The sequence below is a fragment of the Zalophus californianus genome, chromosome 3 (assembly GCF_009762305.2).
Source record: "Zalophus californianus isolate mZalCal1 chromosome 3, mZalCal1.pri.v2, whole genome shotgun sequence".
Taxonomy (NCBI): Eukaryota; Metazoa; Chordata; class Mammalia; order Carnivora; family Otariidae; genus Zalophus; species Zalophus californianus.
Window position 1 is genome coordinate 44,112,759 of NC_045597.1, and position 288,358 is coordinate 44,401,116.

The 288,358-nt window shown below is 36.1% G+C and overlaps 1 long non-coding RNA gene and 1 pseudogene across 2 annotated transcripts; both read right to left on the reverse strand.

Moving 5' to 3' along the window:
• Positions 1 to 37,200: 37,200 nt before the first annotated feature.
• Positions 37,201 to 165,829, reverse strand: LOC113920263. 2 transcript variants are annotated; one of them, XR_003519270.1, is made up of 4 exons: positions 165,719 to 165,829; positions 95,184 to 95,262; positions 95,042 to 95,101; positions 37,201 to 37,283 (listed from the first exon to the last, which is right to left on the reverse strand). It is a non-coding gene; the product is annotated as an uncharacterized LOC113920263 (long non-coding RNA). The 2 variants fall into 2 exon arrangements; XR_003519269.2 differs by lacking the exon at positions 37,201 to 37,283 and adding an exon at positions 94,522 to 94,657.
• Positions 165,830 to 226,932: 61,103 nt separating this feature from the next.
• LOC113921039 lies at positions 226,933 to 227,108 on the reverse strand (annotated as a pseudogene).
• Positions 227,109 to 288,358: the final 61,250 nt, after the last annotated feature.

Below are 288,358 nucleotides of genomic sequence, written 5' to 3' on the forward strand. Positions count from 1 at the left end.
CATCTTTGCAGTGTATATGAACTAATATATAGAAATTGTTCTCTGTGGTTAGAATGGGCAAATTTAAAGACTTTTATAACATATTTCTTTTACTCATTTTGAAAATCGGAATTCCTTATAACTCTCAAAGGAAATTTTCACTTAAAAAATTAAAGAAATAAATGCAATAGGCACTGTAAACCAGTTACTCCCTTCAGAAAGATCATAAATTTTAGGTTTCAGAATAATTAAAACATACTGACGTTTTAAATCATTAAAACCACCGACTCTACATATGTACAAGCAACCTGCCACTATGTTTCACAAATATCACTGATTTCTATTTTGTAAATATATTTTAAGTCACTTCAAATTCAGTTTTGTGTTAATAAGCTTTCTTAAGGTGCTTTCTTGGCAATGTGAAGTTTTGATTTAATGGGAGTGTAAAATGTACTTTGGGAATTGTTATGTAAATCTTTCAAATAATACTATGTAACAGTATTTTTCAAAGTTACAAGATCTGGTGAAATGTATGATGAGAGGACATTTAAATGTTAATATATAAAAATTACTGCACATACATTCTGAATTCTCCATTTTATTATGAAGAAAAAATACTCCAGAGAAGGTGACTCTAGAAAATTCATGGGAAAAAACATTGTATTTTTAAAGATGGGCAGAGGAAGAAAAATTTAAGTGAATAATAATTTTAAAATTCTAAAAAAAAATTAAATTATTCAAAAGTTTTTTTCTTTTGAAAAGCATCATCCACCCTCCTCCCCACCACACCCCGCTCGCCTTATTAACTTGGGAAACCAGTTTCCTTCATATTTTTTTCGTTAAATTATAAGATCCTAAATGTTTTCAGAGTCCAGATGAATGTGGGCAATGCTAACCATAAAACAGTTGCTAAAAAACACTATTGCTTCGAGACAGCTTTCAATTTATGATCCTTTCATTTTTAGACAGTAAAAAACTCCATTTTATTTACAGAATTTTTTGTAAGTAGCAGTTAACATTCACTGCAAGGAGAGGGATTTCAATAACAGGTATTTAGCTTATCTTGAAAATACAGTGAATCATCTAAGCATTCAAATTTAGCAAAGCCAATGATCCTGCCTATGTCTGATTTCTCCATCTAGTCCACAAAAGACTTTTTATCCTACAAAAAGCACTATAGAACATACCATTTTCCCCATCTCATTTACAAGTGTGGTTAGCAATTTAAAGTACAGATTTCTGGGAAGAATAACTGCATATAAGTTGCCTTGTAAGATTCTTTGAAATAAGAGATTTAATACAACTTAAGTGGATCAAATTAATTTCTTTTTTGTGCTTTATGCCTGACTCAGGACACACAGTTTGAAGTGCCATGTCATAACAACATTCTCGATCAAACTGTTAGGTGGGGATTGTCAATTAGCCCAACTGGAGATAATTTCTAAAAGACCTTAGTGGTGAAGGTACATATTGGAAAAGACAGGTACAATATCTATGAAAACTTATAAAATATCTGTCTCATTGAACCAGGAGGAATCTTCAGCCATCAATGTTTTATTCCCCTTTGAGCTTCCTTGATCATAATCAACTATTCTGTTGGTGTTTCATAAGGGAAGCTCAATATTCTCAGAATTCCTCTATTAGCCTATCTGTAAGGAGAATAGTGCCCCAAAGATACCATGCCTTCGTGCATGGAATCTATGGATATGTTATGTAACACAGTAAAAGGGGGCTTGCAAATGTATTTGACATTATGGACCTTAAAACAGGGAGATAACCAGACCTAAGGAAATAGAAAGATTCCTAAGTCACAGTCAACAAGAAAACAGGGAGGGCTTCAGTCCTATAACCATATGGAACTGAATTCACAAACAACCTGAATGAGATTGGAAGTGGATTCATCCACAGAGCTTCCAGAAAGCCATATAACCTGCTGACACCTTGATTTCTGCATTGCAAATCACCAAGCAGAGGACTGATTGAGCCACTCTGTACTCAGACTTCTGACTAGAGGAATGGGAGTTAATAGATGGGTGTTACTCTGAGCTGATAATTTTGTGGTAATTTGTTAAAGCAGTAATAGAAACTACTACAGTCTCCCGAAAAATACATGACAGATCCATTAAAGGCAGAGTTTAGTTGACTGGTTATAACAAAATCTGGTTGTATTTTTGGCAACTTTTACAATAGATGTTTGAATTTTCCTTTACAAGAGTGTTGAGTACATACCTAATTATACTTTCCTAAGTAAAGAAAAAAAAAATCTTAGAATAATCAATATAAATATATATGGAAAATAAAATCATGTATTGCAAACCTATTGTGTTCCAGTCAGCGAAACCCTGCCAGTTAGACTCTATGTTCATTTTACTTTTACTAAGTCACAGAAATAAACAGAAAACCAGAGGTGTTTTTATTTCCATAAAGGATTTTCTCAGTTGAATAGAGCTGGAATGAACAGTGCTGAATTGTTGAATTCATCTCAGACCCAGTTTGGGATGAGATGAACTGAATGGCTGATATTTGTAATTGAGATATATTGTGGGTGGATGTGTTATGATTGCATATGTAAAAGGTTGCTCTGATTTAAAAAAAGATGCATGTTAAAATGTATCTTTCTTTTGTTATTGCAGACAAAAGAGCCTTTCTAATGGATGAGTCTCTCTAATCGATGGATCATTTGAAGTGACTTGTAATCTTTAATTTGAAAACAAGCACTTTGGGAGTTTATTTTTAAAAAAAGCACATTCTTATTCTACTTTTCTACCAACTTCACTTCTTATTCAAAAGCTGCTTAACTCTATACAATAAATTCACAGTAGAAGATGTAGTTCATTAGAATCATTGATTTAGTGTGCACTGACTTTTATTGGGCACTTATTATTGGCATAACCAATACATAATAGTCCAATACGATTATATTATAGAATACATTTTTGTACTGGTAGAATGATATCATTTTGCAAGTGCAGTCAAATATTTTGGATTCCTATCAGGACTCCTGTGACTGAAAAGTTAAAATGCAAAGTCATATTATTCCTCATTTGGAAAAATGACAGGTCCCTTTCTTAAACGTATACATTTCTCTTTCATTTTGTATGTCAGCCATTTTTGATAATTGTAGGGTTTTTGTTCTAAACTCTAAGAAAAAAAATTGGGAACACTGGTTCAAGTGCATTTGAAATTCAAACATTAAAAAATTTTTAAATAAAAACATATCCCAAGAATAGAATTTTCACATAGTTAAGAATAAAAGAACTGGGGTGGAGAAACAAGGGATCTTATGTGATCAGTTAGAACACATTTTTGTAAGAAACTGGGGTGATCACTCACAGGGCTAAATATCCCATTTCTAAAAGTTGTCTGATTCTAAGCTATACTTCCACAAAAGGAACAGGTGTTTCCTACCATCCTCTGTCTAACCACCCACTAGGTTGTGGAACAATGTACTCGGGCTCTTCACTCATGAAACACATTTAGAACGGGCAGAAGCTCCAGAGCTGGAGTTCCACATGTAGATGAAAAGCCTGGCCTTTTCTTCTCTTCTGGAGGCTTGGCCATTGGGTAAACATGAGGCACATGTCCTGATGATGGTATTTCCTGAAGACCTTAAGGAGATCAGCACCTGCAGATGTAGGTCCCAGCAGCTCCTGCTCAGGCTTCGGTTGGGAAGGGGAGGTTTTCAAACTTAGAAAACCTATGATGTTGCTGTCTCTTCCCTGAAAGCTTTTTACGCGGCCCTTGTCACCGAACACTGACATGCCCCGACTGTCCTGAACGGGGTTTGACATAACCACTGCCCAGGAAAGGGCTAGTGGCTAGCTCCAGAGCTCTTCCAGCCCTGATAAGGTGAGATGTGTTGGTGAGAACCTTGCCACTCAATGAGTGCAGCACAGATCAGCAGTAGCAACATCTGGTTGCTCCTGGGACATGAAGAACCTAGGCCTACCTGGGATCTATTACACCAGAATCTGTGTTTAATAAGATCCCCAGCTGATCTGCATGTACATTAAAGATTGATAAAGATGTGTTTGGATCATTGGCTCTCGAGCTTGTCTGCATGCTGAAATAACGCAGGGAGTTAAACAAACAAACAAACAAACAAACAAACAAATACAACCTGATACCTAGGTCCTACCCACCAACTTTCTGATTGAATAGGTTTGGGGTGTAGGATGGGAATCAAAATTTTTTAAAAGCTTTCCAGGTGACCTGAACGTGAAACAAATTTTGAGAATCACCAGGTGTGAGTCCCATTATTCCTATAATTTGCCGTTTTTACTTGATACTCTACTATTCAGCCAATTTGGGATTTATTTCATCACTGGCATCCTCTCCAAACCTGCTATTAAAAAAGACGCATTTTCCAACACTCCCTAAAGACTGAACCTATAAATTAGCATGAATCAGGTCTTTTTTTTTTGTCATCAGAGTGTCATCATCATCATCATCAAAAGCAGGCAAAGTAGCTAGAATGCTGATTAGTATGTCTGTTCATACCTTCTGGAAATTTTGCTCTAGGACAGTTACTGGAATATAAGCCTGAGGTGCACAGCAACTTTGTTGTAGTTCTAGAACCTAAATAATGTCTTTTACCGAGAATAGACTTACTTATACAAATATTTGTGGAATGAATGAAAGCAAGAATGGCAGGCGGTCCTTACACATAAATTGGAATAATTATGCACTTCAGAAAAAAACTATCATATCTTGATTTTAAAAGGCAATTTAGAGCTAAGCCTGGAAGTGTCACTCTAAGGAGGGTCTGTGCCATCATTGTATAGACCTTATGTTCTGGCTCATGCAAAAGTGAGGGAGTGGGTAACAGAAGTATCATGTATGGCCACTGGGGCAAAAAAATGTAATTATTCAGGAGGCTGTCCTCTCCAGGATCTGGAAACCCCATTTCAACTACCAATAGGAGAGGTATTTAGTAAGGAAGAAGAATAGGAGAAAAATATGGAACATCTATTTTAGGCATGAAAATCTGAGGGAGACAAAAACAGAATTACTATCAATTTTAATTATTAGGAATGAAAGAGGTGCTGAACAAGCTCACTATTCATCCTCTCGTTTTATATGACTGGGAAGAAATAGAAAAATACTTTCTAGCTCCAGAAAGTAAATAAGGACCAGCAACATTTAACAAGGTAAAAAAAAAAAAAAAAAAAAGGCATTTACTAATCCTGGATCTTCCAACTACCAGTATTAAAACCTTAAGGACATTTCATAAGTATCTATGAGCCCCATGTTTCCCAGGTGCACCCCACCTTATTTAAAGTATGACACATCAAGGGCATAGAAATTTCCAAGGCCAATTTTTATATCCTCAGGGCCTAGCACTAAGTATTTGGTGAAATGGACAAATAACTTAAAAAGGTGGTGGGATGAGCACCTGGGTGGCTCAGTTGGTTAAGTGTCTGCCTTCGGCTCAGGTCATGACCTCGGGGTCCTGGGATCGAGTCCCGCATCAGGCTCCCTGCTCAGCAAGGAGCCTGTTTCTCCCTCTTCCACTCTCCCTGCTTGTGCTCTCTCTCTCTCTCTGTGTCAAATAAATAAATAAAATCTTTTAAAAAAAAATGTGGTAGGTTTTATTCTGAGTTTCAGTAGCTTTGAATGGGGGGTGGGAGGGAAACCCATGAAGACATGTGAAAATTGATTCATAAATTAATTTACTAAAAACTCTCATTAAGCATCTAGGATGTGGCATGTACAGAGATACTTTCCAAATGTGCTATCAGAACTCTTCTTTGGAGCTCAGAGTTTAGTTAAGGACACTGAAAATAAAACTGCAATTTAATGAGATAAATATCTTAACAGGGCATGCATAAAGCCAGGAGAATCAATTGAAGCATTTGGCCTACAGTATTTTGTATGCAGCTGGTTTCAGTTTCAAAATTATTAATAATCTCAAGGCTGAGTACATTTCAGTGAGAGTCCACGTACATTGTTATAGCACAATGAGCAGGAAAGGCAAGCTGAAAGATTTGGGGAGTTTGGCTATAGAGGCATCATCTGCTCCTTACTTTACAAGACTTTTCTTTCTTTTTCCAGCCTCCTGCTTCCTAATTACATCCAAATGGTTCTCTCATTTGTTTTCCTGGCCCTGCCATCTGAGACATGGTGCCAGTAATATATGCCATCTTCATTTGGCTCCTTTCTCTCTAATCTGCACTGCTAACCTACTGTTTTTGTAAAAATGTTGGATTTGTCAATTCCTTCTTATACCTGTCATACTGCTTGAGGTGGATATACTGACATATTTATGATTAAAAATTAAGTCACCAGGGCACCTGCGTGGCTCAGTCAGTTAAGTGTCTGCCTTCGGCTCACGTCATGATCCCAGGGTCCTGGGATCGAGCCCCACATCGGGCTTCCTGCTCAGCGGGGAGTCTGCTTCTCCCTCTCCCTCTGCCCACCCCACGCATTTGTTATCTCTCTCTCTCTCTGTGTGTGTCAAATAAATAAATAAAATCTTTAAAAAAAATTAAGTTACCAGATAGTAAAAATGCTAAGACAACCATCTCTTTCACCCTTTACTAACCAAACTATAAATGGACACATTAAGATAACTACAGACAGATCCTGCTTTGTGAAAATACCCACAAAGAAATTCTCTTCTAATAGAATTGTATTATCATGTTGACAATTACAAAGCTACATAATTTCAAGGAGTCTGTGCTGCTAGAAAATTTAAACAAGTAGATTGCTGATGCAAGTCAAAACCAGGAATTATCTTCTGGAAGGCTATTGGCTAATATGTATACATTCTAAATTGTGCATTTTTTTCCCCTTTGCACTTTCACTTCTAAAAAGATAACCAAAGAAAATAGCTTCAAACTTGTGTGTGCGTGAGCATACTTTTTGCAGAGTTTAATAGTCATGGAAAAACCCTATATTTACATGAATCTATAATTGGTTAGATTATGACATAAATATAGTAAAGACAATAATTGTCTGAATTGTCACAAATGCCATAGCAATTTTTTGTCTCCCTGTATTATCTCTAAAATTACCAGAGTCATCTTGTTTTTCCCACATATGAATTTATGATACTCCTGACAAAGGCTCCCCATTCATCTAGGACATGGTTCCTTAACCCAGTACATGTATAACTGAAATATGGGTAGACAATACAAAATAAAGTGGGACAGGCCAGTAGGGGACACATTATCAAGCAATTTGCATTCATGCACAGGATGGTAGTCATAAAATGAATACATACGTTGTGATCCAGGAATATGGGAATGAGTTTCACTTAGCACTGCTGGTAGCTATTTTGATTTCTCTGTGGTAAGAGCCTGTGTGAGGATCAGGCTAACACAGAAGCGAAGAGGGAGAGGCAGGGGAGGAAAGAAAGGGAGAGAGGGACAGGAGAGGGAAAGAGAACAGAGTACTGATGGCATCTTTTAAATCCTCCCATCCATCTGTGCTTGAAACCAGCTACTCTGGAGACTTTCCATTGTGTGAACAATAAACCCACTCTGCTGATTTTAGTCCTCTGAACTATTTTGAATTGTCACCCTGGTAATTATATTTTTTAGAGCCTTGACTAATACTTTATTGGGACAACTGGCTGTAGTTCTCTAAACACATCAGGATATCTGTGTTTCTGCATTTTGCACATGCTGGTCCCTCTGCTTAGATGCCTTTCCTCTCTTACCCATCTGAAAAACATCTGCAATCCATTAAGTCTTAGCTGAAGTGCCATTTATTCTGAAAAGCCTGATCTTGAGGGCTTATTTTCTTCTGCTTTCAGGGCATGTCACACAGACCAATACCATAGCAATGCACTGAAAATTCTTGTGGATTATAACTATTCTTCTGCATGATTTTCTTATCACCAAAATATAAGTTTCTCAATGGAAAGAGATTTATAAAGAAAAAGAGAAAATATTGGAAATTTTTTTCCAAGTCAGAACAGAGATCTGTCATTCAATATTTGTTTTTTAAGCCCAATCTAGTTTCTCACAATGGGTGAGATTTTACTCTTTCCCTTTTTTTTTTTATTTAGATTTTTGCTTGAGTAAATTTACATTACTTAGGAGGAATAGTCTGTCTCTAACATGTTCAGTGTCTTTATGTTTGCTCAGAAATTCATGAGGCAAAACTGTTCTCATTAGCTTCCCCTTTTCCCAGAAATTTCTGGGTCATCTAAATTATTAATAACTTCAGATGCTGTGGCATCTGCTATCAATGTAGGCCATGGAAATATAGGGTATTAAGTAAAAAATAAATTGTAAATATTCATGGAATAATGAATATGAGAAGATAATTGATTCACCTTATTTTATCATTGCAAAATACAGGATCCTGAGTCAGAAGCCCTTGATTCAAGATCAACTTTTGCCAGCTATAGTTATGTTTGTGATGTTGACGAAATCAGCTTTCAGAGTATCAGTTTCTTATTCAGAAAATGTAGATAATACTATGAGGCCGAAATAATACTAAAAGAAAAGCGGGCAGGTGAAAATAATTTGTATATTCTAAAATGCTAGATTTGATTTAGCAGCAAAGAAGTCACTGCGGCCTTGACAAGAGGAGTTTTTTTTTTTTTTTAAGATTTATTTATTTGACAGAGAGAGAGATAGCAGAGCAGGAACACAAGCAAGGGGAGTGGGAGAGGGAGAAACAGGCTTCCCATGGAGCAGGGAGCCCCACGCGGGGCTCGATCCCAAGACCCTGGGATCATGACCGGAGCCGAAGGCAGATGCTCAATGACTGAGCCACCCAGGCGCCCCAACAAGAGGAGTTTCAATGCATGGTGCAGGTGAAGGCAAAATTGCAGTAGAATTTAGAGTCATCAGAAAGTAGGGGCAGACACTTTCCTTCAAGAAATGTGGCTTTGAGAGAGAGGGGAAATACAGGGCAAAGTTGAAGCAGTATATGGTTGAAGGAAGTTTTCTTTCCTCCTGCGAAAAACATTGGATCCAGTGGAATTAATAGGAAGGAAGATTCAGAAGGAGAAAATAGAGAAGAATCAGTAGCTCAAGTCAAAGATAATTCAGGAGAACATTATCCAAAGAAGAGGTGGAGGTCAAAGGTGGGTGAAATTGTAGAATGGGTGAAATTATAAGTTGGTTGAAGGAACGTAAAGAAGTAATTACCTGTTCTCTCTGTGAAGCACAATGAAGTAGAAAGATGAAATCACCTGCTGAGAATTAAGGGGAGACGGGAGAGTTAGAAATTTGTGGAGAGTGGAGGATATTTGAAATAACTGCTTTTGGAAAAGGAAAAGGAGCTAATCATGGAAAGGACAGCAATGGATGCTTTAAACATGCATTGGCATGGTTTTGTGATCTTGTAAATCACTCTTCATGTACACAGATCCCAGCATGGAGAAAGGGGACCTATGAATCTCAACCAAAACAGATTTTGCGAGACAGGGGTGATGAAAAGAAAATGAAGCAGAGGAGATGAAGATACTAGAAGATACCAGGGTGGTTGAAGTAGACCTAACACTAAAAAGAAAGACATAAAACAATTCTGAGGAGATTGCTGCAGTAGAGAAAGCAGAAGACTTCAGAGGTTAAGAATACATAATAAGGTGGAGGCATTGAGTTATTTAAATTAAAAGAGTGGGTTAGAAGGTTGTGGTCAGACAAAACAATGTATTTCTTATTTTAGAAGTGGAGCAGTTCTGGCCAAATGCATGGTCCAAAGTGCGCCCAGGGGTGCAGAGGCTTACACTGTGTGGGTAAGAGTGTCACTGGATAGAAGGTAATCAAATACTACAGTAGTGCCTGGATCAACTACCTGGATGATAAAGTAACCCAGAGAGTGTCAGGACTTAAGGAAGTAGGGATGACTATGAGGAATATGCTGTACCTTCAGTGAATAAGTGGGAAGACAATGAACTTTGGGGTTGGCAGTGACCAAGAAAAGTATAGCAGAATATAAACGTATCCTTCTAAAACACTATTTGTGGCATGAAACAAAAAGCTTTTGTTTTCCCCACTGTTCCTTAGGATTTGTTAATTTACTCACTGTGCCCAAATGAAAAATCACAGGTCTAATGACTTCTCTGATGAACCCTAAATTATTTTTTAATTAAAAATTTTTAAAAACCACCTTTTATCAACTCTAAATATCAAAACACTATTTCAACTCCAAATCCCCTTTCATTCATCTTCTTATTCTCAAGTCTTCTTTCTATACCCTTACATTGAATGGCCATTTAAAATCACACAACTGGTTTTATCTAAATCATTTGAAAATTCTCACTTTTGTTATCACAGTTTGAAAAGTGATGTCAATTATATCTCATTAGATCACTGTCCACTTTAAAATTCCATTATATAAATGCCCTGAATTTTTGTGTTTTTTTAAAAAGATTTATTTATTTATTTTAGAGGGAGAGAAAGAGAGAGAGCATGTAAGTGGAGGGAGGGGCAGAGAGAGAGAGACAAGCAGACTCCCTGCGGAGTGGGGAGCCTGATGCAGAACTCAATCCCAGGACCCCAAGATCATGACCTGGGCCAACTAGTTGAGTTGATGCTCAAGTGACTGAGCCACCCAGGCACCCCAATGCCCTGAATTTTGGGGCATGTCCATGAGAGGAGTGTCTACAGGAGATTTGGGTGATGAGAGTTATTCCCGGGTCAAAGAGTAAAGAGGATGCATGGCATTTCTTGACCCTAGGCCACATGCAGTATGGGGAAATAGAGAATTAAGGGCTTTAGGTAAGTAGCACCCATGTGGAAAAAGCCGTGTTTCTGCTTAGTTCAGAAAATGAAGGAAAAAGTTAAAGAAGAGTATGAAGATGTTAACTGAGTGTGATAGAACACTAATCTGAGACATAAATTGTAGAATCTTTTCTCAGCTACCCCTGATCACTGAAATTCAGAGTGTAAGAGCCAGGATCACCACTCTCAAGCCAGGGAGAAAAGACACTAACATTTTCCGTTTCTAGGAACAAAAGCCTAGGATTCAGATGTGAGGAAGAAAGTCCACATGTACTGGCTGCGGGCATTCTTCCCTGAAATCTCTGACCTAGAAAACTCAGGATTTGTAAAGAAAGAGAAAAATTTGGGGGAGGAAAGGCTAATGTGTTAGAAGTAATCTATGTGTGCAGCAGAGGACAGGTGGGTGGGAGAGGGTGGGTGAGTTGTGCTGGAAAGACTGCCTCCATCTCCCAGTCTGGAATCCACCTTCAAGTTTGGAGTCCAAGAGTAGGGATAACCTGTGCGTCTGTATCTGAGTTCAGATGAGGCAGAAACAAAAAACCTGGTGCTGGAGATGAGAAATCTCATTAAGGAAATGTGTAGCATTTGAAGGCTTCTGATGTCTAGCAATCACTCATGCTGTCTGGAATCTGAAAGCTCTCCTTGTCTCCAAATAATGTACACAAGGTCACTGAGAGAAAGCTATTGGGCCTGCCATGAAATGGTTTTCCCAGTTCAGCCTGGACCATCCCCACTGGAAATTTTATGAAGATATAGCTCATGTATTAGTGGGTCATTAGCAGCAGAAAGCAAAATGGAAACGCAATAATATAGTTTAATTTCATTCAGCTCATCATTCTTATGCCCAAGGATAAGACCTCAGCTCTATTTTATATCCTGAAGAATCTAGAGAGTCCTATGTCCACAATGACCCTCTAGCAACAGGTGTGCCTAGCAGGACTTATAATTTAATTAACCTCACTATGGGAGGGTAAGGAGAAAACCTCAGAAGTACATTTAATCTTAACATGATTGAATTATAAACCCATATTAAACAGAAATAACAAATTTGACTGAATTTACTTTGAATTGGAAAGATTAAGTTTTCATTACTGAGTAGAATGTGGTTTAAAATAAAAGTTAAATTGAGTTATAGAAAAATAGTTACATTTTTACACATGTGAACATATAAACAGTAAAATATGTACCTGCTACAAACACAACAGAGTTTGGATCAGGCAAGTTAAAAAACCAGGAGACAGATGGAGGGGGAAACTGGCTCAAAAGAAAGGACAGTATGAGTTGAACAGATGACTGAAGAGGCATGCATCTACAATATAGACTACAAAAATATAAAATGGTGGGTTTAAGATGAACAAAATTACTCCTGATAGTCCCATAGAGAATAGGAGGTGTGAATTTGGGAGAAGAAGATACTTGAGACACTTAGGGTTTACTTGTAGATTAAGTTACACAAAGGATCGAAGTCTGTGAATATTTTTACTCTAGTCCTGAAAGGTACTGATTATGGTTGGCTGAATTCAAGAGCTTAAGCAAGAGGACCAAGGCTCAAGACCATAGGTATTTCTTTTAAAGCTCCATGGAAGATCCCAGAATTGATAGTAAAGGGGGCAGTATCATATCTCATGAATTCCAATAGGCAAAATTTTGTACGTGTATCATTTCTAAAATGGAGAAGGATTTTACACTTGGAATTGGCACTGTTTTTGCTATCTTGGCACTACATGTTATAATCAATGATACCTAAGTTTCAATAAAATACAATATGTATGACACAGATTTTCAATGAAGAAACCACAGTTTCATATCTGGTTCCCTCTTAATTGGAATGCAAAAGTGATTAAATCTTGGCTCTTGTACTCAAATCATCTATAATCTAGTATGAAGACAACTAAATAGAATATGTTTGCAAAAGGCTATATGTGGCTTGGAATGCAGCTCTAAGTCAGAGTTAATTGACTCAGGCACAATACCTTGACAGCACTGAAATCTTACTTCTAATAAATGGAATAATATATAGCTCAATCCTAACTTTTTTTTATTATGAGCACTATATTTTACCTAAAATATTCTAGAATTTAGAGACTTTTTAGAAGTTAGCATAAAATGACAAAATGTTATATATTCATAAATTTCATATTACAAATTCTCATATGAATGTGTAATGATATCATGTAATTTAATAATTACTTTTAAATCTTAAGTTATCACTTGAATTATGATCTTTTTATCATTATTTTAAAAATCCAGAATTTTGTCTGTTTTCAAAAGATTGGGTTTCTTTCTTCTTAACAGAAAAAAAACCACTTATTTGCAGAAACCTTCATCAGGTAATGTTAGGTGACTTTATATAATGGTCTTTTAAAATTTAGGACTTTTGATAACTCAGGTAAATTGTTTTGCATTTAGAGGTTTTTTCTTCAATTAGAAAAACTAAGCTAATGTTTAATACCTTTACATTAAAAAATTTTAAAAACTCACTGTCCTTCAGTTTTTATATTAATTTTGTAAGTCTTTTATTTGTAGGTCTGGCAATTTTTTTAAATTTATTTATTGAGAGAGAGAGAGAATGGTAGAGAGAGAGCATGAGAGGGAAGAGAGTCAGAGGGAGAGGCAGACTCCCCACTGAGCAGGGAGCCTGACACGGGACTCGATCCTGGGACTCCAGGATCATGACCTGAGCCGAAGGCAGTTGCCCAACCAACTGAGCCACCCAGGCACCCTGTAGGTCTGGCAATTCTAACAGTTATTTTTGAAAAGTGATTGGTCCCATTTACAAACTTAAAAGAAAGACATTAAATCTTTTTTTTTAATCATGTTATGTTAGTCACCATACATTACATCATTAGTTTTTGATGTAGTGTTCCATGATTCCTTGTTTGCATATAACACTCAGTGCTCCATGCAGTACGTGCCCTCTTTCAATCTTAATACAGTATGAGATAGTTTTCTTTTATCATGTTAAAAAAGTAATCTCACACTACCAATCTAGTTTCTTTTGAAGAATGAATTTTGAGTATTAGCAAATATGTTTCAGCACCACATTTTTTTCCCGAATTTTTACTTAAATTCTAGTTAGTTAACATATAGTGTAATGTTGGCTTCAGGAGTAGAATTTAGTGATTCATCACTTACATATAACACTCAGTGCTCATTACAACAAGTGCCCTCATTACCTATCACCCATTTAGCCCATCCCCCACCCACCTCCCCCCCAGCAACCCTCAGGTTGTTCTCTGTAGTTAAGAGTCTCTTACGATTTGCTTCTCTCTTTTTTTCCTCTTCCCTATGTCCATCTGTTTGGCTTCTTAAATTCCACATATGAGTGAAATCATGGTATTTGTCTTTCTCTGACTGACTTATTTTGCTTAGCATAATACACTCTAGCTCCATTCACATCGTTGCAAATGGCAAGATTTCATTCTTTTTGATGGTCGAGTAATATTACACACACACACACACACAAACACACACGTATATTTATACCATTTCTTTTTTACCCACTCATCAGTTGATGGGCATTCGGGTTCTTTCCATAATTTGGCTATTGTTGATAATGCTGCTATAAACATTGGGGTGCATGTGTCCCTTCCATCAGTATTTTCGTATCCTTTGGGTAAATACCTAGTAATACAATTGCTGGGTCATGGGATAGTTCTATTTTTCACTTTTTGAGGAACCTCCATATTGTTTTCCAGAGTGACTGAACCAGTTTGCATTCTCACCAACAGTGTAAGAGGATTCCCCTTTCTCCACATCCTGACCAACATCTGTTGCTTTCTGTATTGTTAATTTTAGCCATTCTGACAGGTGTGAGGTGGGTAGCTCATCATATTTTTTTAAAACACTATTGATACTCATTTCTGATTTTTCTTGAATATGGTGTTGAATTATTTTCAGGCATATTAATTAGGATTCTGCACTTACATTCATAAATGAAATCAAACACAATGGAAATTGATTTCTTCTTTTATTTATTTATTTTTTTGTTTTTCTTCATTCATTGCATTCTTTGACAACTTTCACAATTCAGGGACAAACTAAAATTGCAAATGAAACATTTCCATGTGTTTCATCCTTTGGAACAGTTAGGCAGCATGGAGCTTAGAAAGGATTGAGTGGAGGGGTGCCTGGTGGCTCAGTCAGTTAAGTGTCTGACTCTTGATTGTGGCTCAGGTCATGATTTCAGGGTCATGAGATGGAGCCCCGCATCAGGCTCTGTGCGCAGTGAGGAGTCTGCTTGAGATTCTTTCCTCTGCCTCTGTCCCTGCTCTCTCTCTCTCAAATAAATAAATAAATCTTAAAAAAAAAAAAGAACGAACAGATTGAGTGGAAGCATCTCACACCGCCATTCGAGTGGCAATCTCAGGAATGTTTGGCAAAGTCAGCCATCTAGGAGTCCTGGCAGCCATGTGTCTACCAGAAACAGGTTTGCCTTAGTATCCCACCAACCAAGTCATGGTCCTAGAGCAGCTGTGTGAGGTACAGCCTGGGCACAAACATGGTGATGGATTTCAAAGTACAGCACCTAGACCCCTTGTTCAATTCTATTCTCTGTAGCAGCAGAATACCAGATGTGTTCTCATGACAACCATAATGACCACTTTTAAAAAGTACACCTCGTCTGTAAAATAGAGTAAAAATATCTTCTTCCCTAGTTTGTTTCCGGGAACAAACAGTGCATGACTACAAAAAAAAAAAATGCCTGACACAGAATAAGTGCTATAAAAGGGTCTTAAAATTAAATTAAATTGAAATGTGCAAACCATTCCTAAGAATACTCCCTAGATATTCTATTTACAAGTGCAATGTCTTCTTCGTTCACATGGAGAACAGAACTCACAGTGTTTTCTGTTTATAAGTTTAAATCTATTTTGAAGGAAGGCAGTGTCTCCAAATCTCCAGAGACTGGTTGCCACATACGTTTTATCAGTAGGATGTTTTTTGTAGGATAGGCTTTCTGTTGCTTGTGTTTTCTGGAGGAAATCTATGCTTGTTCAGTATTATAGCAATGTGGGAAGTAGGCTGTGTTCTGTTAAAGATTGATGTGATACTCTAACAAAATTTTTCTCAGATCTTTGGTGTGGATTAAAAGAGAATGTTATATAGAAGACACACACACACACACACACACACACACACTCCTCACACACAGGAAGATGTCCCAGCAGTAGCTTCCATTTGAGCCAGGAATAGAGGCAGGGCAGATTCACATTTATGGAGTGTCCTGATGCCTCTGTGCCACAAATAGGCCCCAGTTGTGAGTCTCTTGATGGACCTGGAGTTTGCCCTTAGCACCACCACCGTCTGTCCAGGACCTGTCAGTCTCTGTGTAACTGAATTAGAATATACTAAAGTAATTGTGCATTTCTTTATATGTCTCTTAAATAGCATATAGTGCACACTACCTACAATCATTTGAGTTTGTCTTTTCATGAGCATTAGTATTTCTTTCACAAAAGATCACTTGAAATGTGTCTATAATTGCATCAGTTAAATAAATGACATGAAGTCTAGATTAAAATAATGCTCTTTCTTGCCTTTTTATTCATCAAAATAAATCATTTTTCTAATTTTACATGAAATAGAACTGGTGACTTTTTATTAAACTATTATTATAATGATGGTTAATATTTAATAACATCACTTTAGAAATTTGGTTTTGAATTATTTTAATGTCAGTCACCCTTCCTCTTCAAGGTAGCTGGTCATTTACTTTAGCCTTTAATAGCAGCAAATGCCACTGGACTTAGGAAAAGAGAAAGGAGGCTGGAGTTTTAAATAATAAATACAATCTAAGGCAAGTGTTCACCTGGCATTTTCAATATAAAAATTTGAGCTTATTGAGGCACCTGGGTGGCTCAGTCAGTTAAGCTTCTGCCTTCGGCTCAGGTTGTGGTCCCAGGGTCCTGGGATCGAGCCCCGCATTGGGCTCCCTGCTTGTGGGAAGACTGCTTCTCCCTCTCCTCCCCACTCATGCTCTCTCTCACTATCTCTCTCTCAAATAAATAAATACATAAAATCTTTTAAAAAATTGAACTTATTTTCCTAAAAAAAGAAAAATGAAAAATTTTCAAAAAGCCAGTAATTTCTATTCAAAGTAAGGAATCATTTAGTTCTACCTTCAATTGTGTTATAACCTCACAGTAAAATAACTGAGCTTTCTTCTAATATTTTGATGATTTAGAATATTTATTCTCTGAGACATTTTATTCCTTCCTATTTGGTATTTCTTAATCCTTAGAATTGCTTAAAGAAATTCCAAGTCAATTTCAGAACAAACACATACTGGATTTTTTTCCAGCTTTACTGAGATATAATTGACTTATTGTGTAAGCTAAAGCTGCACAACGTGACGATTTGATATGTGCACATATTGTGAAATGATTACCACAATAAGATTAGTTAACACATCCATCCCCTCACATAATTACGTGTGTGTGTGTGTGTGTGTGTGTGTGTGTGTGTGTGTGTGTGGTGGGAATATTTAAGACCTGCTTTACTTATTAACTTTGGAATATATAATATAGTATTGTTAACTATAGTTATCATACTGTACATTAGATTCCCAGAACTAATTCATCTTATAACTGGAATTGTAAACACTTAGGCCAACATCTCCCTATATCCCCCAACCCATAGCCCCTTTCAACCACCAATCTACAATCTATTTCTACAAGGTGGGCTCTTTTAGATTCCATGTATAAATGGTATTATACAGTATTTGACTTTCTCTGACATAGTTCACCTAACATAATGCCCTCAAGGTCCATATATATTGAAGCAAAGACGAGATTTCCATCTTTTTAGACTAAATATTTCATTGTATATTACACACACACACATACATACACACACCACACTTTCTTTATCCATTCATCCATTGATGGACACAAATTATTTCCATGTTTGACTATTGTGAATAATGCTGCAACAAATATGGTGATGCAGATTCTCTAGTCAAGATAAGTAATCTCATTTCCTATATATATGCCCAGAAGTGGGATTGCTAAGAACAGATGGTAGTTTTATATTTAATTTTTTAAGGAACATCAATATTGTTTTCATGGTGGTAGCTCTAATTTACATTCCCACCATCAGTGCACCAGGATTCCTTTTTCATCACCTCCTTGCCAACATTTGTTACCTCTTGTCTTTGACAACAGCCATTCTGACAGATGTGAGGGGATAGTTCACTGTGGTTTGGATTTGTTTTTCTCCCATAGTTAGTGATGTCGAGCGTCTTTTCAGGTACCTGTCGGGCACTTGTATGCCTTCTTTGGAAAAATGTCTGTTCAGATCCTCTGCCCATTTTTTAATTGGATTATTTGGGGTTTTTTTGCCATTGAGTTTTTTGAGTTCCTTATGCACTTTGCATATTAACTCCTTGTCATATTTATGGTTTGGCAATACTTTCTCCCATTCATTTGGTTGTCTTTTCATTCTGTTGATAATAACCTTTGCAGTGAGGAAGGCTTTTAGTTCTATGTAGTCTCACTTTTGTTTATTTTCTACTTTGTTTGTGCTTTTGGTGTCATTTAAAAAATTTTGTTGCTAAGACTGTTAAGGAATTTTTCCCTATTTTTTTTCTAGGAGTGTTATAGTTTTAGGTCTTACATTTATATCTTTAATTCATTTCAATTTTTATGAGTGGTATAAGACAGGGATTCAGTTTCATTCTTATGTATGTGAATATCCAATTATCTCACTCTTCAGTATTGAAGAAACTATCCTGTTCTCACTGAGTATTCTTGGCTCCTTTGTCAAATGTTAGTTGACCAAATATGAGAGGATTTCTTTCTGAGTTCTGGATTCTGTTCTATTCATCCATGTGTCTGTTTGCCTTACTAATGCCGGTGCCATACTGTTTTGATTACTGTTGCTTTGTAATATATTTTGAAATAGGAACTGTCAGTGCCCAGCTTTGTTCTTCATTCTCAGGATTGCTTTGGCTATTTGGAATCCTTGTGGTTACACAAAATTTTAGGATCGTTTCTATCTCTATAAACCTTGCCATTAAAATTTTGATAGGGATTGTGTTGAATTTATAGATGACTTCGGGTAGTAGAGAAATTTTAGAAATAGTCAGTGTTTCAATCCATGAACGTGGAGTACCTTTTATTTTAATTGTGTATTTTTCAGTTTCTTTCATCAGTGTCTTACTCTTTTTAGTATGAATCTTTTACCTCCTTGGTTCAGTTTATTCTCAAGTCTTTTATTGATTTTGATGCTATTGGGAATAGCACTATTTTATTTTTCTTTCAGATAGTTTGTTGTTGGTGTATAGAAATGTAAGTGATTTTTCTATTTGATTGCATCTTGCAACTTCCCTGAACTCATTTATTAGTTCTGAGAGTTTCTTGGTAAAGTCCTTAGGTGGAATTATATATATTTTGATAGAAGATATCTTAGAAACATAATCATTGCTCTACGTTTACAATTCTGATACATGCTCCATTTCCTAACTGAGAGGAGGTGAGATAGCTTGTTCAACATGAATAAGAGAAAGAACTCCACAAAGTTCTGTGGTTTACAGCACATCTAAATAGATTGGAATTCTTCTCTAGCACAATATGCTGGATGGACAATGTTCTATTTAAGATCAGAAGAGAATCACTCCTGAAGTGATTATTGCATATCTTCCCTAAAGATATGTAATATCTTTAAAGCCCTATTACGTATCTTCTTCCCTTGTTACCATATTTTACTATACAATAGATTGCATATTTGCCAGTATATTTATAAAATACTTTGCCAAAGTACAGGAAATATTATTAAATGGATATCTCTTATGTCAACTCTACACAAATAGTGAAGATAAAGTATTTTTGTAAGCAATACTTTATATATTATATGTATTAAATAATATACATGCCATACATAATTTTTTTTATGACCTAACTGGAAATAGGAAGAACTTGAAGAACAAAAAATACAAGACACCTTATGAAAGTCTTGACAGACTTCTGCATTAATGTAGCTTCTGAATATAATCACCTACATAACCTTCCAACCAAAGTGCCTACACATATACAGAAAAATGATCAAAGTAACTCCAAAAACTAAATATAAAGGACAACCTAGTGTCAAAATATGGGATGCTTAGGCAATAAACACAAGGCAGATAGAACTGAATTGAAAGCAAATAATGAAGGAATCTGTACCATTGAAAAACCAGTTTGGGGCACCTGAAAGGGAGGCTATCTAAAATTTATTGGAAAGATATTGTATAGTTCTATAATGTTTATCGCTGAACTCAAGCAACCAAGGTTTATCCTACTGAAGAAAATCGGCAGTCCCCAAATGCTGACTTCTCTTCCACTATCAAATGAGTTTAGTCAGAGTACCACTCCCTCACAGCCAACATCCCACCACCTTTTTACTTTCTTTCATAAAGAAAAACCCCAAGAAAATCAATATACTCAGTTCTCGTTTTGTCCCTTGCATCATCTGGGAAGCCCCGCTCATTCCATATCTAACATCTTAGCATGACCTGACACTTGTTGGACACACCCTCCTTTTGGAAATTTCTTTCCTGATTCCTATGACAGCATGCTTTCAGATGTATTACTAACTTCCTGATCACTTCTTATTAACTAACACTAACCATTTTTTTTTTTTTTCTGATATGTTAAATGTTAAATTTTGAAGAAAATGAAACTAAGGTTAAACAGCTATCTTAATATTTAACACCATACTGTTTAGGTGACTCAGTGTCAAACACCATCTCCTTAAACACTACGTTCTTCCTCCTTCATTGTACGATTAACTATTTCTTTCAACCATATGATGTAGGGACAAGAGACTGAATTTTTAAAAGAAAGCAAATAAGTAAGAAAGATAATGAAGAAACTATCCTGAGATGGATAACAAACATGAAAAAATGAGGTATGAGATGAGCAAAATCCAAAAGGTTTAAAAATGACTGACTGAGAATGAAGAGAAATACTGGGGAAGGAACTGTTGTGCTGATACGTGAGTTAAAATAAAGAACAGTGATGAGATCATATGAGTGCTCCATGTAGAAGGAGCAGAAAATGGGAAAACCCGAAGGCCTTATGGCCCAAGGCAACTGACCTGAATGTGTCTGTGGAAACAATGAAGGTGAGGTGATACAGGAAGAAAATGGCATATTAAAAAAGGAATGGAGTGGTTGGACAAACAAGATACAAGCAAGTCATGGTAAGACTTTAGTTCTTACTACAAACATTGTGAGAAGCAATAGGAAGTATTTAAGCAAAGGATTAATGAATGTGATGTCATTAACTACGCTAGAAGAGAGAACTTACAGAACATTTGGGGTGTTGAAGATGCCAGACGTGTTTTGAATATGTTGAAATCAGGATGCCTTTTAGACAACTAAGTAGACAAGATAAATATATGGTCAGCTTTGAATCTTAAGCAAGAAGTCAGGATTGTATATAAATCTTGGAGTTATGCATTTAAACAATTTTTAGGTCCATGGAAAATAAATGAACTTATTTTTTAAAAAATGTAGATACAAAAGAGTAATCTAAGACCAGAACCCTTGGCGTTCACCAATACATCAAGGCCTAAAAGAGAAATAGGAGCCGGCAAAGAAAACCAATATGGATGGTATGTCCCCTGAAGTGGAAGAAAAACCATAAATGAGTAGGAAAATGGTATTCTGAAAACCAAGTGTTAATGGTATTTCAAGACTAAATGAATAAACAATTTTGTTAAAAGTTGCTGAGATGTTGACCACTGGATTAGCAAACTGAATTATTTTGGGCCATGAGAAGAACAGCTTAAGTGGAGTGGTAAAGATGAAAACTTAATTGGAATGAATTAAAACAATGGGTATATGAGCAAACACAACCTTTAAAAACTCTCTTTATTGCTGGTTCTCCAGAAACTGCACTCCAATGACAGAAAAAAAAATTAAGGGAAAAACATTGAAAGAGAGAATTTGAGAGGAAATAACAGATATAAAATTTTAGATACAGAAAAAAAGCTGAAAAAGCGGCAAGTGAATGAGCAGATTTGGGAAAACTGAAAATTCAGCTGACCCTGGGGAAAAACTCAAACAGTGCATTACCGAATAGTACCAGGTGTTTTTGGAAGTGGTTGAACAGGTTGGAATGAGTAGAGAGATATAATATATAAGAGGCAAATAGATCCCTAAATTTCTTCTCCCTCTTTGCTCAGATGGAGGACTGCTACTCCAACACAGAAGACTAGAAGAGTACTTTCCAGGAGGTGCATGAGAGGGCTTAAGAAATATGGAATATGCCACAGTAAGAACAGAGGCACTGCACTGAAATCAGGGAGATTAAGTAAAAAGTACATTCTGATTGTTAATATCCCAAGCTCCTTTTCCCCACATGACACCCAGAGCACCAGAATGAGGCTTAATATTATCATGGTGGTGTAGACTAGGACGGTAGCAGCACAGGAAATAAAAAGTCATGCGCAAGATGTAGTATGAGAAAGAAATCAAGAAGGATTCCACAGGTTTGGGTCTAAACACAAAGTCTAAAGTTGCCATTGGCTGGGGCGCCTGGGTGGCTCAGTCGTTAAGCGTCTGCCTTCAACTCAGGTTAGGATCTCAGGGTCCTGGGATCGAGCCCTGCATTGGGCTCTCTGCTCAGCAGGAAGCCTGCTTCTCCCTCTCCCACTCCCTCTGCTTGTGTTCCCTCTCTCGCTGTGTCTCTCTCTGTCAAATAAATAAATAAAAATCTTTAAAAAAAATAAATAAAGTTGCCATTGGCTGAGACAGGGAAGAGCATGGAAGAAGATAAAGGTCTGGGAGGTGTGTGGAATAAGAAGTTGAGCACTGGAAATTAAGTTTTAGATACTGAATTGGCAGCTGGAACAGACAGCTCCAGAGTTTAAGACAAACACTAAACTAGAGATACACATGGATTTCATTAGTATATGGAGAGTATTAAATGCCATGAGACTGGTTGTGATTACTTAGGAATTCGGTATATATAGAGTTCCACAGATGGAATCTAGAATGCCAATACAGAGATCTCGGGGGAAGAAGGAACCACAAAGAACCCAGAGGAAGCAATAGGAGATGGGATTGAGGATAGAAAATAAGAGGTGCATTTTTACTGCTCTTGAGTTTTTCTTTCTTCCTTTCTTTTCTTTTCTCTTTCCTCTTTCTCTTTTCTTTCTTTCTTTCTCTTTCTTTCTTTCTCTTTCTTTCTTTCTTTCTTTCTTTCTTTCTTTCTTTCTTCTTTCTTTCTTTCTTTCTTTCTTTCTTTCTCTTTCTTTCTTTCTTTCTTTCTTTCTTTCTTTCTTTCTTTCTTTCTTTCTTTCTCTTTCTTTCTTTCTTTCTTTCTTTCTTTCTTTCCTTCTCCTTCTTCCTTCCTTCCTTCCTTCCTTCTTTCTCTCTCTCTCTCTCTCTTTCTCTCTCTCTCTCAGAAATAAGAGGCCAGAGTTAGGCTGAAAATGAGGGCTACAGAGGGGGTGTTGTTGGGAGAAGAGATATGTGATAGTCCTATAATGGAATTTATTAATGAAATTATTAAAATAACTCCCATACCATAAAAGTCTACTATTTTAAGTATGCAATTCAACCATTTTCTAGTATGTTAGCAGAATTTTGCAACCAGCCTCATAATCAATTTTAGAACATTATCATCACCTCACAAAGAAACCCAAGACCATTTGACACCCCCTCCAGCCCACTATTTTACATGGGATTGTTTTCTTACTCTCATGTTCATACTGTTTACTGCTACTGTACAGAGTATAATTGATTTTGCATATTGATTTGTGAGGTTGCAATATGGTTGAACTCATTTGTTAGTTCTACACTGTAAGAAAAATTAAAAGTTAGTTTACGGGGAAATAAAGTAGGACTGCTGGTATCTACTGAACATTCAAAGAAGATTTTAGAGTGTTGCATTCAGAGATAAAAGGTAAAATGTTTTACTCCGTTTGAGTTCAGTTGCCTCTGTAGGAAGTATTATAAAACCGTGCTAAATTTTTGACAGTTGGATGAAATGAACAAGGAAAACCACGAAAAAATGTCTGAAGACTATTTGAAGAACCTCACAATATCAAAACCACAAAGAATTTTTTAAAACCATTTTTCTCTCAAAACTACTTGAGCAACTTTCTGTGAATGGTAATTCAAGCTCAAAGAGAATAATCATTTTCCTTTTAGGTCTGTACTACCCTTGAGAATAAAACCCAAACATTTGTCACTAATTGTCAACATCTTAGAAAGTGCTCACTTTGTAAGTGAATGTAATGAATGAATGAATGGTTAGTTTGTCAGGATAAATTAAGTAAAATTGTACTTGATCGCACTTACTGCTTGAATGATATAATTAGGTATTATTCATTTAAATAGTTGAGCACTGGTTCTCAACATCCTCTGAACAATGCAGTCATCTGAGGAGATATTTTAAAATGCCGGTGCACAAGCCCTTCCCCTAGAGTTTTCGATGCAAATAATCTGGGTGGGACCTATGTTCTTGAGGGCCACCCAACATTAGCTTCTGCCAAATCCAATGACTTCCATTAAAGTTTAATTAATGTTGACATTAAAAACTATTTTTATCTCAGATAGTCATCATATTTAGCTATGTACAGGTATACAACTTATTCTACAAGAATGAAATCTGTATCATCGACACAACATACTGCCTGACATACATACTAGGCAATTGATACCTTTTACTTACCTAGACCCTTCCCTTCCTGTTTGCTGTGCTTTAATAATCTGCATTTAAATGTCCTAACCACTGTAAAAGTGTTTTATGTGCTAATTATAAATATACCATCCTAGGATATGGCTCTTCTTCACGTACCTTTCTTTCAAAATGCTATGTAGTAATATAAGGATTTCACTCCCAAATGAGCGTTAGCTTTTGGGGAATGAAGATTCCTTTGAGAATGTGAAGAAGCCATGAACTCCAGAAAATTTTGTTTCTGGTTTCTGAGGTCCATCCCATTTATAAATCCCCACAAAATCCATGGACCCTGATTAAGGAATTCTACACTGGAAGAAATGACTAGATAATTATGGAGGCAATAAGACCATCTTCTAAATTCTCAAAATGTTGCATAAATAGTAAATAAATTTCCACAGTGATATTAAATTTTTGTAAAAAGATACTTTGTAATTTTATTATTGTTCTTGGCAAAGTTCTCACCAAGGCACTCAGGATTAGATTATTATTACTCTCATTGAAGAGGATGGGACCAGCAGAAAATATCTGTGTCATGCCCAGAGGAATCCAGATGTCCCTAATTGCTATCTCCCTCCCGTAAAAAATCTCTAAAATACTGCCTTTGGAATCTAAAATGCAACATGAACAGTAAAGGCCACCATCTATCAGGTTATTCAGAGAAAACTCCATAAAATTTGGAAAGTATCTGATGTTAATAGGTTCCTTTTGTGAATTATTGGTTAATCACTAAATTGGAAATGAGATAAATATTTTTCATACTAGTGCTACTACTTCTAGTTTTAGTAGAATCTTCTTTGATTACCACACTAAATGACTATTTCTTGGCTTGCCTTTAAATCTTTTCTATTCTTGCTGGATCTAATTTAAATTAAAAACCCATGGGCTATATAAAACCTTAAAATGGTGCTGACATTTCTATAATTGCACAGCACAAGGAAGTAGCGATTACCTTCTTTTATGGAATTAGATCAAAAAGTAGCAATACCTCTTCCTTCATTCATACTACATTATTACATTTTTCCTCCTGTTGGACCACGATTTGTAATTTTTATATCACTTTGACAGCCCTGTCAGAATTCCCTTTGAGGAAAGGGAGGACAGATTAGACAGTAAGAGAAACGAGTAACAAGATGACTTCTCATTTCTCCTCGTTTTTCCTAGACTAGTTTTATTATAAAATTCTGACAAATTCAAAGTGACAGGGAAAACTCTTGTGAAGTGAATCCACCAATCACATTACCAGTATTTTGCAATGTCCCAGAATATGATGACCCTCAAGGACTATGGCATGTACCTGTTTATGTATATCCAATTCCCTTCTGCTGGCTATAATAGTATATAATAATTCACATATTAATCTCATTATTACAGGTTTTTATTTCATTTACCAAACCTAGTGGAGGAGATAAATTTGCTGCACATACAGAAGTTGTAAATTCCCCAGATTAGGTTTAATTACTATGTAATTTTCAAAAAAAAATTTTTCTTTCCTGATTTAACCCAGATGAACACTGTCTATAAATATGAGCAGTGCCCTATTGTACAGCTCTGGGAATGCAAGCTATAACAAACGAGGAAAGACCTATGGTAGATAACATACACCAAAGAGGATCCCATATATAGGTTATAAAATTGTGAAATGTTTTTTCTTAATCTTTCAAAATAAATCTTAACCTCTCAACCATATTAAAATATCATTCTCTGTCACATATACCCAAGTGAAATGTGTTGCCACAGATAAATGGATGAGCAGATGCTTTTATATTTTTATGTTTCACATGGAAAGTATTATATTTTATGTAACCAGAAATCCAACTGTTTCTTATAGAATATATCATGAAACATCATTAACGTGCAAAAAGGGAAAAAAAAGATATCCTAAATAATTTCAGTTTCAATAGAACAATGCTAGAAAGAATATAGGTTATTAATGTTTTTTTTTTTAAATAAGATCTATTGCAACGAAATCACATCCATTTTAACAAAAGTTTCTTGAATGTTTACTACATGACAACCACTTTTCACTTAAGACATAAGCCTAGAGAAGGTGTGTTATTCTTAAGGTCAGCCATTTGGTAGGTAGAATAAAAAAGAGAAACCTTAATATGGCCATTTCTCCCACTGTAGCTGCAGCCAGGATCCTTTACTGTCACTAATGCTACTTATTTAAAAAGAAGTTAAGTACTCAAATCCCCAACTCTATGGCTATGTTAGTGAGATATATAATAAACTAACATATCTATGCCTTATATCCTATGTCTTAATTATGTCATGTATAAAATGGAGATAATTCCTTTCCATATTTCAATGACTTAAAAGGGATTTCATAAAGATAAAGACTGGAACAGCTTGTTAAAAAAGAAAAGGCATTAAAAGATAATATATTTTTGTCACCATGCTATTAAAATAAATTCCTGTGATATTAAGGACTTACTTTTCAGTAATGATAGACTAAAATTGGATAAAGTATTCTGCTGGAAAAATATTTTTAAGTTCTCAAATGTTTAAAATAACTTAAAAAATATCATAAGTTAAGAAGTGATAAGAATTGACAAGGAGAAAGACACTGGCCCAGAGAAGTAAGACAAGAAATTAGAGCCCTCCATTGAAGAGAGAGGCAACTGAGAAGCTGAGATGTTGAGAGATAAGTTAATGGACTAGGGCATTTAGGGGTACAGAGATGTAATCAAAGGACTCTTTAAAAGGTCCTTGATGAATGTCCTTGCTTTGGCTGAACTAACAAGGGGCTGAAATTTAGGCATAAATCTGAGCAAGAACTGACAGACTACCACTAAGACTTCAACTCAGCTTCCAACTAACTCAATATGTGAAACTGATTGCCGTGATTCTGGATGGTTCCTTTCTATGGCTGACCAGCAGAAACAACTGTAAATCCTTCTTAGAAGAATAATATCATGCCAGGCATACAAATATTTCAATGAACAATATTGCAAATTCAATGTCTAACACACTATTAAAATAATCTGAAATTCGAGTAAATGAGACAAATTAACAAAACCCAGAGAAACAACAGAAAATAGAAACAGACCTATGGGCACTACAGATACTGGAGTTATTAGCAAAAGACTTAAAAAAAAAAACCTATAAAACTACTGCAAACAATATAACTGAAAAATTTCATCCAATATAATAATCTGGTTTTACAAATGGAACATTTAGTTTAATTACTTTTGATATTGTTACTTAAGTGTACCATTTTATTAAGTGATTTCTCTTTGCTTTACCTATGCTTTTTTCTCACCTTCCTTGTATCTTTCAGGAATGACTGTGTGTATTTTGTTTTATTTTTCTTTTTATTAAATAGCTTGAAAATTAAATGTTCCCTAAATATTATGATACACCTCTCTCTCTGTCTATAATAATTTAAGTAGACACAATATTCTTTCAATTTTTGCTTTTTCTGAATTTGTATATATATATATATATATATACATATATATATATACACACACAATTTATGTATTTATATATATATACATATATATATATATATATGTATATGTATTTATATATATATATATATATATATATATACATATGTATATATATATACACACACAATTTACTTGAAAGTGAATTTTAAAGAATATTTCTAAGTTGGAAGAAAAGAAAAAATGAAACAACATTCACACAGTCACTTCCAAAAGAAGCAAGACAGCACAGATGAAGTAAAGACAAAACAATAAATTGGGAGATTTAAACTGAAACAAGTGAAAAACAATATTAAATATAAATCATCTAAATGCTTCATTTATAAGATTGCCAATTAGATAAAAAATAAAACATCAATTACATTCTATTTATAAGAGACATATTTAAACATAATTATTCAGGATGGAAAGCAAATAATAGAAAGATATATTCCATGGAAAATGTAATAAAAATAATGCTGTTAACTTCAAAGTAGACTATAAAGCAAAAATATCACTAGAGATAAAGAAGGACAGCTCATTGTTATAAAAGGTTCTATTCAGCAATCAGATGTAACAATTTAAAATTTAGAATGATGTAACTTCAAAGTATATAACCATTGACAGACCTACCAGGAATATATCTATATATGATACTGGTAGGAAATTCTAACATACTTATTCTCAATGACTGGTAGTATGTATGCACAAACATACATATAAGATATAGCCAATGGTGCTAGTAAATGTGTAACAATTGGCTGTCAAGAATAAGAGCCCTGGTTAATTCTATTTTTGTGGCATTAGTTCTCCCACCATGGCAGATTTCAAGCTCCCACAAGGTTGGAAAAGATAGGCACATTAGGCTCAGGAAAGTTAACCACAAGGTTGACTTTAACCACAAGGTTGGAAAAGATAGGCACATTAGGCTCAGGAAAGTTGGCTTGAGCTTTCCAAACCAAATAATATATCCACTTGATATATTATACTGAACAAAAGAGATTAGTACATTGATCTTATAAGAATGCGCATGTAAGCCATTTCCCCTACTATTAATTACAATATACCTTTTTGAACATAGATAACACTTATATGATTTCCCTATTCTTGGCAAATAAGGTGAAGAGACAGAATCATACAAAGTATTTCTATGATCACAATTAAGCTAGAAACAAATGAGAAAAGATTATGAGGAAATTTCAAGGTGTGTGGAAACTTTAACTCATTGATTAAAGAAAAAAGTACTTTGGTGGGGCGCCTGGGTGGCTCAGTCAGTTAAGCGTCTGCCTTCAGCTCAGGTCATGATCCCAGCATCCATGGGGCTCCTTGCTCTGCAGGGAGCCCGCTTCTCCCTCTACTCCCTGCTTGTACTCTCTCACTGTATCTCCTTCTCCCTCTCTCTCAAATAAATGAATAAAATCTTAAAAAAAAAAAGTACTTTGGGGAGGGTATGTGCTATGGTGAGTGCTGTGAATTGTGTAAGACTGATGAATCACAGACCTGTACCTCTGAAACAAATAATACATTATACGTTAAGAAAAAAAAAGAAGATAGTAGGAAGGGAAAAAATGAAGGGGGGGAACCAGAAGGGGAGACAAACCATGAGAGACTATGGACTCTGAGAAACAAACTGAGGGTTCTAGAGGGGAGGGGGGTGGAGGGATGGGTTAGTCTGGTGATGGGTATTAAAGAGGACATGTATTGAATGGAACACTGGGGGTTATATGCAAACAATGAATCATGGAACACTACATCAAAAACTAATGATGTAATGTATGGTGATTAACATAACATAATAAAATAAAATTTTAAAAAAGTTCTTTAAATGCATATTAATGAAAACAGCACATATTACAACTTCTGGGGTACGTTCTTCCTCTGTGGGACCTCACTGCCCTCCTAATGTCTTCTGACCATGAGTTTCCTCTCCTCCATGTCATCATCCACGTACCAGCCATGGGGACCATCATAAAAATGTAAGTTTGAGGAGGAAGAGCAAGATGGTGGAGGAGTAGAGACCTAAATTTCGTCTGGTACCAGGAATTCAGCTAGATAGCTATCAAACCATTCTGAACACCTATGAACTCAACAGGAGATCGAAGAAAAGAATAGCAGCAAGTCCCTGAACAGAAAAGCGACCACTTTCTGGAAAGTAGGACGTGCAGAGAAGTGAATCCAAGGTGATATTCGGGAAGATAGACCACGGGGGGGAGGGAGCCTCCATCAGCCGTTAAGGGCAAGCAATACAGCAGCAGAGCACAAAATCAAAACTTGTAGAAGTCTGCTCCACTGAGGGACATCGCTCCAGTGGCTAAGTGGGGGAGTGGAAGCCTCACTGGAACAGTGTGGTCTCAGGATGCTCAGGGTCACAGAAAGACTGGGGGTGCCTGAGTGTGGCAGAGCTCCCAGGTATCAGAGTGGGGAAGCCAGCTGCAAAGACGGAGCTGAGGAGTGGGCTCTCAGCTCAGGGTTGCCATAAACCATGATCCGCGGCACAGTCAGGCGACTACTCCCCGAGTAGGGACCCAACAAGTGGCAGATCCAAGGAGACTCCCCTTCCTCCCTCAGGAGGAGGAACACATGAGCCTGCCACAGGAATCTGGGTCATGTGCCAGAGAAAGAAATGCTCAGTCACAGGCTGCATGAGCACGGAGTGCAGCCAGAGACCAAGGAGACAGGAGTGATTGACTGCTTTTCTCTGGGGTCTCACTGAGGAGTGGGGCCCCAAGTTCTCGGCTCCTTTGGGACAGAGATTGGGAGGCCGCCATTTTCACTCTTGTCCTTCAAAGCTGTACGGAAAGCTTGCAGGGAACAAAAGCTACTGAGGGCAAACAAGGGCAGATGACTTAGCCCAGCCCCCAGCAAGGGCGGGGTAATTCCACTTCACGCAAAGACATTTGAGAAACGCTGCAACAAGCCCCTCCCCCAGAAGGTCAGCAAGAACAGCCAGCCAAGACCAAGTTTACTGATCGATGAGAACGACAGAAGCCCAGCACTAGGGGAATACAGCACATAGAATTCACAGCTTTTTTTCCCCATGATTCTTTAGTCTTTCAAAGTTAATTTTTAAAATTTTCTTTTTCTATTTTTTTTAAATTTTTCTTTTTCCCCTTTTCAACCAACATCTTATCAATACCTTTTTTAAAAATCTTTTTTATTTTTCATTTTTAGGGTCATGGTCTATCCCTTCATTGTAGTTAACCTTATTTTTGGTATATATATATATATATGTTGTTCTCTCTTTAAAATTTTGGGATACGGTTTCTTCTAACAAACCAAAAATACCCTAAATCTCTAGTGTATGGCTTTGTTCTAGTCTCCTGACTGATCCCATTCTCTCCCCCACCTTTATTTTTTTTAATTTCTCTTCTTTTTTCAACCAACTTCTTATTTTATCAATTCCTTTTACAAAATCTTTTATAATTTTCATCTTTACAGTCATATTCCATCCCTTCATCATATTTACCCTTATTTTTGTACATATATAAGTTTTTCTTTCTTTAAAATGTTGGGAGGCAGTTTCTTCTAACAGACCAAAATACACCCAAAGTATAGTGTGTGGCACTGATCTATTCACCAGCGTGATCATATCTGATCATATCCTTTTTGTCTTTTTTTTCCCGTTCTTTCTTTCCCTTTCCTTTTCTTTTCCCCCAGATTCAGGGCTCTTCTGATTTGTTTACTGTATATTTTTCTGGGGTTGTTGTTACCTTGATAGCATTTTGTTCTCTCATTCATCTATTTTCCTCTAGACAAAATGAAAAGACAAAAAAACTCACCTCAAAAAAAGAACAAGAGGCAGTATTGACTGTCAGGGACCTACTCAATACAGACATTAGTAAGATGTTGTAACTAGAGTTCAGAATGACAATTATAAAGCTATTAGCTGGACTTGAAAAAAGCATGGAAGATACCAGAGAAACCCTTTCTGGAGAAATAAGAACTAAAATCTAACCAAGTCGAAAATAAAAGGCTATTAATAAGTTATTAATATTAATGCAGTCAAAAATGGAGGCACTAACTGCTAGGGTAAATGAAGCAGAAGAAAGAATTAGCGATATAGAGGACCAAATGATGGAAAATAAAGAAGCCGAGGAAAAGAGAGATAAACAACTACTGGATCATGGGGGCAGAATTCGAGAGACAAGTGATACCATAAGATGAAACAATATTAGAATAATTGGGATCCCAGAAGAAGAAGAAAGAGAGAGGGGCAGAAGGTATACTGGAGCAAATTATAACAGAGAACTTCCCTAATTTGGGGAAGGAAACAGGCATCAAAATCCAGGAGGCACAGAGAACCCCCCTCAAATTCAATAAAAATAGGCCAATACCCCAAAGACTAGTAGTCAAACTCACAAGTCTCAGAGACAAAGAGAAAATACTGAAAGCAGCTCAGGACAAGAGGTCTGTAACCTACAATGGCAGAAACATTAGATTGGCAACAGACCTATCCACAGAGACTTGGCAGGCCAGAAAGGACTGGCATGATATATTCAGAGCCTAAACGAGAAAAATATGCAGCCAAGAATACTATATCCAGCTAGGCTGTCATTGAAAATACAAGGAGAGATAAAAAGCTTCCAGGACAAACAAAATCTAAAAGGATTTGCAAACACGAAACCAGCCCTACAAGAAATACTGAAAGGGGTCTTCTAAGCAAAGAGAGAGCCTAAAAGTAACATAGACCAGAAGGGAACAGAGACAATATTCAGTAACAGTCACCTTACAGGCAATACAATGGCACTAAATTCATATCTTTCAGTAGTTACCTGGAAGGTAAATAGGCTAAATGTCCCAATCAAAAGACACAGGCTATCATATTGGATAAAAAAACAAGACCCATCAATATGCTATCTGCAAGAGACTCATTTTAGATGCAAAGACATCCCCAGATTGGAAGGGAGGGGGTGGAAAACCATTTACCATGTTAATGGACATCAGAAGAAAGCTGGGGTGGCAATCCTTATGTCAAACAAATTAGATTTTAAACCAAAGACTATAACAAGAGATGAAGAAGGAAAATTTATCATACTTAAAGGGTCTATCCAACAAGATCTAACAATTGTAAATATCTATCCCCCGAACATGGGAGCAGCCAATTATATAAGCCAATTAACAAAAGCAAAGAAACACATCAACAACAATACAATAATAGTGGGGGACTTTAACATCCCCCTCACTGAAATGGACAGATCATCTAAGCAAAAGATCAACAAGGAAATAAAGACTTTAAATGACACACTGGACCAGATGGACTTCACAGATATATTCAGAACATTCCATCCCAAAGCAACAGAATACACATTCTTCTCTAGTGCCCATGGAACATTCTCCAGAATAGATCACATCCTAGGTCACAAATCAGGTCTCAACCAGTACCAAAAGATTGAGATCATTCCCTGTATATTGTCGGACCACAATGCTTTGAAACTAGAACTCAATCACAAGAGGAAAATCAGAAAGAACTCAAATACATGGAGGCTAAAGAGCATCCTACTAAAGAATGAATGGGTCAATCAGGAAATTAAAGAAGAATTTAAAAAATCATGTAAATGAATGCAAATGAAAACACAACTGTTCAAAATCTTTGGGATGCAGCAAAGGCGGTCCTAAGAGGAAAGTATATAACAATACAAGCCTTTCCCAAGAAACAAGAAAGGTCTCAAATACACAACCTAACCCTACACCTAAAGGAGCTGGAGAAAGAACAGCAAATCAAGCCTAAACGCAGCAGGAGAAGAGAAATAATAAAGTTCAGTGCAGAAATCAATGAAATAGAAACCAAAAGAACAGCAGAACAGATCAACGAAACTAGGAGCTGGTTCCTTGAAAGAATTAACAAGATTGATAAACCCCTGGCCAGACATATCAAAAAGAAAAGAGAAATGACCCAAATAAATAAAATCATGAATGAAAGAGGAGAGATCACAACCAACACAGAAGAAATAAAACAATTATAAGGACATATTATGAGCAAATTAGATAATCTGGAAGAAAAGGATGCATTTGTAAAGATGTATAAAGAACCAAAACTGAACCAGGAAGAAACAGAAAACCTGAACAGACCCATAACCACTAAGGAAATCAAAGCAGTAATAAAAAATCTCCCAACAAACGAGAGCCCAGGTCCAGATGGCTTCCCAGGGGAATTCTACCAAACATTTAAAGAAGAATTAATACCTATTCTGAAACTGTTCCAAAAAATACAAATGGAAGGAAAACTTCCAAACTCATTTTAAGAGGTCAGCATTACCTTGATCTCAAAATCAGACAAAGACCCCATCAAAAAGGAGAATTACAGACCAATATCCCTGATGAACACGGATGCAAAAATTCGCACCAAAATACTAGCCAATAGGATCCAACAGTACATTAAAAGGATTATTCATCATGACCAAGGGGGATTTATTCCTGGGCTGCAAGTTTGGTTCAACATCCGCAAATCAATCAATGTGAAAAAATACATTCATAAAAGAAAGAAGAAGAACCATATGATCCTCTCAAGAGATGCAGAAAAAGCATTTGACAAAGTACTGCATCCTTTCTTGATTAAAACTCTTCAGAGTGTAGAGATAGAGGGTACATACCTCAATATCATAAAAGCCATCTATGAAAAACCCACAGCGAATATCATTCTCAATGGGGAAAAACTCAGAGCTTTCCCCCTAAGGTCCGGAACATGGCAGGGATGTCCACTATCACCACTGCTATTCAACATAGTATAGAAGTCCTAGCCATAGAATCAGACAACAAAAAGAAATCAAAGGCATCCGAATTGGCAAAGAAGTCAAACTCTCACTCTTTGCAGATGATACGATACTTTATGTGGAAAACCCAAAAGACTCCACCCCAAAATTTCTAGAACTCATACAGGAATTCAGTAAAGTGGCAGGATATAAAATCAATGCACAGAAATCATTGGCATTCCTATACACCAACAACAAGACAGAAGAAAGAGAAATGAAGGAGTCGATCCCATTTACAATTGCACCCAAAACCAAAGATACCTAGGAATAAATCTAACCAAAGAGGCAAAGAATCTATACTCAGAAAACTATAAAATACTCATGAAATAAATTGAGAAAGACACAAAGAAATGGTAAAACATTCCATGCTCATGGATTGGAAGAACAAATATTGGAAACTATCAATGCTACCTAGAGCAATCTACCCATTTAATGCAATTCTTATCAAAATACCACCAACTTTTTTCAAAGAAGTAGAACAAATAATCCTAAAATTTGTATGGAACCAGAAAAGACCCCAAATAGCCAGAGGAATGTTGAAAAAGAAAACTAAAGCCGGTGGCATCACAATTCCGGACTTCAAGCTCTATTACAAAGCTGTAATCAAGACAGTATGGTACTGGCACAATAACAGACACATAGATCAACGGAACAGAATAGAGTGCTCAGAAATGGACCCTCAACTCTACGGTCAACTAATCTTCGACAAAGCAGGAAAGAATGTCCAGTGGAAAAAAGACAGTCTCTTCAACAAATGGTGTTGGGAAAACTAGACAGCCACATGCAGAAGAATGAAACTGGACCATTTCCTTACACCACACTAAAAAATAGACTAAAAATGGATGAAAGACCTAAATGTGAGACAGGAGTCCATCAAAATCCTAGACGAGAACACAGGCAGCAACCTCTTCGACCTCAGCCACAGCAACTTCTTCCTAGAATCATCACCAAATGCAAGAGAAGCAAGGGCAAAGATGAACTATTGGGACTTCCTCAAGATAAAGAGCTTTTGCACAGCATAGGAAACAGTCAACAAAACCAAAAGACAACCAACAGAATGGGAGAAGATATTTGCAAATGACATTTCAGATAAAGGGCTAGTGTCCAAAATCTATAAAGAACTTATCAAACTCAACACCAAAGAACAAATGATCCAATCAAGAAACGGGCAGAAGACATGAACAGACATTTTTCCAAAGAAGACATCCAAATGGCCAACAGACACATGAAAAAATGCTCCACATCACTCGGCATCAGGGAAATATAAATCAAAACCACAATGAGATACCATGTCACACCAGTGAGAATGGCTAAAATGAACAAGTCAGGAAATGACAGATGTTGGCGAGGATGCGGAGAAAGGGGAACCCTCCTACACCGTTGGTGGAAATGCAAGGTGGTGCAGCTAGTCTGGAAAACAGTATGGAGGTTCCTCAAAAAGTTGAAAATAGAGCTACTGTATGACCCAGCAATTGCACTACTGGGTATTTACCCCAAAGATACAAATGTAGTGATCTGAAGGGGTACGTGCACCCCAATGTTTATAGCAGTAATGTCCACAAAAGCCAAACTATGGAAATAGCCAAGATGTCCATGAACAGATGAATGGATAAAGAAGATGTGGTATATATATATACACACACACACACACACACACACACACACACACACACACACACACAATGGAATATCATGCAGCCATCAAAAAAAAAAGAAATCTTGCCATTTGCAATGACGTGGATGGAACTAGAGGGTATTATGCTAAGCAAAATAAGTCAATCAGAGAAAGACATGACATGTATCATATGATCTCACTGATATGAGGAATTCTTAATCTCAGGAAACAAACTGAGGGTTGATGGAGTGGTGGAGGGTGGAAGGGATGGGGTGGCTGGGTGATAGACATTGGGTAGGGTATGTACTATGGTGAGTGCTGTGAATTGTGTAAGACTGATGAATCACAGACCTGTACCTCTGAAACAAATAATACATTATACGTTAAAAAAAAGAAGAAGATAGTAGGAAGGGAAAAATGAAGGGGGGAAATCGGTGGGGGAGATGAACCATGAGAGACTGTGAACTCTGAGAAACAAACTGAGGGTTCTAGAGGGGAGGAGGGGGTGGATGGGTTATCCTGGTGATGGGTATTAAAGAGGGCACATATCGATTGGAGCACTGGGTGTTATATGCAAACAGTGAATCATGGAACACTACCTCAAAAACAACAACAACAACAACTTGGGGGGTATAACTTAAATCAGAGGGAAACATATACCATTAAATGTATATATTAAAAATGAGAATGTTGATAATAAGCCAAGTGTGCATAGGAAGTCAATATATGGAAGACATACTAAATTAAAGATTATAATAAATAAATAACAAAGATAAAACAGGGAACTGATAAAATAGGGGGAAAAAACAAAATAAAGGAAGAGCAACAAAACTAAAGTAAAAGTACTAACAAGTTGGGGGTAAAACTGATCAAGGAGAAAAATGGATAAGTGATTTGAAGCTCACAAAGGAGGATTTGATAGATTATATTATTTTACAAAATTTCACACTCTTTTTTGTTCCACTGATAAAAGATTTCACCATAAAAATTGCTCTGGCCAATGAAGTATTAGTGAAAATGACATGTGCCACTTCTGAGTAAAAGCTTTTATCCAGGGGGTGTACCTACCAGGTTCTCCTTTCCATTTGGCAGGAGAAAAGCAATGTTCACAATGACGCTTCTTCATCAGTTTAGGTACCAGAGTGTAGAACCTGGGGAGAAGAGTCACAGCTAACTCAAGATGACCAAGCACCATGTATGAAAAATACACTTTTGTTATTGTAAATAATTATATTTTCTTTTTTTTTCTTCTTTCCCTTTTTTCTTAATTCATCATGCTTATTTTTTTCTTTCTTTTATTAAACAGCATAATTTGTAATAAACTAACAGGTATGAAGATTATCCAGATGGAAAATATTCACAGAAATGCTAATTAGAATCATGAGATACTACTAAGCCCTTACCCCACTGAATATATATTTTTTTGAAAAATGCCTATATGGAAGAATCTCACAATATTAAGCCAGACCAAAAAATAATATATACTAAATGATTATAGTCATGTAAAATACAAAAAGGAAGCAGGAAAAATTGAAGTAGAGTGTTAATGGACACATGCTTCTTTAAATAAAATAAAATAAGTAAATAAATAAATAAATAAATGATAAAAGCAAGGAAGTGATGATAGATCCTGAGGTCTACCCATTTCTAGTTCCCCTCAAAGTCCATGAACCTAAGTTGAAAAACCCAGGTTGAAGGATCTTGGAGGAAATTACTAGATTATTATAAGGCAATAAGTCCATCTTCTATAAACAAATTCTCAGCATGTTGCAAAAATAGAAAGGCTAAAGAAATTTCAACAGTAATAATGAATATCAATTGTAAAAAGATACAGCAATTAAGACTTTGAAATTTTGTTACTGTCCCTGGCAATGTTCTCACCTAGGCAGCCAGGGTTAGATATTACTCTCACTAAAAAGAAGAGCATAGATAAAAATGTTTGGGTCATGCCCAGGGCAATCCAGATGGCCCTAATTGCTGTCTCTTTTTCACAAGGTCTCTAAATATGGTCTTGGGAATCTGAAATGCATCCCACTAATCACTAAAGTAGAAATACTATAAATGTAATGCCTGACCCATAGTAGGTGATCAATACCTTTTATTTGTTTAGATCCTGTTCCTCCTGTTTGCTCCATTTTTACAGCATGCAGTACCTGGTATTATAGACGAAGTTAAAACTGAGTGTTCTAAGATGAGGCTCTTTTTCACACTCCCTTCTCTCAATAACTCATGATAGTATCATAATGATTACACTTCCAGAAAAATGTTAGTTAACTTTTGGGGGCTATAGATCCCTTTAAGAACAAGAAGTCATGGCCTCTCTCTTTCCAGATAATTTTGTAAGACATCAACGGTAATAAAAGTCAATATGGTGTTTAGTTTTGAGAGTAGTGATTAGGAGATGACATGGGTTCTGTGGTACTGCCCCCATCAAAAGAGAAAAGAAAAAAAGAAAAGAAAAGAAAAGAAAAGAAAAGAAAAGAAAAGAAAAGAAAAGAAAAGAAAAGAAAAGAAAAGAAAAGAAAGAAAGAAAGAAAGAAAGAAAGAAGAAAGAAAGAAAGAAAGAAAGAAAGAAAGAAAGAAAGAAAGAAAGAAAGAAAGAAAGAAAAGAAAGAAAGAAAGAAAGAAAGAAAGAAAGAAAGAAAGAAAGGAAGGAAGGAAGGAAGGAAGGAAGGAAGGAAGGAAGGAAGGAAGGAAGGAAGGAAGGAAGAAAGAAAGAAAGAAAGAAAGAAAGAAAGAAAGAAAGAAAGAAAGAAAGAAAGGAAGGAAGGAAGAAAGGAAGAAAGGAAGAAAGAAAAATGAAAAAATAACTAAAAATGAGAGGAAAAAATTAAAATTAAAAATCCTATTTCTCAAGGTATGAAGATGAGGAGAATTTCTATTACTTCGTATCTATTAAGAAAAGAGCATAAAAATATGAGTTACCTGGGAGACCACAGAGACAAATAGCATGGCCTGTACTTCTATGAGTCATCAGGCCCCAAGAAACCCCAAAATAGGCCACATATCTTTGGCTTGTTTATACTTACAGACTTTCTCTTAAGCACAGACCTATAATTAACTTCCCCCTAGCATCCGACTGTGGGAGACCATAATGAAAGCTCAAAAAAATATGAAAATAGTGAGTTTGTAAGCATTCTATAACTAGAATATATAGCTCTACAATGGCAAAAACTTGGGATCTGTACTTTAGGTTTAAGCAACGTGGGTTACCATAGTGCCTCAATTCCTACTAAAAAGTACTGTCAGTGAGGAACTTCCTTCAAACTATTCCTGAATCTGCATCCATAGTTCAGACCAAACTTTTGGAGTATCTGCAAGAGGAAAAAGGGAGGGACCAGGTTGTGGCATCCATCAAGGATCCTGACACTCGTGTGTTTCATATGGAAACATTTGGAGTATTGCAATGTTAATTTATAAATTTAGTAAAAGTTGCCTTGAATGAGTCCAAGTGACCTCACCAATCCTTAAAACTGGACCACTTTGTGATCTGTCTTACCTTACTCAGACTTAGAAATCTTCAATTAGGAAAAAAAACAGAAAAGACTGACTCATTAAAATAAACAAACAAGCAAATAAATAATAAAAGTAAAAATACCAACATCAATAATGAAAATAAAAAACCACATATATGAAAGAGAGCATAAACAATTATGTAAAAGTTTATGAATTTACATTGAAGACTTGAAATATAAACTATTTTAGTTTAGCAAAAGACAGCATAAAACTAAACAAAAACTAAAAAATGAAAAAATATTTTAAATACGACAAAGTTCTTATGTTACTAATACAGAAAAAGATTTATATACTAAAGAGAATGAGAAACACGATTCAGATGGTTGCAGGCAAACAGATAGTATTTTGCTTCATTTTCTTATCAGGCTTATTGTATTTAACCTTTTAACTCTTTGAAGATGTTCTCAGTGGGACTAAAACAAAAAATCTGTTTGGTATTAAGCTAATCTGAGCAAATATTATTCTTTTGAAATTCTCAATGCTATCAATAATGAAATAGTGTGAGATGTTAAGCCATGAGGCAGAAAGCACTTCTTGTTAGATTAAACAGTGTTAGAATAAAAAGACCTAGACTGAAATTATGTCGTCACATCTATTGGTGGTGTTATCCTGGGAAAATAACTTTATATTTTTGAGCTTCACTTTCTCTCCAAATGGAAATGATGCATTTCAAATGATGAAAAATGTACCATTATTGTCTGTACCACTCAGAAAATACTGCAATTTTACTTGTAAGATGCCATCAAATATAAGATCCATGGTTATCAGAGATGATAAAAATTTTAAATCATAAAATCAATAAAATATCATAATATAAATGAGGCATGGATACAAAATGAGGCAATACATGCTAAAATGGTTTATAAATTAAATCAATAGGATATTAATTCTATATCCACAATCTAGTATTTCAATATATACTACAATAAGATCTTCCCTAGTTTGCTTCCTATATGGACATTATGTCTCTCCAAAGAAATCATAAATCATTTTAGAGCATATAATTTTTGGTACTGCCATAACGCCTAGCATAAATTTGCAAAAACAAGGTACAGGGGCGCCTGGGTGGCTCAGTCATTAAGCGTCTGCCTTCGGCTCGGGTCATCATCCCAGGGTTCTGGGATCGAGCCCCGCATCGGGCTCCCTGCTCCGCGGGAAGCCTGCTTCTCCCTCTCCCACTCCCCCTGCTTGTGTTCCCTCTCTCGCTGTGTCTCTCTCTGTCAAAGAAATAAATAAAATCTTTAAAAAAAAAAAAAAAAACAAGGTACAATCTGTTCACTTTTAGATTTTGTTGGAAAAACTCAAAATGACTGATATTTTCCTAAAACTTACTATTTGAATATCTTGCATAAATAAGAAACTAGAAAAGCTGCTACCCAATTAGACATTCAATTGAGGCATTATGAAGGAACAGTCAATATGTTACACTGCTAATATGTGTTTCTTACATTTGTTTTAGGACACTTATAGTGTACATTTTACTGTTGAGACACAATTCTCCGTGGGTTTCTTATATTTCTGCTCATCTAGCAAAATGAAGCACTGACTATTCTTTGACCCACCTTGTCTTTTTAAGGATGTTTGTAGTGAAAAGTATGAAAGGACAGGCTTGCTTAAAACCTTCCAACATAGAGATAATGCCCCTCTGGAGCAAAAGTAACATATGGTTACTGTTTAGTGTAATAAAGATAAGGTCTCCCCCTAGGGCAAAGAGTAGGCATACTTCAGGTCCCCTAGGTTTAGGGTTTCTCTCCTATAATGCAACTACTGTATGCACATGTATCATCTCTCTTTAATGTTTCTGTATGATGGTTAGAGTCTTGGAAAATGGTACAAAATGATGACACTCTGTGTCTTGCTATTGCTGTGAACAATAAACTGTCCTTCATCTCTGACCCAGGAGACTTGTGTCTTCTATCACCATCCATGAAACTATAGCAGGTTAATTTGTTAGCTTGCAAGTAGGATAAAATTTTTAAATTTTCACAGTTGTTGAAATTTTAACTCTCTTTTTTTAACAATGAATTTGGTATGACTTATGGTAATGTCTTAGACAATAATTTTTGTCCAGGATTCTTCTTTCTACAGTAAGCAAAATCTTTTTCTCAAATGATATAAAAATATAGTATCTTAATAACAAAGAAATTTGCACCAAAATTAGGCAATTAAAGCCATAATTTAGGAAGATATGGCTCCAAATAGATGTTTGAAAGGTTTCATTTGTAAAACTTTTTAAGAGGTTATGACATTTAATTATGGCTGAAAAAATGGGTTATTCTAAAGGAAGTCTAAGAATCCATTCTAGGTCTAGGATTATATGAATTTGAGATGAGACCGTTATTGATATTCCAAAATACTAAGGTAGAAATATATCAACACTATGAATAGCATGGCAGCCTACAATTAGCACATGTTCTTCTTATATGTTCTTCTGTTGTCAGTTCTTATAACGGAGACTTACAAAAGCTATCATTACATTTCACCCACAGACTCAAAATTATCACTTCAGGGAAACTGACCAAAGGAAACTCTTAAAGTTAGCTCAGGTACTATGTCATTCTTTCATATGGAGTCAGTTGAAAAAAATATTATCTAATTTGCTACATATAGGGTTATTTAACAAGAAAGGAGGTATGGCTCACTGCAGGTATCTGACATTGCTGCTATTTCATTTAAATTTCTTTTTGGTGGATATAATATCTAATAAGGGGATTTTTGATATATTTAATTATCATCACTTTTTATATACATTCTACTCACTTTAAATATAAAGTTATAGCTACATATGTTTATAAAAGGTAAATCACCACAAATACGTAAATTCTTATTTTCAGAAAAAGGTAAATTAATATTAATTTCCCTTTTCGATATTTTTGCTAAAATAATATATCATATTTACTATGCAAACATTTATATTTTAATGATATATTACAATTACTGTATCAGTGAAACAGATAGTTAAAGGAATAAGAAAAAAAAGTGTTCACGGGCTCCTGGTTGGCTTAGTCGATAGAGCATGTGACTGTGGTCTCAGGGTTCTGAGTCTGAGCCCCATATTGGGCATGGAGTCCACTTAAAAAAATTTTTTTTAAATTAAAAAAAAACAGTGTTCAAAGAGAAATGCATTGAAGACAATAATAAACAAATATCAAATGAGAAGGGAAAAAGTACCAATTTTCAGAAGTAATCTATTCTGAAATGTTTGTAGCTTTTGATTTTACTCTTGGCCCACTCCCAAATTATTCTTCAGAATCTACCAATCCATAGACATTTGATATGATGATTTTCAGATATTATGATTTCCAGATATTAAAAGAATAATTTAACCCTTACTGAAAAAACCATAGTGAACAGTCACAAAGCCAATGAGACAAAATAATTTAAAAGTCACTAAGCATTTAAAAGTTGAAAGGTCTTTATAAATTATTCTGTTAATTTGTACCTATCTACCAGAGAGTCATAATGCAATACATTTATACAGTGTTTGGCTCAATCATTCTAAAATCTTTAACAGTTTAATTTAGATCATAGATTGATCACTAGATTCAGATTGATAATTGAGCATTTATTATTTGCAGAATGTATTTCCTAAGTCTTTCTCATAGAAAAGTATTTATGAAAATTTTATCCAAGTTATGCAAATCTAGTTACCAAAATAAAATGATTTATCAAGGGAACGGAATGGAACTGGGAAATATAGATGGTACTTGCCTCATTTTCACAAAAAGCAAGGCTATGGTACATTACTGAAATTATTTAGAAACAAAATATTATGAGGAAATAAAATTGGCCACAAATTCTTTTCACTCCCACCATGGAAAAGTGAGGTTAATGTTCTCTCCCTGGGAATGTGAGCAGGTTTTGTGTCCATTTTGACCGACAGACGTGGTGGAAATGATGATGACAGAGTTTCTGTTCCCAGGCCTTACAAGATTGGCAGTTTCCATTTCCTGCCTCTCAAATTACTCACTCTTGGAACTCAACTTTCTTGCTGTAAGGAGCCTAAAACACCTGAGGAGACTATGTGCATAGGGTCCTGTAGACAGCCACAGCTGTGTCTCTGATGACAAGTCGCATCAACTGTCATCCATGTGAGCAAGCCATCTTGTAAATCTGGTCCAGCTGAGTTGCCAAGACATCTCCATCCCGACAGCCCTCTGACTACAATCTCATGAAAGAGAGAACCACCTATTTGAGCCTAGTCAAGCCACAGAATTGTTACAGAAAAATACTGTTTTTAAGCTACCAATGTTTTAGGATGGTTCGTGTTATTAATCAACAAGAGACAACACAAATATATTTTAAATTATACATATATAAATACATGTTTTAAGTATTTTAAATTGTTGTATAAGAAAAAAAAACTATTGTTGCCACAGATGAATCTTCTTATTTTAAAATTTTTCCAGTTCTGGTTTGATTGAGAATATATGCTCCATCAGGTATATGGGGTATTTTAGTGTCAAGTTATCCCAGAAGGAAAGATTTCATGGTGAATCTTGATGTTCCAATCTAGTCTGAAGAGTTCCTAATTATGGAGTTGTATGTGATCAACTTGTGGCTAGAATGAATAAAACTAAAATAAAATTAAAACTTCTTTCTAGACCACAATTAGGTATCCAGACTTTTCACCTCATGAGTGATCATGCAGAACAAACTAAAACACCAGTGATCTTTACTGTTGAAATCAATAGTCCAAGACTATTAAAGATGATCAAGTTATTGCCCTTGTTGTTTCATTATCTATTGTCTGTCTCTCTATCTCTCCTTGTATATCCCCATATATTCACATACCCATACATACAAACACACATTTATTAAATAGTAAAATCTTTGGAAAATACGGAATAGCACCTTTTTGGAGAGAACATTTTAGAAGATGACTGGTACATGAAAAGCATTCAAATAAAAGCAAAAATGTAACTTGGATATTTAATAGACTTCTCTCTTGGGCCATGAATTAAATTTTCTACTTTAGCAACTGATAAAGAATTTATTACTTCATTTAAAATCAACAGCTACATTATTTTTTTATCCTGGGGTTGGTTATTCATGTTCCTTTATTGGCAAATATGTCCCATCTAATTCAATCTCAAAATTTCAAGTTATTTGTCAATAGCTCTATTTACAATAAACATTACAGCCTGGCATATTTTAAAAGTCTTTACTTATTATCTGTCAATGGTATCTGTATTTTCTTCTACACACAAGATTAAAAGAAACACCATAAGCATGTAAAATTAGTTAAATGTAATTATGACCTTATCACAGTGATAGAGTATAGCTCCAAGAAACACATCGATTTTTCTCTTGCTTAAAATTTAAGTTAATTTGGTTGTGAAAAGTCTATTTTCAAAATTTCATAACTGTTGGGGCGCCTGGGTGGCTCAGTCGTTAAGCGTCTGCCTTCAGCTCAGGTCCTGATCCCAGGGTCCTGGGATGGAGCCCCACATAGGGTTCCCTGCTCCGCGGGAAGCCTGCTTCTCCCTCTCCCACTCCCCCTGCTTGTGTTCCCTCTCTCGCTGTCTCTCTCTCTGTCAAATAAATAAATAAAATCTTTAAAAAAATAAAAAATAAAAAAAATTTCATAACTGTTAAATGCACACACAATTTCTCTTAACTCTCTTACAGAATTTGTCACTTTCCTTGCCATCACATTACTAATAATCCCTCCTGTGAACCTGAGTAGGATGGCCTTGTATGCTACAATCTATTGGCACATTTCCTCAAAGTAACACATTTACACCATTGAAGGTGGCTGGGGAATAACAGATACAAAACAAACACTATTCTTCCCTTGTCTTTTGAGAGCTCAGAAAAGCCTAACTAAACCTAGAGAGAGCACAGCTGAGTAGTAAAACCTAATTTCTTCACTACAGTGAAAACTAATAGAGAAGAATGAGTATTCAGTTTTTGATTAGCCAACCAAAGTATAGCTCCAGATTATGGAGAGGTGCACAGAAGTTAAAGAATGTGGAAACTGCAGACTACTCTGGGGCATGAATAATATTTTAGTGATAATCAAGATACGTCTACGCTTATAAAGTTAAGATCTTGTGATTCTGGTATCACAACTTGGAACTGCTTACAAGTAAATCAAATATAAATTAACATTTCGGTGCCTCCAAATTGTCTTTTTTTCCTCTCTTCTTGTTCTCCAACATACACTTTATACAGGCTTTATACCACCAGCTGCTTTTATTTTATAATTTCCCAAGATATAAAAATTTCATAGAATGTGAATATTCACAAGTCTAGATATAATGCCTCAGGCCATAACATAAAATATCTTTATCTTTTTATGGCAGTTAAGTTCATCCTATATTTTTGGCTAAGAATTTCCCATCTCCAGTAATTTGTGTCTTTAAAAATACCTAAAATTTACAGATCAAAAATACAAGAGAAAATAAACAAATAAAACCCAAACCAAATCTCTATTGTGGCGGTGGTTGTTGGTTTCTAAAGTATGAAAAATGAAAGGTGCAGAAACCACTACCTTCTTGTCCTTATATCCAATCACAGACAATTTAAAAATTTATTATTTTAAATTTTTAGTGTTGCTTTTTATAATCTTTGAATAGACACAAAGCAGCTCTTTACGATAATGGGAATTATTATATATATGTTTTAAATCCATTTGGAAGGTACTATTGTTTCCTTTGGCAAAGTATATGCCACACATTCAGGAGACAAAATTTATCCCTTTCTCATAGTAAATAATAGAATAAAATCTATCAGCTGTCACTTACAGCTTTCAATAAAAATCCCCAACGATCCTCTCAGAAAAATATGTTTTTCTAGATTTGGTCACCATAAATATCCCTATGTATAGTATACTAGAGGTTTTTTGTTGTTTTTTCCAAAAGCAGCTAAATATTAAGTGGATATCAACTATAACCAGAAATATGTTGCTACAGAAACTTTATTATTATTATCAATTTTCTTTTTTTTGAAGTTACGAGCAGAGTCAAAGTTGCCAATCATTCATTTTGCTGTTGCCAAGTAGTCAACAAGAGGGCTCCTGCTCTGAAAAGTTGCCAATTTAAATTGAACTAAATGATACATAGCCTAAATCACATACATTCTTATTAAAGTGAAAAAAATAGGATATAAAACAGGTAAGGCAAAATAAATACTGATCCTGAAGGTCTCATTTCACCCAAGGAAAATTTATAAATTGGGCTTACGAGATTTGAAATTGCACATGGTTTACAGTAAATAACCACTAATTTTTCCTCCAAATATGAGATTTTATGACTTATGACATAGACACATATATGAAGAACATCATGCATTTTATCCCCACCACATCTAGCATGTGTATGTGGAAGTAAACCAAAAGAGGAGACATTCTCAATCTTCAACCTTCAATAAACTACATGCGTAAGTTTTTACTTTTTACCCTGCCTCCCTGCTGCTAGAGAACTTTCCCTTCATTGACTCACCCTTTTAATTTCCATGGGGCTGAAGTCACCATTATTCTCAATCCCTTTAAGCTCCATTCACTTCCTGACTCAACTCCAAAACCAGGCTGGCTTGAGGAGTTTAATACCCAAGATTCAAAGACATTCAAAGAATCAATTTGGAATTCTTGCTATCAAACTATATCTTATAGGTAATAGAGATCCAAAACTATATTTCTGTTAAATATGGCAGGAAATAGGCTTTAACTTGGGAATCCTAAAACCTTCTGTGAAAAAAAAAAAAAGGTACTATGAATTTTCAGTACCCAACAGATACCTGTAGGATAAAATTCATAATTAAAATGTAGACTCTGGTGCTCGCTTTGGCAGCCCATATACTAAAATGTAGCCTCTGATAAAGAGCTAAATGTTTGACAAAATCATCTATCTTCATGGAGTATAATTTGTCATAATAGTTTGATTGAATGTACCTATCAAAATGATGGTTTCCTACAAATATGTGTATCATTGTTATTTGCACAACATTGTCCTCGTCTCAGTGTTAGCGGAAAACTGTACTTTGAGGAATTTAGAATGGTTACCAGTCTTCCTACAATCTTGTATAATAAGATTAGAAAATAGATCCACTGGATAAATACCTATTGTGTGCCTGATGCTTGACCCAGTTTATTTGTAATGCTAGGAACATTTTGCAAATGAAGAAAAAGAGAATCAGAGAGATTAAATGGCTCTCACAATGTTAATGAGATTTTAATCTGCCATTAACACCCTAACTGGGGGGTTTTACAATATAACACTATACTTCACTTTTATACTCTCACTACAAACCAATAAACTAAGTAAGTAGAATATATTAACTGTACATTGCAGATAAGGAAGTCAAAATAGACAGGCCCACTGATGTGCATATGGTCACACAGTAAGACAAAAAAAAAGCAGAATATAAATGTATTAGGTTAATAATTTCTTTCAATGAAATACTGTTTTTGTATAAATTTTAATTCTGGGTGTTTATGTTGTCCCTAGTTTTAAATTCTGCCTTGCTAAGGTTTTTTGTTCTTCAAAGTTATATGTTAGTTATTTTTCTTCGTAGATTAGACTATTTTAAACAAATAATGAACAATCTTAAACACAAAAAATACTCAACTTAAATAATAAATCTAATTTGCTTCAAACAGTCTAATAAGTGGTCTCTAGGTAAGTACTTAAGAAAGGAGAGTTAATAAAATTTAAGAAATCTGAACTTAAATTAAATGGCCACTTAATGTCTTCATATAATATATACTGTTTTGACTACATAATTTTATATTTATTATAGGAAATTTAAAATATATATATATAAAGCTCACAAATCAATATGATGGTTTTCATAAGATGTGACTCTAAGTTTTTCTTCTGATGCCTTGAAATAAACTCAGCTTTTGCATACATGTTTTATAGGTATTATCAGTGCCATCAGCATGACAATACATATTGCTCTGTTTGCTTTAGTGTACCTTAATATGTCAATGCTTTGTAAGAATTCATTCAAATTTAAATCATTAATAATTGGCATGCCACACTGCAGTCCACATACAGACTTCCAAACTAAGAATAAATTAATTGATATATGAGTTGTATTCTTTTTTAGAGATTGCTCTCTGGCAGATGGATTAATATTACCTTATCTCATAACAAAGCATTCTAAAAACTAGTATAGATAAAATTACATTGAATTATTAATTGTGTAGACAGCCTGAGGTTAATAATGATTCTGAGCTGCTCACATTTCTGAAAGCACTTTATTCTTCTAGCATTGGCATCGCCAGAAACAATTACTAAATCAAGAAATGAGAAGGTAAAGTTACATGGAACTGGAATCATAATTAGTCTCTGACCTGGTTTTGATACCAATTAAGTTCTACTCTTCTATTTTCTTTTAAATAATGCAGATGTGTCTTTCTCTTCTTTTCAAAAATATGTTTTAATATTTACCATTAAATGATGTCCTGTACCACATGACTCTAATCCAGGGGCATCACTAATGAGAACTTAATAGTTCTTAACAGTTTGCCATTAGGCAGTTCCAACGTCAACAGCCCAGAGAGGTTAAACTGATACAAATAAATTGTCCCCTTTGCCTTTTCTTTCCACAGAATGCACTGAAGCAATTCATTTTACCCTGGGGGTTTGATGAGCAGGAAAATTCCAATTTGTTTCTTCACTGACAGTCCCTAAGGTTACATTACAGAAAAAGTTGTGAAATACACAGGATCATTGTGATCTTGACAAATAAGAGATATTAGCCAGAATTTGAGGTTCAAAAAAAGAAATCACTGAAACTGGCCTTTGAAGAAAATTCGGTATTGAAATAGAATGGTAAGCAGGTTCATGGGACAGGATTCCTGCCCAGTAAAATCCAATAATCTTTAAATATCAGGGTAGCATCTTGAAAAAGCTCTGTTGGCCTAAAAATCAGTATCTATAGTTCTGACTATGCTCCTGAAGTAGCTCTGTAGCCTCAGACTTAAAAAAGAATCAGCAGAGGTGTAATATCAAGATGTTGACAGAGGTTGTCCCTGACTTCAGTCCCCGTCACAAGAAGGCCAACTAACAACTTTCCATAGACAAAACACCATTGTGAAAATCCCAAAACCCGGGTATGGGGTGAAGCATTCCCCCAAAACACAAAGACTGAGAAGGACCACATTAAAGGGTTAAGAAGACAGCTTTGCTTTGACTGCATCATGTTGCCCCCAGGTTGGCACAGTGCTGCACTAAGAGGGCCCTCTTAGGCCTACTATTTCTCCAATGGGAAAAAGAGAACTGAAGGTGGGTATCTGCATTTGTAGTACTGCAAAATTTTTAAGAGGCCCACACAGGTCTTACCTCATAGGGACCACAGGGAGAAACTATGGATCTCAAACACTGGGGATCTGATAGAAATAGAAAGGGGTAGAGCTTACAACAACCAATGCTCAGATCTTAGTGACCTAAATTCCTGCTTGTAGCAGTACCCAAGCAGAAATCTCAGCCAGCGGCTCTACCCATCTGCAGAACTGAGCCAGTGGCCATGTCTGGCTAGGGAGCTTGGTTGATAGTTCTACCTGATTTGGGTTCCAAGCTAAAGGGCCATACTGGCCATGGAGACTATTCTATGTCCTCACCCAGGAAGGAGAGCAAAATTAGCAGCCTCACTCAATTTATTTAATTTCTAAGCATAGCTTCCAGTCCCACCGCACTGGGAAGTCTGGCCACAAATGCCCGTCATCTGTGCATACCAAGGAGCCTGAACATTGACCCTCTCTCTCTCTCACAAATAAGTAAAAAATCTTAAAAAATGAGAGAGAGAGAGAGAGAGATGCACACACAAAATGTCATTGTATAATGATAGGGGGATCAAATTATCAAGAAGCTAAAACAATTGTAAATACTTATGCACCTAACATCAAAGCACCTAAATATATAAAGGAAATCTAACAGAACTAAAAGGATAAAAACACAGCAGTATAATAATAAATGGAGCTTTAATACTCCATTCTCAACAACGGATAGATCATCCAGACAGAAAAATCAATATAGCAAAAGCAGATTTTATAACAGTATACACCAAATTGACTTAATAGACATATACAGAATGTTGCATCCAACAACAGAAGAATACACATTCTTCTAAAGAACACACATCACATTTTCCAACATTGATCAGATGTTTGGCCAGAAACCAAATTTCAACAAATTCAAGAAGATAGAAACTATAACAAGTATTTTTTCCAAACACAATGGTATAAAACTGGAAATCAGTAATAGGAGGAAAACTAGAAAATTCACAAATAGGTGGGAAATTAAACAACACACTCCTGAACACACTCCTGAATAATTAATGGGTCAAAGAAGAAATCAAGTGGGTTATCAAAAATACATTGGAACAAGACTTCTGAGGAAGACAGTAGAATAGCGGGATCCCAGGCTCACCTCATCCCATGAATACACATAGATAATACTCACATTAGGGAGGAAGGACTTACATGTGAGACCTGAAACCATAAAAATCCTAGGGGAGAGCACAGGCAGTAAGTTCTCTCACACTGGCCATAGCAAAATTTTTCTAGATAGGTCTTCTGAGGCAAGGGAAACAAAAGCAAAAATAAACTATTGGGAGTATATCAAAATGAAAAGCTTTTGCACAGCAAGGAAACAGTCAACAAAACTAAAAGACAACCTACTGAATGGGAGAAGTTATTTCCAAATGACATATCTAATAAAGGGCTAATACCCAAAATATATAAAGAACTTAGAGGACTCAACACCAGAAAAACAAATAATCCAATTAAAAAATGGGCAGAAGTCATGAACAGGTATTTCTCCAAAGAAGACATATAGATGGCCAAAAGACACCTGCCAATATGCTCAACATCACTCATCATGAGGGAAATGTGAATCAAAACTACAATGAAATATTACCTCACACCTGCAAGAATGGCTAAAATGAAAAACACAAGAAACAAGTGTTGGTGAGGATGTGGAGAAAAAGGAACCCTCATGCACTGTTGGTGGGAATGCAAACAGCCACTGTGGAAACAATATGGACATTCCTGAAAAAATTAAAAATAGAACTACCACATGATCCAGTAATTCCACTTCACGGTATTTACCCAAAGAATATGAAAACACTAATTCAAAAGGATATATGCACCCTTGTTTATTGCAGCATTTTTATAGTAACCAAATTATGGAAGCAGCCCAAGGGCCCACTGATATATGAATGGATAAAGCAAAAGTGGTATATGTATATGTACATATATATATACACACATATACATTGTATATATACAATGGAATATTACTCGCCATACATAAGAATGAAATATTGCCATTTGCAACAACATGGATGGATCTAGAGGGTATAATACTAAGTGAAATAAATCAGAGAAAGACAAATACCATATGATTTCACTCATATGTGGAATTTAAGAAACAAAACAAATGAACAAAGAAAAAAGAGACACAAAAAACAGACCCTTAACAATAGAGAACTGATGGTTACCAGAGGGGTGGGCAAAATATTTAAGAGGGATTAAGAGTACATTTATCTTGGGGCACCTGGGTGGCTCAGTCAGTCGTCTGCCTTCGGCTCAGGTCATGGTCCCAGGGTGCTGGGATTGAGCCCCACATCGGGCACCCTGCTCAGCGGGGAGCCTGCTTCTCCCTCTCCCACTTCCCCTGCTTGTGTTCCTGCTCTTGCTGTCTCTCTCTCTGTCAAATAAATAAATAAAATATTTAAAAAAAAAAGGAGTACATTTATCTTGATGAGCATTGAGTAATGATGTACAGAATTGCTGAATCACTATATTGTACACCTGAAACTAATATAACATTGTATGTCAATTATACTGGAATTAAATTTTTTTAAATTAAAAAGTATATATATTGAGTCAAATAAAAATGGAAATACAACATAACAAAAATTTTGGGATGCAGCAAAAGCAATTCTAAGAGGAAAATTTACAGCCAAATACATACATCAAGAATAAAGAACAATTTCAAATAAACAACCAAACTTTACACCTCAAGGAACTAGAAAAAGGACAAACTAGGCCCAATGTTAGCAGAAGAAAGGGAACAATAAAGATTAGAGCAGAAATAAATGAAATTGAGAATAGGAAAACAACAGAAAATATTTTAAAAACTAATTGTTGGTTCTTTAAGTGATAAAGAAAATTCACAAAACTTTAGGTAGCCTAACAAGAAATTTTGATAGAGGACTCAAATCAATAAATTTATAAGTTAAAGAGGAGACATGAAAAAAGATATCCCAGAACTACAAAGGACCATAAGAGACTACTATGAACATTACACACCAACAAATTGGACAACTTAGCAAAAATGGTTGAAGTTTTAGAAACATACAACTGACCAAGATTGAATCATGAAGAAATAGAAAGCCTGAAAAGACCAGTAATGATAACATGATTGAATTAGTAATCAACAAGCTCCCAACAAAGAAAACCCAGGACCAGAAGATTTCACTAGTGAATTCTATAGAGAGTAGATTGGTGGTTGAGGAAGTGGGGAGAAGTGCATGTAGTCCTAAGTGCATGTAGTTATAATATAAATAAGTTCTGGGAATACAATGTACCACATGGTGGCTACAGTTAACAATAATGTATTGTTAACTTGAAAGTTGCTAAGAGAGTAAATCTGAAATGTTATTAGTACAGCCACAAGCAAAACGATAAATACGTGAGGTGATGGATATGTTAACCAAACTTATTTTGTTAATAATTTCTCAATATAAGCATAAGTCAAATCATCACACTATAAATATTAAACTTACACAATGTTATATGTTAATTATCTCAATAAAGCTTGAAAATCAAAAAAGCAATGAAATAAATACTTAATACTAAAAATAAAGTCAACGGAAATATCAGGTTGCTTGGTGGTGAGGAGGCATTCCTGCTAATTCTAAAAACTGCATAACTCTAAGTGTATTTTTCTTCATCATGAAATAGGATGTCAAAATTAGTGATTTTTAAAAGTAGAGTGGGAATGGGGCGCCTGGGTGGCTCAGTCGGTTAAGCACCTGCCTTGGGCTCAGGTCATGATCCCAGCATCCTTGGATGGATCCCTGTGTTGGGCTCTCTGCTCAGCAGGGAGACTGCTTCTTCCTTTCCCTCTGCCCCTCTCCTCATGCTCTCTGGCTCTCTCTCTCTCAAAATACATACATACTTACATACATACATAAATACATAAACAAATAAATAATCTTTAAAAAACCTTTTAAAAAAGTAGAGTGGGATAGAGGAGACAGAAGAAAATAGTATTAAATGTGTTCTAAACAAGGTGCTTATTAACTATCAAAGTCAAAAAACATTTAAGTAAACTTTCTGCTTAGTAGTTTGCCAAAGTGTAACTTTCAGTTAATACAAGCACATTTTGAGAGAAACAGGTGCATTCTTATATTTTGTAATAAAAGTGAACATAATTTAAAAATTGTTCATAGTGGGGCTATGTGGCTCAGTCAGTTGGGTGGCCGACTCTTGATTTTGGCTCAGGTCATGATCTCAAGGTCATGAAATCAAGCCTTGCCTTGGGCTCCACACTGGGTGTAGAGCCTGCTTGGGATTCTCTCTTTCTCCCTTTGCCCCTCTCCCTGCCACCCACCACCCACTAGTACAGGTTCTCTCTCTCTCCCTCTCTAAAAAAAAAAAAAAAAAAAAAAAAAAAAAATTGTTCATAGTATATGGAGAACAATGTTGAGAAAGAATTTTAAGGGAATAAAAAGTATTAGAAGTACTCAGTACAAAGTATTAGATGTGGTCTATGTTCATTAAGCTTAAGCCAAGGGAAAATAAATAGGTATAAACCTAAGACATGGACAAACACTATCAAATTTGATTGTATGTGTGTACATGTATAACATCATAGCAAACCGTCACTTTCTCCTATTACCTCAATCTGGACCACGGAGTAATAGCTTCCATTCATACCAATGCAAGGAATATGTATGTGAATCCATTTGTTTGTACTTTTCCCATGAACATTTGTATGTACAGGGGGCTTTGCAAGTGAAAGTAATATCAAACAAGAAGTCAAGGTCTAGATAAAGAAATATAATTAATAAACTATTTCAGCTAAGCTGGAAGAAATATAATTAATAAACTATTTCAGCTGAGCTGGAATAAATATAATTAATAAACTATTTCACTTTGCCTTGTGATGAAGAGAGTAGCTAAAAAATTGGCTTTTCAGCTGAAGAAATGCTAACCTCACATCATCAAGGACATAAAAATACTGACCAGTTTCCACCATGTTTTGAGTAGGCTTAAGGTCAAAGAAATGATTATAAATGCATCTACTTGCTATAAGGAAAATTGCTGAAGGAAAGAAAAAAAATCAGCTAAAATTTCCCTATTTAACATTTTAAAAAGAATTTCCTTATTCAGCTCTTTAAAAGCCTACTTACTTACAAGATGACAGTTTAAAATATTATAGCAAAAATTCGAGGTGAAATAAACGGTGATGGTAGTACTATCACCAGCTAGACCCCAAGATCTGACCTTTACTACCCACCTGCTTGTACTCACCAACCTTTGTCCCACATTTTTCATTAAGCTCTTTCTTCCAGCTTATCTTTTATATAACTCAGGCAAATGGAAAACAAAACCGCCCCTTGAGTAATAGCAACTGCTCTGACAAGACCTCCAGCAGGCCCAGACCACTCAGACAAGTTTGAGCTTAACCCCTGACTTGTGCCTGTACAGATGGACCATGGAGTGACCTCTAGAATGAGCAATGTTTACCTTTACCTCATTATAATACTAAAATCTCCACCCAAGGAGGAACACAAGATTCATTACACAGCATACAATGTTGGCATGTTTCCTTAAGGCGCATGTACAAACTTACGCCCACCTCTCCCATCTGATGACAAGGCTTCCCTATCTAAATATTCATCATAACCCTAAATAAAAGGAACCCTAAGTAAATGGAATCTTAAATAAAAGGCTTGCATGGGAGTCATGGCTTTGGAAGCCATTCCTTGTGATCTCCTTATTTACTGCAAATCAACTCTTCTTTGTGGGACAACTCAACCTGATGTAGTTTCTGACTCACCAAGGAGCAAACTCCTGTTGGTTCAGTCACAGTACTATGAATTAGTAATTGTACTCGCACCACAGAGACATCACTAGGTTTTGACTGGACAGTGTATACAGGGATACCAGCAATCATAAATGAACCAATATATTGTGTATTTGGACAGGGAAGTCACTTAAACCCCCGCCTAGTGGTGAGTTCAGTGATACCTATATACATCTGCCTTGAAGAAAATTAGCTCTCAGAGGCTCTCACCCCCCCTTCTTCTAGCTCCATAAATGGACTTCTACCACATCTCTTTTTTCTGGCCAGCTACTGACCCATGACTCTATTCTGAATGCTGGAAATGTCACTTACCACCTCGATGCTTTAGTCTTTGTGGCAATGGGCATGGACACAATGATCTCTCAGATTCTCAGAGTTCTCAGCTTCCCCAAGTATTAAAAGTAAAGATAAATAAAATGGCATTTCGAATACAGTATTTCTACCTTTAATTTTACGTCTTAGAAAACATTGTTTTCTACTGATAGTTCAGTTTTTTTTTTTTAAAGATTTTATTTTTATTTATGAGAGAGAGAGAGAGAACACAAGCAGGAGGAGGGGCAGAGGGAGAAGCAGACTCCCCGCTGACCAGGGAGCCCGATGCGGGACTCGATCCCAGGACCCCGGGATCATGACCTGAGCTGAAGGCAGACGCTTAACGACTGAGCCACTCAGGCGCCCCTGATAGTTCAGTTTTATCGTTAGTGTAATAAGACTAATATTAGAGCCTAACGAGCGTGCAAAATGACATTAGATTTTCTTTTTTAACTTTGGTATCTAAGACATTCATTCTAAATGTCTAAAACCAGATCCCTAAATTTAATTTTGGTTCACATCTTTTTAAACATATGTTTATTTAAATGAGGCTTGTACATACATTGTCATTCTGTGTTATTTATTCATAGTTCCATCAGATTCCCTCAAAAGCCATAGAGAGTGAGACAAACATTAGCCACCAATTCCCAGAGTTAAACAGTCTCTGAGAGAAAAGCTTAAAGCAATTCAGCATTGCTGAACCAGTCAACTGCAATGATTGATTGCAGTCAGCTATCAAAACAACTGTTATGCCACAGCCGAAGGGTGGCAGCCCATGCTGATCACATTAGAGATAAAGGTCAGATTATGGATTATCAGAGCCACTTGTGTATCTGGTACTAATGCCATTGTCACTATCATTCATGAAAATGGAAAAAAAATAGCATTCAGTTGCTAATGCCACAGAAATGGCATTATCAAGAGAAAAAAAAAAGAAATTGAAGAAATAACTCTGTGTGTGCATTTAAAACAACAAATATACTAGGGTGCCTGGGTGGTGCAGTCGGTTGAGCGTTCGACTCGGTTTTTGGCTCAGGTCCTGATCTCAGGGTTGTGGGATCAGGCCCCTGCATCAGAGTCTGCTTGGTACTCTCACTCCCTCTCCACCCCACCCCCCAGCTCTCCCTCTTTCTCTCTCTAAAATAAATAAAAAATAAATCTTAAAAAGTAAATAAAACAATGAATATGCCATAAAACATGTCTAATGAACATAGGGAAAAATCTTAAAAATTCATTTTCAACAAGTATGTTTGCTTGTTATAAACCTAGCATTAAACACGAATGAATGTTTTCAAAATGAAAAAAAAACAAAACAAAACTCTTACACTCTTAGTGTACACTCTTAGATCACAAGGCATAAGTCAGTCAATGATTACTCTTTGGAACAGAAGTTAGATTTGCCCTTTCATTGTCATTAGCTTTCATAGCTATAAAACAATTATGAAAGATATACATGACGATCTTTGTTGAGAGTTATAAAACTTTATACTCAGAGCATTACCACTTTTCATCCTCATAAGAGATCTGTAAATGGGATTTAAATTTGCTATTCTTTATGCAAGATGTGTTTTCTACTTAAGAATAGTAGCATTAATACAAAATTATAAAAAACATTCTGGATTAAAGTTTTCTTTCTTAAGTTCTTATGTTCTATCTTAAGATCATAATATTCTGAGGCATAGATCTTATAATATAGAATAACTCATGATCCATGAGTGTTGGGTAACAAAAAACTTTCTATCGGTCTATCAAATTACTGAAGGTCTTGTGAGCAAGGCACTGACTACAGTTCATTCAAGGATGTTTGTATAGTAAATCAACTCAGAAGACAGAGTTGGATAGTTCTTCCCTCTGGAGCAAAGAGCATGTATGCTTATTGTGCATGAAAGATTCACAGTCCCAACACTCATATCCTGTCATGCATCTCACTGAGTATACAAGTGTCTTCTAACACTCCTCATATAGCCCTGCAGAAAACGGGACTCAGGAAACATAAAAAAGTGCTAGTACTTTGGCTACTGCTATAGCTGTGAGCAATAAACTGCCTTGTTCCTGTGAGTGAAAAACTATCCTTTTTCTCTGATGCAGAAGTCATATCTTTTACCAGCATCCACGAAACTGTGACAGGCTAACTTATTAACTTGAAAGTAGGTAAAATCTCACACCATTCACAGATCTTTGCAGAAAGGGACCCCGAATTCACTGCCAGTTGATTCTCTTAAGTGTTGTGGCAATCTGATCCATGTAATAACTTCTTGGTTGCTGGTTTTTGTTTTGTTTTGTTTTAAATCACAGAAATTTATAGCACAAAATCTGAGTTAACCCTCACAAACAATTCTATTCCTCTTCAAGGTATGGATCATTTGAAGAAACAGAATGCCTAACTCTATTCAACTATCATGGGAAACATGAGTTCCACCTCAAAAAAGGATTCATTTAAGATTTCACCTAAATTAGAATGGGCTTAGATATTGGGCATACAAAAAGAAACTGATTAGTACAATATAAGAAACTGTAAAAAAAAAAAAAAAAAGTCCACCAATAGGTCTATGAATTCTAGTACTTTATAAACAATTTATGTAAGACAAAAGTTTTACAACTTCTTATAAGTTGATATGGTGTAATACATCCAACATATTTGTTTTCTTTTAAAGATTTTATTTATTTACTTGAAAGAGAGAGAGAGCACAAGCAGGGGAGAGGGACAGAGGGAGAGGGAGAAACAGACTCCCCACTGAGCAGGGAGCCCAATGCAGGGCTGGATCCCAGGACCCTGGGATCATGACCTGAGCCGAAGGCAGTCTTTTAACTGACTGAACCACCCAAGTGCCCCACATCCACATATTTGTATATTGTGATGCTTCTTTATGTTTTCATTCTCTTTAGTACCTCTGGTTTGCTTTTCCTCCTTGGGCTTAATTATCTGTATTTCATTTTCAAGTACTCATTACTTAAGAATAAATATACTTAATATTTCCTAAATTCCTCAAAAATAAACAAATAAATGTCTGAATATATAGTAGTCTAAGCTATCCAACCTCCAAATCAGATATTCGTTCAGCTATCTAATTTATGAAGGCAGCCTTAAAAAGCAAATTCAATCAAATTATATTATACTGAACACTCTAAAGAAGGTGACTAAAATAAATTAGCTAGGTAATTAGGTACCTCCAGAAAAAAAAAAAAAAATCTGTGATTTTGCTCACTCTACCTTGCCTTATCCTATAACCTGGTTGGTTATAAACCAACTGCACTGAATCAACACTCTTGATGTAATGCTCTGTTCCACTGGGATTTATAAATCCCTTATCAGTTATCATTGTGCCTCTCTAATATATGTAACACAATATTTTGCTCCTTGTAGGTCATGAAAACACTTCTGTAACTCATCTTTTATTTTATCATAGAAAAAATAAGGTCTGAGTTCAAACATTAGGAAAACCATAAGCAAATATTTAAATTTTTATCTTATAATTAAAGAATATAAGTTTCACCACCATCTGTGAAGTCTTTATCATTAATCAGGTGATCAGTTGTATTGCTTATGTTTAAGTAATTGTAATGATAAATTATTGTCACAACAATGACAAAAATGAATGGGTATCTCTTTTCCTTCTACCACCTTTTAAGTTAATTAAGGTTTTGATTGTTTTCTTGATAGAGAAGACTTAGACTATAATAACCACTCGAACCACCAACATTTAAGACAGAATTTCTGACTTCAGGCCAAAAGTTTCCTTGAAGTGGCACTTTCCCAAAATTATTTCTATTCCTCTCTGTGAGCACTACCTGATGGTGTGACCACCATTAAAAACTACTGTATTGAATGGGTTAACTCTTGGCAGAAAAGCTGGAGGAAAGTACTAAAAAAGTAAGGAACACAATTCCCCCACTAATCATACACTCTGTAAGTTGCTCCTCTAGATATTAGTGGGTAAGTGGAAATACAGAAGCATAGCACACCTTGAGTGATAAGTCCTATAACAAAAGTACATACAAGGGTCAATAAAGCACAGAGGATGGGGTGATTAACTGTTAGCACAGAAAAGATGAAGGAAAGTCCAGGCAATGAGAACAGCCTGGGCAGAAATGAAAGAGCATGGCTGTTTAGGAAAATAAAAATTCAGTATGCTTGAAACAGCAAGTAAGATCTAAAGAAGAATGGAGAGGGAACCGGTACCATCTATGAGAATGAACTCAGGATGAATCATATACGGATGAATCTAACATGTTACATATTTTTTTTAAAGATTTTTATTTATTTATTTGACAGAGAGAAAGAGACAGAGAGAGAGGGAACACAAGCAGGGGGAGTGGGGGAGGGAGAGGCAGGCTTCCCACCAAGCAGGGAGCCCAACATGGGGCTCAATCCCAGGACCCTGGGATCCTGACCCGAGCCGAAGGCAGATGCTTAACGACTGAGCCACGTAGGCACCCCATAACATGTTACATCTTTAGCTTAAAACCCTAAGCATCATTAACACTGCATTAATAATAGGTTCAACCAATTCTTCCTTTTTATGAAAATCCTCCTTTACTTTGTCCTTTATCCATCTTGCTTGGAACTGTATGAGTTCCTTTCTTTTTAAGATTTTATTTATTTATTTGAGAGAGAGAGAATGAAAGAGAGAGCACGAGAGGGGGGAGGGTCAGATGGAGAAGCAGACTCCCTGCTGAGCAGGAAGCCCGATGTGGGACTCGAACCCAGGACTCCAGAATCATGACCTGAGCCGAAGGCAGTCGCTTAACCAACTGAGCCACCCAGGCGCCTCTGTGTGAGTTCCTTTCATCTGTACATGAAACATTATTTCTAGAAAATATTCTTTATTTATCTTTAAACTTTATGTCACCATGTCACCATTATCTCCACTGGATATTCTGGATGTAAAGTGCATGACTTTCTTCAAGTTTTGTTTCAGACTTTCTATCTGTTACTGCATTCAGTAAGCCCTAAACCTGGAATATACAGAGAATGAATTTACTATTTTTAATGTAAAATATATCAAATACGCAAGTGTCTAAAACATATACAATTGACAAATACAAATGATGAAATCATACTCATTCTGGCAGATTAATTTTTCCAATTATTCACTCTCCCATTCTGAAAGAGAATCCTACATCCTTTGTTGTATGTTGTGACTTGCAGTGTCTTCTGCTGAAGGAGTGAAGTGTATTGGCCCCATCAACACAGGGCTTCATCATGTGACTCTGACAAAAGGGAATGAGTGGATATGATGGAGTCCATATCCAAGCAGAGACTTTGAGAGTCACTGCATGATTCCAACAGCTATCTTTCTCTTTTTCCTGCACTTCCCAGAGGGGAGCATCTCCTGCTTAAGCCTGGATTCAAAAATGAAAAGACACATGGGGCAGAAGCAGAGCAGCAACTGATACACAATCAACATGTAACCTAAAAGACAGACAAACTTGTGTTGAAAACCAAAAAGAATTAGAGGTCATTTATTATTGTAGCAAAACTAATACACTCATGTCCTCAAAACCCAGGTTAAGATACAGCAGATCAGCATTCATTAAAGGCTGATAAGAGTAGGGTTGTAGTAGAAGCTGCAGATAAGGAGTTAAAGACAAAGGATTGTATCTTAAATAGAAATCTTAAAAAGAAATATATCTTAAATAGAATAGTAATGGCAGGCTTTCAGAAGGAGGAAAGGCAAGCAGAAAGGATCAAAAATTCAGTATATGGGATTGAAACAACTGCTATCCATATGGAAAATAAAATAAAATTGGATCTTTGCCTTACAGCACATACAATTCCAGGTGGATTAAAGACTTAAATGTGCTAAGGAAAAACATTTTTTTAAATATAAAAGAAATATAAGGCAATATCTTTAACCTCAAGTTAGGAATGGTTTCTTAAATAAAAGGTAAAATATATAAACTGTAAAAGATTGATAAATTCTGTTGCATTGAAATTTTAATTCTTACACAAAAATCAGGTAAATGCATTTTTTAATAAAGTGATAGTCTGGAAGAAGCCAACCAACCTACCGAGAATTAATAGATAACTTAAGGAACTCCCCAAATTACCATGAAAACAAAAGACAATGCAGCTAGCAAAAGGAACAATAGATAGCAAAGCAATTCTCAAAAGGGGAGGCCAAAATAATCAATGAACATATAAAAAGTTTAATTTCACTACTCATTGAGAAAATAAAAATTAAACCAACAATGAGAGATTTCAGATTTACAAAAATGCAAATGTCCAACAACTTTCAACGTTGACCAGAAATAGAGAAAAGGGAACATTTGTCCACTCCTTGTGGAAACATAGCAGGTACAAACATCTTAGAGAGCTATTAGACAATACTGCATAATGTTGAGGGGGTAGGCAGAATAATGACCTCAAAAATGTCAGTGTCCTACCTCTAGTAACCTGTAAATATGTTTGGTTATATGCAAAAGGGGATTAAGGTAGCAGACGAAATTAAGGTTACTGATCAGCTGACCTTAAAACCGGGAGATTATTCTGGATTACCTAACTGGACCCAATGTAATAGCATGAGACCTTAAATATGGACCTTTCCCAGCTCTGGTCAGAGGGAGATGTGATTATGGAAGAGGTCCAGGGGATGAAATGTGAGAAGGAGTCAACGCTTCATCTCTGGCTTTGAAGATGGAGGGAGTCACAAGCCAAAGAAATGTGGACAGCTAAGAAGACCAAGAAAAAGCAAGGAAACAGATCTCCCTATCGCTCCAGCAAGAAATGCAGCCCTGCTGAAACACTGTCAGACTTAGAGTCTATAGAACTCTAAGATAATAAATATGTGTTGTTTTAAGCCACTCAAATCTGTGATAATTCATTACAGCATTCATAAAAAACTAATAGAGTAGGAGAGGTACATACCCTAACAGCCAGCAATTCTACTTCTAAATATAAGCTCTTGGGAAACTCTTGCACTTTTGCACAACCAGATATGAATACAGCTGTTCACTGCTGCATTTTTTTGTAATAGAGAAAATTGGAAACAACATAAGTGTTATCAATAGGGTAATGGATATAGTCACACAGGTTATGTTCTAGAACAGTTAAAATAAACCAATTGTATCTTTATAATTCACCATAAATAAATTTCAGAAATACAATATTGAAGGCAAAAGCAATTTGCAGAAAAATACACACGGCATAATACCATTTATATAAAATTTTAAAACACACAAAACAATTACCATTACATTATTTTTGAATACATACACATATGGTGAATTTTTAAAAACTTGACTGGGAGAGATACTCACAAGCTGCAGAGTGGTGATTTATTCTAAGACACAAAAGAGAGAATGGAATACAGTGCCTGCAGAGAGAGATGGAGTATAAAGGAGGCTTAAGCAATTGCATCCAAAGAATTATAAAATGCCGGTAAAATATTCAAAACAAATGAAACAACATGTGAACATTGTTAAAAAGAAAATCACAGGCCCAAAATGGAGTCACTTACATTAAGGGCCCATGGCAGTAAACCAAGATTTAATAGCTAATCTAACTATAGTCTCAACCTCCCCAGGAATGTGACCGTTAACCAGCCAATCTGGAAATTCCTGGTGAACACTAGGAGATAAATTCCTGATTGCTCCTTCAATTCCCATCAGAAGGGTTAGGACTTTGCCCGAAGCAATACATTCCTTGCTAATAAATTCCTTTCTCCACCTCCTCTCTGCCTTTAAAAACCTTCCATATTGCACAGCGCCTTAGAGCTCCTCTCTGCTTGCTAGATGGATGCTGCCCAATTCATAAATCATTGACTAAAGCCAATTAGATCTTCAAATTTATTTGGTTGAATTTTGTTTTTTAATGACATTTACTGAATATTGACAGTAGTTGTACCAGGGTTTCACATATTTTTCTTTAAGTTTCAGTTGTTATATATTTAAGCATTTTTTATTTCAGATTTTATGTTTTAAGGTATACATATTTCAAAATAAAGGAAAAATAAGAAGTGGAAGCTCTGAATTGAATTCTAGCTCTGATAATTACTATGATTTTAGGTATGAGATTAGAGAAATGATATATTTGATGTTGACCAAGAATTCAGTGAAAATTTAAGAAAACAGGCATTTAATCAGGCAATTAGAATTGCAGTTTGGGAGACACAGATTCAAGCAGAAGCCTGAATTGTGTCCCCAGAAAGACAAGACAGCAGAGTTATGTAGGCAAAAGGCTATGAGTGTAGTTCTCACTCAGGTCCTCAATGCAAAGCAGGGATTGAAACTAGGTTAACTGGGATTGGTTGAGTTAATATATAAATGAGGTACTGAAACTTGTGAAATCACACAGGCTCCCAAGAATGGGGATGAATTAAGTCCAGGCTGGGGGCTTGCAGCTGGCTGAAAGGTTTTTTTAAAAAGTTCAAGTTTCCTTCCTTCTGTGAGAATGTCCATAAATTCCTCCTCCCTTATGGTCTCAAAAACCCTATTTTAAAAAGAGACTGCCTTAGCTAGGTTTACTTGCTTGCTCCATTTTGAAATATTTCAGATTCTGCAATGATATATATGAACACTTACAAATGTAAAGAATAATAACTAATTTTGATAAGAATCTAGGCTTGATGTGCCAGGAAATGTGCTCATCCCTTTACATGTATTGCTTCATTTAACCCCATAACAGCCATCATGTGGAATGAGTCAGATTCCATTATTACTCTCTTCTCTATAACTGGAAAAATCAGAAAATATCCTAATAAAATTAAGCATTTGCCCAAGATCATATACGTTGGTGAAGGGCAAAACTAGGATTCAGTAACCCCAGTGAATATGAACCACAGGATGTGCTCTGAATCACCAGGTGAACCTCTGGGGACCTCAAAGTAAGGAGAAGATAATGTCTCTGTGTATATCTCAAAACCCTTCCCTATAACTGATGATACATTTCGATATCTCAATTTTCCAGATAATGTAAATGAGGCAAACTTTCAGTAGAGTTTGCATGAACCTTAATTGTACAAATACATGTGAATATAAAATATCTGGCAACATTTTTCACCCTTAATAGGCTTTTTTTTCACTCCCTGTCCTCCTGCTCTGTTTCTCTACCTGGAATGCCCTATAAACAAGCCTCATAAATTAGAACCCAACTGATTTAAAGAGGTGTGCTGCTGATTTGCACTGGTCTCAGCCTATTAATAGAGATGTTACAGCTAGAAATGCTTGGGGGCACTCACCTGAGCCAGGCAAGCTCCTTGCAGACTTCTCCCCTTTCAAAACCAATGTTGTGGCTGGACCAGCCCTTATGGCTCTTAGGATGATTGCAAGATGCCCAAGCAATAACGTTCCTTACATCAGGGAACTTTGAAAGACAACATTTATTACTCAGAAGTCCTGGAGGGAACCCAGCACGCCTGGGGCCCTACCGTGCGGTCTCAGGGAGAGAGAGTGCTGGTCTGGGGTTCTGCTTTGATTGGGGTGGGGGTGGGGGTAGGGTTTCTGAGGTTCACTTTTTATTGGTGAACTTAAAACGTAAGAGTGGGAATTAAAGCGAGGATGGAAAAAAACCAGAGGTCAAAAAAGTCAGTTATTAAGTCAACCAGGTATCTCTTAACCAAAGGAAACGTCTGGGGTGGACCCTCCTGGCCCTCCCCTAGTCCTTGACTGGCAATGTGTTTATTCAAGACACCAGTCTTTGAAGGGTCTGCCTTCACAATCAAAAACTTAAGTCAGGCACTTGCATTACAATAAAAAAGAAAAACCCCAAACTGTCAGGCACTGATACTATAGCTGTCCTATTTTCTTCTCTAATTAAAACAAACAAAACTGGGCGCCTGGGTGGCTCAGTCAGTGAAGCGACTGCCTTCGGCTCAGGTCATGATCCTGGAGTCCCGGAATCGAGTCCCACATAGGGCTCCCTGCTCAGAGGGGAGTCTGCTTCTCCCTCTGACCCTCTTCCCTCTCGTGCTCTCTATCTCTCATTCTCTCTCTCTCAAATAAATAAATAAAATCTTAAAAAAGAAAATAACAAAACTGCTTACATCATAATTTCCAAATAGGGATAAAGAAGTAAAATGTAGTTAATAGTAAACTTGCTACGTATCCATGAAAATTCTGAGACCCCCACAGTTTTAGTAAGTATTGCTTTTCTGAAATACTAAAATGAAGCATTCGTATACCCTCAAATTGCCAATAATTGCCCTTCTACGAAGGGGAAAAAATGGCAGGTTGTACCTAAATTGAAAATTTATAATGAAGAAAAATGTGGCTGTCGATAGTTTCTGCATCACTACCTTTACATTATATATGCATTAATATATTCATGATATATCAGTGCAGTTGCAGATTTTCATGAAAATAAGGTAACTAAAATTATAGTTTAATAATGAGCTATGTAGCCAGAAAGTAGAGTTTACAACTGTGATCACTGGAACAGACGAAAAACTAAACTTTTAAATAAGTTATATACACAAAGTATTTATATTAATAACTTTGCAAATTGAATATGGGACCAGACTGATCTCATATATAGGACGTTATAAAACAGAATATTGCAACTGTACTGTCTTTCAGAAGATTAATAATTGAGATGATTTGTGTTATTCCAGCAAAGTAAAACCACTTGGAGAATTATACTGCAAAATATTCAAAGTTATTATTATAATCATCTAATTTATGGTTTGATGAAAGGAAGCTTCACTTTGTCTTGGTTTGCCCACACCTGTCTTTTACGTTGTGATCTATGAGCAGAAGTCTCCGGACACACATTACAGAAACAAGTAATTTAATTTCAACAAAAAATGTTCTTCCAAATGCTACTTTTTAAAAAAATGCTGTTGATATCTGTTCATATCTTGATATCCTAGTCTATTCTGACAAAAAAAAAAAAAAACAACCTGCTTCTTCATAGTTCATTCCTTTAAGGAGCATAAATAAGGATGAGCATAATAATAACTCTAAATATGACATTTTTCCTGACTAACAGGAACAAAATGGCCAAGGGGATACAGGTGGAACAGATTCCAAACTGGAGACATGGTATTCAAATGACACAGACTGAGAGTTTCTCACTTTGGCACTTCTGTGCTCTGTTTTGATTTTTCCTACTCCATTGCCTTCTCTTTCTTGTCATAAGTAAAATCACATGGCAAGTCACATACTGAAATGAATATAAAAATACTGAAAATAAGAGCCAATATCACTAGGACAGACTAGAGATAGCAATGAGTCCAAACTTTGACTTTAGATAATAGAAAATGCTCAGATTTTCTTCAGACCTACATCTCAAAGGAATGTTTAATTTTAAATTTTTGTAAATTGTGATTGAGTTTAATCCTTAACAAATCATGATCTACTTTATTTTGTGGAGGTTCTGCATAGCTTATTTTCCCATGGCAGTTTATTCTCATGAGAAGAGAAAGCATATGAATGTCCACCCTAACAGACCTACTCAGCTTAGTTAAGAAGACTCCTGTCCACTGCCTAATTCAACATCTGAGGCGATAATAGGGTGAACGTCCAATTCAACACTGACAATTCAGAGCATCTTTCAATTCCTGCTATTGATTGTCTTCACTATCCAGCAATGAGGGGCAAGGTAAAAATACTACCATTGTAATTAAAAATATGAGTGAGGGTGGGAATAATCTGATGTTCTGATCCAGAAAGAAAAACATATATAATACTTAACCTGGGTTTTGTTTTTGTTTTTTGTGTTTTTTGGTGTGTGGGGTTTTGTTTTTTGTTTTGGTTTGGTTTGGTTTTTACAAATTAACCATATACTTTAGAAGAATAAAATTTGTAAGAACTAAAAACTTGGTAGTGGTATGATCTATCCAACCTCCAAAATACTTAGCTCAGCTTCTGGTGCTACATTGAAAACAATGTTATTCTTCTGGCCCCAGTTTGTGATCATTTAAAATATAAGCATAATAATCACTGTGTGAGGGGCACCTGGGTGGCTCAGTTGGTTAAGAGGCTGCCTTCGGCTCAGGTCATGATCCCAGGGTCCTAGGATCGAGTCCCGCCTCAGGCTCCCTGCTCGGCGGGGAGCCTGCTTCTCCCTCTCCCTCTACTTGTGCTCTCTATCTCTCTGTCAAATAAATAAATAAAATCTTAAAAAAAAAATAATCACTGTGTGAAAGTAGAGGGAGCTTCATTTAAAACAAAGTCAGGAAGTCCTGAAGGGGGCGCTCTCACACAGGTCCCTCTCCGCAGATTTCATAACCAGGAACAACGAAAAGAAGTATTCTGACAAGGGAGGACATTTTGCACATAGGAATTTTATCTCCTGCTTTCAAGAAAAGGAAGATCCCTCCCTGCCCCAGGAACAACGCACTAACCACCAGTGAATATTAACCACAACCCAGAACTCTTTGTTCTTCTCCAATAAACTTTTGTTCAAAATCCTCTTCAATTTCCTCCTAAAACCTAATTAAAGTTGACCTTCCCTTTGTTCCTTCGAATTTGCCTATGGTGCACCATAGCTTGCTGGTCCAGAATTGCAATTCCTCTGCTATTCCCGAATGAACTCATTTTTTCTTTTTACTTAAATAAAATTGCTCTTGCTCTGTTTAAAGTTAACAATTAATAACCTCTATAATTTTTACTAGAGGCAGATTAACTGCAAGTGACATTCTGATTCAGATATAGTATCTAATTTCATGTTTAATCTTGCTAAGTTATTTGCCTTCATAATATATTATGGCAGGGTTCCAAGGGTTAATTATGAGTTGCATAAAAGGCACTTCCTTCAACTCATTTTAATTTATTGTTTCTCACTAAACATTTCCCAGGAATTTGGCTCACTGAAGTCTCAAGGAAGTGTTACTTTCACTTGCCCCCCCATTCTACTTTCATCTGATATATATATAGTCAACAACAACTAATTTCACAGCTCAGTTATTTAATCCTTGAAAAAAAGACATTTCCTCAAAATCGGATGATAAAAATGAGTTGGGGAAGCTGTACTAAAAAAATTCATAGTTTTAAAACTGATATTTATGTAAGCTGTATTTATGAGTTCCATCAGTTTAGTTAGACATATACTAATAAATTTTCTCTAAACTCGGTAAGAGAAGATAACTTATAGATTCATATTTCTAATAATATAACACCAACATATTATTTCAATTATGCACTCAAAGCTTAGAAATGGAAGATTATGATATATAGGATAATAGATGATCATCAAATGACTGTAATCCATAATTCAGAAGATGGCCACAGCACTTGAGTAGTTTATGAACTGCGGCAGGAATCCCCAAGTGCATTCATACCTTCAATGAGAAGCCATTACTGTTACAGAAATGAAAACATTTATTTAAATCTTAACAAATTTCAATACCATACCTGAAAGCTCAACACTACACATTTTAGCATCTACCTCATGAGAGGAAAGCTTTTATATCCAAAGAATAATTCACTGTAGGGTCTTTAAAGCTACATTTTAAAACTCAATTAAGGTGAGTGCTGTGTATTGTGTAAGACTGATGAATCACAGACCTGTACCACTGAAACAAATAATACATTATATGTCAATTAAAAAAAAAAGATAGGGGGGCCTGGGTGGCTCAGTTGGTGAAGCGACTGCCTTCGGCTCAGGTCATGATCCCGGAGTCCCCAGATTGAGTCCCACATCGGGCTCCCTGCTCGGCAGGGAGTCGGCTTCTCCCTCTGACCCTCTTCCCTCTCGTGCTCTCTCTCATTCTCTCTCTCTCCAATAAAAAAAAAAAAAAGATAAATGTTTGTCAAAATCTATCCAGAGTGATTATCGAGAATGGAGGTAGGGGAAGGGGCCAGAGGAGCCAAGACTTTTACTTTTTCATTGAAGTGGTATTAACTGTTGGATAATCTTATATTTTATTATATTTATAAAAATACAAAACGACAACTGGTTTGGTATTTTCTTTGTTACCTGATGCTATAAAAAGAATGTGCTCCAGAAGACCAAAAGATTTTTAGCAATATTCAAGCACGGACACATGTTTCGAATTTTTTTTTTTTTTTTTTGTATTTTACTATGAGTCCACTATGAACCTCTTCTCTGTAAACCTATTCAGTTTTGAGGAACTACATTTTCAGCTTATTCCATCTAGTTTGTGTAATATCATTGTTTCATATTTGTTTTTAAATGTATATATTTCAAGCTTTATAAAGTATCCCCTAGTTTTTATAAACTAGGAAAATATATTTCAAGGACATGTCATATTAATAAAATCTTTCATGTAGTGGATGTTCACCAGTGCCATGCATTTTATAGACATTGTATTCTACTTTAAGTTAGCAGGTATGTCAGATGTTATACAAACCTACTGTAAAGATGAGAAAAATGAGCTTGAGGAAGGTGAAGCAATTTGTCCATGATAGCAAAACGAACATAAAACCCAAAGCTGTCCAGTTTCAAAGAATACTCTACTTTGACTGTTTGACTCTACTTTCTCTGTGTGATCTGGAGCTTTTCCTTTCTAAAAGCCCACTTCGTGCTCCTCTCTGCTGTACCTATAAATGTATAGATCCTTATGAGCCAGTGCGCCCTCTACCGGGACTGTAGTCACCCTGCATGCAGCCCACCTCTGCCCTGTATAGTGATGCGGCATGAAAAGCTCAGAAAAATGGGTATGCTTTGCTACTTCTCTGCTAGTAAATTATTTCCCCAAAAAACCCTATTTTACACCTATATCATATGGTACTAAACATATGAGTTCATAACCATTTGCATGACATTTTGCAAATTTTCATCTCCTTTATCCATTTCAATGTTCATTTTAACTAGTGTTCATTCATATATAAGTGAGAAATGCCACAAAGGGGGTCACTCATAATGGGTTTTGCTATCACTTATTTTTTTTTAATTTTTTAATTTATTCTTTTATTTTTTGAATTTCCAGACTAAAAATTTCTAACCTATTTATTGTTAAAATAAATCAAGGAAACCTCATTTAAAATGGAGCTGGGAAGCTCTGAAGGGGCAGCTCTTGCACAGGTATTGCTCATGGTAAGAAGCATACCTCACGTGCCCCAACAGGAAGAAGCTTACTTTACATACCCTAGCAGGAAGAAGGAAGAATTTCTTCTTACCTAGCAACAGCCCAGCCAATGAGAACTCAGTGAAAAGGCCTCTCCCAGCTTCCTCCTTTCTCTAGGGCCTCTTCTCCAGACTTGCTTATGGTTCACCATAGTTTGCTTGCCCCAAATTGCAATTCCTCTGCTCTGCCTGAATGAATGAAGTTTGCTGGTGGAATAACTGGCTCTTTTGTTTTTTTAAGGTCAACATTAGTCTCTCCTGAGAGGATACATTACCATCACCCCAAATATGCTATTTTTGGCTCTCTAAATCTCCAGTTTCATAAAGTTTTTCTTGAAATACAGCTCTCAGACTCACAATTTTCCTTACACAGATGGCCAACAATTTGGTTCCAAAGATAATTAATATTTCCCTTTCATTTATAACACTCTTTCTAAAAGGGACCAGCATTTCATTGGCATTCGTTTAATGTAAACCAGGGACACTTGAATTCTAATATTTTCTAGAATTCAGTTAATAATTTAGACTATAAATATAGTACATATTTTGCTTACAAAATGCATATTCTGCATTTTTGTGAAATGCAAATGTTTACAACCTCATAAAATCACATTTTCGCTCACTTTGACTTCAAAAATGATATTTTACTTGCAATAGGTTCAGTCCAAGCCTTTTTTTATTTAAAAATGTTTATGTTCTTATTCACAAATACCTTCCCAAGATACTGCTTTTTGACATTCTTCTATCCACCATACTCTATTCCATACCATCCAATTCTCTCTTTCTAAATACCCTTTATTTTACTAGTCTGCCATTTCCATCAAGCTGTTATTTTTTGCTTCCCTGTTTAAAGAAAAAAACTATCATTCTTCAAGAAACCTTGATAATGCCCTTGCTGTATGAAAATGCCAAATCTTTCCAGTTAAGATTCATAAATAGCTTTATATGAATTATATTTATGTTATTATATCTTGAAATATAATTACTGACATATTATCCTCCAGATATAAAGTAAAATCTCACTAAGGTTGGAGGCAATGTCATGCACACCTTTTTTCACCCAAAGACCAGGAAGAATTCTCTTCACTTACTAATATTCAACATATCTTTGTAGGTTCAATCCAGGGTAAATCCTCTAGTCTCTTTAATCCCTAAAACAATCTAACTTTAGTAACTAAAACATCTATTTTGATGTAATAGTTAAAATTTCCAACTCCGTGCAGAGGTAAATCTGCTCCCCTCCTCTAGCTGGGGACTGCTTTAGGCAGGTGCCTGGAATGCGTAGGGAGGTATGGGTGTTCTTCTGTTTCCCATCACTAGCCTACAACTGGGGCCTTGCTAGCTGGAAGAGATGGGAAGGGCCACGTAAGTCTTACTTGCTAGGTACTGTCATGGTGACTTAACTTTGTGATTCTTGGCTTGCTTGGCAGGGGTTTAAAGCTGATTTGCTTTTCTTGTAGGGAATCCCTGATCCATCTCCAACTATTTCCTGCTAATGACTACCTGCACCATTAGAGGAACTGCTCAGATAGGAGCTGACCCAATCCCTGCAGAAGCCCTCAGGCATTCTTTCCCTCACTATAAGTTGTATATGTAGGTGAGCTCTGATGCAATAAACGTCTACATGCTGCTCTTTAAACCAGCCAACTGGTCATGTTCTCTTACTCTTTAGATTTCTTTGCTGTGAGTCCAATACAATTCCCCTGAGGTCCCCATAATCCAGAGGATACATATCAGAGGAAGGGAAGGTTCAGGATTCTCAAAGCTGCATGCTATGGTCTGAATGTTTGTGTCCCTCCAAATTCATATGTTGAAACCTAACCCCTAAGATGATGGTATTGGGAGGTGGAGCCCTTAGGAGGCGATTGGGTCATGAGGCCAGATAAATGAGAGCCCTCATGAATGAACTTAGTGCCTTTGTAAAAGAGAGACCAGAGAGCTCGTTTGCCCCTCCCACCATGTAAAGACCAGCAAGAAGTGAGCCATCTGCAATGTGGAAGAGGCCTTCACCAGAACCTGATCAAGCTAGCACCCTGATCTTGGATGTTTAGTCTCTAGAAAGAAATGTCTGTTGTTTATAAGCTACTTGGTCTCTGATACTTTGTTACAGCAGCCCAATCAGGTAAGACATGGTGTCAGAAACAAGAGATAGCTATTTGATTTGAAGCTGAATCTACCCCCCCCTTCTCTACAGAGAGACCTAGAATCATGGACTGTTAGAGCTCAAAAATGTGTTAAAATCATCTAGTCCAGAACAGCCAAATTATAGATGAAGAAACTGAAATCTAACCGTTAAATGATTTAACCAGTAATTGATTAACTTAAGCTCAATAAACATTACTGAATCCTTTTTTGCAAGCAGTAATGGGAATACAAAAACAAATACAACACAGCATTGGTCTTGCAGGGTATCTAGTTATTAGATGAACTGCTATTACAATCCAGAACTCCTAGTTTCTCTTCCAAAGTCTTATCTGCCACTCCACATTAGGAGGAAAGTTCTCAAGTTTAACATACAGAAGAATTTCCCAGGGAGCGGTTAAAATGTTAATTCCAGAGTTCTGCTGCTGGAGACTAACTCAATGTGCAAGGTCCATGAATCTTCATGTTAACAAGCACCTCGGGTGACTGAAATGCAAATTGTTCTGTCCCAGAATTTAAAAGCACAGTTCTGTTTTGGAGGGGGTCCTGCCCACTGACCTCAAGGACAGAGAGAGACTGAGCATCTGTGTCATTCAGCTCCTATCCTATCACCCCAGAATTTGCAGGGATGGGATTTGCCATCATCCCGAAAATACATGCTTTAGAGTCCACTCCGGTGTCTCTACTTTCCTAAAACTTAATTTTTCTGGGGTTATTTTGGAGTTTCCTGTGAAGTTCTGCAGATCATCCCCTTGTTCTGAGATTTCCTGATGATATTAGTTCCTGAGGACTGTGTTTCAATTATCTTCTACCTCTCAGTAAATAGAACCTTGCACACATAGGACCTATAAGAAAGGTGTAGTATATTGGATTGATTACACGTTCGTTCTTCCATTTTCACAACACATGTTTATAAAATATGAAATTATATGAGAGAAATATTTATAGCAATATTGATTTCTTTTGACGCTTTTCTAGCTCATAGTGTGTTAAGATACAACAAGGCCCAATGTCTTGAGATTTAGGCAGTTCTTATTAAATGGTAAGAAACAGACTGCCAACCAGGTACCAGAGGCGTGGAAAAACATTTCTCAGATGAGAAAATGTGGAGTTTGGGTACCAATGTGCCTCTTCTTCAGTCTCATGGGAAGAACTGACCCTCATTTCTAGTCTGTTCTGACCAAGAGCCCTCTTCCACATGGACTGAGACCACTGAGTTTTGTCACTCTTCCATGAGAGGCAAGGAGAAGCTTTGTTCTCTCATTTCGAGTGATGAGTACATTTACTTTCTGGATTTTCTAAAATGTGCACAAACCACTTACTACTTCTATATTTGTTTTAAAATGCTGTTAATCTGCAATTAGCTTGCGTTTATCCTTAGCATAGGTAAGAGTTTAAAGCCTATCAACTGATACTTAAAATGAGATTAACTTTCCAAAAACAGCATTTAATTGAGAAGAGAAAGTTAACCAGGTGTCTGAATGCATGTTAGTACTTCCTTTAGGGCACAATTTAATTTGGTGATATAATCGCTTTACTTTTTTTTTAAGATTTACTTACTTATTTATGAGAGAGAGCACCCGTGCGTGTTGGGCGGGTGTGGGCAGAGGGAAAGGGAGGGAGAGAATCTCCAGCAGACTCCTTCTGAGCATGGAGCCCGTTGAGGGGCTGTATCCCACGACCCTGAGATCATGACATGAGCCGAAATCAAGAGTCAGATGCCTGATTGAGCACCCAGGTGCCCCATAATCTCCTCACTTTTATAAAGAAAATAAACTGTAAGGCTAATGTTCTTATATTTGTGTGGCAAATTGGAATAAGTTAAAAAGCAAAAGTATTGAAGGAATCATAATCAAGTATTTTTCTACCTAAAATTGTCTTCTCCCAGAACCACTGTCTATACCATTATTCCCTTAACATTTGCACCCATCTTTATCAATTACCTCACATGAGCATCTACACAGCACATCTTTTGATGCTCGTTCACTGATGAGCATGATGAGAATTCATCTATTTTGAGTTGCTGCCTAGGCATTTTAGTTTGACAACCCTGCTCACACCTGTAGCCTAGACCTTTGGAAAAGGACCCTAGCTTAGGATTCCTGCCACAAGTTGCCTCTTTGCTTTTCCTGAGGTGTGTTTTAAAATAACTGCATAGAGTTGAACCACCCACAAAAAGTTAGTAACCTCTGTCCCAATCACCTCAGATACTGGTAGATGCTGGATACTTAATAAGGAGCTTCTATTTTTTAGACTTTCTCAGATCCAGATCCAGAGGACTGATGCATAAACAGATATATTACAATACTGCATGACAAATGCTATCAGAATTGCGAATAGATCTATGAGACCCCCAAAAAGAGAGTAACTCACCATTTCTGGAAGAGCTGAAGGAAACCTTAGAGAAATTGCTCTCAGGTGTAACTCCACATTAACATCACCTGGGAAGTTCTGGAAACAAATGATAGGCATGCTCCTGCCCAGACCAATTAAAGCAGAATCTCTGCAGGTGGGCCCTCAGCACTGATAAATTTAAAAATCTGTCCAGGTTACTGTAATATGCATCTAGTGTTAAGAACCACTGCTTTAAAGGAAATGGCAAATAAACGTAAAATGAAGGATGAGGTGCAAATCTATGTAGTTAAGCAAAGGTCAAGTTAAGTTACCTAACAGTAAATGAGAATGCTTTGTTTTCCCCGAGTTCTTGATGTTATTTTACTAATTCCTGATTAGTTCATTTGAAATGCAGCAGAATTTTCATTCTTCTTGAATTGAATAATTATTTAGGAGTAGGCTTATCAGCCTCATAAAACATTACTTATCATTTATTTTATTTTTTTATTGAAGATTTTATTTATTTATTTGACATCGAGATAGAGAGAGCACAAGTAGGCAGAGCGGCAGGCAGAGGGAGAGGGAGAAGCAGGTCTCCACTCAGAAGGGAGCCCGACGCGGGGCTCGATCCCAGGACCCTGGGATCATGATCTGAGCTGGAGGCAGACGCTTAACCAACTGAGCCACTCAGGTGCCCCAACATTACTTATCATTTTGAGCGTAAAAAAATAGAACTAAAGTTAAGGTGACTGGCTTAGTGAAAGAGAACAAAAGATTTAGAGAACAGATTTTTCAAATGTCAGGAGGTAAGTACTGTTCTTATGTGTTTATTCAGGATTTAGTTTAAAATATCTGGAACAAACTACCAACATTCCTAAAATTCAGTTGACACAACTAATTTAAAAGATATAACATAGCTTATATAGTTTTTGTTATAAGTGAAGTTTGAAGTTTAATGATCAGTAATCACTGACATCTGCTATACTGAAACCATTTATTGGTAACATCTCACTCCAAGAGTTCCCTGAGGCCCCACCCATCTCATGGCTGACCTAATTATTTTCCACTGCTAACCACATGACCAACTTGCTCAAATAAAATTGTTCTTCTCTCCAAACATACTGCTATCTAGATTTCTCCCCTTCCAAAATCTGGGCCGATCAAAATTCCACCTGTTCTGCAAATTACAGAGGAATATCAGCAGTCATCACTAGAAGTCATATGCTTATATTTTGAGTTCTTTTGGGGGGGAGGGGCAGAAAAGAAGGAGAGAGAGAATCTTAAGCAGCCGATGCAGGGCTCCATCTCATGACCCTGAGATCATGACCTAAGCCAGAGGCAGATGCTTAACCCGACTGAGCCACCAGGCATCCCTAAAATTTATTTTTTAAAATTTCTTTCCAACCACTATCTTCAACTATGTTATGCCTCATCTTTTTTTTTTTTTTTCCTTGTAATACTATCTTAAGAAAATCTCACTGGTTTCGGGTCACTTTCAGGTACTTAACCAAACTAATCTAGTCCAACTAAGAACTTTAGTTACATGTAGTTGCTGACTTTTTCCCTTTGCTTGTCTACCTACTGAGAAGACAACCAATTAAGAGCAGGTAAACTACTGCCTAAAATGACAGAGGACATCCAAATGAGGAATGAGATGCCAGTTTCCCCTTCTTGTCTGCACCTCAGGCAGTATGTCCGTTAGATCCCTACAAGTGGAGTGAGAGATTTGCCTGTTACCATAAACTCCATCCCCTCTATGACATCTGCCTTCAGCAATTCCTCTGGTTTTATATAACTATGCTTGTATAAACTGTAAGAGAGGAAGGCCCTGGGACTGAGGAGCTAGCAGGACTATTATGGCCACTTTATTTACAGGCTTGGAGAAGGCACCTCTCCATCAGAAAGGTTTTCCGGGGGCACCTGGGTGGCTCAGCTGGTTAAGCGACTGCCTTCGGCTCAGGTCATGATCCTGGAGTCCCAGGATCGAGTCCCACATGGGGCTCCCTGCTCAGCAGGGAGTCTGCTTCTCCCTCTGACTCTCTTCCCTCTCAGGCTCTCTATCTCTCATTCTCTCTCTCTCAAATAAATAAAATCTTTAAAAAAAAAAAAAGAAAGGTTTTCAGGTATCCGCTTCTTTCCTTTAGCAGTCAGTTCTGAGATCTCTATCTTCCATGCAATGATATTTACTGAGACAGCTATTCCATATTATAGAACCCCATTATCCTCAAACTGTGGGCACCCCAGTGAATGAGACGCTGAGTATGGTGTCTTGTACATAGTGATTAATCAATAAATATGTATTGAAGATTAAGAGCAGACATAAACATAATAATCATGAATAAAGTTGTTGAACTGAGGGATGCATTGTTTCATTACATACACAAGGTGTATTAGTAGAAAAAAGAAGAAACAGCGTAAGCACTGGATACAGACCCTGGATAAATCAAACATAAATCATATCACTGCAACCATAGGTAAACCAACTGAGAGAGATACTGGGAGAGACTGATGAATGGTGTTGAGTAATACGGGATTGAGGACCAAAGATAATATTTGGTGGAGAGGGTGAAACTGAAAACACTGGATGTTGGGGCAGAAGTTCTGAAGTAAGTTCCCTTGAATGCAGGAATAAAACAGGTCATGTCTTTAGTTTAATCTGTTACGTGACGCACGTGTGAGAAATGGAAAGCTAGGTCTCTGCTCAGCTCTCTCAAATATTTTGGGAATTAAGAACAACTTACATGAAACAGTTAGCAAACAAATCACTAAGAACAGCATGGAATGCTGTAACAGTTGAAGAGCTACAGCGTGTATGTGCTGCAAGGGAGTGGGGACAGAGTGACCGTGGAGAACCAGAGTAATCAGTAGGATTCTTGGAGGTTTTGAATAGTTCCAGGAGGAATGATGCACACAAGCCCTCATGATTAAGGTTTCAGTGGGGGCAGACTTTCTAGTGAAAAAGAAAAAGAATGAGGAAGGGAAAAGCAAGCTGGAGATTTCAGATATGAAATAGTGCAGCGTGATTTTGAATTCTGCAACATGACTGTACATTTATACAGCTGGATAAAAGTAAAAGTGAACCTCAGAACTTCTAGAAAGTATACAACACCAAATTGAAGCTCTCAGATATGCTTTCATATCTTTCAGTGTTTATATATAAAGGGAAAGTAAATCCATTTTCTTCCTTTCTCTTTTTAAATTTTTATTTCATTCTCTTCTTTCCTTCCTTCCGTTTTTCCCCTTATTCATTCATTAAACACACATATTCTGTGCAGCTACTATATAACAGGTGCCAGGAATAAAGCAAAGAGCAAATAGTTTATATTCTACTGGAAGGAGTAAAAAGTTACTTTTCTCAGTGATAACTCATATAAAGTGAGATAGGATAGAAAACGGTGCAAGGTGGAGGCCTTAGCAAAATTTTAAATATGCATACAGCGTTTTTAACTGTAGTCACTGTATTATACTGTTTTTGTCTAGGACTAATCTGGTATAATTGAAACTTCATATACATTTTTGAAAGAAATAGGAAGGAAAAGACAATAATCCCTACTAAGGGCTTATTGTACCTTAATTAAAGGAACTTTTGTCCTTTAATATTTTGAATTTTATTTTGGTTTGGTGCCCTTTGGATTTTGCACCATAACAATATTCAAGGAGGGTGACAGATGTCTTCTCTCTAATGTGGGAACAGTGATTGTGATGGTGGAGGTAGCAAGTTGACTAGTCTATTCATAAGAATGCTCCAAGGCAGATCTATTCTAGAAAAGAGAACATACAGAGGTTGAAGAATGAAAATAGTATTCCCTTAAATACATCTGGTGCTATGTACCCTTTAGAAAGATTTTGTATGCCCCCAGAAGCACACATACCCCATCTTAAAAACTTTTTTATTATCACAAAACATATATGATAAAAGTTACCATTTTAACCATTGGTAAAAGTACACTTCAGTGACAGCAAGTACATTCACACTGTTGTGCAACCATCACCACCATACATCTCCAGAACTCTCTTCATCCCCCCAAACTGCAACTCTGTACCTATTCAACAATAACTCTCCATTCCCCCTGCTCCTCGTCTCTGGCAACCACTGCTCTACCTTCTGGCTCTATGGATTTGACTACTTTAGGTGCCTCATGTAATATACATACATAGACTGTGTAAGTCCTGGCCCCTTTTCTGAGGTAAAGCCTGGTGCTCCATACAAAAACAGTTATAAATAGTATGGATTGTGCTTTCACACCACTGTTCTCTTTATGTACTCCAGAATCTCAATTCCTGTTATCAAAATATAAGAAACATGTGGAAAATTCTTCCTCTTTTTATACTAGTAAGCTACTTTTACAAATGATTAGATAAAACATATCTATAAGTCTCATTTCAGACCTAAGTTCTCATCCGGTGGCTTTCCTTTCTCATTTTGCACCATCTCAGTGGATACTATCACTTAATACAGAGCAGATGCTCTGCTTACTTGATACTGAATTATCCATTTATTTTAAAGTTATGAAGGAGGATTTAAAATATGCTAGTAAAAAGAAAAGGATTTTTCTCTCTTTTTAAAAGATTTTATTTTTAAGTAATCTCTACACCCAACATGGGGCTCAAATCTACAACCCTGAGATCAAGAGTTGCATGCTCCACTTACTAAGGCAACCAAATGCCCCAAGGATTTTTCTTAAGGAAAAAAAAAAAAAGCTAAAACAAGAAAAGATTTCTCCTCTGATACATTTTCTAGAATTTTCTTTCCCTTCCTTTTCCTCCCCTTTTGTGTAAAAAATGCTACTATTTCAGTATGATCCAGTGAGGCTCAGTCATTTACTGCCAAATTTATGATTCTGTAATGATTTCTCATTTATTATTTACAGACTGCCTTCATTAGGCACAAAGCTCACAAAACAGAAAATGGATATGGCCAGAGTTTTAAACAGCTCCTAAGGAATGAGTGGCACTTGAAAAACACTTTACTGCTTAATTTATATTAACAATCTGAAATTACAGGGATATGAAATTCAACAAAAATTCTCTACTCCAGTGTTTCCTTTTTCTCACATTTTGAATAGAGGGAAAGTAAAGCAGACATACTGTATAAATACTGTATTTACTTAATTTTATGAACCACTAAAGGTATGACAGGTTTTTGAGAAATAACAAATTCCCAAACACTATGCTGTGTATGCATACACATACAAAATGTTCTTTACCAATTCAACAGCACAGCTTTATACACAAAATTATAGGTCACTTTTTCTTTTACACTCAGTATTCAAGTCTGAGTCAAAGCTTCTTCATACTCAAAATCAATATTCCTGAACAGTGTTGCCACTAGCAATAATGCACATCATCCCAGGGATGCATTGCTATTCACAACCATTACTAGTCATCTTGACTTCTTTGCCAATTTTAGAACTTGTAATATCATTTTGAGGCATTTTGAAGAGTACAGCGTTTTTATAATAATTTTCTCTTTGGTTAAGCTCATAGTTTCCCTTTCTTACATGCTTTTTAAAATTAAGTATATTGCTAGAACTTAAAAGTTTTAAGGAACTTTTATCAATCGCATTTAAGGCCTGATTGATACACTTTCAATATACATGCATCAATTATACCATCTTCTCTTAGGCTTTGTAACTTCTCAGTCTATTCAGAGATATTTTGGAAAACCATTTTAACAAAAGTGTGAAAATGTGAAAATGTGTGTTGCTTAGCATTAAGAAAAATTTCCATGATGTTAATCAAGGAAGATATACAAATGGCAAATATGGCCCATGAAAAGATACTCAACATTACTAATCATCAGGGAGATGCACATCAAAACCACAATGAGGTATCACCTTATACTTGTTACAATAGCAGTTACCAAAAAGAGAAGAAATATCCAGGGTAGGTGAGGATGTGGAGAAAAGGGAACCCCTGTGCACTGCTGGTGGGAATGTAAATTGGTATAGCCACCATGGAAAACAGTATGGAGTTTTGGGGGGTTTTTTAATTAAAAATAGAACTACCATATGATCCAGCAATTCCACATCTGGGTCTTTATCCAAAGAAAATAAAAACACTAATTTGAAAAGATTTATGCACCTCTATATTCACTGCAGTATTATTTACAATAGGCAATATATAGAAACAGTCTAAGAGTCCATTGATGGATGAATGGATAAAAAAGATGTGGTATGTATGTACATATATACTCAGCCATAAAAAAGAATGGAATCTTGCTGTCACATGAACAGAACTTGAGGGCATCGTGCTAAATGAAAAAAGTCAGAGAAATACAAATACCGTGATTTCACTTATATGTGGAACCTAAAAAAAACAAAACAAATAAAAAATCAAGCTCATAGATACAGAGAACAGATTAGTGGTTGCCAAAGGAAAAGTGAGGTGGGAGGTGGGCAAAATGGATGAAGGAAGTTAAAAGGTACAGACTTCGAGTTATAAATAAATCATGGGGATGTAATATACAGCATGGTGACTATACTTAATAATACTATAGTGCATATTTGAAAGTTGCTAAGAGAGTAAAAGTTTCATCACAAGAAAAAATTGTGTAACTATGTATAGTGATGGATGGTGGACTTATTACGGTGATCATTTTGCAGTGTATACAATTTCAAACCATTATGTTGTACACCTGAAACTAATATAGTGTTATATGTCAATTATACACAATTAAAAGAAAAGAAAAAGGCAAATAACATTCTGGAGGTGGATAGTGGTGATGTTGCATAACAATATGAATGTCCTTAATGTCACTGAACTATATGCTTAAAAAATAATTAAAATGGTAATTTGTATGTTACATATATTTTACTATAATAAAAATGTTGAAAAAAATTTTTAATTAAATATTCAGTCATAATAATTTAACATTTTCAAGAAGTCTCCATGAATTATGGATATAGAAATATGGTAACCATGAGCTTGATTGTAAGGTATAGAATAAGCTGAGATACTAGATAATAAAAGCATAATGCTATAATCAGAAGCAAGATATATGAACAGTAATATCTGAAATTTGAAGACATTTATAAATTTTTTCTAACAATATTCAAAATCATGCAGTAAATTTAATAAAACTTTAATAAGTTTCACTATATTTAGTGGTAAATGTTTAGAAACTTTTTTGTTTTCTTAATAGAAAACAAAAAGCCACATATTATTGAGGAAGTACTTTGTTTTCCTTCAGTGGTTAAAAAAACATTTTTTTTTAAATTTACATGGAAAATATGATTACCATTGAACCACATGCATTGCTCAATAAATATCTGTGGAAAACAAAATGCTGAATATTTGAAGAAATATTTATACAAACAAGATACACAGTTGAAAAGTAAACATTTCAATAATGAAACATAATAATAATTAATCTTTTGTGAATCATTGAAAGGAATATGTACATACCATAGAAGATATTTTCTCAAGTAACCGTCTAAACCACTGGTGTAGTTGCTGCTTTGATTAGGATATTTTTACAAATTCAGGGATAAGATATCATATACATTCATTTAACACATCATTCATAGTTCTTATAGCAAAAATATTAAAGCCAATTGAAGCACATAATGTTACAGGTTATTTTTGATGTAGTTAAACCTACCTGAAGAAGACCTTGAAATGAATTAAAATCTTAAAATATGTTGTAATGGGTGACATCTTTTGTACCACACAGTTTTCCTTGTTTTCTATGGTAAAAAATTTAAAGGCTTAATTTAATTTTAAGATGAGTTATACATTTTTCTTTTACCAAAAAAAAGAAAAAAGCAAATAAAGCCATTATTCAAAATTATTGACATTTTTAATTGATGGCAGGTGGTTGGTTCTCTGCCATATCATACCTAATAGGTATTTTTAAGTAAATAAACACAGTTAAAAGTCTCTTTACGATAAAGATGGACCTTCTAGTAATGAGTAAGAAAATAATTGTTTTCAAATAATCTCAAGTTATGGAAAGAAAAATTTCTTTTCTAGTTTAGAAAGTATGATAATTACTTGTAAATCTCTTACATCTGGAATGTAAAGATAAAAACATAGGGGGTATAGAGCCATTTTCTCATCTGTCAAAAGGATTTTTGTTAGGAATAAACAAGTTAATACAATGCTATAAGCACTTAGTAAGTGATGACTATTATTATTTTGTCATCTTTACCACAATTATTTTATATAATACATTTTGTACCCTGACTTTAAGGCAACAGATTTTCAAACATTTTGAATATATGTCTACATATTCTATATATTGTAATTAACATCCCTTTAACTGGTAGAACAACACTATCATTCTAGTACTATCTCGATGTTTCAGGGGCAATATATTGCTTATTCTATCAGATTAATCTACCCATGCTTATTATTTAATGCCAAAAAATTACCCTACCATATTTTTTTCTATTAGCTTTGTCTCTCATTATTTCTCAGTATGAATCCTTTGGTTGTATCAAATTAATGCGTTTTTTTTTCACCAAATATATATATCATGGCCATGTTGTTTTCCCAAAATAAATAGTTGTCTTGCCTCGTAACACTTATCCAAATGTGATCCATTTTTCTAGACCCAGATTAAATTAGCTTCCACCACAAAATACAGATCTTTTTCTCTGAACTCCTTTTGTTCCTATGCCACAAAATGTAATTGGCTTCTTCATTCTTGTTGACATAAGTATATCAGATTTTAAGTGTTTAGAAAGAATGTTTATGTTTTAAATTTTCTCATAGATATATGATCCCACATCTTCTAATATTGTGGTATTTAATTTAATTCTTAAAAATTGATTTTAATTGTTGAAAGAACACCAAGGAAGACTATAAACAGTGAACATTAAAAAATGTATTCTTCCATCTTATGTAATTCAGAAATAAGGGAATGCTTTTATTTAAGAAAATCTAATGTTGAAATAGTTTACTGAAAATTAGAAAACATAAATTATGAAACTTTTTCATTTTTTAGAGCAATCACTATAGAAATGCTTTATATAATTAATGTGTTTTAAATGTATTTTATTTAAAATAATTAAACTTTTAAATAACTTAAAAAAAGAAGAAGCCTTTCATGAGATTCATAGTTTTCTTCTTAAGTCTCGCTCTGAGAAATCATGACATCGCATATTTTACCATACGTGTATAGCATAAACTCACTAAGAAAATGTCAGAAATGTAACTATACTTGTTTTCTCATTTGGCTTGAATAGGTTTTTAAGCCATCTGAAAATCTTTGATCATGATTATTAAAACTCATTTAATATCTCTCTGATTCACGTTTGAGCACAAATAAGCTTTATATGATGGCATGAATATTTTTCATAAAATATGAATTCTACAAATCTTGCACTGGAATAAAAATTCAGGTTAAACTCATTATGACCTTTGTTATGTTAAAATAGCAATCATACTTTTGAAAAGGCATATTTATGTAAGATACTACTTGTCCGAGGCATAGCCCATTCTTGATATTGTTAACAACCATGGACTAAGAAGATCCATTCTCTAAATGATATATGGAGAGGTAATCTTTCTATGGATGGTACTTATTTAAGAATATGCCATTCTATAATAGTTGTATATTGCTTTTAAATTATAAAATGCCTCTCATTATTATCTTATTTGATATTCCATACAATCCTAAGTGAGGATAAATTAATTAAATCAACTTTTTCTAAGGGTTCACTAATGTGAGGCCTTGTTCTATACACTTTCACCTCCATTAATTCATTTAATATTAATAAAAATTCTGTCATGTGTGTGTATTTAGTATAATTTTGCCAGATGGGAATGACAATGCCCAGAAATTTTGTCGATAGGCCTAAGAAGATATGACTAGATAGTGGCAAAGTCAAGATTCATGTTTTTTTAACTTCAGACGGTATTCTGGTTTGAAACAGGCACGGCAGATACCATCTTCATTTTATTAATGAGGAGTTGAGATCTATCTAAGCAAATTAAATGTTTGCCCGAAATCAAAAACAGAATGTAGCTATTTGAAAACTCGAAATCAACTTTCAATGCAAAGGTTTTCCCACCGTTCCCTATTGGCTCACCATAACGATGAGCTATGACACACGCACAGACATGCCCTGGGATGCAGCTGCCTATATACACCCTGAGCAGAAGAGGGAGAGCAACTAGAAAGAAAGACTGGAAAGGCCGAAAGAAAATAAAACATAAACAATCCATTGCCTCTTCTGCCTTAATAAATTGCATTTTCCACTCTTACTTATTGAGACAAAATTAACCACATAAATTGGAAATGAACTGAACACCCTTCTACACATTGACACACATGTGCATGCGTTCCTACACATAATGCACACTCCACACTAACTTGTTAAAGTCTGAGAGCAAATGCTTCAGAAGTCCTGATGAGGCCCCCCAGGTACTACCTATGTCCCTGCGTCCCTTGAGGAGTAAAGGAACAGTCTGTTTCTTTAGATGGGAGGCTAAATCTTATCTTTCCATTTCCCTGAAAATAGATATCAATCACATCATCTAAAGATTTAGCTATTTAGAATTCTTCAGTATATTTCAGTTTGCATGGTCTCATTATATACATAGATATATTCAGAGTAACTAGCAATAGAATACATTTTTAGTTTCAAAGTTCACATTTTCCCTAATTAAAGGATATTTATACTTAAAGAGACTTCAGTCCTAAATCCCTCATAGAGTTGCCAGAGACCATTCCTTCAGCCCAGATTGTCATGGATATCCTCCAAGTTCTCCAATAATGTATTTTTTAATTTCTCTTCTCTTAACTTTTCCTAGCTACATTAATTAGAATCCTGGTTTGCTCCTGTAGCAAAGTACAAAATAGTTCTTGCTTAAGAAAGATACAAATGGAGATTTCTTTTCCATAATAGACTGAGGATAAATGGTGGCTTCATGGTGTCAGGAGACCATATCTTTCCCATGTAGGTGCTCTGTCATTCTCAGTACCTGGTTTTCATCTTGTGGGCTAAGGAGGCTGCTCCAGCTTCTGCTAATACCTCTGCAGGCAAGGAGGAAGAGGATGCAAAATAAAACCACTCCTATGGGAGGGTACCGTCAGGCAGGGTCAGCAGAACGTGCTCTCTCTGTGTCCATCTCTTTATATTTAGAAGTACAACTAATTATTTGATATTTATTTTGCTTACAGAAATATTAGCTCTATTATTTTCTTGGCTTTGTCATATAATCATGTCATACTGATGACAGTACGTTTCTTTTTTTTTTTTTTTAGATTTTTATTTATTTGACAGAGAGAGACATAGTGAGAAAGGGAACACAAGAGGGGGAGCGGGAGAGGAAGAAGCAGGCTCTCCGCTGAGCAGGGAGCCTGATGCGGGGCTCGATCCCAGGACCCTGGGATCATGACCTGAGCCAAAGGCAGACGCTTAACGACTGAGCCACGCAGGCGCCCTGACAGTATTTTTCTTTCTTCAACTTTTTTTTCCTTACCTCCATGTCCATGCTAAGACCTCCTCCAGCAGGTTAAATAGAAGTGGTGACAGTAGACAATTTATCTAGTTCCTGACCTCAAAGGGAAAGATTTCAAGTTATCAGTGCAGCAGGTAATTCATAGATATCCTTCATCAGATTGAGGAAGTTTTCTTTGATTTCTTGGATAACCCAAGTTGTTAATTATATAGAGTACTTTTATATATAGCTGCATTCATTCCTCTAGTATTTTAATTTAGGATGTGTATATCTATGTTCATAAATGTGTTTGTTTTATTTTTTTATTTAAATTCAGTTAGCCAACATATAGTTCATCATTAGTTTCAGATGTAGTGTTCAGTAATTTATCAGTTATGTGTAACACCCAGTCATAAATATGTTTGTTCTGTAATTTTTCATTATGGTACTATTGTCAGATTTTGAAATGCATTTTTTGCAAGCCTCATAAAAGAAATTCAGGATTATTTTTTTTCCAAACTCCCTACAGTAAAGTTTGGTAAACTTAGATATACTTTATTTAATGCTTTGTAGAAGTCTTCATGAAAGCCATTTGCTCTTACTATATATCTAAGGCTGCAGCATCTCCAATTATTTCTGACTTGCTTCTCGTTGCCTTCTCTTTTTCACTAGATGAATCTTGCCAGAAGTTTGTCGATTTTCTTTGACTTCTCTAAGAAACAACTTTTGGTGTTGTTGATCCTCTCTGTTGTTTATTTGTGTTCTATTTTATTAATTTCTATTCTTTATTGTTGTATTCCTTTAATTGTGTGTCTTCTGGGGGAGGGTGAATGTCCTTTTGCTAATATCTTGAGATAGTTGTTGAAGGCTATGTATTTGAAGCTGAAGATCTTCCTCTATGTTCTTTTTTTACTGACATTCTAAAGCACCATTTTTATTATTCAAATAAAAACATTTTTAAATTTACATTATGATTTCTTTCATAAATCATAGGTTATTTGGAAGTATATTTCCTTTTTTAGGTTTTTACTTTGATATAATTTCAAAAGTATATTAAAATGTGTGAATGGGATGAAGAATGGTATAAATCTGGTATCCATTAGCCAGATTCAACAGCTGTTAACTTTTTCCCTATTTGTTTATCATTACATGATTCCCTTTCTCTACATGCACACATCCTCATATCTTTTATTTTTTTCCAAACCATTTGTCATTTGAGATGAAATTGCAGACATGACATACCTTTATCCTGAACTACTTCAATATGTATTTTCCAAGAATAAGACATTCTCTTATATAACCACTACACAATTATAATCAGGAAATCCAATTTGGATACAATACTGCTATGTAATTCACATTCAGTATTTGAAATTAGACACTTATCCCAATGATGTCCTCCACTACTTTTTTCTTTCTCTAGATAATGCACCATATTTAATTGTTTGGAAGTACATTTTTCTTTCTTCTTTTTTTCTAAGCATTAGGTGGCTATTTATTGATTCTTTCTGAGAAAATGTCACAAATATAAGTAAACTTGTACAGTTATATTTTAAATATTTATTTATTTATTTATTTGAGAGAGAGAATGAGAGAGAGAGAGAGTACACATGAGGGGGGTAGGGTCAGAGGGAGAAGCAGACTCCCTGCTGAGCAAGGAGCCCAATGCGGGACTCGATCCCGCGACTCCAGGATCATGACCTGAGCCGAAGGCAGTTGCTTAACCAACTGAGCCACCCAGGTGCCCGTACACAGTTATATTTTAGAAATGAGCCAAAGGAGATCAAATAATATCATATCTTGTATAACTACAGTGATTTGTATCAGAGGGAAGGAAAACACAAGTTACCATTGTAGTTTTGCTTAAGGTAATGCAAAGGGATTGCTTTTTTGGAAATGGCCATTATGTGGGAAGAAACCTAACCAGGACAACACAGACCAAGTATGATTTATATATGGTTCTGTTTGATCACTGTTTTATAACTGGACAGCATGACCCACTACTGGGTAATGACATCTGCTTCATGGGTCACAGCTAGTATTTTGTTATAAAATATAATAAAACAGAAAATATTAGAGGATATAACATGCAATAAAGGAAAATACCCTCTTCAAACTTTTGTTTTTGTATGTGAGTATGAATCAGATTATGGTACAAAATATACTGACTTTGCCTTCACGGTCCTAAAAGTCTAAGGAACTAGGTTAGATCATCCCAGTCCCAGTAACATAGCCTATATGATTTCCTGAATTTTTCAAAAAAAAAAAATATGTAACTTGCATTCCTTTTGGGAGCAAGCATAAAAAAAACGTTTTTTCATCTATTTTATGGCTTTCCTCAGTAGAGAGATTTTTTTAGACTCATGAAATATCAAGAAGCAGGTAAAATATTAAGAATGCAATTTCAATAACCTATAAATTTGAATTTCAATAAAATACATTGGTTTCCATTCAAATATGAGTAACAGCTTTATCCTAGTGCCCCCTTGTAATAGATACTGAAAGGATACTCTGGTTGTGTTCTTAGAATCTGGAAAGGCACTTAGAGCCCACATGCATCATTATCAGCTTTCTGTCCCAGGACAGAAGGACTTTACAGAACCTATCTTGGCTTATGATGCCCAGCTCCTGCTGCTGGCGGCCCACTCCGTTCTGCCTTGGCAACGCATGATCTCACATGCAGGTGGCTTCCTGCTGCTGTTAATCCAGTCAGGAAGGCCTGCACAAGAGCACGGTCCACTCCCCACATGCCATCCTCACAGCTGCTGCCACCACCTGAATTCTTCCCCAGCTCCATTTCCCATACTGAGTTTCCCTCCTGCCCTTTTCCCTAACCAACCAGACCCCACCATCCCACAGCACAACAATAGGAAATAACTCCCTAGAAATGCCTAGAACTATAGTTCTTAATTCCTGAATACAGATGGCCCCAACTTATAATGGCTTGAATTACAATTTTTCGACTTTATGATGGTGTGAAAGCAATACACATTCAGCAGAAACCATACTTCAAAGTTTGAATTTTGATCTTTTCCCAGGCTAGCAGTATGAGGTAAGATACTTTCTCCTAATGCTTGACAGTCAGCTATGTGATCATGAGGGTCAATGACTGATACACTTACAACCATTCTGGTTTTCATTGTTAGTACAGTATTCATATCAACAAATTACATGAGTTATTCAATACTTTATGATAGAATAGGCTTTGTGTTAGATGATCTTGCTCAACTGTAGGCTAATGTGAGTGTTTTGAGCACATTTAAGGTAGGCTGAACTAACAATGATGCTTGGTAGTTTAGGTGTATTGAATGCATTTTCCACTTAACAATATTTTCAACTTATGAGGGGCTTATGGGGTGGGGCATAACCCCACTATCACTGAGGAAGGTACATATACGCAGATTTTTGTAATTGTCTTTTTTCCCTGACTTTATTGTGCTTCAGAGCATACCAGGGATCACTTTAAACCAATTCTGTAGCTTGAGGGTTCCTTAGCCAGGTAGTACTTGCATACAAGGGTATATAAATCCATATGAAAGCCTAACTCTGGACCAACATTTACAACAATAAGTATGTTTCCCTTCCTTTTTTTTTCTTTAGTTCTTTTGCTCAGTCCTAAAGCAGGCTTTTCTAATCTTGGGGATGGTGGTTGTGGTTAATTCTTGTCAACCCTTACCCAAGGGAGGGGGGCCCTTTATGGTACCAGTTTAGCATGGAAAAGTTTCAAGCTTAATTTCATGAGATGCCTCTGGGGCCAGGAAGACTTCTACCCACCCCAACAGGCTAGCTCCTGGTCTGCACCTAAATGCATCCAAATTCTGAAATCACATATACAAAATATGCAAATATGCTGTGGACAAAAAAAAAAAAAATCAGTGCTCTGACATTTTGTGTATCACTCCTGGGTTTGGAAAAGGAGTTGCATTGGAGGAAGCAGGAACAAATAAAATAAGCATAATTCTTGTGCGACATTTGTCCACGAAAGGAAGCAGGAAAATGACTGAAAGATCGATGGTATAGAGTTTAGGGAAACTTGTCATTTTCAGATCAAAGAGATTTAAACTTACTTTTGCTTGACATTCTATTTCCAAATCTAATTTTATTTTTTAAAGTGTCTGAGTTCGGGATTTGATTTTGGTTGGTCAGTTGGTGTTTCTTGTTGTTTTTAAAGTGGCTATCTGAAAACATGTTTGTGTGGTCAGTCTAACACATCTCAGAAAATCAAATCCAAGAATCATATTTTAAAGTTACTAACTGTTCATTATTGAAGAATCCTTATTTTTGGATTCTGAGGTGGAACGGTGGGAAACATGAATTTCTTGTTGTATGTTCTTTTCTCTACTAACACATGTAGAAAATTTTCACATTTTCCAAATATTCCTTTTGTCTTACTATCAATTTATCATCTACCACCTCTGTATCTGTCTACATCTGAAGAGGAAAATTACTCAGAGCAGGCCCAGGCCGGCAGGCCCCAGAAGATGGAAAGTTACAAGCAATAGCAAGAGACTACCAGAAGCCCTGCTGGGAGCAAGAGATAACCAGCCGATTCTGCTTCTGTAGGCTTCCCACCACGAGCTTCCTGCACTGCCCTAACCGCTGCCTTATCTGCTATTCCCGCCTAAAGCAACCCCCCCCCCCAATTTAAACCCATCTACCAGCAGTCAGCACAGTCTTTGGAACCTCACCCCCTGCACTGCCTTATAAAAAGTTCTGTAACCCTGCTGCCTGGGGCCCAGAATTTTGAGTGCGAGCTTGTCTGGGTCCACCGGGATAAAATAAACCCAAGTTCCCCTACCTCTCCAAGTGTCGCTTGGTTTATCACCAATCTTGACTTATTTTTCCATAATACAACTACCTATTTACTTCCATATTTACTGTATACATTAGTCAATGATAAACAATATCTACACATGGAATTTTTTTCTTTGGGCACACTAGTTTTTACTAGGCCCACGATGCACTTTTCCCTTAGTAATATTCCAATCTCCCTCCGTGCATTCAAAAAGCACTCACTGAAAGCTTAATGTATACTGAAGGTCAGGGACAGAAATATGAAGAATAAAAACTCTCATAAATCAAGAGGGGGAGAACAGTGTCATGGAGGACACAATCTTGCAAGTAAATATGTGTTACTCTGTGTAGTTATTAAGAAAAGATGAAATATAGCAGGTATAAAAAGGAAAGAACTGAAGTAGGAGAGTGAGGTTCTTGTTTCACAGAGTCCAAGAATGAATCTCACCAACAAAGGAGAGTGAGTATAGAAACAGAGTTTTATTAAGTGAGGATACAGAAGAAGCTGTCAGGAGTGAGAGGGGTCCTGACAGGGTTGTGACTGAGGGCTTTTAAGGTTGGCCTTTTATTGAAGGCTAACCAGGGAACTTAAATCCTTTTAACATCTCTATTGATAGCACCATTAAGTAAGGACTAGTGATAACATCTTTAATGGCTTACTTCCTTTTTAGGGTCTGGTAATTTTTTTGTTGGTCACAAGTAGCTGTTACAACAGGACAGCACCTCTGACACCTAGGGCAGGGTGGTCTGATTTGTTCCCTTATCTCTGGTTTCCTTATACCTCGCATTTCTGTGATTTTTGTGAGCCTGAACCCTTAGGCGCCTACCTATCTCTCCCAACCTAGCCCAGCCTGTCCCTTACTCCAAATGATGAACTCTATCAGTTTCAAAAGGAGAAAGTATGGTTGATATCGACTTTGACAGGTGATAGGACCTCAGCAAATGGAAGAAATCTCAAAAAGGGCATTCCATGTCTCTTTTCTGAAATATCTCATGATATATATTTGAACGAATAAAATCATGGTGATAAAGATTTATATTGGAAGGAAAGAATATAAGAAGTTAACATTCTGTATATGGTGTATATATAAACATAACAAAATATTCTTTTCATTAGATTTTGGGCATATTGATATTTTCAGTAAATAAATTCAAAGAATGGTCTATATGTATCAAACTAAAAGAATAAATGAAGTCACTTCTACAGACCACTGTGGACTCTGAGCCAAGTCTGCTCTTGGATTGGTTCCCAGAGCTGCCATTGATTTCAGTAGGAGTTGCACACACAAATCTCAGCATTGAAACTAGCTGATGGACAGGATGTTATTACAAAGAGCAAATCTGTAAAATGTTTCAAATATCAGTAACAGCCAAAAGGAAAAAAAAAATGGCAGTTAATCAAATGTCAAAGCAACATCATGTAGAGCCCGTTTTGTCCCTAGAAAAGTACATGTGGTTCCTTGTGACTGAGTCAAGTTTCATCATCTCAAGACTAAAATACATGACCTTCTCATTTTGAAAGGAGAGACATTGACCAAATGGCAAATCCCTTTAATCTGCTTTTAAAAAATCAAGGAAGAAAATATACATTTACATGTCTGGGGGAAAATGTAAAACAACAGAAAAGAAAATGAAATGTATAAAAACATATGAAAAACATAGCATTTTGATTTAGATGAATATCTACAGTTGAGAAACACAGTCAGAGTGACTCCTTCAAAATGTCAATCTGGTTATGTCACCTCCTCTGATGGAACTCTTCAGTGGCCTTTTTTCTTACAAAAGATACAAAATACCTTAACATGAAACTCAAGGCTGTGCATGGCCTGATTCCCACCTCACTCTACAGTTTCATCCCCACCATGTTGCTCAGGTGCACACCCTGTCCTCTGGCCCACAGCTTGTCTTCCATCCTCCTGCCCTCTTGCATCCCAGGTCTTTTATATAAACAATTTCTCCTTCCTGGAAGGCTCTTTTCTTCCCTCTTAAGCTAATCCCTACCCCTCCATTGGCTCAGTCATCACTTCCTCAAATAAGTGAACCAAGTCAATTTCTACACTAACAAAGTCACAGAAACATGTTCCTTTACATTTTGCCCCCCTTTGTTAGTCTGCTTTATGTAAAGACCATGTGTATGTTGCTCATCATCATGTCTCCTGTATGTAGCACACTGCCGATACCTTGGGAAAAAACTCAATAAATATTTGCTGAGAGGATGAATGAGTAAATGAGATATCAAGGCAAATTTTAGTAACAATCACCATAATACTGGTTGAATTACTTTGAAGGCAAGAAACAGATAACAATCTTCTCTAAGTGAACTGCCCACAGACCATTAGTGCATCTCTTATTCATAGATGGGGGCTGTACACCTTCCCCAATAATTACGGTTCCCAGTGACAGATAACTATGGAATATAGAGAGACCACTCTTTTTTTTTAAAGATTTTATTTATTTATTTGAGAGAGAGAGAATGAGAGATAGAGAGCACGAGAGGGAAGAGGGTCAGAGGGAGAAGCAGACTCCCTGCCGAGCAGGGAACCCTATGTGGGACTCGATCCCGGGACTCCAGGATCATGACCTGAGCCGAAGGCAGTCGCTTAACCAACTGAGCCACCCAGGCGCCCTAGAGAGACCACTCTTATATCTCTATTCTGTCTCTGCTATTTCCATTGTGAAAATATCATTCAATACAGATTGTCTCTATGGATAGAGACTTGCAATCATTCTCTAAGTGACTTTCTAGAAGCAGATTAAATACATGAAAAAGTTTAAATCTCTAGAACATGTTGTCTTAACTACCTTAATGTGCAAGGGAAAACAGCTTTAATACTCGTAATATCAATTCTCAGATCATGAAGCACTAAAAATAAGCATTGGCAAGGACACAGAATGATTCATTAAAACAAAAGGAGAATAAATTCTGCAAGAGAGGATTTCAAAATATTCTTGATGCTTATGATTAGCTGAGCATACTGCTGTGTTGGCACAGTGGGGTTGCTTTTAGTGAATCCCAATCCTGGAAAGATTCAGGAAGATATTATAAAAATTGTTAGCAGCTTACTATTAATAAAAGCTTTTAAACAATATTCTGCTTAAATGTGTTGTCTTAAAATTTTCAATGGTTAAGAAACATAAAGCTATTTATTATTAACTTCAGGAAACTTGTGGGTCTTGAGAGCCTGAGGCCCTGAAGTGTAATTAACAGAACAGAATTAACTCTCATCATAGGAAAAAAAAAATAAGAAAGCACAATGGGAGAACAAGAAAAAGTCTAAAAACAAATGTAATAGACAAATAGTATTAATACCAGAAAGCCCAGAGACACTTAAAATTGGTGACAACAACCCTTTAAAACAGTGGCAAGCAAACTGAACCATCTGTTTCCAGAAACAGAACTTACCTAAAGGTGTTCCAGGCCTTTGCAGAAACATCAGTGAATCAAGTACACAATCTAATGTATCTATGGGCAACCAGAAAATATATAAATAGAACAGTACATTTTTACATAGTTATGTCTTCAAAATTACTTATTAGTGATGTACCTTTGAAAAGAAAGAAGAAATCATCCTCAGACTGTGTCAGAATCAGGCATCGTGAGGAATGTTATCACAATATGTCAAACTGTAAAAGAAATCCAGTATTATATAAGATAATCCATACAATAATAATATATTGAGTTTATATTATAAGTAGATATTTTATCAACTTTTATCTTAGTGGAGGCTGAGAGGCTAACTAATTTACTCAACCAAGGTGGCAAAGTTCTTAAATGGTAGGGAGAACGAATTTTTGAACTGTTATTATATGACTTTAAAGTTAAAGTCCATCTTTTCAATGCAGTATTTCATAGATATTATTGAAGAAAAAGAAATGAAAGTCCCAGACTCATCCTAATACCTGCAGAAAAATGAAATCTGCAGAATTAAAAGGATGTGATTTTTTTGTAACAAGGTTACTTCCTTTTGGGACACTGATTTTTTAGGAGATGAAAAGTGGGTGAAATCCTCTTCCCCATCTAAGGAAACTCATGACATGCCTAACTCCAGGAGGTACCTCTTAAAGGAGATTAAACCAATCATTAAAATCCCTTTGCCTTTTTTCTGTATTTCAGCCATCCAAACATTAGAGAATTATTCCATGACAAAGCGACTATTATTCATCTATAGGTGGGTGACACAATCAGATAATAGGATAGGACTTTTCCTTCATATTTAGAAGACAGACTTTTGTCCTCTTATTAGACACGATGAACAAAGGAGCTTGTTGCCCTATGACTGCTGGCTGCTAAGGTGTGACCATAATAGAAGCCAAACTAAAGACAAAGCTGACATAGGGAGGCCAGAGTCAAGACAGTCCACAGACAGTCTGACACTTGACTATCCTGTTACTGAAGCCTCCCCTAATTCTTGTTCTGTGGTAATCTTTGAGTGGTTTAAATCACAATATCCAGTACTTGTATTTGAGAACTTCCTAAGTGATGTAAGTGATATTTGGTTAATCAAATATAAACTGGATTTTAGGATGAATAACTTCTCTAAGATGTGGGTGTAACATAAACTGCATGGTAAAAATCTTTTCTCTACCACCATTTTAGTTTACATTCAAGACAAAGAAAGTCAAATAAAAATTGTAATACATCTATCATCCTTAACCCAACACAGTGTACTGTAGGTACAATATTGTAGTTAATTAAAATTATTTGGAAAAATAGCCATAATGATACCTTGAGTTACAGAATAGCAAAATACTACTTTTTTTTTTTTTTTTAATTGCCAAAAGGTCAGATTGTTAGGCCTGGTTCAAAAGCTTTCAGTGGAATTTCATTGCACTTATAATACGCTTTTCTAACCAAGGGTCCTACCTAAACATTCAGTTAATTTGGCCTCAGGTATGACGAACCACTCTCTCAAACGTCAGGCCTCAGTGCAAATGGTACCTCCTCCGGGAGACTTTACCTTCCCACTCTGTCTAAAACCATCTCTTCCTTCAATTACTATTTATCAACTCGTTTACTTCCTTCGTAGCTTTTCTCTCCAGCCAGAAAGTTACTTTATGCTTAATCATTTCTTTACTTGCTAATCTCCACCTACTCTCAGGAGATTATAAATTCCATCATGACAGGGAACTGCTTGTCATCCTCAGTATTAAATTCCCAGCAAATAGAACAGTGCCTGCCTCACAGTAGGCCATCAATGAATATATGCTGAATAAAGGAGTGAATGACTCAATAGATGGATGGCTTTGAAAACACCAGTGATTTCTCAGTTTTGTTTCAGAGTACTCTTGATTAAGAAATGGAGTGTACTTTTGCATTCAAATAATAAGGAAAGCACTATTCCTTTTTAGTGGTCAATCAGGTTTAACAAGCCAATCTTAAAACACTTGTGTGAGATCCCCTCCCTTATTTTGACACTTTATTAATTTTCTATTTTATAAGTTAAGTTAGAGAGGCTTTCTTTTAGTGATAAAAAACACATCTTTAGATGGCTGTGACTGGGGAAGGAGGGATCGTGCAGCCCAGACTCCTGAAGTGCAGGGCTTCTGAATGGCCTACCCACCTCCTATTCCAACTGAAAAATTGGGTCCCAACAATGTTTCCTCGATGAATAGCTTGGCAATTTCAAAATTGTGAGTTTTTTTTCTCTGTTTACATGATGTTAAATTACAGTGAAATCCACAAGCATTTAGAAGTACAAAGACCTTTTCTGACACAAGCAAGGCCTTTTCTGACACTCATTTCACATCTACAATTACCCAACCCAAAATACATGAGAATAATATTGACTCTTCAGTATGATTTTCTTTTTAAATGAAATGAAAAGACCCAGATGCTAGTCTGTACTCAGTTTTTCCACAACTTGAATTTAGTTGGCAATATAAAATACTTTTTTCATCACAGATAATAGAACAAACTAACCCTTAAATTGTGATATTCCTGAGTTGAAAATAGGGTTGTTCTCCTAATCCTTGGTAAGGACAACTGTTTAATCAGCCAGGATACTGTCAATACTGTATTAACCATGTGTTTTGTTTTGTTTTGTTTTCCCTGTATTCTAATGCTTTGACATCTGGAGCCTTGCTGACCCTAGAGGGATTGCTGCTGAATTAGCCAGTTCCTACAAAGAGTAAACAACTCACCCAGAAGCATGTTTTTCAAATGCAAACCAACCAACCCAGAGTTCACCCCCACCCCCCAACAACCTCCATTATCAGGCTGTCACACTTAGGCCACTATCTACCTGCCCTTGCCACTCTGGGGCCAGGTGCCAGACATCTGTGTCAGAGCCCCCTTCACCAACTCTGCTGCTTCCCCTTTTTTCTTGGCCACTGTGATTATTGTCTTCTGATCTGTTGCCATTACCAAAGCTAAATAGTAAGACCACCTAAAACATGTACATAAGGTATGGTTGTATGGCAAGAGTTACAAAACAAGCGTTTCTGAAAAGAAGAAACGTGTTCAAATTTCTCAAATAGGTTTAAAAAACAAACTGGAAAGATCCTAAACATTGGAAACTGCGTGAACAAATATCAGATGTGTAAAATAGATATTATAATAGCTTTTCCTTTTAATGGTGTTCAGAGGTTTTCACAATTCTGCTTTTAATGTGACTTAATTCTACTGTTTTCCCTAATATCTTAAGTTATATCACATCTATTGATTTTGAAGAAACATAATAATTCCAGAGGGACTTCAAGTTACTCTATTACATATATGTTGTGTACCCATCCCCCCCCAGCATTGTAGAATTTATTCTGATTCCTCCCTCTGGAGGTAGGGGTCATATGACAGGCCCAGCTAGGGATAAGACCAAAAATGAGTAAGTAGGGTAGAAATGTAAATCAAGTCCTTGAGAAAGATGAATGTAGTGAGAGTCATCAAATACCATCATCATCACCAGTCAGCCAGGATTTATTAAAGATTTTTTTAATGCTAAGCATACTGTTAGGCATTAAGTACATAAACATAAAAATTATAAAGTCCCCATTTGAATCAGGATTTGATCAGAGAAGCAGAACCAAATGGGTGATAGAGTAAAAGGGAATCATTATAGGGATTAGACCCAACACAATATGAGAGCTAAAGAGTCTATACAAGGATGTTGCCTTTTTGTCTAGCATTCGACCTGAAGTCATGATAGGTCAGCCTTGCATATAACTTGGAGGAGAATAAGGATGAACTAGAATGTACAAGGGTAAAATAAAATTTACCTTTGTGTTTCACCACATTGAGATGATGCAGTTGGACCATGTGCATGGACCCAGAAGGGGTCCTGCAAGACCAGCCAAGAGGGTCGTTGGCTATGCACAGGAAGGAAACTAAATGCAAGTTAGCAAGAAGTGAGAGCAGAGTTTATTGAAAGTAAAGAGAGAGTGCAGGTACAGAGAGAGTGTCTGGGAGACTCAGAAAAGAAAGGAGAGTCTCACCTTTGCTCAGGGTCTGGGCTTTTTATTGAGGACTGTGGTCTGGTATGTGTGTCCTCTCAGGCATCCAGAAACCAGTTAGAACAAAAACATGGCCCCCGGTATCCTTCATGGGTCGATTATTTCTTGGAGCCAGAGGGTCTCGGCATCTAGATGTCTAGACCCGGTGGTCTAGAATGCGCATATGATGGCTTCGTCTGGTCATTCTCACCTGGTCCTTCCTTGGATGTTATCTATTGTGCTGAAAGACTCTACAGATATCATTAACTCCTGTCCCTTAGAAGGAGGACATACACTATTTGTTCTATGAAGCATGTATAAAGTGGGGAATAGGTCCTGGCAAGCACAGAAACAGGAAAAGAAATAAAAAGCAGATTTTGATGGAGTCCTTCAGTAGGACTCCTACTTCAATAGCCAAACTGTGGAAGATGCCCTTCAACAGACGAATGGATAAAGAAGATGTGGTCCATATATACAATGGAATATTACTCAGCCATCAGAAAGGATGAGTACCCAACTTTTGCATCAACATGGATGGAACTGGAGGAGACTATGCTAAGTGAAATAAGTCAAGCAGAGAAAGTCAATTATCATAGGGTTTCACTTATTTGTGGAACATAAGGAATAGCATAGAGGACAATCTGGATCTGCAAAAGGAAGGTAAGTTCCAACATAGCTATGTTGGCATAATAAACACCACAAAGGTCCACCCCTTGTCAAGCTGGCATCCATACTCACCTCTTTCATTCATACTTAACCTCTCAGGAAAAATAACAGTAAAGTTGTGCTTCTACCTAAAATCATACCAGTATCCATTATACAACCAAAAACATACTAACTCTTTCTTAAAAAAAATAAATAAATAAAGTTTCTCTATCCACCTTGGGTGATGCTCTTTTCTAGCTGAATCACATTGACCCTCTCATAGTTTAGAACTTAAATACTGAGATATGAGGTTGACATATCTTATGTTAGATTACGGGGGAATAGGAGAGGGGAAAATGCTAATTAATTCATTAATGGGTTTACAAACAGATTCATATCAGAATAAGAAGAAATATTTATAACTATTATAATCCTTAGTTCTGCAACTGCTCATGTGTTCCTAACAGCTATTTATAACTATCTTCCTTGACTCCCCATTCCACATTGCTTCTCCTCTCAGCAATCACTTTGCAAGTACTAAGTTTTTGCTTGGTAGAGTGAGCGAAACTTTCTTTCCTGGGTGGTTGGGTCCGTTAGCAGTCCTGCCTAAACAGAGTTGTGGTTTTCGTCTGCCTTTTACCATTTGTCCTAGAAGTACTGAGCAGCCCTCCAGGCAATCATCTCCATTGCACACATTGTTTGGTACTAGCCCAGTTTCTCTAGGATATTAGAATTATTCCCCACCACCAGTACAATGGCCCCCTTCTTTGTCCACTGATTCAGTAGCATGAGGAACCCAAGTTGCTAAATGGCAACTTCAATTTCAAATTTAATGGAACCCTTGATGGGACCCCTGGCAGAGGCATTCCTCCCTTGTGAACTAAGACGCCTAGATCAGAAAAGCCCAAATTCACAATCACAGGAAACAAAATTTTTGTTAGCAAATTACTGAGGCATAAAAAAGAGAAATAACTCCCATTTATATCTTTGAGTCCCAGACCTGTGAATACTGGCTAGGAAGAAACAGCACCACCTGTTAATCACTGATTGAGTGAAACTACCGTAGTAAGGAAATTACCCAACCCCTCAAGATATTTCCAAACAAATGTGGTTATACTTGAGTCTTCAAAATGTCATTCCACTATTCTCTCTGGACAACTGCTTCAGGATGATAGGAAACATGGTAAGATCAGTGAATTCCATGAGCATGATCCAATTGTCCCACTTCACTTGCCATAAAATTAGTGATAACTAAGTCATTGTATAAATACACGAATGAGGTTCTGCCAAAAACATTATGAACAGAGAATAAAAATCTGTATCTACAGTATATGCTTATCTGGTTGATACTAATGCACTCTCCCTTCCATGAGGGGTGTGTTTCAATGTAATCAGCCTGCCACCAGGTGGTAGATTGATGCTCAAAGAATGGTGTTTAGATTGGTCACTCATTGGTGGCTGTTGCCAGACAGGAATGTAGATCCCATTGCTAATCCCATGAATAATACCCCTGCTGACATGGTCACTTGCATTGTGAGGGCACAATCTGACTAATATTGACAAAGATGATTATCTTGTCCACAAAACTATGAAAATACCCCTAATCTGAGGTTACCTTTTGGTGAATATTTTCATGGGTCACCATTATCTTTATATTCTCTGCCCATTTGTAAAGATCTTCCCACATACCTTTACTCCAGAACTTATTGCATCAATTTTCCAGACCAGTTGTTTGAAAGACTGAACACTCAGCAAAACCATTATTCACTGCCTATAAATCAGTGTAGCTCCATAACTCTGAACATCTCTCATTCCAGACAAAGTGAACAGCCATACGCATTGCTCAATAATCTGCCCACTTAAAGAATTTCCCTTCACCATGATCCTTCAAGGACACCCTGGAATGGGGTACTTTTGCACTCATCTATTTTCAGGTAATTTCAGCGTTATATAGAACCAGCGGTCAACAAGATTCACTTTTTTCCCTTAGTCAAATGTTCATAGGGAACTCCCTATGAGGCCAAAGAGGCAGATTTAGAGGGAGGAGGCAAAGCAGCAGGAGTAGGAGACATAGGTATTCATGCAACTTTTTTATGCCTTCAGGACATAGTTGGACCTGATCTTTTATAAACCAGGTCATTTGCTAATGGAGTGCTGCTGTACCTACCATTGAACTTCATGGTTTCGTAAATCAGATATATCCCATAGTTTATTATGATTTTGGAGCCTAGTTCAATGGCAGCAATTCTATTTTCATGGATGGCTTACAAAAAATATCCATCCCAGAGCTCTTCACAAAAGCTAGAGCTCTCCTCACAAACATATTTCTTACCCCCTTTAATGAGAGGAGTGTCCTCCAGATCATCCTGTGGACAGAGTTTGGAATTGGCTAACCAGGCTTTAAATGATAAATTTGCTGTATCAATCCTAATCTCCCCTAAAAATGTGGACACCTTTTATAGTATACCAGCCAGATTGTAGAATTTAAACTTCATTTAGTGTAACACATCTTTGGGTCTAGGTTTTACAGTCTTATTGAAAGAACAGTCATAGGATCAAAAGCAAGAGGCAAAGACCCAAGGGGTAAAAGTAAAAGTTGAAGGGAACAAATTGAGCTAATAATCAGATGATGTCTGCAGTTGTGTGTATGTTTTAAAGACAAAGAGGATTTACTAGTCCATAATTATAACTTTTGAATGGATAAACAACCTTGTGGTTCTTTAATACCTACACAGGACCTCAGAAATATCACAAAAGTTTAAATTTGTTTTAATATACACATGCTTACAACCTCAGCCCCACATCTCAATGGCCTGCTGCATCAATTCAATTGAAAGTGTGGAACTTCAAAAGGTCTTTGAGGAAATACTGGATTCATTTTTCAACAACTTAGTTAAGTGTACAAGATAAAAGAATGATCACGGGAAGCCCCTTTTCACCACAGGAAATGATATAATACATCAATACTATTGACCAGTAGGGACAAGAAAACCCGGTCTGATTCCACTCTGAGGTTGAAATGAGGAAGTCTGCTCTTTCTCTGGTGCTTTAAATATAGCTAGCCAATACAGAACAAGTCTAATTTTCTGTCTTGGTCTACAAATGCTCTCCACTCCTTCTAGCTCTTGTCTTTCTCTTCTTCTGACCCTGAGCTCCATGTTCTGGGTTTTCACAGCTGTGTTTGGTTTTGGTGTGCTTTCTCAGCTGACTTGTTTGTTTTTTCATCTCAGGTAAGAGAGGAACCCTCTGCCATAAGCAGCAGTTTCAGATATAATAAACTCTGATTAATTAACTTCACAAAACTATAATTAAAAAGGATAGCAACTAGATCTGTGGTAAGATAGAATGGTACAAGAAAACTATCTGGGTATTCTATAGAAATCATTCTTATTTCTAGTGAGACAGTCATGAGAAGTCCTTGATTCTTCAGTCTAATAAAAAAGGTAAGGAGAAATTATTATAGGCAATTATTTATTACTACCTAACAGTATAATATGGTAATATAGTTCTTTATATGACATACTGATCACATGCATGATCAAGGACTATTTCTGGGAAAGAGTCACCTGTTTTGTTAGGCTATTAATTTTTTTAGTTAAGTATACAAAATGTGCAGAACATGCTATTTTCTCTGGCTATATTGGTGCTACATAATGTGCATGCAGATGCCCCTCCTTCATATTATCTATTTGCATATGTCACTATACATGAGCACTTATTTTTATAAGGGCCACTGGGGAAGATGAGAAAATGGTAGAAGAGGTGGCTGGACATCCATATTCTACTCAGCTTCTACTTGGAATTGGGTCTGAGCTCCTTTTTCTGTATTTAATTGTCATATGGTTAGAGGGGTCAGGACCAAATTCTGGCAATATTTCTTTTCCGTAAGTCACTGTGAGATTCTGGAATATACTCAGAAGCTAACTGGACTCTTTTTTATAAAAAGACTGTGAAACTCTAGGGACAAGTAGGTGACCCAATATGAGGGCTATTCTTCCAGGCCAGCCCAGCATCCAGCACTGACTTTTGGAGGATCTGTGGCTTTGGGAACAGTGGAAGATGATGCCCATGACAAAGATATTGACTGGTTCTTGTTGCAGACTATTGTTGACAGTGGCAAAGGCAAGTTTCCAGGAATTAGTCTGTAGGAATAAGATATTGACAAAGTAGGTCAGGGCAGAAGAGGAGGAAAATGGGGTTACCACATAGGGAGAGCAAACAGTAGACTTTTTATTATAGCTTCTTGTCAAATGTTCTCTTGGAAATGTCTCTGAAATGCTGATTTTTTGTTGTTGTTGTTGGGTTTTACAAAGATCCCACCTATTTGAACAGGTATAGATGGAACCATTAAACTGTAAACACAAAAGCAAAGCTGAGTAAGTCATGGGAATAAAAGGCACAGCACAGAGAATATAGGCAATGATATTGTAACAGTAATATTGTAATAGTGCTATATGCCAATAGTTACACTTGTGGTGAGCATTGCATAACCTAGAGAGATGTTGAATCACTATGCTGTATACCTGAAACTAATGTAACATTGTGTGCCAATAATACTAAATTTAAAAAAAATTTTTTAAAAAGCAAATTTGACTTCATTTGTCTTCATAGACTTGAAGGCCAGGAATCATAAACAAAAACAAAACCCCAAAACACCCTTTCAAAGTAGGGATAAGTTTATTTGAGGAGGAAGAAAAATAAGTAGGGACTTTCATTCTCTTCATATTTATTTTTAAATAATTTTTTTGTTGTACTCCAGAAACATTTTAATTTTTTATTTAAAAATATATGGTGGGGGGAGCCTGGGTGACTTATTCAGGTAAGAGTTTGACTTCAGTTCAAGTCAGGATCCCAGAGTCCTGGGATTGAGCCAGGCATCAAGCCCCAGGTCAGGTTCCACGCTCAGTGGGGAGTCTGCTTGTCCCTCTCCCTCTGTCTCTCTCCCTCAAATAAATAAATAAAATTTAAAAAAAAATCTTTAAAAATAAATAATAAAAATATATTGGGGAACTTGAGTTCATGGAGAATTTCTTTGTTAAAATTGTCTCCACTCTAAGTAGTTCAGTAAAAGTAGAAATGTGGATTATTTGAAAATGCATTTTTAAAAATCTTGATGCTTTTATTTTAGGCAATTCTCATCAGTTTTGTGTGCTGAATCTACTTTTCATTTGATTGATATGATTGATTTCTATGAACTACATGATGGCTGAGAGGTTATTTATGGCATTTGGCACTGAGACTAAAAACGTAATCACAGGTTGTACGTTATTTCTAAGAAATTGATGGTATCATACTGTTATTTGCTTCAGATTTCTTCAAGCGTTTTCCTTAGTTTTATTATATATCTTCCAATTAAAAAGCATGACAGAAAAAAATTTCTTAGAGTAGGCATGTTTAATTTGGCTTTATACATATTGAAATCATTTTGAAAGGGAAACTTGTTTATATCAAATAGATTCAACTGTAGCACCCAGTATAAAAGCAGTAAACTCTTGTATTTATGTGCTTTCTGAGTTGGGTTGACTAGGAGGTGAAATGGACTCGGTAGTTAGTACATCTGCACTGGGATCCGCCAGTGCCAGCTCTTCTGAAATGCTGATCATGGCCTCAAATTGGAGCAAAATCCTTCACTAAAAAGATGTCCTTCAAAATAGTCTGTTGCCTTCACTGTTTTCATTAAAAGTAAAATTTGTTCACTTTTAAAAGAGAATACCTCATTTTTTCTTTAAACGTGTTTTGCTGATCAGAACATACACCCCTCATAAAAATTTATGGGCATACATGGAAAACTAACTCCAAGACATTGCTGTACTTTTGCACATGAGCAGACTGCTGGCAGCTCATCTCCCTGATTATGCAAAGATGGAATTATAGCAAGAATTACTGACAGGCTGGTACGTTTGGATTTCCCACTTCAGAAGTGGTGAATTGTATCCTTTATGTTCTGTGACAAATGACCTACCTAGCTGCTTAGCCAAGCAGAGACGCTTGGAACAAGCACAGAAGCTGACAGGGCCACTGATACTGGTGAAGGCTGACTGCAAAAAGTAAATGTCCGCTGAAGAAAGATTCTTCCAGTATAATCAGATAAATATTCGTTGAGTTATAAATGTTCCATGAGCTGATTCTTGAAATTACTGCCAAGTGTAGCAATAAATTTAAAGAACACTCAAACATTATGTATACTATTTAGAAAACCTTTAGAAACAATATGGTCAGTAATAGCATACATATATATACACATACACACATATACACATATATAAATACATATATAATATATACACATATAGGCATATATATGTGTGAGTGCATATATAATGACTAAGAACAGAAAATTGAAATGAAAATGTCAATTGTGAACTTTTCCCCTCTTTCGATCTTTGATTTAGGAATAAATATAATATTTAGTAATAGATTGTCAGGAGACTTCAATTATGTCCCCAAATTTTACAGTACACTGTTAAGTACATATGTTGTGAGCTATTTATGTAAGGATTGACATTTCTATTAGACTTCTTGATACCAGAGTCATCTTTCTTCTAGGAAAACATGTCTAGATCAGGGTTTTGAATTTATGGGATATTCTACAAAATAAAAGAAGTTGGTAAAGCATCTTGATAGGGCAACAAGGTCAAGAGATAGATTTTAGGATAGCACGGTCTTGAGCACAGTTGCCTTAATGACAGATGTAACAAAGCCAAACAAATACCAAGCAGTGTTCACAACTCGATGTGGCGAGAAAATGAAAACCCAAACAGTTGCCCTGTGCTCAAAAAAAGTAGAGCTTCCAGAAGCATGAGAAAGAAACTTAAAGGACTTATTTATTGTGACTGAAACCCATTTTGTAAATATAAATTTAGCCTCAGGAAGCATCTAACTATAGAACAGCCATGGGAGAATAGGGTTGTTCTTTCTGATCAAGGATTTCAGACTGTTTCTATCAATCAGAACCATCTGAAGAAAGCTTACTTAAATTGATTAGATTGCCATTCTTGTGCAGGTCAAAGGCCCTTTAGATTCTACAGATGTGCAGATAAAATAAGTTGTTTGGTTTGACCAGAAATTCTTGGAAAGTCCTAGAGACCACACAGAGTGACGAGAAAAGTTTATCAACTATCATTACTGATCTATAATCCTAGCACCTGTCCTTTGAGGAAACAAGACAAAAATTATTTCCTCTAATACACAAACGATAAAAATGCAAGTCCAAATGGCAAAACGTTTAAGGTCACAGTTGGTTAGAAACAGGATGTGAATTAAGCCTCTTAAATTCTAAGTCAAATATTCCTTCCTTTAGGCCAGAATGACTTGTAACCTAAAGTCTGTTTCTCATTCCTTTCCATGCCTTCATGTTTTTCCAACATTTCTGTTAATGTCCAGTTCTCTCTCTCTTGCTGTTTCTCCCTTTTATGAAAATGCACCTTTGACATTTTACCTTCTCCTCTATGCCAATCAGAAATTTAGTTATTTAGGCAATTCAGGATAATATTATATAATATTCCTCCAGCTAGGAGTTTTTGAATTTGAAATTATATATCTTCACTGGCCCTATAAAAAGGAATTGTGGTCAATTGTCTGGATTTATGTCTATATTTCTTGAGCTCTAATTGTGTAACACAACTCACTTTTGAAATACATATGAGTTTTTTTTAATTGCAGTTATCTATTAAAAATTGAAGGTGCTCAGCCTTCTTTAGCCCCAATTATCATACTATCATCTATGTCTGAAAAAATCATTTGAATTTCTTCGAATAAGGAAATAGTTTCTTTGGTGAAATTTCTTTGGAAGCTTCTACTCTTCAAAAGTATTATGAACTTGGTGCAATGGCTGAGTATTAGCATTTACTAATTAAGTCAATCATCTGACAACTGTAATGAATTTCCTATATACAGATATCCTCTGCTGAAGAGGAGCAGAGGTGGCCCAGCACAACTTTTCCCACCCCAATCCACTCCTCATATGATTCTTAATATATATATATATATATATATATATATATATATTTGTTTATTTTAGAGAGAGAGAGAGTACGTGAGAGCAGGTGGGAGGGACAGAAGGAGAGAGAGAATCTTAAGCCGATTCCATGCTGAGTGTGGAGCCCAACTGGGGGCTTAATCCCAAGACCCTGAAATCATGACGTGAGCCAAAACCAAGAGTTCGATCTTAACCGACTGAGCTACCCAGGCACCCAACTCCTCACATGAATCTAATTGAAAATAAACCAAATGCTTAAGTCAAGAAATCTTGTTTATTCAAACCCTTTCACTTCTCATGTCTATGGCTTTCAAATTAGAAGGAATCAAACCATGAAAGGAACTTATTCAAATTACAAGTTGTGTTTTCCTTGGATACTTGTAAGATTTGCTCCCCTTTGCCCTCACACAGCAACTCTGGCCAATTTAACATGTTGATAAATTATTTATTCCATATGCTACTTATCTAAAAAGCCTATTATGTTATCATATATGATAACCCTCTATACTTCAGCCGATGAGTTGCTCAAAAATATTAACACAAGGGGCGCCTGGGTGGCTCAGTTGGTTAAGCGTCATCTGCCTTCGGTTCAGTCATGATCTCAGGGTCCTGGGATAGAGCCCCAGATCCGGCTCCCTGCTCAATGAGAAAACTGCTTCTCCCTCTCCTCCCCACTAATGCTCTCTCTCACTATCTCTGTCTCTCTCAAATAAATAAATAAAATCTTTAAAAAAAGTATTCACACAAGTAAACAGAATGTTAAAATCCAAAGGTTTCTGGTATACCTATCATATCACATCTTGTTCTAGCTCAGTAAATCACCTCACATTTTACCTCAAAGAGAAAACTGAAAATATCAAATTCTCACTTCTCTCTCAATCAACTTATTTATATTTATAGCATCACGTCCTCCTTCTCGGCAGTATAAACAAAGATTTTCTCTCTTGTTTAAGGCTGTTTGCTGTAATACTTCTCTAGATCTATTTTACTCTCTTCTCCTCAGACTTGCTTTTGAAACTCTATCTTTGCTCTCATGCTTTCAATTCTTCTTTCTCTCCCAAGTATTTTTTTCAGTACATAGGTGATATAAATTCTCTATCACTTTAAAACAAGACAAAAACTGCATTAAGAACAAACCCACTCTTTTTACTGTGTGGCAAAAACTGCTGATTGTCTCAAAGTATTTATTTCCCTTTTTTTCTTGAACTTGTGTTTTGCCATTTTATTTTCCCAATGTTATATTCTTTCCTATTACCTTGTCCATTATCAGAGTTTTTATTTCCAATTATAGTCTACTGGTTCCCAAATCTACATATCAGCCAAAACATCTCTCTCGACCACACCAGTTTATTGAAATTCTCTATCTGGATATTCTAAAGATACACCAAATCACTATGTACATAATAGAATTCATTATCTTTCCACCAAAATTTATTCCTCTTGAGCTTATTGTTGCTGACAATAACATTTACCCAATTACCTAAATCATCCCATGCTAAATTTTCACTCTTATTTACCTCCCACATCCAACTGCTCACCAATATTTAAGTTCTGACCTTTTTTATGTCTCTCCAATTCACCTTTCATTTTGATGTTTTCTTGCCTGAAGCATTTGGAGAATGCAACTTCTGGTCCTATTCCCCTCAAATCCTCCTCATTCAAAAGGAAATAACCAGCAAATTGAAACTAGTAACGTATAATGAGGATAATATAATGAATAAATAAAATAATGGAGTAATGTGTAATGAAGTTGGGTTCATACAGAAAAAAAGTTGGTTTCACTTTAGAAAAATCAATGATACTAATGCACTTCATTAAAAGATGAAAGAAAAAATTAACATGAATTTCTCAATAGATGCTAAAAAAGAATTAGATAAAATTAGATAAAATTCAAAGTATTTGATAAAACTCAGTATGCACTTATGATACAAGAAAATGTGATAATTCCCAGCTGGCACTATAACTGAAGTTTCAGAAGGACTCCCACTTTTTTTTTTAATCAGTTCAGCTGTTGTGGGTGGCGGGGCACATAGTAAGAACACTGAATCCCCTTGCTTCACTGCTTTCTCTGTAAGACAGTTCTGTGGTGTGAGGAACCTTGTGAGGGAATCTGTTTCAGTGAATATGAAATTCAGAAAGCTGAGCCTTAGTGATTCTGGCAGAAGAAGAACAGACAGAAAACAAGTTCATAGCCACAGTTAGTATCTATTCCAAGGAGGATAAATCACTGACCCCTCCATTATAGAACAGGACCAATGAAAGCAATCTTTCATCACCAAGCAGTTGGGTAGTCCTCCCTGGATTTGATGCTATAATGGGGGCTGTCCTGTCTTTGTTGATTTGGGAGTCTTAGCAATAGCAGTAGCCAGATCAGCATCAGAGAGGAAAACCCCAGTTGCTGAATCCACACATCACCTGCATCCTGATGCCATAACCACTCTGCCTAAGAGACTACTGAGCAAGCACTAAGGTGACTGGCACAAGTTGCCTGATAACTGCATAATGAGTGGCTTTGTCCATCTGATCACTGATACCATCTTCTGCAGTGAAAGCTCTTTGGTGAGCATTTTGTGGCTTATAACTATTGTCACAGTGTAAGTGCATTCCAAGAGATCCATGCATATACTTCTTACCTTGAACCACCTCCAATTCTCCAATACTTTTCCTTTTATGTTTGAGAAAATTTGACCAAATTGTTGACTAATGGTCATTAACTGGTTCCGAGTTTTGCCTCTGATTATCTCTCCTTCTAAGCTAAGTTTACAGAAGCTTAGAAAGATTTCCTTCCCACTGTCCCATGCAGCCACTCTAAATGGGGCTATAATGTTGCTCCTCACTCTGCGAACAAACCCTGTGTAGACATCTCCTGAAACAAAGCTTGATTATTTTCTCCTTTTGTCATCTTCATATTGATTTGTTAGGCTACAGGCAGAGCTGCTGAAAAATGATGACCCAAATAGTGTGTGAGATAAAAGTGTATTTCTCTAGACCAGAGCTAGGAAAGTAGTTCTGACACCTTCAACATGTGGCTTTCATCTCCAGCTCCAAGGCATTTGCTTTAATTTTAATAATTCTCTCATAAATGAAAAGGGAGAAGGTACAAAAAGAGCATTTATGAATCTTTTTAAGGACAAAAAGGAGGGCATCCACGATTTCCTGTGACATTCCATAGGCAAGAACTTAATCACATAGCTCTTATACAGTTGCAAAGGGTCTATGAAATTCAGCCTTCAGGTAGACAATTGTGTTCCCAGCTAAAATGACATCACTATGGAAGGAGGGAGAATGGATAATATAAGACTCTTCACAATTGGCCATGGTATAATTTAAAGTGCCTTATATATTATAACTCAGAAATTCCATTCCACGATATATATCCTTTTATACATCTGGTTCAGAAAACATCATGATCATTAATACTTACACAGCATTTAATAAACTATTAAACACTTTATATATTATCTCCCTGTTATTCCCCATGGCAGCCTTATGAATGAAGTACTTTTCCCCCACTGTCCAGTTGGAGAAATAAGGAATAGAGAGGTTAGCACAGTAAGTAAGAGATAGAGATGGAATGTACAGCCTATATAAGTCATATCATGTAGAGGAATATTCATAAAAGCATTGGTTGTAACAGCAACAACAAAGAAAATCGAAACAAAAATGGAAAACAATTTAAATGACCATCACAGCAGAATGGATAAATAAGTTGTGGTACATTCATAGAGTGAAACTTATTGTCACAATCAAAAATCAGTGGCTATTTTCTGCTAGAAGCTGCCTCTGCATGGGGTAATGGAATGAACTACATGCCATAACATGCCACAAAATAGATAACTCTAAGGAAAATATTATTGAGGAAAGGAAAATCAATTATAAAGGAATATATATGACTCTTTTAACATAAAGTTCAGAATGAATCTAAACAAATATTGAAGAAATTAAAGATTCATGTTAAAACTATAGAGAAAGTTAACAAATACAAAGTTCTATATAGGTTTGTCTATTGAAGAGAGGGGAGAAAAATGGAAGGTATTTGTAGGAGACTTCAAGGCTAACAGTCTAACAGTTATATGTGTGTGTGTGTGTGTGTGTGTGTGTATATATATATATATATATTTAAAGACAGAGAGAGAGAGTGGGGGTGGGGGAGGAGCAGAGGGAGAGGGAGAGAGAGAATTTCAAGCAGGCTCCACACTCAGCATGGAGCCTGATGCAGGGCTGGATCCCACAACCCTGAGATCATGACCTGAGCAGAAGTCAAGAGTCCAACACTTAACTGACTGAGCCACCCAGGCGCCCCTTGTTGCTATTTCTTACTCTGTGTCTCTTCTCTATATCTTCTACATGTTTTATAAGCTTTTTAATGTATCAATACGGCATTTAATAAAAACAATTCTAAGACAGTGATAATAAATCCAATTCACTAAAATTGAAAATGCATCCATAGGATAAAAAATAACCATATAAAGTCATTTTTGCATTCATATAAAATTAGATACTTTATATTTTGTAAAAAGAATAAATGATTTATAGTATTTTGTAATGGAAGATATTTAGAAATCAAGTAAATCAGGACATTGTGACTACACTGCATGTGGGAATGAAGAATGAGAGTCAACGATGACAGACAATTTAAATAACAGGTGGTAAATAAGAGAAACAAATGGAAATAATTTAAATGGATAATTGAATGTCCACTGCATTATTTATAAGCTTCATTAAAGGGAATTGTTTACCCAAGCAGAAATTAAAAGAAAGTGTTAAACTAAACATGTCATATCACATCTTTGATGATAACAAATCTAAATATTAAAAGTATTCTGAAGAAAGGACTCTATCCAGGCTATTGCAAACGAAGTAAAACTTCTTTTCCAGTATGGAAATTTCAAATGCCTCACAGGAGGATCATGTATTTTCTCCATACTTTCCTGGTGGAGAGCATCCAATTGTAGCACTTCAATGTGTCCAGAAGAAGAAAAAAGGTTTCTTTGGTTTTAATGTATGTCCATTGGCAAGAATACCCCTTTTGTCCACATGTACTTGCTATAAGGGGAGGGAATTATGTACAAGTTCCTTGGGAGGTTCCATCACTAGCAGTAGGAAATCTGAAAAACCGTGATGCATAAATCATTGTCAAGTGGAAAACTGTCCAACATTGTTAGTAAAGAGAAAGCACAAAAGAGAAGGAATGGATTAGCTTAAGGAACCCCAAGGCATTGACCTAACTGATGGAAAACATCATTTCTTTCAGAGAAAAACTTTGGCACCCCAGAAATAAGTACAATCATACAACAGCAAAAGACTAGATTAATGAAGAAAGAGAGCTGAGGTGTTGAAAAGCTCCTCTGATACCTCGTCTTGTCTCAGACATATGCCTGCCTACAGGTACCAAGTATATGGAGAGCTTTAGTTTGTTGAGCAATAACTAAATGCCAAACATTTGGCATCGAGTATGTAAAAACCCTTTCAGCAGTTTTGCAAAGTAGGTATAATCATCTCTATGAATGGTAAAACTGTAGATTAACAAAGTTAAACAATTTCTCCAAGATCACATAACTAGTAAGTGTGGACTGTGAACCTAAATGTCCCTGACTATAAAACCCATGTTTTTCACCACACCAGGCTGCTTCATGAAGTTGTCTTATGGTGTGAAAATGATTTTACATTTTTTTTCACATTATGGGATGGCTTTGGGATAGAAATGCTTTCTAAAGAAAATTCTTCAGCAGAAGGTAAAAAATTGGGTCTAATAACACATGGTTGTCCAACCACATGTCATATTTGTATAACAGAACTTGTCAGGAACATGCTAAAGGTAATGTTCACATTAAAATTAACATAAGACCAAACATTGGTTTGGAAACTCAGGCCTGCTCATAAACTACCTAACTTAGTAATTTAGGAGTTAAGAGGGGATTAAGGAATGTAGGAAGAGTAATAACTAGATAGTAATTAAAATGGAAATCTGAAATGATGAAATAGATTATATGTACTAATGTCAATGTTTTATTGAACAAGGTAAGAGAAATAAACATATTGGACCTTACATAATAAAAATATATTTTCCAAAGCATGCCTGCTGTGGTAGATCAAGGAAGTGTACCCAGGTAAAAGTAGAAATAAAGAAATAAAAGAGAAAATAAAATTATGTTCAGCCTAAACCAAAGATCATCAAAGACTTATAGAATTTTTAAGCTGGAAGCCACCAGGGAGATCTTCTCTTCTATATTTATCTGCATAATTAAATAGATGAGTAGGTATGATAGAGCTATTTGGCATAGTACATTGCAGTATTCCTATGAAAATTAAGCACATTTATAGTAAGCATTAAGGGGAAGTCGTTTCCCAACGCCCAGAACAATTTAATATTCCCAAGATAAACTTTCTTTCTACTCTAAAAGAAAACTGCCTCTCTGATCAAAACAAACCAAGTAAACATCTAAGAATTTATTGAGTGCTTTCACATTGCTGTAGATATAACTTATCTGACCTCTACCATAGAGCTGCTCTAAAATTAACAAGAAAAATCTGCATTTCTTTTTAAATATGCAATACGGAATTTAATGAATGTAAAGAACTTTTCATTTGTTAAAATAACACTCCAATGTTCTAAGCTGAGTATGATTTTTTTAAAAGATTTTATTTATTTATTCAGGAGAGACAGAGAGAGAGAGGCAGAGGCAAAGGCAAAGGGAGAAGCAGGCTTCCCGCCGAGCAGAGAGCCCGATGCGGGACTCGATCCCAGGACTCTGGGATCATGACCTGAGCCGAAGGCAGATGCTTAACCAACTGAGCCACCCAGGTGCCCCCTGAATATGACTTTTATTCCCCAAATCCTGGAAGCATCTATGACTCCAGGGCACTAAGACAGTCATTGTTCCTTCCATTTACTTGTCTGGTCTGTGAGTCTAACTTGATTATTAAATTATATTCTTTTACAAGAGATAGTACAGTGAACTGGTTACAAGCATAATCTTTTCAATTAGGAAGAATGTGGCTATGAACTTAAAATACAATGCTTTAACAATGCCTAAATTGGTAAGTGGAATATAGTAAGTGTTAAACATGTCAACTACAGACTATTTGTGTTCTCTCTGTTTTCAAAATTGGGGAAATATTTTCCTCCTTAGCATTTCTAGACCCCATCCTCGTAAGTAAAGGAAACTTCTATTACTACACACAATATGAGATTTATACAGCAAAATCTAAAATGCTGATGAGAAAATGATGAGACAGTACTATTATAACTGTCACACACACACTGTTAGTGGGAATTACAATTATTTCTAGAATGCAGTCTTACAATACATATAAAGAGCTTTAAAAATAATTTCAAGTATTTTGACTTGATAATTATACTTGGGGAAAAGATCCAAAATAGGAAAAAAATGATTATGAACCATAATTTTCATCTCAGGAATATTTCAAATACTAAAAAAATGAAAAAAACAACGTAATTCTTTAACAACAGGAGCATAGATTAAACTTTGCTGGTATTACTTTATATGCAGCAGTGAAACTTGATCTAATGAAGAATTTTTATTAGGAGAAATAACTATAAAGTGAAAAGGAAGTTCATGAAATTATATATTCACTTACTGAATAAAATATATTCTATATTTACTAAGTACTAAAGTTTATATAGAGAGGCAGAAGAACCAGAATAGCCAACACAATACTGAAAGCAAAGAAAAGAATTGAAAGACTAACTCTGCCTGACTTCAAAACTTACTATAAGGTACAGTAATCAAGACAATGTGGTATAAATGAAAGAAGCAACAAATGGATCAATGGAACAGAATAAAGAACCCAGGAATAGATGCATATAAATATAGTCAACTGATCTTCGACAAAGGAGCAAAGGCAATACAATGGAGCAAAGACAGTCTTTTCAACAAATGTTGCTGGAACCAGTGGACATCCACATGCAAAACATTGAGTGTAAACACAGACTTTATACTCTTTATAAAAATTAATCAAAATAGACCATACACCTGAATGTAAAATGACAAACATATAAAACTCCTAGAATATAACATAGGGGAAAATTCTAGATGATTTTGGGTGTAACAATTACTTTTTAGATACAAAACCAAAGGCAAAGTCCATGAAAGAAATACTTGATAAGTTGGTCTTCATTAGAGTTAAAACCCTCTGCTCTGTGAAAGGCACTGTCAGTAGAATGAGAAGACAAGCAATAGAATGGGAGGAAAAAAACTTGTAAAACACGTATCTGATAAATGACTGTTATCAAATATATACAAAGAACTCTCAAAATTCAACACTAGGAACGCATGACCTGATTAAAAAATGGGTAAAGATCTTAACAGTCACCTCATCAAAGACAATATACAAATGGCAAATAAGTATATGAAAAGACACTCAGCATCATATGTCATTAGGGAATTGTAAATTAACACAATGACATACTACCACACACCTATTAGAATGAAGAAAATCCAAAACACTAATAACCAAATGCTGGTGGAATGTGTAGCAACAGGAACACTCATTCAATGCTGGTGGGAGTGCAAAGTGGTACGGCCACTTTGGAAGAAAATTTGGCGGTTTCTTACAAAACTAATCATACTTTTAACATATGTTTCAGTAATCACGCTCCTTAGCATTTACCTAAGGGAGCTGAAAACATGTGCACACAAAAATCTGCACATGGATACTTATAGCAGCTTTATTCATAATTGCCAAACTTTGGAAGCAATTGAGATGTCCTTCAGTATATGAAAGGATAAAGAAACTGTGGTACATTCAGACACTGGGATATTATTTAGTACTAAAAAGAAATATGCTATCAAGACATGAAAAGACATGGAGGAAACTTAAATGCACATTAATAAATAATAAATAATAAATAATTAATAATGCATATTAATAATTACTAAGCCAATATGAAAAGACAACATACTCTATGATTCCAATTAATGACATTCTGTAAATGGCAAAAATATGGAAACAAAAGATCAGTGGTTGTCAAGGGTTGGGGGAAGACAGGGATGAATAGGGGGAGCACAGAAGATTTTTAAAGCAGTGAAACTATTCTGTGTGGTACAATAACAGTGGATACATCATATGTATTTATTAAAATCCATCCATAGAATACCAAGACTGAACCTTAATGTAAACCTATGGACTTTTGGGGATAATGATTTTCATTGTAGGTTCATCCATTTTAACAAGCATATCACTCAGGTATAGGAAGGTGTTAGTAGGGGAGGCTGTGCATATGTTGGAGCAGGGAGTATATGGGAGCTCTCTGTACTTCCACTCAATTTTGCTGTGAACCTAGAAGTGTTCTAACAAGTCGTCTATTTTTGAAAAATAAAATATTGATTTTAATTTGATATAGCATTCCTACTGCTTTATTTTCTTTAAAACATAATAAAAACATGCATAACGTGATGTATTCATTTCAGTTTTTAAATTCATATTTCCACTTGACCTCTATGCTGCAAAAATAACTTAAGACTCTATCTCAAATTAATTATTCAGTTTCTGGTAATATTTAGTGCCAATTAGTCTTTGATGTTTCAAACTAGAAAAAAAATCTGTTTTAAAAAAACTTTTACCCCTTCTGCCATTTTATTTTTCAAACCTTTCCTTAAACAGGAAACTAAGCCATGAGAGCTTTACTGTAATAGTTTCAATTTTAATTTAAACAACACTAAAATCACTAAGACATCTTTTTTTTAAACATATAATGTATTATTTGTTTCAGAGGTACAGGTCTGGGATTCAACAGTCTTACACAATTCGGAGGGGGAGACGAACCATGAGAGACGATGGACTCTGAGAAACAAACTGAGGGTTCTAGAGGGGAAGGGGGTGGGGGGATGGGTTAGCCTGGTGATGGGTATTAAAGAGGGCATGTACTGCGTGGGGCACTGGGTGTTATACGCAAACAATGAATCATGGAACACTACATCAAAAAAAAAAAACAACTAATGATGTAATGTATGGTGATTAACATAATAAAACAAAAAGAAAAAAAAGAAAACCCCTAAGACAATATACACAATATAACTTTTTCCCCGATATTTTAAATTGATGGTTCTCTGTTTTCTCTTAAAGCATTACAAAAAGTCATCCAGAAGTCAATTCTTTCTACCAGCTTCTGTCATACAATTCTCCCATGACATTTTAATATGCAGATTGTAACTATAACTCATGCCCTGGCCCATTTAATGAGATTATTGCTATCGGTAGTTCAATAAGATTAAAACAACATCTGCAGAACTGTTGTCCATTAAAATCCTGCCTACTAACCTCATAACTTGAGGGGGGGAGGTGTGGTGGTGAATATATTTAAATACTTACAAACTAGAAAGAATGAATCATTCTGAATTACATGCCATATGCTAAGGTCTTTATTTAGTATGCTCAGAAAAGTATTCATTAAAGATAAATACTCTGAGGAACCAGAAAACTTTTCAGCAGATAAAGTCCTGTCTGCACAATACAAAACAGGCAGTCAGGATGATGTGATATTGATGTTTCTCATATTTGCTTTCTCTCATACTGAAAATATATTCTGATCTGCTTCTTTCTCAAAAAAGGGCTACTGTATTATTGAAAAAATGTATATGATAATTAAACAACTGTATATATCGTATCTTCTACTTTCATTTTGAGTGATTAACAAAATGTTGTCTGGAAACAATAGTAAGATTTAAGAAATCTGTTCTATTTCCTGACATAGCCAAAGATTTCTTGGCAGGATTAGAGATAATTCAATTATTCTTTATTCTTCCATTTATTCATTCATTGAATGCCTAGCATTTGGTAACTTATGGTCTATGTTTTACAGAATATAAAGAATATGAAGATAAGGTACCTGATCTCAAGGGATTCACAATCTAGTTGTAGAAACAGTAATGCAAAAGTTGTATAATAAAACATCTAAAACAAATGAGTATAGACCACAAGGTTTGCACACACACACACACACACACACACACACACACACACACACACAAATTCATGAAGGACAAACAGATTGTGATAAAGGGGAGATAGATATTTAAGGCAGAGAGAATGTGGCAAAACATCAGTCAAATTTTTGTTTAGGAAGTATAAAATAAATTCACAGAGTTGGAACTAGTGTGGCATGAATAGGAAAGCTGAGAAATAATGTGAGCAATATAAGCAAGGTACAGATTATAAAGACATTTATGTGCCAGATTAAGAACCGTTCTTTTGCTCAGTGAAGGAAATCATCAACAAAACAAAAAGGCAACCTACTGAATGTGAGAACACATTTGCAAATCATATATCCTATAAGGGGTTAATATCCAAAACAGATAAAGAACTTATACAACTCAACACCAAAAAAACCCAATCCAACTAAAAAATGGGCAGAGGACCCAAACAGACAGTTTTCCAAAGAAGACATCCAGATAGCCAACAGACACATGAAAAGATGTTCAAGATCACTCATCATCAAGGAAATGCAAATCAAAACCACAGTGCCTTATACCTGTCTGAATGGCTACAATCAAAAAGACAAAAAAAATAAGTGTTGAGAAGGAGGTGGAGAAAGGGGAACCCCTACACTGTTCATGGGAATGTGCACTGGTAAAGCCCCTGTGGAAAATAATATGGAGATTCCTCAAAAATTTAAAAATAGAATTACCATATGATCCAGTAATTCCACTACTGGATATTTACCCAAAGAAAACAAAAACACTAATTCAAAGAGATATATGTACCTCTTTGTTTATTGCAGGGTTATTTACAATAGGAAAGATATAGAAGCAACCCAAGTGTCCATCGATAGATGAATAAAGAAGTGGTATATGTATATAATGGAAGAGTACTCATCCATAAAGAAGAATGAGATCTTGCCATTTGCAACAATGTGGATAGACCTTGAAGGTATAATGCTAAGTGAGATAAATCAGTCAGAGAAAGACAAATACAATGTGATTTCACTCATATATGGAATTTAAGAAACAAAACAAATGAACATGTTAAGGGAAAAAAAGGACAAACAAAAAAATAGGCTCTTGAATACAGAGAACATACTGATGGTTGCCAGAGGGGAGATGAGTGAAATAGGTGATGGGGATTAAGAGTACATTTGTCTTTTTTTTTTTTTTAAGTGTACATTTGTCTTGACGAGCACTGAGAAATGTACAGAATTGCTGAATAATTATATTGTACACCTGAAAGTAATATAACGCTGTATGTTAATTATACCTGAAAAAAAAAGAACATTTCTCTAGGCAATGGGGAGTCTGGATGATTTTAAGCAAAGTAGAGCTTGTGTATTTAAAAGTATCTATTTAAAGAGATAATATACGAAACTTGGAAAATAATTTGATAGTGCTGAGTCTTTTTAGGATAATTATTGAGTCATCCAAAATAGCTGGAGAATAATAATGAAAGATCAAAAGCTAACCATCAACCCATCCCATCAACTATGCTTTCTCTTTAAGAGACTGGTGAACAAGCCTTAAAGAATGTATAATTAAGATGTTGCCTGTACTAACAATGATAGTTAAAATGCAGGACACCCAGTTTTCATATAAGCATTGAATATTTCTTAGTATAATTATGTTCTAAATAGTATATGGGACATATTTATACTAAAAGAGTCATATCTGTTGCTTATCTGAAATTCAAATTTAACTGAACAACCCTACCCAGAACATAGTCTTACATGGGGTGAATGATGGTGCTGCTGCCATGAGAATCCTAGAAGTTCCCCACTTCTCTCCTTACTAAGGAGAGAAGGCTAAATGTGAATATTTATGGGGATGGGAGATACACAATTGGCATCTAAAAACCTGGAAGATAGCCCCTTGGAGGAAGGATACAGATCTCGATGATGGGACTAGTTTTCAGTTTTCTTTAAGTAGAGGCAAAGATGGTAACTTTCTTGCGGAAGAGAATCTCTAGGCAAAAAGAAGATATATATTCCTATCCCTTCTCTATGTGTTCTACATGTGGTTGACATATATGAAAATACTTTCCAAGAATTTTTATTGAGTTTTTGTTTATATTTTTGGTAAGCCAAGGCAGTGATATAATTATGAACATGGAACTAGCCTGCTTTACTTGAAATGCTAGCACATTCTAACAAGAAACCACCTTAGAGGAAGGTTGTAAGCACTAGTTATTATACATAAAGACCTTACAACAGCATCAGGAGTCTAGTAAGTACTCAATAATTATTAGCTAATTCATTAACATGTTGATAAATACATGAACAATTGGGCTATCAGGTAACAAGAAAGCCAAGCTTGAAGCTATCTCTGCTTGGACAATTCAGTAATGGGAGAAAACAAGATTCTGGATTTGCTTAAACAAACATAATAGAGCTTTTAATCACTTGACCTCAAAACTCTTAACTGATACAGAAATATATTTTATTTAATAAGTTTACAAAGTTTATTTAATAAATAATTTAATAAATCCCACTAAACCAATGGTCAGTTGCAAAATAATTGAAGATGGTGTCATTGCTAGCTTTAATATTTAACACCTAATTTTTTGTCATCAAATAAAGAATAAATTTGGCTAATCATGTGGTAGCCGTTTTTAAATAAGGTATATACTTATTTTAATAAACACATTAATATCATTAGGTGCATAAAAAGCTAGTAACAGAAACAAATCTATGTTATCTTGAACATCAGGAATTTTCCATCTGGGGTTATATCACACATCCAATGTATACATTCCATTAGCTCAGATGGTACTTTTTCTATAAATATATATATATATATATATATATATATATATATAAATATATATATATATATATAATTACACAAAGAGGTTTGAAGGGCTGAAAAATCTGTTGCCAGTACAAGAACATAGAAAATGCAACAACTTTGGTATCATCTTTCTCTTTCACTCTTTAAAGTAGTCCCATTTAATTGCTTATGTTTGTTTTCCAAGAGGCTATACCTTCATTGTAACAGTGTAGGTCAAGAGGTTAAAACTCACATGCTATAAAAGAATCTATTCATGAAAGTGAAGGACATCTATTTGTTCTTTCCTTACTCTCTACCTCCCCTCACCTTAATGATAAGTTTATATTTGTATGTCTAATATGATAAAAATCCAATTTCTTCCATTTTATTTAAATGTAATTGGCATAAAACACTGTATTAGTTTCCCGTGTACAACATAGTGTTTGATATTTGTATATAGTGCAAAATGATCACCACAATAAGCGTAGTTAACATCTGTCACCATACATACTTACAAATATTTTTTCTTCTAATGAGAACTATTAAGACCTAAGCAACTTTTAAATATGCAACATGATGTCATTAACTATAGTCACCATGCTATACATTATATCACCATATTTATTTTATAGCTGGAAATTATACCCTTTGACCCCCTTCACCCTTTTAGCCCACCTCCCCAGCCCTCCCCCCGACCCCCACCTCTGGTAACTACCAATCTGTTTCCTGTATCTATGAGTTTGTTTTGTTTGTTTGTTTTTCAGATTCCACATAAAAGCGAGATTGTACAGTATTTGTCTTTCTCTGTCTGACTTATTTCACTTAGCATAATGCCCTCTTATGTCCATCCATATTGTCATAAATGGCAAATTTCCTTTTTTATAGCTAAATTGTATTTTCTTTACCTATTCATCCATCAGTGACATTTAAGTTGCTTCCATGTCTAAGCTATTGTAAATAATGCTGCAATAAGCATGGGGGTGCATATATCTTTTTGAATTAATGTTTTCATTTCCTCCAGATAAATACCAAGAAGTGGGATTGATGGATCACATGGTGGTTTAGTTCTATTTTTAATTTTTTGAGGCACCTCCATATTATTTTCCATAGTGGCTGTACCAATTTGCATTCCCACCAACAGTGTACAAGTGTTCCCTTTTCCCAATTTCTTTTTCACAATTTAATTGTGAAATTCCCTACCTCTTATATTTCTCTTACTTTGCTGCCCAAGTCTTCCAGATAGTTGTAATTTTTCTCTAGAAATTTTTCATCTCTGTTGTAAAGCCCTTGAACGACATCAGCATCTTGCTCTTATTCAGCTATAATTTTAGAATTCTGGCATCTAACCTTCTCTGTAAATGCTTTTGCTCATCCTAACAGGTCCCAGAAGAATCACCTTACATGAGGTATCTTTGTCAGACTCATCTCTTGAGCTTTTGTTCTTCCAAATAAGGAAGAAAAAGAAGAAAAAATGGAATTTCCCTATAGTTCTCATAAGTGTGGCCCAAATCTTTCAGTTGTCTCCCTAATGAAGAATTGTTAAGCTGAGTGAATAACATGGTGATCATTGTCCTTTTTCCCTAATGAAGAAATATTAAGCTGAGTTGGTAGGCTGCCTCTATTAGAACTTTACCCCAATACAAAATGGCTGTCCCAGCACATCTTCTACTAAAGCTGATGCTACACTCAAATTAGCATTTTATACCTTTGTCATTGCCCCAAAGCTTCATTCTTTATTAGAGATTTTTTCAACTTTATTGAGATATAATTGACAAAACTATAATATATTTAAAGTATACAGTGTGATAATTTCATATAGGTATGAAAGTTAAAGGATTCCCATAATTAAGTTAACACATCCATTACCTTACATATTTACTTCTCCTTTTTTTGGTGAAAACTCTTAAGTTCTATCTCTCAGCAAATTTCAACGATATGGTTTTATGTAATTTATATTATCAACTGTAGTTGCCATGTTACACATCAGATCCTCAGACCTTACTTATAACTGAAAGTTGGTACCCTTTTACCAAACTCCCCCAATTTCTCCCACCCTCTAGCCCCTGGCAACCACTTTTCTACTTTCTGTTTCTGTAAGTGCAGTCTTTTTTTTTTTAATTTCACATATAATAGAGATCATACATTATTTGTCTTTATCTGGTTTATTTCACTTAGCATATTGCTCTCCAGATTCATCCATGTTGTCACAAATGACTTTTTTTTTAAAGGCTGAATAATATTCTATTCTATATACATAGACAACAGAAGTCTAAGTATGGGGATGCATTTATCCAAGGCAACAGTATGTTGTACATAAGCACACAGAAGAAAAGGGATATGAAGACACCAGAAGTATAATACTTTTCATACCTAGATATATTTTTATAAGGTTTTTTTGTTCTTTTTGATATAATTTGTCCTATTTCATAATAGTTACTGATTTTTCACTGACATGCAAGTAAGAAAAATGTATAAAATTGTGGATCTAATTGTAAAGAGTTCCTTCATATTTAAGTGAGTTTATATGACTCTGTTAGTGTGCAGAATGCAAAAAGAATTTAAAAAGGCATATATATGTATATATACAGTATATATATAGCATATAAAGAGTATATGAATATATATCTATATAATCACATTTTCTTTATCCATTCATCCATTGATGAACACTTAGGTTGTTTCCGTATCTTGGCTTTTGTGAACAGTATTCCAATGAACATGGAAGTACAGGTATCTCTTCAAGACAATAATTTCATTTCCTTTGGATATATATGCAGAAGGGGGATTGCTGGATCATGTGTTATTTCTATTACTAATTTTTGAGAAATATGCACATTGTTTCTGAGAGTGGCTTTACCAGTTTACATTCTTACCAACAGAGTACAGATGTTCCCATTTCTCCACACTTTTATCAGCATTTATTATTTCTTGTCATTTCGATAATAGAAATCCTAACAGGCGTAAGATGATATCTCATTGTGATTTTGATTTGCATTTCCTTGAAAATTAGTGATGTTGAGCACCTTCTGATGTATCAGTTAGCCATTATGTCCTTTCAAAAATATCTATTCAGATCCTTTGCTCATTTTTTAATTGAGTTATCTGGTTTTACAACTGAGTTGTGTTAAGTTCCTTGCATATTTTAGATCTCAACCCCTTATTGGATATGTGGTTTGCAAATATTTTCTCTCATTATATAGGTTGTTTTCATTTTGTTCATGTTTTCCTTTGCTGTGGAGAAGTTTTCCAGTTTGATGAAGTCTTACTTATTTAATAGTTCTCTTGCCTTTGCTTTTGGTGTCAAATCCAAAAAATCATTGACCCATGTCAAGAAAATTACCCTCCATGTCTTCTAGGACTTTTATGTTTGCAGGTCTTATGTTCAAATTTTTAATCCACTTTAAGTTGATTGTTGTGTATGAGATAAGATAGGGATCCAGTTTTTCATTCTTTTGCATGTGATTGTCCAGTTTTTCCAACACTATTTATTGAGACTATCCTTTCTCCATTGTATCTTCTTAGCTCCTTTGTCAAAAATTAATTGACATATATGCATGAGTATATTTCTGGGTTTTCCATGCTGTTTCATTGATCTATGTGTCTGTTTTTATATCAATACCATACTGTTTTGATTACTATAGTTTTGCAATATAGCTTGAAATCAAGAAGGGTAACACTGTCCTTTCTCAAGATAGCTTTGTGTGTTCAGGGTCTTTTGGGGTTCCACACAAATTTTAGGATTGTTTGTTCTATTTCTATGAAAAATACCATTGGAATTTTGTATGGATTACATTAAATTTCTAGATTATTTTGTGTAAAATGAACAATTTTCATGATACTAGATTTTCCAATCCATAAACATGGAATATATTTCCATTTATTTGTACCTTCAATTTTTTTCAATGTCTTAAAGTTTTCAGTGCACAGGTCTTTCACCTCCTTGGTTAAATGTATTCCTAAGTAATTTTTTTGCTTCTAATGCTATTGTAATCAGATTGTTTTCTTAATTTCCCTTTCCAATAGTTCACTGTTAGTGTATAGAAACACAAATGATTTTTATAGTGATTTTGTATTGTTTAATGAATTCAATTATTAGTTCCAATAGTTTTTGGTAGAGTCTTTAACATTTTCTATATATAATATCATGTTATCTGCAGATAAGGACAATTTTACTTCTTCCTGATTTATATGCCTTGTATATTTTTTTCTTGCCTAATTGCTCTGGCTAGAACTTCCAGTGTTATGTTGATTAAAGCAGTGAGAGTGGGCATCCTTGTCTTGTTCCTGATCTTGGAAGGAAAGTTTTCAGATTTTCTCTGTTGAGTATGATACATGCTATAGGCTTGTCATATATGGCTTTTGTCATATTGAGATATATTCTATCTGTACATAATTTATTGAGAGTTTTTGTCATGATTCTGAATTTTCTCAAACACTTCCTCTGCATTTACTGAGATGATCACATAGTTTATATACTTGTTTTATTAATGTGCTATATCACACTTATTGATTTGCAGTTGTTGAACTGTCCTCACATCCCTGGAATAAAATCTGATTTGACCATGGTGTATGATCCTTTTAATGTATTGTTGAATTTGGTTTGCTAATATTTTGTTGAGGATTTTGGCATCCATGCTCACCAGAGATATTGGCTTGTAATTTTCTTTTCTTATAGTGTCCTTCTCTGGTTTTAGTATCAGGATAATACTGGCCTTATAAAATGAGGTTGGAAGTGTTCCCCAATCTCCTTTTGCTTGGCAGAGTTTAATAAGAATTGGTATTATTTTTCTTTAAATGTTTGGTATAATTTACCAATAAAGCCATGTGGTCCTGGACTTTTCTTTCCGGGAGGTTTTTGATTACTGATTCAATTTCCTTATTAGTAATTGGTCTTTGAGATTTTCTCTTTTGCCATGATTGAGTCTTCATATCTTGTAGTGTTTCTGGAATTTATCCTTCTAAGTTGTCAAATTTGTTGGTATATAATTTTCATGATTGTTTCTTATGATCTTTTGTATTTCTGTAGTATCAATTGTAATGTATCCTCTTTTGTTTCTGATTTTATTTGAGTCTTCTCTCTTTTTTCCCTGGTGAATCTAACTAAAGGTATCAATTTTTGTTTATAATTCAAAAAACCATTTCTTAGTTTCATTGCTCTCTTCTATTATCTTTTTAGGCTCTATTTCAATGATTTCTGCTGATATTTGTTTTTTCCTTCCTTCTGCTAACTTTGGCCTTAGTTTATTCTTCTTTTTCTAGTTCCTTAAAGTTAGGTTATTTATTTGAGATCTTTCTTTTTTCCTAATGTAGGCACTCATCATTATAAATTTACCTCTTTGAATTTTCTATTTCTGAAAGAGGTTTTAAGCTCCAAATGTCCAAAGCAACTTTTAATCTTTCCCCTCACAGCTGACATTTTTCCTATATTTTCTTTCTTGGTTAAAGGTATCATCATACACCCACTTCACAAATAAAAATCTCATAGATATTCTCTCTTCCTTTCTATTCATATCCCACATTAAATTACACACCAAGTTCAGCTTACTTTACTTTCTAAATATCTGTACTTAATATATATTTTTTTTAAACCCTGCCATGGGGTGCCTGGGTGGCTCAGTCGTTAAGCGTCTGCCTTCAGCTCAGGTCATGATCCAGGTTCTGGGATGGAACCCCGCATCGGACTCCCCGCTCCACAGGAAGCCTGCTTCTTCCTCTCCCACTCCCCCTGCTTGTGTTCCCTCTCTTGCTGTGTCTCTCTCTGTCAAATAAATAAATAAAATCTTTAAAAAGAACAAAACCCTGCCATTACAGTCCAAGACAGTATTCTCTCTTGCCTATACTGACATCTCCTTAACTGGTCCTGCATTTCTGTTCCACTCAAGTCCTTCTTTAAGGGTCCCAGAATTGCCTTTCTAAAACAGATATGCCAATGTTGGTTCTCTGTTCACAAATTCTCAGTGAGATCTCAAGGCCTGTTAAGAACCTAGATCCTTCACATGTTTTTCTAAATTATTCACACTTGACTTCAAACTCCACAATAAGATTTTCTACATTTCCTCCACACTTTATATCATGATTGCCACCAACCTCTAAGTTTCTAGAACTCAGGAACTCTGTTTCACCCATTTATGAATCCATGAAATATACTTTGGTTCAACAGTAATTTTTGAATTTTTTACCTCCTATGAAGGTTTGTAAATCTCACTTCTCTTCTTGATTGGCTTTGCTCAAGCATTCATGATCTCTACATGGGCTTCCAAGTTTGCAGCTTCCTCAAACCCATCTTTCATGGAGCCTCCAGATGCAACTGACTAAATCTCCACTTGCTTAAAATCCTTTAAACTGGTATTACTTATCTATAGGTTAATGTCTATTCCTTGACATACCATACAACAATCTCTACCAATCACTCCACACCTCCTTCTGTAGTCTTATCTACTCCTATTTCCTGTCATCAGTTTCCTTAATCATCTGGTCCTCCTAATCCCCTAGTAATTCTTCACATTCACCTGCTACTTCATGCCTTGTTGTCCATTCTGTTTTCTGTGTTTGGCATTATCTCTGTCATCTTTCCAGTATTTAGCTGCATAAACCTCCTATTCACATTTTAAAAACTTAGCTTAACACTATATTCTCTAGAAAATCTTTCTCAGAGTTTATCTTCTTACCCCTCATCAACCAAAGGGTGCCACCTCTGGGGTCCTATAGAACTTGGGGCATGACATTATCATTTTATTTACTTCATTTTATTAAACATCTCTTTGTTTCTATCTCAACCAGTAAGTTATACAAATCTTGAGGAGAGGGAACATGACTTACAATTTCAAGCAGCACCTAGTATAGTGTTTACCAAAGAGTGAGTGTTTAATAGATATTTGTTGAACAGAAGTAAATTATTGATCTTAACTTATTTGTATCTCCAACTTTTGCACCATATTCCACTATGTTCCCCAAATTTACAATGTTTCTTATATTTTCTGTTAGATTTGCAAACTTTCCTGGACTTATTCCTGTCATTTTCTTTACTGAAAATTCACATGTTAATATTTTATTGTTCTCAACTGTTCTAGAAAAATACTATCCAGTTTTTAAAACCTATCTCAAATGCCTTTTCTTCCCTAAGGCTTTTGTTGATTTCTTCATCTTGATGCCATTTAACTAAATACCCAGGGTAGTCTGTATCTTCTCACCACTTTATTTGACAACTATGTGTTTTAACTTGCTCTTTTCCTACTACATAGTCTGCTTTATAAGGGCAGATTGTTGTTGTTGTTGTTTTATACTACACATTACATGTCATAATTCTTGTGACAAAATAGATGTTTAAAAAATGTTTATTCATTTGAACAAAACATTTCTACTCTTCTTTACAACTTTCCTTAAAATTACAAGGAAGGTAACGATTTCTGACTCTTCCTTCTTTATCATTTTTTGGTTATGCCATTGATGAAAATAATTATAGTTTGGGAACACAGATAACTTGGAAACCCTCTTACAGGTGGCTTTTTCTCCAAAAATTCAGAGTTGATCTTAACATTTGTAGATAATTAAAATGGGAATTTTTTAAAAAAACTGTTTCAAAAAATTCCATATTTTTTTTCTTTTCCCTAGTTTGCTTTAGAAAAGTCATACCATTTTCGAGTCTGTGGTGGTGTCTGTACATTGCTCCTTTACTTACTAGCACTTCCATGATAAAAAACTTCATTCTGAAGGTAGATTTTGCAGAAACAATTGAGATGTCTATGATATGAGTAATATAGTTCCATTTCATTATATTCTGGTAAACATTTTTTATTAATATAAATTAATTATTTAATTTTAAATAGGAAAACATATGAAATGGATTTTTATATCATTTTATTTGCTCTATTGTTAACTATTTTGCTGAAAATTATTTTCCAAAATTTTAGTCAAATAAGCAGTTATAATAAAATTCACATGTTAATATTTTAATACTCCTGAAGAAGTTATTGCAGGGAAAACTGTCAAAAAGAGAGGGAGGCAAACCACAAGAGACTACTAACCATAGAGAACAAACTGAGGGTTGCTAGAGGGGAGGTGGGCAGGAGATGGGCTAAATGGGTGATGGGTATTAAGGAGGGGACTTGTTGTGATGAGCACTGGGTGTTATTATGTAAGTGATGAATCACTAAATCCTACTCCTGAAATCAATATCACACTGTATGTTAACTAACAAATTTAAATAAAAACTTGAAACAAAAAATATTTTTGACTAAAGTGGATTGGTATATATGATGCTAAGCATTCAAAACCCTATATTCAATTCTGAACTACTACTGACTAGTTGCTGCTTATTTTAAACAATTTCCTGAGCCTCACTTTGCTCACAAAGAGCAGGAAATGTCTGTATTACCAAATGTACAGGATTTTAATCATGATTATATAAATAGATCATGAGAAGGTACTTTGAAAAATTAAAAGTTAAATACAAATATATATGTTATGAAATTTATTAAGAACTAATTATTTCTATATAAACTATTCAATAATTAAATAAGGACTTACTTTGTATGCATTACACACTAGGCTTGCAGTGCATGTAAACCAATAAAATAATTTAAATGACATACCGTTGGTCGATCTTCTGGTTGAGATGTGATCAAAAGGGCATCAGGAAAATTTCCATCAAATTTCCCCCCAAATGAGCAAAAAAAGTAAAATCCTACAAAAATTATTCATCTACAGAAACCAAATAAATGGAAAAGAGATAATCTAATACCATAAACTAGAAAAACTTAATAATGTAAATAATTTTTAAAAATGATAGATTTTTAAGGAAAGGTCAGCCCAGCTGGCCTCTTGGTGGACTGACAAGCTACCTCCCCCAGGACCATGATGAATTGGTAAAAACCATAGATAATAACCCAAATTCTATAGAAAAACCAGGCAGTTATCAGACTAAGAAGGGGTAAAATGGCTACACTCTGGGTAGAAAACGGTGTAATGGCAATAAGACAAAAGTGCAAAGAGCAGGACTTTACACTGAATTAGGAGAATAACAGAAGGAATGGGTTAATGGCCATGTGGAGATGGACAAGTCTCCCAATATGGTAAGGGTGAAGAGTAGTAAAGGATGTTTATGAGAGTTAGAACAGGTATTCTAACAGAGATGCTTCAAATCTCAGTGGAACCCTCCAAAATCCTTTACCCTCACCAAATTGTCAGGATACAACAGTGAATGGACACAAATAAGGTTCTGAGAATAAAGAAACCAATCTCAGACAGGATAGGAAGAACCTGAGACATACTTACATCATATCAAAGCAAATTCCAAACATAGTTACTGATTGTGGGCAAGAAAAAACAAAAACAAAATGTAAGAAGCTGTGCAAACGTAATACAGCAATTCTATGAGATACAAGACTATAATATCAAAAGGCAAAGTACTGTATCTGAACAAATTCTATCTAAAGTAACAGAGGGGGTGCCTGGGTGGCTCAGTCGTTAAGCATCTGCCTTCAGCTCAGGTCATGATCCCAGGGTCCTAGGATAGAGTCCCACATCCGGCTCCCTGCTCAGAGGGAAGCCTGCTTCTCCCTCTTCCACTCCCCCTGCTTGTGTTCCCTCTCTTGCTGTCTCTCTCTCTGTTGAGAAATAAATAAAATCTTTAAAAAAAAATAAACAGAGGAATTTTCTCAGCATTCGCTCATCCTAAGACCCTATAGAATATAAATATGTGTGTGTGTTGAGGAAATTAAAGTCACAGCTCAAATAAAGGTAAAAAAAAAGTGAAGACGCTACTAAGATTATTGCACAACTAATAATAAGTATAAAATCAGCAATAGAAACCAAGAAAACCATAGTACCCATATAGGAGAATGTCTCTAGATTATCACTTTGAATATCAATTAAAATTACGGTGTAATGAAGTAATCAGAGAGAAGCTAATGGCTATGGATGATGGATAAAGATGATCCAAATATAAAGATAACTCATGTCAGTGAAATACAGAAATCAACAAATGGGAGTAGACTTATTCAATAATTAATGTAAGAAAAATTTTTTAGAAATGAATAGGAGAAAAAAGTCTCCAAAACTGCAGTTTGAAGTCACACATCATACTTCAGGAAAATTTGTTAAAAATTTTGGTAAAGAATACACAATGACAACACTGATTTGGAAAGATACATGCACGCTATATTTATTGCAGCATTATTTACAGCAGCCAAGTTACGGAATTAACCCAAGTGTCCGTTGACAGATGAACGGATAAAGAAAATGTGATACACACATACACACACAAAACACAAACACACACACAAAGACACACACACACAATGGAGTATTACTCAGCCATAAAAAGAATGAGATTTTTGCCATTTGCAAGAACATACATGGAGCTAGAGAGTATAAGTTAAGTGAAATAAGCCAGACAGAAAAAGACAAATACCATATGCTTTCACTCACATGTGTAATTTAAGAAATAAAACAAATAGGCTCTTAACTAGAGAGACCTAATGGTTGTCAGAGGAGAGGCGTGTGGTGGGATGAATGAAATAGAGAAACAGGATTGAGAGGTACCAATTTCCAGTTATAAAATAAGTCACAGAGATGAAAAGTACAGCTTAGGAAATATAGTCAACAATATTGTAACAACATTTTTGGTGACAGATGGTGACTATACCTATTGTTGTGAGCAATGAGTAATGTATAGAATTATTGAATCATTATGTTGTACAGCTGAAACTAATATAACCTGTATGTTATACTTCGATAAAAAGTAAAGTAAAAAAAGAATACCGAACATTATATTATAAACATTATATATATATATTTACAATGCACAAATCACCACAGTTAATTTTAGAACATGTTTATCACCCACTCCCCACAAAAAACCCCATAGTCACTAACAGTCAATCTTCACCTCCTCCCCTACCCCCTACATAATGTGATCATATGATATGTGGTATTTTGTGTCTGGCTTCTATCACTTAGCACAATGTTTTTAAGGTCTATCCATGTTGTAGCATGAATCAGTAATTCATTCATTGTGGTTGCCAAATAATATTCTCTGATAGGAATATGACACAATTTAGTCATCCGTTTATTAGATGATAGGCATTGAGGTTGTTTCCACATTGGAACTGCCACACACACACACACACACACACACACACACACACACACTGAAGAAGCACGCACATATATATGATATATATCCATATATTAAATACGAGTAATGCTGCTATTAAGATCTATGTCAAGTATTTGCTTGAATACCTGTTTTCAATTATTTTGTATAAATATCTTAGAGTGGACTTGCTGAATCATATAATTCTATGTTTAACTATTTGAAGAACTAAAGACTCACCAAAGTCTTCCCTAGAAACTGTGCTATGTTGTATTCCCACTTGCAGCATATGAGGGCTCCAATTTCTTCACCTCTTTATTATTGTCTTTTAAAAAAATTGGCTATAGTAGTGGGTGTGACATGCTATCTTTGTGGTTTTGATTTCAGTTCCTTCATGATTAATAATGTTGAGTATATTTTCATATACTTCTTAGTCATTTGTATATCTTCTGAAATAGGTAGTTTTTACAATTGAATGACCTCAACCTTTAGAATTTGTTTCAAAATCTCTTTTCCTAAACTTGGAGGTATATTTTAAAGAATTAATATTTTTATTATCATTAAAATTCTGCAATTATTTTCATTAAGCCTTAGTTTTTCTGTCATTTATAATTTTAATGTTTTTTGAAATTGTATCTAGAAATGTAGTACACTTTTTGTGACAGCATATTCGTTTCTTTTTCTCTATAAACAGAAACAGTTCTCTAACTATGGATGATGGCATTTGCGTGATTTTTAAAATCACATCTTCACACTACCTGTACTGCTTGAATTTTTTAAGGTAGGCAAATGTCAATTTACAATAGAATGTGTTTCTTAAAAAATAAGAGAGAGAGAGGAGAGAGAAGAGGGGGAAGGAAGGAAGGATGGAAGGAAGAAAGGAAGGAAGGAAGGAAGGAAGAAGGGAAGGAAGGAAAGAAGGAAGGAAGGAAGGAAGGAAGGAAGGAAGGAAGGAAGGAAGGAAGGAAGGAAGGAAGAGAAAAGACTCAAAGCAAATATGCCAAGAAGTTGAAAGTGGTTAAATTTTCAGTGATGGAAGCATTGACTGTTGTTATTTTCTTTGTAATTTTCTATAATTAATTTCTTTTTCATATTGATCCCTGACTCCTGAAACAAAATGTTTCTACTTCAAAGTGACAAGTCAATTAACTGTACATGAATAAACTTGAGTGTATGGGCAAGCTGAATATAATATATTGTAATCAATAAGTGTTTAGAAACAGACTTCATGTCACATAAAAAATTACCTAAAAGGAATTATCTCTGGGATGCAATCCAGTGCCCACCCCCCAATAGCAAGAATGCAGTTATATAAGTTTGTTTTGCAACTTGGCTTTAAAGATCAATGTTGTTTTAGCTCATAGAGATTATCCATAAATTTATTCATTAAATGAAATCTCAATTGGACATATTATCTTTGTAAAAGCCAAGGGAAATAATCCTTTTTTTAAATATTGGAGTTTGAAGTTCTTGGACATGAAAGAACAAAACAAAGACAATTTTAAGTTTCTGTGGCCTCAGGATTCTCAGTAGAGAATGAATAGAGAAGGAATTTTGCCTTTTTAATATTATAAATAAAAATGTGTTTTGTTTTAATATATAATTTATGATTTAAAACAAGATAAAGCAATAAAATATCATACATTCTCATAGTTTATATATTTGAAAATTTAGTAGTATCTTTGTTAAAACATTCTTCTGAAAATATTTTAAAGTCTTAGCTTCAATATCAAAGAAGTGACAATTTGAATATTATTCTGAGCATTTACTATTATTTTTTATCTATCTCCCATTCTAGACTCACCAGTATCCATGACTCTGTAAAGAAAACATTTATCTTGTATTTTGTATTACATTAAATTAAAATGCAGAATATATAAAGATGAGGTATGTAATCATTTCATGTAAAAGATCTTTTCTGTTGTTTTATGTAAGGGTTGAATCACTAAATTGTGCACTTAAAACTAATATTACATTGTATGTTAACTGGAATTTAAATGAAAACTTAAAAAAATAAAAGATCTTCTAGACTATTTTGTTTTTTATTTAAGCATAATGGTAATTTACATAATTAGGATAGATCATTAGTGGAAATATCTTAAGTACTGGAATTTCTCAACATGTTTCCAAACAACGTCCTGCCTTATCATCGTGTGCTGCCTACATACTACTGGATTTTAACCACAAAAAGGGACATATACTTTCACTGTTTTGGATTTTTTTTGCTTTATGATGACTAAAAATACTCAATCTTGAAATACATAACATATATTTTATAGATGTTTACAATTGAAAATTTCAGAATACTGACACAATGTAACAAAGGGTGTTCAGAACACAAATCTCCAAAGTGTCAACATCCAAGATTATTTTATTTTTACATTTATTATTTAAAAATTCTTGTTACAAATACAGAAAGGAGACCCCCAAAACTATGTTTAGGAGAAGTTAGTCTTAAATGAAAGAGAGGTAACCTCCTATTCTAACAGAGGAGAAGAATTTGTTCAGATGAAGGGAGACAGCTGGTTTGATATCTGGAAGATGAGGTTTGATCCTTTCCAGCATCTTCTATTTTATTACAATTATTAATAGGAATGTCATCTGTTGAGGGTAGGAGGCTTGAGGAGGTGGAGGTTAAGGGAATGTGGAGAAGTTTTGAGATAACTCTTGTGGGAGGTGAGAGTAGGTTGCAAACAGCATGAATATAATGAAATGGTTGAGATTTTTAGTTGTTTTTGAGGTCAGTGAATATTATAGTATTCAAAATCTGACCGGCTTCATTCTCCAGAACTTCTTGGATTTCCAGATGAAGACATAAGACATTGAATAGTTGGGGGGTGTCCTTGGCTAGGGGATTGCCATACAGGGAGAATGAAATATTAAAGGGTCAAGAGTGTTTAGGATATGGGCAAGTATAATTGAAATGATCTACTGTGGATAATAAACTGGATGAGGAAGTAAAGGAGGTTTTCATTTTGGCAGTCCAGAATTATAAAATTGTTTATCATTCAAATTGTAAATTTATGCTTTTGCTTTAGTGTTAGAAATAAACATGATTGTTTTTCCTTCTGGATAAATGTTTTTGTTTAGTGTTTATAGTTTGTAGAGAATTTAAATAGTTTTTAAGATAATTGTACACATTCTTTCTGATACTGCATAAAACTCAAAACGTAAGTTTTTCAAGTTAAGTTGCAGTGTGAATCTGACGTCATTTCTATGAACTTTTTACTCTGTTACTTTAAAATCCATTGATCTATCTTTACCTCTGAATGGATCGTTACTCATGCATTATTTGGAAACATCACATCACTCATTTGGAAAATTCAGTTCTTTAAGTTATAAAAATCTTCCAAGTGTCAACACATTTCATTAAACAATATCAAGAACTCTGTCAGTGTCACTATCAATCTCATCAGAAGACTTTAAGCAGTGGACAGCTGTCAAACTCCCCCTATTGGATAAAAGTTTCCTAAAATTCTAACTTATCAGGTTCAAATTTTATCATTGGCAACAAATACTCAAAGTTGTTTTCGTTGAAGTGACAGGCTCACTTTATTTTAGAGAATATGTGTGCCAACTACTTAATTCTGAATATCAACAATTTGCATCATATTTTAGTATTGAGCAGAAATGCTTTATGCATTCCCCTTTTCTCCCACAGAATATTAAAAACACGTGTACTCAAGGGGGAGCTTTAATGACATTCCATTTTCTTACTGCTCTTTTGAAGACATTCTTAACTGAAATGCTTTTCCTGCAAATGGGTGGCAATGAATAATAGAAGTGCTACTCCGATTTGGTTCCACTGCCATGCTTTGTGTTAGGGCACCAGGGTTTTATTCATCATTACTTTGCATAGTCATTATAATGTCAACACAATGAGAAAAGCAAAACATGCCTTAATGTTATTATGGAAATAATTTTGACCTTGCAGAACCCTGGAAGTGTCATAAGGACTTTTGGGAGGGCATTAACAAAGATTTGAAAACTACTGCAATCTGGTATTTCAAGGTATGAATATAGCACAATTTACTTAACCTTTCTATTAAAAATAGGCATTAAATCTTTCTGAATCTGTTTCTATTGATTCATTTTTCTCCTCATTATATATTTTCCTTATTCTTTGTTTGCTTGGTAAGTTTTTAACTGGATGCCAGATACTGCAAATTTTATCTTGTTGGGAGCTCGAAGTTTTTGTATCCCGTTAAATGCTTTTGGGCTTTATCCTGACATGCAGTTATTTGGAAGCAGTTGATCTTTTCAAGACTTGCTTTTAAGATTTGTTAAAGGGTAGCCGAGCAGGCTTTAATTTAAAACTAATTTTGCCCTTCTACTGACGCAATATCCTTCTCAGGACTCTCCCCATTTATTGGAAGATTTTTCACTTCGGCTCATGGGAACCTAAACTATTTCTGAATTTGTTTGAGGTCTGGGAATTGTATTCTGTTTCCTTTCAGGTTGTTCTTTCCTTGGCCCAAGTAGCTTCTTCCCACACATGTACAGATCAGTACCCAACAGAAGAATGCGCTGTAGCCCCCCACAGCTCTGGCTGTACAGTTGTCTCTCTGTACAGCTTTCTCTTCTCTGTACTCTCCCCTGAAAATTCTAGCTCCTTGTTGCAGCAGACACACTCTAAGGATTTTACACACTGGTAAATCCCCTCCCCTACACTGTTGTCAGAACCTGTGACATGGTCCTAACAAATAGACTATGACAAAGACAATGGAATTTCACACCCTAGATTTGACTATGTTACATATGACTCTATTTGAGCAGACTGGAGAGAGATTCTCTTGCTGGTCTTGAAGAAGCAATTAACCATGCAAGAAATCTGTACAGACAGCGTCACATGCCAAGAAGTTGTAAACTGACTCTAGGACCTGGGAGAAGCCTCGAGTCAAGAGCCAATAAGTCAGGGCCACAGGGAAATAATTATGCAAAGAACCTGAATGAGCTTGGAAGAACATCATTCTCCAGGCTAGCAACAATAGCCAAATTATGGAAATAGCCCAAATGTCCATCCGTTGACTGATGAATGGATAAAGAAGAGGTTGTGTGTATATATACATATATATGTGTGTGTGTATATATATATATATATATATATATATATGTATGTATGTATATATAAAGGCATATTACTCAGCCATAAAAAAGAATGAAACCTTGACATTTGCAATGGCATGGATGGACCTAAAGAGTATTATGCTAAGCAAAATAAGTCAGAGAGAACAAATACCATATGATTTCATTCAGGGAATTTAAGAAACAAAACAAATGAACATATAAGGGAAAAAAGAGAGGTAAACCAAGAAACAGACTCTTAACTATAGAGAACAACAAACTGATGGTTACCAGAGGGGGTGTGTGGAGGGGATGGGTTAAATGGGTGATGGGTTTTAAGGAGGGCACTTGTGATGAGCACTGGATATTGTATGTAAGTGAAGAATCATTAAATTCTATGCCTGAAATTAATATTATACTGTATGTCAACTAGCTGGAATTTAAATAAAAACTTGGATAAAAAAAGAAATTTATATTTGTGAGTTATAGTAAGAATGGTGTTCATGACAAAGATAATGGGCTATTTGACCTGCAGTGTATGATAGAGTAAGGAAGGAAGAGAATGAATGGTATAAAATTTCTGGAGTAGCTAGCAAATGCCAAATCTCTGATTTTTAGAAACTTACTATCTGACACACATAAAGTATACCCCAGGGACTTGGTAATATGGAAACACACCAGATACAGAGAGGAGAGTCAACTCAGAGTTATTTTATTTATTTTTACTTATTAGTATTACCAGCTTCCATCAATTACCATAAATGGTATTATTTTTTTCTCAATTTTTTAATAAATGTTGACATATCTGGCTAGAATAAAAAATAAATATTTTGGCAACATTCTAGAGTTGGCAAAATACTGACAGATAAGTAAAAGTTAAGTTGCTAAAATTATGTTTAAATCCATCAAAATTCATTTTTCATGTGAATATATTGAAATAATTTCTGACCTTGATTGGTCCCTGACATTTTCTATTTGCAGAATAACAGAATGGGAAGTGAACTTATCCAAGTCCCCTCTCCAAAGAAATCGTTAACTTTAAAAAATTTATTATGAAATAATACTTTAAATGCAATTGAAAAAGATGTTTTATCTTCAAACATCTTTGGGTAAACTCTGAAACTGTTAATTTAATTAGTCATATAACAATACTCTATAAAAGATGCACATTGTTGGGGCTATCACCTGTTCCTAATTTCAACTTGAATTAGGTTCAGATTTTACAACATATTCCACTTTGCGACTGCAAGCTTTAATGATGCTGATTTTCTTGTTTTATTTAAAGATATGCCTTTATTTCCAGTAGTATATAAGACTAAAGTGAGCTAATTAACTTTAATGGAACCCATTATCAGGAAACAGAAAAGTAGAATATCTAGATAAAACCTGTTGAAAGTTATATGCTCTCTTTCTAATTACAATAACAGTCAAATGCTGTAGTTTCCCTAAGCTGGAAGTGTGTGTGCTACGTGAGACAGAAAAAAATGACATTTTCATACACAGTCAGTTTGAGTATATATGTGACTACACTGATTCATTGTGAGCAAAAACCAATGCAGTGAAAAAAATCATTCCAATTAGTCTTAACAGGACAAAAACTACAAAAAATATACTGAGAAACAATTTTAAACAATATGGAATATTTGTAGAGAGTTGATGCTCATAGCTTTGCATGCATTTTACATGCAACAAACACAATGATGAGTGATGTTATAAACAAAACAGGAGGAAGACACAAACATGGATGAATCGCTGACTTAGTAGCAGAAAAATGAAGACAACCAATCTGACGCTATCTTTTGGTTATCTGCAAGGGCCCTAGGTAGTTGATTTCAATATTAAACAGGAGTGAATTGGACATCATCATGTGCGATGCACAAAATGATCTGTGGCCAGTTGCAACCAAGTTGCTCTGATTGCTCTACACAAGTGTAGTTAACATACACATAGATCAACCTCAACTGAAGCATATCTTTTCATCAGGTATGATGCAAAGCTTGCATTCGACTTTAGAATTCCCTATCATCACACCACTGTTTATCTAAAGCTAATGGAGTCACCCTCTTTCTGAAGTTTCCTATATATAACAACCATGTCTGCATTTTCCCAGTTGTTCCATCTCACTTGTAATAACAGGTTTCTCCTACACTCATCAAAGATCCTTTATTCAGTCTTGGGATATTTAGTGCATTTTGTGTTGAGCACTGGAGACATACAAAGATTGAGTACATGGTTGTGTGCTCACGAAGTTTACAACTGAGTAAGACAGACATTAAGACAATAGCCATTTGTTTAATTAATTATTTGTGCAAATGTAATGTAAAAGAGGTATATAATATGATATGAGTGCATGGAATTAGGGAAAAGTAAACTAATTCTTTAGAGTTCACTAATGCTTTCCTGAGAGTACTAATGGATGATTTTTAAAAATGTATCTGGATAAAGAGTATGGGAAGAACATATTAGGATGAGAGAACCCCTTTATTATCTGATGAAATAGCAAAGAACATCCTCATAAATGATGCTGGAGTACAGTGGGAGGAACAGGTTAAAGGGAGGAAAAACTGTGCCTGAAGAGAGGACTTAGATTATGGTAAATTGGAATAGCCCACAATTCTGATTCATTCATTTATCCACTTACTCTAAAAAATTTATTGTAAGCTCTACAATGGTATAGGGCATATCTACTTTGTTTACTAGTTAAGGATGACCATATGTAAGGGGAAAGAAGAAATGAAGAAAGAAGACTAAAAAGTGTAAGAACACTGAGCAAATTCTTGTGATACAGGTCACAGTGAGGACACAAAATTCAATGAAGACAGTAAGTTCAGTTCTAATCTAACTCTGGGCAAAAATTGTTCCCAAAAGTTTATTTTTGCCCTAGCTTCCCTTGCCTTTGGTGATGTTTCTAGGAAAAAGTTGCTGTGGCTGAGGTTGAAGAGGTTGCTGCCTGTGTTCTCCTTTAGGATTTGACAGACTCCTGTCTCACATTGAGGTCTTTCAACCATTTTGAGTCTATTTTTGTGTGTGGTATAAGGAAATGGTCCAGTTTCATTCCTCTGCATGTGGCTGTCCAATTTTCCCAACACCATTTGTTGAAGAGACTCTCTTTTTTCCATTGGACATTCTTTCCTGCTTTGTCGAAGATTAGTTGACCACAGAGTTGAGGGTCCATTTCTGGGCTCTCTATTCTCTATGTGTCTGTTTTTGTGCCAGTACCATACTGCCTTGATGATGACAGCTTTGTAATAGAGCTTGAAGTCTGGAATTGTGATGCCACCAGCTTTGCTTTTCTTTTTCAACATTCCCCTGGCTATTTGGGGTCTTTTATGGCTCCATACAAATTTTAAGATTATTTGTTCCATTTCTTTGAAAAAAGTTGATGGTATTTTGATAGGGATTGCATTAAATGTGTAGATTGCTCTATTGGGACTTCATCAAGATAAAAAGCTTTTGCACAGCAAAAGAAACAGTCAACAAAACCAAAAAACAACCGACACAATGGGAGAAGATATTTGCAAATGATATATCAGATAAAGGGCTAGTATCCAAGATCTATAAAGAACTTATCAAACTCAATACCCAAAGAACAAATGATCCAATCAAGAAATGGGCAGAAGACATGAACAGACATTTTTCCCAAGAAGACATCTAAATGGCCAACAGACACATGAAAAAGTGCTCAACATTGCTTGGCATCAGGGAAATCCAAATCAAAACCTCAATGAGATACCACCTCACACCCATCAGAATGGCTAAAATGAACAAGTCAGGAAACGACAGATGTTGGTGGGGTTGTGGAGAAAGGGGAACCCTCCTACACTGTTGGTGGGAATGCAAGCTGGTGCAGCCACTCTGGAAAACAGTAGGGAGGTTCCTCAAACAGTTGAAAATAGAGCTACCCTACAACCCAGCAATTGCACTACTGGGTATTTACCCCAAAGATACAAATGTAGGGATCCGAAGGGGTACGTGCACCCCGATGTTTATAGCAGCAATGTCCACAATAGCCAAACTGTGGAAAGAGCCAAGATGTCCATCGACAGATGAATGGATAAAGAAGAAGTGGTATATATATACAATGGAATATTATGCAGCCATCAAAAGGAATGAAATCTTGCCATTTGCAGCGACGTGGATGGAACTGGAGGGTATTATGCTGAGCGAAATAAGTCAATCAGAGAAAGCCATGTATCATATGACCTCACTGATCTGAGGAATTCTTAATCTCAGGAAACAAACTAAGGGTTGCTGGAGTGGTGGAGGGTGGGAGGGATGGGGCGGCTGGGTGATAGACATTGGGGAGGGTATGTGCTATGGTGAGCACTGTGAATTGTGTAAGACTGTTGAATCACAGACCTGTACCTCTGAAGCAAATAATACATTACATGTTTAAAAAAAAAAAAAGAAGAAGAAGAAGAAGGATAGCAGGAAGGGAAAAACGAAGGGGGGGAAATCAGAGGGGGAGACGAACCATGAGAGACTATGGACTCTGAGAGATAAACTGAGAGTTCTAGAGCGGAGGGTGGTGGGGGGATGGGTTAGCCTGGTGATAGGTATTAAAGAGGGCATGTACTGAATGGAGCACTGGGTTTTATACACAAACAATAAATCATGGAACACTACATCAAAAACTAATGATGTAATGTATGATGATTAACATAACATAATAAAGAAAAAAAAATGTTCCCAAATGCTCTGTGTTGCTATCAGCCATGATAGTTCCTGAAAATCAAATAAAATGTTTCTTGTTGATGTTGTAGCTGTGGCCAGTTCCATGCTGTTCTGGAATGTTTTTTCCTCACTTTATGGATATAATTATATGAATTAAATGATCATAAACCCCTATATAATAGTCACATATGTGAATTTTTGCATATACTTCAAAAGTTTGAAGACATTTTCACTTAGAACATTTTTTATAAATTAGGCTAATTTTTTTAAAGATTTTATTTATTTATTTGACAGACAGAGAGAGAGCGAGAGCAGGAACACAAGCAGGGGGAGTGGGAGAGGGAGAAGCAGGCTTCTAGCTGAGCAGAGAGCCGGACGCAGGGCTTGATCCCAGGACCCTGGGACCAGGACCCAAGCTGAAGGCAGACGCTTAATGATTGAGCCACCCAGGCACCCCTCACAACTTTTAAGAAGACTTGAAAAATTGAAATGCCTAGGAAGCATGGGTATGAGGTAGTTGAGTATGTAAAATTCCAGATTAAAAACAGGCATTCAGTATGTGTAACTGCTATTTTACAACAAAAGAGGCATATGTGTCCCTTATTCCATTTAATAATTTAAAATAATTGGCCTATATAGAATGGCAGGAAAAGGCTTTCTGTCACTGTGCCTAGTGGCATTTCAAAAACAGTGGCCAAGAACAGAATTATGTAAAGAAGTATAAAATGAAATTTAATATCTATAGGGGTTTTTTGTAAATTTCTTTTAAAAAAGTTACAACTCATGATTTAGCCTGTAGAATTTTTTCTATAGTATCATGTTATTAGTTTTCTTTCAGTTCTCTTTATTCCAGAGAAGATATTTTGCCTAGACATATAAAGTACTATTTAAATTCTTCTCCAAAAATACTATTCAACTGTAAAAGTATCATCTCTTTTAAAATTATATACAGTATGTAGTGTTTCCTGTAATAAAAATAATCAAGTTTCATGTACTGGCTTAATAAACTTCATGTTTCCCTGGGGTTTAATACATTTATTTTGTATAAATATAAAGCATATTAATGTTTTTAGTGGTTAATATAGCTTTTAAAGAAACTAGTTCATTTTCAATGATTTAAACCACTAAAATTAACTTATATGGCACTTTCATCTCTATTAATCAAATTGTAGAAGTGTATTAGCTTGGGCTACCATAAAAAAATTCCATAGACTGGCAGCTTAAAAACAGAAATTCATTTTCTCACATTTCTAGAGGCAGGCAGTCTGATACCAGGGTGTAAGAATGGTCATGTTCTGTTGAAAACTCTCCCCCTGGCTTTCAGACCGTGGCTTCTTAGGATATCCTCAGATGGAAGAGAAAGAGAGCATTTTGGTGTCTCTTCCTCTTCTTATAAGGATGCTAATCCATCATGAGGGCTCTGTCTACATGACCTCATCTGAACATGATCATCTCATAAAGGCCCCCACACACAGGGCGCCTGGGTGGCTCAGTCGGTTGGGCGTCTGCCTTTGGCTCAGGTCATGATCCCGGAGTCCTGGGATCGAGTCCCACACTGGGCTCCCTGCTAGGCGGGGAGCCTGCTTCTCCCTCTGCCTCTCTCTCTCTCTCTCTCTCTCTCTCTCTGACTCTCATGAATAAATAAATAAAACATTTAAAAAAAAATAAGGGCCCCACCTCCAAATACCATCACATTAAAGGTTAGAGTTTCAACATATGTAATTTGAGGGGAACACAATTCAGTCCATAACATTAAGTTTTATATTCAGAACTCTCAAATCTGGGACAAGTATAACATATATATGTAATAACCAATGGATTAAAAATTTGCCTTCAAATGCCTATCATTTCATCCATAAGCACCTACACAAAGGAAGTAGCAGGGAAAAAAGAGTTGCTTATATGAAAATATATAGAAATTCCAAATAAATTTTAATCATTATAATGCCTAAATTTGCATACCATTTTATAAATGTCAAAGTGCTTTCTAAGCACTTCTTACATAACTAAAGTGATACACCTGCTTTAGACCTTTTCATTTTTCCTATTAATATTCACATTTCAAAAAGTCTGTTTCTTAGGATTATGTTGTTTGTGGTTACTTAAAATCCAAAGAAATAAGTAGATAGGTCCCCTGCTCTGAATCTTTGCTCTTTCAAAGCTGACATTAATATGACCTGTCACATTAAAGGACTTTTTGAGTCGATATGAAAACAGCCAAGCAATCCTCTTACTAAAGATCTCCCACACATAATCCTCTCTCATGTGCAGATGACAAACTGACCTGAAGTTCCAATTCTGAGCAGAGGCCTGCTCTTTATGAAGTAGGTCAAAATAATAATTCTTACCTAAAAATTCACTCTTTATACAAAGAGTTAGTCTTTGTTTCATGGATATTTTATTTGATATATTTCTGTGGAAGCCCAATGAAAGAGTACATGACTACTTCCATCTTTTTATACCTGAATAATTTAAATATTTATAGACAGAATGAAAATTGACAAATGCAAATAATCAGCCCTAAACAGTATTGTATTTTAGTGATAAGTAGACGTGTGTGAATTTTCTTCAGCTGCTCTTCCAGACTCTATAAGAACATCCTTATCAACAAATACTTTATTAGTATAAATTATTTTACATCAGTGAATCTCATACCACAATGATTCTGAGTTGCTATATGATTTGAAACTTTAATGCTACCTCTGAAAAGAAAGGTCATTTTGGATACTTTTTACCAAATTGTGAGTCTGGGGGAACTAGGAAATAATGCAACCCAATTAAAGAAATAAAATGTTTGGAACATATATTTAAAAGGCTCTTGTGTGGAAGTATTAATGTAAAGAGAAGAATCAGCATATTTCTTCCATTTATTTTCTAAGAAGGATTAGAGACATAAAGTAGCTGGCTCATTTGAAAGTCATTCAGATTCTTAGAAAATGCATGAATCACACAACTTAATTTACAAAGTCTGAAATGCTGTCATTCTTTTACTTTATAGTGGATAATCCTGTTTCTAGATACATAAAACTGCATAGAGTACATTTTGATTCAATACTTGAGGAGTAAAAAATGTAGTAACATCAGTTTACTAATTTATTTTTCTAATTAAATTGTCTTTATATTGTTTTTAGAAGATCATTATGTTAATAAATGGGCATAAATGGGAGCTAATCATTATTATGTTAATTGCAAAGATGAATAAAATCATGTGTCAAAAGCAACAGATTTACACTTCTTGCATACCCAGCACATTTAAAAAAAAGATTTAAAAATTATCAAAGTGGTCCTTTGCTTTTAGAAGATAAAATTAAAAGTTAGAGATTATTTCATTATATTTTGTATAGTTAGAAAATTCAGAGTCAAACAGTGAGTTTCCTGATTTAAAATAATTATGCAGTTGATCAAGTGACCTGAGTTCTTACTTCCCTAGTCCAGTGCACTAGACACTCGGTTTTGCCTGCCCCATTCTTCAAGCATGCTCATTATTCCTATGAAGTGTCTTTTCGAGTCCCTTCCAGATTTTGAAAGTCACATAGGAAAGTATATTTATTAAAGAAAGTAATCAAGATGGAATCTTCTTGGCAATGACTGATCTGAAATATCCAGTGTGTGACAAAGGTTTGGACTGAAATTCCAGGAGCCAAAGAACTGCCAAACCTAATGTGAATGTTCTTACTTGGTTTTCAATTTATATTTGAAAGATGTGAAATTATTTTACATGGAAACAAGTAGGATGGTGTTAGGATAACTGCAAAAGGAATCAGAATAGAATGTGCCAGATTCTGACTCTCAGAATTCTGAGTGTGTGGGATGTACCGGTCTTGTGACCCTGACCAATGACCATATTGCCTCTCAAGCTGTTTCCTGGCCTGTTACAAGGGGAAGGAAACGCCGACCTCATTAAATTGCTATGAGGATCAAATGGGAGAAGCTGTGGTTGTTTATTCTGTGCCATCTAAAAACACAGATGTGTAATGAGAAGATAGAAGTTTTACATACCATGAATTTCACTACTGTGAGATAATAAATTTATGATGATACATAGATCATTTCTTAGATTTTAAAGGCCAAGAAATGTCTTAGATGGGAAGTTACTACATCTAGTTATTTTGTTATGTTTCTCTGACATAAATGCCCTCAAATTAATTTCTATTATAGAATTGTGACACAGGGATTTTTATACAATAAATTGTCAATCTTAAGTTGCTTTTCAGAAGTATATGTAGCTATAATTGAAAATGTACAAAGATTTTTATTTTTATAGGGTTATTAGTCTAAATGTATCAACATCAAATGATACCAGCATGAATATAAGCCAGGCAAAAATGTATGTGTAGAGCAGGAATGAAGACATGTATAGTGGGTTTTGCAAAACAATCATGAAACACCCTTCATTCACACTGTATCTTTGCTGTCCCTGATCACATCATCATCCATACCATGAAGCTCATAAGGCAGCACACACACACACACACACACACACACACACACACATCAGGAAAAAGCAAAAGCAAACAAACAAAAATCACTGTACTTGAAAATTGACTACTCTCATGTGCAAAACACTTAAAATACTGATCTTCTGAATCCCAAATTTAAGATAACATCCCTCTACTATGTGCCAGAGACTGAGCAAGGCTTTTGCATGCATTACATCATTTAATTTTCACATATGCAGGAATAAGACTTTAGATATGCTAAGAAACTAGACAAAACTAAGAGGCAGAGCCAAGGTTCTTCCATAAATGCCTACCAAAAAGCAAGTGCCCTCCATCACTGGGGTGTACGGACTTAAATTAGCCAGCACACTGTCTTGTTTTTAGCTGTCAGTGATCACAAAAATTGTATCACAGTCATTATTGCACAAAACTAATACAATATCATACAAAGCATTAATGTACCTACTGAACTTTAGAGCTTATAACTTCAAAGATGGTAGTAATTGTCAAGTGTTCCATTATTAGTCCCTTTAGTAACTGGAAAGCTTTAAAATAAACTTGTTTGGAGGTGTCTATGTGGTCAAAAAAAATGGAAAAGAAAGTCAGTCAGAAAAACATTATTTGAACAATGCCAAATTCTCCAGGTCTACATTTTCAAATAGGTCGAATATAAGGAATGCTACTTACTTTATCTTCTATAGAATGCCCATCTTTTGTGAGATCATTTAATACTAACGTCTACCTGATTTAATAGTATAAAAATGGTGGGATTAAAAGTGAATACTTTACAATATAGAAATGTATCAAATTAACACATTGTATACTTTATACAATGTTATATGTCAAATATATTTCAATAAAAATCTTTTGAAAACAAGTAATAATAAACAAAAAAATAAAAATCAATTCTTAATCCCTTTGTCTCCCTTCTCAATTAAGGTACTGGTTTACGAATGCATTTTCTCCACAAACTATTGAAATTTTATAGGAAAGCGTATGTTTCAAACCTCAATCTCATGAGGGCTAGAGAGAATTTATATTATCAGCTCTGGAAATCTAAAATACCATGACACTGTTTGGAAGTTTAAGGAAAAAAATAAAAGAAATTCCAGAATTTCCCAGAAATAAAGGGGAAGGGGAGATAAAGATTGTCATGACCCAGTTCAGGTCCCAGGAAAGTCACAGGTCACAAAACTCCAAATAAAGCAGGAAGAGTTATAGCTTAATTTAGCTTAATTTTCTATCACTGTTTTTCTAAAAGAATATATGTTTTATAGAAAATCCTGTTTGGTTAATTAAATGGCTGGATTCTACTTGGTTACAACTTTGCCAATTTCTTGGACTCCTCATGGCTGAATGGAAGAAGTGAAACATCCTTAGATTATAAGAGATTTTTGGGAGTTCTGGCACTTTAGAACCATGAGCATATGGCTTATAGGGCTGGTGCTTCATCTTCATGGACATTACCGTTTCACTAGAATTCCTAAATGAGATCCATGAGGTCAACTCATATGTATTTTTTTTTTTTTTTTTACATTCTGGCCTTGTTCACCTCCCCTACTAAGTTCATATCACCATTTGCTGAACACTGCCTCTTCCTCTTGTTCTTCTTCCTCTTCCCATATAATCAGTACATCAGTATTTTATTTCATACCATTGTTATTACACCCAGTATTCTTTTACTTAGGAAAAGGGAAAGCAGTTACTGCATTTCTGCTCTGTGAGCTGCATACAACATCTTCCTTGAATGAAACTGTCTCCAATGCAGACGTATTTTTCTTTCAAATGCCAGGAAAAATACAGCCTATTTCATTAGCCCTTATTATCTTTTTAATATTGTATGTAATGGTCCTCCAGTATTATTTCTTCTATAGATATTAAGTGGTGGTATCAGAAAAAATATTTCCTTATTTCTACATATAGCCCACTGGTATCTCATCCTTGAAAAAGAAGATAGTACTTCAGGGTTCTTTCTAAGGGGAGAGGGGCATGACAGAGAAGAAAAGAGACAGTGTCTGTTAGTCTCTGGGTTTATATCTCCAACAGTTTATACCTATTAGGGAGATTATACTTGTTATATGTGAAGTAAAAAACACTGGGACAGAGAAATTGTCTTTGAGAAAAAAATCATGATGAATAGAAAGAGAAGTAATGAGAAGAGAGAATTAGATGGAATTTGTAGGGCATTTCATCATGCTTCCCTGGTTGGATGCCTGGGGAGGCATTAGAGATGTGGAGTCTGAGAACAAAGGAGTTTCTACTCTATCTGCTGGGTTAGAGATCCAGCGAGACAATACTACTGCAGGATAAGGAATGGTTGAGTGAAAGCTTGCACTTGCAGTATTGGGTCATTGACAGCTTACATGTGTCAATAAATACCTAAGGGGAACGCATCTTCCCCTACCCGAACACACGCATCATCTTGGATCTACATGTACTCCCAGGATTTAGTTACAACTCCAGGGAAAGGAGGTAACACAGAACAAAAATGACCAAGATGATATTTTTCTTGGTGGAAAAGAAATTCAAAACATAAACTGAGTTTGGCTCTAGTTATAATTGTGTTTGTAATGCCTCTCCCTCCTTCTCTCTACGATAAACTATGAACCTCTTGAAAGCACAAACTGCACCTTAATCATTTTATGTTCCATTGTCTGATTTCATCAATAAATGGTTGATAAATAAAAAATAATGAATAAATACAGATTATAAATTAGGAGGTAGAAATATTATCTAAACTTTAAACCCTAAAGTTAGACCACAGGTGAGTTCACTGATCAGATTTCTGCTACACGGTGTTTTATGGACTATGCTACCTGGAAATACCTTAACAGGTTTTACTTGTCATTTACCTCCCTTCTATGAGCCATCCCAGGAAAGCTATTCTTTTGAAAGCATAGTCAAAATTTCACCCCTTGGTTAGTGCATTGAAAGAAAGTACTGGGTATATCCTAAGTCTCCTTCCTGACAATGTTTTAGAGAAACTGCTGATAAGACTTAGAAAAGACTAAAAATATTCGCATGGATAAAGGAGACTGAAAAAATGTATAAAATATATCTATTGTAAATTAAATATATTTTTAGAATTATAGCTTCATTCTTAGGCATTGATAAAAAAGAGTATTTTAATTTTTTATAATTTAACCATGAGTCTCTAAAACCTCTAAGAGAACAAAAGTTTTAGTAATATTTAATGGTTCCTAAAATTCAGAGGGTAATTATTAAAACATGTTTTAAACTTAAAATAGCTATTGGACTTCATATTTTAACCAGTGTTATAAATTATAATCTGATATGATTTTTTTTTTTTGCTCTAAACTAAATTATCATCCTATGAGTGATGGAGGCTTTGACCAGAACAATCTTAAATAGCCTGAGATTGTTTTATAAGATATCTAATTCCCAGGGGCTCACTGTAGTTTCAGGACCGCGGTGTAGAGAGATGTTGTTCCTGGAAGAAGGGGGCTGTGATGTAAGCCTCTGAGACACTTTATTTTAACTTGTTCTCTTGTCGGAAGTACTTGGCTTTTTTTTTTTTTTTTCCAATTTAACAGTCTTTGTATGTCTAAGAAAAATTGGCCTTATTAAAGCAAAAAGAACATAAGCAATATCAGCTCTATTTTGCTGATATTACATGTGTCATCAATATCACCTTTTTCTTAAGGAATAACTGTTCTTATTCTGTTGTCCTACTTGACCACACTTAATTATGTTAACAATTGTTATTTATAAAAATTTAAAGGATGTGTATAACAATTAAAAGATCTTTAAAATTTTTCTTCTGGGATTGTTTACCTTAGGAAAAGATCGGCTGGTACCATATGCAAGATGAATAAATTAAGTGAAATAAATTTTCTATAAAACCATGATTTACAACAGAGAGGCTTGACTTGTGATAGCCACAATCAGAGCGATGGCAAATATCAGATGCTAGGAAAAATATAGTGGATTACTCCAATCGCAATGTATTAAATATCTGCTGCTCATTCATGATTCTGTGGAGCTCTGTGAGAGTGATGAAAGACATCACAGATGTAACCCATAGCTTCAAACAGTTGACTTTGTGGTGAAGATGTGAATATGAAACATCAGTGAACAAGATGTGAACATCACAGGATCAATGAATATGAAACATCAGTGAACAAGATGTGAATATGAAACATGAGTGAACAGAACACAAAAAACCACTAAATTACCTAATATAGACAATATAAATATTGACTGAGAAAATTTCAATTAATTCGATGTAACTGTAGAACAAGAGGAGACCTGAGGAAAGCTCTGGAAGATGGACAGGATTAGAACAGAAGAATGAGAAGTAAAGGACATTGAGGGTGAGGATGATGAACGATCCAAAGGGGTGGTCAGGTTAAGAATATAGCTGATTTAAGATACAGTGAGGTGAGGAGATCAGCTTAGTGCATGGGAAAGTTCAGTGAAATTATAGAAGATTTTCAAAACCATGCAAATAAAAGCTAATGACCAGAAAGATGGCAACTATTTCTAAATTGTTTAATGGCCTGATGGTAAAAATGATGATTTTTGATGAAGTTGCTAATAATAACAGAAAGCATTTGTACTATCTGCTGAGGACAGTCCTGTGGTTTTACATACTCTTTAATATGTAATCCCCACAACATCTTCTAAGGTCAGCAATGCTGCCACACCAACTTTACAAATGATGAAACAGAAGGGTTTTTTTTGTTATATAGACTCTTAAGAGTCAGAATAGAGACTTCATACCAGATGTGTCCTAGCAACTATATAAAAATGGTAGCTAAAGTTCTTATTAAAAATACAGACAACCTTGGGTAGGATAGACATTTTAACAATATTTATTCAGCCAACCTATGAGTATGGCATGTCTTTCCATTTCTTTGTGTCATCTTGAATTTCTTTCATAGATGTTCTATACTTCCCAGAGTATAGGTCTTTCACCTCTTTGGATAAGTTTAGTCCTAGATACTTTATTGCTTTTGGTGCAATTGTAAATGAGACTGTTTTCTTAGTTTCGTTCTGCTGCTTTGTTATTAGTGTATAGGAATGTTACAGATTTCTGTACAATTGATTTAATATCCTGCTACTTTACTTAATTCATTTATCCTACCCAAAGCAATCTATAGATGTAATGCAATCCCTATCAAAATACTAATAGCATTTTTCACAAAACTAGAACAAACAATCCTAAAGTTTGTATGGAACCACAAAAGACCCCAAATAGCCAAAGCAATCTTGAAAAATAAAAACAAAACTGGGGGTATCACAATTCCAGATTTCAAGTTATATTACAAAACAATAGTAATTAAAGCAGTATGATACTGGCATAAAAAATAGACATATAGATCAATGGAATAGAACAGAAAATCCAGAAATAAACTCAACAATTATATGGTAATTAATATTTAACAAAGAATGTATGAATATGCAATGGGAAAAAGACAATCTCTTCAACAAATGGTATTGGGAGAACTGGACAGCTACATGTAAAAGAATGAAACTGGACCAGTTTCTTTCACTATACACAAAAATAAATTCAAAATGGATTAAAGACCTAAATGTGAGACCTGAAACCATAAAAATCCTTGAAAAGAGCACAGGCAGTCGTCTCTCTGCCATCAGCTGTAGCAACCTCTTACTAGATATGTCTCCTGAGGCAAGGGAAACAAAAGCAAAAATAAACTATTGGAATTTCATCAAGATAAAAAGTTTTGGCACAGCGAAGGAAACAACACAGCTAAAAGGCAACCTACCAAATGTGAGGAGATATTTGCAAATGACATATCTGATAAAGGGTCAGTATCCAAAATATATAAAGAACTGATACAACTCAATACTCAATACCCCAAAAACAAATAATCCAATTAAAAACTGGGCAGAAGACATGAACAGACATTTCTCCAAAGAAGACATACAGATGGCCACATGTGAAAAGATGCTAATCATCACTCATCATCAGGGAAATGAAAATCAAAACTACCATCCACGAGATATCACCTCACACCTATTAGAACGGCTAAAATCAAAAACACAAGAAACAAGTATTGACAAGGATGTGGAGAAATAGGGACCTTTGAGCACTGTTGGTAGGAATGCAAATTGGTGCAGCCATTGTGCAAAACAGCATGGAGGTTCCTCAAAAAACTAAAAAAAAAAAAAAAACCCCACAAAAAACCCCTACTCTATGATTCAGGAGTTGCACTACTGGGTATTTATCCCAAAATTACAAAAAAACTAATTCAAAGGGATGTATGCACCCCTACATTTACTACAGCATTATTTACAATAGCCAAATGATGGAAGCAACTCAAGTATCCACTGATATATGAATGGGTAAAGCAGAAGTAGTATATATATATATATATATATAATGAAACAGTTATATATTGAAATATATATAATTATATGCATAATATATAATACATATAATTGAAATATAAATAATATATATGTATAGAACGTATATGTATATATGTAATATTATATGCATATATAATATATATATAATTATATATATGAAATATTTATAAAGTGAAATATACATATATAATGAAATATTATTCAGCCATAAAAAAAGAATGAAATCTTGCCATTTGCAATGATGTGGATGGAGCTAGAGAGTATTATGCTAAGTGAAATAAGTCAGTCAGAGAAAGACAAATACTATATGATTTCACTTATATGTGGAATTTAAGAAACAAAGCAAATGAGCAAAGGAAAAAAAAGAGGAAGAAAGAGAGAGACAAATCAAGAAACAGACTCTTAAATACAGAGAACAAACTGATGGTTACCAGAGGGGAGACAGGTGGGGGGGATGGGAGGCATAGGGGTTGGGGATTAAAGAGCAGATTTAGTATAATGAAAAAAATGATAAAAAGATACAGACAGGGTGCCTGGGTGGCTCAGCTGGTTAAGCGACTGCCTTCAGCTCAGGTCATGATCCTGGAGTCCCTGGATCGAGTCCCGCATCGGGCTCCCTGCTCAGCAGGGAGTCTGCTTCTCCCTCGACCCTCCCCCTCTCATGTGCTCTCTCTCATTCTCTCTCTCTCAAATAAATAAAATCTTTAAAAAAAAATGATACAGACAACCTTAAATAGGAGGTAATTTATCAGAACACACAAGAGAAATTAGACTAAACCTAAAAAAATTTGTATTCAGCTAAAATAAAATATTTTAAGAATCACACATGAAAAAATCATGGCTGATAATTTAAGTCTGAATTTCACTATCTTAAATCAATGTTGCTCAAAATGGAGTCCATCAACTACCTGAACCTTCACGAACTTGGTTGTAGATTAAACATTAAAAATACAGCATAGATTACTGAGTGTATTTAAACCAAATAAATCAGAATGTATTTGCAGTTACACGAAGAATTGTAGCATATATTAATACCCACAGTGGCATGCAGACTAAACATTATTTCTTACTATTCTACTTTCTATATATTATTTCTTTAGATAGATGATAGATAGATAGAGATATATATAGCCAGTACTTGGAAAAGACATAGTACTTAGAAAAGCTACAAGGACAACTGAAACATTCTCCTTTTTTTCTGGGGAAATTCTCATGGTTTGCAGGGGAAAAGCTTACCTTTGTTGATTTCTTCACCTATGGTGTCTTAGATCAGAACCAGATGTTTGAGCATAGGTGCCTGAATGAATTTCTAAATCAGAAGACTTTCATGTGCTGTTTTGAGGCTTTGGAGAAAATAGGTGCCTACCATTGTCTGACTGCTTCTTCAAGATGACCATCAACAAGATGGCTCTGGCGGGGGGACATCCAGAGTATATGCTGAACAGGAGGCTGACTTGAACTGCTTGCTTTGTTCCATCCTGTCCCTAGGGGGGCTGTACTCTATCTTCTCTACCCTTTTGAATACAATAGTACTTAGCTAAAATAAACAAAACCCAAAAAACAAACAAACAAAAACTATTATACTATATAGACATATCATTTGTAACTTAATTTTTAGACACACATATATATGTATATAACTGATTCCATTATAAGCCTACACCATTCCATTTTTTTTAAAGATTTTATTAATTTATTTGTCAGAGAGAGAGCACAAGCAGGGGGAGCAACAGGGAGAGGGAGAAGCAGGCAGAGGGAGAAGCAGGCTCCCCACTGAGCCGGGAGCCTGATGTGGGATTCAATCCCAGGGCCCTGGGATCATGACCCAGGTGGAAGGCAGGCACTCAACCGAATGGGCCACCCAGGCACCCCCACCATTCCATTTCTTTAATTCCATCCCTAGAAGTATCCATGATTCTCAAGTTGATGTAAATCTTTTCTACCATGCTTTTACATTTTAGGGAAATACCAATTCAAATTAAATGCATGAAATTGCTTGGAAGTTCAAACTGTTGTACTAAATATATGATTTTGTAACTGCATTTTTAGACGTATATGCTTTTGAGATTTTTTTCATGTGGATACACATAAATAGAGTTCATTATTTTATACTGCTTTTCAATATTCAATTTATGGAAAAAATCAAAGCTTATTTACCCATTCCTCTACTGAGATAGAATTAGGGTTTTTCCCATCTAATTTTTTTAATTTTTCTTAGTACAGTCTTATTTTGCACATTTAATAGAAATTCTCTAGGTATAAACCTATGAATGGAATTATTGAATGGAAGGGTATACACATTCAACCTTATCTGGCAAGAAAATTTGTCACCCAAAATACATCTGAAGTGTATGAGAATTTCTGTTCATTCTCAGTCATAATAAAGATAATTACCCAAATTGGGACACCTGGGTGGCTCAGCCAGTTAAATGTCCAACTCTTGATTTCGGCTCAGGTCATGATCTCGGGGTCCTGGGATAGAGCCCCGCATCATGCTCTGTGCTCAACAGGGAGTCTGCTTGAGATTCCCTCTCACCTTCTCCCTCTGATCTTCCTTCTGCTCTCTCTCAAAATAAATGAATAAAATCTTTAAAAAAATAACTACCTAAACTGACAATGTTTGGCTACTATGGATATGAAGTGGGAGGTAAGTGTTATATGTTGGATGTTCAAGTGAGAAAACTGAAAATCATTCCATTTACTGGCTATTCCCGTTTCTTATTCCTTAAATTGATGGTTTTCTATAGGCTTCTCTCTTTCATTTACTCTCATTTACTCATTGCACTGGGAAAGTTTATGAGATGTTTTGATTTATTAAAAATCATATTGAAAATATAATTTATGCTTTGTCTTTTACTTTTGTAAGATGTGTCATAACTAATTATATCAAATATAATGTGAAGTTGGGTAGAAAGGAAAATTAAAATTTACTGAGGAAAATTTTAAGGGTCAGACACCCTGGTAGTTATTTTAGGATGTGCTGTTTCACTTTAACTTCATATTAAAGCTCCAGGGTATGTGTTACTACCTCCACTTTGCTGATGATGGCCTCAGTTCAGAGATGTTAAGTAACTCACCAATGGATTTCAACTGTGAAGTAGAAGAAAATTCCACACACATTTTATTTGACTCTGTAGGCCATATATTTTATAATAAAACAATGATCACACTTTAACTCTTTAAAACTCATATAAATAAATTCATTAACTTAAAACTCAATTATAAGGATGATTAGGGCAAGTTTTATTAACTCTTGTTTGATCATTAAATCAGAATATACTGCAAGGTGTCATGTATATGAGGAATCTTAAAAAAATTTTTTTACCTCGTAGAAACAGAGTAGAAAAGTGGTTTCCAGGGGACTGGGGTGGGGGAAATAAGAAGATGGTAAAAAGGTACAAACTCTCAGCTTTACGATGAATAAAGTCTGAGGATGTAATAGTTGATAACAATGTGTAGTATCATTAAAATTCATTAAGAAAGGGGTGCCTGGGAGGCTCAGAGGGTTAAGTGTGGGTGGCTCAGTCAGTTAAACATCTGCCTTCGGCTCAGGTCATGATTTCAGGGTCCTGGGATTGAGCCCCACGTTGGCCTCCCTGCTCAGCCAGGAGTCTGCTTCTCTCTCCCCACTCCTGCTCTCTCTCTGTCTCTCAAATAAATAAATAAAACCTTTTAAAAAATTCATTAAGAAAGTAGAACTTAAATGTTTTCACCAAAAAAGGGGGGTAAATATGTGAGGTGATGGATATGTTAATTAACTCAATGGGAGCTCCTTTCACAATTATATCAAATTATCATGTTGTATGCTTTACATAGCTCACAATTTTGTTAGTTATACCTCAAGGGACAAAAATGGAATATAGGAGTTAGAAATAATTTTTCTGAAGTTACTCGTGAAAGTACAATTGGAAGTCAGATATTCTAACCACTGAATCCAATATTCACCTGAAGCTTTAAATTTACCTGAAACTTAGGGGGCGGAGCAAGATGGCAGAGGAGTAGGAGACCTAGATTTCGTCTGGTCTCAGGAATTCAGCTGAATAGGGATCAAACCTTTCTGAACACCTATGAACTCAACAGGAGATCAAAGAGGAGAGTAGCAACAACTATCTGAACAGAGAAGCGACCACTTACTGGAAGGTAGGACGTGCGGAGAAGTGAATCCGAGGCGATATTCGGGAGGATAGATGGCGGGGGCGGGGGCCTCCGCCGGCCTCTTCTGGCAAGTGCTAGAGCCGCGGAGCACAAAATCGGAACTGTTAGAAGTCGGCTCCGCTGAGGGACGTCGCTGCAGTGGCTAAGCAGGGGGTGGAATCCTCCCGGGACAGTGTGGTCTCAGGACCTTGGGGTCACAGAAAGACCGGGGGTGCCTGAGTGCGCCAGAGCTCCCAGGTATCGGAGCGGGGAAGCCGGCTGCAGAGATGGAGCTGAGGCGCGGGCTCTCAGCTCGGGGTTGCCATAAACTGTGATCCGCGGCCCAGTCGGGCCACTGCTCCTGCAGCAGGGACCCAACAAGCGGCAGAGCCATGGAGACTCCCCTTCCTTCCCCGGGAGGAGCGGCGCGGGAACGCACCGCGGGGATCTGCGGGGTTGGAGACTCCACACGGGGTCGGGTGCCAGAAATAGCAACGCTCGGTCACAGGCCGGGTGAGCACGGAGAGCGGCCGGAGACCGGGGACAAGGGAGTGACTGCTTTTCTCTGGGGGCGCTGGGGGCGCACTGAGGAGCGCGGCCCCGAGTTCTCAGCTCCTCCGGGTGGAGATTGGGAGGCCACCATTTTTGCCCTGGTCCTCCAAGGCTGTACGGAGAGCTTGCAGGGAACAAAAGCTCCTGAGATCAAACGCGAGCAGCTTGCTTAGCCCGGACGACAAGGGCGGGGCAATTCAGCCTCCGGCAAAGACATTTGGAAACCACAGCAACAGGCCCCTCCCCCAGAAGATCAGCCCGAACAGCCAGCAAGCCAAGACCAAGTTTACCGATCAAGGAGAACGGGAGAACTCCAGCGCTAGGGGAATACTGCACATAGAATTCATGACTTTTTTTTACCATGATTCATTAGTTCATCAAAGTTAATTTTTGTTAACTGTTTTTTTTTTCTTTTTCCCTTTTTCAACGAACATCTTATCAATCTCTTTTTTTAAGAAAAAAAACATTTTTTATTTTTCAGTTTTAGAGTCATATTTTATCCCTTCATAGTAGTTACCCTTATTTTTGGCATATATATGTAAGTTCTTCTCTCTTTAAAATTTTGAGATACAGTTTCTTCTAACAGATAAAAATATACCCTAAATCACTAGTGTATGGCTCTGTTCTAGTCTCCTGCCTGATCACATTCTCTCCATTTTTTCTTTTTTTTTTTAAATCTTCTTTCTTTTTTCAAACAACTTCTTATCAAGTCCTTTTATATAATCTTTTATAATTTTCATATTTACAGTCATCTTCTATCCCTTCATTGTATCAACCCTTATTTTGTACATATATGTCTTTCTTCCTTTAAAATTTTAGGAGGCACTTTTTTCTAACAGACCAAAATACGCCCAAAATCAAGTGTGTGGCACTGATCTATGCACTAGCCTGATCATATTTGATCACATTCTGCTTTTTTTCTATTGTTCTGTTTTTGTTTTTATCTTCTTTTTTCCTTTTTTTTTTTTCTCTTTCTTTTTTCTTTCTTTCCCTTTCTTTTCCCCTGATTTCAGGTCTTTTCTGATTTGTATACAGTATATTTGCTGGGGACGTTGTAAACCTGTTAGCATTTTGTTCTCTCATTCATCTATTCTCCTCTGGACAAAATGACAAGACGAAAAAATCACCTCAGCAAAAAGAACAAGAGGTAGTACCGTCAGCCAGAGACCTACTCAATAGGGACATTAGTACGATGTCGGACCTAGAGTTCAGAATCATGACTTTAAAGATACTAGCTGGGCTTGAAAAAAGCGTGGAAGTTATTAGAGAAACCCTTTCTGGAGAAATAAAAGAACTAAAATCTAACCAAGTCGAAATCAAAAAGGCTATTGATGAGGTGCAATCAAAAATGGGGGCACTAACTGCTAGGATAAATGAGGCAGAAGAGAGAATCAGTGATATAGAAGACCAAATGATGGAAAATAAAGAGGCTGAGAAAAAGAGGGAGAAACAACTACAGGATCACGAGGGCAGAATTCGAGAGATAAGTGATACGATAAGATGAAACAACATTAGAATAATTGGGATCCCAGAAGAAGAAGAAAGAGAGAGAGTGGCAGAAGGAATATTGGAGCAAATAATAGCAGAGAACTTCCCTAATGTGAGGAAGGAAACAGGCATCAAAATCCAGGAGGCACAGAAAACCCCTCTCAAAATCAATAATAATAGGTCAACACCCCGACATCTAATAGTAAAAATTACGAGTCTCAGAGACAAAGAGAAAATCCTGAAAGCAGCTCGGGAGAAGAGATATATAACCTACAATGGTAAAAATATTAGATTGGCAACAGACCTATCCACAGAGACCTGGCAGGCCAGAAAGGACTGGCAAGATATCTTCAGAGCACTAAACGAGAAAAATATGCAGCCAAGAATACTATATCCAGCTAGGCTGTCATTGAAAATAGAAGGAGCGGTAAAAAGCTTCCAGGACAAACGAAAACTAAAGGAATTTGCAAACACGAAACCAGCCCTCCAAGAAATATTGAAAGGGGTCCTCTAAGCAAAGAGAGAGCCTAAAAGCAGCATAGATCCGAAAGGAACACAGACAACATACAGTAACAGTCACCTTACAGGCAATACAATGGCAGTAAATTCATACCTTTCAATAGTTACCCTGAATGTAAATGGGCTAAATGCCCCAATCAAAAGACACAGGCTATCAGATTGGATTAAAAAACAAGACCCATCCATATGCTGTCTGCAAGAGACTCATTTTAGACCCAAAGACACCCCCAGATTGAAAGTGAGGGGGTGGAAAACCATTTACCATGCTAATGGACACCAAAAGAAAGCTGGGGTGGCAATCCTTATATCAGACAAACTAGATTTTAAAACAAAGACTGTAATAAGAGATGAGGAAGGACACTATATCCTACTTAAAGGGTCTATCCAACAAGAAGATCTAACAATTGTAAATATCTATGCCCCGACCATGGGAGCAGCCAATTATATAAGCCAATTAATAACAAAAGCAAAGAAACACATTGACAACAATCCGATAATAGTGGGGGACTTTAACACCCCCCTGACTGAAATGGACAGACCATCTAAGCAAAAGATCAACAAGGAAATAAAGACTTTAAATGACACACGGGACCAAATGGACTTCACAGACATATTCAGAACATTCCATCCAAAAGCAACGGAATACACATTCTTCTCTAGTGCCCATGGAACATTCTCCAGAATTGATCACATCCTAGGTCACAGATCAGGTCTCAACCGGTACCAAAAGATTGGGATCATTCCCTGCATATTTTCAGACCACAGTGCTTTGAAACTAGAACTCAATCACAAGAGGAAAGTCGGAAAGAACTCCAATACATGGAAGCTAAAGAGCATCCTACTAAAGAATGAAGGGGTCAACCAGGAAATTAAAGAAGAATTAAAAAAATTCATGGAAACCAATGAAAATGAAAACACAACTGTCCAAAATCTTTGGGATACAGCAAAGGCAGTCCTGAGAGGAAAGTATATAGCAATACAAGCCTTTCTCAAGAAACAAGAAAGGTCTCAAATACACAACCTAACCCTTCACCTAAAGGAGCTGGAGAAATAACAGCAAATAAAGGCTAAACCCAGCAGGAGAAGAGAAATAATAAAGATCAGAGCAGAAATCAATGAAATAGAAATCAAAAGAACAGTAGAACAGATCAACGAAACTAGGAGCTGGTTCCTTGAAAGAATTAACAAGATTGATAAACCCCTGGCCAGACTTACCCAAAAGAAAAGAAAAATGACCCAAATCAACAATATCATGAATGAAAGAGGAGAGATCACAACCAACACCAAAGAAATACAAACAGTTATAAGAACATATTACGAGCAACTCTATGCCAGCAAATTAGATAACCTGGAAGAAATGGGTGCATTCCTAGAGATGTATCAACTACCAAAACTGAACCAGGAAGAAATAGAAAACCTGAACAGACCTATAACCACTAAGGAAATTGAAGCAGTCATCAAAAATCTCCCAACAAACAGAAGCCCAGGGCCAGATGGCTTCCCAGGGGAATTCTATCAGACATTTCAAGAAGAATTAATACCTATTCTCCTGAAACTGTTCCAAAAAATAGAAATGGAAGGAAAACTTCCAAACTCATTTTATGAGGCCACCATTACCTTGATCCCAAAACCAGACAAAGACCCCATCAAAAAGGAGAATTACAGACCAATATCCTTGATGAACATGGATGCAAAAATTCTCACCAAAATACTAGCCAATAGGATCCAACAGTACATTAAAAGGATTATCCACCATGACCAAGTGGGATTTATACCTGGGCTGCAAGGTTGGTTCAACATCCGCAAACCAATAAACGTGATACAATACATTAACAAAAGAAAGAACAAGAGTCATATGATCCTCTCAATAGATGCAGAAAAAGCATTTGACAAAGTACAGCATCCTTTCTTGATCTAAAGTCTTCAGAGTATAGGGATAGAGGGTACATACCTCAATATCATAAAAGCCATCTATGAAAAACCTACAGTGAATATCATTCTCAATGGGGAAAAGCTGAGAGCTTTTCCCCTAAGGTCAGGAATGTGGCAGGGATGTCCACTATCACCACTGCTATTCAACATAGTATTAGAGATCCTAGCCACAGCAATCAGACAACAAAAAGAAATCAAAGGCATCCAAATCGGCAAATAAGAAGTCACTCTTTGCAGATGATATGATACTGTATGTGGAAAACCCAAAAGACTCCACCCCAAAACTGCTAGAACTCATACAGGAATTCAGTAAAGTAGCAGGATATAAAAGCAATGCACAGAAATCAGTGGCATTCCTATACACCAACAACAAGACAAAAGAGAGACAAATCAAGGAGTCGATCCCATTTACAATTGCACCCAAAACCATAAGATACCTAGGAATCAATCTAACCAAAGAGGCAAAGGATCTGTACTCAGAAAACTATAAAATACTCATGAAAGAAATTGAAGAAGACACAAAGAAATGGAAAAACGTTCCATGCTCATGGATTGAAAGAACAAACATTGTGAAGATGTCAATGCTACCTGGAGCAATCTACACATTGAATGCAATCCCCATCAAAATACCATCCACCTTTTTCAAAGAAATGGAACAAATAATCCTAAAATTTGTATGGAACCAGAAGAGACCCCGAATAGCCAGAGGAATATTGAAAAAGAAAAGCAAAGCGGGCGGCATCACAATTCTAGACTTCCAGCTCTATCACAAAGCTGTCATCATCAAGACAGTATGGTACTGGCACAAAAACAGACACATAGATCAATGGAACAGAATAGGGAGCCCAGAAATGGACCCTCAACTCTATGGTCAACTCATCTTTGACAAAGCAGGAAAGAATGTCCAATGGCAAAAAGACAGTCTCTTCAACAAATTGTGTTGGGAAAATTGGACAGCCACATGCAGAAGAATGAAACTGGACCATTTCCTTACACCACACACAAAAATAGACTCCAAATGGTTGAAAGACCTAAACGTGAGACAGGAGTCCATCAAAATCCTCAAGGAGAACACAGGCAGCAACCTCTTCGACCTCGGCCGCAGCAACTTCTTCCTAGAAACATCGCCAAAGGCAAGGGAGCAAGGGCAAAAATGAACTATTGGGATTTCATCAAGATAAAAAGCTTTTGCACAGCAAAAGAAACAGTCCGCAAAACCAAAAGACAACCAACAGTATGGGAGAAAATATTTGCAAATGACATATCAGATAAAGGGCTAGTATCCAAAATCTATAAAGAACTTATCAAACTCAACACAAAGAACAAATAATCCAATCAAGAAATGGGCAGAAGACTTGAACAGACATTTTTCCAAAGACATCCAAATGACCAACAGACACATGAAAAAGTGCTCAACATCGCTCGGCATCAGGGAAATCCAAATCAAAACCTCAATGAGATACCACCTCACACCCATCAGAATGGCTAAAAATTAACAAATCAGGAAACGACAGATGTTGGCGGGGATGCGGAGAACGGGGAACCCTCCTACACTGTTGGTGGGAATGCAAGCTGGTGCAACCCCTCTGGAAAACAGTAGGGAGGTTCCTCAAACAGTTGAAATTAGAGCTACCATTCCATCTAGCAATTGCACTACTGGGTATTTACCCCAAAGATACAAATGTAGGGACCCGAAGGGGTACGTGCACCCCAATGTTTATAGCAGCAGTGTCCACAATAGCCAAACTGTGGAAAGAGCCAAGATGTCCATCGACAGATGAATGGATAAAGATGTGGTGTATATACACAATGGAATATTATGCAGCCATCAAAAGGAATGAGCTCTTGCCATTTGCAACGACATGGATGGAACTGGAGGGTGTTATGCTGAGTGAAATAAGTCAATCAGAGAAAGACATGTATCATATGACCTCGCTGATATGAGGAATATTTAACCTCAGGAAACAAACTGAGGGTTGCTGGAGTGGTGGGGGGTGGGAGGGATGGGGTAGCTGGGTGATAGACATTGGGGAGGGTAAGTGCTATGGTGAGCGCTGTGAATTGTGCAAGACTTTTCAATCACAGATCTGTACTTCTGAAACAATAATGCAATATATGTTAAGAAAAAAAAAGAAGAAAATAGCAGGAGGGGAAGAATGAAGGGGAGTAAGTTGGAGGGAGAGACGAACCATGAGAGATGATGGACTCTGAAAAACAAACTGAGGTTTCTAGAGGGGAGGAGGGTGGGGGAATGGGTTAGCCTGGTGATGGGTATTAAAGAGGGCATATTCTGCGTGGAGCACTGGATGTTATGCACAAACAATGAATCATGGAACACTACATCAAAAACTAATGATGTATTGTGATTAACATAACAATAAAAAATTTAAAAAGAGTCTTAAAGGAAAAGATAAATACTAGGGATAATAAGAAATGAAGTCACAGGTAATGGAAGAAAGATTGTGTATTCTTTTGTAGGCCATTCTAAGAAATTTGGCTTTTACTTTGCACCAGATAAGAACTCATTATATGGTATAGAGCAGAGGAGAAGCATAATCTACTTTATGTTTTCACAGGATCCTTGGACTTCTATGGTAGAGAGAATTCTAAAGCCATTCTCCAAAGTTCCTTTCCTTTGTTATTCAATTAGTACTAATCTAGGTACTAATGTGAAGAGACTTTGCAAACGTAATTAGATCACAGGCCATAAAATAGTAAGATCATCACTGATTATCTGGACATGTCCAATCTAATCACTTAAGACCTTATAGCAGAGAAATTTCTCCATCTGGTGTTAGAGGGATGTGGTGGAAGAGGGAGGTAGGCAAAGGAGAGATTCAAAGTATGGGGGAGATGCCACCCACTATTGGTAGCTCTGAAGGTGGAAAAAAGGCCACAAACCAAGGCATATGGGCAGCTTCTGGAAGCTGAGAATGACACCCAACCAAAAACCAGAAAGGAAACAGGGATCTCAGATCTACACTGCATAGAACTGAGTTCCATCATCAACCCAAACAATTATGGAAGCATGTTTTTCCCTAAAGCCTCCAGAAAAGAACACAGACCTGCTGACACCTTGATTTTGGCCTAAACAGAGAACTGTCGGAGCCACACCATGCCTGGACTTTGAACCATGGAAACTGTAAGATAATAAATAGTTGTTTTAAGCCACTAATTCTGTGGTAATTTGTTTCAGCTACAATAGTAAACTAATACAGTTACTGTGCTGAGGATTATAGACTCTGGGAAAGCAAGGGTAAAAATGAAAACAGCTGGCATTGCCTCTTGGTAACCTGGGCAAGAGATGACAGTGACCTAGAGCAAGGTGGTGGTGGGAATGATGAATAACAGTTGAGTTCTGGATATGTCTTAAAGATAGACCCAATAGAATTTTCTAATGAATTGGGTAGGTGTTATGAAAGAACTAGAGAATACAAGAATAATACCAAAGGTTTTGCATGAGCAACTGAATGAATGGAGTTGTCATGAACTAAACTAGATAAGACTGAGCAGATTTTAAGGGAAAGATTAAGATGTTAGTTTTGGATATAGTTATGATTCTTTTTAAGATTTTATTGTAAACTATTTAGCCCCAGGGAGAACAAATATTTGACACATATGCCTCCTCAACCTTTCCACTGACATTGCTGATAGATCACGTCACGCTTCTCAGCTGATTCAAGACATTAATTACATCAGGATCCTTCTTAGCTCAGCATTCAAGGCTGCACTATCAAAGAAGAGGTGTCATAATTCAAGATGAAACCATTTGCCATTCTCATTGTTCTAGTGTCTCTTGAATCACACACCATGTGTATAAAACATAAATATGTCTTTCTGTAAATTGCTCAATAATTTAGCAATATGTCCATATACTGCATTTATCATAGAAATACATAGCTCTGAATTGTAGAGGTCTTCAGTGATTATGAACAATTTATTTTAATATAACATAATTCATCTCTTCCCATACTCTAGTCAAAATATATTTCTTTTCCTCTTGATTAAAAAAAAATAAGAGGCACTATGTACAGAACTTCAGGAAACATTATTAACTCACCCTTTTTCCAGTCACACAAACATAGAAACTTTATCTTTGTTTATCTTGTGATCAAGAAGAGGACTGGGTTTGAGGCTTTCTGGAGATGAACACCCATGTATTTATTCCTAAAATAAACATGCAAGTTAGAGTTAGTGAGATGAGATCAAGAGATACTTTTGGCAAAGCATCAGACTGGGAGATGTTCAGTGAGGGGGCTTTTCTAGACTTACTGATCAGCTCATGGGAGTAGTGCTTGGGTTGGTGGCACTGCTGCTTTGTTTGGGGTAAGTGGAGAATGAGCCATGTCAGTCTGAAACTGTCACTTCTTACTGATGGACAACTATGTTTAGCCAGCCATATCCCCTGGATCCATTATTGTCTACCTCCACTATAGTTTCATACTACCCTACATATGCCACTTAGCACTGCTGTGCACAGTATAGATTACTGGATGATACTTGGTCACATTGCAGGTAGGCAGCAGTGACCAATCTGTAGGGATACACTCTTGGTTGTCTGTAAGATCAAGTGGGCACGGTGCCTGGAAGAACTGACCAGGATCACTACAATATTCTGTTGGTGGTGGAATAGTCACCCTCTCATAGTCCCATGGGTCCATACCCAAACATTCATATGCTTGGGCATACCGACACACAAAAATGCCCACAGGTGTGTACACACACACACACACACACACTTACTTATATCCTCCCACAAAGCCATTTGGTTATTCCCTGGCATCTTCTTACCCTGGATGCTCTTGAAATATTCTATTTGATTTCCTATACAATATCATCCAGATGACAAAAGAAAGCATGCTGCCTTTAGGGGGACTTTGTCCTTAATGAGTTTGAGTCAGACTGTTTATTCCCTGGCAGAACTGATTGCTATGACCATCTTTTCAGAAAGACTCTCTTTCTTCTCTTGGCCCTTGAGAATCATAGCATCTTCTGAGCTTTCCAGACAGTCTGTTCATGCAGTATGGACTTTTCAGTTATATGCATTGTTTTGGCATTTTGGGCATCTAAAAATAAACTCCTGAATAGCAGAAAATATGCAACAATGTCAGCTAATGGTGCCTAATAAATATTCTTTGAACGAATCAAGCTAACAAACAACACTTTTTTTATTTTGATAACATAATGGCAAACAATCAAAGACTAATTTTATCTTGACTGAAGCCCCAAATTCCTTTGGCATGTTGGTTGATTTTTGCTGAATCTGAGTCAGTAGACATATAATGAGAATTTAAGGCAGATTTTGCTAATAATTTCAAGAAAACTAGAAGGCTTGAGAAATGAAAGAAATCTTGTCTTTCATAAAAATTGTATAAAATATATTTTGCAATAAAAGATTCTCCTTTTGGCTATTATTAAGACCAAGCAATCCTCTATACATCAAGCTTGGCAAAGGCTTATTTAATTTGGTATGCTTGGAAGTTAACCAAACTAATTTATAAGTGTCACTCATCTTTTTGTTAATTCATTTCACTGACAGGCTTTGAAAAGAATGTAGAGACATTTCATCACTGGGTCACCTGTGGGTCATACTTAGCACTAATTGGAAAGATGGCTCACCCCAAGTGAGATATTAAAACATAGAGAAGAGGCTCTTGTTTCAAGATATTCTTATTTATTTCTTCTCAGCCATGCCATGCTGACAGATCATTATTTGTCCAATACCACCATTTTGCCATTTAGTATAGAAGTCAATGGCAATCAAACATCATTTGCAATTGTAGTGAACAGCAACCTCAATTTCACATGGATTTCCCTTTTATCCTTTCAGAAGAATGGGATGTAGATAAGTACTGTGATGAGAGTCAAAATGAAACAGATATTATTATATATAGACAAGCCCAGTGCAGAAGTTGTGGACAGTTTTATGATGAGTATTTACTACTCCGAAGATAATGAAAGTTTTCCTCAACTGAAGACTGAATAATTTTAGAGTCTATGCACAAACCTTTAATAAAGTTCATTAGTGGATGTGGGATATATTTGGCTACTGACTCTTCCAGGCATGATTCATTTTGCTGCTTTATTTGGCTGAAAATGAAGTGTGCCCTGAAATAACTGCCTGAGTAATAATGTTTTTTTTTTAATATTTATTGCTTAGTCAAAATAACTATATATCTTCTTGGTTCATTTACAGAAAGAATTACATGAGTATTCAAAGCTGTCAGGATAGTTGGTTAGATTCATTCACTATACAAAAGTATTTATTGTGCACCTACTATGTGTTACTGTTTTAAGCATGGGGGCTATAAAAGATAAAACCCTATCTTCTTGGAGTATATATAAATTGTAGTCTGTAAAGACAGAAAAACAAAAGAAATAAGTAAGTTTGTGAAGTACTAGATGGTGATAAATACTATGGACAAAAATAAAATAGAGAACAGAGACAGGGAGTGATGGAGAATATGCTTTTTAAATAGAGTGGTCAGGGAATGTTTCATTGAGAAGTTTACATTTAGGTGAATACCTTGTATTTGATAACTGAGCAACATTTGGGTAAAGAGTACAGCAATCAGAGTACAAAGGCCCTTGTCTGGGATGAGCATGGTGGGTTGTAGGAGGCTGGAGGGCTAGATTAAAGTGAACAAATATAGGACAGGAGGATGTGAAGTCAGAGGAGAAATGAGGATTCATCCTCATGAAGCCTTATAGGTCAGGGTAATAATGGGAATTTACTCAAGGAAAGGTGGGAGCTATTCAAAAGTTTTGAGCCAGAAGAGTGAAAGAACCCAACCCGTATGTTAACAGGATCACAGATGATATGGTGAACATAAACATAGTTAAGGGAAGAGCAGAAGCTGGAAGGTCTGCCTTCCATTCATTTGTTTATTCATTCATTCATTCATAGAGTAAACATATATCCAACATTTACAATGATTCTGTCTAGAAAAAGAAGAGGAATTTCCTGGGATTCAGTTCATTCATGAAATTTAAATCTTTTTTTTTTTTTGTAAAAGCTGTAAAAAGTCCTCTTTTTTCTTTTCCTTTTTTTTAAACAAAAAGTATTTGAATTCCATGAGTGAACAGAATCCCAGAAAAGATGTCCTTATTTCTAATAAATGTTACACATAATGTGGACAGGGAATTCTGGTAAGTTAGTTCTGGTAAGTTAGAGTGACTGATCTGGAGAAAATAAAACTAGTAAACAAACCAAAAAACTTTAAAGAACTAGTGTTTCACTGGTGGTTACAAGAGATGGTTCTCCTTAGAGAGGAAGAACACTGGAATTATTCATCATATATCGCATTTTTATGAATATATGTACAATAAGGCTAACGTGTTATTTATATATGATTTCTTAGAATTTTGGCAATTGTAGTGATACCTGATCCAAAAGAAAAGCAATGAGTGGGTTCAGGAAGCAACAAATGGGTTCAGTGAACAGGTTATCAGAAATTACTCTGAGGATATCTGGATGACTTTCAAAGTTCATCATTAATGAAAAATTTGTTATTTATGTACTTTATTAGCTACAAGAAAATAAGCTATGCTCCATTTCATAGATTCATTTCTGTTGAGTTTGCTGTTTTTACATGCTTTTGTTTTCATTATTAAAATAATCTTTTACTTTGTTGAATAAAAGTAATATGTAGAAATCTCTGTTCATAGTTTTCACTTCACTTAATTTTAAGATTCCAAATGCCACATGTTACTTTGACTTGAAGATGCCCTTTTATGAGCTGCTCTGTATTTTTGACAATTCCTCAACTTAATTTTACTAGTGACTACCACCCTGTATCTAACATGCTGCTTTGGGAAGATATAAAAGCATTACTAAAAGCACTATTGGGAGCAATTTGCCAAAACCCTTAGAGGCGTAATGGATTTTGCTAATAGATATTTTCTGGAGCTACATTTTATAATTACTAGATCCAAAGTGATTCTATTTTTTTCCCAGAGTCATATGGATATTCATATGTGAAGTACTAAAATTATGTTAAAATTCAGTTTACCAAATATTAGTGAAATAATTTACTGGCATAATAATGGAGGGGGGAATTGAAACTCTTTTGAAGAAAATGAATTCTTGATTTCCTTTGATGTGAATTTACACAAGGGCAATATTTCTGATATTTGTATTGCTCTCATAAAGCCCCAAAGGAAGGTGATTTGTTTTATGAACTGTATTTCCTTATGCTTTTTGAAATAATCATTTGTTCCCATTGGTTGAACTCATTCTCTGTTTTTGCAATCTCTTCTCTCCTCCAATTCCTATTGTTTACCTCAATCTTTTATATCTCAAGAAATGGCACTGCCTTCACCCACATGTTCAAGCAAGAAATGTCATCATCATCTTCATTTCCTTCATTTCCTCTACCTACCCTCATCTCCCGCAAATCAGTTCATCAATGAAGTGTGCCAATTTCATATTGTGAATCTGTCCTTATTTGTCCACTTTTATTTTTAGATTTTATTTATTTATTTTTGCAAGAGAGACAGAGGGAGAGAGAGAGCATTTGTGGGGTGGGAGGGGGCAGAGGGAGAAGCAACCCCCTGCTAAGCAGGAAGCCCAATGTGGGACTCCATACAGCACTAGATCCCAGGACTGTGGGATTATGACCTGAGGTGAAGGCAGTCGCTTAACTGACTGAGCCACCCAGGCACCCCTCCACTTTCAATACTACATCCTCTCCTGAACTCCATCCTCTCTTAGCTGGACTCCATCACGAAAGTGTTAGCCGTTGCAATCTAATTGATTTTCCTTCTTCTTCCATCCACCCCTCCAAGAAGACAAAACAAAACAAACTCCACAGAAGAATTTTTCTCTATACATTAGCACTGGAGCAGAAGGGTTAACCCAAATAAGATCATTGTTCTGACCTGCATAACACTAGTACATTCCCATTTGAAGCTTAATTTTTACTTTGTATTTAGAGCTTATTTCCAGTGCTCTTAAAGTAGAACTTTCTGAAGTTCTCAATCCCATTTGCATTAAGTACCAATTATGCCACATAATATCAATTTAAGACTTAAAGTAAAAACAGCTCTAGTCAGTGTAAGCTGTAGACGAAACAGTGCCCAGAGATCACATGGATTTCTGGAAATAAGTAACTTCCATTTTAATGTTAAGAAAAGGATCCATTTGCTTCCATAGCTTGATTTTTATGTGACCTTCTTTGGGTTCCTTCTTGCTACAACATTCAAGCATACAGGGACTTCACTAGTGTTAATTAATTTCTGCAGCAATGTAGAGGTGTTAATAAGAGCAAAACAGTTGGAAAAAGAATTGCACTGAGTGGGAGGAAAGTCTGCATGGGTCTACCTGTTAGAGAGAGCCTTGAGTGCTTAAGAGCCAGTAGTCATCATATATAGCTGGGACAATGGCTTTGTTCAGGGATGCAGAGAACCGAGTGTTTCTGAGTCCTGAGTCATAAAGGGAGAGCTATCTTGCCATACTAAAAAGTTGGAATTTTGTCTTCAAAGACTATGGGGAGGCATTGAGAGATTTTATTATATCTACTGTTGATTTTCAAAGTCTGATGGGTTTGATTTTTCTTCAGAGTTTGAAAACAAAACTCTCCAAAACTCTGCTTGAAAATACAAATCAAATCCAAGAGCTTTAAATCAGTAGAGATGAAATATGCCTCAAACTTGTCAAAATTAAATGAGGATGAAGTTTGGTCCAAATAACACTTCCTCCAATTGCTTCTCCCACACCTTTAAAGTAATCATGGAGTTTTAGGCTGTGGTGAATGTGGAGTAAATGTTTAGGCATTGTGAAACCAAAGGTTAAAAAAAAATATTTTCAGAAATAGATAGCTACACTGCCAATTAAATCTTGATTTAGCAGTATCTTAATTTGTAAATGTAATAGAGTGTGGAAAACTAATTCAAGGACAAGAGATATATTTTCATCAAACTTTTAACTTAGATTTCTCTTCACTTCCTACATATATCTTCTAAATAGCAAAAGACATCAGTGAAATTAAATATATTTTAAACTAGGCATTATTTTAAAAATGTCACAGGGATTTACAGTTAAGGCCATCTATTGTATTTACTAAATTTCAAGAGCATCAAAATAAAAAATAACCCCAAAGCATGCTGAATGGCAAAAAACACATGAAGTACAAACTTAGAAACTGCACATCAAACATCAAACTTTTCTCCAAAATAAAATGTCTCAACTTTTAAAATAGAACCCAGAGCTTTTCTTTAAACTGCAAGAAAACTGAAAAAGTAACTAACAGTCATCTGTGAATGCTCTTAGAATCTGTCTTCAATATTTGGAAGGTATTTAAAAATGTATCATAAAGAGGAAAAGATAGCTTTGAGTAGTTGAAATTATTGCACTAAAATATGCTGATTGTAGTAAACAAAGGGGTATCAGAATACAGAGGGGCCAGATGTGTTTGCATAGCCCAGAGAGTATGAAAAGCAGCTAAGCCCCACTATTGTTTCCTGGCAGTGCACACACCTTCTGGGTTGCTCTGCTCTGCATGTGTGAGTATCAGACAGGGAATAGGCTAAATAGTTCCACAACATAGCCAGGGTGATTTTCTAAAGGTAAGAAACAATGGAACCAGAATTTTGTATGGCCAAGTATTTGGAGCCAAGAGGGAATGGAGAGAGACAGATAATTTTTCTTTTTTCTTTTTTTTAAAGGTTTTATTTATTTGACAGAGAGGGAGAGAGCACAAGCAGGGGGAGTGGCAGGCAGAGGGAGAAGGAAAAGCAGGCTCCCCACTGAGCAGGGAGGCTGCCATGGGGCTTGATCCCAGGACCCTGGGTCATGACCTGAATGGAAGGCAGACCCTCAACTGACTGAGCCACCCAGGCACTCCTGAGACATGATTTTTCAACGGTGGGAGAGGTTAAAATAAGTTTCTGAACTGCTCCAAGATTCACACACAATGCAGTTATGAAATGCTGGGATGCTATGTATGGAAATGAGAGCAACCCATGTTCATTCATGATAAAGAAAATTATGCCAATTATTGGGCATGAGGTAAATGAGGTTTGCAGGCTGAGTCAGTATACTTCACCAGAAAATACAGACAGGTTTGGATTAGAATCCTGACTCACCTTCTTAATCGTGTTACATCAACTGGGTATAATTGCTTAATTTTTTTGTTGCTCCCTATCTTTATCTATAAAATTGGGATTTTTACTGCTTCCTTGTAGGGTGGTTGTAAGAGGACTAAATGAGATAACATATCTCATTAATGTAATACTAGAAACGTACGTGCAGAACAAAATAACAATGCAAATTATAAAGTGTAAGTAAAGTAAAGCAAAGTATAAGTATAAAGTAAATCAAAAGGTTTCATTGACTTTATGTTGTGTATCTGTTTAAAGCTTAAGCATTTGTATATATGATAAACATTCGTGTATAGGATCCTGTTACTTAAAGTTTTCTCTTTATTGTCCTGAATTTTTTAAGTTCCTGGGAGATCTTAGAAAGTGGAATGGCTGATCTGGTGAGTGGTAATGTGCCACTCAGAATGTTTTCATAAAAACTTATTGAACCCAGGGGAAGAAGCACTAAATGGTTGTATTAGTTATTGTACTACATTATTTTTTTAAATTTTTTATTGTTATGTTAATCAGCATACATTACATCATGTTTTTGATATAGTGTTCCATGATTCATTGTTTGTGCATAACACCCAGTGCTCCACGCAGAACATGCCCTCTTTAATACCCATCACCAGGCTAACCCATTCCCCCACCCTCCTCCCCTCTAGAAACCTCAGTTTGTTTTTCAGAGTCCATCATCTCTCCTCGTTCGTCTCCCCCTCCAACTTACTCCCCTTCATTCTTCCCCTCCTGCTATTTTCTTCTTTTTTTTTCTTAACATATATTGCATTATTGTTTCAGAAGTACAGATCTGTGATTGAAAAGTCTTGCACAATTCACAGCGCTCACCATAGCACTTACCCTCCCCAATGTCTATCACCCAGCTACCCCATCCCTCCCACCCCCCACCACTCCAGCAACCCTCAGTTTGTTTCCTGAGGTTAAATATTCCTCATATCAGCGAGGTCATATGATACATGTCTTTCTCTGATTGACTTATTTCACTCAGCATAACACCCTCCAGTTCCATCCATGTCGTTGCAAATGGCAAGAGCTCATTCCTTTTGATGGCTGCATAATATTCCATTGTGTATATACACCACATCTTCTTTATCCATTCATCTGTCGATGGACATCTTGGCTCTTTCCACAGTTTGGCTATTGTGGACACTGCTGCTATAAACATTGGGGTGCACGTACCCCTTTGAATCCCTACATTTGTAATTTTGGGGTAAATACCCAGTAGTGCAATTGCTAGATCGTATGGTAGCTCTATTTTCAACTGTTTGAGGAACCTCCCTACTGTTTTCCAGAGGGGTTGCACCAGCTTGCATTCCCACCAACAGTGTAGGAGGGTTCCCCGTTCTCCGCATCCCCGCCAACATCTGTCGTTTCCTGACTTGTTAATTTTTAGCAATTCTGATGGGTGTGAGGTGGTATCTCATTGAGGTTTTGATTTGGATTTCCCTGATGCCGAGCGATGTTGAGCACTTTTTCATGTGTCTGTTGGCCATTTGGATGTCTTCTTTGGAAAAATATCTGTTCAAGTCTTCTGCCCATTTCTTGATTGGATTATTTGTACTTTGGGTGTTGAGTTTGATAAGTTCTTTATAGATTTTGGATACTAGCCCTTTATCTGATATGTCATTTGCAAATATTTTCTCCCATACTGTTGGTTGTCTTTTGGTTTTGCGGACTGTTTCTTTTGCTGTGCAAAAGCTTTTTATCTTGATGAAATCCCAATAATTCATTTTTGCCCTTGCTTCCCTTGCCTTTGGCGATGTTTCTAGGAAGAAGTTGCTGCGGCCGAGGTCGAAGAGGTTGCTGCCTGTGTTCTCCTTGAGGATTTTGATGGACTCCTGTCTCACGTTTAGGTCTTTCAACCATTTGGAGTCTATTTTTGTGTGTGGTGTAAGGAAATGGTCCAGTTTCATTCTTCTGCATGTGGCTGTCCAATTTTCCCAACACAATTTGTTGAAGAGACTGTCTTTTTGCCATTGGACATTCTTTCCTGCTTTGTCAAAGATGAGTTGACCATAGAGTTGAGGGTTCATTTCTGGGCTCCCTATTCTGTTCCATTGATCTATGTGTCTGTTTTTGTGCCAGTACCATACTGTCTTGATGATGACAGCTTTGTGATAGAGCTGGAAGTCTAGAATTGTGATGCCGCCCGCTTTGCTTTTCTTTTTCAACATTCCTCTGGCTATTCGGGGTCTCTTCTGGTTCCATACAAATTTTAGGATTATTTGTTCCATTTCTTTGAAAAAGGTGGATGGTATTTTGATGGGGATTGCATTCAATGTGTAGATTGCTCCAGGTAGCATTGACATCTTCACAATGTTTGTTCTTCCAATCCATGAGCATGGAACGTTTTTCCATTTCTTTGTGTCTTCTTCAATTTCTTTCATGAGTATTTTATAGTTTACTGAGTACAGATCCTTTGCCTCTTTGGTTAGATTTATTCCTAGGTATCTTATGGTTTTGGGTGCAATTGTAAATGGGATCGACTCCTTGATTTGTCTCTCTTCTGTCTTGTTGTTGGTGTATAGGAATGCCACTGATTTCTGTGCATTGATTTTATATCCTGCTACTTTACTGAATTCCTGTATGAGTTCTAGCAGTTTTGGGGTGGAGTCTTTTGGGTTTTCCACATACAGTATCATATCATCTGCAAAGAGTGACTTCTTATTTGCCGAATTGGATGCCTTTGATTTCTTTTTGTTGTCTGATTGCTGTGGCTAGGACCTCTAAAACTTTGTTGAATAGCAGTGGTGATAGTGGACATCCCTGCCACGTTCCTGACCTTAGGGGAAAAGCTCTCAGCTTTTCCCATTGAGAATGATATTCACTGTAGGTTTTTCATAGATGGCTTTTATGATATTGAGGTATGTACCCTCTATCCCTATACTCTGAAGAGTTTAGATCAAGAAAGGATGCTGTACTTTGTCAAATGCTTTTTCTGCATCTATTGAGAGGATCATATGACTCTTGTTCTTTCTTTTGTTAATGTATTGTATCACGTTTATTGGTTTGCGGATGTTGAACCAAACTTGCAGCCCAGGTATAAATCCCACTTGGTCATGGTGGATAATCCTTTTAATGTACTGTTGGATCCTATTGGCTAGTATTTTGGTGAGAATTTTTGCATCCATGTTCATCAAGGATATTGGTCTGTAATTCTCCTTTTTGATGGGGTCTTTGTCTGGTTTTGGGATCAAGGTAATGGTGGCCTCATAAAATGAGTTTGGAAGTTTTCCTTCCATTTCTATTTTTTGGAACAGTTTCAGGAGAATAGGTATTAATTCTTCTTGAAATATCTGATAGAATTCCCCTGGGAAGCCATCTGGCCCTGGGCTTCTGTTTGTTGGGAGATTTTTGATGACTGCTTCAATTTCCTTAGTGGTTATAGGTCTGTTCAGGTTTTCTATTTCTTCCTGGTTCAGTTTTGGTAGTTGATACATCTCTAGGAATGCACCCATTTCTTCCAGGTTATCTAATTTGCTGGCATAGAGTTGCTCGTAATATGTTCTTATAACTGTTTGTATTTCTTTGGTGTTGGTTGTGATCTCTCCTCTTTTATTCATGATTTTGTTGATTTGGGTCATTTCTCTTTTCTTTTGGGTAAGTCTGGCCAGGGGTTTATCAATCTTGTTAATTCTTTCAAGGAACCAGCTCCTAGTTTTGTTGATCTGTTCTACTGTTCTTTTGGTTTCTATTTCATTGGTTTCTGCTCTGATCTTTATTATTTCTCTTCTCCTGCTGGGTTTAGCCTTTATTTGCTGTTCTTTCTCTAGCTCCTTTAGGTGAAGGGTTAGGTTGTGTATTTGAGACCTTTCTTGTTTCTTGAGAAAGACTTGTATTGCTATATACTTTCCTCTTGGGACTTCCTTTGCTGTATCCCAAAGATTTTGGACAGTTGTGTTTTCATTTTCATTGGTTTCCATGAATTTTTTTAATTCTTCTTTAATTTCCTGGTTGACCCCTTCATTCTTTAGTAGGATGCTCTTTAGCCTCCATGTATTTGAGTTCTTTCTGACTTTCCTCTTGTGATTGAGTTCTAGTTTCAAAGCATTGTGGTCTGAAAATATGCAGGGAATGATCCCAATCTTTTGATATCGGTTGAGACGTGATTTGTGACCTAGGATGTGATCAATTCTGGAGAATGTTCCATGGGCACTAGAGAAGAATGTGTATTCCGTTGCTTTGGGATGGAATGTTCTGAATATGTCTGTGAAGTCCATTTGGTCCCGTGTGTCATTTAAAGTCTTTATTTCCTTGTTGATCTTTTGCTTAGATGATCTGTCCATTTCAGTCAGGGGGGTGTTAAAGTCCCCCACTATTATTGGATTGTTGTCCATGTGTTTCTTTGCTTTTGTTATTAATTGGCTTATATAATTGGCTGCTCCCATGTTAGGGGCATAGATATTTACAATTGTTAGATCTTCTTGGTTGGATAGACCCTTTGAGTAAGATATAGTGTCCTTCTTCATCTCTTATTACAGTGTTTGTTTTAAAACCTAATTTGTCTGATATAAGGATTGCCACCCCAGCTTTCTTTTGGTGTCCACTAGCATGGTAAATGGTTTTCCACCCCCTCACTTTCAATCTGGGGGTGTCTTTGGGTCTAAAATGAGTCTCTTGCAGACAGCATATGGATGGGTCTTATTTTTTAATCCAATCTGATAGCCTGTGTCTTTTGATTGGGGCATTTAGCCCATTCACATTCAGGGTAACTATTGAAAGGTATGAATTTACTGCCATTGTATTGCCTGTAAGGTGACTGTGACTGTACATTGTCTGTGTTCCTTTCTGATCTTTGCTGCTTTTAGGCTCTCTCTTTGCTTAGAGGACCCCTTTCAATATTTCTTTTAGGGCTGGTTTTGTGTTTGTAAATTCCTTTAGTTTTTGTTTGTCCTGGAAGCTTTTTACCTCTCCTTCTATTTTCAATGACAGCCTAGCTGGATATAGTATTCTTGGCTGCATATTTTTCTCGTTTAGTGCTCTAAAGATCTCATGCCAGTCCTTTCTGCCCTGCCAGGTCTCTGTGGATAGGTCTGTTGCCAATCTAATGTTTCTACCACTGTAGGTTACATATCTCTTCTCCCGAGCTGCTTTCAGGATTTTCTCTTTGTCTCTGAGACTCGCAAGTTTTACTATTAGATGTCGGGGTGTTGACCTATTTTTATTGATTTTGAGAGGGGTTCTCTGTGCCTCCTGGATTTTGATGCCTGTTTCCTTCCCCACATTAGGGAAGTTCTCTGCTATAATTTGCTCCAGTATACCTTCTGCCCCTCTCTCTCTCTTTTCTTCTTCTTCTGGGATCCCAATTATTCTAATGTTGTTTCGTCTTATCGTATCGCTTATCTCTCGAATTCTACCCTCGTGATCCTGTACTTGTTTATCTTTTTCTCAGCCTCTTTATTTTCCGTCATTTGGTCTTCTATATCGCTGATTCTCTCTTCTGCCTCATTTATCCTAGCAGTTAGTGCCCCCATTTTTGATTGCACCTCATTAATAGCCTTTTTGATTTCGACTTGGTTAGATTTTAGTTCTTTTATTTCTCCAGAGAGGGTTTCTCCAATAACTTCCATGATTTTTCAAGCTCAGCTAGTATCTTTAAAGTCATGATTCTGAACTCTAGGTCCAACATTGTACTAATGTCCCTACTGAGTCAGTCCCTGGCAGACGGTACTACCTCTTGTTCCTTTTGCTGAGGTGATTTTTTTCATCTTGTCATGTTGTCCAGAGAAGAACAGATGAATGAGAGAACAAAATGGTAACAGGGTAACAACGTCCCCAGAAAATATACTCTATACAAATCAGAAAGGACCTGAAACCAGGGGAAAAGAAAGGGAAAGAAAGAAAAAAGAAAGAGAGAAAAAAAGAAAAAGATAAAAACAAACAAAACAAAACAACAACAACAAAAAAACAGGTAATGATCAAATATGATCAGGCTAGTGCATAGATCAGTGCCACACACTAGATTTTGGGTGTATTTTGGTCTGTTAGAAGAAAGTGCCTCCAAAAATTTTAAAGGAAGAAAGACTTATATATGTACAAAATAAGGGTTGATACAATGAAGGGATGTAAGATGACTGTAAAGATGAAAACTATAAAAGGTTTTATACACAGATTTGATAAGAAGTTGTTTGAAAGAAGAAAGAAGAAGATTTAAAAACAAAAGAAAAGGAAAAAAAAATGGGAGAGACTGTGATCAGGCAGGAGACTAGAACAAAGCCATACACTAGTGATTTAGGGTATATTTTGATCTGTTAGAAGAAACTGTATCTCAAAATTTTAAAGAGAGAAGAACTTACATATATATGCCAAAAATAAGGGTAACTACTATGAAGGGATAAAATATGACTCTAAAAATGAAAAATAAAAAATGTTTTTTTAAAAAAGGGATTGATAAGATGGTTGAAAAAGGGAAAAAGAAAAATTCAAAAAAACAAAAAAACAAAAAACAGCTAAAAAAATTAACTTTGAAAAACTAATGAATCATGGTAAAAAAGTCATGAATTCTATGTGCAGTATTCCCCTAGCGCTGGAGTTCTCCCGTTCTCCTTGATCGGTAAACGTGGTCTTGGCTTGCTGGCTGTTCGTGCTGATCTTCTGGGGGAGGGGCCTGTTGCCGTGTTTCCCAAATGTCTTTGCCGGAGGCTGAATTGCCCCGCCCTTGTCGGTCCGGGCTAAGCAAGCTGCTCGGGTTTGCTCTCAGGAGCTTTTGTTCCCTGCAAGCTCTCGGTACAGCTTTGGAGGACCAGGGTGAAAATGGTGGCCTACCACTCTCTGCCCGGAGGAGCTGAGAACTCGGGGCCCCGCTCCTCAGTGCGCCCCCAGAGAAAAGCAGTCAATCACTCCCGTCTCCCCGGTCTCCGGCCGCACTCTGTGCTCACCCGGCCTGTGACGGAGCGTTTCTATGTCTGGCACCTGACCCCATGTGGAGTCTCCAAACCCAGCAGATCCCTGCGGTGCGTTCCCGCGCCGCTCCTCCTGGGGGAGGGAGGGGAGTCTCCATGGCTCTGCTGCTTGTTGGGTCCCTGCTGGAGGCGCAGTGGCCCGACTGGGCCGCGGTTCACAGTTTATGGCAACCCCGAGCTGAGAGCCCGCGCCTGGGCTCCGTCTCTGCAGCCGGCTTCCCCGCTCTGATACCTGGGAGGTCTGCTGCACTCAGGCAGCCCCGGTCTCTCTGTGACCCCGATGGTCCTGAGTCCACACCGTCCTGCGAGCTTTCCACCTCCCGCTTAGCCACTGGAGTGACGTCCCTCAGCGGAGCGGTCTTCTAAAAGTTCCAATTTTGTGCTCTATGGCTCTAGCACTTGCCAGAAGCAGCCCACGGAGGCCCCCTCCCCCGCCGTCTATCCTCCCGAGTATCGCCTCGGATTCACTTCTCTGCACGTCCTACCTTCCAGTAAGTGGTTGCTTCTCTGTTCAGAGAGTTGCTACTCTCTTCTTCGATCTCCTGTTGAGTTCCTAGGTGTTCAGAATGGTTTGATCCCTATTCAGCTGAATTCCTGAGACCAGACGAAATCCAGGTCTCCGACTCCTCTGCCATCTTGCTCTGCCGACCTCAGAAGACATTTTTTGACTAATTTAGCATTTTGGGGGAACTTTAATACTCATATTAAGTAAGCATCCCTTTTTTCTAAAGTACACTAATTTTTAAAACTTTGTGTAAACCAGTGTTTCTCTACCTCAGCACTATTTGCATTTTAAACCAGATAATTCTTTGTTGCGAAGGGCTGTTCTGTGTGTTACAGAATGTTTAGTACATCCCTGGCTTCTACTCACTGGATCCCATTAGCACAGTTTAGCTGTGACAATCAAAATGTCTGGAAAAATGGACAATGTCTCCCAGGTGGCAAAATTCCCACTGGTTTAGTACCACAAGTGTAAACATAAATCTCTTTCTATGCAGTAATACCAAAAGGATAGCTATAATACCAAAAGCAGGTAGGTACTGGTTCCTTAAACTTCTAATTTCAGAAGTCTCAGAACTTTTTAAACAGCTTATATAAATATATTATATTGGAATGGTAAAGCAAAAAAGGTTGAAGTTTCTACATTTATAAGCAATCTTCATTCAATCAGAAACATGAATCAAACATAAGTTAAAAATGCAAACAAAATATAGAATGATATGGGTGGGCTATAGCAGTTACTAATATAGAAAAATATAATTGGGCAGCTAAACAATACATGATCATCATAATGAGTCCTTTGTATGACAGATTTGCAAAACCTGTCTTTATAAATGTCTGATATAAATATCTAATCTCTTGGTTTTAGGAAATCCATTTTCAATAAACTAAGGCTGCATGTTTAAGGAGTCTCTACTGAATATTTAAAATACATCATAAATAGATTTTAAATAAGAGCTTAGTTCATGTCCTCTGGCATTCAGTCTAAGGTTAGTTACTGTAGAACTCTAGGGTATTATAAGATTTGGGAAAATAAAACTCTAGTAAATGAGTCTAAGTTATCCTCAAATGTTTTGGTGGAAAAATTATGTATGATGTAATGTTCACAAGCTATTTTTGATTTCTGAACAGGAACAAAAGTATCAGTTCAGAAGAGAGCAAAGTCAAGGGCACATTCTAGTAGCAGCAGCAAAAAAAGAAATCAAACCCTCAGCTGCAACTACCCATGATGACTGAAAAAGTTATCTCCAAGGTCATCAAAAAATGTATGTACCTTTAAATTAAAACACCATTAAAAGCACAAAGAAATGTTTCATTTTCACCAGACTGTAAGCACACTAGTTATGTTCAGAAATAAAGATTAAAAATCAATTACACAATTATTATTGATTAATATTTTTGAACAAATTAGCTGTCCCTAGAATATTGTTAGTATTGATATTTGTAATATTTAACATTCCTTTTTAAAATTTATTTATTAGCTAATTTATTTGAGAAAGAGAGAGCATGAGAGAGCGCAAGTAGAGGGAGGGGCAGAGGCAGAGGGAGAAGCAGTCTCCCTGCTGAGCAGGGAGCCCAATGCTGCTAGATTCCAGGACCCTGGGATCATGACCTGAGCCGAAGGCAGATGCTTAACCTACTGAGCCACCCAGGTACCCAATATTTAACATTCTTTCTAAGATGATTTAGTCTATATAATTCCATGTTTTCAGTTAGACAAAATTAAGATACCATTTTAATTGTTATTGTTTTACATTTAGAGATGCCTAGTGCCTGTAATTTTAGAGAGACCTTCCTTTGTCAATATCCAGTCTACCATTCAACCAGAGTCTTCTCTATACCAGACACTGTTCTTTTGCAGTAGTGAATAACAGAGATCTGGTCCCTCAGGTCATGGATCTTGTGTTCCAGTGGAGGAAGAAGGCAAATAAATTAAGAAATAATGAGTAATAAAACACAAGGCAGTGATAGCAATAAGGATAAAAGGACAGAAAGAGCTTGAGAGACTGTTAGATCAGGTTGTGGGGCAGGACTCCTAGAAGTAGTGCTTCTGCACCCAGGCCTAAAGGACAAAATAATCTCTGACCCTCTGGGAAAAAGAAATAATCATCATGCTGTGTAAAATTAATTACTCCTTAAGAGGAAGCTGGAGTACAAGGCATGGTGTTGCTCCCTAGAATCATGGAAGGGAGCAAAGTAAAAATGAACCAGAAGAGGTCACAGGATCCTCTTATTAGCATATCAGCAGCTGTCATAATTTTACATACATCCTAGAAGTATGACACTTTTATGACCTTGGTAATTCTTCAGGCAGAAACGAGTCATGTGATTTCTAAATTAAAAGTGCAGAGTTCCAATCAAATGGACAAGTTCAAATTTCTGTGGAAAGAAACTCAAAATTCAAGGTAGAAAAAAATAGTAATCAAATACCCAACAAAAGTTCATAGGACTCTAAGATCAAAAAGAAAGATGTGGTTGAAATCAAAGAAATAACTGAAATGTTTATAGGTCCTGGAGTCAAGGGGAGAGGTGTTAAGAAGTCCAAATCCAGAAGTTCATGGTTGTCTTGCAATTTTGAAGAACATACTGATTTCTAATACACTGTCTGATTTTCTTCAGAGGCAAACCAGTATCTGTCAGAAGATGTACACTGAGTTTGAGCTTGTAAAACTTTTTCTATAAAAAGGAGTCTAATATTCATGAGTGGGAACTCACTTTTTATTTTGAAAAAAAAAACTCTAATCAGCTCCTACTCTTGAAAACCACAGGACTATCTAAATATGACCACTCTCTGCTTTTTTTGTTTTGTTTTGTTTTGTTTTAAAGTAATCTCTACACCCAAAGCAGGACTTGAACTCACAACCCAAAGATCAAGAGTCACATGTTCTCCCAACTGAGCCAGCCAGGCAACTCTGCCCACTGTTTCTATCTTGATTTGGGAGTATGAGTGAGCCCACAGTGAAGGGCTAGGGAAAGCTAAGGCTGAGAATTAGGTAAGAATAAAGGTCATGGGGCTGTCCAATTTTCCCAGCAGCCACATGTAGAAGAACGAAACTGGACCATTCTCTTACTCCACACACAAAGATAAACTCAAAATGGATGAAAGACCTAAATGTGAGGCAGGAATCCATCAAAATCCTAGAGGAGAACACAGGCAGCAACCTCTCCGACCTCAGTCATAGCAACTTCTTGCTAGACATGTCTCCAAAGGCAAGGGAAACAAAAGCAAAAATGAACTATTGGGACTTGATAAGATAAAAAGCTTCTGCACAGCAAAGGAAATGGTCCACAAAACTATAAGGCAACCTATGGAATGGGAGAAGATATCTTCAAATGACATATCAGATAAAAGGCTAGTATCCAATATATATAAAGGACTTCCAAACTCAACACCCAAAAAACAAATAATCCAGTCAAGAAATGGGCAGAAGACATGAACAGACACTTCTTCAAAGAAGACATACAAATGGCCAACAGAAACATGAAAAAATGCTCCACATCACTTGGCATGAGGGAAATACAAATCAAAACCACAATGAGATACCACTTCATACCAGTCAGAATGGCTAAAATTAACAAGTCAGGAAACAACAAATGTTGACAAGGATGCAGAGAAAGGGGAACCCTCTTACACTGTTGGTGGGAATCCAAGCTGGTACAGCCACTTTGGAAAATGGTACAGAGGTTCCTCAAGAGGTTAAAAATAGAGCTATCCTATGACCTAGCAATTGCACTACTAGGTATTTACCCAAAGATACAAATGTAGTGATCTGAAGGGGCACCTGAACCCCAGTGTTCATAACCGCAGTGTCCCCAATAGTCAAACTATGGAAAGAGCTGAGATGTCTGTCAACAGATGAATGGATAAAGAAGATGTGGTATATATATATATATATATATATACATGTATATATATATATATATATATACAATGGAATATTACTCAGCCATCAGAAAGGATGAATACTTACCATTTACATCAATGTGGATGTAACTGTAGGGTATTATGCTGAGCAAAATAAGTCAGTCTGAAAAAGACAATTATCATATGGTTTTACTCATATGTGAAATATAAGAAACAGGGCAGAGGATCATAGAGGAAGGGAGGGAAAACTGAATGGGAAGTCATCAGAGAGGGAGAAAAACCATGAGAGACTCTTAACTACTGGAAAAAATGGAGAGTTGGGCACCTGGGTGGCTCAGTTGGTTAAGTGACTGCCTTCGGCTCAGGTCATGATCCTGGAGTTCTGGGATCGAGTCCCGCATCGTGCTCCCTGCTCAGCGGGGAGTCGGCTTCTCCCTCTGACCCTCTTCCCTCTCGTGCTCTCTATCTCTCATTCTCTCTCTCTCAAATAAAATAAATAAAATCTTAAAAAAAAAACAACTGAGGGTTGCTGGAGGGGAGGTGAGTGGGGGGATGGGGTAATTGGGTGATGGGTATTAAGGAGGGCATGTGATATAATGAGCATGGGGTGTTATATGCAACTGATAAATTATTAAACTACATCTGAAATTAATGATGTCCTATAAGTTGGTTAATTGAATTTAAACTAAAAAAAAAAAGGTCATGGTCTAAGGTAAGGAAGATGACTTTCTGTTTATATCTTCAAGGATATCAAGGCAAGTAAAACCTCTCCAAATTAAAAATCTCTGGTTCTCTGCCCCATTATGATTTATCTGTGGCATATACCACTTACCTTCTCCAAATTTCACTTGGAGGCATTTATAACCACTAGTAATTTCTTTATCAAATTAATTATAAACATTAACTTTTTATCATTGTCAATTATTAAATGTGTATTTTTAAATCATTAATGTAATCAGATTATTTTCCATGTTCTTACCCAAATGAATAACTTTCCATTAAAGTTCTTAAGCATTTCTAAGCACTCTGAAGGACCCGCATAAATATGATGAAAGGAAAAATTAGAAAGATTAAAAAAACACAATCTTTTGGTTTTAAAATAAAAATTCAAATGTAGATTGAATAAAATATTGGCATTTAGTTCCCCCAAATAGATTGCAAATCATTCGTAAATTCTCTGAATACTTGTGTGTAATAGACATTGTTCTTTAAAGTTATTTACTGAGTTCTTTCTATTTTCAGGGATAGAGGACTGCCACAAGGTTAATTCACTTGTATAGAAAGTGAACGAGAACTATAACAAAGCATAGGGCATTGCCATTATTGTAAGTATATGTATTTAAAAGTGGTGATACTGATCTCTAGAGTGATAAATGAGTAACTTCCACTTGGTAGATGTGTCAAATTTGTCAAGATGTCAGAAGATCCTTTTAACAAAGGAAATAATAATTTATTATGTTAATAATAACTATGTTAACTGGCATAGTGATTCTTAAAATAGAATATTTTTCCATCTCACTATTAAGATGAGAATTCTGGCATCACTATCTGCAATCAAATGCCATACCTGCATTTTGAAAAAAGTTAGTATTGACATTTTTAAGTATAAAATGACAGGGTGATTTGTTTTGTTACGAGGGATTTGGTAAATTGCAGTTTAGCATGAGTAATTCCTATAAGCATATATAAATGAAGTGTGGACAAAAATATTGTTTAGGGAATTTTGTATTTGTGTATATTAATTGCCTGAGTTTTCAAGGATGACTGATGCATTATAATTCAAACTTCAAATGCCCTTCAAATCAACAGCCTGTACATGAATTAAAACTCTTACAAAGAAATAGCACTCAAGCTCTACTTTCTATTTTGAGGGTACCTAGAAATATAAATCAGTCTTTTTTCTTCAGATTAAACTGTCTACTGACCATCAAATTTTTAAATGCATCTGGAATATTCTTTCTGAAAAATAGTTTGTGTAAATGGGTAAAATTTTCAAGATTAAGGGAGAAAAAAGCAAGTTAAAAGCCCTATTCCAAAGCTTCAAAAATTCACTCTCAAAATCAAGCATTAGTAGTAAAATAAATGAAATAAGAGTCCCCTGCTCTCTTCTTAGCACCAACACACTTACTTTAGGATGTGCGGCAAGGAGATCTCAGTGATTCTACTCAATCTTGGTTATTTAGATGAATAATCAACTCAAACAAAATCCACCTAATTTTTATCTTAGAACAATCCTTTTCCAAGTCTCCTAATATCTCCTGGATCACTGAATCAGGAGTGGTGATTTTAAAAATATTTTTGATAGCCTTCCTTTACCTGTTTTTGTAATTTCATTTCCATTTCCAGACAAAATTGGGGAGTGCTAAAAATAACAAACGTGACTAATTCTCAATTACCTGCAATAAAGAGAAGGCAAATGGAGACCCGGCATGATGGAATAAATTACATCCACTGATGGCTTAAAAATCCAATTTTAACCATTACTTTCAACCTCCTTCTTATTAACAAATAAAATTGGACTTCTCTAAGTTCCACTTCCTCTTCCTTCATCTGAAAAATCCCCTGATGGAGTTGCTGGCATGAAGATAAATGTCCCAAAGATTGGTAAATGGAGACAAAAAGGGAGAAAAAAATATGGGTCATTTATATACTTAATGTTTCACTCCAAATAAAGAAAATTAGGAAAAATAACTGAATTGCCTTAAACATTTTTTCAAAGTACTAACCCACTCACTCCAGAGTCAGGTTTCGAATGGTCACTAGGGTTGGAAAAAACATAGAGAATACTAATATTCCTTTCAACTTTAAAAATGCAGGCTTTTGTATATAATTATAATACAGAATTGTATCTTCATAAATGGACTGCAAAATAATTTTTTATAATTCAGTAACAGTAACACATTTTATTCATTTAAAATATGAATCATTAATATTGTGAGAAAATGTGGATTTGGGCACAGAATGTTGATCTAGAAATTATGAAATCTGATTCACGATTAACCTTATTACCTTGTGCAAATCATTTAATTTGGCCATAGATTCTCATTTGTGTAGTGAAGAAAATGATGATGTTAAGAACTACATGATCTCCAAATTCTGTTCTAGATTTGATTTTTCAATCTAACAAGAAAATAGCTGTAAGCAAAAAATCTGAGAAGAAAACATAATTTTTATTGGATGACAATCTGTGTCTGAGATCTGTGTTATTCCCCATTATAATTACATATTCTTTCATCCTTTAAAATTGAGTGGTGACTGGATAGATGGAGAGATAAGTGTATAGATAGGTGATAAAGCAAACATAGCAAAATAATAATTATTAGATTTAGGTGGTATATATATGAGGGTTCACTGTACAATTTTTTCAACTTTTCTGCCTGAAACTTTTCATAATAAAATTTTGGAAATAAAAATCAGAATTCTCTGAGAAATTCTCTACAAATAATTTAAGGTAATATTAGAAGAGAATTAAATATCACATGAGTTGGTCTTTTCTGACCATAACAAGTGTTTTGAGTATATGGAACTACTAGAACCTTTGATAAGGGAAACAAAGGCAAAAGAAAAAATTAAATCTCCTTAATGCCTACAGCCGATCATCAAGTCCTTGAAATAGGTAGAATGACCTTCTTGTGTGAGCTCATCTGCCTTGATGTTGACACTTTGCTAAGGACAAAAGGCAGTCTTAGCCTGATCCCCCAGGATCCAGTGAGTCTACTTTAACATAAAAATTCCTTTAGGAACTTCCTTTATCTCTACCCCTCAAAACACATGTTAGCAATCATCCTCCAAGCATATGGCCCACTGATATACATCTGAACGGTCTCATGACTGAGGGTTTACTAAACAGTAATAAATGACCTTTTTCTAACAATAGCTGGTCCCCTCAAGGTCCCAGAAACCTTGTTTCCTAAATACCTTTGAGGTTTGTGGTGTCCCTAACCCTTTCCCAACTTGAAAGTATATAATCAGTCACCTGTCACAACCCCAGTGCAGCTCTTTCTGCCCCTAGGTCCTGTCCGCGTGCTTTAATAAAGCCACTTTTTGCCCTAAAGATGTCTCAAGAATTCTTTCTTGGCCATCAGCTCTAAATCCCAACATTTCCTACATCACCTTCACACATTGCTGGTGAGAATATAAAATGCAACAACCACTTTAAGAAACAATTTGCCACTACCTTAAAAATTTAAACGTTTTAACTACTATGTAACTCAACTATTCCTATCCAAGTTATAACCCAAGAAAATAAAAATCACATTTCATACAAGGATGGGTATTCATTGCAGCTTTCCACGGAAGAGCCAAACACCAAAGAAAACACGAATCTCTATTAGCATGTGATGGATAAACAGTTTACTGAAAGGAATACTGATCAGCAATAAAAAGGAATGAAATAGTGATACAAGTAGCAATATGAATGAACTTCAAAATCATTATGCTGAGGGAAAAAGGCTAGACAAATGTACATATTCTATGCTTGCAGAAAATTCAAACTAAACTACAGTGACAGAAAGCCTATCAGTGGTTGCCATGGGACAGGGTGTAGAGAAGGAAGGATGGATTACAAAAAGGAAGAAGCTTTTGAGGATGATAAAACATTTGTTACCTTTCTCATGGTGATGGTCTTTTGGGAGGATGCATATGTTGAGAATTGCCAAGTTTTGCTCTCTATATATGTGTACGTCAGTCTACTTCCACTACACCTCAATAAAATTACAAAAAAATGACATGAATTGGACTTTTCAATACCATTAGAAGTATTATAAAGTAATATTGAGAACTTTATAATAAAAAAAAATGATATGTACAGGGCTTTCCTTGTGTAGAATGGCTACCTAATGGGTATCATTTCCAAGTAACCTTCATGGGCATGAAGGTATGCCAGTTTTGCAGATGGGCTTTGTGGTTGTATAATCTGAGTGGCCACAGAGGATTCCAGTTTTGATTTTTCAATCTAACAAGAAAATAGCTGTAAGCAAAAAATCTGAGAAGAAAAAATTTTTATTGGATGACAATCTGTGTCTGAGATCTGTGTTAGGTATGCCAGTTTTGCAGATGGGCTTTGTGGTTGTACAATCTGAGTGGCCACAGAGGATTCCACGCTTGGTGTAATGCCCTGCTGTTGCCATTGCAAAATTCTTCATATTTTTTATTTTTATTTATTTATATTTAAAGATTTATTTATTTATTTATTTATTTATTTATTTATTACTGGGGGGAGGGCAGAGGGAGAGGAGGAGAGAGAATCTCAAGTGGGCTCACGGCTGAGCACAGAGCCTGACGTGGGGCTCGATCCCAAGACCCCAAGATCATGACCTGAGTGGAAATCAAGAGCCTGATGCTTAACTGAGTGAGCCATCCAGGTGTCCCTCCTCATAATTTTTAACCAAGGGGCCTCTCATTGTCATTTGCTACTGCACCTGGCCAATTATGTAGCCAGTCCAGTCCCAGATCATGGAATCATCATGGAGGCAATTTAAAAGAATGAAGCCTCTTGATAATAAAGAGTAGATCTGTACTTGAAGCATCTATATCCATGCTTTAGAAATTCTACAAGGGACAAAATATGGGAAATTAGATGGCACGGTGTGGATTTTTTTTTTTTTGGTACCATTGGCAGGATGGAGTGTTTATAGACTAAAAGTACATACTAAACACAGACTTTCCTGATGAAACCAGAAAATAAGAACTACTAGAGCTCTTGAAAGTTAATGAGAAACTATCAGCGGTCAAATTTCTTTCACTTTTTTTCTTTCTGTATCAGGATATAAATTATACATCATTCCCTGATATGTGCTCCATAGTTATACGCCCTCTCTAAGACTTATCTGAGAGTCGATGATGTACATGTTATTTGCTATGGGGCTCTGCAGAGACAAACATGTTACACCATCCTCCACAGATGTTTATTACACCACAATTACTGAAACAGACATGCACTGTACTAAATTTCCAAATATAAAGCAGAAACAGAGAATGACTGTAAGAGTACTGATGTTATTCAATCTCCTCCTCCCTCCCCCTCCCCCCCCCCTATTTTTTTTACCAACAGACATGATGAATATCAACAAAGTGATCCCTGCGCTGGCAACAAGAGATGATTAATAATGCATCCCTAGGTAACTTGCTGGGATTTCTTTGTGAAATGAAAGCTTACCTTCTAGGTTTCCTCTCCCACTTTAAAAGCTTCAGGTTTTTGCCTATCACTGAGTAGAGGCCAAGAAAAAGCCCTTGCCTTAGCTACAGAAACTGAGAAGAAAAACAAGTCATAGGCCACTTGCTTGATGTCTTATAGCTAGATGCAGCTGCATTTTACAGCCTGTTTATTAAAAAAAAAAAAGTTCTAAGACTTTGCTGAGCTATGAAAATTCTTCACCACAGAAAAAATAGACAAATAAAAATTCAGGAGCTGAAAGCAAAAAGAAATAGGTGAGGTGTTCACATTAATTACCATGAACTGGGCTTGCAGAATGGGTAGATTGATAATAATGGGTATCATACTGCATATTTTCAGCTCATAGGCAAATTGTTCATATCATCGAGGAAACTATTGTAAACACATTATTACAGGTTTGAGTCAGAACTCAGAGGATGGAAGATGTGATGTGTCAACAAGCACAGTAAATTATTAAGAGTAATGTCAAATGGGCTGAGCATTTCACCAAAATGAATTTTATGCCTTAAATACTGACAACTTGTTCCATCCGTGCTACAGGGATGACCTTGAGCTGATTATTGGTTGGTTGACTGGCTGAGGAATATCTCAAGATTTGCATTAGCAAACAGCTCAAGAAGTGTGACTCTGTCCTGGGTTATCCCTAGATCCAGAGTATAAGGAAAACTAAGAAAATTACTAGACTAACTCAGGGCTTCCAGATTCCAAGCCAGGATTCCTCAGCCTAATTGTGCCATGACCTTCAGGATCAGATAACTGCCGAATCTCTGATATCATAATTTCAATTGCCTTAGTCACTTTTTTAAACCCATTTAAGTGAATGCTCTAAAAATTTAAAATAATATATCACACAGATTAACTGAGATCCCCAACTCAAGTTAAATTTGGCCACACTGCTAAAATGGACATTATCCCTGTTTTCACCTTTTAATTGTGTTTTGGTTGTCACTCTCTTTTCAAACTTTACTTTTATTATGCTAACTTTTATCCCTAAAATCTTGGAGTAGATACACTATCTCCCCCTATCCCAAAAAAAGCAAAAGAGGAAAAGTTGTAGAAGTAAATTTGCCTTCCCCAAAGGCAGAAACTGGTCATCCTACCTATGTATAAGGCTATCTAAGAACTCCGCTCAGCCATCTTTCTGGTAAGATCACATAGAAGGGAAAAAATTCAGGATGTCAGAATAGGAAAGTCCTTAAAAGAAAGCTATTCCAGGTTCTGCTTCTACTCTAACTTTAAAGGCAAAGATTTTCATTTTCACAATAACATTATTATGTGGGATAGGAGTACAAATGAGAAAGATACATACTTTAAAAAGAAACAAGCACATAAAAAATAATTTTACATTTATTTGGAGAAGGGCTATGTCCTAATAAAATCTCTGTTTTATCCTACTGACCCCAGCTTGGTTTGATCTATACCAGAGTTTCTCAGCCTTGGCACTGTTGACATTTTGGAACCAGATAATTATTTGTACTGTACATTCCAGAGCTTTTAGCAGCATCCCTGGTCTTTACCCATTTTTGCCAGTAGCAGCACTCCATACTCCACAACTCATGACAATTAAAAATGTCCCCAGACATTGCCAAGTGCCTCCTTGGTGAAGCAAAATCACCCCTGGTTGAGAACCACTGCCCTAAATAGTACTGCTAGAATAACACATGGCACAGTCTCCTCACACAGCCTCTGGATATATTGTTTTCTCTTCCTGGCTTGATCTTCTACGCATACACACACACACACACACACACACACACACACACACACATGCACACACACACATTTCTCTTTCAGATTTTTTAAAAATGACTTTTTAAGGGACATGTTAAAATTTAAAGGCCCTATTTCCTTACTTGAATTCAACCAATATTTACTAAACACTTAGTATATGCAGAGCAGTGGGCTATGCATTAAATACATTCTAAAGATGTATAAGGAAAATTCTCTACCAAAAAGGGTTTGCAATCTATAAAGAGGGATTCCAATTATTGGAGCACATTGCAGAGTAAATTAGCACCATAAGAGGAGAAAGATGGTGAGGAAAGGAATATATGACACCCGGGCATATTGCTCACACAACCTCCTCGGGGCTCTTTGTAGAGTAATGTGCCCCACCCTGTGCTACTTCTTGAGGACATATTTAAAAGCTTCTGAATATAAATCTATCTCCCAAAACCACCTTCTCATGTTTATGAATGTTAGGAGACACAGAAGGGCCATGGATTTCGTTCAAGTGACATTAAATTTCAAGGCACTTAATCAGAGGTACGTGGTTACTCGTCATTCTTCAATATTAATGCTCTTACATCACGTTCACTGCCGATGACTATTTGCTCTTCACAGAACTTCGGTATTACTAACTTTGTTTTGTAAGAAAGAACTAAAGGCCCAGAAAAACTCACTGATTTTTTTTAAGACTGCTGTGAGAATTAACTACATTCTCCTTTCAAAATTTAGTATTGGCAGCTTCAATGTGGATTAAAAGTTACATTCTAACGAGTTTAAATTACAACGGACAGTAGCTTGGATCAAAACGTGGTGTGGCTATGAGCTGAACAGCCAGCTAACCTTATCATTGAGAGAGCCACAAGAGAAAGGTTTCATGCATAAACCTTGCCTATAAAAATCTGTAGCGATCCAAGCATTAGTTTCAAAAGAGAGACTATGTGTCAGAAAGTTGATGACTAGAGAAAGATCTTATTTCTTTCCTTTTAGTAATTCTTTGCTTCCCTAATAGTAAGAGCAAAGAAGTTAGGTGGACCATACAAGAAATCTGCTCCTGATCTGATTCTTTTATTTGTTTGTTTTAATTAAGTCTTTAATTTTAATTCCAGTATAATTAACATACAGTGTTATATGAGTTTCAGGTATACAACAGAGTGATTCAACAATTCTATACATCATTATTCAGTGCTCATCATAAGTGTGCTCTTAATCCCCTTCACCGATTTCACCCATTCCCCCACCCACCTCCTCTCTGATATGCTTTATTTTAAATGACTAAACTAGGAATGTCAAAAAAGTAAACGGGTTACTTCTTTAGCTAACAGGCTAAGCAAGATAAACAGAAAAACAAAGTCCTGTTTTGTGGGAATGCCACAAAAAACCTTCCAGAACAGGATAATGATCCACAATGATTTATTAACCTGTACCCCAGAGTTGCAGACATGGTAGATTCCAGAAGAGGGCTGATACAGACAATGCTAATACTAAGCAAAGGTAAATAACAGAAGGATGGCTGGTGTTTAAATAAACCTCTTAATCTGGCGGCATGTTTAAATGAATGCTGGCATTAATATTTATTATTAGAAGTTTTAATTAATACTAAAAATTATCATTTTTTAAATTACATCTTATTTTCCATGTGAACCACATCTATAGGTAACCTGCTGGTTTAGACTGCAAGGCAGTAATCATCTTACCACTGTACAAGTTTATTGAATGGAGGGGTACGTACACAGGAGAAATGAGATAGCTCCTAACACTTTGACCTAATACCAGGTCACAAAGTGGAAGTAAGTAGAATCTTTTGATAGGAAAATCATCAGAAAAGACACAGACCTCATCCATGTCATAACCATGGAAAATGAGATCTGGGGCAGTGGGTTAACTGCAGGCTGCTTTGGTATTTTGATAGCATTAAAGAAGGTATTTAAAAGATTTTTCTAAATTTTGAAATAACTGTGGCTTACAGAAAAGTTGCAAAAATAGTATAGAGTTCGGGCGCCTGGGTGGCTCAGTCGTTAAGCGTCTGCCTTCGGCTCAGGTCATGATCCCGGGGTCCTGGGATCGAGTCCCACATCGGGCTCCCTGCTCCGCGGGAAGCCTGCTTCTCCCTCTCCCACTCCCCCTGCTTGTGTTCCTGCTCTCGCTATCTCTCTCTGTCAAATAAATAAACAATCTTAAAAAAAAAAAAAAATAGTATAGAGTTCTCACTTCACCCAGTTTGCCTTAATGCTAACATTTCATATAATTTTGAATAATTATATGAATAATTAATATTGATACAATACTATTAAACTACAGACATTATTTGCATCTCATTTGCTTTCTCTCTATCGTTCTTTTTCTGGACCAGGATCCTACGTTGCATTTAGTCGTCATGCCTTATGTCCTTAAACCTGTCAGAGTTCCTTAGTCTTTGTCTTTCATGACCTTAACATGGTTGAAGAGCATTAATCAGCTATTTTCTCCCTTAAAAATATCCCTTAGTTTTGGTTTGTCTTCTGTTTTCTCATGATTATATTAAGGTCATCTTTTTTGGCAAGAATACCACAAAAATAAGGTTATAACTTTCTCAGAACATCATATTAGGAAAAATAATAAATAAATGACAATATGTCTCATTACTTATGATCAACATTGTATCTGCCCAGATTTGTCCACTATAAAATTACTAGAACCTTCAGAAGCAACACTGCCCTATGAACACATTAGTTTTAGTCATTGAATCCATTCTGAACTTCTGGCACTCAGAGTCATAAGAAAAATTTTTGCGTTGTTTTAAACTACTGAGTTTGCGGTAATTTGTTACAGTAGCAGTAGGAAATGAATACATTACCTGTATTATTAGTTAAAATAAAGGTATCCAATTTGTTAGGTATTTCTGAAGAAAAAGTATTTGTATTAATCAGAGCTTATGTCCTTCGAAAAATAATTTGACCTAGCACTCCAGAAAATAAAGAAGCCCTAATTCAACATACCACAGTAGGTTGGAAATTACATACTTTGGATCTGAAAATGTCAGCATTTACATTTGCTTTTAATTCCACACGTAGCCTACTCCAGAATCAGTAGAGCTATAGTACCTCTTCAAAGATATAAAAATCTGGAAAAACCTTTCAACTCGATTGGATAAATGAGTGCGGTAGAGAGTATATCAAGTAACACCCAGATTTCACAGTAACCAGGAAATTTTAGAAAACCATAAAAGGTTATCTAACTAAATCCTTTGGCTTGAATTTAACTGAATAAAATCTTCCACATACATTTATATTTTCTGCAACCAAATATATGTGTTTGCATGCATGTGCCTACATATGTATATATTCATAGTGGATTAAATATGGAGTTAATGTTTTTTAAAAAATATTTTTATTTAGGGGCGCCTGGGTGGCTCAGATGGTTAAGCGTCTGCCTTTGGCTCAGGTCATGATCCCAGGGTCCTGGGATCGAGTCCCACATCAGGCTCCTGGCTCAGCGGGGAGCCTGCTTCTCCCTCTCCCTCTTCCTCTCCCCCTGCTCATTCTCTCTCTCTGTATCTCTGTGTCTTAAATAAATAAAAAAAGTCTTTTTTAAAAAATTATTTATTTATTTATTTGAGAGAGAGAGTGAGCAAGTGGGGGGAGGAACAGAGAGACAGAGGAAGAAGCAGACTCCGAGCTGAGCATGGAGCTCCACGCAGGCCTTGATCCCACAACTCTGAGATCATACCTAAGCCAAAATCAAGAGTTAGAGGCTTAACTGACTGAGCCATCCAGGTGCCCCTGGAGTTAAAGTTTTCATTTCATTAAAACAATAGATATTCCACAAGTATTTTCTATTGTTGATGCAGAACACAATCTTGATAACAACGAGAAAAATACACTATTCTTTTTTTTTTTCCCTTAGACCACTATAGGCATTCCTTAAGATCAATTTGATTTTCTCTGGGTTAATTTTTCAGAAAGATCGATTTCTTTTTTTCCTTCAGTTTTACTGAGATATAACTGACATATAATCTTGTGTAGGTTTAACATACATAATGTGATAATTTGATATATGTATATATATATATTGCAAAATGATTAACAAAATAAGTTAACACATCCACCATCTCACAGAGTTATCATTTGTGTGTGTGTGTGTGTGTGTGTGTGTGTGTGTGTGGTGAGAACACTTAAGGTCTATTCTCTTAGCAACTTTCAAGTATATAACACACTATCATTAACTCTAATCACCATGTTATACATTACATCCCCAGGACTTATTCATCTTATAACTGAAAATTTGCATCATTTGATCAATATCTCCCTATTTCCCCCATACCCAAGACCCTGGCAATCATCAATCTACTCTCTATTTCTATAAGTTTAGCTTTTTAAGATTCCACATAAAAGTGATACCAGGTAGTATTTATCATTCTGTGTCTGACTTATTTCATTTAGCATATTGCCCTCTAGGTTTATCCATGTTATTACAAATAGCAGGATTTCCTAATTTTTTATGGCTGAGAAATACTCTATCATATATGCATATTATATACATACACATACATACACATATGTATATATACATACCACATTTTCTTTATCCATTCATCCACCAGGAGACATATACGTTGTTTCCATGTCTTGGTTATTATGAATAATGCTACAGTGAACATGGGGTTGCAGATATCTCTTCAAATTTCATTTCTTTTGGATATATATCCAGAAGCGGGATTGTTGAATCATATAGTCCTATTTTTAATTTCTTGAGAAACTGTCATACTGATTTCCATAGTTGCTAAACCAATTTATACTCCCACCAACATTGCATAAGGGTTCCCTTTTCTCTATCACATTTTCTTAAACATTTCATGTATTTTTGCACCTTTTCTTGGATATTACTTGAAAAAGTCATATACTTCTGTGGTTATAGGAGTACTATTTCACTTTGACTGGACACATTCCTTCCTAATCTCACTTTTGCTGCTTTCTTTGATTGGGGCATAAAATCAAAGCTTGATTTTTTTTTCTTGACTATTTCTGATTAAAAAAATCATTACTCTTCTAAGTTTAACAATTTTATTTATTACTTTTTTTAATAATCCAATCAAGAAATGGGTAGGGGACATGAACAGACATTTCTTTTTTTTTTAACATTTTATTTATTCATTTGAGACACAGAGATACACAGAGAAAGACAGCATGAGCAGTGGGAGAGGCAGAGGGAGAGGGAGAAGCAGGCTCCCTGCTGAGCCAGGAGCCTAATGTGGGGCTCGATCCCAGGACCCTGGGACAATGACCTGAGCCAAAGGCAGACACTTACCCATCTGAGCCACCCAGGTGCCCCAGTTTAACAATTTTAAATTGTTGCTGTTATTTGTCCAGATTTTGAAAGTACTCTTAAGCAGCTATCTCGTTTTGGTAAAATAAATTTAATTTCAGTAATACTGTTTAAAAATTTGGAAAATTCTAAAGGATGTCTTTGGCTATTGAACTAAATGTAGTTTCTTTACATTGACTTAATTCGTTTCAATTTATTTCCTTACCAAAAAAAAAAAAAAATCTGCAGTGCAAAACAGAAGCTAAAATAAGACCAGGTAATAAAGGTGATGATTCAGATAAATCTTGTAAGTCCTACTTCACTTAGAAATATTATCAAATCAGGCACCTGGGTGGCTCAGTTGGTTAAGTGTCTGCCTTCATCTCAGGTCATGATCCCAGGGTCCTGGGATCAAGTCCCATATTGGGGCTCCCTGTTTAGTGGGGAGTCTGCTCCTCCCTCTCCCTCTTGTGCTATGCTCTCTCTCGCTCATTCTCTCTCAAATAAACAAATAAAATCTTTTAAAAAAATTATCAAATCAAGAAACACTCTTTTTTCTTAGTTCCTACCAGAATTAGGAAAACAAGGCTTTTCTTATTAATTTTATAGAATTCAAATGAATATCTTTGCTTACTAAAAAATATACTTTGCTTCTCAGAACACAATGCAAGAAAGATTTTGTTTGTATTTATATTATCATATATAAAAATGATCATAAAAATCTATACTAATTACTACTATCATTCATGGAATAAAACATTTCTGAGTGCACACTATGTACAAGACACTACGTTATAGTGACAAACACAACCAATATGTAAAAATAAACAAAAGGATACTGAGAAGCTAGCTGGAAGTGTTATTAAGCTTTTAGCTAGATTTTGCTTAGGGCAACAGAGGCCAAGAATGGTAATAATAAACTGTACTAAGGCAGCCCAGCATGTCAGGCTGAAGCCTGATGAATGAGATGGAAAAACAAGGCATTAGTGAGTGGGCTTTGCTTTCACTGATTTAAGTGTAAGAGATGAAACTTGGAAAAGTAAAACTTCCCTTAGACAGGGAAAGAGATGCATGAGTGCTTCTCCAGGGAATGGGCAGCTGCCAGTCTAGAAAACAAGCTAACTAGTGTACCGGTCACAGCCAAGAAAGCCACGAAGCTTTGCCAGGCAGGCAAGGATGATTAATATTCAACCATTTATCCACCCACCGGGATACATTCACACTTCAGATAGCAGAAGTTGAACCCAAAAAGCAATTTTTTCCCTTTGTAGTCTTTTGTGATGGCTTGATTGTTAACTAGCTTGCCTAGTGATCATGGTGATCAAATTACCCATATTGTCATCATTTTATTTATCCTCTCATATTCTGGAAATATGCAGTTAAATCGTTGGTTGGTTTCCTGCTAAATATTCTGTATTATATACCAAAATTTTTAGAACCCTATAGTGCCTCCACATGCTTCTTGTTCTAAATTACCTTAGAAAATTAACAGCAAGCACAGCTCTCTTAGAAGCTCAGGGACACTTTTGTATTTCCCAGCACTAATGATAAAACTGCTACCCAAAAAGGCAGCAACAAATTCAGGAGGTCAAACAAAGGTGATGGGGACCTTCATTTATTTGTTATGCTACCCTTCCTGTGTCTTATTTGCTTAATGTTGCTCTATCGTTACCAGAGCCCCTACAGTTAGGGAAAAATAAATCATAATTAGCATTAATAAGTTACCTTTTGGGAAATAGGATTCCTAGGTGAGTCTGGCACAGATTAAGCCTTCCATAAGAGTCTAATTAGAGTGTTACTTATTCTCTAGCTACTACTCACCAATTATTTAACATAATCTTTGACACCAGCTTATTCTAACGTCTAAAAATATTAAGGTACATTTAGAAGAGGTCTTTTTGAGATTAGCTCCTATACTTCCTTGAAACAATTAGGGAAGGAAAAACCAAGATTATCTTGCTTAGATGATTTGGAACACAAAATGCCTACCTCTAATTCTGTAGCATAATTCTTTCACTGAAGTTCATGATATAAGGTTCACAAGACTTGGAAAATTATATCCAGACTACTTTTATGAGTAACTGTGTACTTAAAACCTCTGTATCATTTGTAATATCTGAGAAATTCTGGAATGGTTTCAGAATTCTTTGAATCCACTAGTCAGTAAAATGCACAAAATATAGTAAGATCCAGTAAAAATATACCAGTAGCAGTCAAAAGGGGAAGAGTTACAACTTTATGCCTTAAATTGTAAAATATAATAGCCAAACAAGGAACAGAAGGTCCTGGGTTTACACAGTGCTCAGTTCCTTCCCCTGTTCCCATCCTTGCCGAAACAGAATGAAAAAAAAAGGAAGTGATATCCTCCAATTTTCTGAATTTGGAAGAAAAATGGTTAATAATGAGAAAGGTCAAGGGGCAAGATTCCATGAGTAGAAAGAAGCTCTGACATACCACTTTGTGAACTACAGCAGAGATAAGAGGGGTATCCAGGGCTTCCTATTCTCCAGGACATTGCACTATCAGAGAAGGAGATGAGGGATGTTATAAAGGGGCCAATGAATAGTAACTTTCTTTTTCTTAATCAGATTCTGAATCGTCAAAAAAAAAAAAAGGGCAAAGAATCAGTATATGGAGACAAAAAGTTGTCCCTGCTAGTGATAAAACTGCAAAAGAGGATGTAGCATGTAGGTGCAAGGTAGCAGGACTCCTAATACTGATTTAGATTCACTTGCCCATGCAATAATTACCAGAGCTGGAAATCTGAAGACCTCCCCTTGTGAAGGCTCACCCTTGTAAAAGTTAATAGAATCCAAGAGCAGACCAGCACTCATGCTTCTTCCAAGTACCTTGGTTCCCAAAAGGGAAGAGTGGCTTAACCATGCATGTCTACTTCCATGACGCAAACACCAAGGAAAACTCCTTCCAGCTATTCACATTTCCAAAGGTAGTGGATAAAGATGGTAGTCTGATCTACTGAGGAAAATGTCCTCTTGGTAAAAGCTAGAGAACTGAAGACTAAGCTTCCTTTTCAACTAAAGTTATACTCCCGTCTGGACAGATTGGGTTCTGTTAACAGAAAAGTAATTGGGTCTTAGAAGAAAGACCAAAGTCTCAGATGAACCCAGCTTCATCCCAGCTCACCTTATAGCCCCCAGAAATTCCAGGCCTCAGGGAAATGAACAGAAAGAAGTGCTAAGTGGGGTAGGGAAAGGTGGATTAGTCCCAAATAAGATGGGTATCAAAGACATCTCTCACATTTCATCAAAGCAAGTAAAAAGTTTGGATAAATATGCCTGTATCAGAGAGAGAAATGAAAAGTAATGGTATGGCACTTTTGCAAACATACTACAAACACATTTGAAGGAAAGAATGAACCAAAATGAACAAAGAAAAACAACAAAGGCAGAAGAGAGACAAAGAATGCAGCATGGGAGAAAGTATCATCTAAGAAATGAAAGCAGCACTACACAAGTGCTGCAGAAACACAAAAAATTAGCATAATATAAAAAGAGCTCAAAATTATATAATTAAAAAATCAGAATGAGATGAAAACATAAGGAAACTTCTAGAGTTAAGGAAACAAATATAGAAATAAATAGTTCCATTACAAATATATTGCCTAAGTTAAAAGACAGTGATGAATAGAATAGATGTGGATGAATAAGAAAAGATTTGACAGAATCATCATGGGTAAAAAAAAAAAAAGGCAAGAATAAAGAAATAACCAATGAGGAGGTGAAAATTATTTAAAGTAGGCAAAAATGATCCAACATAAAGATAATATCTCTCAGATAATGAATATAAGGAGAATGGATCTGAAATATAGGAAGACATGACTAGGCATATTAAGAAGGAATAATATCTCCTGGAAAAACTGACAAAAACAAGCACATCAAGATAAATTATGGCTAACTATTGAAATATAAAGATAAAGGAAGGTGGAAACCATCCAAGATGGCAGCATAGGAAGACCCTACATTCACCTCCTTCTATTGATATACCAAATCTACAGCTAAATCCAGGGCAATTTTCTCTGAAAAAGACCTGTGAAATAGATGAACAGCTCCTCCACAACAAAGGATGAAAAGGCCACATCAAGATGGGTAGGAGAGGCAGAAATATGGTCTTGCCAACCATGCCCCCCCCCCCAGTGCCACAACCAATAAGTGGGAGGGATCTCACAAATGCAGAACATATCCCTGAGGAGTGAAAGTTTCAGGAACCACGTCAGGCACTTCAAACCATGGGAAATGCACAGAGAGATGAGCCCCCAAAATGTCTGGCTTTGAAAACCAATGGGACTACATCCAGGAGACACAAAGGGCTATAAAAAACTTAGACTCCCTTCTTAATGGGCTTGAGCACCGACTTACTTATCCTGGGACCTAGTACAAAAGTAGCAAGTTGAAAAGTACTTAGACCACAAGTGAAGGAGATTAATGGCTAATCTTAAAACATCTGGAGAAGCAGCGGTCTGTTGGAACTCTCTCCAGGGATGGAGGCACTGGTAGGTGCCATTTTTTGCAGTCTCCCTCTCCTTGATAGCACTGCATGTCCCAGGCTGGGGCTCCCCTGGAGCTAAACCTGGGAGGTGGGATCACCCTAGCCATGTGTTCCCCCATGGCCTTTCCCTGCTAAATCCAGTGGGCAGGTGTACCCTGGCCTGGCATTCTCCTGTGGTCCCACCAAAGCTGGTTGGCACATACAGTCCACAGATGAATACCCTTTGAATGCCCGGTTCTGATGGTCAGAGAAATTTGCATTTCTGGGCCCCATGGGACTGAAACAATCTCAGACACAGTTCTTGGCAGGTTTCCATCCCCAAGGCACTGCACAAACCACAGACTGAAAAATACCTCTGTCTTCCTGTGACCACTCCTTTAAGACTGGGAGAGATAGCTGCTTCACCTAATGCATAAAAACAAACAGAGAAATCCAAGTAAAATGAGGAAACAGAGGAATGTGTTCCAAATAAAACAACAAGATAAACTCCAAGGAAAAAAACTTTATGAAATGGAGATAAGTAATTGACCTGAACAAGAGTTCAAAGTAATGGTCATAAAAATGCTCACCATCTCAAGAGAAGAATAGATGAACCCAGGAGAGCTTCAAAACATAGATAAAAAATATAGGTTAAGTACCAAGTCACAGAGCTGAAATAAAAATACACTAGAGGGGTTCAAAAGGAGACTAGATGAAGCAAAGGAAAGGATCAATGACCTGGAAGACAGGTTAGTAGAAAGAACTTACTCAAACAGAACAGCAAAAAGTAAAAAGAATTTTTTAAAAATGAAAATAACTTTAGGGACCTATAAGACAATGTCAAGTGGAACAACATTTGCATTATAGGGGTCCCAGAAGGAGAAGAGAGAGAAATAGAAAACTTATTTGAGGAAATAATGGTTGAAAACTTGCCTAACCTGGGGAAGAAGGAAACAGAAATCCAGATCCAGGAAGTCCAGAGAGTTTCAAAAAGATGAACCCAAAGAGATCTACATTAAAATGCATTATAATTAAAATGTCAAAATTTGAAAATAAAGAGAAAATCTTAAAAGCACCAAGAAAAAACAATTTATTATATACAAGGAAACCACCATAAGAATATAAGCAGATTTTTTAGCAGAAACTTTGCTGTCTAGAAGACAACGGCATGATATTTTCAGAGTGTTGAAAGCAATAAGCTTCCACCTAAGAATACTCTACCCAGCAACATTTCATTCAGAATTGAAGGAGAGATAAAGAGTTTTCCAGACAAGCGAAACCTAAAGGAGTTCACCACCACTAAATGAGTCTTATGATAATTGTTAAAGGGACTTTGTTAAGTTGAAAAGAGAGGGCATTAATTAGTAACATGAAAACAAAAAATAAGTAAAAATCTTACTGGTAAAAGTAAATATATAGCTAGGGTAGTGGACTAATAATCATTTAAAAGCTAACATGAAGGTTAAAAGACAGAAGTAGTAAAAATAACTATAACTACAACAATTCATTAATGAATATACAAAATAAAGAGATGTAAAAGGTGACATCAAAAACATAAAATAAGAGAGGGGGAGTAAAAATATAAAATGCATTTTATACATGTATTCAAACTTAATGTATTCATAATACATTATAATATATTTTATAATGTATTCAAACTTAACTTGTTATTAACTTAAGATAGACTAGTGTATATGTAGGCTGATATATAATAGCCTTGTGGTAACCACAAAGAAAACAACAATGTAAATACCTAAAAAATAATGAGAATGAAATCCAAACATAACACTAAAAAGAGGCATCAAACCACAAGGGAAAAGAACAAGAGAAGAAAGGATCAGAGAGGAATTACAAAACAGTTGGAAAACAATGAATAAAATGGTAGTAAGTATGTACTTATCTATAATTACTTTAAATGTAAATGTACTAAATTCTCTAATCAAAAGTCATAGAGTGGATAAATAAATAAAAAAACAAGACCCATCTATATGCTGCCTACAAGAGATTTACCTCAGAGGTAAGGATACACAAATTGAAAGTGAAGAGATGGAAAAAGATTTTTCATGCAAATCAAAACCAAAGAAATCTGGAGTAGCTATACCAATATCAGACAAAATAGACTTTAAAGCAAAGATGGGCATTAAATAAGGATAAAAGCGTCAATCTAGTAAGAAGCTATAACAATTGCAAATATTTATGCACACAACATAGAAGCACCTAAATATATAAAGCACTTATTAAACAGAATTAAACGGAGGAGTCAGGAGCAATACAATAACATCAGGGGACTTTAATACCCCACTTACATCAATGGATAGATCATCCAGACAGAAAACCAGTAAGGAAACATTGGCCTTCAGTGCCACATTAGAGCAGATGGACTTAACAAATATATGCAGAACATTCCAATCAAAAGCAGAATAATACATATTCTTCTCAAGTGCACATGGAAGATTCTCCAGGATAGATCATGTTAGGCCACAAAAACATCTCAATAATTTTAAGAAGATTGAAATCATATCAAGCACCTTTTCAGACCACAATGTTATAAAAGTAGAAGTCAATCACAGGAAAAAAAAAAACCCTGGAAAAATTACAAATATGTGGAGATTAAACAACATGCTCCTGAACAACCAATGGGTCAACCAAGAAATCAAAGGAGAAACCTTGAGACAAATGAAAATGTAAAAACAACATGCTAAAATCAGTTCTTAGAGTGAAGTTTATAGCGACACAGGCCTATCTTCCTAATTGGATGAATTAATATTGTTACAAATATTCATATCAAAGTTAAGATGGCATTTTTCACAGAAATAGGACAACCTTAAAATTTATATGGAACCACAAAAAGATCCTAAATAGCTAAAGCAAGCTTGAGAGAGAATAAAACTAGAGGTATCATGCTTCTGGAATTTCAAACTATACTACAAAGCTTTAGTAATCAAATACTATGGTATTGATATAAAAACAGCCCCATAGATCAATGGAACAAAACAGAGCTCAGAAACCAACCCATGAATATATGACCAATTAATTTACAACAATGGAGGCAAGAATATACAATGGGGAAAGGACAGCCTCTTCAACAAATGGTGTTGGGACAGTCATATACAAAAAAATGAAACTGGACTAACATCTTACACAATATACAAAAATTAACTCAAAATGGATTAAAGACTTGAATATAAGACCAGAAACCATAAAACTCCTAGAAGAAAACATGGGCTGTAAGCTCCTTCACATCAGTTTGGCAATAATTTTTGGATCTGATTTTTTTTTTAGATTTTATTTATTTATTTGAGAGAGAGAGAGAGACAGGGAGACAGAGATCACGAGTGAGGTGGGAGGGCAGAGGGGGATGGAGATGCAGACTCCCCACTGAGCAGGAAGCCCAATGTATGGTTCAATCCCAGGACCCTGAGATCAAGATCCTGAGCTGAACAGATGCTTAACTGACTGAGCCACCCAGGCACCCCTGGATCTGATTCTAAAAGCAATGGCAAGAAAGCAAAAATAAACATATGGGACTCTATCAAACTAAAAAGCTTCTGCACAAGCAAAGGAAAAAACAAAATAAAAAGGCAACCTACTGAATGAGGTTAGATATGTGGAAATCATATATCCAGTAAAGGGTTAATACTGAAATTGTATAATGACCTTCTACAACTCAATGACAAAAAACCCTAAACAATCTAATCAAAAAATGGGCAGTGGATCTGAGTAGACATTTTTTCAACGAAGACATACAGATGGCCAACAAGTACATGAAAAAATTATCAACATCACTGATCATCAGGGAAATGCAAATCAAAATCATAATGTGGTATCATTTCATATGTTAGAATGGCTATTATCAGAAAGACAAGAAATAACAAGTATTGGTGAGGGTGTGGAGAAAAGGGAACCTTCATGCACTGTTGGTGGGAATGTAAACTGATGCAGTCAGTATGGAAAGCAGTATGGAGCTCTCCCAGAAAACTAAAAGCAGAATTACCATATGATCTAATAATACAGTAATTTGAAAAGATATATTCACCCCTCTGTTTACTGCTGCTTTACTCACAATAGCCAAGATATGGAAAGAACCAAAGTGTCTATCAAAAGATGAATGGTGTTAGAAGATGGAGGAGGGTCAGCAAAGTATCCTCTGAACTGAACTGAGAAGGCACTTTGAGACTGAAAAACAAAGCCACTCCATACCATTTACACAGAGTTTTATTCAGGTAACTTACTGACAGAGGGAGTGGGTGGACAGATGATCTAGGTGCTATTCTCCATCCAGTCTGGACCTGAATCCACAGCTTTTATAGAGTGAAGGGGCATTGTGGTGAGGTCAAAGGATAATTACCTACAGTGGCACCATCTAGAGTGCCAGAGGATCTCTACTAGTTGTTTGAAGTGACACCCTCTGTATGCCAGTCATCTCTACTAGTATCTAAAGTGTCACCTTCTGTGTGTCAGTCATCTCTACTAAAGTGGTGCATTATGTGTGCTACTTTAGGGAAGATCAGAACAAGCTTTCTTGAATTCTGGTCAGGGTATATATTAAATTCCAATGGGTCTGGAACAGGGAGGGCCAAAGATGGAGTCAGTGTTGTCCGCACTCCTACAAATGTAGAAAGAAGACATGTACTTTACTCAGTGGAATACTACTCAGACATAAAAAGAAGGAAATATTGCCTTTTGCAACAACTTGGTTATGTCTTGAGTGTATTATGTTAAGTGAATTAAGTCACAGAGAAAGACACATACCATATGACTTCACTTACATATGGAATTTAAAAAACTAAACCAACTCATAGATGCAGACTGATGAACATCAGAGGGGAGGGGGTTGAGGGTAAGTGAAATGTGAGAACATGGTAAAAAAGTACAAACTTCCAGTCATAAAATAAATAAGTCATGATGAGAGATATAATGTATAGGCTGGTGAGTATAGTCAATAATATTGTATTGAATATTATGTAGCTTTATATGGGGAAACGACTTAATTGTGATGATCAATTCATAAGCATATACAAATATCAAATCATTATATTGTATACCTAATAAACTAATATAATATGTCAATTATACCTCAATAAAAAACAAAAAAATTAAAGGAAGACTTGTGACATCCAGGTACAAAAGTAAATCACCTACAAGAGAGAAAAATTAAATCTAGACTAATCTCAGATATCATCCAAGCAACAATCAATGCCAGAAGATATGGAATAACTTCCAAAAATTTCTAGGAAAGACACTTTGATTCAGTACCTACCTAAGACAAAAATTATCCTTCAAGTTGGATAGAAACAGGCAAATAAAACATGCACTAATTCAGGGAAGAAAGTAAACATTAAAACAATTATCTAGATTTATCATGAAATAAATCATTACCATGTCCTTATATAACATGTATAAAACTGGGTGGTATGGTTTGGAATGACATTTGAAATATTATTTTCTCCTGCTTTATATTATTTGAGTTTATTTAAAATGAACATAGATCATATTGATAAAAAAGCATGAAGTGTGTACTTTTCATGTATAAATAGTATGATTCCATCTAGGTAAAATTTTAAAACAGTCAAAATTAATTTGCACTTATAGAAATAAGTCAACATTTGATTGGGCCCAAGGGTGGGAGTTACTTGCAAATGTGTAAAGGGGAGCTTTTCAATAATGGAAATTTCTACTTTTTGACTGTGGTCATCTTACAAAGGTGCATAAATTTACCAAAACTCACACAACATTATATTGAAAATAGGTGCATCTTACCATAATTAAATTATACTTCAATAAAATTGACTTATATTGCAATATGAGAAACTCACAGAAAATAATCTGGGGGCACAGTGATTATTAGTCACATACAAAATATACACACCCTTACTTTTTCTACCTAGTGGCTATAATTACTTTCCTACTAAATGTATCAAATGAATAGAAGAATTTTGATACTACAATTTAGGCAAAAGGTTAAACCAAAGCTCCAAAATTTAAATGAACTGGTCTTCTGTGAGATACACAAAGATCCCCATGAGAATATTTTCCTACAGTCATTTCTCATTCCAATCATATATATATATATTTATCTTTCCACAAAGATTCTTTTTAGTTTTTTATTTTAGGGGTACCTGGATGGCTCAGTTGGTTAAGCACCTGCTTTTAGCTCAGGTCATGATCTCAGGGTCCTGGGACTGAGCCCCACGTTGGGCTCCCTGCTCAGCAGGGAGTCTGCTTGTCCCTCAACCCCTACCCCCATTCCTGCTCTCTCTCTTTCTCAAATAAATAAAATCTTTAAAAAAATAAAGTTTTTTTATTTTAATTCCAGTATAGTTAACATACAGCATTATATTAGTTTCAGGTGTACAATATAGTGATTCAGTAATTCTATACATCATTATTCAGTGTTCATCATAAGTGTAGCCTTTAATCCCCTTCACCTGTACTTCCTGAGTTGAGGTGACAGAGTCTCATGAGAGTCTAAGGACACCAAAGGGGCAAGAGCTCACAGGGCAAGGTATCAAAGAAGAAGAAGCTATACACAGAAAAAACTCAGGAGATCTTCAGAGTCCACTTCAAATATTCAGCACATGTTACAAGGAAATTATACAATAGTGGGAAAAGAACCATCCCAAATTATTAGAGGGGGCAGTCAATAATACGCAAAGAAGGCCAGGAATAATTCCTTTTCCACAACAGTGAGACTTGCAAACCTCGTTATCATGGAACATTAGAAATGTTTAATCAGAAGTATTTTGCCCTAGCAGTGGAGAATAATTAGGCTAAGACTAAATATTGCTCTGGTCTAGCCCAACAAATCATAAAAGGATCAAACTGTTTCCAAGAACCCTGACTGTAGCCCAGAAAAAAGTTCAAGAAGACTTATAGAAATACAAACATATCTAGAACTCAAGTTAAAATTCATAATGCTTGGCATCCAATCAAAAATTATGAGGCATGCAGAGAGGCAGAAATGACTCATAATGAGGGAAAAGTCAATTAATAAATGGACTCAGAAGTAACACAGATGTAAGGATTAGTAGAAAAAGATATTAGAACAGTTTTTATAACTGTAATCACAAATTTAAGTAGAAACATGGAAAATATTTTAAAAACACCTTCAAACGTCTACTGATTCAAATAAAAACCACACTGAGATACTACCTTACACCAGTTAGAATGGCAAAAATTGACAAGACAAGAAACAACAAATGCTGGAGAGGTTGTGGAGAAAGGGGAACCCTCTTACACTGTTGGTGGGAATGCAAGTTCATACAGCCACTTTGGAAAATATCCGGAAATTCCTCAAAAAGTTAAAAATAGAGCTACCCTATGACCCAGCAATTGCACTACTCAGTATTTACGCCAAAGATACAGGTGTAGTGAAAAGAAGGGTCATATGCACCCCAATGTTCATAGCAGCAATGTCCACAATAGCCAAACTGTGGAAGGAGCTGAGATGCCCTTCAACAAACGAATGGATAAAGAAGATGCAGTCCATATATACAATGGAATATTACTGAGCCATCAGAAAGGATGAATACCCAACTTTTACATCAACATGGATGGGACTGGAGGAGATTATGCTAAGTGAAATACGTCAAGCAGAGAAAGTCAATTATCATAGGGTTTCACTTATCTCTGGAACATAAGGGATAGCATGGAGGACATTAGGAGAAGGAAGGGAAAAATGAAGGGGGGGGATTGGAGGTGGAGATGAACCATAAGAGTCTATGGACTCCGGGAATCAAACTGAGGGTTTTAGAGGGGGGCAGGGGATGGGTGAGCATGGTGATGGGTATTAAGGAGGGCACGTATTGCATGGAGCAGTGGGTGTTATATGCAAACAATGCATCATGGAACACTACATCAAAAACTAATGATGTACTGTATGGTGACATAACATAATAAAAAATTATAATTAAAAAATCTATTAAGTCTGAGATGAAAACTACTACAATGAATGAGATTAATATCAGATAGACTTTGAGGAAGAAAAGATTAGTAAATTTGAAGATATTGTAATAGAAACTTCCCATATGAAATACACAGAGAGAAAAAGAATATTAAAAGGTGAAAAGAGGACGAATTAATGACTGGAACAACTTCAAGTGGCCTAGGATACTTATAATCAAAGTCTCCCAAAGAGAGGAGGTATAAGGCTGAAAAGATATTTGAGGTAATAATGACTGAAGTTTTTCCATTCTTCATTAAACTATAGACCCCCTGATGCAAGCGCAACAAACCCCAACCACAACAAACATGAAGAAAACTGCCGCAAGTCATAATATAATAAATGTTCAAAACCAGTGACAAAAAGAAATCTTAAACATAGAGAACAAAAACATTATGCATAGAGGAACAAAACTAAGGATGACAGAAGTTGTTTAATTGGAAACAATGCAAGATAGAAGAAAAAGAAGCAATATTTAAAAGTACAATTTAAAAAAAACCCATCAACTGCCAGTCTCTTCAACAAATGGTGTTGGGAAAACTGGACAGCAACATGCAAAAGAATGAAATTGGACCACTTTCTTATACTACACAAATATTAAAAATGGGTTAAAAACCTAAATATGAGACATGAAACCATCAAAATCCTAGAGGAGAACATAGGCAGTAACCTCTTTGACATCAGCCGTAGCAACTTCTTACTAGAAATGTCTCCTGAGACAAGAGCAACAAAGCGAAAATAAACTATTGGGAATTCAACAAAATAAATATCTGCACAGTAAAGGAAACAATCAACAAAACTAAAAGGCAGCCTACTGAATGGGAGAAGATATTTGCTAATGATATATCTGATAAACGATTAGTATCCAAAATATCTAAAGAACTTATACAACTCAACACCCAAAAAACCAACAACCCAATTTAAAAAGGGCAGAATGTATTTAGAGACATGATTTGAATAGTGATTATGAGCATAGACCCTGTAGCCAGATAGAGTTTGAATACAGTTTAATCATGACCTTGGGTATTTACCTAGCCCCCAGTGCCTCGGTCTCTTTATCTGTAAATTAGGAATAATAATGACAGTACTCCATAGGTTTACTTTCAGAATTAAAATGAGTGAATATAAGTAAAGCACTTGGAACATTACTAGGATGTAATAGGTGCCATTGAAGTGTTGCTATTGTTATTACCATTCATTTTTAAAATGTTTTTAAATATATATATATATGTGTGTATATATATGTGTGTGTATATATGTATTATATATATATATATTACTTTGTTAAAGGGCAAAATAAGCTGTTATATATCACAAAAAATGGTCAGAAGACATGAATAGACATTTTTCCAGAGAATACATATAGATTGCCAACAGACACATGAAAAAATACTCAACATCACTTATCATCAGGGAAATGCAAATCAAACTACAATGAGACATCACCTCACACCTGTGAGAATGGCTAAAATTAACAACACAAGAACAACAAGTGTTGGTGAGGATGTGGAGAAAGGAGAACCCTTCTGTACTGTTGGTGGGAATGCAAACTGGTATAGCCACTCTGGAAAACAGTATGGAGGTTCCTCAAAAAGTTAAAAATAGAACTACCCTAAGATCCAGCAATGCACTACTATGTATTTACCTAAAGAATACAAAAAATAGTAATTAAAAAGGATACTTCCACCCTAATGTTTATAGTAGCATTATCTACAATGATCAAATTATGGAAGTAGCCCAAATGTCCACTGACTGAAGATTGGATAAAGAGGTGATATTTATAGAAAGGCAATCCAGAGCTCAGAAAGAAGGTACATCCCGCAGTGGTAATTTGACAATGAAAGTCATACTGGAGAAAAGATGGTTTGTTTCTCTATTTTGAAGATAACGCAGGGGTCCTGGTAAATAATAAAGGCGAAATGAAAGGTTCTGCTATCACAAAACCAGTTGCAAAGGAATGTGCAGAATTGTGGCCCAGGAGTGCATCTAATGCTGGCAACATTACATGATTCTTTGGTGTATTTGTTTAAAAAAAATTAAAAACTATTTTGCTCCCCAAAATAATTTTCTGTACACATATATTGTACACACACACACACACACACACACACACACACACTAGAATATTGTTCAGTCATAAAAAAGAACAAAATCTTATCATTTGCAATGATGTGGATGGAACTAGAGAGTATTATGCTAAGCGAAATAAGTCAGAGAAAGACAAATACTATATGATTTCACTTGTATGTGGAATTTGAGAAACAAAACAAATGAGCAATGGGGGCAAAAGAAAGAGACAGAGAGGCAAAACAGAAACAGAGTCTTAACTCTGTTAAGAGAGACTCTAAGACAGTTAAGAGAACAAACTGATGGTTGCCAGAGGGGAGGTGAGTGTGGGGATGGGTCAAATAGTTGATGGGGACTAAGGAGGGCACTTGTTGTGATGAGCACCTGATGTTGTATGGAAGTGTTGAATCACTAAATTGTACACCTGAAACTAGTATTACACTGTATTTAACTAACTGGAATTAATGTAATTAATAATTAATAAAAACTTTTTTAAAATTAAAAAATTGAAAAAAAGGCAGACACTTTACTGACTGAACCACCCAGGTAGCCCTAGAAAGTACTGTTTTTAAGTATGCTCAATTAATGGCAAAAAAATGGTATCTCACCTCACACCAGTCAGAATGGCTAAGAATAACAAGTCAGGGAACGACAGATGTTGGCGGGGATGCGGAGAAAGGGGAACCCTCCTACACTGTTGGTGGGAATGCAAGCTGGTGCAACCACTCTGGAAAACAGTATGGAGGTTCCTCAAACAGTTGAAATTAGAGCTACCATTCGATCCAGCAATTGCACTACTGGGTATTTACCCCAAAGATACAAATGTAGGGACCCGAAGGGGTACGTGCACCCCAATGTTTATAGCAGCAATGTCCACAATAGCCAAACTGTGGAAAGAGCCAAGATGTCCATCGACAGATGAATGGCTAAAGAAGAGGTGGTATATATAAACAATGGAATATTATGCAGCCATCAAAAGGAATGAGATCTTGCCATTTGCAATGACGTGGATGGAACTGGAGGGTGTTATGCTTAGTGAAATAAGTCAATCAGAGAAAGACATGTATCATATGACCTCACTGATATGAGGAAATCTTAATCTCAGGAACAAACTGAGTGTTACTGGAGTGGTTGGGGGTGGGAGGGATGGGGTGGCTGGGTGATAGACATTGGGGAGGGTATGTGCTACGGTGAGCGCCGTGAATTGTGCAAGACTGTTGAATCACAGATCTGTACTTCTGAAACAAATAACGCAACATATTTTAAGAAAAAAGAAAAAGAAGAAGATAGCAGGAGAGGAAGAATGAAGGGGAGTAAGTCAGAGGGGGAGACGAACCAGGAGAGATGATGGACTCTGAAAAACAAACTGAGGGTTCCAGAGGGGAGCGGGGTGGGGGGATGGGTTGGCCTGGTGATGGGTATTAAAGAGGGCACATTCTGCATGGAGCACTGGGTGTTATGAACAAACAATGAATCATGGAACACTACACCAAAACAAATGATGTAATATATGGTGATTAACATAACAATAAAAAAATAAAAAAAAATGGTATCTCATCTTAAATAAAATTAACTAAATTTTAGATATATAGTACATGTTGCATTAAGATGAGGAACACTTTGCATATTGACCACTTATATTTTTCTTTTGGTACTTGCAAAAAGGAATTTTAGTACAGACAATTTATAGATGCAGGCAGGTGTTGGAAAATATGTGTCTATATGGTGGAACCCCTAGTCACAGGGTTGAATTTGAGAAGCAGAATTCCTTTTGGGAAGACCCTCAGTTACAAGGTAGGGCTTTAAAAACATCAAGGTGTTTGGTAGATCATTAAAAAAAAAAAGTTGGGCAAAGAAGACAAAACAGAATTTTCTCCATTGTCAAAATTCATATAAAAATTTTGACTCAAAATAAGGTAAATGTGAGATGTAATTAGTGAAGCAAAAAGCCACATATTAAGTAGTAAAAGACAATCAAAGATTTGGACTTATTTGGACACAGTATCTAGCACTGTGCTTGACATACACTAAATGCTCAATAAATGTTTGTTAAATGAATAAATGAGTGACTGAATAAACGATGAAAAACAAATTTGTCTGGATGTCCTTTCCCAGTAACAGCATTTGTTTTCTTAGTATTTTTTTTCCTGTTAAAATCCTTGTCATGTTATTTCTTACGTATCTTTTAAAATGTCAGTCTCCCAACCAGATGCTGACTAGATGTTCTAGCATCTAGCACAGATCAGGACTATATTGAATATACCATAAATATTTTCTAAATGAACAAATGAAGGAAGGAAGAAATGAATGAATAAAAGATAATATATTTCATATGTTAGTGTTTACAACAAATTATTCAACATTACTGACAGAGAGACACTTTTATCACTTCAACAGCATTTTCTTCTAATTGGAGATAAGTTCTGGGATTTAGATGGTGTCTAAATTTGTACATTTTGGACCAAATATAATAGAGCTTTACCATAATGGTCTCCATAATCTAGAGAAAAATATAATTTTTAACGGTTTCTAAACTTTGTTTTTAAGATTTTATTTATTTATTTATTTGACAGAGAGAGACACAGCGAGGGAGGGAACACAAGCAGGGGCAGTGGGAGAGAGAGAAGCAGACTTCCCATGGAGCAGGGAGCCCGATGCGGGGCTTGATCCCAGGACCCTGGGATCATGACCTGCGCCGAAGGCAGACGCTTAACGACTGAGCCACCCATGCACCCCTCCAAATTTTTCCTACATATCATTTTTAAAACTACAGGTAAAATTGTAACACCATTTTACAAGTAAAACAACTTAGTTAACTGATGATTTAAAAAAAAGCAGTTTTTCTGGAGTCACTAGGATTTAAATAATTTATCAAAACTGCCAACATAATTCATTTCAATTTTTTATTACATTCAGTTAGCCAGCATATAGTATATCATAAATTTTTGTTGTAGTGTTCAATGTTTCATTAGTTGTATATAACACCCAGTGCTCATCCCAACACGTGCCCTCCTTAATACCCATCACTGGGTTAACCCATCCCCCACACCCCCCTCCTTCTATAACCCTCAGTTTGTTTCCCAGAGTCCAGAGTCTCTTAAAGTTTGTTTCCCTCTCTGATTTCTTCCCATTCAGTTTTCCCTCCCTTCCCCTGAGGTCCTCTGCTCTATTCCTTATGTTCCACATGAGTGAAACCATATGATAATTGTCTTTGTTTGACTTATTTCACTTAGCATAAGACCCTCCAATTCCATCCATGTCAATGCAAATGGGGAGTATTCATCCTTTCTGATGGCTGAGTAATATTCCATTGTATATATGGACCACATCACTTTATCCATTCATCCGTTGAAGGGCATCTCGGCTCCTTCCACAGTTTGGGTATTGTGGACATTGCTGCTATGAACACTGGGGTTCAGAAGCCTCTTCTTTTTACTACATCTGTGTCTTTGGGGCAAATGCCTAGTAGTACAATTACTGGGTTGTAGAGTAACTCTATTTTTAGCCTCTTGAGGAACCTCCATACTGTTTTACAGAGTGGCTGTACCAACTTGCATTCCCACCAACAGTGTAAGAGGGTTCCCCTTTCTCCACAACCTCGTCAACACTTGCTGTTTCCTGTTTTGTTAATTTTGGCCATACTAGCTGGTATAAGGAGGTATCTCATTGTGGTTTTGATTTGTATTTCCCTGTACTTCCCTGATGGCTAGTTGACCATAGAGTTGAGGGTCCATTTCTGAGGTCTCTATTCTGTTCCATTGATCTATTTGTTTTTGTGCCAATACCATACTGTCTTGATGACTACTGCTTTGTAATATAGCTTGAAGTCAGGCATTGTGATGCCCCCAGCTTTGGTTTTCTTTTTAACATTCTCCTGGCAATTTGGGGTCTTTTCTGGTTCCATACAAATTTTAGGATTGTTTGTTCCAGTCTGTGAAAAATGTCAATGGTCAGGGTCTATCCAACAAGTAGAGCTAACAATTGTAAATATCTATGCCCCTAACATGGGAACAGCTAATTATATAAGCCAATCAATACACAAAATAAAGAAACATATAGATAGTAATACATTAATAGTAGGAGACCTCAACACTCCATTCATAGCAATGGACAGATCATCTAAGCAGAAAATCAACAAAGAAACAAGAGCTTTGAATGACACATTGGACCAGAGGGACTTCGTAAATATATACAGAACATTGAATCCTAAAACAACAGAATGTTCATTCTTCTCGAGTGCACATGGAACTTCTCCAGAATAGACCACACACTGGGTCACAAATCAGGTCTCAACCGATACCAAAAAATTGAGATTATCCCCTGCATATTTTTGGACCACAATGTTGTGAAACAGGAATGCAACCACAAGAAGAAATTTGGAAGGAACTCAAACACTTGAAAGTTAAAGAGCATCTTGCTAAAGAATGACTGGGTCAACCAGGAAATTAAAGAACTTAAACAATTCATGGAAACTAAAGAGAATGAAAACACATTGGTCCAACTATGGGATACTGCAAAGGCAGTCCTAAGAGGGAAATACATAGCCATCCAAGCCTCTCTCAAAAAATTAGAAAAGTCCTAAATGTACAAGCTAACCTTACACCTAAAGAACCTGGAGAAAGAACAGCAAGTAAGACCTAAACCAAGCAGAAGAGAAATAATAAAGATTAGAGCAAAAATCAATGAAATAGAAACTAGAAGAACAGTAGAACAGATCAATGAAACTAGAAGCTGGTTCTTTGAAAGAATTAATAAGCTCGATAAACTGCTGGCCAGACCTATTCAAAAAAAAAAAAAAAAAAGGAAAGGACCCAAATTAATAAAATAATGAATGAAAGGGGAGAGATCATGACTAACACCAAGGAAATAGAAATAATTATTAGAAATTATTACCAGCAACTATATGCCAAGAAATTAAGCAATCTAGAAGAAATGGAAACATTCCTAGGAACCTATAAACTACCAAGACTGAAATAGGAAGAAACGGACAATCTGAACAGACCAATAACCAGGAAGGAAATTGAAGCAGTAATCAAGAACCTCGCAAAAAACAAAGAGTCCAGGGCCAGATGGCTTCCCAGGGGAATTCTACCAAACATTTAAGGAAGAAATAATACTTATTCTACTGAAGCTGTTTCAAAAAAATAGAAATAGAAGGAAAACTTCCAAACTCATTCTATGAAGCCAGCATTACCCCTCTCCCAAAACCAGACAAAGACCCCATCAAAAAGGAGAATTACAGACCAATATCCCTGATGAACATGAATACTAAAATACTCAACAAGATTCTAGCCAATAGGATCCAACAGTACATTAAAAGGATTATTCACCATGACCAAGTGGGATTTATCCCTGGGCTGCAAGGTTGGTTCACCAACCTTGAGAGTGATGCCCACTCTCACCATTATTGTTCAACATAGTACTAGAAGTCCTAGCCTCAGCAATCAGACAGCAAAAAGAAATAAAAGGCATTCGAATTGGCAAAGAAGTCAAACTCTCTCTCTTCGCAGATGACATGATACTTTATGTGGAAAACCCAAAAGACTCTACGGCCAAGTTATTAGAACGCATACAGCAATTCATCAACATGGCAGGATACAAAATCAACACACAGAAATCAGTTGCATTTCTATACACTAACAATGTAACTGAAGAAAGAGAAATTAGGGAATCAATTCCATTTATAACAGCTCCAAAAACCATAAGACACCTAGGAATAAACCTAACCAAAGTGGTAAAGGATCTATATGATAGAAACTACAGAACACTTATGAAAGAAATTGAGGAAGACACAAAGAGATGAAAAAACATTCTATGCTCATTGACTGGAAGCATAAACTTCATTAAAATGTCCATGTTGCCCAGAGCAATTTACACTTTAAATATTTTTTTTAATTGGCAGTTGTTACTTTTGCTCCAGAATTAAAATACAGGTCTGATTGCAAAGGTCTTATTTTTTTTCCTGCCACAATCTTACAAGGTCTTCCATCCATGAGTGCCACTGAGCATCTGAAACAGCAATGTACTACATGCCTCAAGAACTTCTGAATTTCACTATAATTTTTAGGTTGAACTTTATAGTAAAAAGTTTTTTCAAGAGAAGCATAGTCATTCGAAAATAGTTCTATCTGTTCCCATATGATATGCCTTACAAATCTTGTCAAGCGTTCTGCTGAGTCCTAAGTGACAGAAAAAAGGTAATAGAAAAAAGAAACATGGCGTTGCGTGGTGACTGAAGGTAGTGGGAGCTACACTTGTGGTGAAAGCGCAGCATAACAGAGAGAGATGCTGAATCACTATGTTGTACACCTAAAACTCATGGAACATTGCATGTCAACTACACTCAAATAAAAAAAATAATTAAAATTAAAATATATTTTTAAAAAGGAAGAAACAGTAGAGATAAACACATGGCTATGTTTCTTAAAAAAAGAATATTCTTACTTGTATATTGGAATTTTACTTGTCTCTATTTTAAATTGGACTGTTTATTGTCTTTTGAAATCAATTTTCCTTTCATAATTCCTAATATGATGGTCACTTTGTTTCCCAGTATTTTTTTTAAAGATTTTATTTATTTGACAGAGAGAGACACAGTGAGAGAGGGAACACAAGCAGGGGGAGTGGGAGAGGGAGAAGCAGGTTTCCCGCGGAGCAGGGAGCCCCACATGGGGCTCGATCCCAGGACCCTGGGATCATGACCTACGCCGAAGGCAGATGCTTAATGACTGAGGCACCCAGGTGCCCCTCCCAGTATTTTCTTTAAAACACTGGGACATTCTTTGATGTGAAATATATGATTTAAATATTTTGACATCTACTTTATTCAAATAGCATTTATTCCATAGAGAGCTTTTTCTAAAGTCCATTTTTTTGTTTATTAACTCTTAAGTGACCACAGAATTTTACAACTGTAGTTTTGATAAAGATAGTTTCACTTTCTCTGCTTTTAAAAAAAAATCACAGATATATATTGGTGGCATGAGAGGGAACAATAAACAATGCATCTTTATTTTAATTATTCATAAATATACTTTTGAGGAAAATAATGCATTTTAAACTATTACATAAGCTTTAACTTCTATTTTCTATTTCTTTACTCACTGCTTAAAACCTATTTCAAAGTACTAAATCTTAGTGCATTTTTTAAAAATTAGTAGCATTCTTAATTATCATTTAATTTTACTAATTACTGAATGCATTGCTTTTGTAAAGAATAATTCAACATAAGATTTTCCAAGTTTCTGGTTTGAAAGCCAAAAAAATTTCTGAATTCCTATAGGTAGTAGACCATTCAGTATAAAAGAATTTATCTTGCTCTTCAATCTTGATGACATTTTATAATTGTCTTGTGGCTTCTAAAGTAGAGGCATAACAGAAGGAAATAAAAACTACCTGTCAAATGTATGAAGAATTGCTAGAAGGTATTTTGTTAAAGGCCAATATAAATTTCTAGGACTTGGTCAATAAAATTGTTTTAAGTTTTGTATTAGTTAGAAATTCTTTAGCTACATTACTACCATTTTAAATGAACACTTACTTAAAAGAGCTGCAGACAAAGTTTTACTTTTCTGAACATTAAAGATGCTCTTGTAGGGGCGCCTGGGTGGCTCAGTTGGTTGGGCGACTGCCTTTGGCTCAGGTCATAATCCTGGAGTCCCGGGATCGAGTCCCGCATCGGGCTCCCTGCTCAGCGGGGAGTCTGGTTCTCCCTCTGACACTCTTCCCTCTCTTGCTCTCTCTATCTCATTCTCTCTCTCAAATAAATAAATAAAATCTTTTTAAAAAAAGATGCTCTTGTATCCAATCTTGAGGTATATATTTTTTAAAGATTTAATTAATTAATTAATTAAAATTAATTAAATTAAAGAAAATTTAAATAAAAATTATTAATTAATTAAAAATTATCATTTGATAGAGAGAGAGAGCAGGGAGAGGAGCAAAGGGAGAGGGAGAGGCAGGCTCCCCCCTGAGTAGGGAGCCCAGTGCTATGTGGAGCTGGATCCCAGGACCCTGAGATCATGACCTGAGCCAAAGGCAGGCGCTTAACCAACTGAGCCACCCAGGTGCCCCCAGTCTTGAGGTATATTTATGTTAAAAATGTGAACATCTATTTTTTTTCTCATTTCATTTATGTTTCAAAAAAAAAAAAAAGCTTGGTAAATCTCATCAGACAACATTTTAGAGAAACTCATTGGCATCTACCTCCTATGTAAGGGCTGGAATATTAGCACCAATCTTGGTTATCTCCACAGTACTTACCCACCTTGTCCAAATCACTTGTGCACAGATTCACACTATAAGGTTTGGAAGGGCCAGAGCAAATGGACAGATTGTAGGTCCTGTAGTTAACTTGTATATGTGTATCTGCCAGCTTCTGAGCACTCAGCTATTTCTGGGTCATTATCACTTTGTCTGGAGGCGTTTTTCTTGGCCAGAAGTGACTAAACTACATATTGTCATCTTTAATGAACTTGTTGTTAGTCATTCACCACCCCTTTTTCACTTGCCATTTATGTTACCAGAACAAGTATGCTTTGTAAGCTTCATCCAAATTTTATTTTTGGAAGTGCTTTAAAAAGAAAAATTCTTGGCTGAAGAGTCACTGGAGTAAAGTTATATTTTAATCTTTTTATGTGGGGAACGTCTATATTGGACTCTCTAAGCTTTTAAGATGAGATCACTGAAATTTCAAATAATCTAGCATTCTGTATGCATATATGGCTTAAAATAGATGTTTGCAAGGAAAACAGAGGTGAGATATATAAATGCTGGCTAAAATATAGATAAGGGAAATCTTTCATAAGGAAACAGCTTGTCCTGAAAATTTTAAGGTTTGATTATTCACTGTCTCATCTCACACTTCATTGCTGTAAATGTTAGTATTTTCTATCTCTAGCATTTTTCACCATCACTGGTTTTCACAAAAGAAGGTTACTTTTGAAGACTTTAATATTGTTAATTCGGTTATAGCCAACTCTAATAAATATAAATTCAAAGTTATGAGCACAGTGTGGCACTGAAAAAGGCTGTAGTGTCTGGGTACTTCGTATTTCTTGGGCTCCATCGCATGCTAACTTTATGGTGTACAGGGCCTTGCTTAGTTCCTCTGTACTTCCATGGCTTAATTTCCTTTTATTTTTTCAAGTTTTAGTTAAATTCCAGTTAGTTAACATACAGTGTAATATTAGCTTCAGGTGTAGCATTTACTGGTTCATCACTTACATACAACACCCAGTGCTCATCACAAGTGCCCTCCTTAATCCCCATCACCCATTTAACCCATTCCCTCCAACCCGTGCCACCCACCTCCCTTCCAGAAACCCTCAGTTTGTTCTCTATGGTTAAAAGTCTCTCATATGGTTTGCCCCTCTCTTTTATCCCCCCTATGTTCATCTGACACATTTCTCAAACTCCACATACGAGTGAACTTGGTATTTGTCTTTCTCTTACTGACTTATTTCACTTAGCATAATACTCTCTAGCTCAATCTACATTGTTGTAAATGGCAAGATTGCAATCTTTTTTATGGCTGAGCAATATTCCATTATATATATATATTTATATATTATTATTATATATATTATTATATATAAATTATTTTTTATATATAAAAATTTTATATATAAAATATTTATATATATTATATATATAAATTATATTATATATATATAATATATATATATATATATAAAATAACCGTATCTTCTTTCTCCATTCATCAGTTGATGGACATTTGGGCTGCTTCCATAATTTGGTCGTTGTATATAATGCTGCTATAAATATCGGGGTGCATGTGCCTCTTTGAATAAGTATTTTTGTATCCTTTGGGTAAATACCTAGTAGTGCAATTGCTGGATCTTAGGGTAATTCTATTTTTAACTTTCAGAGGAACCTCCATGCTGATTTCCAGAGCAGCTGCACCAGTTTGCATTCCCACCAGCAGTGTAAGAGCCCTTTCTCCACATCCTCCCCTACACTTGCTGTTTCTTGTGTTGTAAATTTTAGCCATTCTAACAGGTGTGAGATAATATCTCATCATAGTTTTGATTTGTATTTCCTTGATGGTAAGTGATGTTGAGCATCTTTCATGTGTCTGTTGGCCATCTGTGTTTTCTTTAGAAAACTGTCTATTCATGTCTTTTGCCCATTTTTTAATTGGGTTATTGGCTTTTTGCATGTTGAGTTTGATAAGTTCTTCATAGATTTTGGATTTAACTCTTTATCAGATATGTTCATAGATTTTGGATTTAACTCTTTATTAGATTCTCCCATTCCAAAGGTTGCCTTTTAATTTTGTTGATTGTTTCCTTCACTGTGCAGGAGCTTTTTGTCTGGATGTAGTCCCAATAGTTCAATTTTGCTTTTCTTTCGCTTGTCTCAGAAGACATATCTAGTAAAAAGTTGCTACAGCCAATCTCAGAAAGGTTAGTGCCTGTGCATGGCTTCATTTATAAACTGCAATGATAGTAACTTAAAACATAGGCTGTTTTGCGGCATCTGGGTGGTGGAGTCAGTTGACCGGCCAACTCTTGGTTTCAGCTCAGGTCATGATCTTGGGGTCATGAGATCAAGCTCTGCATTGGGCTCCAGGCTCAGTGCAGAGTTTGCTTGAGATTCTCTCTCCCTTTTCCTCTGGCCCTCCTCAATCTCACTCTCTCTCTCTCTAATAAATAAATAAAAAAAAATAGGCTATTTTGTAGTTAAATGAGATAACGCTATGCTTTGCAAGCATAAACATTCAAATATCATTATTACTGATAGTATTGCAAGTAACTTCAGTGGGTCTCTGCTTCTGCTCTTGTCTGCCTACAATCTGTGCTTCCCAGAGTAGCAGGAGAAATATGTTTAAAAATTAAAACAAAATGAGTCACCACTACACTCGAACTCTTCAGGAGCTTCCTGTACATTTAGAATAAATGACCCCCTACCAAGACTTAGAAGGTCATGGTGGTCTGTCCCCAGACTGCTTTTCTGGACCTATCTCCTAATGTTTAGTGCTCTGGCCACAATGACCTTCTTGCTTCTCTAGCACACCAAAGTCTTCTGGTCATAGCACTTTGTGTGAGCACTAATCTTTTCTTAAAGCACAGGATGTGTGCAGGGTTCATACGTTATTTTCCTTTAGGCCTCAGCGCTGGTGTTAGCAAAATGTTCTTTAACCATCATATTGCCCTGGGTACTTTTCTTTGTAGAATTCAACGCTAGCTAAAATTACCTTATTTATCCATTTACTATTTGTTCTCTCTTTCAGTAGACTAAAAGGCTCACAGGTATAGGGACATTTTCTGTCTTATTTTCTATTATCTCCAAAGCCACAACTGTACTTGGTAAATATTTGCTTAATGACTGTATAATTACACCCTGGTTCAAAGATGATGCAATTTATGATAATTTGGCCAAAACCAACAATAGAGTAAAAATCTCTATGGCAGGAGAAAATGGTTTCTAGGCTAGGAGTGTTTTATTTATTTATTTATTTATTTATTTTTTATTGTTGTTATGTTAGTCACCATAGAGTACATCATTAGTTTTTGATGTAGTGTTCCATGATTCATTGTTTGAGTATAATACCCAGTGCTTAGGCAATACGTGCCCTCCTTAATACCCATCACTGGCAGGCTAACCCATCCCCCCCATCCTCCCACCCTTTAAAACCCTCAATTTGTTTCTCGGAGTCCGTAGTCTCTATAGTTCATCTCCTCCTCTGATTCCCCCCTTCATTTTTTTTCCTGCAAGACATAAAAGTAGATTTATTTTTTTTAATAATTTTTTATTATTCTGTTAATCACCATACATTACATCATTAGTTTTTGATGTAGTGTTCCATGATTCATTGTTTGTGCATAACAGCCAGTGTTCCACGCAGAATGTGCCCTCTTTAATACCCATCACCAGGCCAACCCATCCCCCCACCCCCCTCCTCTCTAGAACCCTCAGTTTGTTTTTCAGAGTCCATCGTCTCTCATGGTTCATCTCTCCCTCTGACTTACTCCCCTTCATTCTTCCCTTCCTGCTATCTTCTTCTTCTTTTTTTTTTCTTAACATATATAGCATTATTTGTTTCAGAGGTACAGATCTGTGATTCAACAGTCTTGTAAAATTCACAGTGCTCACCATAGCACATACACTCCCCAATGTCTATCACCCAGCCACCCCATCCCTCTCACCCCCCACCACTCCAGCAACTCTCAGTTTGTTTCCTGAGATTAAGAATTCCTCATATCAGTGAGGTCATATGATACATGTCTTTCTCTGATTGACTTATTTCACTCAGCATAACACCCTCCAGTTCCATCCACGTCATTGCAAATGGCAAGATCTCATTCCTTTTGATGGCTGCATAATATTCCATTGTGTATATATACCACTTCTTCTTTATCCATTCATCTGTCGAAGGACATCTTGGCTCTTTCCACAGTTTGGCTATTGTGTATATTGCTGCTATAAACATCGGGGTGCACGAACCCCTTCGGATTCCTACCTTTGTATCTTTGGGGTAAATACCCAGTACTGCAATTCCTGGATCGTATGGTAGCTCTATTTTCAACTGTTTGAGGATCCTCCATACTGTTTTCCAGAGCGGTTGCACCAGCCTGCATTCCCACCAACAGTGTAGGAGGGTTCCCCCTTCTCCGCATCCCCGCCAACATCTGTCGTTTCCTGACTTGTTAATTTTAGGCATTCTGACGGGTGTGAGGTGGTATCTCATTGAGGTTTTGATTAGGATTTCCCTGATGCCAAACAATGTTGAGCACTTTTTCATGTGTCTGTTGGCCATTTGGATGTCTTCTTTGGAAAAATGTCTGTTCATGTCTTCTGCCCATTCTTGATTGGATTATTTGTTCTTTGGGTGTTGAGTTTGATAAGTTCTTTAGAGATTTTGGATACTAGCCCTTTATCTGATATGTCATTTGCAAATATTTTCTCCCATTCTGTCGATTGTCTTTTGGTTTTGTGGACTGTTTCTTTTGCTGTGCAAAAGCTTTTTATCTTGATGAAATCCCAATAGTTCATTTTTGCCCTTGCTTCCCTTGCCTTTGGCGATGTTTCTAGGAAGAAGTTGCTGTGGCTGAGGTCGAAGAGGTTGCTGCCTGAGTTCTCCTTGAGGATTTTGATGGACTCCTGTCTCATGTTTAGGTCTTTCAACCATTTGGAGTCTATTTTTGTGTGTGGTGTAAGGAAATGGTCCAGTTTCACTCTTCTGCATGTGGCTGTCCAATTTTCCCAACACCATTTGTTGAAGAGACTGTCTTTTTGCCATTGGACATTCTTTCCTGCTTTGTCAAAGATGAGTTGACCATAGAGTTGAGGGTCCATTTCTGGGCTCTCTATTCTGTTCCATTGATCTATGTGTCTGTTTTTGTGCCAGTACCATACTGTCTTGATGATGACAGCTCTGTAATAGAGCTGGAAGTCCGGAATTGTGATGCCGCCAGCTTTGCTTTTCTTTGTCAACATTCCTCTGGCTATTTGGGGTCTTTTCTGGTTCCATACAAATTTTAGGATTATTTGTTCCATTTCTTTGAAAAAAGTGGATGGTATTTTGATGGGGATTGCATTGAATGTGTAGATTGCTCTAGGTAGCATTGACATCTTCACAATGTTTGTTCCTCCAATCCATGAGCATGGAACGTTTTTCCATTTCTTTGTGTCTTCTTCAATTTCTTTCATGAGTATTTTATAGTTTTCTGAGTACAGATCCTTTGCCTCTTTGGTTAAATTTTTTCCTAGGTATCTTATGGTTTTGGGTGCAATTGTAAATGGGATTGACTCCTTGATTTGTCTCTCTTCTGTCTTGTTGTTGGTGTATAGGAATGCCACTGATTTCTGTGCATTGATTTTATATCCTGTTACTTTACTGAATTCCTGTATGAGTTCTAGCAGTTTTGGGGTGGAGTCTTTTGGGTTTTCCACATACAATATCATATCATCTGCAAAGAGTGACTTCTTATTTGCCGATTTGGATGCCTTTGATTTCTTTTTGATGTCTGATTGCTGAGGCTAGGACTTCTAATACTATGTTGAATAGCAGTGGTGATAGTGGACATCCCTGCCGCATTCCTGACCTTAGGGGAAAAGCTCTCAGCTTTTCCCCATTGAGAATGATATTCGCTGTAGGTTTTTCATAGATGGCTTTTATGATATTGAGGTATGTACCCTCATATTAAATTATATTTTATAGCAACTGTAAGATCAGAATCACACTAACATACTTTGAACTAGTTGCATTGTCATCAAGACATAATGCAAATCATCTTGAAAAATAATCTGTTTAATGTCAAGATAAAAAAATGAAGCAATTACTAATCTAAAATAGTCATTCAGACACGAATGTCTAAAAGTATCTGGTGAGGACTAAAATATCTGACGCACTAATTACTAGGAAATATATTTTTACCTTATTATTTTGTTACCTTTTCCTTCAGCCTACCACTAGAGCTTGCTCCATTAGCTAATTAGACTGGTTGAAATAAAAGACTAACTATGATCTTGTTTAAAAACATTCAAAAAGGTTTTTAATTTTAAAAATATATGAAGTTAAAAATTTAGCCATGTTCAGCCAGCTGAAAATAACTCAATGTCAACTGGGCAAAACCTATTGCCAAGTATACACGTTTTGCAGTTTTGGGGGTGTTAATAGTAGGTTTTAGTGTGTTATTAACTTCCAAGCTCAACAAGAAGCACTCATCAGTATTCTCCTAACCTTTTCAGAATGAAATGCATAGGACTTACTGTGAACTCCAGTGTTAATGTGACCATTTAGTAACAGTGGTCAAATTTCAAGATGGTCTCTCCCATATAACAATATATCAGTGACAATAGTGCTTTAAGTTTTTAGAACATTTTCAGATCCTTTATTTTCTTTTTCTAATAAATGAATTTGTTAAGTGTGGGAGATCAGATATTTTTCTCCCAATTAAATAAAGGAAGAAAATAATTTATAAGAAAGTTAACTGGCTTACTAAAATGCATACAGATATATAGAACACAAAACCAGAAGGCTAGGCTCCTTGACATCCTATGTTTTTTGCAATGAGCAACAAAACCTGATAGGCAGTGGGCACATTCTCTCAAAAAATATTTTATCATCATTGTTATCTCCAGAAACTGCTCCACCGACAGGCTCAAGACAACCCCCACTTCTATTTCTGTTAGCATGGTGATACCTAATTAATAGCTAGCTCATCTTTCCATTCTTTCTTTCTTTTCTTTTTTTTCAACAGAAACCACTCAGACTGTGCCCTCTCCCCTTACTCCCCCAAAGGAAGAAAAGAACAATCATCAATGGCAATAGGCAGTTGTGGAAGCAACACCTAAAGCCAGCTTCATGCTCAGGAGAGAACACTGAACCTCCTCCTTGCAGTCCTTTCAAAAAGATATCTTTCAAAGATACCTGAACAGCATGGCCCTGACCACTCTCTCTAACAGTCCATCCACAGCATTTCAGTGATACTACCTTTCCCACAAGGGACTCTACCCAGATCCTTCTGCTTCTCTGGAATGGTGGTTACAGCAACTCTAATATGTTCATCTAGAACCTAGGAAATCCTAGATTGCCCAGCAAATGGTTGTATTAGTTCACATAAGTAACATGATTGCTGATAATACTGATTAGAGATCTAGGTCAAATAACCTCTCCTTGCCTCCCTACTTTATCTGTTAATAAATATGTCTTAAAGAACATCACTATGTCAAAGGTTAAAACACAGGCTGTTCATAAGCTCAATTAAAAAGGACACAGTAATACAGGCCTACCCCCAAGAAACAGGAAAAAGTTCAAATAAACAATCTGACCTTACACCTAAGGAACTACAAAAAGAAGAACAAACAAAACCCAAGATGAGTAGGAGGAAGGAAATAACATAGATCAGAGCAGAAATAAATGACATGGGTATTTAAAAAATGAAAAACTCAATGAAGTCAAGAGCTGGTTCTTTGAAAAGATAAAATTGATAAAACCTTAGCCAGACACATCAAGAAAAAAAGAGAAAGAGCAAGTAAATAAAGTCAGAAGTGAAAGAGAAGTAACAACTGTCACCACAGAAATATAAAGAATTATAAGAGAATACTACAAAAAAATTACGCCAACAAATTAGACAATCTAGAAGAAATGAATTCCTAGAAACATATAATCTTCCAAAACTAAAGCAGGAAGAAATAGAAAATCTGAACAGACTGATTACTAGTAATGAAATTGCATCAGTAATCAAAACTACCAAAAATATAAGTCCAGGACCAGATAAATTTACAGGTGAATTCTACCAAACATTTAAAGACAAATTACTATCTATTCTACTCAAACTATTCCAAAAAACAGAAGAGAAAGGAAAGCTGCCAAATGCACTCTCTAGGGCCAGCTTTGCGCTGATACCAAAGCCAGCCAAAGACACCACAAAAAAAGAAAACTACTGGCCAATATCCCTGATGAACACAGATGCAAAAATACTAAACAACATATTAGCAACCCACATTCAACAATACATTAAAAGCATCATTTGTCATGATCAAGTGAGATTTATTCCAGGAATGCAAATGTGGTTCAATATTTGCAAATCAATCAATGTGATACACCACAGCAACAAAACAAACAATAAAAATCATGTGATCATCTCTACAGATGCAGAAAAAGCTTTTGAGAAGATTCAACATCCATTTATGATAAGAACTCTCAACAAAGTAGGTTCAGAGGGAACATATCTCAACATAATAAAGGCCACATATGAAACATCCACAGCTGACATCATACTCAATGTTGAAAAACTGAGAACTTCCCTCTAAGATCAGGAACGAGACAAGAATGTCCATTCCTGTCACTTTTATTCAACATCATACTTGAAGTCTTAGCCACAGCAATGAGGTAAGAATAAGAAATAAAAGGCATCCGTATTGGTGAGGAAAAGGCTAAACCGTAACTATTTATGGATGACATGATACTATACATAGAAAACCTTGAAGACTCCATCAAAAAACTATTAATAAATAGTAATAAATGAATTCAATTAAGTTGCAAGATATAAAATTAATACCCAGAATTTGCTAGCATTTCTATATACTAATAGCAAAGTAGCAGAAAGAGAAATCAAGAAAAAATTTCCACTTACTATTGAACCTTTTAAAAAGAATAAGATACCTCAGAATAACCTTACCCAAGGAGATGAAAGAGCTGTATTCTGAAAATAATAAAACACTGATGAGAGAAACTAAAGATAACACAAACAAATGGAAAGATATTCCATGCTCGCAGATTGGAATAATTGATATTGTTAAAATGCCCATATAACCCAAAGCAATCTACGGATTTAATGCAATCCCTAACAAAATACCAACAGTATTTCTCATAGAACCGGAACAAATACTATAATGGGACTAAAAAGACTCTGAATAGCCAAAGCAATCTTGGGAAAGAAGAACGAAGGGAGGTGTCACAATTCCAGATTTCAAGATATACTATTAAGCTGTTGTAATTAACATACTATACTGGCACACACAAAAGACACACAATCAGTAAAACAGAAAAGAGAGCCCAGCAAAAAACCCACACTTATACAGCCAATTAATCTATGGTAAGGGAGGCAAGAATATTCAATGTGGAAAAGACAGTCTCTTCAACAAATGGTGCTGGGAAAACTGAACAGCTATGTGCAAAAGAATGAAACTGATCCACTTTCTTACACCATACACAAAAATAAACACAGAATGGATTAAAGACCTAAATGTGAGACCTGAACCATAAAAATCCTAGAAGAGAACACAGGCAGTAATTTCTTTGGTATCAGCCATAGAAACATTTTTTTTTTAAATATGCCTCCCAGGCAAGGGAAATAAAAGCAAAAAGAAACTACTGGGGCTATGCCACAATAAAAAGCTTTTGCACAGTAAAGGAAACCAACAACAAAACAAAAGGCAACCTACTGAATGGGAGAAGATGTTTGCAAATGATATACCAGGTAAGGGGTTAATATCCAAAATATATATAAAGAACTTATAACTCAACAACAAAAAATAAACTATATGATAAAAAAATAGACAGAGGATCTCAATAGATGTTTTCCAAAGACATATAAATGGTCAACAGACACATGAAAAGATGCTCAGCATCATTAATTATCAGGAAAATGCAAATCAAAACCACACTGAGATACTACCTACATTTGCTTTAATGGCTAAAATCAAAAAGGTAAGAAATAACAAGAGTTGGCAAGAATGTGGGAAAAAAAAGAACCCTCATACACTGTTGGCGGGAATATAAATTGGTACAGCTACTGTGCAAAATGCTATGGAGGTTACTTAAAAACATTAAAAATAAAAATACCATATGATCTAATAATTCTACTACTGGATATTTGCTGAAAGAAAACAAAAATACGAATTTGAAAAGATATATGCACCCCTATGTTTACTGCAAAATTATTTATAATAGCCAAGATATGGAAGCAACCCAAGTGTCTACTGATAGACAAACAGGGAAGACGTCACACACACACACACACACACACACACACACACACGCAATGGAAGATTATGCAACCATAAAAAAGAATGAGATTTTGCCACTTGAGACAACATGGATGGGCCTAGAGGGTATTAGGCTATGTGAAATAATTAAGATGAGAAAGACAAATATCATGATTATTTCAATCATATATGGGATCTAAAGAACAAAACAAATGAATAAACAAACAAAAAGCAGAATCAAATCTGTAAACAGAACACACTGGCAGCTGTCAGAGGGGATGGGGGTGGGGGGACAGTCAAAATGGGTGAAGGGGAATGGGAGGTATAGGCTTCCAGTTATGGAATGAATATGTCAGGAGAATAAAAGGTATAGAATAGGGAATATAGTCAATGATATTGTAATAGTGTTGTATGGTGACAGAGAGCAGGTACACTTGTGGCAAGCAAAAAATAAAAAAAATACAAAATAAATGATACAGAATAATATCATGGAATTCATCATTAGGAAGACTATCCAGGATCCACATAAGTAGTAAAACATCAATCGGTCACTCCCTTTGTCTTTCTGTATCCTCCCGGAACCTCACATTCTCTTTTGCTCTTTCTCCAAGTGCATCTACTTCATTGTTTATCTGAAGATGCACTGTTCTACTTATCTTACTGTACATGGCCAATTATGACTTTCATAAAACTGTAATATTAATTCATGGTCTGTAATGATAGCTGGCTTAGATTTTCCCATTATGTCACATAGTTTTCATGTCTCAGTTTTAGTTACTGAAAGAAAATCTGATGAATACAACTTGTATTGAGCCAGTTGCCTCATAGCCCCATTCCCTTCAGCCGTATCCAGAGTTGCATAACCATGTGATACATCAGGATTCCGCTTCTGGGCTTGGGAAGAGCTTGTTGTCTCTTATGAGAACTTACCCAGTATCTCTAGAATATTAGCTTTTGAAATTAGCAAAGATGTTTTAAAGGGCTAGAATACTGTTAATGAGGCTCTACAGAAACAATGATTCCAATAAAATATTTTTTCACCTGTAAATTGGTATATTTTCCTGAAGAAAAAGTGTATCATTATCATTAAAAGTAATCATACATATTGACTCAGTAATTCACTTCTAATAATTTGTGTTACGAACAAAGGCAGAGGAGATGCAGCAAGATATATATATATGATGCTACTATTATAACTACTGAATGATATTTATAGTAACTAAAAGCTGGAGAGAACCTAAAAATGCAAGGACAGAGAAATTGTGAAAAAATATTTCAGTATGTGGAATGCTATGCAAATTAAAACCATAATATACAGGAATATTTAATGATAGATGAAATGCTAAAAGTATATTTAAGATAAATGCTAAAAGTATATTTAAGATAAATTCAAGTATATTTAAGGATAAATTTGTACATATCTGGAATAATGAGTAAATGAGTAAATAAATGAATAAATGTATCCTCAGAAGAATGCCAGACACATAGTAAGCACCTAATAAGTATTAGATCTTACCCCAGTTGCATTTGTGAATGTATGTGAATGCACAGAGGTACATGCATAGATATATGTGTAGAGTCCAGAAAATTTTTTATACTTCCCAAATCACCAATCCCTTCAATTAGCAAATGGAATGTGATAAATCCTTAATTCTGATACAGCTCTGTCTCACTTGGTATAGTAATCCTCTCAACCCTTTTGCCCAAACTTTACCTTAGCATAAAACAGTTTGACAGTACAAGGAAGACTAACTGTGATACTATAAATTCTGATACATGCAATTCCAAAAATTGTAAAGAAAAATGGAAAGGAAAAGGAACACATCTGGTAACTGGAATATAGAATTTCTCTAAGTGATTCTCAAGTATATTTAACAGAATGTCATTAATGTCAGTGGAAAGGAAAAAGCATCCCCAATGAGTTTAAAGCATATAGTATAAATTACCTGTAACAGTTAATTTTCAAATTATTTTTCTTGTTTTACCATAAAACTTCATGAAGTTTTCCTATCCTGATTTATAATATATGTGTGTTTTAATATTAAAGAGTGTCTTTTTTTTAAAGAGAGAACAAAACCACTTTTGTGTAATATTGACACTTAAAGATGAGAAGTGCTATGTTTGTCTTTTAGGCTTACATAATGCCTAGGACACCATCATGTGTCTTCAATGGTAATAGTGCATTCCTTTGAGAAGCACAGAATTCCATGATTTCATATTCTATAAAAGATATTAAAACCAAGTTTGTCCCAGACTTTCCCAGTACAAGTGTAGTGTCTATTGACAGTTTTAATGTAAATTGATATCACAAAATTATATATTAAGCCAAGTTTATTATATGAAAGAAATAGGGTGCCTGGATGGCTCAGCCATGAAGCCTCTGCCTTTGGCCCATGATCCCAGGGTCCTGGGATCGAGTCCCACATGGGGCTCCCTGCTCTGCAGAAAGCCTACTTCTCTCTCTCCCACTCCCCCTGCTTGTGTTCCTGCTCTTGCTATCTCTCTGTCAAATAAATAAATAAAAACTTTTAAAAAAAGAAAGAAATAGAAACCCATTCTAAGTCATTTAAGAACAGGGAAAACAAGAAAAAGCTAAATGTCATTAATGAAATTTTGACTTGAAGATTGTATGTAAATAGGAGATGCAGTAAATTATGAGCTGAAGAATGGGGGAAGTACAACATTAAAAAACTGCCAGTAAACACTAAAGTGATTTATAATAAATATATAGAGAGATTTTAAGCCATATTTTAAAACTTGATTCAAATTCTAAGATTTATTTTGTGTGTGTGTGTGAGAATGTAGTCCTCACTTAACATAGTAGTGCAAGACCATAAAAATGATCATGCAAGATGAAACCATGCAAAGCAATTTTTATCATTAGTGGGAAGAGTTGCGATTGTTCTGTGACATCTAACTTGCTCTGGATTATCTTTTTAAAGAGGTTTGTATAGCAAGCAGGTTTGGAAGATAGGCATAATTTGCTGGAGATTTTTTACTATCCAATATAATAAAAATAAGCTCTCCCTCTGGAGTTGTATTACATGGTGTAATACATAAGGCTCCTCTCTCAGATCAGACTTCCTAAACTCAAGGTTCTTCTGTAACACACTCCACTGTGTGTACAGGCATCACCTGGCCCTCCTCTTGTTGCCCTGTGGGAGCTGGGGCTTATTTATTTGACAGAGAGAGAGAGATTGAGCATGAGCAGGGGGAGCAAGAGGGAGAAGCAGGCGCCCTGCTGAGTAGGGAGCCCGATGTGATGCGGGGCTTAATCTCAGGACCCTGAGATCATGACCTGAGCCAAAGGCAGCCACTTAACTGACTGAGCCATCCAGGCACCCAGGAACTGGGGCTTAGACAAGCAACACCACAATGTTACTCTGGCTACTGCTATTGTTATAAGTGATACCTTGTCTTTGCCACCTACCCAGGAGTCTCCTGTCTTCTGCCGGTATTTATTAAACCACGGCAAGCTAAATCTTCCATGGAGGTCATGAATAGGTCAAGGAATCTATCTTCTATTATTCAAAATTATTAAGATTTAGAAAGCAGTTACCAAAAAAGAGTTTATATATTAAAAAGGAGGAGAAAATTTTTGTATTATTTTCAGATAATAGGATCACACAATTGTAGAAGCAACAAATATTAATTGTGAATTTAATTAAATTGAAAATATTTCAAACTAGTAATTAAAAAAATTGAATAGCCCTTTTCCCCTCCCTAAAACAGTTGAACATGAAGGGTAATCAGAATTAGACCCAGCCAGATATTAAAACTTAATATAAAGCTAACATAAAATAAAGTCACTGTGCTACGTAGATGACCTTGCATTTGAATTGGTGGGCATTCTTAAACTTATTAGTTTCATAACTTCACATTTTTACATAAATTGGGATTTTTTAAAAAATGATGACTTATCTTTGTGTTATTTGTAGTTAATAATACTGACAATAGTTTATTTTAGTATACTTTAAAAATCACAAAATGCATAAAAATAGAAATCAAGCATAATTCCATCATGCGAAGAAATATTTGTTTACCTTTTTTTACTCATTACAAAAGCAATACATTTGGCCATAGAAAAATGAGAATCTACACAGATAAGTCAAAAGATGAAATAAATTTAAAATCTCCCACAACCACACCTCTTAGAGGTAACTACTGTTAATACTTTCATAAACTTATTTCCACACATTTTTCTATGCATATATATTAACATCAATATTCTGCTTAGTAACTTGAATTCTTCACTTAACCATACATCATAAATATCTATCAATGTTAATGGATATTTATCTGCAATACCATTTTTAACTGGGTGAAAGGTATTGCATTTTATTAATGCACTATATTTAACAACTATTTATAGATATTAATGGTTTTTTCCTCTCAATATCTTAATATATTAAATAAGGCTACAGTAACACTTTCTCAGAACCAGCATATATACTGCCTGGGTTTTATAATCTAGACTCCTGATTTTAAAGCTTGTTTCAAGGACTAATAATCATTTTGTTTCTGTCATAAATTTTGCTTATATTACATCCAGCTGATGGAGCCTGTTCAGGGTCTTAAATGTGTCTGTGCAGCCACTGCCCCCTCAACAACTCGTCCCACAACAAAAGAAGGAGGAGAGACTGCCTCTAGCCCAACCACAGACTACATTCTCCAAAGAAACTCCTGATCAATAAAATCTTAACAATGGTAGAAATCCGGATGGCATGGATGAATGTCCTGTGGCCTGATTTCAACTGCCCTTGGCCTAAAGAGGGGGCTAAGAATGAGAAAGGTGGCCTTTGACATTTGGGAACTGCTCTGTACTGTCAACTAGGCCTTTTTTCTACTACTGAACATAAATAATTTTTTTTTAATTTAAAGATTTTATTTATTTATGTGAGAGAGAGAGAGAGTGCACTTGAGCAGGGGTAGGGGCAGAGGGAGAAGCAGACTTCCCGCTGAGCAGGAAGCCCCACACAGGGCTCCATCCCAGACCCTGAGATCATGACTTAAGCTAAAGGCAGACGCTTAACTGACTGAGCCACAAAGACACCCCAAACATAAACAATTTTATAGAATATCAATATCATAAAAGGCCACATATTACTATATGACTATGATGGTTCAAGACCAAAACAAGGTCACTCTATAATCATGCCTAAACATAGATGAAAACCTGAACATTGTCCAAACAATAAAAATAATCCAAGCATTCCTCCATTCTGCCAAATGAGTGACTGCTTTCACAATTATAGCTTTGGCCTCATTCTAGCTTTCCCTCCTTCTAGATAAGATTAGCATAACCAATCATAGAAATACCCCCACTTCCTGACTACATTCAATCTGGAGCAAAGCCCTGCTTCCTTAAATCTTCCTGAAAATCACGAATAACAGGATACTAGGCCCAAATCTGCAAATCTTGTTAAGAGTCCCCCACTGAGATGCCCCATGGTTCCCCATGATGTAAGCTCTTCCTCCTTACAATGAATCACAATCCCAAATTATTCAACCACAGGCATGGCTGGAGAGCAATGACACTTTTAAAACACTAATAAGAATTTCTGGCGTAAGGTAAGTGCTTAATAAATGTCAGCTGTTATCATTATAGGAAGCAGCTTATTGTAAGGTAACATCTATGGACTTAGAAATCTGGGGCGCCTGAGAGGCTTAGTTGGTTGGGTGTCCAACTCTTGATATCAGCTTAGGTCATGATCTCATGAGTCCCGGGATCGAGCCCTGTGAGTCAGGCTCTGCACTCCGTGGGGAGTCTGCTTGAGATTCTTTCCCTCTGCTCCCAAACTCTGCTTGCTTGCTCTCTCTTTCTCTCAAATAAATAAATAAATATTAAAAGAAAAAGAAATCAGACCTCACACTGCACTATCTTGGCCAAATCCTAGAATTCTCTAAACCTCATTTCTTTATCTGTAATGTGAGTTATAGCAACATTTTCCTGCAGAAAGTTGAGTATTATTAGATGAAGACCTCATTTAATATTAATTTCCTTCCTGTATCTTCCCACTTATTTTATGAAATTCATACTCTATTTCTAGGACAGTAAGTGAACTTTCAATGGAATAATCCATTTGTTTTTAGTTCTCTCATAGATACCCACAAAAAGCAGAAATAAAGAAACCTTTTAAATAGAGGGATCATTTATGCAGTCATTTTTTAAAATATTTTTTCAAACAAGCTACTGCAAACTTGCAGGAGAGGGTAAAGGAATGAAAGAGTGAAGGTACAGCTTTGTTCCTTGGCCAAGATAGAAGACACCAGAACCAGACAGAAACATTTCTTGGAGACTAGATGGCAATTTATGTAGAGCCATTCCTACATATATTTAACACATGGTTTGATGTCTTAAAAGTTCAACTTATATACAACTTCAATAACCATTTACTGCATAAATAAAACTACACCTGAAGACAAACAATCTTTATTGGTCAATGCACCAACTGAGGACATTTGGCTTCAGAAGATAGTAATATAACCTTTTTCCTGCTATTTGAGCACAGGTCTACTACAGAAAAAACAAAAACGAAAATGAAACAGAGAAAAGAGCTTTTTAAAAAGGGCTTTTCTCCACCAAGAGTTGAATAAGAGAATAAGAGGGGGTGAAAAAAGACAAAGACAATAGACCATATTCAAATCAAATAGAAAAAATAGAAATGTGTGTACTGAAACTAAATCAGTGACTGTGTTACACAAACACTTTAATTGCTTCAGATATCTTTAGGTTTATTGAAGCATGTTATATATACTGTTTTTCTAAGATACTGACGCTCTTCTCCAGGGGAAAAAACTCAGAATAAAGGGCTAACATGAAAAAAATATTAGAGTGAATAAAATTGTGTCCAGTGGAAATCAATTTTCAGTACATTAGAAAACATCTAGTTGGTTTGCTTAATTTAGACGTTTTTCCATTTGGTTACCTAGAAGAATACTTTAATTTAAAGGAGAACTTTAACCTCATAATTTAAATTACCTCAATTTCTGATGAAAGCAAGAGAGTAAAATATCAATTTATGGATTTACTAACATTATGGATCAACTAACATTACAGATTAATCAGTAAATCACTTAGCAAATAGGAAATAAATATAACTGAGGAGCAATTTTATTGGAATTTATTGGTATAGTTTCACTCATCTGTCATTTTATGATTTCTGGAATCTTTTTTGGTACTTATATTCTAATATACTTAAATACATATTCCATTTGTATGCACATACAATTGTACATTCCAACATTAACCATCTCATATAATATATTCACATCAATTTAAAATTCATCATTTATTTACATAATTTTAAATGTAGATTTTGCATTTTCTCTCTTGTACATGTTCATAATTGTTAAATTACTCTCTTAAAGTTGAATATTGAGTTTATAGCTGCTTACTGCTTTATTTACTGATTTTCCTACACATAAATGAAAACAATGCAAATGTCCTATTGGTTTTACCACATGTAGATAGATTTGAATTAAAAAAAAAAACTAGTAAAACATTGGTATTGGTTTGTGACCCTAGTTGGAGTTTGGGAGGGCTATAAATAGTTAAGTCATTAAAAAACTCTCTAAGGAGTATGTAAATGGGAAAAAAATAATTAATCTTTAATGTGTGTGCTAATTTTTTTTTCTCTGCCGCCTGGAGATGTAAACCTTTTTAGAAAGCTTCCTGCCAATTTTACACTCCAGGAATGTCCTTCTCAAGGACCTAGCACCATCCTTTTTAGGTCGAGGATGATAACACACCTATCTGCCACTCTCTGTAACAGAGTAAGGGCTTACATTCAGTGGGAGGCAATGAGCAAGCACAGATGGTCTAATCACAGAGAAAAGCATCTCAAACGTGGAATAACACAATGTGCTCCCCACATCCCACTGATCACCCCTCCACTAATGTCCTCCAGTATTTTTCCAATAGCTCAGCCCAGCACTTAAAAACTTTCCCAAACTTGGGGCACCTAGGTGGCTCAGTTGGTTAAGCATCTGCCTTCAGCTCAGGCCATGATCTTGGGGTCCTAGGATAGAACCCCGTGTTGGGCTCACCACTCAGCTTGTCCCTCTCTCTCTGCCCCTCCCCCTGCTTGTGCTCTCTCTCTCTCTCTAATGAATAAATAAAATCTTTTAAAAAAAAAACTTCCCACTCTATTTTTACAGACAATCAGACACCAAAACTTTTCACTCATTCTTGAAAATTACTTGTCCTATCACACTTGCTTAGGAGCCCACCTACACGTGGCTAAATCATTTTTATATTCTTCCCACTAGAATGCCCCTGGATCAGTTCTGCATGCAACAGAAACCAATCTGGTCCACTTACACAAAAGCAGCATTTGTTGAAAGGGTTGTGAAAATATCACTGGGAGAGCCCCAAACTGTGGTTGGGACTAAACAACCAAGAATTGCAGCATAATGTTGCAAGAATCACCGACATTTTTTCCTCTCTATTAGGCACAGACACTACTACCCCTTGCCTTGCCAATTGCACTGACCTGGCATATTGTTGCCTCTGCTTTCCCTGGAAATAGGAAATAGCTCCTTCTGCTACTCATGCTGCTGCTGATACTATGGACTGCCACCCATTGCCAGAATGGATCCAGTGTGAAACTGACTTCCTCATGGTAGCCTCGTAGAATATGTGCCCATTCCCTAGCTGCAGAGGACCCTGGGACTGTGAGTATTTTGCATTCAATAGTGACAAATGAGCTCTGCCATATAAGTTGGAAAATCCCAAAATTACTGGGAAGTGTTTTAGATGCTAAACTCTAAGATAATGACAAAACCCCACATAAGTTCCTTTCCCTATCAATCTTACATAAAAATCTAACATAACTTACTCCATTATCTTGTCATGCCTTTGCTTCCAAAAATCTACTTGTTGCAGCGATATGAATGAACCTGGAGTATATTATGCTATGTGAAATAAGCTAGACACCAAAGGACAGATAGAACATGACATTTATGAAGACTCTAAAATAGTCAAACTCATAAAAGCAGAGAGTAGGATAGTAGCTTCCAGAGACAGGATGAAGAAATGGGAAATATTAGTCAAAGGGTACAAAGTTTCATTTATACAAGATGAGTAAGACCTGGAGATTTATTGTATAGCATAGAGTACAATACAATAATGTATTTTATACTTAAAATTTTGCCAAGAGGGTAGATCTTATGTTAGGTATTTTTATGCATACACAAAAGAAATAATAATGATAAAGAGGGTGGAAGTTTTTGGAGGTGAGGGTATGTTTATAGCATAGATGTGGTTTCACAGGTATATACTTAGCTACAAACTCATCAAGTCGTCTACACAAATATGTACACTCTTTATATGTCAACCATACTGCAATTAAAATGGTTAAAAAAAAAAAAAACCCTGGTTCTCAGTAACCAGGTGAGACAAATATCCTAAATGGGCATCTATGATCCTCTAGGATCCACACTATAACGACCCAACCTCTTTCCCCTATTACTCAGCGTAAATCCTCACTTTCTACTGGACACAACTTCTATTTATTTATTTATTTTTAAAGATTTTATTTATTTATTTGACAGAGAGAGAGAGAGACAGCGAGAGAGGGGAACACAAGCAGGGGGGAGTGGGAGAGGGAGAAGCAGACTTCCCACAGAGCAGGGAGCCCGATGCGGGGCTCAATCCCAAGAGGCTGGGATCATGACCTGAGCCGAAGGCAGACGCTTAACAACTGAGCCACCCAGGCACCTCGGACACAATTTCTAAGGCCAATCTTTTGCACATGTTCCCCCCTCTGCCTAGAATGCCCTTGCCTTAATTTCTCTATACAAATCAGGGGTGGTAGGGGCGCGTGGGTGGCTCAGATGGTTGAGCGTCTGCCTTCGGCTCAGGTCATGATCCCGGGGTCCTGGGATCGAGCCCCACATCAGGCTCCCTGCTCCGCGGGGAGCCTGCTTCTCCCTCTCCCTCTACTGCTCCCCCTGCTTGTGCTCTCTCGGCTCTCTATCAAATAAATAAATAAAATCTTTAAAAAAAAAAAACAAATCAGGGGTGGTAAACACTTTTCACCTCTAATGGTATCTATGATGAAACACAGAGTCCTCCTGCAACACTACACTGAGAATGATTAATACGGTTTCCAGGTTCAGTGGGAAGATGACTGATCAGTGGTGTCTGCCATGGCTGCAGGAGAAGCAAGTGACTCCTTCATGCAAGATCTCTGTCCTCCCTGGTCCAAATACACACAATTTTCAAAACTCTGCACAAGTACAAGCTCTTCTATTAAGCCATCTATTACAGTTCACTATGACCAATATAATTTTAAAACTTAGCACTAATGTATTCATATTCATTTTGACACTTCTCTATCTCTTTTCACACTCCCATGAACGTATCATATCTGCAGGTATCATGTTCCCTAGATAGTAAGTTCCCAAAGGTTAGGATTTTTTCTTTCCTTCTTTTGCACATCGGCACATTAATCTATACTCTGTCTTCAGCAGATAGTCAAGAAGTTTATTTGTTGAAGGAACAAATGCCCCTGTAAACCTATCTCAAGTTTTGTCTTCCTCTTTAAGATGTTGGGATCTCATAGTCTCCACAGTGACTCCTATGATATTTTATATTCCTGATGTACAAGCTCGCTTCTCAAGTTCCTAGCACATCCCTGGCAATGATGCTAGTAGATAAACTGGCTCAACCTCTCAAGTAAATTCCCTAAGGTTCCTTGAAGTCCAGCAGCTGTTACAAATGTGCTGTACTTGATTCCCTTGGCAAGTTCATTACGCTCACCCCGGTCACCTGTTCTCACATCCTTTGGCAAATTCACCTGTTGTGACGAATGTTCTTTCTTTGCAGCCAGACAGTGATTCAGCAAATATCTTAATCAAGCATTTCTTCTTCTAAGTCTTTGCATGCATTTGTTCTTCTCATTATTCCTGTGTGCTGAGAAGAATAATGTCTCAGATCCTAGAGAAGGGAAAATCCTCTATTACAGGTTCTGGCATGAGAAAACTATGGTAATGATTTTTGAGGGTACAGGTTTTGAATTTTGAGTGTGCGAGTATACTAGTTCTTGTTGACTCACCAGAAAATTGCCAATGAAGAGGGGCCTTAGGGAAATATTATATATATATATACATATATATATACACACATATATGTGTGTGTGTCTGTGTGTGTATGTATATATGTATAAACATTTTCCATTAGAATCATTAATTTTGGAGAAAGTCAAAATTACCTTTATTGCTAGCTAAGAGTAAGTAAAATGAAAAAATCTGTATTCAAGTAGGAAGCTGTTCAACTGTCTCACAATTTCTCCAAAGAGCAAATGTTTCTTAAGCATCTTTTAATATCCTTATTCATTTCTTCATTAAATTTCCAGCTTACTGGATATTTTCAATACCACAAAACTTTCAAATGCTTAATCTAGCAATTATTCAAAATCTCCCTTTCCAATATGATCAGCACCTAGCCAAACGCATATCCTGAAACCCTGTCACAGTCCATCCTTCAGCCACCTCAACACTCCCAGCTCTACGCGGAATCTCCAGATGAGTTATTTCTTCATCTTGCAGAAAGTCCCTAAATCCACTTTTTTGCCAGTTTTCTGCTAAGTCATCATGAACCACCTCATATACCTCCTTTTCAGCAAAGCTTGCCTCAGATTCTCAAGGCCAATTGAAAGCGGTCCTCAAGGGGCGCCTGGGTGGCTCAGTCAGTTAAGCGGCTGCCTTTGGCTCAGGTCATGATCTCAGGGTCTTGATATGGAACCCCACATCAATCTCCCTGCTCAGGGGGGAGTTTGCTTTTCCCTCTCCCTCTCCCTCTGCTGCTCCCCTGCTTGTGCTCTCTCACTCATGCTCTCTCTCTTAAATAAATGAATAAAATCTTAAAAAAAAAAAAAAAGTGGTCCACAAAGTTCCCACAGAACGGTTTTCTATTACAATTGACTAGGTTTCTGAGAGTCTCCCTGCCTGGAGATTGTGAGCTCCAAGAAGGCAGATCCTATCCCATTCTTTCTGTCTTTGATACCTGGCATAATATATGACACATGATGAACTCAATAAATACAGGAAAAATGACTGTAGGTTTACAATCACTTTTGGTAGATTTTGTTCATTCTAAAAAAAAGCAAAAAACAAAAACCTGAGATAGAGATTTTCATTTTCAGCACTATGGTATTTCTTCAATAACACTACCATTGAAAAAAATTCAGAATGCTGCACAAAATACAAAAAGCATAACTGTAAACCCATTACTGGACTGATAAGACAATGAGAAATCCATAATAAAAGTGAAGGCAAAGATCACTGGTGATTCTGAGGTTCCTTTTTAATGTGTATACAGGGTATGGCGTGAGAGGTAAGGAGGGGTGGGCCCTGGAGTATTAATTCCACCCCCAAGTCAGTGAGTCTGACAAGAGACCACTGAATAATGCTGAAGCTTAAAGCAGTACATGTTCAGTGTGACAGTGAGCTTGAAATAAACTGCTGTGCAGGAGGGAAGAGCAGCACACATCTTTACTGTGTGTGTGTTAATGAATCTCAGTAGCCAGACCAGGTGTGCAAAAAGCCAAGTTTTGTATTTTGTGCAATGACATTATTTCTGACTCTGTGAATCATATACTATCAATCTAATGGGAAATAAAAATAACTTCAGTTTTTCCTGTGTTTCTCCTTCTTCCTGGGATTGACCAGGAAATTGATTAGGAACTTAGGGGTGGCCCTCAGCTTGACTAAATCTTAGCCTTCTTACTGATTCTAGGCCCCCTTCCCTCTCTTTTATTCGAGCATTTACTTTAGAAAACTTACAATTAAATTTTACTGGGTCTAGAAGCAGATATATTCTCTCCCCATAATTTGGCCCTCCTCAAATCTGTGCTCGCAAATTCCCGTACTTGGATGGTTCAAAAATCCTTAAACAGACATCTTAATTATAAAGTGACTATTGTTAACAGCATTCCTAGGGACCTCGCAGAAGCAAAGGCAAATCCTTTTTGGGTTAACAGTTCTCAGGAATTCATTGCTAAAAAAATTTCTAAGAACATAAATTTTAACACAGAATCACAATCCACACAAATAATGCACCATAATTTCCAAAGAAACAACAGAAAGAAACAAAATACACAGTTTTTAGATACTGAAATTACTGGATATGGAATATATAATAAAAACATTTACATGTTGAAAAAAGAGAGAAACTGAAAAATTTGATCAAGGAAAAAACTTTTTATAAATTACTAAGAAATAATTTTAAGAACAAATATAACTTCTAATAATGAAATAATTTCAATAACTGAAATTAATTTCACAAATGAGTTAAAAGACCGATTAGACATAGCTAAAAAAGACAATTGAAAAATTAAAGACTGACTTGTAAAAACATCCATATTGCAGCCATGAAATGCAGGGATAAAAATGTAAAGTGTGTTTCAAAAGATTGTGTAAAAAGATTAGAAGACTATATTTCATTTTCATGAGTAGGAAAAATAATAAAATAACAATTCAATTACTCCCAAATGGTCTGTAGATTCAGTGGCATTCCAATAAAAATACAGAGAGATTTTGGAACTTGAATAAGCAGAATCTAATGTGTTTTTGAATGAGAAAATACCCAAGAAGGACCAAGACACACCTGGAAAATAATAAGGAAGGAGACACACCATGTGAGATATTAAGACCTGTCAAATATTTTTATGTTAAAATGATACCATAATTAAGATAGTGTCTATAAGCACAAAAACAGGGAAACAGAGCAATGAAACAGAATGAAGAATTCAAATTATAGTGAAAATAAATAAATTGTATCCCCATGGATGGATATCTCAAATATGGTGTTCAGCATAAATCACATCATGAAAGAAACATTATTCTATTTATAAAAAGTTCCAAATTATATAAAAGTAAGTGACATATTTTAGGAATAAGGTTACAGGTGATGAAACAGTCAAGAAATGTAAAAGAATGAGAATGTTACTCATGAGGAAATCGAGACAGACTGAAATACAGAGTCAGGATGATGTGGGAAACAAAGGCAGAAGAAAGGTTATTCAATTTCCTTACTACTTACAGTCCAGTGGCAAGTCCTTGTAACAGGAAGAGTGACATTCCTCTAGGGACTCAACTGCCTGGATGTTGACACTTTGTTAAGGGCAAAAGGCAATCTTAGCCCGACCCCCAGGATCTTGGAAGTCTTCTTGAATGTATAAAAATTCCTTTGGAACCTTCCATTATCTCTACACCCCTCCCCCCAAGATGTATGTTGGCAATCATCCCCCAAGCATATGACCCACCAATATACATCTGAGGGGTCTCATGACTGAGGGTTTACTAAATAGTAATAAATGACATTTTCCTAACAATAGTGGGTCCCCTCAAGGTCCTGGAAACCTTGTTTCCAAAATTCCTCAGAGACTTATGCTATCCCTAACCCCCTCGCAACTTGAAAGTATATAATGGACCACTTCTTATGACCCCAGTGCAGCTCTTTCTGCCCACAGGTCCTATCCCCGGGCTTTAATAAAATCACCTTCTTGCACCAAAGACCTCTCAAGAATTTTTTCTTGGCCATTGGCTCCGGACCTCACCAACATTCCAAAATTCCATCATTTGGTGACCCAGATGGGACCCCTCTCACTCTAGAGAGCTTTCTTTTTGTTCTCACCTTCAGTTAATAAACTATCACTTCACCCTTTGGTGTCTGCACGATTCATTCTTCAACTCCATGAAACAAGAACCCTGCAATCCTGTAACAAGGACACAGCAGAGTTCTATGAAATTGGTCCTACTCTCTTGCTTATATGGTGTGGTGGGATTAGAGATGTTTGTACTGTATACTTTTTATGCCCCTATTCACATGTGTTAGAAATATTGCTTTCTCTCCTTATAATAAAAATTGAGATTTGATTTTGAATAACTAGAACTTATTAATTAATTCAAAAATATTTATTGAGAACCTCCTGCATTCAAAGCACTGTTTTGGGTGCTGGGATACAGCAGTAAATAAACCAGATTAAGGTTTTATTCTGGTGCAGCTGACATTCTAGTTTTAAGAAATAAAATGATGAACAATTTATTCTTTATTTTATTAATGAAGAAACTGAGAAATCAAAAGTCCAGATGACTTTTTAAAAGCTCCAAGATGAGGATAAATCCAGACTTAAGCATCAACTGTCCTAATAGCCCATGCAGTGTTCTTTTTATTACAAATTCAGCTATCTATATGCAAGAGAAATGTTATATAATAGAGAGGTAGAGAGATGAATCAAAGGTGGAGAGATGGAGAAGGAGAGAGATACACGCTCATAAATATTATACCTAAACAAAAGCAAAAACAATACACCAGGGATATGTTCCTGCAAGCATGTCTGTTGGATGACAGCATATACTCTTTCATTTCTGAATAGTCCTCCCAAAAGGTCATCTCCTGACAAATATAATCATTATCATCTCATTTTCATTTGAAATAGTGACAGACACTAAAATATGCCTTTTAATACCCCCAATTAAATGGGAGTAATTTAGCATCAATGATTAATCAATAATAAGTCAACAATAGCAAACTGCTTATATGGATGAATTTATATAGTTTTTAGTAGTGACCTAGTGCCAATAGTAATACTTTCTTATTTTCTTTTATGCCGCCAGGCCTAAGTGATAATTGATCAAAGCAAGGAAGTCTTTGTTAATTTGGAAAGGACCAGATCTGGGTGATGCCATATATTAAAGACAGGGTGTGGATTATGTATTTATGCATATTTAAAATGAACATATGTAAGGCACAAATAAGTAATTCTGTACAGACCACACATACTGGTAAATAGTAAGAAAACCTCCTATGTCATAATGTGTAACTCCACCTATCCTTTTTTCTAGGAATGTCAGTGTTACTTACAAAAATACAATAACTCATTAATTAAAGGACTTAATACAATATTCTCAAGGATGGTTTGATAAGTTTTTCCAAAGAGCAATCAGTTAAGAACTATTGACTATTTTCCCTTGAGAAGAATAAATAATCATTCAATAACTGCAGATTTTTCTTAAACCAGCAAAAACATGAAGTTATAACAGCAGTTATAAAAGACACACTACATCATATAATACATATTTTTCACAATAGGGATGGGAGACAAGGATACAGGAGAGAATTGGAGACAGTGTCAGGGGAGGACACAACCAAAACCAAAATCCAAATAATTAGTTGATGTGGCTTTCTCTGAAAATGTCCTGAAATTTGATTCTTATAGAACTATAAAGTATGTCATGCAAGCTACAATATACAAATTTTGTGTATTATTAAGTGAATTTAAAAGAATTGATTCAAAAGTCCTTGAATCTATCATAGTTTCAAATTATTCAGCCACTCAAAAAATGCTTCTCATTAATAAAGTCTATTATTTTCCTTTTTGTTGTAACTAAAATGGTGTTTGGGTTGTCAAATCATCTCCTTTTCAGAGACAAACTCATTCTCATAGAGATTCATAGAGATAAATAACATGGTGTGATGTGACCCAGAATTCAAAATCGCTGAATAAAGAAAGTACAGGATATGATTTTAGTTTATTTAGTATCTCTAATAAATAAAGCTATCAGTCTTAGCACAGATTAAGGAATATGGCATTTTAAAAAGCATATAGTGTTAATGGCATCATCACTTATGCTCTGAATCAAAATGACAGAATCACCAACAAACTAGGTAAGTACTTTTTAATCTGGAAATATAATTCATAGGCTCATAGCTCAACTAGTCGGGGGTGGTTATAATACTTATTTCTACTTTATTTAAGTCTCTGTCATCTGTATTGCCAGCTATGGACACAGTATGCCAATCACTTAATATTACATCCTATCCTTTGGGGGAGTTGAGGTTTTCATATGCTAGTTGAACCTACTTACTAAACAGTACTTAGTTCTATCTTATTAAAATCTCAATATATTCCCACATGGCAGTGACTCCTTTTTTCCATAATATTCTACATGTTTCAGATAGAAAGATGAATGAGACATTGCCGCTGGCCCTGTGATTCTGACAGTGAGACAGACAAGAGCACGTAAATAATTCTGACACTTGTGTAAAGTGTTTTATTCAAAGTACTTTGAGAAATATAGTGTGGCAAATACTGTATGTTACCCCACATCTATGGTTACTCCTTTCCCTTACTAATTCTTTTCCATAGAGATCTATTAGACAAAAAATGATTATTAAACTAAAAACCAATTAACTAGACCCACTGCAGACAGGAATTGCTTTGCTATTCAATTCCGATCAATGAAATGTAAGCAGACATGAGCTGGGGCTGCCTGTTCCCTTTTCTTCCTCCTCCCTGGAATGTGAATGTGATGCCTGGCTTGGGGCCATCTGTGTTGTAACCATAAAGACCACAAAGCTACATATTAAAAATGGCGGAACATACGTTGATTTCCCATGTCAATGCTTAACTACCACCCTTCCCTTGAATCTATGGTTGTGTAATATATAAAAAATCCTTACCTATTTCAGCCACTGTTGTAGGCTATTCTGTGATGCTTGGATTTGACCCTAAGCAATGCAACAGAGAAAGGTAAGCTAATGCTGCTCTTGACATTAAGGGAAGATTTCTTACCTGAAAACCTTGGCAAGGACCTTGAATGAAGTAGAAGAGCTCAGAAACAGAGAGGGGAAGGAAATTTGAACAAAGTGGAGGGAATGGCAGTCTGTGTTTGAAGCACAGGTTTCGAGGAGTGAGTGTAAGGAGCCAGTTTAGGCATCTAGAGGCAGAAAGGTGAGCTGGGGTTTGATACTCAAGCGTCTTGTGTTTTGAGCCACAGGAGTCTGTACTTTACCACCGTGTTCAGGGATCTGTGGTCATCTTCCATTAACAACCATTTGCTTTAAGGTTCTGGATTAACATTTGCCAATGCACAAAATTCAAGCAAGATTTAGAAAGTGCCGTAAGCTAGAAGCCAATATTCTCACAGGTCAGGAAGGTCAGTCACTTACTAAAGTCTTGCTATAACCTCAGATTTGATGACTGCAGCAGCCAATGACGATTTTTGTGACTTCCCACAATAAAAGATGCTTTTGCAGCATCTCTACTCATTTGCAGAAGTCACTCATAATTATTTCTGCTGCAGCTTTCCAGATCTTTACTCCACGAGCCCCTCCTTCCTCCAGTATAAATGCAAGCCTGATTTCTATAAGCAGCACTTTATTGGTAGAGCAAATTTACAGTGGTGTACCTGGTAAGTGGCGAGAAGCTAATTTTTCATGAGTTCTCATCTGGTTCTGCCTCTCATCTCTTCTATTCCACACACTACACTGTGATCAGAGTGCTCTTTCAAAGCACACACCAGATTATAGATTTTCATGACTTCAACCCCTTTGATGGTTTTCTGCAACCCACAAAAACTGCTCCTGGGACCTACTAGATAATTGAGGTAGAGCAGCCTCTTCCATATAGTCCAACATCAGCTCTCTCATTACCTTTGTTTTCAACCTGACATCAAGTTACACCAAACTGTTTGGTTTCCTGGCTTAAAATGCTTTTCTGCACCTCTGTACCTTTGTCCATCCTTTTCCATGGATTCTCCCCCAATTTTCATCTCAGTAAATTTCAGTTCACTTACTCAAGATATAATACAAAAGTCTCTCTATGAAATGCTCTTTCTTTGTCATTACCTCCAACCTTGCCCTTGATCGACACTACTAGCCCCCTGCATGCTCCTCGTCCTACACACACTTCTATTACACACTCGTCATCTATTGTTTCATTTACACTTATCTTTCTCCCTCAGTAAGACATGATTCTACTGTGAATAATCTCTGTAACTCCATTGTTTAGTTTAGTAATAACTCTAAATACTTTTGAGTTTGATGGCTCTGTTTTTTTTTTAATTGAAGGTTTTTAAGCAAGAAATAGCATAATTGGATTTGTATCTACAGAGATGCTATTGTGGAAATGTGAAATAAAGTGTGGAGTGAGAAAAGACAAAAGACAACTAAAAGAGTCACTAAATATATGATTAGAAAATGTATGAGAAAATTGACTACATTTCCATTTGGAGAGGTTACAAGCTATGACATTACCTCCACATTGGCTCTTGAAATCCACATTTTTCTAGGCATTTGCCGCTGAGAACATGGCAAAAGTTTCCCCACAAATTTTAAAGCTGAATTAGCTCTCCTGAGCATCCAGAGAGACTGCTGCTACCCTCAGATCAATATTCTACTATGCTAGGAACCCCCAGGCTCCTCTCGGATCACTATGTGCCCTGACTTCAGGGCCACTGAAAAGGCTCCCAGACATCAAAACACCTCTTCAACCCAATCACTAATACTTGAGGAATAACATCTGTCAGACGATAGTGATGAAATATAAGACTGCCCCTAGGAGATGCAGCACTCTGGCTTTGAGCTATATTTTTAAGTTATGACTAGCAACTGACTTCTTTTGTTGAATACAAAAAGATAGACTGCCAGGCATGTGAGTTTCTGTAAGACAAGTAAGAATAAACCCCATGAAACCCATCAGATTGAATGTACCAGTTGAAAACTTTATATTTGTGATAATTTGGGCCTCAGATTTCCTTCCATGCATTCATGTGGTTATTTTTGCAAAAATTTACTGGCACCAACTATGTCCCAAGAATATAATTGGACACTAAGGATACAGAGGTACAAGATCATCACCATTTATGTGTCAGACAATAAGGAGACAAATAGAATACAGCATGGATGATGTTCTGATAAGCCTCTAACCAGCAGTCTTCTTTCACCAAATTTCCCACTTTAAAAAACAGATTTCTAAACGTTTGCCAGCTAACATCAAAAATATTCTCCCACAATGGTATAAATCCACTATCACATCAGGTACTTACAATCCTAGTAACCCACTATAAATGGCATAAGGATGCCCCATAAAACATCCCATTTGACCTTGGAGTCAAGCGTACGTGACCCATGTGGTTTCATACCTGATCCTCCAAGGGCTCTATCTTTCCTAGTTAAATAATGCTTCTATTTACTTAACCTCAAAGAGCACATAAAAGATGTATGTCCTCAGATGCACTTCTGCCCAAATTACATGCCATTAGAGGTCTCTGCAGACGGTCACTCCTGTGCTATTATACTGCTACTGCTACTCAGTTAGCTACTGACTCTCTTTTAAGTAAATGGTGCATAGCACACAGTCCTCCCCTCCCTGATCCCAATGCCTTAAACACACGCCATTAGCATCCAAGGTCCCTCCACTTGTTCCATGTCTCGTTATTTTTGTATAAATGTTGAGCCTTCACTCTGAGGACACATCTGGTGCCCTGCTCAGAAGGTATTCAGTGAGATTCCCGAGATTCCCTGTCGCCCTTCACTTTTGCTCAATACACTTCCTCAGACACTTCAGTTCAGTGTCTCCTAGTCTTCTTCAGCTTTTCTAACCAGTCTACAGCCTACAAGAACCCTATTTTCCAATTCTTCATAGGGCCCCAAACATTGTCAACAATAACATTTACAAATAAGAGCTAGCAAACCCATTTCCTGGAAGAAACCCACCCAGAACTTCACCGGGTCCTCAGTCTTTATAAATTAAAAAATCACAAAATATATTATCCAGTCAAATCCCCATCATAGTTCTTAACACACTGACATTTAAAACTACGTTAAAATTGCTTTTTTTAATTAGTTTTTAATCTCTACTGAACTAAATGCTCATGATATTTGAGGCCATGTTTAATTCAGTTATCGTTGCTTCTGCACTTTGCTCACTGACTTGCACAAAGTGGAGGCTGAGAAATATTTGTGGAGTGCAAGAATAGATGTCTAGATGGATCAACTAATTAGGCACCTTTTAGGGTCTAGAGATCTCATTCCATCAGCCTTCCTGTTGAACCTCTTCACACATCAAAGTCCAAAGACCTCCTCTGTATAAATCCTGACTCTGCCTCTTACAGCTATGTGAGTTTGGGAACATATAACTTCTTAGAAACAGTCTGCTCACCTGCGGAGTGAGGCTCAATGATAGTACCCAACTCAAAGGGTTGTTATAAAGTTTAAATTAGAGAATTCATGTCAAATGGTTATTATAGAGTTTGGCATCTATACATACCTCAGATTATTATAATTGATGTGCTATATTTGCCAACTTAATTTGAGAATAAATGACCCAGTTTTGTTTATAGAACACTTCTAGAGGGAAATGTTCTCACATCTCTGCACTCCTTAATCAACAAAAGTTGGCATATCTAATGCTAATATGAAGTAATCTTATGATAGGTTCTTCAGAAATGAAAAAGCCTATTCCATTACCTCTCCCTTTTCCAGATATTAGCAGGAGCTAAAAGAGGCAGAGAACACTAAAGCATGACAAGTAAGTAAATGGTAGAAAATATTCTATGTAAGATTGAGGTTTTATCTTTATAGGACTTGGCAATCTATTGTCTGTTTAATTGAAGATTATTTCAAAGGCTGTATAATGAATACAAAGCTAATTCATTTTTTTCCTGTGATGAGAAATATATATTAACTTTTGAATATGGTCTGAACCATTTTCTCTTTTCATTTCAAGGACATTTTAGATGCCTCTGCAATTTAATCTTTTATTGTAATTTCATATTGGTAAAGTACAAAGGACTGTCCATGTCAATAACTGACTATTCAGGCACAAAGGTAGAACTTTAATAATCAGTGATAATATATCTTAACAGATAATACCAGTGTATCTATAATGTCGTAAATGTTGACTATATTGTATAATTAACTCTTCATATCCCTCCTTTAGTGAGATCCAGGGGAAATAATATTATCCTTCACATTAAACAATACTGATGTTTAACTGATTATCTTTAAGAAAAATAGAGACTTATCTGTGTTCATCAGAATACTCTTATTTAAAAAATATTTTTACATCTGGTAAGTAGCAGTGCATACTTTATTATTTTTCACATAGAAAAAATTTTAAGAGGAGATAATCATATTGATGAATTTACTCTGCTCTATTAATTTTGGTGATTAAACTCAAGTTGGTGATTTTAGTGGCAGAATATAAAACTGTTTAAACCTTACAAGCAAGCAGAGAAATGCTGGAATATTTACTTATCATTTTTGTGATAAGAACACTTAAGATCTATGCTCTTAGCAAACTTTTAATTATACAATATAGTAGTGTTTTATTTTTTATTTTTTTAAAGATTTTATTTATTTATTTGAGAGAGAGAGAATGAGAGATAGCACGAGAGGGAAGAGGGTCAGAGGGAGAAGCAGACTCCCTGCTGAGCAGGAAGCCCGATGTGGGACTCGATCCTGGGACTCCAGGATCATGACCTGAGTCGAAGGCAGTCACTTAACCAACTGAGCTACCCAGGTGCCCTACAGTACTGTTAACTAAAATAATAATACTGAAAAATAAACAAGGTTGGAGGAAACAATTGGGAGGTGATACTTATGTTCACGGCATGAATTGTGGTGATGGTTTCAAAGGTATATACTTCTCTCCAAATTCATTAAGTTGTATACATACATTAGTATAAACAGCTATTTGCATGTCAATCACACTTCAATCCCACTGATTTTTTAAAAAAAGAATGCTAGAATATTTATGCTTGAAGCTTCTTGTTAAGGGCCCTCATTCCAGAATTTCACTAAGCTTTTAAGGAATATTGTTGTACTTGGAACTAAGAAAAGAGACTACTTATCTTCTGGGCTCTGCTGAAAAATTTTATAGTTAAAAAATAATAATAATATTTCTACAATGTAGATTGCCCCCATGAAAGTATTGAGCTCAAAACATTTAGTTACATGCAACTACTTAATTAAAAAATAAACAGCAACTTAATATTTGACTATGAAAATTATTCATTCTTCAAGAAAAGGTGATTTTTTATTCTTTAAAGATTTCCAAACTTTCCTTTTCACTTTTTAAGCATTATTTCTTTCTTGACAATTTTCGAATGAAGTACTGAGAAAAAAAAATGATTAATGAAATTAGGACATCCCAATTACCTTGTAACCCTTCCTTTTAATCACTTAAATGCAAATCAAATGGTTTTTAGAAATAGTAGTAACATTCTGCCAAAATGTAATTGGCTGTAAGCACTGATTAAATTTATCTTTTTGTGCCTCATATTTAATTATTTTACTTTGACACCTTAATCCTCACTGGGATTACTCATGGGGCCATAGCTATCTATATTTCGCATTTAGATCTGTCATTTATAAACACAACTCCTGCTTTAACTTATATAGCCAACGAGAACCCTTGAGTCCTAACATTCTAGAATAAATATTATTTGGGGAATCAAAACAAAAATACATGGATTGAAGGAACTGCTGGTCACAGTATTGGGTCAATTAAGGAAGTGTTAGCTTGTGACACTTCCCTACTAGAGTTATGATTTGTTTTAGTCTGCTCACTCATCATTAAACTATAGTTATTGTGAAATGTAAAAGCTCCAGGGATAGATGGAAGTGTCACGAGTGGGGAGGAAGGAGACAGTAAAATCCACAGTGAAACCTACAAAGCTTGGGTATAAAGACCAAAAACTTTCATATGTCGAGTTCTGTGACAAAGAAGTAAGAAATCATGGTAGATCCAAATGTTCAATTTTCAACCAAGAATTCAGTTGTCGAGACCTTACCAATTTAACCTTCTGAAAAGAAATGTAATGTCACTCGGGCTTGAGGCAGAGTAAGTAAGTGTACATTAATGTGCAGGTAAGTAGGTTGACACACTGTCATGAAAAGTTGTACTTTTCTCTGGGTTTGCTAAGGGTCAGAGACAGGAAACATGTGTTATGTTCTTTTCCCAAGCACATAGTAAACCTAAGAAACTGTGTACCAAAGATACAGTACAGTTTAAATATACGAATTGTTTCAATAAGAATTAGTGAAAATTGAAAATACTTTAAATAGTCTATAATAGGAAGTTGCTATTTCTGGCAGATCGAGTCAATGCAGTCATAAAAATTCATAATTAGGAAAAACATATGTATAAATATTCATAAAGTAACAATAAGTAAATAAGCTTAAACAAGGGCTATATTTAAGCAATTAAGATTGATAAGGTCTAGGTGTAAATAAAAACAAAACAGTTCATATGTTAATGGAATAAGCAGGACTTTCTGCCTAAATTTCCTTTATAGATTTTTTTACTGTTTATACAAGGTTTTGTGAAACAAAATAAAATAAGGAGAGTACAGGGAAAGTGTCATATTTTTGATCAATTATAATAGCCAGTAAAAGGCGGCTAGAAAATTATGAGCATATAAACTGAATACATTCTTACTACACATATAGCCCAGAAATTTCACTTCTAGACATATACCCAATATAAATGTGTATAAAGGTTCATCAAAAGACATGTCCTAAAATATTCTTGGTAGCACTATTCGTAATAACTTTAAACTGGAAACTATTCAAATAACCATCAATGGTAGAATGGATAGGTAAACTGGATATTCACCCAGTTGAATGCTATAGAGCAATGAGAATGAACTTTCTACAGTTATGTGCCACAGTATGGACAAATCTCAGAAATGCTATTTTGAAGAGAGAAGAACATACTATCTTGTGTCTGGCTTTGCTCATTCAATATTATGTTTGTGAGATTCCATTTGTATAATGTAATTGAAAATCCACAATAAATCCTCTCAGACCAAATGTACAACATTTCAGGCAATGGGGAAAAAATGTGCCAGAGAAAACTAAGAATTTCAATGCTCTACTAGGAGTCAATGTGTACATCAAAATTGAAATTTGCTAGCATGACGTAAATTCATTTTATCTAAAAATCTTTTTTTTAAGATTTTATTTATTTATTTGACAGAGAGAGAGAGAGCACAAGCAGGGGAAGCACTTCACAGAGGGAAAGGGAGAAGCAGGCTCCCCATTGAGCAGGGAACCTGACTTGGGACTCAATCCCAGGACCCTGGAATCATGACCTGAGCCAAATGCAGATGCTTAATCGACTGAGCCACCTAGGAACCCCTACCTACAAATCTTTATAATAATTTCCCTTGCTATAAAACCTATGTGCATGCCCATACATGTATGCATACTATATATATTAGATATGTATACATATTATGTGTGTATATATGTATATAGAGATATATACAGATCTTCCTCACTTTACAATAAGGTTATCCCCCAATAAGCCCATTTTTTAAAAGATTTTATTTATTTATTTGACAGAGAGAGACAGCGAGAGAAGGATCACAAGCTGGAGAGGGAGAAGCAGACTCCCCGCTGAGCAGGAAACCTGATGTGGGGCTGGATCCCAGGATGCTGGGATCATGCCCTGAGCTGAAGGCAGACGCTTAATGACTGAGCCATCCAGGCACCCCTCGATAAACCCGTTTTTAAGTTAAGAATATTGTAAGTTGAAAATGCATTTAGTATACTAACCTACCTTAAATGTGCTCTGAACACTTTCAGTTGGGCAAAATCATTTAACACATCCTATTTTATAATAAACTGCTGACTATCTCATGTAATTTTTGAATACTGTACTGACATTGAGAAACAGAATGGTTGTAAACCCTCGTGGTCATATGGCCAAATGGGATCTGCGGCCACTGCTGCCCAGTATCCCAAGAGAGTATTCTAGGGTATATACGTAGCCTGGGAAAAGGTACTTTAAAGTATGGTTTCTAGTGAATGTGTATCACTTTCACACTGTTGTAAAGTTGAAAAGTAGTAAGTCAAACCATCCTAAGTTAGTTTGGGGGCCATCTGCATTCTAAAACTTTTCTGTGGCAAAAACAGCTGTATGTCTACCAAAGTATTGCTCTCTCTTTCCATTGTGAGGGCTACTGCTGAGAGGTGGCCACTCAGCCAAGACTACATTTATTAGCTCCTCAACCTTTCTCTCCTCAGGTGAGATAAAATGACTACTTCTAGCCAATGGAACATGAGCGCTTTGGCTAAGAACAAGTGCACTTTCTTCACACTGCCCCCTTCCCTCCATTTGCCAACAGGATCCAGAAAATACAGATTAAAACACCAAGATACTAGGTGATGGACAAGTCATAAGATGGAAAAACACAAGTCTCTGAATCTCCATGTAGGAGACTGCCCATCTACCAGAATCAGCTGCATTGACTGAACTGTTACTTAAGCCAAAAATAACCTTCAGTTAAGTCAAGTCTGAAATTTGGAGGTTTGTTTGGTAGCGAATTAGTTTAATACAGTGTTTTTGTTTTTCTTTTAATGCTGGCTTGATCCAGACATGAGACCATGGCTAGAGGAGGGTCAGTTTCCCTTTTTAATAGATGTTAAGACAACACTCCAACCATTTCTCTTATCGGGCTCTCACACATTAGGCTACTAAGCTCCTGCCCTCATCACCCTGAAGCCAGGTACAGTCTTCATGGCCCTGGAGCCCATGAAATTATCCAAATTAGCCAATCTACAAGGAGGTCAAGCAACCTCGATAACTCTATTCTTCTTGCACGTTATGTGCCCTCTACAGCTCCAGCTTGCTCTCATTCCATCCCCAGGTGCAATTCTCTTCCTGTCCCTGCCCCCCAGCCTTCTCTTACTCAAAGCTGTAAGTCACAAAGAATTCTGCCTTTAATCTACCCAAGTATTGTGTCCCACCATCCTAAGAATCTTAAATCTTATAAACATGAATTCAGGGCTATCTTAATTAAAATATATCTCAAACTTCTTTCTGTAAAATGTAGTTATTTAGCATTGAAAGATTTAATACTTGTGGGTTTTTTTCCCCCAAGAATACCAAAGAGTCATTATGCATAGGTAGTTTGTACATTTGCAGAAACACAAATTTGAATAACTTCAAGGATGGTTGAGTATGCAGGCTATTTAACTAGCCATTAGGTTTATCGAGTTGCCCAGCATCTTCATTTCAATGTGGTTTTGCTCTTGCCTAATTATCTTCGCAGAAAATACAGTAAAGTGCCAAAATCTGTATTTCTTTGTGACAAACCATCATTGAGTGAAAGATAAACTTCAATGAAATCTCTGAGAGGGCTAACAGGGCACAAGAAACAAGTGGCTCCGCACAGAAATGTGATTCAGGAATAAGTCGAGAGAATTATAAATGGATTAATTCTCTTGAATTTCATGTTTTTTCAAAGATATCAACCATATCTCTCCAAAATGACAAAAACTAATCATATAAATGCATATATATTGCATATAAATCTATGTAGTTCAATTTTTTCTTAACTTTTTTGGTTTTGTCTTTGTCAATCTACTCCATTTTTTTCTTATATAGTACTAATATGAGAAATGTGAATTATTTAAGGATAGAGGGTGATTATGAGCAATTAGTGCTTGAAATTTGAAAGAAAAATAACAATCTCAGTATCTATTCATCCTACTTACCTCCTCCTTCCCGATTTGTGCAAAAAAGAGCATATCTGGGACTATTTAACTGGAAATTTTGCAACTTGGTATTGTGTGAATATAATTAGGAAATGAGCATTACTGTTTACTAGAGGTTTTGGAGATTTGAAAGAAACTAAGAATAAAATATACATACTACCATAAACACATTTATTGTGTAAATAATATCCATTTATCTAACACATCAATTTAGTTAAATCATCTATTAAAAAATTTCCAATTTAGTTAAATCATCTATTAAAAAAATTTCTAAACAATGACTCAGCTGAACTATTCAGTTGTAGATTTAAATAACCAGCTAAGGGGAACAAATGTAGTATAGTGGTTAAGGTCACAGACTCTGGAGCCAAACCATCTGGGTTTGCATTCCAGTTCCTCTCTCTATTGCTGTGTGACCTTGGATGAATCACTTCACCTGCTTGGACTTCAGTCTGATCATCAATAAAACAGATATAATAACAAGAATACTTTATATTGTTGTGAAGATTAAATGAATTAAGATGTGTAACATACTTAGAACTGTGCCTAGTACTAATGAAATGCTGCTTATCACTATTTCTTGGTGTGAGAGAGAGAGTGGAAGTGAGGAGATTTTAGCTCTGGAACTAGGTCTCTATATGATCTTGATTAATCTAAATCTCTGGGTCTCCAAATCTACATCTGCAAATGAGAGATTTGGGCTACATAGTTTCTAAGGTCTTCCCTGGCCCTGATTTTTTGGAAATCAAATAATATTTTATAGAAATCACTTGACTGTCACCTCACTTACTACCCTCCTAATCACATTCTCATAAAAGCCTTAATAGACCGTGTGCAGAATCTTTAGTATTGTGGCTGGTTGGCTGAATGTGAGTTCTGAATGAGTCAACTGCTGAGATCTTTCCAGATTCATATTCTATTTTTCTTGCTATAAACATAAAACAATAGGAAAATGGTGAGTTTAAGAAATTTCATCCCATAAGAGATACTCTATCATATTTACAGATCATCAGTGGAACCAAGGTAAAGTAAGTTGCATTGATATATGCCACACTGTGACTGACTCTTTCATGTTAATCAATTTATCTTAACTTTTTAAGAAGTAGATTTATGACATGTCATTTACAACATCAAAATTAGATGTTCCTTTGTAAGACTAGCTCACTACTAAAGAGTACTATCTGCTATGTATAACCAATTCAGCATAACATCTGATTTTGTACTGACATTACTGTATTGTATTAAGGTGAAATTGTATTAAGAAAAAAAGGAAAGAGATCATTTAGCAGCAGTTTCAGATAAAAGGGGAGCATTTGTATAAGATTCTCAATAATAGGGATAATCAAAAGTGCCTTTTTCTTTCAATATTGCCTTCACCCAGTAGTGTGGCCATGGCCAAAAGATGTCCATGGAAATTAACTTGAGGTATAATACAATTTGGAAAATAATTATTAGTCAGTTACCAACTTCTACATGTGATTTTTAAAATCCTCACACACTGAAGTCTATAACTGCTGTCATCCTGCCACAGACTGCACCACATTTAATCAGTTTCAAACTAAGACACAGATGGCTCTTGTTCATAAAATCTCTGGTTTCTTTCTCCTTCACTGACCAAATAGTCAATATGCACGAATCACATAGCTGAGACTTAACATTTTCTTCAATTAGCCCAGGGCAGTAATAAATCAAAGATGCATTTCTGGAGAAGGCAAACCTCACAGATACAATGCTGTGAATATCAGACAGACATCTGTTTCCTGAAAGAACGTTGCTAATGGTGATCAGCTACACATTGATGCATAATTTTCACCCATCTTTCAGGTCAAAATCTTACTAGGTTTACGCATTACCCAAATACAGGTTACTTTAATTAGATGGATACATAATAATCAAGATTTCCTCAGACCATATATAATCAATGTATATATTTTCTACTTTAGCTTCCTGATAGATTTCAAGCAGTGGGAAGTAAACTGGACCCAGCTTTAGCACATCCTGACCACACTGCAAACATAGACCATGTTTTTCCTTCTAGCTGTTGGTTATGAAAGTATTTTTTGGAGAGACATATTGGCCTTATTTAGAATATATTTCAATAAGCTTTCTGGGAGACAGAAACTATGGCAGAGCTCAAAAATCTGAAATTAAGAGGGTTTGTTACTGAGGTCTCCTTTAGGAAATTAAGGAAAAAATGACTGATATTTGAGGCAGGATGGGGAAAGAGTAAGGAAGAGGAAGACTCCAACTGGGGAGAAACTTCAAAGGAGAAACATGTGTAGGGAGTTTTCAGTTGAAATGGAATATAATATGATTTTGACTCTTCCTGATGATCCCTGTAATTTTCAATTAAATTACCTTCAACAAAATTCTACTATAAGCTTGGTATGAATGTTTTTTTGTAGAAACCAGGAAAGAAGCCCAAATCTTGCAACAGGATAGGAGAAGAGTCAAAACAGCAGGGGGTGGGGGCCAAGAACAACAGAAAACACTCTCTTATGCATTATGGCACTGAACATGGATCATATTCCAAAACCAGGTAGGATGCATCATAAGCTCTCCATGGCATTCCATTCAAATCCATAGAGTGGATGTTTAGAATTTGTGTAAGTAAAACATTACAGGCATGATACCTGGAATGAATGAACGTTCAGTGGTGGAGAGGTACAGAGATCTATCGTGGATAAGTGTAAGAGAAATTTTCTTGAAGAAAGTATCATCTAGAGATCTGAAATATGAAAATAAAATATCCGTGTGGAGAAGAGATGAAGAGCATTGAAGGGAAAGAAAATGGTTTATGCAAAAACCCAGGTGAAAGAGAGAACATTCCATATTCAAGAAGCTAAAATGACGTCTGATTTACTAGATTATAGAATAGGAGATAAAGTATGTTGAGAAATGAAACAAGAATATATGAGTCAGACCATAAAAGGTCCTTTAGTTTATCCTAAAGAGTTTAGACTTAATCCTGAGGAAAACAGAGAGTCATTAAAGGATTTTAACTAGGGGTGTAATAATATCACTGTATCAGACCCAGTAAAACAGATTCTTTCTTGTCCATGGCTTCCTCTGGCTGTGCCTTACCCACAGGGCAAGGAGTGCAAAGGGCCAGGACAGGAACCCACCTAGTACCCATGCCCATCCTTCTGGAGCAAGTTCTGTGTATACATTCACATGGAATTCTATGCCCAGATGACCCCAAGCTGCTTCTATGGTCTGTGTGATCTCTGCCCCAGGTCTATACCCTAAGAACAGATTGCATCTGTGGGTTTACCCCTAGGCTTAAGGGAAAGCCCATGAACAGCTGTTAATGAGAGGATGGCTGTGGACAATGATCAAATATATAGTTTGGAGTGTTTATTTATAAATGTATGTAATACAGTTATATATAAGTGTCATGGCAGTAAGGGATGGATCATGAAAGTAGAGAAGGGGAAGGACCATTTGCCTCCATTTACACTCTTGTCTGAGCTCCACATATTTTGGGACTGGGCCCCAGTCTGACATTTGTGCTTTAAAAGATCACCTTGTCCGGACACCTGAGTGTCTCAGTCAGTTAAGCGTCTGCCTTTGGCTCAGGTCATGATCCCAGGGTTCTGGGATATAGTCCTGCATTGGGTTCCCTGCTCAGTGAGGAGCCTGCTTCTCCTTCTACCTGCCACTCCCCCTGCTTGTGTTTTTTCTCTCTCTCTGACAAATAAATAAATAAAATCTTAAAATAAAATAAAATATCATTTTGTCTATTCTGCAGATAATGGAATGCAGACACAAAGCACTGGTAAAAAGCATAGTATATAGTAATCTGTTGAATATTCCTGGAAAGAGTTGATATGGGGTGGCCTGGGTAGTGATAGTGGGGATGGAGATAATTTGACAGAACTTGGTGTCTGATTTCTGGGGGGGCTGAGTTAAGAGAGAAGTCAAAGGTAATACCCTTTTCACATTTTCAGCTTTCACAGCTAGACTGATGATGGTAGTTTTCACTACAATAAAAAAAGAGGAAAAATTGTTTAGAGACCAATGATGTTGACTTCAGTTTGGAGCATAATTAATTTAAAGTGTTTGTAGGTGGGGCGCCTAGGTGGCTCAGTTGGTTAAGTGGCTGCCTTCGGCTGGGTCATGATCCCAGGATCCTGGGATCAAGCCCCCACACTGGGCTCCCTGCTCAGTGGGGAGTCTGCTTCTCCCTCTGTCCCCCCCCCACTTGTATGTGCACTCTCTCTCTCTCTCTCTCAAGTAAATAAAATCTTTTTTAAAAAATAATAAAAATAAAGTTTTTCTGGGAATCAAGATGGAGAAGCCCAACAGGGCACTGGATTTTGTGATCTAAAGAGCTATATGCTAGAGAAATACATGTGGGACTTATTAGCAAACAATAATAACTGAAGCCCTCGTAGTAGATGAAATCATCTGAAAAGTGGTGGATGAGAAGAGAGCCGAGGACAGATCAGTGAGTAAACCCAACATTTCAGGGATAAGAAGAGAATTCCACTATTAAATGTGTCCACAGACGCAGGTAGTGTGTTGCAAAGAAAGTTAATGAAATAGAGTAAATAAAATGAATAACATAAATCAATTCATAAAATGAATCGATAAAATTAAATTCAGGTTATGTTTAAATAGCCAACACCAGCCTACCTAATCCTGGGGGTGTTGCCTGCAGAGATTTTCAGCAATTTTTAAAATGTATTCAAATAAATTCAGTACACAAGCCAGTATTAGTACTCCACTTCCCACCAATGATATTCTTTAAATGGTTGTTTTTAAAAATCATAAAAAGTGACATATTTAGTAATTATAATTGAAACTGAAAGTAGTTGATTATATTACTATGCACTGTTTACATTTAATTGTACTAGATTAATTTATTTACTCTTCATTGACTACTATATGCCAGACACCATGCTAAGAACATTTCACTCATAATCTCATTTAATCCTCATGAAAAATTTATAAAGCAGTTACTATTATCCCTTTTTACAAATAAACAAACTAGAGGTTAGGGAAATTAAATAACTTAGTTACAATCACAAACTTCGTAAGTGGCAGAGTTGGATTTTGAATTTAGGCTGATCAGTATCAAACATCTTAACATTATAAATTTATTTTCATATCAGGAAAGAAAAAGATAAAGATACTCCTAGCAGTCGGTTTAAGTTTGAGTGGCCTTTCTTGACACACCATAATTTATAATAATAAGTAACTTGAGAACATCTATATTTTTACTTTCTTATGTGCTTCCTATTCAAAAAAAAAACTGAATCAACTTTGAATTAGCTATTTGTTTTTGCTACATAATAAGTGACTAGAATATAATCAGTTTTAATTGAAGCACGTAAATATTAACTTATCTTGGTATAATATCCAACAAATTCTTGGCACTTGCATTATTCAAGTTATGTAGAAAAATCTAATTAACTTAAGAATTAAGAAAAACACAATTTGAATATGTGAAAATTCCTAACTAGAGAACATTGAAAAGTTGGTTTGTTAATTAAATCATATCTAACACAAATTAAGACTAATTCTAAAGAAAATCAGAGAGAAGTTCTTGGTAAAATAATGTAACATAAAGTAAAATAAAATATGTAAATCAAAAGAATTTCAACTGATTCACTGATTATTACCATGCAAAGTGACATTGCTAAGGACTTGAAACATAGTCTCACAGTTAAACAATCCTCCTAAATTTTTAAGTACACTAAAAATTTGTTTAACACATTTTTTCTTTGAGTATAAATGTAAATTTTAGCATCATTCCTAATCAAATAATCATACACTCCTAATTAGTTAGGCATAATTAATGAGACATATTATTTTTAATTACTATAATAACCCATAAGCATCTCCATATGCTTTATTAAATATAAAGATGAAATATCCAAATGGGTTTTAGTTAATCATGTTATGAGGTAGGTCATGTCAAAAAATTGGGTAACACTGAGGACTAAGGTAGATGGACAATCTCAATAATACCTTCCAGAAGCAGAGCAATAGAAACTTGGGCAAGAAACAAAATATGTAGTGGGGAGAGGGAAATATTTACTTTCAGAAAATCGATTCAATAAAGATGTTCTGTCTACTCATAAGTACACAGAAAACATCCATTATTCTTTTTTAAGACTGATATATATGCACATATATTAGAGACAGGAAGAAAGAGATAGAAAAAGAGGGAGAGAGAGACATTCTAGTGAGGTAGACAAATGGGTAAATCTATCATTTTTTAAGTACTGATTTTAGTAAACATTTTAAGCTTTCTACGACTATGGTCTCTTTTTCCATAACCATTATCATCAATAATGAAATTTTATTGAGTCAGAGCTGCCCCAAACATGAATACTCTCTTCAAGTACATTATTAGCTCTTCTTAGTGCATCAATTTTTGCACACTCTGAGGGTTTCCAATTTGTGAATTACTCTTTTAATATATTGAGCTTATATCTGTACTTTCTGATCTATCATGTTTTTAGTGACTTAATTCTTTTTATATACTCAAAGATTTTATGATTAACTAAGATGTTGTAAGGGGAGAAAAGAGTAGTAGGCTTAGTATAACCAAGTTGTCAACAAAGAAGAAAAGCTATATGCTGCCCTGCTTTACAATTTCATGGTCTTATGATAACCCTGTTCTTCCACCCAGCTATACATTCAGCTTTTAGTAGGTTAATTGCTAACCTACACTTCAGAAATTTCCCTTCAATTAATCATTCATTCAAAAAATATTTGAGATCACCTCCTTTGTACCAGACATTATATTTTGTGCTCAGAGTGCAGAAATGAACAACATATTTCCTGATCTCATTAAACTCATAGTCTATAGGGAAAGAAGTAAAACACCAATGATTACTATGTGGTTTGTTATTGCTCTCATAAAAGTATGCCAAGGCACTATCAAAACAAAGAACAGATTTCTCAATAGCCCATCAGATCAGGAAAATTTTCTCAGAAGAGGTTAATTATTCTTGAGATAAATCCTGAAGTCCATGAAAAAGTTTCCCAAGCAGAAAAAGAGGAAAGAATGTTCCATGCCTGAAGAATAGCGTGTAGGAATGCAAAGCCCTGAGTTAGCAGCAGGAGTCCAACAAATGGAATTAATTAGAATGGCTGAAATAGAGACAGCATATGGGGCAGCAGCAGAAGACAGTTAGAAACACAGGCAGGAGCCCTATGCAATAAACTAAGTTTTAACGCTATCCTGAAATCTAGAAACCACAGGAGACTTTTAAAGAATTTTGTGTATTTAGCTAAGTAGCACCTTGACATTATTAATCTGGCAGCATATGCTTTGACAAGAGATTCAGATATCAGGTAAAGAAACAAAATACGCTATTGCAACAACCTAGATCAGGAAGGTGGACCCACTGAAAATTAGTTGTGGGGATGGCATTAGGAGGAAACAGGAGGAAAGGACTGCATGCAGGCTGACATAAATATACATAGGGATTCAATGAGGACAAGGTTACAGATGTAAAGGTGAAAAGCATCTTCAGCATAGCAGATGATGGACTCTGTCTTTGGAATATTAAAGTGTCGATGGACAACTCATCAGGTACTCAGATCTGGATCTCAGAAGAAAGGCAGAGACAAACATCAGGAAAGCAACACATATATAAGTGATAGGGTTTGGTTGAAGTCACCCAGGGAAGAAGGCAAAGAGTGAGAACAGAATGCAAGGATAGTGTCAAACTACTTTACTCAGAGTAGGAAACTTCAGTTTATGAAACATTAAAATTCAAATTTTCAAATGATAGGAAGCTATTGCTTTTTCAAATGCAAATAACTCAAATCCACACATTAAGCCATCTCTAACATAATCTTTATTTTGTAAACATTTACAATGAGCATGATTTCCATCTGACTTTAGATCTAATCTTCACATCATGTTCAAAGACAGATCCAACTTGAAGCTAATGAAGCTTAAATATCAAGGTCCCTCATTTGCATAGGCTCCTTCCAAGACCCAGAAAAAGGTCCAGCTATGTGTTCATATGGTCACAATTTTTTTTAAGTTTGCAAAAGCAGGAAATTTTAACTGTAATTGATTAAGACTAATGTTGTTTTCTACTAATTTTCCCCTCTTGTTAGGTAGCATAGGATGACTTTAGGCATTTTGGAGATATAGCTAAGGGGAAATTAGAATGGAGATACACGTAGTTTGAGTTCAGTGGGAAATATTTTTGTAATTCAGTCAGTTCTATATACAACTAGATTATAGCTACCTGTTCCAGGATAGGAATGAGTTCCAGAAACACCCTTCTACCCAGTGACCCAGGATGCTGCAAGATCAGAGTTCACATAGTGATCTGAGCAGGCCCTATGGCACCTCGACCTAAAGTAGAATCTGGTTAAGTGTCTGGAACCAGCAGCTAGTCTGTGTGAAATTCTTCTAAATCTCACTCATATATTTTAAAAATCTTTCAGAGTCTTTCCAAATTAAAAAAAAATCTAGAAATTGCTTGACATTTTCAATAACATATAAAGCTAAGAAGAACATATAAGCTATCAAAAATGAATGCATTTTGATCAAACATGCTGGGAAAAAAGCATTTTTCTCTTCTCTGTGTAGAAAAAGATATAAGGAACCTATTATAGTATAAAGAGTTGATCAAAGAGTAGTAGGCAGCCACAAATGCAGAGGGAAAAAAAGAAGGCATCATGCAACTAATTGAGTAGAAATCATACTAGTTTTCTAGATTTTTTAAAATATTTTATTTATTTATTTGACAGAGAGAGACACAGCAAGAGAGGGAACACAAGCAGGGGGCGTGGGAGAGGGAGAAGCAGGCCTCCTGCAGAGCAGGGAGCCCGATGTGGGGCTCGATCCCAGGACCCTGAGATCATGACCTGAGCTGAAGGCAGACGCTTAACAAATGAGCCACCCAGGCGCCCCATTTTCTAGATTTTTATGATGTTTGTGGCTTTTGACCATTTTTAAAAATGTAATATTAATTACGATTCCTTTTTCTTCCTAAATAGTCACTTTTGTATTTAATTACACATTTATAATTTTGCATTACTTTGTTAAACAGAACCTCCGAAATTATACAAGATCTACCTCCTATAAAACCTAGTACTTCCCTAATGGAGAAAGGAAAACAGCTTGAAAATATATATATTTTTTAATATTCACTACACTTCTGTGGAAAGAGTAGAGAAAAAAACATATTGAATACTATTCAAAGATATTCATGAAAATTATTTCTGAGTGCTCCACTGACATTCTAATTTCTTTAAATGGTTCTTAATCCACCAAATACTATGATGATAGTAACACTATTTCAAAAGCATCATTTCACACAACAAATTTGCATGGATTTTGGAATACTATAAACTATACATCATTGATTTAAAGGCATGGTGAACTGTTTTATACTTTTGAACAATTATCTATTGCTTTGGCAAAATACTGAGTTTAATAGTACAGGGCATATAGTCATTTAATTGCTTAACCAGAAAAAAATAAACTGAATTTAAGTCCTGGAAAAAAAGTTATTTTGCAGGTATAATGGTAGCTGTAAAAAACCACACACACACACACACACACACACACACACACACACACAAACTTGGTTTTTGTTTTATATAGCAAAGATATCACATTGACATACCACATTACAGCGAGACCTACCCTTAGATATCTGAAGAATAGAAGGGCCAAAAAAATAATAAAAATGACTGTTTTGATATATTAAGTGTAATCCTTGCAGGTACTGATATTTAGAGATGAATAAAAGAAGAACCTCATTTTCTAAAATGTCAGTTGTGCAGCTTGTGCTTGCCTGAAGCATCTCAAAATTGCAAAATACCCCTCTACCAGACAATATGAGGAGCTTCACCTTCGTAGCAGAATGGAGGGAATGGATTTCTGAAAACCAATCATTTTTATAACATTTCTCTAGAGTGTTGAGTGAATTTGATGTATACACATTTTCCCTTTAGTCATTTATAACCTAATTTATCAAGATCAATATTTTAAACTATATTTATAGCTTTTAAAATTTTATTTATCTCTGATATGAGAATGCAGAGTCTTAAAGAATTGAAAGAGTAAATTTTTCATATTATTTAAATCTGGATGTGTATGTCAGATTATTTTCACAGGAAATTTTCCAGCTTCTAAACTAGGTATGTATGTCTAGCTCTTTAGGAAAAAACAGCAAGAATTTCCCTGAAGTCTCTTCAATGTAAATGTGTGCAGAATGTGTGCTGCATTTACTAGTCCTATTTTCTCAAGTTCTCTCCACCCTCTAACTTTTCACTGAAATAGTGTAGGAAACAGAACACCACAACGACCACTGTTGCATGTTCGCTCAGACTCTGAGATCTCTGAGAAAACTCAAGATTGCAGGTTTAAAAATAACCAGAAAGGATAAGAGTGAAATGCCCTCGGGATGTGTGTGGTCAGTTCTAAAGTACGGAGCAGAAGATGGAAGATGTTTAGTAGATAGGAAGCCAGCTGTAAACAGCACACTGGGCATTCCCCTCTTTGTTCCTTTATTCTGTTTCAAAGATTCGTACGTGCTTGACTAATCCTGGGTACCTGGAGGAATGTGCCTTACTACGCCCCTGCTGTAAACCATTATAGATCTAGATCGCTGTAGAAGGGATATAAGAGTATAGAAAATAAACCTCGGCACCTCGGGCTGTTTGCTGGGGGTCCCCTGTGCCTCGCTATACTGTCGTCTTTTTTTCTCAGTTCCTGTGCTGCCCCAGGTCCCCGACTCTCTGAGGTCGACAAAATAGCAATTTGGACACATATGAAAATGCACAAATCTAATAGCACAGAACAATATGGGTAGCAATTTATCATATACTAGAATCTGGGAGGAGTTTACATAAAACATAATACCAGTGGGCTAGATTTAAAAAATCCAGTCAGTGTCATGTTATTATTCACACCCTGCCTCTTGCTCTAAGTATCTTATATAGATTATTGTCCCCTTAAATATCTAGCACTGCTGTTCATTTACATGCAAGTTCTTAACCATGCTTCCTACCTAGTCTAACTTGAAAGAAAAGAGTATCAGTAGTTTTCCAGTAAATGTTTATTGTTTTGCAGCTGAAGCTCAGTGTAAGTGTTAGTTCTTAGACAGCAAAAGCAAAAGTAATAGTTTGGTTTCTAATCTAAAGTGTTGCTTAATTTCACATGTAAAATTATTGATTAAATTCATATATCTGCTAAATTAAATCTTGAGAATTAAACTACCATTTTTTTTATAGATCAATTAGAATTGTTTTTTACTAGGTAATTAATTGTGGTTCTGTGCCTATGGTGCAAAAGAAATTACCTGAAGCTTTAGCTAAATGTTCTTCCCTAAATTTATTAGTAATTTAATCATCTTGGCTACCAAACAATTAAATTTCAATCATTCTACAGTTGGTTTTAGGATAGTTTCCCTAATAAAGTATATATGGACTACACCAGCTGGTAGACATTTTTTTAAGTTTCCAGAATGTTCTTCCTAAAGGTATAGAAGAAAATGAGAGAAATGAAAGAAATAATCTTCGAAGGCTCCATCTTGATCTTTGTAGCAAGAAAATAATTCAGCATTCCACAAAAGATGAACTAAATTGCCATCCTGCCATCTTAATACACTTCTGTATTAGCCTGACCCTATCTGTACACATTGATTGGACTATTTTGCTGTGTGTTCTTTACAAATAGCTCACAATAAAGGACCCTGCTGTGCAACGGTCATTACAAGATAATTTAACTAGTGCTTACAGCTCTTCAGTTGTTCAAAGAAAAGTGGGAGATTATCCAGAACTAATAAGGGAGCAATGACATTCAGTAGATCAAGACAAAAAGCAAAGAGAGAGAGAGAGAGAAAAGAAAAAGGAGAGATTCAAAAGAATTGGCAAATCTTCCTGCTCCATTAGGTTAAGACTGATTTAGGACCACAAAATAATTTCTCAGGTCACTGCTGTGGAAGAAGTTACCATCGAATACAAATGTATTTGTTTGTATCTGTATCTGAGATTTTACATCACAACTAGTCAGGCAACTAAGAAGATAACACACATTTAGTAGTAGTAATGAACAATTAAAAGCAAAAAAAGAGGTGAGTGTGTGTATTTTTATTTATGATGAAAAACAAGCCAAAAGAAGTGTCCTGATATTGAATGATTAGCTCGGTAACCAGAAGCTCTGAAAATTACAATGTGTGCTTTGTGGCAAAGATGCTGGGCCTCAGTAAATACTCTAAGGTTCAACACTTCAAATCATTACAACATCATCAGTGATAACAGTATTAGAGAGCTACGGTGTAGTGGGTGTTCCAAGCGATGACTTGTCCCCACTGTAATTTCTAAAAAAAAAAAAAAAGGTATCAGAATGACTCTGAGAACAGTTGGAAATACAAATGTTGCTGGGCCAAAATCAACCATGTAAATAGAACTTCATATTAAGTTTGGGTTTTCAGAGAGAACTTTCTGGTTATAAGAAAAAAGTCACTTTGTTTTGTTTGTTTTACTTGTCCTTATAATAATAATAAGAGACTATGTGCTTCTCTGAGTCATAGACTTGCACAATCAATATATGTGTCAAAATATCTAAGAACCTTATTCAGGGCTCATTTGAGTTCATGGGGGAGAATTAGACTCAATAAAGATTAGAAATAGGGACATAATGGAGATAACATTCTAAATATCACAGTCTTTTCTCTTTTGCAAGTTGATGAATGTGTGTGAGTGGACTCATATTGGATAGAATGGATTCAATATTTAAAAGGGTTAGGAAATGTCCCTCAAATGGCATAGTTGATTTCACAGAGGTGAGTTAGAAGATACTAGTTTGAAATGCTGACTATACTGTTGTGTTTAATGCAATATGGCCACATCTACTTATGAGAATCATACACCACCACACTGTTGTATAGCATGTAAAGTCCTCCCTCTGTCCTCAGAGTCACTGACTTCTGCCATGAAACTTGTTGCCATTTTCATACTGGATTATTTAGTTCACAATTTTCTAAATAAGAGTTTCCACCCCCTCTACATCTGGGACAGTTCAGTGCATGAAACCCAGAAGCTCACTATGGCACTGAATCTCAAGGGGGTGGGATGCATGCCCCTTTTGGGGAGATGTCAAAGCTTCTCATAGTTGATTAATTAGAAAAGATCCTGCAGGTGATTGTACTGTGCACCTCCAGGTGAGAACCCCCGCCCCCACCTCATGTTTGAAAATGATGGGCTTGGGATAGTCACTCTGAAGTTGTTGCTAAGAGCTCTTTAAAAACAGAGACATGGATTCAGGTCTTCCCCATCTGAAGACAGAAACCTGCTAATCATTTCTGATCCTTTCCCTCTCTTTTACATGCTATATTTATCAAGTACTGCTAACTCTACTTCTAAAACAAATTTGGAATCTACCCACTTTTCTCCTCTCCAATGGAGAAAGACAAACCCATGGCCTAGCATCTTTCACCCGAACCACTGTGATACCCTCTTAATCATTCTCATTTCCACTAATGTTCTTTTCTAAGCCATTTCCCATATAGCACCAGAGTGATCAATTTAAAACATGGATAAACTCATATCACCCTACGTAAAATCTCCAGTGATGTCACAAAACACTAGGGTGGGATTTGGGGGTGGGGGAAGAAAACATCCATTACCTTTAACATAGTCCTCAAGTCTCTCTGCTAATTGCCCCTGCCCAGCCTTCTTTCAGCTTTTCAAGATTCCACAGGCTCTTTCCTTGCTCTTCTGCCTGACACCCTCTTCCCTAATGTTTCTGCTTGCTAATATCACTCTTCCTTAGATCTTACCTTAAAATACTCATGTCCCTGAGAAAGAAGAATACACAGGGAAATGCACAAGGCGAACACTTCCCCAAACTCACGGGCTTGGAAAATGAGATGGGCTGAATTTCAAGAGTTCTTGCAGCCAGTGGGGTTTAAAGCCTGGTCATAAAAGTGGGCTTGGCTGGGACAGAGTCCCCAGGGCACGGTACTCCTCCTTGAAAGAAGGCAGGCAAACAGCCCGGGGGGCAGACAGCTTAGAAACAGTGGAACTGCACACACAAAAGGGAGATGATTTGCTCTTCCAGCACATAACTGATGACAGCCTTCACAGAGAACAGGAGCTGGCTGGCACCATTTCTCTCCCTCACCCTTCAGCATAAACACAGAGCCACCTGTGGGAAGCAGTGCAGTGCCAACCCTGGCTGCCTCACTTGCTTACACTAAGCACCATCCACCTGCACTCCAGTGGAACTGCTCTTCTCAGTCCCTCTTGCCTCAGTCCCAGTGTGGTAGGCCCCTCCCCCAGAAGATCAACACAAACCCCTGCTCATACCACATCTGACCATAGAGTTTTGCAGGACCTCAGTTCCAGTGGAGGTGGTAACAGGTCTGTTCACAGCAGAACAGAGCATAATTAGTTAAAACTCACCACACTTGGCCAGGGACCAAACACTGCCCACAGTAGGCAAGGAGAGCCTCTGCAAATGACTGGCCTGAAGGACAGAGCAGCCAGAACACAACAGCAGAGTGTATTCAGCATATACCAGACATTCCCTGAAGTGCCAGACCCCAGGCACTACATGACCTCTTCTACATAAGGCCATTACTTTCAAGAGTCAGAGACATAAATGGCTTTTCTAACACAGAGGAGAAGGCAGGGACTTAGACAAAATTCTAAGATAGAGGAATTTAGCCCAAATGAAAGAACAAGGCTATGGACAGATATTTAAGCAAAACAGATATAAGTAAAATGCCTGACGGAAAATTTAAAGGAACGATCATAAGGATACTCACTGGGCTTGAGAAAAGAATAGAGACATCAGTAAGACCCTACCACAGTAAGGGTTAAAGAAGAATCAATCAGAGATGAAGATTACAATAAACAAGATTAGAAACACACTTGATGCAATGAACAGCAGGCTGGAAGAAGCAGAGGAACGAATTAATGACCTAGAAGACAAAGTAGTGGAAAGCAATGAGGCTAAACAAAAGAGAGAAAAGAATTATGCAAAATGAGAATACACCTAGGGAATTCAGTGACTCCATAAAATGTAAAAACATTCATATTATAAGAGTCTCAGAAGAAGAAGAGAAAAAGGGGGCTAGAGAATTTATTTGAAGAAATAATAGCTGAAAACTTCCCTAATCTAAGGAAGGAAACAGACATCCAAAACAGACATCCAAATCCAAGGAGACACAGAGACCTCCCATCAAAACCAACAAAAGCAGGCTAATACTAAGATATATTGTAATTAAATTTGCAAAATATACTGATAAAGAAAAAAAATCTTAAAAGTAGCAAGACAAAAAAGTGATTAACTTACAAGGGAAAACCCATAAAGCTAGCTGGAGATTTTCCAACAAAAACTTGACAAGCCAAAAGGGAGTGGCATGATATACTCAAAGTGCTGAAAGGGAAAAATCAGCAGCTAAGAATTTTCAATCCAGCAAGGCTACCATTCAGAATAGAAGGAGAGATAAAGAGTTTCCAAGACAAATAAAAACCACTAACCTTAATACTTCATGATCACTAAACTAACCTAGCAAGAAATATTAAAAGGTACTCTTTGAGTGGAAAGGAGAGATCAAACAAGAGAGTATAAAGGCAGGAAACACAGAAGCAGTAAAAATGAATAAGTCTGTAAAAATCATCCAAGGAACTCAAGACACATAAAAAGATACAAAATATAATAACATATACCTAAAATGTGGGCAGGAGAGATGAATGGGTTCAAACTTGAACAACCATCAACTTGATATAGACTATTTGCAAAAGAGGGTATATACAAAGCTAAAGGTAACCATATATCAAAAACCACTAATAAACATGCAAAGAATAAAGACAAATCCAAATACATTACTAAAGAAAATCAGCAAAACATAAAAGAGAGAAAGACAAGAAAGGAACAGAGAAAATCTCCAGAAACAATGGCAAAACAAGTAATAAAATGACAATAAATACACACCAATCAATAATTACATTGCACATAAATAGATTAAACACTCCAATCAAATGGCATAAGGTTTCAGAGTGGATAAAAAAAAAAGAAAAACAAGATACATCTATATGCTGCCTACAAGAGACTAATTTTAGACCTAAAGACACCAGCAGATTGAAAGTGAGGGGATAGATGTTTATCTATCATGCAAATGCGTGTTAAAAGAAAGCCAGAGTAGCAATACTTACATCGGACAAACTAGACTTTAAAACAAAGACTGTAGCAAGAGACTCAAAGGGTACTATAAAATAATAAAGGGAATGATCCAATAAGAAGATATAACAATTGTAAATATTCATGCACCCAACATGGGAGCACCCAAATATATAAAACAATTAATAACAAACATAAAGGACTTTGAGATATCACCTCACACCTGTCAAAACGGCTAAAATAAAGAACCCAGGAAACAAAGATGCTGACAAGGATGCCGAGAAAGGGGAACCCCTTACACTGTTGGTGGGAATGCAAACTGGTGCAGCCACTTTGGAAAACAACTTAAAACTTAAAAACAGAACTACCCTCCCATCTAGTAATTGCTAGGTACTGACCAAAAGAATACAAAAATACTGAATCAAAGGAACATATGCACCCTGATGTTTATAGCAGCATTATCAACAATAGCAAAATTATGGAATGAGCCCAAATGTCCACTGACCGATGAATGGATAAAAAGAGATGGTGTACACACACACACACACACACACACACACACACACAATGGAATATTACTTGGCCATAAAAAAGAACAAAATCTAGCCATTTGCAATGACATGGATGGAACAAGAGAGAATTAAGCAAAATGAAATAAGTCAGTCAGAGAAAGACAAATACCATATGGTTTCACTTATATGTGAAATTTAAGAAACAAAACAGATGAACATGGGGGGAGCGGGGAAAGAGAGAGGCAAACCAAGAAACAAACTCTTACCAATAGAGAACAAACTGAGGTTTGCTGGAGGGGAGATTGGCGGGGGAATGGGTTAAAAGGGTGATGGGTATTGAGGAGGGTACTTGTGATGAGCACTGGCTGTTAATATGTAAGTGACGAATCTCTAAATTTTACTACTGAAACTAATATTACACTAAATGTTAACTAACTGGAATTTAAATAAAACTTAAAACAAAAATAACAAACATAAAAGAACTAATTGATAATAATGCAATAATAGTAGGGGACTTCAACACCGCACTAACATCAAAGGACAGATCATCTAAACAGAAAATAAGCAAGGAAACAATGGATTTGAATGACACATTAGATCAGATGGACTTAACAGATATATTCAGAAACATTTCATCCTAAAACAGCAGAATACACATTCTTCCAAGTGCACATAGAACATTCTCCAGAATAGATCACATACTGGGTCACAAAACAGACATCAACAAATACAAAAAGACTGAGGTTATACTATGTACCTTTTCCGACCACAATGTTATAAAACTAGAAGTCAACAACAAGAAAAACTCTGGGAAGGCCACAAATACATGGAGGTTAAACAACATGCTACCAAACAATGAATGGGTCAACCAGGAATTCCAAGCTTTTGGGATGCAACAAAAGCAGTCCTAAGAGGGAAATATATAGCAATATAAGCCGAACTCAAGAAGCAATAAAATCTCCAATAAATAACCTAACATTATACCTCAAGGAGCTAGAAAAAGAACAAAAAAACAAAGCCTAAAGCACTAAGCCTAAAGATTTATAAAAAGAAAAGAAAAAAGATCCAAATAAATAAAATCACAAGTGTGACAGGAGAAATAACCAATACCACAGAAATACAATTATAAGAGAATATTATGAAAAACAATTATGCCAACGAATTGGACAATCTGGAAGAAATAGAAAAATTTCCAAAAACATATAAACTACCAAAACTGAAAGAGGAAGAAACAGAAAACTTGAACACACCACTAACCAACAAAGAAATTAAATCAATGATCAAAAATCTCCCAACAAACACAAGTCCAGGACCAGATGGCTTCAAAGGTGAATTCTATCAAACATTTAAAGAAAAGTTAATAGCTATTCTTGCCAAACTTTTCCAAAAAATAGAAAAGGAAGGAAAACTTCCAAATTTATTCTATGAGGGCAGCATTACCCTGATACAAAAACTAGATAAAAACTCCACTTAAAAAAAGGACTACAGACGCATGAAAAACTGCTCAACATCACTCAGCATCAGGGAAATCCAAATCAAAACCTCAATGAGATACCACCTCACACCAGTCAGAATGGCTAAAATTAACAAGTCAGGAAATGACAGATGTTGGCAGGGATGCGGAGAAAGGGGAACCCTCTGACACTGTTGGTGGGAATGCAAGCTGGTGCAACCACTCTGGAAAACAGTATGGAGGTTCCTCAAATAGTTGAAAATAGAGCTACATCATGACCCAGCAATTGCACTACTGGGTATTTACTCCAAAGATACAAATGTAGGGATCTGAAGGGGTACGTGTACCCCAAAGTTTATAGCAGCAATGTCCACAATAGCCAAACTATGGAAAGAGCCAAGATGTCCATTGACAGATGAATGGATAAAGAAGTGGTATATATACACAATGGAATATTATGCAGCCATCAAAAGGAATGAAATCTTGCCATTTGCAACGACGTGGATGGAACTGGAGGGTGTTATGCTGAGCGAAATAAGTCAATCAGAGAAAGACATGTATCATATGACCTCACTGATATGAAGGAATTCTTAATCTCAGGAACAAACTGAAGGTTGCTGGAGTGGTGGGGGGTGGGAGGGATGAGGTGGCTGGGTGATAGACACTGGGGAGGGTATGTGCTATGGTGAGCACTGTGAATTGTGTAAGACTGTTGAATCAGACCTGTACCTCTGAAACAAATAATACATTATATGTGAAAAAAAAAGTAGAAGAAGGAGGAGGAGGGGGGGGTGGAGGAGAAGATAGCAGGAAGGGAAAAATGAAGGGGGGGAATCGGAGGGGGAGACGAACCATGAGAGACTATGGACTCTGAGAAACAAACTGAGGGTTCTAGAGGGGAGGGGGGTGGGGGGATGGGTTAGCCTGGTGATGGGTATTACAGAAGGCACGTTTTGCATGGAGCACTGGTGTTATATGCAAACAATGACTCATGGAACATTACATCAAAAACTAATGATATAATATATGGTGATTAACATAACATAATAAAATTTTTTTAAAAAAGTACTACAGGCTGATATCCCTGATTAACACAGACACAAAAATTCTCAATAAAATATTAGCAAACTGAATCCAAAAATACATTAAAAAAATCATTCACTACAATCAAGTGGGCTTTATTGCTGGGCTGCAAGGGTGGTTCAATATTCACAAATCAATCAACGTGATATACCACATCAACAAAAGAAAGGATAAGAACCATATGATTTCGATAGGTGGCAAAAAAACATTTGACGAAATTCAACATATATACATGATAAAAGGCCCTCAACAAAGTAGGTTTAGTGAGACCATACCTCAACATAACAAATGGCAAATAGGAAAAATTCACAGCTAATATCATCCTCAATGGGGAAAAAAGAAGAGATTTTCCTCTATGGTGAGGAACAAAACAGAGATGTTCACTCTCATCACTTTTTTTTTCTTTAAATTTTTTATTGTTATGTTAATCACCATACATTACATCATTAGTTTTTGATGTAGTGTGCCATGATTCATTGTTTGTGCATAAGACCCAGTGCTCCACGCAGAACGTGCCCTCTTTAATACCCATCACCAGGCTAACCAATCCCCCCACCCCCCTCGCCTCTAGAACCCTCAATTTGTTCTTCAGGGTCCATCGTCTCTCGTGGTTCATATCCCCCTCCGATTTATTCCCCTTCTTTCTTCCCCTCCTGCTGTATTCTTCTTTTTCTTTTTTCTTAACATATCTTGCATTATTTGTTTCAGAAGTACAGATCTGTGATTCAACAGTCTTACACAATTCACAGCGCTCACCATAGCACATACACTCTCCAATGTCTATCACCCAGCCACCCCATCCCTCACACCCCCCACCACTCCAGCAACCCTCAGTTTGTTTCCTGAGATTAAGAATTCCTCATATCAGTGAGGTCATATGATACATGTCTTTCTCTGATTGACTTATTTCACTCAGCATAACACCCTCCAGTTCTATCCACGTTGTTGCAAATGACAAAATCTCATTCCTTTTGATGGCTGCATAATATTCCATTGTATACATATACCACTTATTCTTTATCCATTCATCTGTCGATGGACATCTTGGCTCTTTCCACAGTTTGGCTATTGTGGACATTGCTGCTATAAACATTCGGGTGCACATACCTCTTCGAATCCCTATATTTGTATCTTTGGGGTAAATACCCAGTAGTGCAATTGCTGGATCGTATGGTAGCTCTATTTTCAACTATTTGAGGAACCTCCATACTCTTTTCCAGAGTGGTTGCACCAGCTTGCATTCCACCAACAGTGTAGGAGGGTTCCCCTTTCTCTGCATCCCAGCCAACACCTGTAGTTTCCTGACTTGTTATTCTTAGCCATTCTGACTGGTGTGAGGTGGTATCTCATTGAGGTTTTGATTTGGATTTCCCTGATGCCGAGCGACGTTGAGTACTTTTTCATGTGTCTGTTGGCCATTTGGATCTCTTCTTTCGAAAAATGTCTGTTCATGTCTTCTGCCCATTCTTGATTGGATTATTTCTTCCTTGGGTGTTGAGTTTGATAAGTTCTTTATAGATTTTGGATACTAGCCCTTTATCTGATATGTCATTTGCAAATATTTTCTCCCATTCTGTCGGTTGTCTTTTGGTTTTGTGGACAGTTTTTTTGCTGCACAAAAGCTTTTTATCTTGATGAAATCCCAATAGTTCATTTTTGCCCTTGCTTCCCTTGCCTTCGATGATGTTTCTAGGAAGAAGTTGCTGCGGCTGAGGTCGAAGAGGTTCCTGCCTGTGTTCTCCTTTAGGATTTTGATGGACTCCTGTCTCACATTTAGGTCTTTCAACCATTTGGAGTCTATTTTTGTGTGTGATGTAAGGAAATGGTCCTGATTCATTCTTCTACATATGGTTGTCCAATTTTCCCTACACCATTTGTTGAAGAGACTGTCTTTTTGCCATTGGACATTCTTTCCTGCTTTGTCGAAGATTACTTGAACATAGAGTTGAGGGTCCATTTCTGGGCTCTCTATTATGTTCCATTGATCTATGTGTCTGTTTTTGTGCCAGTACCATACTGTCTTGATGATGACAGCTTTGTAAAAGAGCTGGAAGTACAGAATTGTGATGCTGCCAGCTTTGCTTTTCTTTTTCAACATTCCTCTGGCTATTCGGGGTCACTTCTGGTTCCATACAAATTTTAGGATTATTTGTTCCATTTCTTTGAAAAAAGTGGATGGTATTTTGATGGGGATTGCATTGAATGTGTAGATTGTCTAGGTAGCATTGATATCTTCACAATGTTTGTTCTTCCAATCCATGAGCATGGAAAGTTTTTCCATTTCTTTGTGTCTTTCTCAATTTCTTTCATGAGGATTTTATAGTTTTCTGAGTACAGATTCTTTGCCTCTTTGGTTAGACTTATTTCTAGGTATCTTATGGTTTTGGGTGCAAGTGTAAATGGGATCGACTCCTTAATTTCTCTCTCTTCTGTCTTGTTGTGGGTGTATAGGAATGCCACTGATTTCTGCACATTGGTTTTATATCCTGCCACTTTACTGAATTCCTGTATGAGTTCTAGCAGTTTTGGGGTGGAGTCTTTTGGGTTTTCCACATAAACTATCATATCATCTGCAAAGAGTGAGAGTTTGACTTCCTGTTTGCCGAATTGGATGCCTTTGATTTCTTTTTGTTGTGTGATTGCTGTGGCTAGGACTTCGAATACTATGTTGAATAGCAGTGGTGAGAGTGGACATCCCTGCCGCGTTCCTGACCTTAGGGGAAAAGCTCTCAGCTTTTCCCCATTGAGAATGATATTCGCTGTAGGTTTTTCATAGATGGCTTTTATGATCTTGAGGTATGTACCCTCTATCCCTATACTCTGAAGAGTTTTGATCAAGAAAGGATGCTGTATGTTGTCAAATGCTTTTTCTGCATGTATTGAGAGGATCATATGATTCTTATTCTTCCTTTTGTTAATGTATTGTATCACGTTCATTGGTTTGCGGATGTTGAACCAACCTTGCAGCCCAGGGATAAATCCCACTTGGTATGGTGGATAATCCTTTTAATGTACTGTTGGATCCTATTGGCTAGTATTTTGGTGAGAATTTTTACATCCATGTTCATCAAGGATATTGGTCGTAATTCTCCTTTTAGATGGGGTCTTTGTCTGGTTTAGGGATCAAGGTAATGGTGACCTCATAAAATGAGTTTGGAAGTTTTCCTTCCATTTCTATTTTTTGGAACAGTTTCAGGAGAATAGGTATTAATTCTCCTTGTAATGTTTGGTAGAATTCCCCTGGGAAGCCATATGGCCCTGGGCTTCTGTTTGTTGGGAGATTTTTGATGACTGCTTCAATTTCCTTAGTGGTTATAGGTCTGTTCAGGTTTTCTATCTCTTCCTGGTTCAATTTTGGTAGTTGATACATCTCTAGGAATGCATCCATTTCTTCCAGGTTATCTAATTTGCTGGCATAGAGTTGTTCATAATATGTTCTTATAATTGTTTGTATTTCTTTGGTGTTGGTTGTGATCTCTCCTCTTTCATTCATGATTTGGTTGATTTGGGTCATTTCTCTTTTCTTTTTGATAAGTCTGGCCAAGGTTTATCAATCTTGTTAATTCTTTCAAAGAACCAGCGCCCGTTTCATTGATCTGTTCTACTGTTCTCTTGGTTTCTATTTCATTGATTTCTGCTCTGATCTTTATTATTTCTCTTCTCCTGCTGGGTTTAGCCTTTATTTGCTGTTCTTTCTCTAGCTCCTCTAGGTGAAGGCTTAGGGTGTGCATTTGAGACCTTTCTTGTTTCTGGAGAAAGGCTTGTATTGCTATATACTTTCCTCTTAGGACTGCCTTTGCTGTATCCCAAAGATTTTGAACAGTTGTGTTTTCATTTTCATTGGTTTCCATGAATTTTTTAAATTCTTCTTTAATTTCCTGGTTGACCCCTTCATTCTTTAGTAGGATGCTCTTTAGCCTCCATGTATTTGAGTTCTTTCTGACTTTCCTCTTGTGATTGAGTTCTAGTTTCAAAGCATTGTGGTCTGAAAATATGCAGGGAATGATCCCAATCTTTTGGTACTGGTTGAGACCTGATCTGTGACCTAGGATGTGATCTATTCTGGAGAATGTTCCATGGGCACTAGAGAAGAATGTGTATTCCATTGCTTTGGGATGGAATGTTCTGAATATGTCTGTGAAGTCCATTTGGTCCAGTGTGTCATTTAAAGTCTGTATTTCCTTGTTGCTCTTTTGCTTAGATGATCTGTCCATTTCAGTCAGGGGGGTGTTAAAGTCCCCCACTATTATTGGATTGTTGTTAATGTGTTTCTTTGCTTTTGCTATTAATTGGCTTATATAATTGGCTGTTCCCATGTTAGGGGCATAGATATTTACAATTGTTAGATCTTCTTGTTGGATAGACCCTTTAAGTAGGATATAGTGTCCTTCTTCATCTCTTATTACAGTCTTTGTTTTAAAATCTAATTTGTCTGATATAAGGACTGCCACCCCAGCTTTCTTTTGGTGTCCATTAGCACGGTAAATGGTTTTCTACCCCCTCACTTTCAATGTGGGGGTGTCTTTGGGTCTTAAATGAGTCTCTTGCAGACAGCATATGGATGGGTCTTGTTTTTTAATCCAATCTGATAGCCTGTGTCTTTTGATTGGGGCATTTAGCCCATTTACATTCAGGGTAACTACTGAAAGATATGAATTTAGTGCCATTGTATTGCCTGTAAGGTGACTGTTACTGTTTATTGTCTGTGGTCCTTTCTGGTCTATGCTGCTTTTAGGCTCTCTCTTTGCTTAGAGGACCCCTTTCAATATTTCTTTTAGAGCTGGTTTCATGTTTGCAAATTCCTTTAGTTTTTGTTTTTCCTGGAAGCTTGTTTTCTCTCCTTCTATTTTCAATGACAGCCTAGCTGGATATAGTATTCTTGGCTGCATATTTTTCTCATTTAGTACTCTGAAGATATCTTGCCAGTCCTTTCTGGCCTGCCAGGTCTCTGTGGATAGGTCTGCTGCCAATCTAATGTTTCACATATCTCTTCTCCTGAGCTGCTTTCAGGATTTTCTCTTTGCCTCTTAGACGCGTAAGTTTTACTATTAGATGTCGGGGTGTTGATCTACTTTTATTGATTTTGAGAGGGGTTCTCTGTGCCTCCTGGATTTTGATGCCTGTTTCCTTCCCCACATTAGGGAAGTTCTCTGCTATAATTTGTTCCAATATACCTTCTGGCCCTCTCTCTCTTTCTTCTTCTTCTGGGATCCCAATTATTCTAATGTTGGTTCGTCTTATCCTATCGCTTATCTCTTGAATCTGCCCTCGTGATCCAGTAGTTGTTTATCTCTCTTTTTCTCAGCTTCTTTATTTTCCATCCTTTGGTCTTCTATATCGCTGATTCTCTCTTCTGCCTCATTTATCCTAGCAGTTAGTGCCCCAATTTTTTATTGCACCTCATTAATAGCCTCTTTGATTTCGATTTGGTTAGATTTTAGTTCTTTTATTTCTCCAGGAAGGGCTTCTCTAAAAACTTCCATGTTTTTTTCAAGCCCAGCTAGTATCTTTAAAATCATGATTCTAAACTCTAGGTTCAACATTGTACTAATGTCCATATTGAGTAGGTCCCGTGCAGACGGTACTACCTCTTGTTCTTTTTGTTGAGGTGAATTTTTGCATCTTGTCATTTTGTCCAGAGAAGAATAGATGAATGAGAGAACAAAATGCTAACAGGGTAACAACGTCCCCAGAAAATATACTCTAAACAAATCAGAAAAGACCTGAAACCACGGGAAAGGAAAGGGAAAGAAAGAAAAAAGAAAGAGGGGAAAAAAGCAAATGAAAAAGATAAAAACAAACAAACACAGAACAAAACAAAAAACAGAATATGATCAAATATGATCAGGCTAGTGCATAGAACAGTGCCACACACTAGATTTTGGGTGTATTTTGGTCTGTTAGAAGAAAGTGCCTCCTAAAATTTTAAATAAAGAAAGACTTATATATGTACAAAATAAGGGTAGATACAATGAAGGAATGGAATATGACTGTAAAGATGAAAAGTATAAAAAATTTTAAAAGGGATTGATAAGGTGCTTGAAAAAAGAAAGAAGAGGATTAAAAAAAAGAAAGAAAGAAAGAAAGAAAGAAAAAAAAGTGGAGGAGAGAATGTGATCAGGTAGGAGACTAAAACAAAGCCATACACTAGAGATTTAGGGTATATTTTGATATGTTAGAAGAAACTGTATCTTAAAATTTTAAAAAGGGAACAACTTATGTATATATGCCAAAAATAAGGGTAACTACTATGAAGGGATAGAATAGGACTCTAAAAATGAAAAATAAAAATATTTTTTAAAAAAGGGATTGATAAGATGTTGGTTGAAAAAGGGAAAAAGAAATATTCAAAAAAAAAGTTAAAAAAAATTAACTTTGAAAGACTAATGAATCATGGTAAAAAAGCCATGAATTCTATGTGCAATATTCCCCTAGCACCGGAATTCTGCTGTTCTCATTGATCGGTAAACTTGGCCTCGGCTGGCTGTTCTTGCTGATCTTCTGGGGGAGGGGCCTGTTGCTATGGTTCTCAAATGTCTTTGCGGAGGCGGAATTTGCCCAGCCCTTGCCAGTCCGGGCTAAACAATCTGCTCGGGTTTGCTCTCGGGAGCTTTTGTTCCCTGCAAACTCTCCGTACAGCTTTGGAGGATGAAAGTGAAAATGGCGGCCTCCCAATCTCCGGCCCAGAGGAGCCAAGAACTTGGGGTCCCGCTCCTCAGTGCGCCCCCAGAGAAAAGCAGTCAGTCACTCCCATCTCCCCAGTCTCTGGCCGCACTCCGTGTCACAGGTCCCGGCCTGTGATCGAGCATTTCTATCTCTGGCACCTGACCCCGTGTGGAGTCTCCAAACCCAGCAGATCCCTGCAGTGCGCTCCCGCGCCGCTCCTCCCGGGGGAGGAAGGGGAGTCTCCCCGGATCTGCCGCTTGTTGGGTCCCTGCTGGAGGAGCAGTGCGATCACAGTTTATGGCTACCCCCAGCTGAAAGTCCGCGCCTCAGCTCTGTCTCTGCAGCCGGCTTCCCCGCTCCGATACCTGGGAGCTCTGCCACACTCAGGCAGCCCCGGTCTTTCTGTGACCCCAAGGGTCCTGAGACCACACTGTCCCGCGAGGATTCCACCCCCAGCTTAGCCACTGGAGCGACGTCCCTCAGCGGAGCCGACTTCTAAAAGTTCTGATTTTGTGCTCCGCAGCTCTATCACTTGCCAGAAGCGGCCAACGGAGGCCCCCTCCCCCGCCGTCTAGCCTCCCGATTATCACCTCGGATTCACTTCTCCGAATGTCTTACCTTCCAAAAAGTGGTCGCTTTTCTGTTCAGAGAGTTGTTGCTATTCTTTTCTTCGATTTCCTGTTGAGTTCGTAGGTGTTCAGAATGGTTTGATCCCTATTCAGCTGAATTCCTGAGACCAGTCGAAACCCAGGTCTCCTACTCCTCAGCCATCTTGCTCCGCCCCCACCCTCATCACTTTTATTTAACATAGTACTGGAAGTCCTAGCCACAGTAATCATACAATAAAAAGAAATAAAAGGCATCCAAATTGGCAAAGGAAGAAGTCAAATTTCACTATTTGCAGATGACACAATACTCTATATAGAAAATCCAAAGACTCCACCAAAAAAGTGCTGGAACTGATACACAAATTTAGTAAAGTTGCAGGATACAAAATCAACATACAGAAATCTGTTGCATTTTGCGTGCCTGAGTGGCTCAGTCGGTCAAGTGTTTGACTTCAGTTCAGTTCATGACTCCGGAATCCCAGGATCTAGTCCCACAACAGAATCCCCGCTTTGCAGGGAGTCTGCTTCTACCTCTGACCCTCCCCCTTCTCGTGCTCTCTCTCTCTCTCTCTCAAGTAAGTAAAATCTTAAAAAAAAGAAATCTGTTGCATTTCTATACACCAATAATGAAGCAGTAGAAATAGAAATTAAAGAATCAATCCTATTTACAAGTGTACCAAAAATAATAGGATACCTAGGAATAAACAACCAAAGAGGTGAAAGACCTGTACTCTGAAAACTATGAAACACTGATGAAAGAAACTGGAGATGACACAAAGAAATGGAAAGAGATTCCATGCTCGTGGATTGGAAGGACAAATACTATTAAAATGTCTATACTACCCAAAGAAATCTACACATTTAATGCAATCCCTATCAAAATAGCACTAGCATTTTTCACAGAACTAGAACGAGTAGCCCCAAAATTTATATGGAACCACACAGGACCCCATACAGACAAAACCACCTTGAAAAAGAAAAAACAAAGGTGGAGGCATCACAATTCCAGACTTTAAGTTATATTACAAAGCTGTACTGATCAAAACAGCATGGTACTGGCACAAAAAGACACATAAACCAATGGAACAGATTAGAAAGCCCATAAATGAAGCCAAATTACATGGTCAGTTAATCTTCAACAAAGCCAGAAAGAATATCCAATGGGAAAATGAATGTCTCAACAAAGTGTGTCAGGACAACTGTATAGCCATATGCAAAAGAGTGAAATTGGACCACTTTCTTAAACTATACACACAAATAAATTCAAAATGGATGAAAGACCTAAATGTGGGACCTGAAACCATAAAAATCCTAGAAAAGAGTACAGGCAGTAAGGTTCTCTGATATTGGCTGTAGCAACTTCTTTCTAGATATGTCGCCTGTGGCAAGGGAAATAAAAGCAAAAATAAACTACTGGGGCTACATCAAAATAAAAAGCTCCTGAACAGCAAAGGAAACAATCAACAAAACTAAAAGGAAAGCCACAGAATGGGAGAAGACATTTGTAAATGACATAACTGATAAAGGGTTTGTGTTCAAAACATATAAAGAATTTATGCAACTCAACACCCAAAATACAAATAATCCACTTAAAAAATGGGCAGAAGACATGAGTAGACATTTTTTTCCAAAGAAGACATACAGGTGGCCAAGAGACTCATGAAAAGATGCTCAACATCATTTATCATCAGGGAAATGCAAATAAAAACTACAAGGAGTTATCAACTTACACCTGTCAGAATGGCTAAAATTAACAACACAAGAAACAACAGGTGTAGGGGAGGTTGTGGAGAAAGGGGAACCCTCTTGCTCTATTGATGGAAATGCAAACTAGTGCAGCCACCCTGGAAATCAGTATGGGGGTTCCTCAGAAAGTTAAAAATAGAATTACCCTAAGATCTAGCAATTGCACTACTAGGTATTTACCCAAAGAATACAAAGATACTAATTCAAAGGGATACATGCAACCTGATGTTTATAGCAGCATTATCTACAATAGCCAAGTTATGGAAACAGCCCAAGTGCCCATAGATTGATAAATGGATAAAGAAGGTGTGACTGATATATATATATATATATATCATATACACACACATACACGCATGATGGAATATTACTCAGCCATAAACAATGAAATCTTGCTATTTGAAATGATGTGGATGGAGCTAGAGACTATTACGCTAAGCAAAATAAATCAGTCAGAGAAAGACAAATACCATATGGTTTTACTCATATGTGGGATTTAAGAAACAAAACAAATGAACAAAGGGAGAAAAAAGAGAGGGGGAAGCCAAGAAATAGACTTAACTATAGAGAACAAACTGATAGTTACCAGAAGGAAGGTGGGTGGGGATGGGGGAAATAGGTGACGAAGATTAAGGAGTTCACTTACTGTGATGCGGACTGGGTGATGTATAGAATTGTTGAATCACTACATTGCACATCTGAAACTAATATTACACTGTATGTTAACTAACTGAAATTTAAAAGGCTTAGGAAAGTATCTGGCATCCAGTAAGTGATACATACATTTTAGGTATAAAAAAAAAAATACTGTGTTACTTTTGTCTGCCCTGAAACACAACTGTATGTTTTTATATCATATAAATTTGGATCAGGTACTCATTTACATTATGCTTGATTCATACATCAAGTTCCGCCAGAGTCAATTTGGATTCTAATTAGATTCTTTTAAACAATAAGCTTAAAAAATACTTTATCCTTCAACAGAGATAGTAATGGAAGTGTAATTGAGGACATGATTAATTCACATTTGATGGAGGTTAACAGTAGTCATTCTGATCAAATACACAGTAATCTGATTATGTTATAGAATGTGCTTGATTTTCCAGTTGGACTATTTTTTAAGGCTTTTGAAAAAAATTACACTTAAATAAATTCAGTTGATTATTTGCCTTTTATATATCAATATGGAAGCTCAATAAGAAACTCAAAGCTTTAATCTCACAATATTTCTTCACCAGAGAACTAAATGCAAATGTCTTTCACTTTCAATTAAGAGATGTAGCAAAAAGGCAATAAAGCTTTTCTGAAAAAAAAAACTGTCTTACTTATTTTTAGCTATGGAGAGAAGGAAAAGATTCATATTTTTCTAAGGTGTTTTTTGTTTTTGTTTTTCATATTTTCCTAGAGTGTTTTAAATTGATTATCAACATCATCATCACAATGGCAAAGTACAAGTCACTCCCTTCCATGCCCGGTCTGCAGAGCCCAGTTGAAACAAGAATCCTGCCAGGTCAATTTAGAGAGATTCTTCCACCCTCAACATCTGATCTTCTTAGCCTGCCTTCAGCAAGAATTGTTCTGGGTCAGTTTAGCTAGAATCCAGCCTACTCTTGGTATTTCCCTTAGTAATTTTCCACCCACCCAACCCCCAACCCATTCCTCAGCTCCAAAGCCCCACTTCTTGTTTTCTCTGTTCAGAGTAAAGACCAGTCTCTCTCCACTATGATGCTAGCCCTGAATTGTCTCCCTTAATCTTTCATCATGTGTCAGAATAATTTTTTTACTTTAACAAGACTCTAAAAAAGGATCAAAAAAGAGGAAGGTCTTTTTTTTTTTTTTTTTGCTCTAAGTTTGCTGTATATCTACCTGCATGTAGAGCAATTCAATAATACGAGACAAAGTTCAATGAAATCATGAGTTTGTTTAAAAAGATATAAGAGGGCAACCATAGAGTTTCTACATTCTCTTCCCTCCCCCACCTTTCTTTCTCTTTACAATTACCTTGAAATGGAGAAGAATATTTCTATAAGATTTAACATTTGCAACAAACCATTTTAGGATTTTGCATTTCGATTGGAATAATGAAGAGTATAAAAATAACTATTAATATTTTTTCAAAAACAAATTCATCATACACGAGTCCTTAAAAATGTTTAAAATGCAAACTGACAGGCAAAATCTTTGCACTGAAAAGTTGAGTTACATTTCTTATTTGCATTATGTTATGGATTTATAGGTGGAATGAATTGGATTGGAAAATATCTAAACTCCTTTATGTTGAAAAATGTAAGATGAGGGAAAAATCGAATGGGTTGTAAAGGTAGTCTTTATAAAACTAATATTTAATTCATTTTACCTAAGAATAGGAGGGAAAAATTAAAATGTTCTCACAAGTCCTGGATACAAACTCTCATATTTTATGCTTCTTTTAATCTTAAAATTCTATACTTGAACAGAAGGGCCATCTGGCATTACAGTAGAAATCACCACACTGTAACATTTTCAATTAAAAATAGTTGTATATATGATAACCTTTTCCTTAGGGAATAACCATCATTTTCTGAGATAATCGTATCAAAGACACATGATTTTTAAAAGGGATTATCTAGACATGTTAAAAGTTTAGAATAGAGGTATCAAAGTGTCATTCTGCATTTGGGTACATTAAATTGGCATTTCAGAAGCCAACATTTGTAACCTAAAACATCTT